General features: G+C 38.9%; 5 protein-coding genes and 1 long non-coding RNA gene across 21 annotated transcripts; 4 read left to right on the top strand and 2 right to left on the bottom strand.

Annotated features, from left to right (window-relative positions):
* The first annotated feature begins 27791 nt into the window (after positions 1-27791).
* AADAT (aminoadipate aminotransferase) lies at positions 27792-45455 on the top strand. Of its 2 annotated transcripts, none has more exons than XM_071556241.1 (15): positions 27792-27870; positions 28257-28363; positions 28971-29039; positions 30667-30835; positions 31690-31822; positions 32491-32565; positions 33878-34087; positions 34631-34696; positions 35859-35941; positions 37197-37293; positions 38132-38193; positions 40443-40507; positions 41886-41992; positions 43056-43157; positions 44310-45455. In XM_071556241.1, exons 3-15 carry the CDS (start codon positions 28973-28975, stop codon positions 44349-44351), a joined length of 1278 nt encoding a protein of 425 aa, XP_071412342.1. In that variant the 5' UTR covers positions 27792-27870; positions 28257-28363; positions 28971-28972; the 3' UTR covers positions 44352-45455. The 2 variants fall into 2 exon arrangements, with proteins under 2 accessions (XP_071412342.1, XP_071412341.1); XM_071556240.1 differs by lacking the exon at positions 27792-27870 and adding an exon at positions 27872-27961.
* A 33012-nt stretch (positions 45456-78467) lies between these two features.
* Positions 78468-99751, top strand: MFAP3L (microfibril associated protein 3 like). Of its 2 annotated transcripts, XM_071556238.1 has the most exons (4): positions 78468-78548; positions 88267-88309; positions 90863-91267; positions 94500-99751. In XM_071556238.1, exons 3-4 carry the CDS (start codon positions 90985-90987, stop codon positions 95360-95362), a joined length of 1146 nt encoding a protein of 381 aa, XP_071412339.1. In that variant the 5' UTR covers positions 78468-78548; positions 88267-88309; positions 90863-90984; the 3' UTR covers positions 95363-99751. The 2 variants fall into 2 exon arrangements, with proteins under 2 accessions (XP_071412339.1, XP_071412340.1); XM_071556239.1 differs by lacking the exon at positions 88267-88309 and having other exon boundaries at positions 78470-78548.
* A 23729-nt stretch (positions 99752-123480) lies between these two features.
* LOC139671873 (uncharacterized) lies at positions 123481-157165 on the bottom strand. The gene is made up of 3 exons (XR_011697802.1): positions 157085-157165; positions 143952-144049; positions 123481-123689 (listed from the first exon to the last, which is right to left on the bottom strand). It is a non-coding gene; the product is annotated as an uncharacterized lncRNA (long non-coding RNA).
* A 303-nt stretch (positions 157166-157468) lies between these two features.
* On the top strand, positions 157469-168487 carry HPF1 (histone PARylation factor 1). 4 transcript variants are annotated; one of them, XR_011697911.1, is made up of 9 exons: positions 157616-157999; positions 159101-159260; positions 161190-161376; positions 161834-161932; positions 162949-163099; positions 163825-163912; positions 164496-164668; positions 166545-166757; positions 167104-168487. XR_011697911.1 is itself a non-coding variant. In XM_071556237.1 (8 exons), exons 1-8 carry the CDS (start codon positions 157503-157505, stop codon positions 166398-166400), a joined length of 1116 nt encoding a protein of 371 aa, XP_071412338.1. In that variant the 5' UTR covers positions 157469-157502; the 3' UTR covers positions 166401-166511. The 4 variants fall into 4 exon arrangements, 3 of the variants coding, with proteins under 3 accessions (XP_071412338.1, XP_071412336.1, XP_071412337.1); XM_071556237.1 differs by lacking the exons at positions 157616-157999; positions 166545-166757; positions 167104-168487 and adding exons at positions 157469-157574; positions 166215-166511; XM_071556235.1 differs by lacking the exons at positions 166545-166757; positions 167104-168487 and adding an exon at positions 166215-166515 and having other exon boundaries at positions 157605-157999.
* Positions 168473-236989, bottom strand: CLCN3 (chloride voltage-gated channel 3). 4 transcript variants are annotated; one of them, XM_071556230.1, is made up of 14 exons: positions 236838-236989; positions 224019-224194; positions 196428-196585; positions 195393-195492; positions 189789-189976; positions 189021-189143; positions 187472-187678; positions 183781-183861; positions 182067-182612; positions 179736-179922; positions 178013-178411; positions 175635-175851; positions 173194-173269; positions 168473-171533 (listed from the first exon to the last, which is right to left on the bottom strand). In XM_071556230.1, the coding sequence occupies exons 2-14, from the start codon at positions 224176-224178 to the stop codon at positions 171375-171377; spliced, it is 2601 nt and encodes an 866-aa protein (XP_071412331.1). In that variant the 5' UTR covers positions 224179-224194; positions 236838-236989; the 3' UTR covers positions 168473-171374. The 4 variants fall into 4 exon arrangements, with proteins under 4 accessions (XP_071412331.1, XP_071412332.1, XP_071412333.1 ...); XM_071556231.1 differs by lacking the exons at positions 224019-224194; positions 236838-236989 and adding an exon at positions 207980-208184; XM_071556232.1 differs by lacking the exon at positions 173194-173269 and having other exon boundaries at positions 171354-171533; positions 236838-236988.
* NEK1 (NIMA related kinase 1) lies at positions 236861-283134 on the top strand. 8 transcript variants are annotated; one of them, XM_071556224.1, is made up of 34 exons: positions 236861-237215; positions 240089-240237; positions 240314-240410; positions 241724-241821; positions 242867-242950; positions 243394-243461; positions 243571-243657; positions 244673-244727; positions 245975-246175; positions 247509-247569; positions 248712-248869; positions 250192-250251; positions 250388-250435; positions 250532-250603; positions 253401-253579; positions 253662-253793; positions 257651-257753; positions 260705-260788; positions 261323-261406; positions 264565-264642; positions 265640-265735; positions 266244-266417; positions 267861-267926; positions 268012-268246; positions 270068-270220; positions 270874-271056; positions 271612-271732; positions 271941-272023; positions 272902-273119; positions 275614-275768; positions 276636-276847; positions 278897-279030; positions 279311-279443; positions 281309-283133. In XM_071556224.1, the coding sequence occupies exons 2-34, from the start codon at positions 240121-240123 to the stop codon at positions 281320-281322; spliced, it is 3843 nt and encodes a 1280-aa protein (XP_071412325.1). In that variant the 5' UTR covers positions 236861-237215; positions 240089-240120; the 3' UTR covers positions 281323-283133. The 8 variants fall into 8 exon arrangements, 6 of the variants coding, with proteins under 6 accessions (XP_071412325.1, XP_071412326.1, XP_071412327.1 ...); XM_071556225.1 differs by lacking the exon at positions 250532-250603 and having other exon boundaries at positions 281309-283134; XM_071556226.1 differs by lacking the exon at positions 260705-260788 and having other exon boundaries at positions 281309-283134.
* Positions 283135-288358: the final 5224 nt, after the last annotated feature.

Raw genomic sequence — 288358 nt, 5'->3', positions numbered from 1 at the left:
GTCAGGTACTCTATGAAAAAAGAGCACATGTATGACAAGCATATGCCCATATGTATCACCAGAAAGATCCACATGAAACGAAGTGGTAAAAAGAGCAAATAAAAGAGACACACCAAGAAGATTCTGATAAAGCAGTAGGAATAGGGCAGGGAGTGGGGGGCGGTGGTGTCATGTCTGGTAGAGATAAAACACTGTGCTGGTTTAAAGGCGAACCAGCAGGGGAAATGAACTCACCACAAGAGAGATTATAAGTCAGACCTAAAATTTAATAATAATATTACAATAAAAACACTGACACAAAAGGGAAATTGCTTTCAACTCACAAAACCCCAGCAGTATAACTCAGTGTCCTGGGGCACAAACCCAAGGGGGTTTGTTTGCCCTTGTGCTGAGACCCCTGTGGCTCCCCCAAGTCCAGAGCAAAAGGAAATGAAAAACCTGTTGGTGCAGGTGAGGGCTGTGGTCTGGGCGAGAGCGGTAATCTCCTCCTGTCGAGGTTCTGCTGCTCCTCTGGATCTGATGAGAAGTTACCAAAGTCCTCTTACCCACCACTTATGTACCTTCAGGGAGCACCCAGTCCCTCCCCCTGGGCAGGGACTCACACCATGGGTGATTAACTCTGGGAGCCAGGGGGTATTGAGCTGTTGATGGCCCATTAGCAGCTCCGCCCCCTCAGGCTGAGTGTGAAGATGATAATGACTCCCTGGGCAGCTGCTGCTAATGGCCCATTGTCCTTGGGAATGAATAGAGGGGGTAGAATACACACCTTTGATCACCCCCACACAGTGTCAACTGGTCCCTCCTGCTCAACTAGGACAAACACCTTTTATTAAGAAGTAAGGACCTTTACAAGCTGTGACATAATCTACAAAATATTTCAGGGCACTTTTAAGAATCACAATAACTGAAATTTTGTATTGCAAAAAGCCTGTTAGTCAAGAATACAATTTTACTGAAGAAAAAAATCAAAATGTGTGTCTGAGCTTTCACCTTTCTTATCCAAATTAAAAGTAACAAACACAGATTTTGCCATGGGCATGTAACATTGTAAACACACCAAAAGTGAGAGTACTGATGCACAGCACTACTACATGTAGAAATGTACACAATAAAAGCTACATGACCAGTCTCTAACTGAAGAAGAATGTAGGCTTGATTTTTTTTTATCCATAACCCATAAAGAAACCAGAATCTAACCTGGAGTTAATCTTGGAGTAAATGTAAATGGTATAAAATAAAATCAACTTTAGCTCCATCAAAGATATTTTAGATTGCCTGAGTTTTTGTTTCCAGGCAATTATTACTGATTAAAACAACTGTTATTTTTGCTTTAAAGGTGAGAAGTAAGTAATATCAAAGCTTTTCTTTCTTGGATCTTTTACAATTCTCATTTTCTGGGCATCAACAGTTATTATTCAGAAGCAAGTCTACTGTTTATCTAACTTGGAACATGTGTGCCTACAAATCTGGACATATTTGTCCTTCCTAGCTAAATGAGTAACCAACCTACTCAACTGTATAATTTTTGCTCGCTTGAAGATTTTAAGAAATCAAGAACAATTACCATACTTGCAATCCACTAATCTTTTCCCACCCTTTTAGAGGCTTGATCCTTGTTTACCTATGAAATTAATGTTCCAGAAAACAGTCAATTTTAAAACATAATTAATGGGAAAGAGGACAACTGACAATAGAAACATCCAGCTAAAGGCAGTGAGTTTTTTTCATGTAGTTTTCTGCTCAGCTATAACAAATACACACATTGCATCTCTTTAAGGAAGATGAAATGAAAAGCAAATAATTTTCTTCCTTCTCACACTTATAAAGGATCAGCAAAAACTGATTTGCCTCTTTGCACACATTGTACTCAGCTCTATTTAGCATCATGCCATCTGGGCCTAATTTTTTTTCCTTCTGACATCAACAAGCTTCATAATGCAAAGTAAATTTCCTTTAATGCTAAGGCTAGATTAAGAAGAATAAGCAGGCCAGCATGTTTTTCTACATTTAGACAGCCAGATGAAATCCTACTCATCTTCATCACACACTACTGAAGAGTCAAGATTTTCCTACACAGGCTCAATGTATTAAAAGAAAAACAGATGCAATATTTAAGCATTCTTGTACAGTCAACAGAGGGTAACTTTCAAAATCAGCAACTTTCAGCAAATAAGCAAATAATTGTCCCAGCTCCTTTGATATTTACATAGAGTAAGCTATTCCCTTCACTGTTTGTTTTTGGTTTTTTAAATAAGAAAGCAATCAAAGTTTAGATCTCAGTCTGTACAACACTACACAGGTCTTATTCTATCCTCTCTCATAATCAGCACTTCTTATCAGCAGTTTTGTGAGCATTTCATAAAAGAAAGGTACCAGCAAAACACAATCATGTTGTCAAGCCATTAGCTTCTAGCAGAGCTCTACCAGCTTCCAAGGTTATAGCATTCTTGATTATTGCTTGAAGTTTGTTTACACATATAGAACAGACTTATGAAGACAATATTTAAGATCTTTTATGTTCACTACAAGATTATTTTTGGGTTGCTTATAACTGCACATACTTTAACTGCTTGTGTCAAACTCTGCAGTCTTGTCTGCATTTTATTTATTTCAACAAAAAAATGCAATCACTGCTAAAGCTAAGATGCTTTCCCCTGTTAAAATTTTGACATCAATATTTAATATTTCAATCACATATGATCTTGCAGCCAAGACTTGGAACAACACAGTAACAGACTACTTAGACAAACATACAGCCTTTGTCTCCATCATTTGTACACTTTGAAGATAAAAATTCTCCAGAGATTTGGGATCAAAATTTTGATAGATGCCACTTGCACCAAACTATTTCAACATACAGATGATTGGGAATTTCTTTACAACTGTAGTTGTGAGCTGAAGTGAAGCAAAAAACTAGAACTGAGAACACTGAGAATTTTATCACATTCAAAGAAACTGACTGAACCAGCACTTTCATGCATACTCCTGCTGTGGAATAAATGTGCGAGCTAAGGCTTGGCTATCTGAAAAACAATAACAAAACACACCCCACACTTTAGGTGCAGGTATTAAAGTTCAGAGTTTTGCACAAAGGGCAAACACTGAGAATTCCCTGTCTATCATCTCCTCCTTCCACTTATTGAAAGGAATCTCTCTTCAACAATTCCACTCATCAGATGACAAGAGAAAAACAATCACCCTCAAAGGTCAGTTCCAAGCACTTTTGTTTAAACTGAAGACAGAGCAGCAAACGGCATCTTTCAGAGCCTGCATACTGGATGTAAGGATAAAATACCCTATCTGAAAAATTTATGGTGAGGAGATTAGAGCTTGTTTTGCTTAAGAAAGCTTTACTGCCTAAGAAGCAGCACCCTTCTCTCACAGTTTGGATGTTCTCTTCTGCACTCCAGAAGAGGCTTTCAGGCTCGCTCTCTGGTGTAAGGAGAGAGAAACCCTCACAGTCATGTTAAAGGCATTTGAAGAGGGCAAAGGAGACCAGCACAGATAAAAGCACAAGGAAGAACAGAGGAGTGTGTCTTTCTCAGATCCGACATTCAAAGAACTATTAAGATTTTCTTCATTAAGTCTAGTCTTGTCAACTTCAGAAAAAATTTTCCTGAAATCCTTCCACTGCCTGTCATTTTGGGAGTACCTGCATGTTATCTTACTTTACACTGGATGAGAAATGAAGTTCCCAAGGGCACCATGAATATTTGATATGGTCCAGATACCAAAACTGGCATATTTCTAGACAACATTCTTGTAGTTATGAAATGGTTTACTCCAGAAAATATTTTCTCATTAAATTTCTCACTATAAGATACATGCGAGGCTTGAATACCAAGCAAAAACATGGTCTCCTCACACCATTAAATAATCCTCTCAAAGAGTTCTTCCCAACACCAAGCAATTGTTCTATGACAGTTCCAACAATTTCTAGAGCGTTATTAATAATACAGCAGCACTCCGCATTCTACATCACTATGGCTTTTCTTTGAGTGTTTTATCTTTTCTAGTGGCATGCTATCTTTGCTAGTACACACATGATTTATGACTTTTCTGAAAAGGAATAGCCTTCCTTCATGAAAACAAGGTCTGTAGAAAGACATGCATTTCTTTTTCCCAACAATAAATTATCTTATATACCTTTTTCTTAACCAAATAACCATTCTGTGCACCCTACCTTTCAGTAGAGATTTTTACCTGTTCAGGCCAGGACAAGTTTTCTCAAAGATTCACTCTTTGCCCCTAACTCCTTGCTCTTGTTAAAATTTGGGGATTACTGACAAACATAGCAAAACAACAAGATTAGTGGATTGCAGAAAGATAAAATTTATTAACAAGTTTTTGTGCACTGCAGTATGTTATCAAAGAAAAGTAGTAAACATTTAAAATGATAGGAAACTTGCTAAGCATTACAAGTGAAAAGAAGATTGCAAAGAGGAGGATGTATCTTTGCTGACTTATTTCATGACTGAAATGGCTGTGAATATATGGCCTGGAATTCTATCCATTCCAATGCCAAGGTTAAAAGCTCAATGAGCTTCAAAATACATACTAAGCAAACTGACAGTGCATTTCAAACGGAGTCATTCTTTACTTGCTCCAAACCCCTACTTAGGCAGAAATTACTGCTTTTAAGATTTATATCTGCAAATACCAGTATTTGTACAAGTCAAAAGTGAGAACGATACAAGGATGGTTGCATCAGCATAATGCCATCTAAAATTATCACAGTCACAACTGGTCTGAACACCTGGAGCGCAATAAAATTAGTAGTGAAGTGGCTGTCATCTTTGGCATACAAATAACAGAAAAAAGGAAAAAAACAGATTGCTTATTTTTCCACATTTTCAAATATACATTGATAAAAATAGGGCCATTATGAATCCAAGATTAAAAACATTTTAATGGTAAGGTTTGAAGGATGAAAATAACCAACTGAAATCAAAGAGAAGAAACAGAGTTGAAGGCAGCATGCTAAAAGCCCAAGTGAGTTTCTTCTAACTATAAATCACATCAATTCATTATTATAATAAAATTGACAAACAGTAATACAGTATTTTTCATTCATAAGCTGAAAAATGTACAGGAAAGTTTTCTCAGCTGATAACAATAGCATTTTCTCTTGAAACTACATATGGAATAGTTTCATTTGAGGGTATTTAGTGCTATTTTTAACATTAAAGGTGATAGTTCTTTGTTGCAGTACGGAACACCTTAAGATCTTGCAGTCAATGTGTCACCTCAGAGCCATAGGCCGGGGATAACCAGCAGCTCAATCACTTATGGATCTTGTTAAGATGTAAGAAGTTAAAATTAATTGAAATAGAGACAAACCTAAATAATCTAAGTTGACAAAGAAGGAACAAACACCCGAGGATGTACTACTGGTACATAAAGGCATACATAAAGCCTCCTGGTGATCACAGAAGGTGAAACTACATTGCAGAAAAGCAATAATCATGACTTCTATCAGCTGTGATCCTACTTGAAAGGTTGTATGCAGATCTGACTATTCACCACCAATAACATACTGAGAAAGTGATTTGTGGGGAAAGATTAGGAGTTAAACAAATGGATTTTTTTTCTAACAGTGAAGAGGAAGTACATCCATGAATATTTGATAGATGCAACTTCTAAGGAGGAGATCTATCTAGTGGGACACACAAGAATTAGAAGTAAAATAATGAAGACCAGGATAGAGAAATTTTTGTAAGAACTCCCTTATTGAGGTCTTCCCTCAGTTAAATAATTATATTGTGAAACACAAGTTTCAAAAGTGTGTTGCAGTGAGCATTTTCACTTTGTCAGAGATACAGACTGGCTGATAATATGGCCATTTCTCCCAGGGCCCTGGATAACTCTGCTTAAGTTTGAAGCGACAAGCAACAGCTGATGGATCAAGGGAAATCGTGCCATGACCTATTCTGCTGTCTCCTTGCCTTTTCTTCACATATATCCAACTACCTTAGTTGCTGTTCTTTCCTACTCCTTTTATATGCACTTCTATGGCTGCTGCTTCTACCTCTGGTCTACAAACAACGGACAGAGACACTGGTACTGATACGTGGAACAGCACATGTATGTGCCCCCCTGCAGAACAAATCGATGCACATGTGTTAAATCACTTAGTAGCAGTGACAAAGGCTTGTAAACTGCGAATGAGCAGAAAAATAATCCACACGCAATGACTGCGAACCACAAGCACTGACTACTAGGAATCCATCAACAGAACTAGCAGTGCCACATTAATGCACCTTTGCTAGGCTTTTGATGTTTCCATGTGCATTTGCACATGTTGGATTCCAAACACAGAGCAGAACTTGCATCACTCTTGATACTTGTACCCCTAATGATGGACCTCGTTGGTAGAACTGGGTATGTCAAAAGCCAAGTACAGGTAAGTAACAGATAATACAGTTGGTGTTCATAGATACATCCTTATAACATCATAGGGTTTTTACTCCAATTGCGACCACAGGAACACTCGTAATTCTTAGGCAAGTGTACTTTGAAATCTTTGTTGGGAAAAGGGAGCTCTTGAGAAAGACAGAAGTTCACTGTCAAATAAGATTATTTTTCAAACAACTTTGCTGGACCTGTCACTCTTGATTTGTACAATGCCAGGGTAACAATATATAGAAAAACTCAAAAAAATCCTGGTTGCACAGAGACTCTTAAGAGAAATGTTTTTCAATTTGTGTTCCACATCACGCAAACTGACTGCTACTAATGAACAGAAAAATAAGAGAGAACCTTTAATCAATATTGAAGTATGCCTGCTTTTTCCAAAAAACCTCACAACCATCATATTCAAGAGTTAAAGCTTGTTAAACAAGTTATCCAAAGTGGCCCTCTTAAAGGCCTGTGTTCTCTAACATATGTGTAAAATATTTGTTTGGGTTTTTTTCCCCACAAATGATAACTCAGTGGTCAGATAGCACAAGAAAAAGGATCAACTTAAAAGGCAAAACAATTAGAGATATGGCACTGCTGTTCAACTCAACTCTGGTTAGTGATCCCTTTTCCTCGAAAACATTTTAAAACTAATGTATGTTTTGGCACGTAGCTACATTCATATTCACTGATACATAAACCCTGATAAAACTACAGAAATATTGCAAGCCTACAAAATCAAGTCTGAGATGCAAGCCTACAAAATCAAGTCAATTCCCTAACTGTGCTAAAGAGTTTTCTAGTTTAATCTTATGCCTCATGCACATATCAAGTAGGTATCTTGGTGTTTCCAGTTCTGTAAGTAGACCCAAAAGTTATGTTAGATTTTTTTTTTACTGTGTGGTTTATGTGTATTATCTTATCATATATTTCAGTAACATCCACAGATTACCTGTGAAGATTTATGGAATATAGGTATTTTAGAAAGTACCCATAAGAAAACAAACAAACAAACTCCAAAAAAAAAACCCAAAACCAAAACCACAAACACACACAAAGGAGAGAAAACAAACGACACCAACACACAACCCTATTACAATTTAAAAATTTGGTTTATGAAAGGGGGAAAGTCCCAAACAATTCTGAAAAGATCTGTCTACCAAAAAATGTTAAACTCTATAGTGATGCCAAAAAATTACAATTACAACAGATAGAAAATACTGGGAAACCTGATGCTCCCTCTGTGTAAAGGGTGGCCAGCTAGGGTGTTGTACAAACTCAACTAGTGAAACAAATTATAATATATTAGATACATTAAAAGAACTGTATTTTTATGTACTGCAAAATAAATTAAGGCTTACTGTCACAGCAGTTCAGTGAAATAAATAGTTCCATAAACATTAAGAAAAATAGATATGAATATGATTCAATGTCTACAGAGATCCCCTATAGAACTTGTGAAAGCATAACATGTCTGGCCCAAGAATAACAATCTCTACTCATAGCTGATAGAAGTTACAAGAACTATTAAGATGCTTTAAGTTTCTTCTTAGGAAATCCATGCCTTTTTCCTTATCAGTCGCGTTATAGGAACTGCACAACTAAATTAATTATTAATGGTAAGACACTTCCCTCCAGTGCTGCTATAATAAGAAATTGTAAAGCACAGTCCATCTGAAAATGTGTGTTACTTTCTTTCGTGGTAGGCTTGTTCTTCATAGTTGTTTTACACTGAAAGGCAAAACACAGACACTGTCTTCCTCAATGTTAATGTGATAAGGGAAGGTGGGGAACATAGTCCTTCCATTTCCCACTTCCTCACCTTATACTGTGATCAGTTTGGAAAACCTGCTCTTTACAGGCATCTACAGACATATACAAAAGTAAAAAGAAACAAGTCTGCAGCCTTCTGCTCAAATTCCAAAGCAGGTTTAGGGCATTGGGTTGCAAACTCTCAAAGAGGCATTTTATTCACCGCTCCTGGAAAGTAGATATTGTACAGATAAACAGACTTCAGAGACTGGCACAGAGAATGCCTGAAGCTAGTGCCCTCATTCTTGCCACCCAAGAAGTCTTTTAACAGTTGATTCTTTAGTACAATTTGTCCTTAATATACTTTTTTTTTAAATATAGGAATTTTCTGGTGAATTTTACTGGCTAGAAATGTAAGACTTCTCTGTAATGCAATTATGACTCTGAAATAAGATGACAGGGTAAGAAAATGTCTCTAAACTGAAGAGACTTGCATTTGACAGATGGATGACCCATTGGGTAAGGAATTGACTGAATGGTCACACTCAAAGAGTTGAGGTCAATGACTCAATGCACAAGCAGTGACCAGTGATGAGTGGCCCTCCTCAGAGGTCAGTGTTGGGGCTGGTGCTGTTTAACATTTTTGTCAGTGACATTGATATCGGGATTCAGTGCACCCTCAGTGTGGTAAGGACATGCTGAAAGGAAGGGATGGAATCCAGAGGGACCCTGACAGGCTTGAGAAGTAAGCCCATGAGAATCTCATGAAGTTCAACAGGTCCTGCAACTGGGTTGGGGCAATCCCAAGCACAAGCATAGGCTGGGTAGAAAATGGATCAAAAGGAGCCCTGAGGAGAAGGACCTGAGGGTGCTGGATGATGAGAAGCTTGTGATGACCCAGCAACACATGCCTGCAGTTTTGAAAGCCAACCATATCCTGGGGTGACTCCAAAGAAGTGCTACCAGCATGTTGAGGGAGGTAATCCTGCCTCTCTACTTGGCTCTTGCGAGACCCCACCTGTGGAGTATTGTGTCTAGCCCTGGGGCCCCCATCACAGGAAGGACCTGCTGGAATGAATCCAGAGAAGGGCCTACAAGAGAGCTGGAGAGGGGCTTTTTACAAGGGCATGAGTGATAGGACAAGGGAAATGGCTTCCAACTGACAGATGGCAGGTTTAGATTAGATATTAGGAAGAAATTCTTTACTGTGAGGGTGGTGAGGCACTGGAACAGGCTGCCCAGAGAGGCAGTGAATGCCCCATCCCTGGAAGTGTTTAAGGGTACGCTGGATGGGGCTTTAAGCAACCTGGTTTTGTGAAAGGCATCCCTGTCCATGGCAGTGGGGTTGGAACTAGATGACCTTTAAGGTCCCTTCCAACTCAAACCATTCTATAATGGTTATCTAGTAAAACAAAGAGGCAGAAAGGTTGTATTCCAGCAGAGTTGAAGGTTTCTACATAAATTCAATATGTTTTTATTTGAAATTATGACTTTATTTATAAGTGTATGAGTAAGCCTATGTGCAGGATCAGGTGACAACTATAAATACAAATCTTAAATTAACTTTAGCAGTGTAGTGCAAAAGCTCACTGATTTTAATGATTTATTTCTCTCACAACCAAAATTAACAAGAGATAACATGCAGATCCCCACATATCATCAAAAATATTTAAGGGGCAACCATGTTTAAGATTAATATTTAAATCATATCAAACATATTTATACATGACACTCTTATTTCTTGAGAGTTCCAGAAAAATCAGAAGGAACCTCTAAGACTTGCAAAATCCATGTATGAAGTCCCGTCCTTGTCAATGGAGTATATAAACAGAAATTTATGTATTATATAGGCAAATTAAATTACATTAATTTAAAACATTATATCCTTTTTTCCTATTACAAAGGCAAGGATACTCTGCCCTACCTTTTGTAAACTATTCACCTTCAGAAGCTACAGGATAACATCAAGTCTGAAGATAACTTTCAGAAGGTGCAGTCCCACAATTTCAAGTCACATTTAAAAATCCAAGAATTTCCAAAGAGAAAGGACAGATTCAAGACTCAAACTAACATCTGTAATTCAAGTAGGAGAAAAGGGTTTGGAGTATGCTGACATTTTAATTTCAGGGACAGAATAGATTCACTCTATAGTGTGATTAGCTAGGATCTGAATTCAAGTGCTATTATGGTCGAGACAATGGTTTAGAACAGAAGAGACAAAAACACAAGAAGAGACTGAAGCTACTTCAGGGGTCAGACAGTCTGTGTTAATGTCCAACTTAGACTTTAAAAGCTAAAGATATATTATCAACACAGCTACTTGCTTAACCGAAGAGAAGCAAGTGGAACTGTATTCAACACTTGAGTTTTGAGTTTGTTCCTATTGCGTTCTAGTTAGGTATACACTTTGTCATTTAATATTGATGCAATTTCTTTACCTGAGCATAGACCTCAAGGTACTTTAATTCTGTCTGTGTTAAATTACCTATCTTACTGTTATCCAAAACATAGTCCCATCCACAATGATAGAGTTCCTTTGTATAGAATAACAACTTTTCACATTCACTGGGATCTTCTGACCCACTGTTTGCTTTCTTCTGACGAAAATCCTAGGGTAGGGCCTTGGATTGTTTCTCTGCACTTAGACCCTGTAGAAAACAAACTGAACTACAAAATAAGGAAAGAACAAGCTCTAAAATGGACCTCTGAGGAGGACGGTGCTGGGAAGCAGCCCAGACCTGACCAGCTACAAACATGAGAGACTTGTGGGATTTTGAAAGCTACATGTTTTACTGTACGGGTTCTAGTTCAAAAGGTTTTATTGTCACTCCTCCTGCAGTGTATTCTGCCTGAGGCATTGTCCCCAACGAGTCATCGCTTAGGCACGGGGACTGTCTCCCTGGTCAGGGCTGTGCTGCCGGGGGGCATCCTCTCCCCATGCTGCAAATGCAGCCACCACTGCAGCTGCTGCTGCTGCCGAGTGGCATGAGCTGGGACGGTTACCCCTGGCAGGTCCGGGCCAGGATGGCCCCGTTTTGGAATTGCCTCTGCCTCGAGTTGCTGATGCAGGAGCCTGTGCCGCACCCACCCCTCCTATGCATTCTGCCTCTGACCTAACCCCATTGGTTATCTCACCCATCTATCCCCAGTTCCTTGATTCCTATTGGGTTTGATCCTTCTGTTTTCCCTATTGGCTAGCTGAGTACCCAAGTCACTCCCTTCTCCTGAGCCTTTACCCAATCCTGTCCAAGTTCCAGCACCTTCCCCTCAGAATCCTGTAAATGCCTTGTGATTTTGCAGTAAAGTGTTTTCACCGTAAGTCTCTGAGTGAACAGGCCTCTCTCTCACTCCCCAGCTCAGAGGGACCTGCGGGAACCGTCTCCTACCCCTCAGTGCTGTATATGACCCTACCTCACACACTGCTTCTGCCCTCAGGTTTTCATAGGAAAGAAATGTGGACATGCACATGAGAGGCAACAGCATTAAAGAGCCACATCAGACTGGGGGAATCATGGCTGAAAAGCATGTTAGCCAGCAAACCTGCCTCTCCGGGTTGGACTTTGCCTACAGTCTGTAAAGTACAGAAACAGATTCTATGCCTCAGAGGAAGCCGTGTCTTTAACAACCCCAAGATGAATTGATAATTCACCTCCTTTCATGGGTTTTTACTTTAACAGAAGTACACAAAAGAGGGAAAAGCAAAAAAACTCTCTGCCTCAAATCATCTGCCCAAGACAGCTTGCATCTGGGCTTCTCTGGACCATGCCTAGTTCCCAAGCCTTCTGCTTCAGCCATCCCCACAGCTAAAAAACCATTTATAAGAACATTCTAGCATTTTGAAAGTACCATACTTCCCTAACCTTTAGCTTTTAAAGTGTATGTGTGTATATACGTAGAATATTTTAATATATAAAAATACATATTGAGAAACATCTGGCATCAAAATAATATCCTTAAACTTTATGTTAATTAAACACTGAAGTCAACTTCACACAGTAGTTTGTTTCCATTCTGACTTACTCAAACTGTGGCAAAAATTTCTGATCTTATCTGAACCCTAAAAGCCAGTTATACTGTGTTACTGTTATTCCCCTGGTAGCACTGATATTCTTTATGTCAAAGTTAGGAATTTCAGCATGATGCTAAAAAGCCTCTGACACAAGGTTTCAAAACTCACTTGTGGAGCATTTGTAAATTGTCACATGCGTCTGTATATGGACAATGTCTTTTCATAGAAGTCAATTCAAAACAAAATTTGCATTTAAGCATGTTAACTCAGAAGAAAAAGAAGAAACTTGCTGCAATTGAGAATTAACCAAGTCCAGCCACCTCAGATTGAATTTGACCAAAGTGAACCTCTCTTTTGAAGCATCTAAAAAGCAACTGGAAATGTTATTGTCCTCTAAAACCAAAAATAAGACAACTGCTAAATCATTATTCTCTCCACAAACCACAACAACGCAACTGTAGTTCTGAGCAGGCTAGGTATCATTTTTGTGAAACTATTATGTTTGTGAATTCATAATGGTTTATTGACTTGTCCCTGACTTCTCTTTAATTCCGTTATCTGTGGAAAAATATTTGCTTATAATTTAATGGTAAAATGAGTTTTTCAATAATGAAGACAAGTGAAAACATAAGGGAGGAAGTCACATGGAGCCAGGGGCTTAATTGAAGAGTCTCTTAGTACAGGAAGGTTTTCCCCTGAAATACTACTTGCTGAATATACTGCCTTCTTTTGTACTGATAAAAACAAAGCCCCTCTGCATAGTGTTGTTATATTGGGACTCCTGTAAGTAGCTGAGCAGCTGCTACCCTCATTAAATTAAAGACAGCAGCAAAAAGTAATCAATCTTAATATGTACAGCGACAAGCTCTGAATAAATTGTTAACTGCCTAACTAGATGTTGATTTTATGTTTCTCCTGTGAATCTTCATGCCTTCCTTAATCTTGTGACAGACATGAAGCACAGGAGATCAGGAAACTGCCACCCTAGGATATGTTGAAACAAATATGACTAAATTCAGATTGGTTCATTTTATATGTTATAGAAAGCACTTTCTGAAGGAGGAGAAACATCTCCACCATATTTGTGACAATACCCCATTTTACAGTTCTACAATGCAAATTTCTTTTGACTGCAACAACCTGTACTATGCTTCAAAGCATTGCTTGCATGACAAGTATATTTTTTTCTTATTGCTATTGCACATTACAAGTCAGTGTAAATTATCACAGATAAATGACCAATTTAGACATTTAATATAATGAGACTATGAGCATCTTGGCTTTAAATGAGGTCAAAAAAAGTGAAAAATGTAATTGGCATGTAAACAGGTTTTCCTGCATGAGATGCATATTCTTCCAGAGGTATCAGATATTATTCAGGACATATCCTGGGGTCAAATGTGACATCTTAAGCCAATTTCTGTCAGTTTCATTGGGATAGGGATTTTACCACCATGATGCCTGCCTCAAAAAATAGTCAAACTACATGTACATCATGTATTTACCAACAAGCAGAAGACAGAGAAGGAAAGGGAAAAGATTAATAGTGACCATTTAGCAGTTTTTGTAGTGACAAACTTTATCCATTTGCAACATGAAAATGGTAGAGTCATTGGGATTCAAAGAGTAGCAAGAGCACTCAAGTGTTCAAAGTCTTCATGTAAAACTCACATCAATGTCATAACCCCCTTGCCACACTGACTTGTAGCCAACCCAAAGGAATACAATGACAATCACACTGAGCACATCTGTGCACAGAACAGATAATGGGAGAGGGATGAGTGGTTTAGCCCTTTAGAACTAGAAAAAATCTTCAGTCTTAAGAGACACAGGTGCACCAGATCAAACATTAATTGAATTTAGATACTTTGTTCTTTTCAAAGGACCTAGACATAGCAATGCTTACACCTGTGGTACTCAATTTTTAAGCATCTTGAAACTGCAATAAATCACACAAGCCCCAAGGGCTTTTCATGTTCCTCCCTTAATAACACAGGTGGCAATTACAAATATATAGGAAGGATTAACAAACCTCCTCACAGAGACCAGACTGTCAAAAAAGATGCCTTTACCCTAAACCTACTTAGGAGTGCAATTCAAGTATCTTGTTTTCATATTCCTAAAAAAACTACAACAAAAAAAAAACAAAAAAACAAAAAAAAAAAAAAAAAAAAAAAACAAAAAACAACTTGGCCTTCCACACTTGAAATCCACAATCTTTAATAGTGAATTATGCTTTGAAACAGTTCAAACAAAAATACCCATGCAACTCTCTTCATTGGAAGTACAGCTGGCAAGTGGTCTAGCTGCTCAACTGCTATAACAATACAGATTGCAGGGATTTTTCTTACCCACCAATTGCTACAAAATACAAAACTCTTCAATGAAGCTCTTTCAGTTCGGGACATATCAGCCTCTGCAAGATCAAATGCAGAAGAGCACACCCGAGTGTAAGGCACCAGGTCAGTTGACATTGGGTCAGAACCACCCTGCACAGGGGCATCTCCACGGGAGCCAGGGGGCTGGGCTGGCAGCCAAGGAAGGGCTGCCTGGTAACCCACCCACACCACACTCCCTGGAGCCTCTAAGTAGCTGTGACACCCCTCACTTTGGCAAAGGGGAGAGAGAGTGATCAAAAAACCCCAACCAGACAACAACAACAACAACAAACAACCACATTCAGGTCACAAAACATCTGTAACACTGAAGTCAGGAACTTTCACTGAGAAAGGCAATGGGATTTTATTCTCCTGTATTCCAGAACATGGTCCAACCACTGCTTGCCAGCCGCTTCACAGAAAGAAGCACCAGTTCTGAACTACAGCCACAAAATCCTATCACAGTCTGGGGCTAGGCAGCCCTACAGGGGGTAATAATACAAGTAGTATTATTTTTTTCAATATTTCAGAAATGCCCAAACATTACTAAGTAACCAATAATAAGCCTTGTGGTGTTGGTTTCTTCAAAGGACTCAGTAATAGCAGGAAAAAAATACTTCATCCATAATCAAGGGTCCAGATTTGGGAAAATTTGGACTGCATATCCCATGGTGCCTAAAAGTAAAGTAATGCATTTGGTGGAAAAAATGCAGTGTTTGACAGAAATGACTATATTGAATGAGATCAGTATGAAGTAGTTGTGCAAGTTGTATAACCCAGGAATAATGAGTACAGTGTAGCTTACCATCTCTGGCTCCAGATCAGGAGCCTCTGGTTTTAAACTAAACATCAAGACACAAGAAAATATATGACTTCATCAGAAATCAGATAAAACCAGATTTTTCTAGTCAATTCATTGCATCAGTCTTCTACAAAGCATCAAGATCTTTTCTCTCACTGTGAACAAGCCATTGTTTTGACAACCTTTTTAGACATGCTGAGAAGCATTTTTTAAATAGCAAGGACATTTTAATTGTGGATGACATGAATCAACTATGTGAAAGAACAGCTGCATCTTCAGATGACACGAAGAAAAGCATGATCTGAATGCAAAGTACAATAAAAGAATGTTTGATACTCCATTTACTACTTTTCTTCAAGCTCTACCTTCAAAACTAAACAAACCCAAAAAAGTTCACAAAGGACAGAAAAGAAATATGGTGTTAGGGAGGAAGCTTTTTTGTGCATCTAAAGCCTATGTTAACCTCTTTCAAAGATTACCTAAAAAGTGAGCTGTTTTCTGTTCATTGTCAACCACACTGCTTCACTGAAGTCAGGGATGAAAGAACTCAATCTTAAATTACTCTCATTTCATGAGTCTGAAACCTGAGAGTTCTCATTGTATGCATTGGAAGCAAACATTGGAATCCAAACAGCTATGAAATTCAGCCTTTGCAGCTTAGGTATAATCTAATTATTCTTGTACAACTATTACTTGTGTCTTATACAAAAGATCTCAAATACAGGAGGAGGCCTCAAGAACTTAGACAGAAAATTAACTACAAAGCATACCTGGAACACAAGAACTGACATGCAGCCTCTGGCATGCTGCCATCAATTGTAATTAGTGCTTGGTACTTCAGATACCACAACAAATGCAAAACAAGAAGTTAATGTATGCACTTCAACTACTGTTCTGTACTGCGTAACACTGTTGTTTCAGCCACTGCAGACACCAATCTCTTCTAGGCAGAAAAGTGACGTAAGGCCACCATCTCCCATCTTTGACAAGTTATTAAGATACAGGAAAGGATACAAATTCTAAAACTGACAGGATCTTTAAAAGCTGTTCTTGCATGTACTACAGTACAGTGCAAGTGAGAGCACTTCTGAAAAGTCAGCACTTCCAGTTCAGTCTGCTCTGGGAGCTGACATATGTCTATGATCACAGTACAGCCAACAGTTGTCTGGTGAATAAAAGAAACATAAACCAGTTCAGAGATATGAAAAGAAGTGTTACTCAAGATGTGTTAATTTAAACTACCAGAAAAAGTTCATATAAGCTTAAAAGAAGAAAGGAAAACTGTTTAGAAAATTCACAAACCTCACCAGAACAGAAGCTTCTTAGATGAGTTTTCCTAAACCAAGACATTAGTAGAAAAGTCAGTTCACGAAACAGAAAATACAATAGAGAAATGGCAAAATTTTGAAAGCGCCTTTGTCAGGAAATGCAGTTATATGAAAGCCAAAGTTTCAAAAACAAACTTCAGTTTTATCAGTTGTGCATTTTTGAGGGGAAAAGTATGAAATAGCTCCAGAGCTAAAGGAAAATAGTTTGTACAACAACATTTCAATTAGGATGAGGTAGTTTATCCTCTTTTCTATTGGAAACTTTCAAAATACTCTTACCTCACACAAATCTGTAATATTTTCTATAATATTGAATTCTCCACATAGAAACAGACATGAAGTAAGCCAGCATTTTAAATATTTTATTTATTGAAACCTTACTGTCAGTTTTGCAGGAACTTGTAAAACCAAGATTATACTTGGATAGAGAAAAGTCAATTGATGATCAAAGGGGAATTTCTCAGTGGAAAGCAGAGAGGCTAACAGGACTAAAAAATATACATAGGACTATAGTTGGTCCATCTTCTAGGAACACTGAAAAAGAGAGAAGTAAACAGCTGACAGGGCACTAGTGGAAAAACACTTTCTGTACTGTTGTGCAAGTCTTGTTTAAAATGTTCAATATACAACCAGCTTCTAAATTCATTCAGGCTGACACAAGTGCCTTCACAGATCCATAATCTGTTTACAGCTGATTCTCAAACCCAGAAAAATATATTATTGCTATAGTCTGTACGAATATTATTTAGCAACCCAAAATCTTCATGAGCTATCAAATCAAATTTTCAAAGCAGCTTCTTCCAATAACAATCTATTTTTTCACTTGAAATTAGTTTCCAATGCAAATCTCAGCACCCTTTTCCATCTATGCATTCATATGGGAAAATTCAGTTAGGGTGAATATGCATTTTCTGCAATTTCTTCTCATGGGACAAAACACAAATTAAAAGTGTAGGGAAAACATTAGATTAGACCTCAGTTCTCTGAATATTTAGCACCATAAGGTTCTCTGCCTTGAAAGGTTGTGGAAAGAAGCTTCTGCCTTAAACTTTAAGAAGCTTCCCTTAAGTAAAGGCAATTGTGTCCAAAAGAACTGCTTCCACCAAGGCTAGTCCTGTCAGTTCCTTAGAGCAGGAATGAAAATCCTATTAGTTGGCTTATGCCTTTCAGAACTTCAAAAGGTATTCTTTGAAGCTGAAGAAAAACTTCAAGTGACCAGTCATGCAAAAAAACTTTTTAAAGAGGAGGTTATTATGCAGTACTACATTCATCCAGATATTCTGTAAAATGGGAAATAACCAAAGATGCAAAGGGATCAAGGAATATGCCAGTGAAGTTAAGACTTTTCCCACTTCTGCTTCAATATAACAGCTTTTGCTAAGTAAGCAGGTGTGCTCCACTGGGTTGCTTCCCTCTGAACCGTCGAGAGTTCCACAGCACACTTTCAGGCTTTAAAATTTGTCATCAAGCCCATATCTACTTTGATACCCCATGGATTTCAAGGCCTTTCTGCTACTTTATGCAAGATTAGTTTAATATTCAGTCCCAGAATTACAGAGTATGCTCACTGCTGCTGCAAGAGACAATAATTAGAACTAGTCAGGCTTTCAGGTTGTCTCAGTGATACCCAAGCATATCTGTAAATGTCATGGTGAATCACGCTGAAATATTACGTGACAAAATCCCTCCCTTTTGTCTATCTACAAAGAGAAGTAAACCCAAAATATATCAAAATCTGCAGCCATTTAATACTATGGAAAATAAAAACCACAGTCACCAAACCAAGAAGTGGGATTTAGGGGCTGGAGTAGAGAATGTTAAAATTGTAAGTTTCATACGAAACTAAGTTCAAAATCTTGATGCAGCTTTATCCAAATCAAAGACTTCATTTGACATGATACTGCTAGATTACAGAGGAAGTTGGGTAAAAATCAGGTTTCATGTAGGTAATTCAAAAAACCTTCAGCAAACTATAGCAACATTTAAGTAAATATGAAGATGGGGTATAGGATATATTATCATAAACAGGTCAACATATGGAGGGTGTTTGGATGCTGGCATAAGCTCCCCAGGGAAATGATCACAGCACAAAGTCTGACAGAGTTCAAAAAGCATTTGGATGATGCTCTTAGGCACATGGTGTGACTCTTGGGGGTGGTCCTGTGCAGGGCCAGGAGCTGGACTCAATGATCCTTGTGGGTCCCTTCCAACTCAGCATATTCTGTGATTCTGTAATATTTCTATTTTGAAACTGCTGTTAATTTTCATTTTGAGTGAGAAAAATATTTCAAAGCATTTGACAGTGGAACTCATTTAAGAAAAAAGCAAACAATACATAACACAGACATCCTATTCTTTTCACCTCCAGTACTCACATTTATTTCCACTCACTGTTACCCAAAACCCAAATGTCTAAAAGGAGATGTTTACAGCTCCTCACCTATATCTCTCTCTCTCTGCCATTTGACCTTCAATCCTTCCCCTACTACAGGCTCACAGCCTGATATACACAGTATACAAAGTAAAACTCAGCTACAGAATTTTCTCAAGAGTATTTCACTACCTCTAGATCGTTTAGTGTCAAGACTCACATCATAGAAATCAGAAGGTGACCAACAGTTGGAGAACACTCAAGCATGCCATCCGATAGGAAATCCTCAAAACACACCACAGCCCTTGTAGACTCAGAATCTGCAACACTATCCATCAAAACAACGAAGAGATTAAAAATCCTGATATCTTACTAAGCTTGACAAGTCTAAGGTCTAACAGCAAATATCTAGCACAGCACTTCTACTGTCTTTCATGAACGTAGCCCTGAATCAGACACATGTTTCCCTCTTGGAATCATAGGGGGGTTTTTAGCATGAAGTAGAGAAAATTTCAAAGCTCCTTCAGTATGGCAGTTTAGTCTTCTAGTGATTTGAACAGAAAAACCACAAATCCTTAAGACTCATGGATACTACCCTAAAATGTAGAACATGATAGGTATCAACACATGGGCAAAATCCAAGAACACTAAATAAGGTGATTATTTTTCTAAATAATACTTTTATATATTTATATCATCCCAACCTCTCTCCCTATGGTATGTGTAGTCAGAGCAGAGCTGGTGTCTGCTGAAGTTAGGCAAGCAGGCTAATACAAGTCCAGTTTCAGCTGGAACTACCTGCATGGGCAATGTGCAGCCATCTTAAAAGCAAAAGCACATTCATTTAAATCCTGATCCCAGCTACTTCAGGGAAGCACAGAATATCCATCTATCTTTCCAAACAGCTCCCAGTCTCATGCCCATATGATAATCACTCCTAAGAATTCCTGCTCTATCATTTACAGGCAATATTACGCTACAAGGTCTTCTATACAAGCACAGCCAACAGACTATTTCCTCTATTTTCTTCCCAGCTCATGACACAGCAGATGTAGCATTAGCCAGAATTACTCTAAAAACATGGCCTGGTTGTATAAACAGTTACTTATTTTCAGTGCCTCAGAGAAATTAATGAAATTCAGACATATTCTGTAGTTGAAGATAAACTGTATTATTATGCCATCTGTTGAATTTGTGTCGTGAATATTCTTGTTTTCTACATTTAATTCCGTTGTTCTAGAGTTCATCTTACTTGTACCAATCTCTGCCTTACTTTTAGTAATTAATCAGACTAATTTATATAACTTAATTCCTGAGGAGTTAACTTTCACAGTTTAATTGCTGACAGCTTTAGAAAAGCACTTTCTAAACCCATTTTAAGAGAGGTGATTTATAGCATGAATGCAAACAGGGAACAAAACAAAAGCAATTGCAGAGCTAAGAGCTTTGGATGAATGCTAAAAGGCCATTAAAATGCTGTTCATAGTCTATATGATACAGTCAATTTTATCATTCTTTCTGTGAACACAATCATTTCCTCTGAATATGCTGACAGAGAGGTACAAGACCAAGAACTGTTGGTGCTTGCAAAACTGTTTATCATTTTTAAATTTAGTAGCACATGAAAAAACACAGAAAGCTAGTGTGCTTTACAAATCAAGGTCCTGAAAATGAACTTGGCTGAGGCTGTCTCTCTGAGGATTTTGAATCATGCCCTATATAAGCCAGAAGGAAAAAGGAGAAGGAACTTTCCTAGGACATAGACACTGAATAGAAAAAAATACATTAAACAAACATAGCACAATCCAGACACTTGACACAGGAATAAAGCTGTTTTACAAAGTGAAAGTGAAGAGTTCAACATCAGAAGAAACTGGCTGTACTATTTAAAAATAATATAAAGCTCCTAGAACTTTTATTGTTTGATGATAAATTAATATAACCCTATTCAATCATAATCCATCATCACTAAAGAAACATTTCCAAGATTACCAGACTTGTAGAACTCATGATTTTGCTTTCATCTGTGCTGTTATTCTGAGAGATAATACATCATCCTGATTGACCTATTAAAGTTACATTATGCATTACACATAACAGTATTATACATAGCTGCAGCAAAACACTTTGTCACTGCCTAAGAAACAGCTCAGTTTAAGAAAAAAAAATTGAAAAAAAAACAACAACAAAGAAAAAACCTACCCAAAACCACAACACACACATGACATTTGATACAAAGCCACATGTAGACAACAAAATATACCCTGGTTATAACTCAAATAGTTTGGTTAAGGATCCCCTCTGAAATGAGAGGAGATTTCAGATTTGCTTTAACTAGGGAGCTGTTCCATGTAATACGAAAGAATATGACACAAAAGGAAACAAAATGAGACATAAGTTCAAGGAACTAATGACAGAACTGTAGGTACAAGAGAAAAGCAGGAATGAGAAACAAGAGACTGAGGAACAAAGAGTCTGAAAGGGAAAGGAAGAAAAAAAAATGTGATGATGCCCAAGGATTCTACAGCTCTTCAGAATTCAGGCAAACATGAATATATCTCATGAAAAAGGATCACCTTGACCACCTGCAAGGATAAAAGCCTAGGAACTGCAGCAACAATGCATAATTTTCACTCTTGGAATTGCCGGGCTCAGCATTTATTTGAATAGGATTACAGCATTGAAAAAGGTGCATAATTAAAACAGACTTTACTTCAACCTGAATTAACAGATGAGCATTATTAGAACAAGAGCACGTTTAGAAATTTCAGTAGGAAAGAGCAGCCACATGTAGCAATTGTCCACAGAAGAGAAACCCAGTGCTTTGAACTTGTTCTGAAAATGTTCTCATTTAGGAGAGAGAAATGGAGAAAAAAAGTGAGAGATGGTCTAAGGAAAAAATTAATAATACACAGAGTACCCCTGAAGCGCCCCATAAACGAATGGCAGTCACACTATTTGTTCTCCCCATTCCTGCCTAGTCAGGGGTTTTAATTTCTTCAAGCATGTTGCAGAACATTTATCCTTTGTTAGAGATTAACTTATTCACAACACTACAGTCTCTTTACATCAAAGGACAGACATTGCAGCTTCTGGAGCTTCTCATCTATTTTAGTTTTGAATCTCAAAGACATTGGCCAACAGCAAGGTAAGTATAACATGCCAAACACAGCAATACAATATGTCAAAACAAACATACTAGAACAGTAGCCCCTAGTGAAGTTAGGCAGAAGATGGAATTGGTCCACTCAATAGGTTTCTACAAATACAAATGTGTTTTCCACAAGTTTTCCTACATTTTTAAAGAGTCCTAGTTACATGCAACAATTGTGAAGTATAACAAGCTAAGACTGGATATTACGGGATACATAACACAGGAGAGAATTTTTATGCTTCAAAGGCAAAGGCTACGTCAGGCAATTTCCCCAGATGTCCATCTATTGCAAGTGACAGAAGCACCTTCAGGCTTCTTTAGGAATTCTGTATCCCCTCTGAAGCCATGTAATGACCCCAAGCAGATAAGCACTGATATCAGGATCTTGCTTATCCACATCTGCTCTGATAATACGTGATAACAGATGTCTGTTCTCAGAAGTGACAATGTCCCTTTTACTACAGATGTGATTTGAACATGAACTGATGAAATGTAGCTCTTAAGAACAAAACCTAATGGAACAGAAGCATAATTCTATTGCAACTGCTTATGGCTTAGAGTAGGATACAGAAAAATAGTCTGAATTAATTTTTATGTTTATAGAAGCAAGGCTCAGAAATTAAAACTTAATAAATAAATGCCCAACTTACTCTCATGACAAAAGGCCAAATTCTAATCAACAATTCACAACAAAAAAGTATCTTCCATCAGTTTGAAGACAACCAGATGCAAAACCAGTAAATTCTTTCATGTTGACTAGACAAACTTCAAAATACACAAAGAAACACGACACATCTCTAGTACTAGTTGTCACCACAACTGAGAAGTATATTTTCTCCAAGCAATGACAAAAATGGAGCAACAATTTCCCTTTTCCATTACCTCATTCTGCCTTTAAGATCATTTTTTTCCATGCCACTCTTGCACCATCCAAACATGTGACCTTGATAGGAACATGCAAGGCCACAGGAGAAAAACTCTTTTGCCTGCACTAAATGAAAATGGATAATAAAGGCTGAGCCCAGGGAATAACATATGTTGCAAATAATAGTGAGTACCCACTTCCTGGGAGATTTACACAATAGAGTTCACACGTCAGTAACTGACTATAATATAAATTCAAATTGACAAGAGTGAGGTATTGTGGAACAGCATTTATCTTGAGATTGTCAGGACAAGTCATTTCATTTCTTAAGATTCATTTCATTTATATGTTAGTGTATTAACTGGATACATTATTGATCTATGCTCCATCCAATTTCAGCTTCTATAGCATGGACAAAGTGATCTGAAAAATATCACTCCTGGTTTTGGTTGGGATGGGGTTTTTTGTTTGGTTTGGGTTTGGTTTGGTTTGGTTTTTTGTGGGGGGGAGGTGTGTGTGGGGGCTGTTGTTGGTTTGGGTTTTTTTAAAGCACATGACTGTCTGATGCATATCTAAGAGAAACATCTCACTATATTAGACATCCTATCAAAGGAAAACAATCTGCTATAATCAACTGCTTTTGAGAAATGCTACTGTGAAAGTCAGCTTTTCTAGAGTTTTACTAGAATCTAGAAAAGTGTTTTTCTAGATACTGTACTCTCCTCTCTGCGTGATTGGATAAAAAGGCAAAGATGGAAGTGATGATGACAGTCCTGGGACACTAAAAAAAATTTAAAAAAAATAAAAGGTTGTCACTGAGACTGCTACATATCAGGGTAAAACCACCCTTCAAGCAGAGGACTGCTTCAAGCAGCTGTCACTCTGCAGAACTGCAGGTCTTCCACTCTAAGACAGTATCATTTGACAGCTGCTACAAATATTATGAATATCATGGGTGTCCTGTTGCTTTCATCTGACAGTCTGAAGCATAATGAGCCAGCTATCACAGAAACAATTTAAATTAAAATAAAAACTGAGAAAGGATGTAATGACATGAGCAACAGCAGAAAGCATGTCCTCAACTCTGAGACTGTCAACAAGCATGAAAAACATACAGGTGAGACTACACTGCTGTTTAATTTTATTTGGATAGGCAGCAGGATTTGCAATTGTTTGAGAATAAATCTTCACTGTTCCCTAAACCCTCTCCCATTTTTGAAATGTATCAAGTTTTAAAACTCTGGATAAAGGTTTTACTATGCAGTTACCTCAAAAGAGAGGTAGAGGAGCAAATGGCAGCATTCTATTTGTTTTGCAGTAGCTCTGATTAGGGTCCAGCAAGTTCAGGGTCCCACTGAAAAGGGCACTACATAAAGGAACAATAGAAGCATTATTTTCCCAAGAGCTTTACAGGGAAAACAGACAAAATGTCAGGAATCACTCAATCTGTAAGCCAAGGGACAACTAACATCACATCTCACACTATTTCTCTCCAGAGTGAAGACTCTCCTCGCAGTTTTAGCTTCCCCCAGAAACAGGAGGTACTTCTGATCTCTACAGTAACTGTGTCAGTGGTTGTTCACATCCTAGATTTAAACTGTTCTTCACTGCTGAGATCTTCCTGATCTTGGTGGCTGCTGCACACCAGTGATGGCTTGCTGCATACCGGGGGGTGTTCTGCAAACGCAAAGATACTGCCAAAGTCAGCATTTTTCCTGGGGAAGGCAGACGTTGGAAGAAACAATTTGCTTCTGATGTGTAAAATGGCTGATCTCACACTTCTCCATTTCCCGGTCTTATACGATTTTCCCAGGGGCAGCCATTCCAATTTGTCACGTTAAAATTCCCACCTTCACACTATTAAGACTATTTTGACAGCAATACTTCCCCAACCAGCACAAAGCATTACTGGCCGAAATCTAACCCATTCTCTGAAACGCAGGTAGCCAAGCTGTTAAAGCAGGACTCCTTAATTTCGAGTTTCAGAAACTGCCCGCAGTGAAACAATTACAGTCGAATAAAATATGGCAATATGATTTTATCTGGAATCCCTATTCCTCCCGAGCTCGCTGCCCGGACCCGCGGTGCGTACGCGCCATCCTGCGGCCACCGAGCGCTGGTGCGAGCCCGGCTTTGCCGAGGCGACCAAGCATCCTTTGGACCACCACCGTCGAGCTTTTAACCCTTCCGGAGCAGCTTTGCTCCCCACTAGGTCCTCTGCAGACTACCCAGTTTTTCATACTCACATTTAATCCATGTGACATGATCACGTCAAAGAGGGCACTCAAAACTTACAGAATGAACATTCTATAAAACTAAAAGCAGTTCCAGTATCCCGGGCATTATCGCAACTTTTCACAGAGATTTACACTTTAGACTGGAGTTGACACAGTTGCAAGAACAGCAACTCAGTTAAATTTTGGTGTTTACTGTCTCAATGCTTTGTGTTACAACACAGTAACAATGTTCACCTAGACTCCCTCTTCTTAAATCGAATTGTTTTAGGCCTTTTTATGCTGTTGTTGATCGTTTTTTAACACATAACTGGACACAGCTTAGCGTCAGTGTGAAGAGATTTTAGAAAGAGGTAGTAGAGCTTTAGATGACAGGAGACATTTCTCATTAAGAGCAACCATGTGCCTTACGGATGCTTCATGAGTTATGCAAGACTTGCAGCAAATCATCATTGTTCTAAGTGTGCATGTAATAAACAAAGACAGAAAAGATACAACTCCTCAGTAAGAAAACAGAGCACTCAACTTGTGGTTGCTAAGGAAAATAAACAGTGATGCAAATATCTGACATATGAATCCAGCTGGGATAAGCATCAAAACAATTGTACACTTTGTTTTTAAATTTTTTTTTCAGTTGGATGACACTGTAACTGGCTGCGGGACCCAACAAAGTCCACAAAAGTATATGGAAAACCATCTTTCAACTTCTCCAGACATATGTCTATGCCACAAACTGCAACACTGAACAGCGAGGAAGTGAAAAAACAAAATTACATGAAAAGCAGCTCAGACTCAATCAGTCTTTCACAGCCAGAACCCCACAGAAATCCAGTATCTCTCCACTTGTTATTTCACATATACCCATTTTTTATTTTTGTCTGTATGTCACACTATTAGAAGTCCATTACCTAAATTAGAAATTCTTCAAGTCATTAAAGCTAATAGAATTTGATTTTCAGTGTAAAACCATTCAAACACAACTAAGCAATCAATCCTTCCTCACTATACCACAAACAGGGTAGGAACTCCATTTCTATTTCAATCTACTCCATCTAATTATGGAGCCTTTCAGCAGATCCAACCACTGCACCAAGTCATTCAAATTAAAAAGGAAAAAAGGCATCTTGTTAAGGCATCTCATCTTTTTTCCTAGACCCATTTTGCTCTCATACCTCAGCTTTGCCTTCAGTAAGTTTTACAAGGTGCCAGTTAAAAAGTGCTTTGAGCACTGTCCACCTTAAAGCCTGGTGATTTACTGATTTTAAGCCTAGAAATGCTTCAGTTCTCCTCCCATCCAGCATTTTTACTCTCTTACCTCCAAGCTATCTACGAAGACCTACATGCTTCAAAGGCTACTTTATACCTAGATCCCTTTATACCTAGATCCTAGATTGTAGTTCCAATTTGCACTTAGGAGCAAGGGCCATGGCAGCCCCAAAATGCTGAAGTCAAAAGCCACGACTAGAAAATTACAGCATGTCTTTTGCACCTTCCTAAGTAGCGGCTACAGCCATGTGTATTGCACAAATAACAGCATGTGACACCCAGCAAAGAGGCGACATGTCACACCACATCTTGCTTTTCCTTGCACTGTTCCCACTCATCTGTGGGGGGAAAGAAATATTTTCAGATGTCCCACTTCAAATTTTAATTTACATACTGTTTCATGAGCAGATTTTTTAATGGAAACATGATAAAGTGTGTTAGAGGGTAAGTGTGACCAGCAGGTTGAAGAAGATGATTGTGCCCCTCTATTTCATTCTCATTAGACTCCACCTTCAGTACTGCACCCAGCACTGCAGTCCCCTACATAGCAAGGGCATCGACCTGTTGGAGTAAGTGCAGAGGAGGCCCCAAGAGCTGGAGCACCTCCCCTAGGGAGATGGGCTGACAGAGTCAGGGTTGTTCAGCTTGGAGAAGACTCTGAGGAGACCTTAGAGGAGCCTTCCAGCACCTGAAGAGGGCCTACAAAAGAGCTGGAGAGGGACTTTTTAGAAGTGCATAGGACAAGGGGAAGCAGCTTCAAACTGAGAGAGTGTATGTTTAGGATAGATGGTAGGAACAAATTCTTCACTGTGAGGTTGATAACACACTGCCCCAGGCTTCCCAGAGAAGTTTTGGATGCCCCATCCCCGTTAGTGTTCAAGGTCAGACCGGAAAAGACTCTGAGAAACCTGGTCTAGTGCAAGGTGTCCCTGTCCAAGGCAGCGAGGTTGGAAATAGATCTTTAATTCTGTGATTCTCCTCCGTTTTCCCCACCGCGGTGTTCGGCCCTGCCCGCACCCGGGTGCTGCCCAGCGCGGCTGCCCCCGCCTCTCCCCGCACCCCGGGGCTGCCCAGCGCGGATGCCCCCGCCTCTCCCCGCACCCCGGGGCTCCAGCCCTCCCTTCGCGGGCAGGACACAGGAGGCACCGGCGTGGGCCCCGCACGGGCCGGCGTTCAGCCCCGCTCCGCCAGACGCCGCCGAGCCGTGGCTGCAGCCGGGCGGCCCAGGGCAAGGGCCGAGGCTGCGTTCCCGCCCCGGGGCCGGCCCAGCGCCGCACATGCCCACAGCGGGCCCGCTCCGCGCCCTTCCCTGGTAGGTGCTGCGGCGGCCGCCGCCTCTCGGGACAGCGCAGGCGGCGGGGCGGGAGCGCAGGGCGGCCCCGGGGGCTCCATCCTAGCCCCAGGTAGAGACCGGGCAGCTGTGGGGTGGGTGTCCGGGCTGCTCGGGAACAACCGCGGGGAGGGCGGCCAAGTCCCCGCACTATCCTCTAAAGCACGGCCGGAGCCAGCCCATGTGTGTCGCCAGCAGCGCCTCTGCTGGCGCCACGGGCTGAGGGTGAGCGGAGATGGGAGATATTTTTGGAAAGCATGAGGGTTTGTTTTTTTTAAAGCAGTCTTGCTCATTTCTAGTAACTGCTGGCACATGCGTGTTGCTGTTTGCCTGTCCATTTCATTCCTGTGCTTTCCTTCCCTTCGGAGATGCCTTCCTGGGGCCTTTCCAGGCCTTGAGGCTTCCACCGGACTGTAGTTCATTATCCACTGAATCTCTGTGGGCACCAGGGAACAGCGGGGAAAACACTCACCAGGTACATTTGAAAGACATTCTGAATTAGCCTTTCTAAAAAAAAAACCCACGTCTAACTTGACAAGTGTTGTGACTTATAGTGACGGCTTGCAATCGTAAAGGCATTTCAAATGCAGTGCTTAATACAGCTAAATAAAGCTGAATCTTTGTGAAATAAAAAAAGAGCTGATGGTTGTTTAAGATCCTTCAAATCTTCAAATTTGTAATCTGCCTTTAAAACTCCACACCTGGCAGTAAAGGGAAGAGAAGGGGTTTTTTTTCCCTGTTTACTGCCATATGGAAAAATCCCCCAGCTCAAAGCTCCACTGCTGTTTGTGCTTATCAGAACAGCAGCATCTGACCTAATCTGTCTGTGCAGTTGTCATTGGGAGGCTATGACAGAAGCTGAGACTATGAAGTTGAAACATTTTCCTTTAATTCCAAAAAGGCAAATGAATTCCAATGCTAATTTTAACCTGATTGAGCCGACATTTAATTTATGATGGAGCACATCTATGGAGATGAGGAATTGGAAACAATACTTATGGGAAATCCACATACCAAAGGCACACTGCAGTTGATATTACCTTTTCTAGTTTCATGTCCAACTAATTACTCTTTCCATGCAGCTATGAATTACTCTCGGTTCATCACCACTGTGAGCGCAGCAAGAAAAGCATCTCCAATAAGACTCCTGAGTGAGTACATGTCTATTCTTCCCGGTTTCTTAGTTTCTTCTGTGTTCTGGTCTTTTCTGGGGTATCATGACTTAAAGACTTGAAAAGATTTGAAAGAAAACCATGCTGTAAGCTGACAAGTAAGGCCAGATAACTTGACAAAGTCAAAGCATTTGAGATGTCAAACAGGTGTTTAGAAAAATAAAGTTAATAGCTTGGAACCATTTCAGAAACCCATCCAGACAGAAGAATTTGTATTATCACTACAACAAATATCTGAAAAATCTCTGAACCAGGGCTTTTGGCACAATTTGCTACTGGGTTTACACTGGTTGTCCAGAAACAATCAACTGCTAATGACTTGAAATTCAATCCCAGCATACTGTTTCCACCTAGCTTTCCTGTATCCTGTTTATGTCCATAAATTCCTCACCACCCCTTCAGTATAACTACAATTTCCTTTTCCATATTGCACGATCTTTAGGCTACCACAATACAGTCTTTATGTGACAGATGGAAAAGGTTAACTGCCTACTTGTTTACTCAATTGAAACCTACAGAGGCCTTACAGAACTTGAGCATGAGACATACATTACTAGACTAGTTAAGCCTTCAAGGGTCAATTTCCTCTCTTGGTAAGGGGCTGGCATTTGCTGTTCTGCTTAAAATGTTTCATACAGTTACAGGTAAGTCAAGTAATTCACTCTCTCTTTTAAGCTGATACACATCATAGCACAAATATTAAGTGGTACAGCTCCTGCAGAAAGACATATTCAGACTTCAGTTTTGATGACAAAGTAAATCTCCCTTTATCAGGCCAAATGTCAAAGGCATAACCCATTTTGTTGAACTAACTGATAAGTATTAACTCCCCATGTTCAAGTTTGCTAATAAGTACTGGAGAATAAATTTGATAACAGGAGGCTTTAAGCCAAATCTGGTGTCATCTGTCCTCTCATATCTGATGTAGAATTGTCAAGCCAGCATGAATGCCATGTTGTGAGCTCTCAGATTTAATGCAGTCAGTCAAGTGCTCTTGCTAGATTAAGGTCCAGTCTGCACTGCGTAGATTGGATCTGAATGATTGTGAAGCTCTGGCTTTAAAGCAAGATTTAAGATTTTCTTCATACTGAATTATTTATACAATGGCATTATTTAGTGGCCTCTGCCACTAAAACAGGCCTGCCAGAAATGTTTCCACTCCCTTATAGCTATAATCATCTGTTGGCATAGCTACACTACTGCCACATCAGCCGAAGTGAGACTGAACTAAAAACAAAGCCAGTCATTTCAAGTTAGTCTAAAGAGATCATTCCCATTTTAAATTCTTGAAGCTCAAAAGACATCAGTCACAGAAGTTTTTATAGAAGAATAGTCCAGATTGTTTTAAAAGAAATTATAAATAGCTTTTGTAACTTGAAATTATTTTTTCTTTTATTCTGTCCTGCATGTCCCTCCCTGCCTCCCCAAATACCTTTTTAATCCAAGCAGAAAGGTGAGTTTAAGAAGAATTAGCCTTTTCAATTCATGGTGGTTAAAGTAAAAAAATGGAACAAATTTCTCTGGACTGTTATTATATATTTACTAAAGGATAGGATCTGCATTGCAATAATCAATTTGTAACCACAGTGTTTTCCTTTTAATGTAGCTGAATTGATGCAGAAGTCTCCTCCATCTCTCATCTCTCTGGCTGGAGGGGCACCAAATCCTAACCTTTTTCCCTTTAAGAGAGCAACTGTTGACATTGGACATGGAACTCCTGTTGAGATTGGGGAAGACTTGATGAAGAGAGCTCTTCAGTATTCAGCCTCAGCAGGGTATCTGTCATAGCTGCTTGCACTTCAAGATACCAGAATCAAAGGATCATAATATTGTTTATTATTGCATTAAAACACCTGTGTTTTTAATAGCTGTTTGTAAACCCCTTTTTTTCCAAAACCAAGTTCTTTCAATTTGTCTTACTATTTATATTTCAGTTCAAGTGGAAAATTTTGTCGTGAGTAATGTGAAAAACAAAACAAAAAACCTAAGCCCCCAATCCTAGCAATTCTCAAGTTAGAGTATTTCCTGGCTGTTAATATTTAAGAATCCAGGGTCCCAAATCAGATATTAATTTAAAGGTACTGCATTACCATACATGGTTTCCACATTCTGGAGTATTTCTTTTTATTTGGCACCATATAGTAAAGTCAATATGTCCAACTTGTGGTAGTTAAGTTCAGGCATTTGTAGTTTTGTCATTTTTGGTACAAAAAGGGCATATTGCTGCATTACGTTAGCACTCATATGAAATCCCCAGCAGACAGCACTATGACAGGCTTAGGAAAGGTTTGAAAAAATACTTGGGTACTATGGAGACTCAAAGGGCATTGATCACTTAAGACTTTTCTTAAGATTTAAATGAACCCAGCCATTTGTGAACATCCTACAAGATCTTAAGATTTTTTTAAAAAAAATCTGTTTCAGAAATCCTTATAATTTGCAGCCTATTACTAGCAGCATGTCATTTTCATAATTTGATAAAGCAGTCATAAAATTCACATCTAAGTATATCTGTGTGACAGCTGCAGTCAGACTCAGGACTGCATGCTACGTTTGGCACTGATTTAGAGGAGCAGCCCAGTTTTGACCTATATAAGATGTTAGATGCACTTTCTTATTCATGTTTCAGGATTCCAGAGCTGTTATCCTGGCTAAAAGATTTCCAACAGAGCCTACATGATCCCCCCACAGCCAATTACAGTCCTGAGCAAGGACAAATGGAAGTGTGTGTCACAACTGGCAGCCAGGAAGGCTTGTGTAAAGTAAGACCAAAAGCTTCATATGTTAAAAGCATTTCATTCAGTGAGATGTTTATTCCCCCATCAATTCAGTTGTATTTAGCATTAAGTCCTACTCTATAACTATATGCAAGGTACTTCGTTAAATAAATGTCTTACAGTATTATCAATACAAGATAATGGAACTGATAAAAAAATTGGTGTGGCATTCTAGTCTGTCAGAACTGTGTGAATGTTCCAGTAACCAAAGAGCCTCTCAGAAAATATGCTATAAGGTAACATTTCATGTAACTCAAGTAGTGCAGTAATAAGTACATAGATGCATTATTTGCTTTACCATAATTCTGTTCTAAATATGTTTCTTCTTTTTATTTCCTGTTTTTTATAACATCTTGAAATAATTACCCTTTCAAGTCCACTCTCACTGCTGTTTAGTTGAGCCTTTTTGTAACTTATACAGTAGAAACAGTGCTTCAGAGCCCTCTTTCCGTGTCAATTTGGTATTCCCTAGTTGATTACCTGGCTTAATTTGGCTCTAAAGCAGATTTTTCATCTCTTCATTGCTTTTCTCACAGACAGGATAATTAAATGGTTAGGGAATTAGTAACATCTAATCAAGATTTTTAATCCTACTAAGTAGTCAGAAGTACGAAGCACATGTACACTTTCTAAAATACTCTTCTCTTTTGCAGGTGTTCGAAATGCTCATTAATCCTGGAGACAACATCCTTTTGGATGCACCCACATACTCTGGGACACTAGCAGCTGTAAGCATTCATTAGCTACAAAACATTATGAATGTTACATTTGAACTAAACAGCAATTTAGTACCTGATCTGCAGTCTTATACACGCTGTCTGCTTTTACCATAAAAACATATCTAAGAATGAAGATTGTGGAGTTCAACTCTAAATATTCATAAATATTAATTCATAGAAGGTTTCCTACTAAAAGTTCTATAAAAGTTATTCCAAATTCCTCTTCCAAATCTGAGTTCATTCAAGGGCTAAGGTCATATATGATTGGATTGGAAAGAAAAGCTATCAGGATCTAGTTGGATTGAAGCAAAAAATTTTAATAAGTGGGTGTTTTAACATGTCAGCGCATTCACCTGAAATATTTCATGGTTAAATTATACCATAGCTATAAATAGTATAGGATTAGAATAGGCCTGAAACATCCATAGATGAGAATGAATGAATGAATTAGTCAGAATATACAAAAGAAGCAAAGTTTACTTCTGAAAAGTAACTTAATCACTATAAAATTAAATGTCAGCCCAAAACGCTTAAGAGCCGGAAGAAGTGTTAGAATAAATAATACAGTACAATATCAGTCTAGTCTCTCTTTGCATCTAAAGAAATTGTTATTGTTTGCTGTGCTAAATTTAAATATACGTTGTCTAATCATCTGTACTTTGTTAGGAATGTATTTTGACAATGCAGCAGCTTTTGTTTTTACTTAAAAATGCAGAACACTACATGGTACAAATTGAAATTCCACAGAGGAGAGACAGCAATCTTTTTCATTGGTATTTTACCTATATTTTTTCATGCTGTTGTCAATATGTCATTGCAGTAGCATCATTTCATTCTTCTTTGTGTTGCTGAATATATCTGTTGGGAACATATTCTTTGCTCTTTGTCAGTGAAGGGTAGCTTAAAGTTTGGCACTTCACTGAAGTAGAATGTAAATTGTCAGTAGGAAGCAAAGGTGTTATGAACTTAACTGTTTGTGGTGAAAGCGTAAGAAATCCTGAGAAAACACAGTTCAAATTCACAAAATCCCCTTCTGCTTGCAAACCCACATGTGATTTCTTAGAGAAAAGCAGCAACTGAACATAGAAGTTATCCATTTCTTCTCAGTTGGCTTAATAGGGCAAATAAAGAGTAATGTGGTAAGTTTGACAAGCATGACAGCAAATTCAGGCAAACTTTCTTTTGACTCATGAGCAAATGGAACTTGAGACAGCTATGAAATCAGAAAGATAGTCTTTGCATTGATACTTTACAATGTCAATGCCAAAAGGAAGACCTTCAAATGACACTATTGTAACAGTTTTGTTCTTTCTATCAACAGTTGAGACCCTTGGGTTGTAATATAATTAATGTTCCTAGTGACCAACATGGCATTATTCCAAAAGCTTTAAAAGAAATTCTGTCTACTTGGAGCTCAGATGATGTGAAAAATCATAGCCATCACCTTCCCAAATTCCTGTACACTATTCCAAATGGATGCAATCCAACTGGCAACTCCCTGACCACAGAGCGCAAGAAGGAGATTTACCAGGTACATAGCTGGGGTTTTATGAACCTCATAGGTGTAAATGGATAAATGTCAGTCTCATTTCAGTTGAGGATACCCCAGGTGTGGCATTTGAGCCCATTATTGGTCCAGTAGACATTCCTGCTAGAACTTGTTTCTAGGAGAATCACTTTCATGACAACTCTCCAGAGGTGGACCATGCATTAGATAACTTGTTTTTCAATAGTAGCCTATTGCTGGCTGCTGCCTTTTTACTGTGAACTTCTAACTGGACTTACTGCAAGCTGCCTGCACAGTTTGAATGCTATATGAAACAGAGCTCCAGTTACATATTTTGGTCCTTGTACTACAGGGACTGTGTTTACTCTTATAATTGCTTCATGTCTAAATTGGGCACTTGAAAGCTTCTCACGATGGTGCCTTGTATATACTGAATGATCAATCAATAGGATCATAATATGATCCTGGTTAAAAAAACCCAAAACAACCAAACAAAAGAACACAACTGAATGAATTTACAATGTCTTTACCTTTTAACAAATCTTTACTTTTTATTCATTTCTTTAGATTGCAAGAAAATATGATTTCCTCATAATAGAAGATGATCCTTACTACTTTCTTCAGTTTGAAAAGGTAATTTGTCTTCTATAGTCCCTGGTAACACCTTATTTTCTGGTTCAAGAGAGAACTAAGGTTTGAGCCATGGATCTTACTGCATGCTCCTTCTTCATGTCCTACCAAGGTAGTTGTAGGCCTCACAGTCTGGGCTCCTTTCAGTCATTGTCCCCTTTGTGACATTTTATGTCCTGCTAATCAGTGGTTCAAATTTCCTTCTGTAGTCAGAAAATAACAGATTGTGTACCCAAAGCAAAGCAAGTGTGTCACTGACATAGCACTTGAAAACTGCAAACTCCTAATGTTCCTTTCAGACCAATCTCTTCTTTCATTCAGCAGAAGACTGCCAACTGTCCATCTACTATACCCCATTTTTACCCTTTGCCTTTCAGAGAACCCAAAAGAGTTCTCCCAGGTACCACAGAGAGTGGTACTGCATAGGCAGCTTCCCTTCTTCGTGTAAGTTTTCCCAAAATTTGGCATGTGAATCTGCAGTTCCGCAGTCTGCAAAAACTACCTCACTTCGGAAATAAACACTGCTCTTCTAAAGCTTTAAAACATCAGTAGAAGCTAAAGTTCAGTATTTTCTATTTTGAAATATATTTTTATGAGAGGAGGCAATAAAACATTTTCACTTACTCATTGAATGGCAGTGTGTGGCTTTGTTAGAGAGCATAGAGGAGAAGGTGTAAAAACAGAATTCTTGACAAGGAAAAAGTGTGCTGAACTCAGATCATCACCATTTGGCTGTATTTTATTTCATTTTTGAATATACCAATACAAAAAGCTACAGGGCTCCATTTTAGAAATTACAGTAGCTCTTTACTCCACAAAGAAATCTTGACATAAAAATCATTATTTCTCTCCTTCTTATGGCATCATTCCAAGTCTTCAACTGAGCACCTGTATGCTGAACAGTGGGCTAAGTAAGCATCAAAAAAATAACAAAGCTGATTTCTTGAAGAGTTTCATAGAATATTGAAATCACATCTCAGACAGCTAGCCAAAATAATCACTTGTCAGCAAGTTACTGTAATGTTTTTCTTGGAATACATATCTGTAAAATATTTACTATCAAAATATTTCTTTAAGAAATGAATTGTGTCTTCATAGTAAAGAAAATAATTCCATCATAGTCTTTACTAGCATCTTGAATTTTATGTTTTATTTTTATTCCAAGCCATGGGTTCCAACTTTCCTCTCAATGGATGTGGATGGCCGAGTTATCAGGACTGACTCTTTCTCTAAAATTCTCTCATCTGGGTAAGGCCAGCTAGAGACTGCTTAGCATTGCCTATTCAGTTAAGGCACAAGACATTACACAAAATGATTGGGCATATCATAGTAGCTTTTCATCTAAAAACTATCCACTTCTCAATGAACTTCTGCATCCCCAGCTTTTCACAGTCTGCTCACTTTTCATGTCATCTCTTGGCAGTCATTCAACTCCAGGTTCTGTTCCTCTTCTGATACTAATAGTTAAGCCTCTGCCCCCCAGGCAGCCCATTCTTGCAGATACTGTCTAGGCAGACAGATGCTGGATTCCAACTCTGTTCCTGCAACTCCTAGGAGCTTTCTTCTCTTCTTTTTCCATTTCCTTTTCTGTCTCTTACCATTTCTGTAGATACTCTCTGAACTTTTAATATCAAAAAGAAATGATGGCATTCTTCACAAGCTATTCATAAGGTTATATTAATATCTAGCCTTACGGTTTTTTATGGTTGCTTCCACCTGCCTGAAAAAACTGAGGTGGCTGTTTTCCATTTTACACAAGTCAATGTATATGATTTTTAACTTGATTTTGTTCATTATCCAAATAGATATAAAAAATTAATGTGAATTCTGCCCTGAAACCTGGTGGATTATAACCCCATCCCTGAGAAAGTAAGGAGACAACAGGATGTCAAGTGTGATTGCACTTTCAGAAGTGACACTGCAAAATGGCATGACACAATGTTGTCTTTGCCAAAGACACATATGAGCTTACTGGTTCTATTTTTCTTCAAATAAAAACTTTTGCCAATCTGTGTAAAGATGGGTAATAAGAAATGAAGTATAAATAACAATCTAGTTCATCAATCTAAGTTAATTTCTTCTGCAGTACTGAAAGGGAGTGAAAGAGTAAAGCCATTTGCCATTTCTCATCTGTTTGTCATAAACCCTGAGCATTCCTGATTTTTCATTATGTGAAAACATATCTTTCCCTCCCTTTGATTCATGTAATCTTTGTGGTTGCAGAGGAAAGCTTAAAAACACAGAATGTGTCCTGAAGCCTCATACCTAAGAAGCTACTATAAGCATTAAAGCCCCTTCTATGTTATTATTTCAGTACTTTGATACTCAGCATCTAAATCGCATAAGCCTGAGGCTTCGGGCAGCAGTAAGACATAGATAAACCTAAATGCATAAGAGATCCTTACACTATTAATGAAATGGTTACATGTTTTCCCACATTCAACTCACACAAAGTATTAGCACATTTCATTTTTGTAATGACATTTTTCTTTTTTTTTTGTAGGTTAAGAATAGGGTTTCTGACAGGTCCCAAGCCTCTTATTGACAGAGTTGTTCTACACATTCAGGTTTCAACAATGCACACCAGCACTTTCACACAGGTAAGTACAAAACCGCCAACTGAACTGCATTTAGAAAAGACAAAACATTCCAAGTTATAAGAAATCACAAGTGAATAGCTTTACACTTTCACAGTTGCTCTGCACTTTTGCAGTTTTGTTTATGCACATTCATTTTCAATTCTGGCAAAGAAAGAGACGTCACCATAGAACTTAGAACCAGAGCTAGAAGGTTGTCTCAGTCCATGGGTAGCATAGCTAATATCCCCTAACCCTGAGGCTGCAAGAGTCTAGATTTGAAATACTTTATATCTCTTCTTGTAAGTTCATTTGATAAACCTCAATATAAAGTATAATTTGGAAGAAGCACTCATTTATTATTTTTTCATTCTACTTTGCAATTAGAACAATACTGGCAGCTCACAAATACATTACAAAGAAGCCTACCAACTACAGCCCCTTTATGTTTAGTGATAAGAAAAGGAGATATTGAACATGTCTAAGTATGGCTTCCATCTTCCAGCTCCATTAGTTCGTCACAGAGGCACTATTAAAGCGGAGAGGCTGATATGGACAGGAAGGTAAAGCAATATACATTGCCTTCCACCTTCTCCCTGATTACCATATTTAACTCACCATTCATTCTTCCCTTGTCCCATCCCAACTTCCAAATACTGCAATAATCCTTGGAGACACCAGTAACATGGACTACAATGACCTGCTGCTGTTGGCACCTCTGTTTATAAAGGGCTCCAAGAGACACTGCATGCAATTTCATGCCTGGGGAATTTTGAACAGTGCATCTGGCTATGTATCTCTTGATGATTGTGGAACAATACTGTTTAAAATACAGTATTGATGATGTGTTTTATTTCTTTAGATTATGATATCACAGCTGCTTCAGCAATGGGGACAAAAAGGTTTCTTGGAGCATATAGACAGGTAGGCTCACATCATATGTTGATGTTCTGCTACTGTCATTCTGCTACTTGTTACCTACATCAAACATTGTTTGCAGTAAACAAGTCAGAGGAGGTGCATCAGTATTAGGACAATTAGATAAGGCAGGTCACCAAGACTGTCAAGTTTGTACAAGAGCCCTGAAAAAACTCTGTGAAGGTGCAGACTTGCAGGGTGGGGCACGTCTTCTACAACTACAGGCAGACAATCCACCAGTCCACTGGCACAGACATTATGCAGCTCCCACCTGAAGAGAACTCAAGAGGATCCTGGAAGCTTCAACTCGGTGAATAAAGTGGTAGGGTCTATGGAAGAAGCTAAGATCCCTCAGCACAGAATTTATTGAGAAAGAAGCAGCATAGCTTTTATAAATGGAGTTCTTGCCTCACCAGGTCAGCAGGGATTCATCCTCTAACTCTAACACCCTGATTGAAAAACTTCCAGAGAGAAGTGAGGTTCATCTACACACACCAAACAGTGCTGTCTTCAGCACTCTTGGAGACAGAATTCTGGGCTACAGTTTAACTTAGCAAGGCATTTCTTAAATACTGACCGACACACATTTGTTTTTCATGTATTATGCAAGAGAAGTATAGTTTCTTTTGAATATCAGTGCCTCATTTTAGATGCTATACTTGGATGTCGTTAGAGCCCCAACCTTCCTACTTCAGTGGGAGTGTGCTACACTCTGCAAAGGCCTGGAACAGGAATGTGAGCAAAGCATGCAAGAAATTCATGTATCTCACTGTAACAGCCAACTTCATTGTCTGAGCACCTACCTGATGTTCATATTGTAAACACCAGTATTTAAAGGCAAAAAACCCAGACACGCCAGCCCTAGCATTGCCTTGTTTTAAGGATGAAGAACATAAAGGTTAGTTTCACAGAGAAACTTGGACCACACTCTACCTCAACTTTCAGCAGTTCCAAAAAAATCCCAAACACATCTCTTCACTTACCTGGCTTTTACAGGGTAAAGGCAGCTTTGCTCAAGCCAGAAGGCTATTCTTCCTCTTGAACTAATGAAATTAGGAGTGCAGTAGCTGATAGGCTTTAAAACCTTCTGAATGCAATTGTCAGGTGACTTATTGATGAGGCCTCACAGCTGACTGGAGTCTCTTCCAGGTGATTTCATTAGTGCAAAGTTGAGTTGTTAGGTCACACTTTAGAGTGGGAGTTGGTCTGTTGTTTGGAGCAGCTACATGTTTGGGGAAGGCTTGTGTTACTAATGCTTATAATTTATTCCAACATGTAAGCAAAATGGTAACAGAAAAAAAACTTGCAACAGAATTTACAATTTTGGTAAAAACTGCACAAGTGAGATTTTCCATTTCATTCAGAATGTAGCAATAGGTATAGTTGAGTCTTGAAGCTGTATAAGCCTCTGGTTGTGGTGGAGTTTGCCTGTCATCTGTACATCCAGAAATCAAAGCCATCAGTTCAGAGAAAAAATTGTATTTTATTTATAAAATACAAATGTAAAATATGCAAATTACTAAGGATGTTTTCTCTTCAGAGATGGGAACACATTTGCATCTGATTTATGAACTCTGTGTCAGACATTTCTCTTGTGTCTCTCACTGCACAGCTGTGTTACTCTGTGTGAACAAAACATAACTTGTCCATGTTGAAACTTGGGTTAGGGGCATTTTCTCCAGTAAAAGATTGAATTACTTGAAAGTTTTACTTAAAGTGTAAAGGAGATATGTTCAAAAGTTTAGAAAAGGGGAAGCTGTCCAATAGTTATGACAAGTTTATCCTATGATTTGCTTTTTACCAAATGCCACTGTGTACTTGTTAACACAAATTCAACCTAAATGCACAAACATCAAGACTATGCATATGTTTAAGTCCAAAGTTTTCTTCAGTATGTGGGTTTTATGCAGTTTCATTGCTACCAAGACTTGTATCTACTGATTTGATATAATAGACAGAATAGGTATAATATATAAAACATTTCCATGATTTATGTAAAGCTTAAGAAGCAGCCACACAGAGACTTCTGTCTATTTAATGATTGCTTTGTTTTGTTAGAGGTGTGCTCTGTCTGATACATGTACAAAGTTTTATACACACAGTATAGTGTGTTGTGCCCATCTAGGATAGGATTATATTTCTATTAAATGTGCACTTAGGTAGTTCAAGTAGAAAAGTTTTGTTTCTGCCTTTGAAAACAAATGGGATCTGAAACACTATGAGTTCATGACTTTCAATCGGTCATTTGCTTTCAGAGTGGTGGATTTCTACAGGACCCAACGGAATGCAATGCTCATTGCTGCTGACAAGTGGTTAAAAGGTCAGAATGCAACAGAGATAATTACATAAATTTTTTGTAGCTATTTATCATCTTTGTGCTCAAGAAAAATCACTTAGGTTCATCTCTTGACTGAAGTGACAGATAAGCACTATAAGCACATCAAATGACATTAAATATGAAGATTAGGACAAATTATTGCTGCTGGTTTTATGCTTTTCTGGTGGGACAAGGAGATAGGAAAAAAGCTTACCATATTACTGTATAAAGCAGTTTTTAAAAGAGCATGTATTTCACTTCATTATGTTCATATACATTTTCTGTTTAAAATCTGTCTTTAAAAAGCTCAGAAATAGTGACCTTAATTTAAACAAAGATACAATCATTGCAGCAGTAGTGATCATATTTTTTAATCATAAGTGAATTTCAGATGTCCCTTTTTGTAATTAACCACCAAGCACAGAAGAAATTGATCAACAACAACGCAATTCCAGTTAGTCACTCATTCCTTTTAGTCAGTCTAAGTGGAATCAGCAATACCTGCTAAGAACTGTCCACCTGTCCTAGGTGGTACTTCTATGGGATATGGGTACTTGGGCACAAACAGTCATTAATGTACTTACTTTTGCTAATTCCACATGATTCATATATATTTCTACATTGCTCTGAACAACCACGGGTTGCTGACCTACAGAGGCCCTCTTTGTCTCAATCCCCCAAATTCCAAAACAGTGCAATAGCACTGGGCTACTGGAAAGTATATTGTGAGAATATAAGCTGTAAAAGACTGCAGGGTCTTCGTGTTTTCCAGTAAAGGAAGCTGTAATATTATGGAAGACAGACTTTTATTTTGTAGATATGTAATGGTAAAATACATTAAGGAAGATCTGGAGAAGAAAATGTCAGGTAAAATAAATAGTTTCTTAAAAAATGTGTTCAAAAGCACATAAGCATTCTAAGTAGACAAAAGATACACCGTAGGTCTGCAGATAAACCTTCTCTAAGTCTTCCCATGTCATCATAACATCTAGGTTCTCCTTTTCTTTGGGAAAAAATCAATAATCATTGTAACTTAAAACAGTATTGTGCCATATTAACAAAAACTTCATCAGAAAAATTATTTTAGATTGTTTACTTGTTCTGAAAGTAATCAACAAATATAGTTTGCTAATGTTTGGGATTTCTGTAATTCAGAGGAATCACTTTCACAAAAAGTATTGAGGTTACCAGCACAAATGCAGGAAGCCCTCGCAGATAGGAGTACTTCTATTTTGGCAAGTGGCAGCCTGGCTCTGTGATCTGCATTGTCTTGTCGTTCATTGGAGCAGCAAACACACAACATCACTGAATCTGTGATGTGAAGGTGGGGCATAAGTTTCTTCCTTGATTCCGTTTTCTTTCTCTCTCTTTCTCTCTCCAGACTTGGCAGAATGGTACCCTCCTGCTGCTGGCATGTTCTTATGGATCAAAATTAAGGGTATTTCTGATACAGAGCAGCTGATAATGGAAAAAGCTTTGCAGAAAGAAGTATGACCTATGATTTAATGGCTTATGATATTAAAATGAACAGTGGAAAGGATAAAATATCTATCCGTGCATATGTACACACATAAAAAAGCAGAGGAAATTGTCATGCACCATCGCTGAATCTGCAATTCAGCATTGTGGCATAGTTACTCATTAACAAAGTATTATCCTGTCTGTATTCAGATGTTGATATTTAATCCATTTACTTAAATTTAAACCATTATAACATACAGTACAATATGTGCTCTATGCTATACAGGTATATATATCTATCACAGAATATGCTGAATTGGAAGGGTCCCATAAGGAGCATTGAGTTCAACCCTTAGCCCTGCACAGGACCATCCCCAAGAGTCACACCATGTGCCTGAGAGCATCATACAAACACTTCTTGAACTCTGGCAGGTTTTGTGCTGTGACCTCTTGCCTGGGAAGCCTGTTCCAGTGCCCAAACATAATCTGGATGAAGAACTTTTTCCTAATATCCAAACTAAACCTGCCCTGACACAACTTCAGGGCATTCCCTTGGGTTCTGTCACTGATCACCACAGAGAAGAGATCAGTGCCTGTCCCTGCTCTTCCTCTCACAAGGAAGTTGTAACTGCAATGAGGTCTCCCCTCAGTCTCCTTTTCTCCAGGCTGAACAAACCAAGTGCCCTCAGCTGCTCCTCATACAGCTTTCCCTCAAGGCCCTTCACTATCTTCATTGCCCATATATGCAGTTATACGTATGAAGGCTGTTGACTATATCTTTTTAGTAAGAGAAATTAAGTATGGTTTTATTTCTACAATTTATAAGACCCAGAACTGTGTACTGAATAAGCTACACCCCATCTCACTGGTGCTTCTAAACATTGTGATAAGTCTGACCTGGTAACCAAAACCCCCTTTGATTTTGTTGTGAAAAGTCTGGATCAGAGGTTGCATATTTTTGTCTCATTTTGAAGAGAAGAAATACATTATGCCATGATCTAATGCAGTGAGCCTTCTCAAATATAATTTAACATAGAGTTTTAAAACTGCAGAAATGGTAATAACTGAATGGCTAATCAATTTTTCTTAGGTATTACTGGTTCCTGGAGGAGCATTCAATATCGATGATTCAGAGCCGAGCTCTTATGTCAGAGCCTCCTTCTCTCTGTCTTCTCCTGCTCAGATGGATCTGGTAATTGAGATACAGTTTGGGGTTTTTTTCACTTTCCTAGCAAGACAGTTTCTTACACAGTAATGCTCCCTTATTTTTACATACTGCTCCTTATATGTTTTCTTGAATGTTAGTGTAGATTTTTTAGTCCTTAGGTGATTAAGCAGTACTTCTGAAGCAGTATAAGTTGTTTGTTAAGCAAGATATTCATTCAAATGACCTGAAAAGTACAAAACTTTTAGAGCCACTTAAAATTTTTCTGTGTATCTCATACCTGCAGTCTCACAATTAAACCTCCCAGATATTATTTGTAAATGCTTTGCTGAAGTCAAAGTTCTGTTATTTGCATTAGCATTAAGCATTAGCAGGCATTATGAATCTTTTATTTTCCAGACTTTTCATTCCCAAGATTCTGAGACGAAATTACATGTTTTCTTTTGTGTATATGTTGTCAATCCTTTGTAAGAAAGAATATTGTTTTTCTTTTATACAATCTACATAAATGTTGCATTTTATTTCTCAGAAACTTATATATGTTTTAGGAGCACTTTTTATGTTATTTGGCTCTATCTTAAAATCAGTGGGAAGAAAGATAGGAGACATTTATTTGTGCAGGATTAATACTCGTTTGATTCAGGTGCTTGAAACAGCTCAGTATTTGTAGTTATACTTTTGGTTGTGAAGGTTTATAACAGCTAAGCACTCCTATTGCCTTTGTATTTCTTCTGTATTTCTTTTTTCTTTGTAAAAATAATTCATAGCCATACTATCGACAGTCAAGTTGTATCTTTTATTGTGCTTCCCCACTCAACTGTACTTCCTTTTCTTTCCCTTTTAGAGTCTCTAGGCCATTATATTAAGTTAAAAGAGATACTCTTCCAGGGATCACTACTTGTATTAGAATTTCCATATGAACTCCAAATCACCTTTGAACATCAGTATATGTACTTTTCTGTTTCAGAAAACTCTTCCTTTTATTTTCTCTCAGGGAATTGGAAGCTTTATCCAGTCAAAGCTTTTATAAAAGGAAAACAGAGAATATCAGCAGAAATTTGCATTATAAAATACCTTCTGTGTATAGTTACAGCAGTTTTAGTAGCTTTACATATTTGATGTGTTGTCTGTTTATGTAACACTGAAATATAACTGTGAGTCACGTTTGTGTCGTTTCAGGCCTTCCAGAGACTGGCTAACCTTATAAAAGAATCTTTGTGAGAAAGCTAAATAGAGTTCTTGCAGCAATCAAAATCATCTCCAGAAAATATTTTTTAACACTTGGATTTCATCAGAACACTTTATAAGCAAGTACAATAGCAGTAGCTGTTTTGTTGGATATTTTCAGCTAAAAAAAGACAAAAAATGAAAGTGAAAAGCAATTTGCCTAATTTATTTTGACAGGACATTTCACTGCTAAATTTGTTACAATTCTGAAAAATTTAAAATACTCAAAACCAAAATGTTCTATCTCATGTCAAATCTATGGCTTTGTTAGATTTGAATTAATTTTTGTTCTGACTTTGGTTTTACATTTAGGTTGGGAAACAGAAAAATCAGTTACTTAGGAAGTGGTGCTTGAGGTGGTCTTAGACACTATTACTTAATCTCAACCGATACTTTCCTCCAATATCTTATGTTAGAATTGTCTTGTGTGTCACTTTCCTTCTTGTCCTACTTACGTTATGGTGTCTGGTTTTGAGGATTTCACAGTCAGTATTGAATTTTACTAAAGTTTTGACAGATAAAACTGATGTAAGGATGTTAAAAAACCCTGAAACTTATGCAGCAAAATAAGGCTATGATTACAAATCAAACTATATGGCCTGAGGCCCCTTGCAAATTGCTTGGGCTTTGCAGCTCATTCTCTAATTTGTAAAAGGTTTCCTGATTTCTGGCTTTTACTTCAATCTGTAATTACTCTATACCCATGCTAGAAAATCTCTGCTTTGCAAAGGAATATAGATGTGCTAATGCAACTGCACTTGGTTAGTCAATCAGATGGGTTCTTGAACAGGGGGTGTAAGTGATTGAAAATAGGACATGGAAATTCCAGCATACAATAAACATGACCCAAAATCCTGGTATAGGCCAATGGTACTCAACCTTTCTTAATGTTTGATTTTTTTGGATGAAACTGCAAGAAAGTCTTTTAAGTTCATTATTAACCAAATGCAGAGACAGTTCAAAGTTCTATGTAAATCAAGGAACAGAAATACCTTCATGTTAATTTTTTCCAGAACACATGACAGTATATTCACTTGTAATATCAATCCAGATCTGATTTAATATAAGTTGAAAATAAAAGGAAAATATAATTTTGAAGGCATTCTCCTAATTCTGTACAGCTATAGAGAATCTTCTAGCTGCAGTCAGTTTTATTAACATATTTCTGGGATATTCATTCTCAAAAAAAGTCAGCAAGACCCTTATCCTTCTCCCCTGGTAACATCTGAGCTTTGCGGGGTTACACAGTAGCTTCTATAATCCTTATAAGAAAAGTGAGGTACAGCGTGGTATTCCTAGGAGCAATGTTGAAAGAATGAAAATATATCTTTGCATTTTTCATTCAGAATTATTACATTTCAAACACTGCTGTTGTTCTGTTCCTATCTAAGACACAATCTAGAGCTGGCAGCTCAAAACCTGTTATTACATAATACAGAAAACAATACAGATTAGGCCATGCACCATTACAGCTTAGTGGAGTTCTTTTAGAGTGGATCACAATCCGGATTGCAACAGCGGGACCCAAAGTACTGTGGATCTGTAGGTTACATAATTTTAAAATACAAGGTTCCACACAGAAACAATTTTTAAAGGATGAAGCTTAAAATGGAACTTGTATTCTTAATTTAGAGGACAATGCCCCAAAACTAAACCAAATGTTTGCAACAAAAATTCTACAAATTCTTGTACACCAACACTGACTGATGCTCTGGGACTGACATTCAATTATATGAAATGATTCTCTGCATGCACACAGTTCAACATAAAAACTGTCTGATTGTATACACACATACATTCTCTCTTCTACTGAATTCCCCACAAAAACACCTTCTTTCCTCAATTATTCATTAATCATACCTGTGCTGAAGGTATCTCATTTGAAAGTAAACGGGGATATTTTCTTTCAGATCGTTGACCTGCGTGAACCTAGAATTTATAAATGCATTTTATGCATAATAAATGGAATTATGTTGAAGTTGTTATTAATAATTCATAATCCCATGGAAGAACTGTTCCCCCTTGATGCACCTGTGAAATTCACAAAGCAGAAGTGTTGCATGACCCTGGATGTGTGGAACTACACGTGCACACATGATGTGTGTGGCATCGGTTGAGATTTGTGTCCCTTATACAGCAGAAGAGTCTGGGTCATGTACAGGGCCTATTTGCCCAGAATTTCTGCATGTTTTTTGTCTGCCAAAAGCATGAAAATCTAGTGGAACCAAAGTGTAGGTGCAAGAGAACAGGCAGCTGAATGACCACTCAGAAATGAGTCTGGAGCCATAGCCTGCCCGAAGCTGCCCACGTTGGGCAGCTCTGCAGCACTGCTGCAGCCTCTTCCATACCTGCCCATAACCTAGGACATCACAGGATGTGCTTACCACACCAAGCCCTTTTGTTCTTCTGTATCCTCTCTTAGCCGAAGGTAGATGGCATCACTTGCATCAGATGGCTTAAAACCAGCTATGAATGAGAGAGATATTCACTTTGGATGGATGAAACAGAAAGGGTAACCCAAAACTTTCATTTGCCACATCATTTCTTTCACTGTGAATCTATTGCCCACTCTTTTCCTTTTGTCTCTGAGTAGTTTCCTCCAGAAACTTTTAATCATAGTGAATTCTGTCTCCCAGGAGACCAGAAACTGTGCATTGATTCAGCAAAACAGAGTGTGCATATAGGATTTCACTGCTATTGTTCGGTTTGCATTATTCAGGATATTAATTTAATTGTAGCTTCTTCATCACAGTCAGGGAAAAAAAAACTTCTTTCTGTATTAAATTAGCTGATAGCAAAACCAGCTAACATGCTGCAAATGGAAGTGCATTTTGCTTACATTCAACTAAAATTAACATTTAGATCTCTGAAAATTACATCCCCAGTATAAAGCTTGCTTGATAATATTTTGATTATGTTTTTCTAATTCAGGTTTGGCTGAATGACAATATGCAAAAGTATTTGACAATAACAAAAACATTTACCTGAGAACTAAAGTCATATAAATAGGAACTAGTTATATTTATCAGAAAACTGACTACTTTGTGTTAATCTGTTTAAACTTTCCTTCTGGATACCTTTAGGAACTCTTTATTTTTACTCTCAAGATGAATTAGGTTACTCAGTGATGATACTTTTATCCAGCATATTACAATGGCAATCTTTTATAGCTACATTTATTTCTCTGCCTACCAATTCTGTGACCACTCAGAGATGTTAGTTTCCATATAATAGTTGTAAAAAGAGGGCTTTTAGAAAGCCACATGCACAGGTTATTTAGGGACTTAACTCTGTGGGTATCAGTCATGTTTGCAAATGCTGTTTACTATGGATAAGAATCCCAGGGACTTAAGAGTTTTGAAGCCAGAGGAAATAATCATCACCTTTATAAGGAAGGTCATACATTTTCATTACCTCTGAGAAAGATATTTTATCTTGGTTTTAAGGCTTGAAATGATGGAAAACCCACCAGAATAATCTATTGGGTTAAAGAGCCCTTCATTACATGGCATTCTCTCCAGTCATGTTGCTTGTTTAATTCAGCTATTTCCCTAAAGCCAAAAGAAAGAGATAAAAGGAAATATCTCAAAAGTCTGGACCTGTACTCCTAATTAATGAGTTTTCAAAAGACTCTCCATAAATCTCCTCAAAATCTATACTAATCAAGGAAAAGACATTTCCTTTTTAGACAAGAAGGTTTTGTAAAGTAGGTAAGACAGTGCGTGGGAAACACACCAGTGAAAATAGTTTCTGTACTGGCAAATTACCCTTTGCTGTCTGGTGTCAAAAATACGGAAATCACATTTTAGCCTTTTCTGACTATCATAACATAGACATCTGATGTTAGGAGCATTTTATTTTGAAAGGCCATTGGATCCACCTGTTTTGAATCCTGACAGTTTAGGCCTTGGGCTATTTTGTAAAAGTGGCATTCAGAAAACATATTTGGAATTCCTTAGCTGTAGTACCAAAGCCATGAACATGGGATGAGGTAAACCATCTGTACAATCCCCTAAATCTTGGTAAAAGTAAAACTGATTTTCAGAGTGAGTAAAGTATTTAGGAAGGTGAAGTCCTATGGATTATTTTTGTATATTAAACTCCTGAGTGACCAAATCACTTTTTAAAAATGGAATTAAAATTCCTAAGACCATTACATGGTTTTGATAAAAACTGTACAAAAACTTTCATGATTCAGAACTGTAAGGGCAAGATTAAATCTTTGTCAGGTTCTTGCGAGCTTCCTAAATGAAATGTTGCAATTCTGTGGCCACACGTACACCCACACGTTGCCTCTGAGGTCTAATAACAGTGGAAAAGGTATTTACAAACAGTTTGATGGTGAGCTCTGACCTTTCTCCCACTTTTAAAATATTGGTGATGCTCAGGACAAATGAAAGGAGAAGGATAACACTGGAGCAAACCCCAACACCAGAGGAGGAAAGGAGAGTAGAACAAAGCATATTAGTCTAGTGACAACAGACAAGAAGAAATCTTCCCCAAAGCCACATAAATTGTTGAGAGAGCCCTGCTCTGCTAGAGATGGTTCTAATACTCATTCACAGTTGTAACCACATTTTCTGATTGTGAAATGGCCTTCTTTCTAAAGGGACAAAACCATTTTACTTCTCTAAAATTTGTGTAAAATTGTATATTAAGAATGATAAACATCAGGCTAAAACAATCATATATTATTATGTTACTACTGACACTTTGATGAATGTCTTAGAAAATAGTTGCTCTGTTCCCCAGGCTATAATAGAATTCTTCTAATAGATTCACTAACAACTTTGCCTCTAAACTTGGCATTTAATAGCTGTCACAGGTTGCTACTAGTAACAGCTTCACAGACCACAGAAGATAAAATGCACTGTGATGAATGAGCTGCACAAATGTTTTGCCCCTGCCAAATACTGAAACCTGCAAAAAAACCCTGTTCTCTTGCTCTTATGCAGTGCTGTTAATTCAGAAAATCAGAATTCTTCCATATATGAAACACTTTCCTTAAAGGATGTATAAAATGGTCCAGGCACTGCAGTGTGGAAAGAGGTTGAAGGTATTCAAGACAACTTTATAAAACCAGCAACAACACAGGCAAAACTCCAAGGAAGTAGTTGTGCACTGTTCTCAGAGCAGAAAAAGTAGTGAGGATTGAATCAGCAGATGCTGATGGGACAGGAAAACTGCTACATGCACCATAACATTACATATGACTTTGTGTGGGCCAAATACACAACTGGATCTGAAAAAGGGATTAAACACAATGATTGAGAACAGGTCTATAACAGACTGTTAAACACAATGATCTGTGTGGTCCATAATTGAGTTCCTAATCCAGTGATTGCCTGAATGGCAAAGGAGCTCAAAGGATCACTAAATATTTCTTTTTGTGTGTGTTTGTTTTGACCATTGACAGAGACATTACACTGGACCAAAAAAATTGGTTCTAAACTAATATGGCAATACAGGTGTTTATGTTAGCTTGTCTCTCTGTTTTTAGCAAGGACTGTTCAGTCAGGATAGATTATTGCATAGGAATTTAGTGACAGTGAGAATTAAAATCTAGCGCCAAGGTGTAGAGCAATCCTCAGTTCATGCACAGGCACTGTGTCAGTTTACTGCTAAGTTCAGGCTTTTCTTTAGGTCACATTTTTTTCTAGCCTTGGTTTGGCTTCCAGGTGCCCAGTTTAAGCCAGTGGCACATTATCATGCAGAGACTTCATAAAATATCTCATTTTCTCACTCTAACTGCAGTTGAATATGGACAGAATGAACAGCTCTATCAGAACAACATGTTGGTTACATACCAAAGAGAAAAAAATCCTGATGTTGTTGCCACGTAGACAGAGCATGTAAAAGGATTTTACCTGGGTTTCCTGCTTCTTTCTGAGTAACTTCAAGTGAGTGCCTTTGATCTCTATATCGTCATGGGGATAAAGATAGCTAGCATCCTTTGTAAAGAACTTTGATATCCAGTGATGCTATTGACATTTCCAGGTACTTACATCATCAAATTACTTAGCAAAACCTGATGAAGAATGCAAATTTATTTGAGATTATTTTTTCATAGCTGCAAAATGTTAGTTTCTTATAGAGGAAGATTATCCATTTCATCTTTTGTGATTCAGAGGTTCATCTTCTTTTCTGAATTTATTAGTATTCAGAGGAGGTGAAGAAGAAAGGGCAGGATAAGAGTATACATCCTGACTTTATGAATCTAAACTAGTGACTCTTGTAATTTCCACGTTAGGAAGGTCATGTCTCCAGTCACTCTGAGGGCAGGGAGAAAGAGAGGTTCATCTGGATCAGGAGGCTTCATTGCTCTGAGTCACTGGCTGCACTGATGGCAATTGCCCCATCTCCTTCCACCAAGGACACAGAGGCCTAGGAAGACAGTCTCCTGACCCAGCCTCCCATACTGCACAGTTATGAATGCAGAAAGTGAGATGCCTTTGAGGTGATCCTCTGTTAAATAAGGCAGCTGGATACTACATGCCTTCTAACTTGCCAGTGGTTCCAACATTCTTAAGCAGACTGATTTTAAAGTGGCATTCACTCTAGAAGTCTTGCCATGGCAGAGCATCACCACTGTCACTGAATCACAGTGCCTGTCATTTCTAGATCCCCTCATAAGCAACTCCTAAAAAGCCTTCCCTTGCCCTACCTTCCCTCCCCTTCCCTTCCCTGAGTTCACACACCCTCCCCCTCACTGTTCTACAAGTACCAGTATCAACTGCATTCCTCTCTCACAGGCCTCTTGTTTTCCATTAGGAGCTAAAGCAGGCCAAGTCTCCCTGACTAAAGCTTTTGCAAGAGCTGCTCCTCTAGTGTTTTATTTCAATTCTATTGGAAGCATAGGGCAGGAAATTGGGCAAAACCATCAAAATAGTACCCTCATAACAGTCATTATGAGGGGTTGTTAATATTTACAGAGCTTTTTAAACTGGTTTATTTACTAGATGTGCCTCTGGGAACTCATCTACACAAATGTCGATTTATGAAGGGCACAATGTACATTTCTTCGTCTGAATTATTCACATTAGTCAATACAATTAATCTTCTCTATAGTTGAGGTCTAAAATTGGGTCATATGAATTATATTTCTAAGGTTTATTTTTTCCTTCTGTAGCCAATTACTCACTTCAGTGGAGAGGACTATATTTTAGCTACCAAAGGCTCTATGAAAAAAATCTCATCTTCCAAAGTTCTTTTCATGACATTACATTCTTAATGTTTCAAGTCACACTGGATCTCCTAATGGACAGCCTAATGGAAGTTTTTAGAAATGAATGCAATTTTTTTTGTTGTTTTCTTCATTTATGAAAGCAGATAATAATGGTAGGTTTGGTGTTAATATGACTAACTCTTTAGTAACTTTACTTTTCCCTTCATGTCTTAGGGACCAATATTTCTGTGTGTGGAAGCTGAGGGCCTGATATATCTGCTATTTTTCCTCCTGGATAGGCATTACTCCAGAATAGTGATGAGGAAATAACTCCACAGTGTGCAGAAAGCTGTGGTTCCCAGCACTCTGTAATATCCTTCTCACAGGTGCAACTGTATTCTAGTCACATCGTTACGTTCATACACTCAACCAGTCATCTTTGCAATTGAAGGTACTTTTTTACAGCAGACCTAAAGAGTTCACTTTTCTATTTAGCAGAGATTTATTAAAAATAAAATTGGGCCTTTTATCTGATTCCAACGCTCTGATTATCAGCACAGTTCTATGAATGCAGACCTCAGAGTGTATCTTGGCACTTTCACACAGATGAGCATCAATATGCCTTTCCTTTCTATGCATTCCAGCTCTGCTTTCTTGCATGAGATTGAACAGGAGCTGGGTTATAGGGCTGTCAAAAGCAGGACATGGAGAAACAATATTTTGCCAGTAAAGGTGAACTTTAAAGGAGAAAAGCTTTTTATATGAAGTCTTATCAGCATTAAGAATATGGTCCATACCACCTGTGTTAGAAGAGCATGAATATGTAGAACCTTGGGGTGTTCATATTAAAAGATAAAATGGGCTAGAAAGCAATGAGTGACCTCAAACTAAAATGTTATTCATCACTCCAGTGAAGAAGTGTGAAGATAAAATATTTTAGCAAGTCTGCAGGTGGTAATATTTAGGTAGAGCTTAGCCCACAGAATACTATCCTGCCTCTCAAAATATAGACAAGATCACTGAGAAAGCAACATTTAAATAATTAAGCAGTAGAAGGTGTTTATTTTGTGTTCTGGGGCCCTATTTTTTCACTCAGTCTTATCAGCAAAATAAGATTTATTTTCTCCACCAGACAGTATAAAACCAGGTCTGGTTTGCTTTGGCTTGAGATGGTAATAAGTCAATTGCTGCAACAGCTATTACTTCAGAAAGGTGGTTTTGCACACGTGTATTATTTCCTTTATTATTCACTGAAATATGCACCGATCTACTTGAAGGAGCACCTCTTTTCAGGGGCTTTTCAAGTTAACTTACAAGAAGGTGCCACAGAAAATATAATTAAATTCTTTATTGGAAAGCTTACAAAACATTGAGCAGAACAGTAGTACCCGTTACAGTATTTCTACAGCAGAAACGGGTATGATGTTTCTTGCCAATTAATTTTTAAGTGATAAATCAGGTTTATTAAAAACAAAGGAGTAATCCTATTAACAAGAGAGCAGTTATCCTATTGAGAAAGAATAAGAACAGAACAGTGAGAGCAGAGAGTATCCAGGTGATGGGAAGCTTTAGAAACCTCACCAGTGAACCACAGTCAATCTTGTAAAGCCCTAAGTGAGGCCATGCAGGGTCTGTTTCGTTAGACTGTTGAAGGGGAAAGATATGCACTCTCTAAGCTGTGTAGCCAAAGATTATGGATTTAATTCCAGTTTTAATTCTCCAGAATATTTCTATGAAATTTAGCAAGTGCCTTCATAAACTTAAGGACTGGACACATAATAAAGCAATAGACCTTATTCCAGCTAGAAAGCAATACACAGGATATCCAGAAAAATAATCCAGATTTCTGTACCCTAAATCTTTTTCTTACTTCCCCAGCAGAAATTAAAATTATCCCCTTTTGCAATTCTTATGCAGACCTGTAGCCTTGCATTTGTTGATAAAGCAAGATGGAGAGACCAATTCAGTACAGAGTGGGCTTATAATGTATAATCTAGTTTAAATTGCACCACATCATAAGGCATGAAAATCCATCTTTTTCCTCCAACACAAAAGGTAGCCCACATACAAACCACAGTGAAGACTCAACCTCTGAACAATGAGAGACTGTAGCTGGCACTGCTGAATGCTTAAGTTTCTTCAGCAAGGTCATGGACAAGCTGGAATATTTTTCATCTACAAATTTTGTTGACTTTCAGTTTCTGATAGTACTAAGTGAAAGCACACTGAACTCTGGCATTGTGCCACAAGAGACTATTTAATTCTGACAGCCAAATCCTGCAGTTTGCAGAGTCACAGAAAATGTGCAGTGGTTAAGTCTGTGTAAATAAAAGGCACCTTTTGTCAATGACAAATTTGTAATGTACTTTTGACCAGACTTCAGTTTGTTTTCTATACCTCCTACAGGGGAATATATTCAGACTATAACTCAGAAAAATACAGTTCTGCATGTGAAGCTCTTTCAAAACCTTCCTGTTTGCCTGGCTTGTAACCATTCCTCAGTTTCTCTAGTGACTGTATGGTGAAGGAATAAAACAGCTCCAGGAGAAATATAATTTAATTCCACTGGTTCTTGTTGCACTGGATCACACAGTATCAGTATGCTTCAGTGAAATGAAGAAAATGTAGAATATAGCTGCTTTTTAAATACATTTTCCTTTTTGCTTGCAAGGCTTTGATTTCCTTATGACAGGGAGTGACCCAAATTATATTCTTCAGTAGGAATCGCTAAGTACTTGCTTCTGGATTTTGGCATTCTTGTCATGAACTATTTTTCTGTCACAATGAAAAATATATTTCATCTGCCCCAATTAAAACACTCAAATAGTAACTCATATTGAAAGAATTATTTGCTTTAAATATAGTTTGGCCCTTAGAGGCCATCCAGGCTGTCATTCACCACTGGTCAAATCTGAGCCCACAAAACCCATTTATTCCCATGCAAGAGTGAAACATATACAATCATATATATCATTGGATGTTTTGGGTTGGAAGAGATCCTCAAGATCATCTAGTTCCAACTCTTCTGCTGTGGGTAGGGACACAGTCCACTAGACCAGGTTGCTCAGAGCCCCACCCAGCCTGACCTTCAACATTCCAGCAATGGGACATCCACAACATCTCTGGGCAACCTGTGCTAGTCACTCACCACCATCACAGTAAAAAATTTCTTCCTAATATCTAGTCTAAACCTACTCTCTTTCAGTTTAAAGCTGTTGTCTCTTGTCCTATCACTCCATGTCCTTGTAAAAAGTCCCTCTCCAGCTCTCTTGTAGCCCCCCTTTAGGTACTGGAAGGGTGCTATGTGTTCTCTCCAGAGCTCTATCTCCTCCAGCCTGAACAGCCAAAATTCTCTCAGCCAGTCTTCATAGGAGAGGTGCTCCAGCACTCTGATCAGCTTCAAGGCCCTCTTCTGGACTTGCTCTATCCTGTCCATATCCATCTTATGTCGTGGGCCCCAGACCTGGATGCAATACTCCAAGCAGAGAGCCCTCAGCCTGCTGGCCATGCTTCTTCTGATGCCGCCCAGGACACAACTGGCTTTCAGGGTTGTGAGTCCACATTGCTGGTAGCGCACAGTGTTGAGCTTCTTGTCATCCAACACCCTCAAGTCCTTCTCTTCGGGACTGCTCTTAGTCCATTCTCTGCTCAGCCTGTACTTATGCTTGGGATTGTCCCAACCCAGGTGCAGGACCTTGCACTTGGACTTGTTGAACTTCATGATTTTGTATGAGCCCACCTCTCAAGCCTGTCAAGATCCCTCTGGATGACGCCCCTTCCCTCCAGTGTGTCAACTGCACCACTCAGCTCAGTGTCATAGTTGAACTTACTGTGGGTGCACTGAATCCTACTGTCCATGTCACTGACAAAGTTAAACAGCGCCAGTCACAATCCCAACCCTTGAGGAACACCACTTGTCACTTGCACAAAGGTATGTGCAAACTCAAGAGCTGATTAAACTCACTGGTGCTCATCCCTGCAAAGTACAACTTCAGCAGGGACCTGTGCAGAGAAAAGTCGTGGACGTTGATTCTAACAGACTGGCTTGACAATTCTGCTGGTTAACACAGTAGTCACCTTGAACATTTCCTGTAGCTCCAGCAGTGCACTTGACAGTACATAAGGGATGGTGAATGCATCACTCCCTTCATCAAAGATCCTAGAAGGTAAAGTTGGCCAGGGTAGCTAGAGAAGAAATTCCACACACTCATTACTGAATATGCCTTAAAACTCATTTTCCCTGGAGCTCTGTTCCACAAACATTAGCTCAGCATAGTGAGATTCTTCAGTTCTGCACCTAACCCTCCACAAAGATACAAAGTCAAAAAGGTTGCCTCCTTACACTATCCCAGAAAAGCCATTCAAGCTACTTTTGTGCCATCTAGGCAATTTTAAAAAGAATATTGAAAACCTAATGCACTATCTTTTCTCTCTATGACCATTGGTGGTAATTGGTCAGGTTTAATTATTTTTTCAAAAATCATCTCTGCTGGACAAGCACAACTTAAAAATGTTTTCTTATATTACCAATTTCCAGAACATGGTCATGATTTCTGTACTATTCAAATGAGCAAAGAGCCTCAAGTTTTCAACAGTCTGTGCTGAAAATTTGTTTTAAATCTGGAATCTCCTGTGCTGTATAAAGCAAGCCTCTAGTGACATGCTTGAGATCAGTGGAGAAACAGTGCTTCATTACACAGGTCTGAGGACATCTTCCTTCTCTGCCTGACACCACACTCCTGAGCAGTATGGTCTTTGCGGTGCTTCAAGGTAGTGTGGCTTATTCTGGCAGTCCTTCTCCTTTACAAGTCCTTGAGGCATCAAGTGCTATTCTTGCTTGATTCACCTATGAGTGACCACAAAGTGGCCTCTTACTGATTACAGTTTAAAAAACCAAATCTGCAGATTTGCTATTCCTTTGGGGCTTGTCCTTGGCAAGCTGGCTTTATATTACTTTATATTATAAAGGCAAATGTTTCACAGGCATCACACTTCAGTATATCAATAAAGTCTTACACTCCATGTGCATGATAAATCATCCTTAACTTCTTCCTTAATTTTAATTTGTAATGATTAATGATAAAGCAATTTAAGGCAGGACTACTTCACATAATTTGCTTATGACATAATAGGAGACAATAATTTAATGCACAAAGATCCACTTGTCACAAGTGCAGTGACTCATCAACTTCCCAAAATATGAAGTCTGCCTAACAGATACTAATGAAACAAAACTGTAGCAGATTATACATTTGGTTTTGATGCTTTTTCCTTATATTTTTGCACAACATCAGAAAAAAGTATGGGAAAGTACCTGTCTTCAGGTAAGAAAGTGAACTGTCCCATACCAGGTCTCACAAGCTCAGATGGATACAACATGTTTGCAGACTCAGAAAAGCATTTTATTCCAAGATCATCTTTACAAAAAATGATACATTTACCCCAAAGTTTAAATTTTTATTCTACAGTTTGGAACACTGAGACACAAAAATAACAACTTGTCCAAAGTTCCTGAGGAAGCCTGTGGTAAAGCTGGAAACTTAGACCTTTCGACTTCCAGTTCTCTAATGCAGCCATGAGACCTTCTTTTGCCACGTAATCAGGAAGGTGTTTTACAGACCTAAGTCTACCACAACTTACACATACAGAACAACAGAATTGTACTGTACAACAGAATTTCACATGGCCTGTTATTTTTTGTTTTGGATAACACTATAAGAAACAGCTATTGCCCAAGGGCAGCAGCTCCATCACCGATGCCAGCAGGCTGGACAGTTTCTCCAGTGACTGGACAATAGTTAGATGCATTTTTTGCTTCCCCTCAAAGTCAAATATTCAATTAACTCATCAGTTACCATTAGTCAGCCATCAACTTTGTTCTTTTTTTAAAGCTTTCATGAAAAAAAAATAAAAGTACTTTGGAAAAACATAGTCAGAAGAAGGCCCACCAAGGACAGCACTTAAAATTGATTTCCAATGAAATTATGGCTGAGCATGACAGGGAGGGTAGTTAGGAATGACGTTTCTGTGACTGACTTATGTCTTTGCTGTTCTTTGAAATCAAGAGCATTGATTTTTTTATGCTTTTACTTGGGTTTGCTTCCAGCATCCTGGGATTCCCTGGGGCCCAGAAGGATACAATGCTTGACACACAGGCAAATTGCTGAAGGGTCAGTGTGTTCAGCGCACATTTGTAGCATCTGTGCTGCTATTGTATTTGCCAAGATCCAAGCAAATTCAAACAAGAAAATTATATTTGAAGAGCATTTTACCAAGTTTTTCAGTCTTCTGAAAAATACCCATCATTGCTAACTTTTAATTATACCTTTGTGCAAAGACAGTCCACATGAGTTAAAACAGGCTTGCGTCTGATTTTTTCCACACTTTGTTTTGCAAACTCTATTCTAGGTACAAGGCTAGTTTTTCCCCTAACCTAGTAGCACCATCCAGATCCACATGTACAAGCATTACAGAAACACAGTCTGGCACTGACACCCAACCTAGTCTGGCCAGCTCTGTATAACCAACTCAACAGGAAGGCTTACAGGCACTAGCAATGGCAAATCCCAGCTTGTACCCCAACACTGAGACAGATTTCCCTACCCTTGCACTTAAGCCCCAGAGCAAAAAGTGGCTCAGAAACCAAGTTTGGCATAATCATCACCTTAGCAATGACTCAACATATATCCCAATCTAACCTCCACCCTTTCACAGTGGAATTCCCTAGCCTGCCCCCAATCTGCCAGCTGAAACACAGGACAGCAGCTCTGTTTCCCCTTGCAGGCACTGTCCTTTGTCCCAGAGCTCTGTGAATTAGAGCCTCACCTTGAGCTCCAGCTTTTGCACCTCAGTTCTTTTCCCCAATAATGATTTTGCCCCATATCTCTTCTGAGCCAGATAGAAATTACAAGTAGAATTATGCTGGAGTTCAGATTACTTTTAGATTTGCATAAATCAGTTTTACTGAGTAACTCCTAACCTTCATTCCAGCCAAAGCTAATCATAACCTAAAAACTGCTTTAGGACCCCAACATAAACACAGCTCAGTGCTTTATGCCTGAAGTCTGAAAAGCTTCTCCAGTAACATGTTATGAATTCAAGCTTTACCCTTTTTCTTTTGTCTCTGGAGGTCAAACACTTTACTTACTGTGTTAGCCAATCCCCCATCTCAGAGGTCATCTCCCAACGACACTGGCTCATACCATCTCTCAGTTTAATTTAAGAGGCCCTGTTAGTTATATGACTTCACACATTTACATAAACAACCTCTGATTCTATGCAAAATCTATTTATTGTCAGAAGGACAGATAATCTTAATTTGGAAGCAAATATACAGCTACAAGAACCAGCCTTTCATACCTGCCTATCTTGCAGAAAAATGTCTTTTATTAAGGCAGAAGCAGTGCCAAGAGAACTTCAAGCATGTTAAAATGCTCAGAGCTTGACAAGAATCAGAGATTTTCTTTGAATTTCTATGAAAATTAACTTATTTTCCTTGCAGTAGAGATACAGTGATGTTTTAGAGATGAGACAATGTCTGCTGTGCACACATACTGTCTCATATTACTCTGGATGCCACATTTCAACTGACAATATAGCATTAGAACACATTATTGACTAACTTAAAAGTAATAATTGGAAAGGTTTTATGTGGCAGGAGTATCATGATCTGATAACAAATTGCCTTTTGTTTTATTTTCTTCCTACATTTAACCAAACTAAATGTTATCTAAGAGCAATCGGTAACAGCTGCAAATGTAATCCATTAACAACAGCTTTGAGCCACATAATCAAATGAGGGAAAGAGGTGATGCAGCCTCTGCCTGTCTGTGGAAATGAGAATCTGCATATGTACACTTACACACACACAGACCCAAACATAGGAAAGGTTCACATTAGCATAATCATCTCTGGATTTAAACTTAGAGATCACACTCACTGTAACACCTCACCAGGCTACCAGGAACTGGCTTGGCAGAGAAGCTTTTCTTCACCTGGAGCACAAAGTCACACCTGCACTGAAGCACAGAGTGACATAGGGGAAGAGGCAGACACTAAAGACTACACACAGATGAACTCCAGGACAATTTTCATACCTTTCTGAACATGGGAGTTAGGGAGATTTCAGTTGGGAGCCCATCCTGAAAGGTACACCCTGCCATGGATCTTCAGTGAGCTCCTCACAGAAAAATGTGACCGGTCAGAGACAAACAGCAGAGAGCCAGGTTGTCCAAGATTCTAAGTGATAGCTGCAGTTTTCCCAGAAGCATTCAGAGCAGTGTGCGGGCAGGAGCCAGGCATGTAAACTCATCAGTCTGCAGTACCCACTAAGCTGGTGACTCCTCTGCAGCAGGAATGTCACAGCGATCCAGAGGCAAATCGCCCTCGGCTCTGCCAAGGGGTGTCCTGCTGTCTGTCAGAGGCCAGCAACTGGAAGCAGTTCCAGTGAAATCTCTTGCTTAGTGAGGATGTAAAAGATTTTCTGAACACTTCCAAGAGTGGGAGCCTTTCAGAGAGAGAAGCAGCTGAGGGGACCAGACTTTGGAGTGATGGAAGTGACAGTGCTCTGCTACATTCACCTCTCCCTGGGTAAGTCTTGGCTTTCAGACAAAGCATAAAATAGAAGGTAATTAGATCTATTTTTTTTTTCAAATCCAGATTACTGGTTTGGGCAGTCAAAATTATCGATAACTCACAACTCCCCACAGCTTATGCAGGAAAGATGTTTTGTGCCTGTCCTGCTGCCCTGGAGCCAAGAGCTGCTTGCCTCAGAGTAGGTCTGAGTGATAAACAATGTGTCAAATGATCAGCTAAGGCAAGAGGTTTCTGCTTTGCAAACTATGAGCTTGCATACAAGCAGCATAGTAAAGACTACAGTGGGTTCATTTCCTTTAGGGAAATATTTTTTCACCTCGTAACTGTAAAGGTAATCACTGACTGTGGAGTAAATAAGCTATGCAAGGCAAGCCTTGCTAAAACTTCTGAACTTTTCATTTTAAGAACTTCTATAAATATTAAAACAATTTAAAAAGATTTCATACCGCATCAAACAACTCTGCAGTTCCGAGTTGCATTCACAGCATCATTTTTCTCAAAGGTAATTATACAGCATATGTATGCTCCCAGGAAGTTGTTTTGTTATGCTGTCTGTTTTATTTAAACACTAATTGTCATGCAAAATTGACCTGTTAATCTGGACTTCCCACAAAACACTTTAGGTTCTTTGACAATGAGCAGAAAATGGACAAGAATGAGGGAATAATTAGTATTCAAACAGCTGCATATGCTGATAACGAAAAAAATTGACTCTGTCAAATGACAGCCCACCACTTGTGTAAAAACAGAGAAAAGCAAATGAAGTCATCAGGCCTCCCACTGAAAGGTGCTAGCTGCCAGTAGGCTGTCTGGAAAGAGCATTTTTCAAGAGAGCTACAGCTTTCACAGTGAAATACAGAGCAAATTGGTACCATGATTTGCTTAAATATAATGATTTAGCAGCAGGCACAGACGAAATGATGGAAAGAAGCAATGAACCACACTGCACAGAAAAGGATCAAATTAGTGTGATCATTACCAGTGCAAATGAAGACAGCATTCCTGCATTTCTATACCTTTTCTGCCAGTATAAATCTGGTAGTAATGGACGATAATTATACTTTTGAAATTATTTTAAATTATTTAATTTAAAACAGGCATTGATTAGGCTATGCTGAACTGCATACATCACTGATTTGGAATTACCATTGATTGACAAAAGGAAACCCACCCCAAGGTCCAGAAAAAGAGAGAGTTGCTTGCCCATCACATAAAACATGGCTGTAAAAAAATTATATAGTAAATTACCATTATAGATGAAGTATTGCCCATCTGGAAGCTACTTTCAGTGTAACAGTGTTGAAGAGTTGCAGGATCAATAAAACATTGATTTTATATCTTTTCTTTTGCCAGGCTAGGCAGAGAACTGTCTTTCCACTGGAATAGTTTTGTGGATTACAATTAAGGAAACCTTCAAAACACAACAGCTGATCATGGAAGAAGCCACAGAGAGAGGGGTGAGTATAAACTACCCACTCAGGGGAAAAAAAAACTCTGCAAGTAGTTTTGGCTGTGTTGTGAATTTTTGATAGTTTGAATATATTGTGAGTCAAGTGATATTTTCTGTCAGAAAACAATAAAATTTCAAGAGCTGTGAAGAGGAAATCACATAGTTACTATGATGATTGGATCTGGTCAATTATTTACACATCAGTTCCTCTGGGAATGTAATATAATAAAATTTTATTAAATGAGATGGACAGAGAGGATGTCCACAAAAAGAAATGCTTATCTCCTCAGGATGTACAAATGCCAGGATGGGTCAATCTTTGTACCAATATCAAGATTGGTACCAATGCGAGATTACCAAGACTAGGGTTTGAACCTTTAGCCGTTTTACAGTTTCTACACTAAAAAATGTAGAACACTAGAAGAAATATGAATATAATATTATAAGGACACCATCAGCCAGGAGGACCTGAGGGACCACACTCTCCTATATAAATATTCTGTCTCCATCTGAGCATTTCCACCAGTTTCCTTTAGTCCCAGTGAAACCTGGCCTGCACCTTAGGTATAAGTATGAAATATGTATTTACACAATATAGAGAATTTTAAATGGTGTAAGGTTTTTGGGTTTTTAAGCTCCAAAATTAACAATTACCTTTCTTTTAAGAATACTTGTGTACAGAATGCAATTTACAAATATTATGCTAAAAAATCCCAAAGGGAACCTAAAAAACCCAAACTCTTTAGAGTGGAGAAAAACCCAACCTTTCTAAATGGTAACAGACTCGGTTTTCTTTCCATCTTCAATTTTTGTTCTAACATCAGTAATACTAATTATCTAGCCATTGACTTACTTTTTTTCCAGAACAAACCCAGACACATATTTCCAATCCTTACGGTAACTGTGGAACACTTTACAATTAGAAAAAAGGACTTCAGAGGAAGTTTCTAGGTCTGCAGTACATTCTCCTCCACAAGAGTGTTGGCAAGAGACATTCATACAGTAACCAAAATGGCACCTCACTATTTCTCCATTGCTGAATAGGAATGGTACTTGCACAGAATAGAAAAACCCTGTTATTTCTGTAAATAATTGTATGGGTTATTTGTCAGAATGTAGCCCAAAACTCTTGCAATTACTTATCTGATGCTCTGGAAGGCTCCAATTAAGCCTCTGACCCAAGAAGACATAATCTCCACAGACAGTGGAGAAGGGATAGCCCTTATACCCAACCTTGTTGGAAAAAAGTAGGAGTGTTGTGAGGGAAACCAATGATGATGACTGAGATACTTAATTTTCATCCAGCTGAATCCTGTCAAATCCTCATCACACTTGTTTGCCTTCACTTGGAAATCATTTGTTTTAAACAACTGATGAGTACCCAGGCGTAAAAACTGATCCTTAGCAGCAGTTGCACTGCACTGCTCTCAAATATTTACACCCATTTTCCATGCATCTGGCAACAGAAATGCAATTAACAACTTTGGGTTTATGTTCCCACTGGAGATGGCTTGCACATCCATCACAAATGCATTCATTTACTCTAAATTTTCTCTTTGGATTTAAGTCATTTAAATGAGGAAATCATACCCTGTCTCAGTTCCTGTTAGCCATGATCCCTTCTGCCTATCAACCTAGAGGGCTTGTGATAACCCTTCTGTTAGCTATTTATATTCTACGATCACACTGAACTTTGTCATGACATTATTCTGTTCACTTTGAGCCTGGATCAGTGTAATTTCAGGAGAGAGGAAGGAGATTCCAGATAGCGGTGAACCAGCTAATAAAAACTCTCTTAAAAGCCTAAAGCTGGTATGTGATCCTGAATGTCAGTAATTAATTAAAGTCACAAAGACCTAAGAAGGGGTATCCTGAAAAAAGTCAAACAGCATTGCTTCTGCTTGTTGGAGACTACCATAGTATTAGAATTCTGGATAATACACAATGTAGGAATTTTCACAACATGCCTATCACTTAGATAAAGCCTTCATTTTACAGTTGGGAACTTAGGGAGCAAAATCCAGAGTAGATCATAATTATTATTCACTTCTAGGAGCAATGTCTCTTTGCTGCACCAAGGATCTGCAGCCTCGCGCTGGGAACCCAAACAGCCTGATTGAGCAAATGATGGCTACAGGGAGCACATCCCCAATTAGCAATGGTGGTTTGCCCTGAAAGCAGCAGGCGAGATGCTAACATTACAGTGGAGATGTGCATAAAGGCTCCTTAGTCAGGCATGGCACTGTTCTAGCAAGGCTTTCTGTCTCTGAGGGCTAAACTGTGCTTGGTAGGACTGAATTCTGAAGACTGTCAGGCAGCTATTACAGCTCATATGAACACTGGCTCACCTTTCTTCTGGCACAGAAATACCCTGAAAATACTTACTGGCCCTCACTTTGTGGGGAAGGTGCAAGATCAAAGTGATGAGTAGTAGCCGAGTGAAGACACTGGAGATCTCAGCCGTTCCACCTGTGGTACCAATGGACTTGTAGACCTTCACACAGTCATCTCAGGCAGACAATAGATTTGCCTACACTCACCAATACCAACCTGAGTACCAAAAAAGCAAGATAACAGCACAGGATTAGCTTTCCCTCTACCCAGTAGACCCATCAAAACACCACTCATCTTTATCCCCTGACTAATATATGGTTATTTTCATTATTTATAAGCAATTAAATTCATTGTTATCATAGTGATAAATTCAAAATCATTAGTGCTTGGCAGTCGTTGGATTAGCGATCCCAGCTCCGGGTCCCAGCATCACTCCTGGAAAGATGACAGGACTCTAAGAAGCAGTGGAATGGAAACATTTTATTAAGTCAAAACGCCTTCTTTTAAAGGGTTAGGATGGAACTCTCTGGAAATATGGCTGGGGCCTGGACTCCCATTGGTGAAGAACAGGATTGAAAAACGCACCAATAACAGGTGCAGGAATCCAACAACTATCCAATACGGGATTGTGTAAACGCACCAATAACAGGTGTAGGGATTCAACAACTGACCAATAGGAGATCGCATAAATGCACCAATAGCAGGCGTAGGGATTCAACAACTACCCAATAGGGTATTGAGTCCAACAGCCAATCAGAGTTCGAGACTCTGACAGAGGTGGGAGAGCAGCTCTGAGGGGTTCAGGGAACAAAAACCTGGGTAGGATCTCTAAAGGAAAAACTAATAACTAGGACTCGGTTTGAATAACCATTACCGAACAGGAAAAACATACATAACACAAAAAACATTCATTAAATGTCCATTAGAATTCCTTAAACAGTCACAGTATATCGATCTTCTTCAGTGGCAGCTGGTTCACGGCAGTCCTTGTCACTATAAATCCATTGCCAGTAAAACCTCTTCCACTGATTGTAGGATTGCTCTTCTACTACAAGTGCCTAGGAACCTTGACCTACACAGATTATTACTTGAAAGTTCTCTAACTGTATTGCTGCAAACAATAAAGTGCAGGTGAGATAAACAGGACAGAACCAGTACTGGGTGCCTGAAGTACCAAGCTCTGTTGCTCAGAAGGTGCAGAACAAGATCACGCATCTGCCCAAGACCAGGGAGCAAGTGCAACATGGCAAATCAGATCGGTTTTCCTGATATCCTTGAGTGTTTCCCTATGTCTTTCTTCAGAGCTGAACCATCTATGTCTTGCTCTTATATGATTTGTGTGTCTCAGTATAAAGTTTTCAGAGACTTTGTTGTGTTTCCTTGTTGTCGCCACTGATTTTGGTGGGTCTGAATGACCACCTTACAAGTTTCGTTTTCACCTTAAAAGGACATGTTTCCAGACTCAACCAATTGGAGTCAGACCATTCTACCTGGGGCGGGGTCACTTGAGGTCATATATACCTGTGTTTTTGAATAAACTTGGGATTTGCTTGAACATCATATCGGTGTGTGCGATCTCACTAGAGCCTGGTTGGCAACATTTCCTGGTTACAGATGTTGAAGACTGTCTCAGAGAAGTAAAAGTGCTGCCCATTTCTCCCCCACTCCCTCAGACTGAATGTAGGGTTCATTTCAGAGCAGGGTCATCTCAGACACTGACAAGTTGCTGCATTAAAGTATAAATTTTGAAGCCAAATAATCAGCCTATATGCCATGCTAAACAAGTGAGTCAAGTCAATCGTGACTTGAGAGAACAAAGGCTCAAAGTCAATTGGAATGGCATGGAGGGGAGAAAGATGGAATGTTTGCCCGGGGCTTTTAATATGTGACATGACATTACTCTCCAAAGTTTCTTACTAGCACAGTATTCCAGCATGATATGAGTAGTCAGTATGTTAGTTGCTGGTATTTGGATTAAGTCAACTCCAGCTTCTCTTGTTTTAGGGCACTGGTTTTATATGCTTTTTCCTGTATTTTCAATATCAGGATTTGAGGACACTCAGAAACTGAGAGAGCAATTATATGAAGAGGTCAAAACAAAACCCTCTTGTGAACTGGCACCTTTTGAAACCTGCATTTATTGACGCATGGAAGTTGTGGCTCTAATTTTACTCAGACATTGAAAAAAGGTAACATCTTACCTTCAGTAACTATCAAGAATTGCACAATAACTCCAAATAATAATACTTTGTAGAGTACATGCAAACAACAGAACATCCAGCAATGATCTCCTGAAGGCATCACTGTGAACCTAACTATATACCACCCTCAGGTTAGGGTTGTAAAAACTGTAGCTCAGGGCAAAAAGTTTCAGCCATTTGCTCAAGGATACCCTGCACCTTACTGAGAGCCCAGGAGTTCAGAGGTTTGTAACACTAAAGTGGCGGCATAAACCTAGTGGCTTCATGTCCTTTTCTAGCACTCTGAGATGCTGAAATATGAAAGACTAGACCCAAAATGATGACTTCTATATTCCCCATGTAGAGTCTGAGAGCAGTCTGCAGTCACCCAGCTGCACCTCTACATACGTCTACATGGGACCTCAGCAAATCTGATGCTTTAGCCTTACATTCCAAAGAGAACTGTCACCAAAGTTAAACCTCTGTCACAGCACAGAAGGTGCTTCAAAAGAAAATGTTAATTTTAAAAAGGTCTTCATAAACTATTTAAAAGTCAAACAAATAACACGAAATCCCTACTCAAGATGAACTGACTTTATCTTTATGAGAATGAATGACATTTGAGTCAATAACCATTTAAATTTTGTCTTTTAAAAGTCTCCATGGACTTTAAAATGAATAGTTTTACAGCTAATTCATTTTGCCACCAATTTATATTTTCCAAATAAAATAAGAACACTTTATTTACAATACATCTTGATTTCCTATCTATTTTTTTAAATAGGTGTAACATCAAATAATTCACTGTTTAAACTATGTTGATTTTATGAGCCATGTTGTACACATGTTTTGCTTTATAGAATCTGATATTTTGTTGCAGTTTCATAAATTATCTTTCTAAAGTGATTAAGCTGTTCTCTGGACTCCAGAAATAAACTCCTCAAGCAAAATGTCATATTTTTCATCAAACAATAAACAACAGTGGAAGCACTTTATCTTTCCAGAGCTGCAAATAATTTCAACAACCGCTTGTCATCAATACATGAACTATATATATATCATGGAAAGAGAAACCAATTACCCAGAAATCAAAAATATAGTGAAGAGGCAGACATGTGCTCCTCTTGCTGTTTCAATTTTCTTGAATTACCTATGTCCTTGAAATGCACAGCTACATCTGGCACCAAGCACCTGGTGAGGATAGCTTGAATATATGTGCCTGATCAGAACTGTGTGAGGTGCCTCAACACAGGTCACACCAGCTGGGTTTATCTAAGATGACTCCTGGCTTGTAAGTGCATGAAAATGGAGAAAAGAGCCTCTCAGAGGATAGGTACTGCCCCTGACTCTGCACTGCCTTCCTCCAGAGCATCACCACAATAAGTGGTGAAGAGCTGAGGGAGCTGGGGTTGTTTAGCCTGGAGAAGAGGAGGCTCAGAGGTGACCTCATCACTGTCTATAACTACCTGAAGGGAAGTTATAGCCAGGTGGGGGCTAATCTCTTCTCCCAGGCACTCAGCAATAGGACAAGGGGGCATGGGCTTAAGCTCTGCCAGGGGAAATTTAAGTTGGATATCAGAAAAAAATTCTTTCCAGAGAGAGTAATCAGGCATTGGAATGGGCTGCCCAGAGAGGTGGTGGATTCACCATCCCTAGAGATTTTTAAATGCAGATTGGACGTGGCGCTGAGTGCCATGATCTAGTAAATGGACTAGAGCTGGACCAAGGGTTGGACTCGATGATCTCGGAGCTCTTTTCCAACCCAATCAATTCTACGATTCTATGATTCTAAGTGAGAACTGACACCATTCTTCTCTTCAGACTGGAGGGACAATTCACTGCTACTCAGCACAAGTTCTAAAGGTGATGAGTATTTGGCATGATTGAAAGTAGAAGGCATGATAGAATTCTATAGAATGCATAAGAAACACCCATTGTTCTGCCTATTGGAGTTATTGTGGCTCCCCTTTCCCAGCCATGTTCAATGTGTTCACAGCAGCCATTCTCAGCTTTGCAGCAGGAAGGGTTGCTGCTGGGCAAATGGATTCTCTGCTCTTTTCTTCCTGTTTTTCAAATATGTTTAGTACATCTGTTGTTCTGAAAGATACAGTTTTCCACAAACATATTTTACTCTACAAATATTAATATTTTGGCAGTCTGTGAGTCTTGGAATTTCTTGCAATTTCATTTATTTTAGTAGATGATATCACTTTCTCCCTCCTAGCCCATGTGTCAGTATCTGTTTAGATTTCTCCTGGAGTGTCTCATTAATGCAGGCTTGGGAACAATGAACGTAGGCAATAAAATCAATCTGTGTTGTAGACAAAAGGAAAGTTTTATAATGCATAAATATCCCAGCCCTGTGAAAAGGAAGAAGCAGTTTTAATGAGCTCTTAAAAACTATCCAAAGGAAAAACGAGGTATATACACAAAAAAATAACATGTTCTGCATAGAGTAGACAGTAGCTGCTCTTTCAGATGAAATGCAGGGGAGGTAGAAGAGATTTTTCCTACTACTGCCCTGTACATGATCACAATGTGACAGGAGAAGCTAACCCAGAATATTTTTGGTTCCCTTTAGGGTCTAGCCAAGACTGAAATTGTCCTGCTTTTGATCAAGAAATACTTCAGTGTAATACCCAGAGATGTATTGTAGCTGGTGGAAAAAAGAACCCAACCCACATCATTTGGTTGACTACATGAAAGAGACATGATATTCACAGAAGGATAGAGCGACATCACAGTACCTTGTCCCACCCCAACCCGCCCATCTCTCATCCTAAGGATAAGCAGTGCTGGAGCAAAAAATTAGAACTTATTTCAATGGCAGTCACCAAAATATCCTTCTTTCTTGTCTTCTGATAATGAATAGCTCAAGCAGTCCCTGTGCCCTCTCCCTGTAAAACTACCCCCGTTAATGCCTACTGCAAAGATTCTTCCATAAAGCCCAGAGCCTGACCCCATTGGTCCCATCTGTGATGCAGTACTTACTGCAGCTCATCCCATTTCACTCCTAGATAAATGATATCCCATGTCTGGGGCTTTCAAACCTTGCCACCTAAAACTGCCATCTGTGTAGGAGACAATCCTCCACAAAACTAAATAACCTAAAATGGTTTTGCACTTAAAAGTATTTCACAGCATAACAGGAAGCCTATGATTGTGCCAAATCTCCTCCCTTCTAATATATGGTGGGAATAAATTACTTTTTCAACAAAGGTAAAACTGGAATACTATTAACATTCAGACAATGTGCTGGTACCAATTACTTTTCTCTTTTGATATCTGGAGGTAATATCAACCCTATTCAAGACCTTTCCATGAGGATGTGAGCTATAAAATGACAATATTAATAGAGAGTAGATAACAATTTTGGTCTTTTCTACTATCAAAGAGAAAGTTACATAATTTCCTCCATAATAGAAATGTCTCCTATCAAGAAATATCACTTCTTTTGAAAAATAGTATGGGAAGGAAAGAAAGCACTAATGAGACTTCATTTACATCTATGCCATTATACAATAATATTTAAAATTACTCACCTATTGTATCTTGCTTTTTAATCTAGTTTTAAAACCAAAACTGAAGAAGATACTTAATATACCTCATTTTCAAAGCTATTTCCTCTGAAAAATCATGCTGGAGAAACTTCTTCTTGCTAATGGGAAGCTGCCAGGTTTGCTAGGCCAGTTGTCTTAGGCATAGCTGCAATGCTGGCACATCTAACCTAGCTCCTTCTCAGGGAGCTGCATCCAGTGACACAGACAAGATGCCTGTAAGTCTCACCAAGGACTATGTCCTGCTCAGCACAGATGAAGTTGCTGTTGGATTTATTTGCTGGGACTGAACCTTGTGCAACACATATGGCTGTATCTGAGCTGGTGAAGTTGCCTATATCATGTTGAGTGGTACAGACCCCTGTACAGACAGTTTTAGCTGTGAATCTCTGCATTGCAGCTTACTAAAGAGGGACATAACCTTCAGTCCTTGCAAACTAATGCCAGATGATCTATGAATCCCTTCAACTGTTTTATGGGACAAATTTTGCTTTACTGTTTTGCTTTGGGTTTTGTTTCCCTCTCTTTCAAAGGAGTTAATTCCTCTTGATCTTCAGACTGACTTTTATACAATTTTTTGGGGGGGGAGGGGGAGAGGGATTTAAAAATCTTGTGGAATAACTAAAGTAAAACTCATCCACAAAGAGGATATAGGAAGAAAAGTATAGGAAGAGCATGACATGGAGTGGGTCTGGGATCATTAATGATATCGGTTCTGATGCCTTCAAGGCAAGATGCTCCCAGAAGCACAAACATCAGTGTATGTCTGACCATGTTACAAGAAGTTCTTTGCACCTCTCAGCTACACATATACACCAGGCAAGAAAAACATGAGCTCTGAAAACCAAGAAGACCCAGTATTTCCAGATGCCAGCAGTCTACCAGTAACTTCCAGAGAAGAGGACAAAATTGGACCAGGTGGCCCCACAGACTACTCCACAGCATCACCTGCAAGCAGAGATTGGCAACAAGCACAGCTCCTCCAGCACAGCTGGTCTATTACAGTTGGTCTATCCAGATGCTTGCTTCTTTCTTCTCTCCAGATGAATACCTCATGATCTTGAGGATCCAGATACCCACTCAACTAGAAATCAGACACAAATGTGCAAAATCTCCAGGCCATCAAAGGAACTGTGCACTCCCTGACTGTCCACCGAACCTCCAAGCTTTCCAGTCAAGCAGGCAACCGCGAAGCCAGGGGACTCCCCAGTCATCCTCCCCAGTCCTGGGACACCACCCAAAAGGTAGCTGGAGAATAAGAGATTTGAAAACTTTTGATGGAGAAAATGCTGACTGTCTGAGAGGGAAAAGCAAAGCACTCATTTGCTACAAATTTGATCCCTTTCCATGTAACTCAGTATCTATGCATTCCTGATGCATGTTTCCCCTGAACAACAGGATGTTTCAGAGTAGAGGTGGCCTTTTCTGTAGCTAAAATGTGTAGACATCCCCACCCCAATTTTACAGACAAAAATCATTACTAGATACTTTCCAGTAGATGGCAGGGTTACGTTGTGACAAAGCTGAAAGTCTGAATTGAAAGTGCTCCTGCATAAAGGTTCAAATACCATTTAAGTATATTTAAATAGCAGGATGAACTGATATATCTGGAAAGGCATAAATACACATTGTATTAACTCATCTAATGTACATTGGAAATGTTACATTTTAAAGTAGTGAAATCTTAAAGCTCAATATAGTATTAAAAATGAACTTTGTTAAAAATGAGCTTCATTTAGACACCTGTTTATACCACAGAACTGACACAACAGAAAACACAGTATTTAATGTGAGAATCCATTAGAGTTGTCAGCTGTAGAATATAGTCGGGAAAAGCAAAAATCTCTTGCAAATATTACTGAAAGTGATCAACAGAAGTGGCTCTCAGGACCAAAATCAATTGAGCTGGATAGTGAAGTGTTTGCCTCTTTCCGGGGACTGAGATAAAATAGGCACCCCAAAAACGGAATCCTGTACCACTTCTGTCAGTCTAAGAAATCCTGACCTTGGCAGGTGAAGAACAGCTTTGCAGGTTGGGACTCACCTCAGAAATACCCAGGAAGAATGCCTGAGGATGTCAGAAATGCTTGTTGGTGTTTTTTACTTGCCAGGAATCAAATCTCTCAGCGCAATAGGATTTAATAATGGGCCACAAATGGATGAGGTTTCAGATTCTTAAAAGTACAGTTCTCTGAATCTACTTTTCCAGTCAGAGCTGTAAGATGTGCCTCATGTGTTTCAAACACTTAAAATCATTCAAGTCACTTCCCTCGTAGGTGTCCCAAGGTTGTATGGGGTTGTACCCACCTTGAATGATAGCTGGATTTCCATGTGAATGTGATCATTCTGCTTGTGTCAACACTGTCTGAGATCATTTGTGGACAACTGCTAATGTCAAACCCCTGTACACTGCGGGTAAATAGAAATAGCTGCAGGAAAAAAATACTACTGTACATTTATTTGGTTTTCTTTAGCAAAAAATATTCAGACATCAGACATTCACTACCTCTAATTTGGTGTTTACCAGGTTTGGTTTGACTCACTGAAATTACCCACATACTTAATCCGCTGTTCTACTGTGGAATTAGATGATTAATTGAAATACTACAGTTATTCATAACAAGAGGTTATATGCTTTCTTTTGTGAATATCTGATAAGAAAATGCATGGACTGACAACACATTGGGTTTCTGAAAGCAAAAAGGCCCAGCCTGGCACACCTTCTGTGTCAGGACAAATTTTGCATTTATTGCACATTTATTGCATTTATTTTAGTGCCGCTCAGCAGTGCTACTCAACTGCAGACCATGCTGAAAAACCGAATTCTTATTCCTCATGATAAGCAGTATCTTCAAAGTCACATTTCCTATTCCTTCCTGCAATAATATACTCAGCTTCCTCCAATAAGTGTATAGTGTCCCTAAGGAACACAGCTTCAGACTACATCACAGAAAACAGTTTCAGGGTTTTGGTTTTATTTTATAAAATCCTTAATAGTTTGTTGTCTTTTTGTTGTTGTTTTCACATATTAATGCATGATTACTATATATTCCTTTAAAGTTTCCCACATCCTATAGCCACCTTATTGATGATTCACACCTATTGATTCACCTTGTTTCTTAAAACATTTGCTTCACAAAAAATACAAAACCAAAAAGGAATAAAACCAATATCCACTGATGCTCTAAACTCCTACTGTATTTTTGCAGCTGGACAAAATACACAAAGGTTGACACATTTCTAAAACATGGACTCTGGTGAGAGTGCAACATAAATGGTAATATTAACATAATCACCTTTAGTTTTTTCCCCCAAGAATAACATAGCTCTAACTGCTCCAAGGTCACATGTCTTTCCTCCCTCTTTCAGCCTCATGAATAATTTGGTTCATCTTTCTCACTGACATAAACACTGGATCTTGCCGAAGGTCACACAGCATTCCCAGCATCTTTTCATTCAGGTGCAGTTCAGCACTGTATTCTGTGGCTCATATTACTGTACATTCATGACATGCAGTTGTAGGTTGTTTCCAGGGTGGTGTAATGCCTTATAGTCAGTCCATGTGGTGAATGGTAAACACTGATGTTTTAAGAGCTAATTAGTGGTGAAGATTCGGTTTTTATTGCCCTCTCTCAGTTTATTCAGCCAGAGAACAATGGACCAGGCAGGTCAGCAAAGGCAATTAGAGAAGTGATCACTGTTTCGTACAATAGAAAGTTGAAATAAGTAAGATTATTTGGTAAGAAAGGAATATAATTAAAAAGTCTGAGGCATCTGACATTATTAAGGTAACTGTTCGTAGGCCTTTGGATCACCCAGTCGCCACTAATCCATTTGTCATCCTGTATTTCTGTCTACAAACAAGAGCCCTCTTAGGCTTGGACAGAGAGATGAAACTCTTCTATGCCTGTCTCAGCAACTTCGTTTCCAGCCTTGAGCTTCATCTCATCAGTGTCTCTGAAGAAATATTCTGTCTCCAGTTTTCTGTAGCTAGAAGGAAATGCATAGGAAATCATGAGGCAAGGAAGTGGTATGGGGTGCAGAAAAAGAAAGGAACCAAAACTCTTCTGTGAGAAGTGTTCTAAGTTAGCCTCAGCTTGCACATAGAAACTTTTGTGCTGGACAGAGGGATGGAGACAAAACATTTGAACTCAGTTTTCTGTAACTTCTTTGTGGAATTTTCCCTTCAGATCACAAGAGATGTAGATGTCACCTTCTACTCAGCTGCCAATAATTTATGTAGACATATCTGCCCTTGCCTTAGCTTATCAACAGCTAGACTTTCTGAAGCACATATCACTGAAGAGTCTGAACAACACCACTTTCCACACAACTACAAGCATATGTAGAAGCTGTTCACACTCATGTAGAACATGGCAGAGACCTCTACATCAAGAGAATATACTGGAAAGCCAGGAGAACTTCAAAAAAGGAAATTAAACCAGAAAAGATATGCTGTTAATTTCAAGAAGAATCATATATGCAGTTGAATAAGATAATGATATAGTGACCACATAATCAGTGGTTTTGTTTCATTTATGGACTGTGTCTAGGACATAGTTCAGGAAGGAGTTTCCCTCAAAAATGAGTGACAAAAATGGATTGCTGCAGAGAAAGTCATCCTCAAACAAGCTGAGAATATTTCCTCCTCTGGGAGGAGCAAAGAGAGAAGTCACAGTAAAGCTATAAAAACAAGTTACTTTTGTAGCCCCATGTCTTAAAAGATAAGGAGAAAAAAAATTTCCTTGGTTGTCCCCGTTTACCTGTAGAAGATAAAAAAGAAACCCCCAACAAAACTGGAAAGTAAAAAAATTCAGAAATACAGAAGGGAAATAGTTAGCACTACATGGTATGATAAGGTACAAACAGAAAACACCAAAAGTTTATGAGCTTCATGTCTATTGTTTTTTAAATTATTTTGAGTCATTTTGAAAAGTAGGGAGGAGAAACAAGAACAAAACATAAGCCACAATGCTTTGGGGCACAATTCAGAACAAGATATTTCTGGAAGGACTGATACAAAGCAAGGTACCAAAAGAAGTCTGTCCTTGCTGCAAGAATGCATGCTGGTTAAAATAATTTAATAAATAAAGTACTTTGAACTAGATGCCAGCTGCATGGTTCAAGGTAGGAATAGTATTCCCTTCTGTGACACTTCCTCCCACATCAGTCTGGCACATTTGGTGAAGGGCAGGAGTTCTCCATCTCTACATCCCAGCCAAGATCAGCTGCAAACCTTTCAGGAGCCACATGTTTCACAAAAGACAGGATGGTACTCAACAAAGAAAGCAGTGCTGTTCTATTTTGGAATTGCAGTCTTTTGGATGGGAATAATGTGATTACAGTGCCTAAACTAACAATCTTGGGTGACAAACGCAATTAAAACTAAAATACAGCTCATATTTCCAAAAACAATTTAATCGAGTTAGGATAGCATGCTGAAGATATGTATCCTAATAAAGAAAGTTACCATTTCCTCACTAGTATTCATGCAAGATCTAATTACACTCAGGTCTAGAAATTTTAAAAAAGAAAGAAAAGAGTAACATCACCATACTGAAACAAGATAATTCTTGTAACCAAAATTTCCTTTCTACTTTATGAGAAATATGGCAAGCTAATTTCTCAGTGGAATATCCTCTCATGTATCTATGTTGACTGGCATATTAATACAGCTGGTTTGCTAAAAACGTTCTTTTTTCTTTTGTTTCTCTGCTGTTACCTTACGTTGTGTGGCACAAGCTTGTCTCAGCTGTTCCCATATCCCACTCCACCTAGTGGACGGAGGGACTGTAATTACAAAACAAGTACAATTTAATCTTATATTAGACTTTTAACCGCATGATTACAAGGCTTCCCTGATTATGCTGTTCAGATAAAACTATTAGCAATACCAAAGTTCTGTTTGCTCTAAGATAAAAGGATGACTCTTATTAAATGATGCTACGGTTTTATAGGGGTAGAATCAGCTCACTGTAGCACTAAGTATAAAATGTCAGGGTTTATCTATCTCCAGCATGCATTATCAAAAAACAACAACACTGCCAATTTTATCACTTTCATCTGTATATAATAGTTTAAACTCAGGTAAATTAGGGAGTTTTTATAGCTTGACTAGAGCTAGAGTACACATCCAGAAGACCTTCTGAAATCAGTGTGCCAGTCCTCTGCATGCAGCTGCTGCAAGCACTACTGGAAGGTGGGATGGGGAAAGGCCTCACAAAATCCACACACTCACTAAACAGACAGAGATTTCAGATGTTGCTCTAGGCTGGATAAAGCAGGAATTTGAAGCCCGCTCTCCTCTTTCCCAGAGACCTTAGCTGTTTTTTTACTATGCACCAAAGACATCAAGCTTAACCACCAGAGTGTAGGCAGTTCAGAAAGTTTGCCAAACTTGCCACATTTAAGGCATAAATGATATACCAGGTGGGGATACCTAATGCTGGAAGCAAGGTCCAAGATTGGCCATTTCAAGCTCTAGGCAAGGCACTCTGATCTGCTGGAAGGTAGTTTCTTAGAGGCTGTGTGCCACAGGTGTTAGAACAGGCCTTTACAGCTCAGCTGTCTTCCTCAGGCAACATTGACTGCAAGAGTGGGAGAAGAGGAAGGAAGAAAGGCACATGGAGGAAACATTGAAATCAAGGAAGTTGTGCAGGATAACCACTGCTTTGACTGCTTGCTCCCTACCTATTGAAGTCCACAAAGAAACAGCTACATCTTCCAGCTGAGTTACCACCAGAACAGCTACAGGGAATAAAAGGATAAGCATGGGCCACACCAACACAGGAGATAGTGATCTCCCAGGAACGGGCAAAGAACAGACAATGTGCTGGCTGTCTCCAGCAACACAGGCTTAAGTTCACAAAAACCTGAGGAGACTGAAAGGGTAGCCCTCAGAAGGAAGGATATGTGACTTTTCCAAACACAATAATCTGGAAGATCATTGTATGTGTGTGAGATGATTTTCTGTCAACTTACACACAAGTCTGACAGGCACTCAGAGAGAGGCAGAGTGCTACCTGATTTAAAAGGGGGTTGTAAGACTGGGGACTCAGCTATCTAACCGCTCCATCGTTAACTGATAAATAAATGCCACATGATTGTGTTCAAAAACAGTGCTTCAAGATGGGAAGGAAAAACAAGTACATAGTAAAGTGGGGCAAGCTAGCACAAATTGCAAGTCAGTAGCAAGCAAGAACCTGTGACCTAAACAGCTCCTCCCATCAAGAAAATGTCTTGCTGGAAGAGTGGATAAATAAGAAACACAGTCCTTGACCTATTCCCTCAGTTTGTACCTGGCTCTGCCCAAGTTTGACAATATGAGATGCATCTTCCCCACTCTTCCAATTTCTGCATACTGAAGACACTGAACATACAAAGTCCTGGCTGTCAGAAGCCTTGTCTTATCAGTGCCTGCACCACTCCCAGGCACTGGATTCATCTGTGTCCAGCTATTGTAGCCATCTCTGCACTTCTTACATGCAAGGTAGTGGGACCAGATGCCCAGGCTGTCATCATAACAAGCTCAGCTCCCTGGAGTAGGTCTGCTTCTCTGTTTCTGAATCTTTTGTTGCTATTCCTCTTCAGTTTTCCCTGGACAGGCTGGAGACCTGCTTCGATGTGCACCACAGTGTGCCCTCCCGTACACCTCCCCCTGAGATGACACAAAGTCCTAACCCATGCTTTTCTGGTGGTTTCAGCAAATGTTCTCTCATCTTACTTCATCCCTGGAAGCAATTAGAGAAGAGGCCCTGAAGACCAAGGTCAAAGCCTGGCTATAGAGGACTACAAACATCTGGAAACATAAACTTCCATGGTTTAACCCACTGGCTTTGCTACTCAGCTGAAGGTCGCCCTGCATGCTCTTCTGATGCCACAAGGTCAGGGAGGAGGCATGGGACCGTGGCAAAGGACAGCACCAGCACACGCTGGGTCCCTGCCAGACTCGTGCCTGGAGCTGTCCACATACGTCCCAATCCATTTTTTGGCAGCTGCACAGCCTGCACAGGTAGCACTAACCACATTCAAGCAGTTTTGCTCAAACTCAAAGGCAGCTTTGCCCTCTGGTGACAACACTTTAGACAACTGCAGAGTCAGTGTCAGCTTCCCACAGGATGAGACCTCCTCAGACTGAGTTTAAACTAGAGTTGGGTGCTGCAGTCCCGTTAGGAATAAAGCCCTGCGGGGACTCCACGTGTGCCATTCCTTTGAAGCGCGGCATTTGGATTCTCAAGATAATCTAGGCGGGCTGGGGTGTTACCCCTTTCCTGCAGCACTTGCTCCCGCGAGTGCCTCTGAGAAGGGATGCGATGACCGGGGTGCGCATCCAGCCGGCCGGGGCTGCGCCAGCCGCCACTGGGAAAGGCTCCCGTCGGACCGCAGGCTTTGCATGGGCACAAGGGGCTCGCACCCCCAGCACCCCCGCGCCTTTCCCGCAGCGGCTCTGCGCCGCCTGCCCGTTCCAAGCCCCGCCGCCGCGCCTCCAGCCGCCGCACGCCCCGGCCCCGCTCCGGCCCGCCACCCGCAGCCTCTGCCGCCCTCCGCGCCCCCCGCGGGCGCCGGGGCCGCCCCCCGGCCCGGCCCCGGGCATGCTCAGTGCCGCCCTGACCTACTTTCCCCGCCGGAGCCGGCAGCGGCGGCGCGGCACGGCGCGGCACGGCGCGGCACGGCACGGCGCGGCACGGCACGGCACGGCACTGCCCTGCCGCAGCGCCGCGCTCCGCCCGCCCCGGCCGCGGCCGCGGCCCCGGCACCGGCCCCGGCCCGGGCATGGTGCTGCGCGGGGCACGCTGAGGGGCGCGGCGGCGGCGGGCGCTGCCGGGGGGCGGCAGCAGCAGCGGCAGCCGCAGCAGCGGCAGGAGCGGGCGAGCGGGAGCTGCGGGAGCTGCAGGAGCTGCGGGCCGGCAGGTGGGTGGCGGGGCGAGGGCCGCGGTTCCCCCTGCGGGCGGGCAGGCGGCGGTCCAGGGAGGCGCTGTCCGCCGCCGCCTCCACCTGCCGCGGCTGTCGGCGACCTGCGAACCGGCCTCGCGGGGAGCTTCGGAGCGGACGCGCTGTCCCGGCGGGCCCGGGGGCCGTGCCGGCAGCGCTGCAGCACGGCAAGCCCGGCGCGGCGCTTCTTCCCCGCCGCTGTCGGTCGCGGCCAGCCCGCCGTGCAGCGCGGTAGCTCCCCGCGCAACGGGAGCGGAGCAATGCTGTGTTCGGCACCGAAGTTCAAGAGGTTATTTCAGATCGGCACCGAGGCTTGCAGGAAGGTGGATTTCGTTAGGCAAAAAAGCTAATGAGCACAAAGCTTTTACTGGAGCCCTCCAGCTTCTGCGCGCAGGATGCTCGCTGCTGTCCAGCCCGGGGAAGGAGAACAGGAGGTGACACCTCAGTGCAGAGGCCTCTTGAATGAAACTGACTTCTAAGAGAGCTTGAGTTGTGCTGCCTTAAATTTAAAATAAAGCCTGCCACCTGATATTTTGCTTTAATTACCCTTTTTATTTCACAGGATAGCTTCATAAGTTAAAACTCAATTTCAGAAGTCCCCTGAGGGAACTAGAATCTAAAACTTCAGAGTAGTCTTGCAATAATCTCTCAAATACTGTTTCTTAACAGAGCAGATTAGAGCAGTATCAGACAAGCGAGCTTAAGAGAACAGAGAGCACTACTGAGCAGGCACTTTTCTAGTGCATTTATCTGGAGAGTCTCGTAAGAGACTACACTCTTAACTGCCCTCTTTCATTTGTTAAATTGAAGCACCACAAACAGAGCTACCCTGATAACCCCGCTCAGGGAAATAAAGGTACCAACTGTGGAAGCAAGGCAAAATCCAAAATGCAACCTCCTTTTTTACATATTTGTCTGAAAGACTGTAAGATTAGTTCAAAAGGAAGAATATAAAGGAGTTAAAGGGGAAAAAATGTAGCATTTTAGTTGTTTAGAGAGATTACATTGTGGAAGAGTTTCTTCATTGCAGTAGGACAAAATAAGGCAGATCTTTTTCAGTAGAGATGATGTTTTTGCATGGCAGAAATCCTTTGTCTGGCTTAGTGTGTACAGTTAGCAACAGCACCATGGATATACTTGTGGTTGCTGTAGTAGGAATCCTTTCTTCCTGGAAAGCCTTCTCATTTATACTGCAGTATGTCAACATCAGTGGATGCTGAGTGCAGCTTACACAGCTGGAGTGCACATTGTGCGCCTGTTTTTTTCTGAAGAATTTGAAGTTTTCAGATGCCTAGACAAGGAGCAGAACATCCAAAACAAACAAACAAAAAAGGGGCTTTCTTCCTACTTTAATACAGTGATATGTGTCCAGTGCGTATTTCCCGTCTTGAAAGTTTGGAGATAAAATCGGTCACTCTTCAAACATTTAACACATGCTGGGAGTTGGTAGTGAATCTTGAAGGGATCTGTGTAGTGCAACTCCAGTTGCCTCTCTGCCCTTGTCCCTCCCTGTCCCCCTTGCCTCCCTGCAAATAGGCAGGTCCTGCTCTCATATGGAGGAGGAGCATGGAGTTGACACAGAACCTGGATAAAGTGAATTCATTGCTTTAACAAGAGGGTAAAAAAAACCCACCCAACAAACAGAAATATGCAAAGCAACCCCCATACAGCCTAGGAGAGGGTCACATTTGTGACACAATGATATGGGTTCTGGGGAATAATTTAAATGGAACAGCCGCCATAACATTTCAGTTATTGTCTAGAAAGTTTGGAATGTGGGGACTGGCATTTTTTTTATGGTTTAAATTTCTTGCAACAGGGAGAGTGAGCTTGCCAGGAGCTAAAGTAATCTGTACCGAGCTTTGTGAGCAGGGTCCTCTTTCTCTGTCAGCAAGTTGCACCTTTACTAGAAGTTTCTGCAGGCACAAATGCCTATGTTCCTACTTTGTTATGTCCCAGATCATGCTAATATGTCACCAGAAGACTGTGGTGTAAGACCAAGCGCCTGGATACTTCCTGGAATATTTTATTCCTGTAATTCTGAGCTTCCATCCAATGCAGGCTTGTGTGCTTTGGCAAACATCTCTTTGTAGCCTTAATTTTATTGTTTAGTTCTGTTAATTAAAACAGTGGCATTTTCTGTCCACATACAGACTCACCTTAGAAACATCATTTCCAAGACAATACAGACACTGGTACTTTACACCAGGTACTGTGATTAAAATCATCTGTAGCAGCGTTTTAAAGCATCATATTTTCTCTCTGCTAGGAAGGCTGTGAACGGGAGACAAAACTGGTACCTATTTGTGATAAGCTAGAGGAAATCAAACAGATTTAGTGATTTCAATTTAGCTATCTAAGAAATTTTAGTAGTGGGTTCTCTTATTTCAAAGTAATTAACATGAGTAGCATTCATTTATCAGAAATAACAACCTCTATACAGATGTATGTAAATAAATACCTTGTTTTAGAAGAGGGCCACAATATGTAGAGGAATTACATTAAGAATAACATATCTAGCCCAGACTTAACATTTAATTGACATGGTTCTGCCATGCTGAAGGTTTTATTCTAAGAAAAGATATCTGCTGATATTTTTAAGTCCTACAGAGCCAGGGAACATACATGGCCGTGCAGCTGCACTGTTGTATGTGCGGTCCCCAGTCCTATGTGTGTGACTGTGTGGTACATGGTCCTATCAACAGTATTGGATGCTGAGAAAGTTACGTAACTTTAATGTTACATTTTTCAATACAATGGAGAAATAACTGGCACACAAGTCTGAAATTATGAAGGTTCTTTAGTGAGATCTTGAGAGCCTCCAGCTAAATTATTGCATATGCATGGCCTTATTTAGTCATGCTTGGAGAGGCCTGAACAAGCAAGTCTTAAGCTGTTGTGTGGTGCAGGGCAAACTTGTTTGAATTCATTTGCTGTTGCCTTTGTTACTTATGGAGGAAAGAGGTGCAGACACTTCTAACCTGAAATGAACCTTTTCAATTGCCATCAGACATGAATGGTTAGATTCCTTTAAATTCCCCCTCTGACAAGGTTAATCCTGACCTAATCACAGCATCCACGTGTGTAACCTCTTTGCCCTGTACTGTGGCAACCGATAAATGTGAAAGCCAATCATTTAAAATTAAATCCATCTTACAGTTCTATAGGGATAGAGAAGAATTACCCACTCAAATCCTCAAATATGTTTTCTTCTATTCTTTTGTCTCTTTTATATTCCAACTAAAATGGGAACCTTTTGTTAAAGTAGCATAATAAAAACTGTATCAGTGTATTGAAAATACTAACGTATTCAAAATTTAGAGTTTAAATAGAATTTTTAGCCCTGCAAAGTCCTTCATATCTTTTTTTAAGCAAAACTTAATTTTCAAATTTGTGTCTTATATCAATGTCCTACATCTGGAATTTTTCATCTTCGTTTGGGAAAAGAAAACAACTTAAAGGATGCTTAAAGGATGGTTCATTTTGACAAGCACAACTCAAAAGAGCAAGTGGAAGGAAGTGAACTGGACCACATTCTGCATTGCTATGTTCTTATCAGAGTCTCATAAGCCTTGCCAAAAGCATATGAGATCTGTAGCATTTGCTGACTTTGATTATTTAAACTGTTGGCAGAATAATGCGTACAGAGTGCAGGAATAAATAAAAGATAAGAGGTGAATAAAGAAAAGGAAATGTATGTAGAACTTGGTGAGGCCAGGCAGTGCACAGATGTGTGTGGAAGTGTGGGACAGATTCTCTGTGAATCTTTATTGTTCCCCCTTTCTTAACAAAGGGGACTTTTAAGCATTGATCCATCTGCATTTATTGCAACAGCAAACCAGCAGATACACTGAAAGCTTGCAAGGAGTTAAGCAAGGGCCTCTTAAAGCCATACGAAAGTTTCTGGAATAACTATATTGAATTGTAATTGTGCAGCCTCTAAATAAACACAAATGCCAAATTAATCTAGATAATAAAGTATTTATTTCTAAGAATAAAATTCCTTAAAGTGTGTATACTTATCAGACATAAACTGGGCCTTGAAAAGTCCCTATTATGGATAGTGTTGAATTCGCTTTATGATATGGGTAGCCCACAACTCAGTAGGACATTTCCACCACAGTACCTGCTTTGATTAAAAACAGCAAGCTTCTCCACTAAATATAGAACTTTGCTTTAGCTGCAGTCATTAAAATAACCATGTAGAAAGAACACTTAAATTGCTCAGTCCATAGCAGAATGCACAATTGAACTACAAGTTTTTAATGAGGAGTTAAGCATCCAAGTTGCCTGAGTGCTTTTGTTGCTTCAATGTATTTCATAAAAAGTTGATTTGATACAACAGAGGTGCTGGAATTACCCGAGCTGTGACATCAAAAAGGAACTTTTCAGAGGTTTGGCATTCTGGAGGTACTTTTAAATAATCTCTCCTATAATTACCTGCCAACAATCTTCATTCATTCTTTTTTGGGTTAATGGATTAGCATCTCTGTGTGTCCATTGACAGGAGGGGAGTGCACATCAGTCCATTTAAAGACATAGTTAAATCAATTGGGCCATTAAAATATTTAACGGAAGTGGGTCTTAAAATCTCTAGGATGCCATATACTTGCTAGTTTTGCAATACTGAGACATGAAGGAAGATAAAGGGAAACAAAACTGAGGAGATAGTCACAGTACAAAAATTCTAAATCATTAACACCACTCCTAATGCAACATGAAAACTCCTTCATTGTGCCACTGCCAAATAAGATGGCATACACTTCTTTCCCTGTATGAAAAGTCTGGACATAGCATTCATTTTCAATCACGCATATAAAACATGGAATTACCTTATTGCTTGGTGCTTTCTTGCTGCAGTGCATTGTTACACTGTGGAACTCTAAGATAACTGTGTATCTCTACAGTCATTAACTTTACTTTGTTATCCCCTACAGTGTTGTGTGTGTTCAGAACAAAATCATTTTAGAAGATAGAAACTTATAATGACTAAATTTTGCTCAGGGTCTGCCATCAATGGTAGAATAAGCTACAGCCTTTGATTTTTCCATTTTCTTTCTTTCGTTAAATATTATTTTTCACCATAAAAAGCAAATTGACAAGTGTTTGCCTTTAAGAGCTTACCAGTGCCTGCAAAGCATACAATTAATTCATAGGCTTCTTTGTTATATTATTTTAAGACGAGTCCTACAAAAGGGCTCCAAGGTGCCATACTGACAGCCCTTCCTGTTCACTGCCCAGGGCCCTGCACACAGAGGACAATGAACACACAGAAGACAGTTAAGTCCCCACATTCATCCTGAGCTGTCATAATTTATGAATCTGTACTTGTAAATGATATACAGTCTCTCTTGACTCTTCCTAGATTCCCAGCCCTTATTTTATCCTGTGTCAAGAAATTGAGACAATAACCTTGAGGGAGGTGATTCTCTCCCTCTATCCTGTCCTCGTGAGACCTCAGCTGGAGGACAGCATCCAGGTCTGGAGTCCTCAGCACAAGAAAGATGTGGGTGGGATGAAACAAGTCCAGAGGAGGGTAAGAAGGATGCTCAGAGGGCTGGAGCACCTCTCCTGTGAAGACAGGTTGAGAGAGCTGGGGTTGTTTAGCCTGGAGAAGAGAAGGCTCCAGCAAGACCTTAGAGCACCTTTCAGTACCTGAAAGAGGCCTGCAAGGGAGCTGGAGAGGGACTTTTTACAAGGATGTGTAGAGGTAGGACAAGGGGAAATGGCTTTGAACTGACAGAAAGTAGGTTTAAATTAGATATTAGGAAGAAATTCTCTACTCTGAGTGTGGAGAGGCACTAGAACAAGGTTGCCCAGTGAAGTTGTGGCTGCCTCATCCCTGGAAGTGTTCAGGGCAAGGTTGGAAAGGGCTTTGAGTGTACTGGTCTAGTGGAAGGTGCCCTTGCCCACAGAGATGGATTGAAACCAGATGATCTTTAAGATCCTTTCCAACCCAAACCATTCTGTGATACTGTGAAATTGCAATGTGATCATTGTTACAAAAAAAACTTATTTTCTTTTCTCCCTCTGTCCCATGTTCAATTTCAGTTTCATTGAAATTTGTCTCATTTTAGTATTATGTGAAGCAGTAAATGCACGTCTCAGCTGTCTTTACACCATTCACTATTGTATATATTTTTGCTGACATCTGTTCTTACTCGTCTTACATCTGAAATCAGTAGTCTGAGAAGGTTATCTCAGTCTGTCTTTGGGTCTGATTTATTTTTGCTTTATTCTGTTTCCAGATTAGGTTCACCTCAACTGACAACTGTAGGATCAAGAAGCCAGACATATCAGCAGATAATAATCATAAACTTAGAATCTGACTATTTACATGTGGGGAAGAAACCCAAAATTCACTATTGTAGACACTCCAAATAAGTGATGTTTCATTAGTTACCTTGGCTGGAAATAAGTCTTCTTTATATGGTAAAGAGGACGTACCATTCTTCTTACTTAAGCACTTTTTTTTCAGGCTGTAGTCAACACGCTCAGTCTGTCCTGTCATTCTAAAATGCTGCTACTCAAAAATTCTGTCCAGGATCATGAAGGCACTTTTCTAGCATCCCATAGGGCAATTTTTAAGATCAGACATGTTTTTAAACATCAACTTCTCCAAGGTAATTCTTGTATTTTTGTTTCTGAAGACTTAGGAGTTTCTTCAGATTAGGGGGGATGGTGGCCTTTGGAGGCCATCAGATCCAACAGCCTGCTCAAAGCAGGGCCAGTGTATACCAGCTCAGCCAAGTTTTGAACATCTCAAAGGATGAAGATTCCACAGCCCATCTGGGCACCTGTTGCAGACCTCCTGCTAAAATAATCATAATTTCTGTTGTTGCAGTTTGTGTTCCTTGTCTTATGTCCTTTCACAGCACATCTCTGAGAGGAGCCCGTATCTGTCTTCTCTATACCCTTCCATCAGGTGGCTGAGTACGGGTGGCCAGGGCTCAGCCCTGATAAGTTTCTTAAAGATTCCCAAGCAGCTGAAAGCAGCGGAAGAGACTGAACATGCACATAGCTGGGAGCTGCTGCCCAGTTGGCAAGCCCTGGTCTAGACATGCAGAAGGAAACTCTTCATCTTAGAAACATCACCAGAGTGCTACCTACTCAAGTTAGCCAGGCAGGCAGAAACCACAAAGTTGTGAAGGACTGAAATCCTTCCTCAAAGAGAATGAACAGAGCAGTTCTTTCAGAATCAAGCATTAATATTTTATCAACTAGCAAAGGAGTAGAAAAATAAGTTTTAAAAAGTTTATGCTAGTTGTAAATGAATGACATTTCTCTTCATCTGCCTGTCTGGACTCTAATAACAAGCTTTTCAGTAGGTGGTTCTCAATCTTAAGCCTAGGAAATGGCAGTGAGCTTCTCGTGTTCTGTGTGGCAAAAGTTCTTTCATTTGCATTCCTTCTCCAGTAAATCCCGTTAACTTTTACTTTTGCCCACTCTATAAAGACATTGCCCATGGAAATTAGGAAAGGTAGCAAGTAGTTTTTAAATAATTAAAAAATCGCCTTAATTTGTTTTGTAGCATAATCCTTGATATTTATTTTATACAAATGAAAACTAGAATGAAAATAATTTAATTTTCTTGATCACTTACAAGCCAAGCAAGATAGCACTGGGATGTTAAAGCTATAGGAACATAATTTATGCATTATACAATAAGCTGGGCTTCTTGTGCTTCACTTCTGAATTGAATATCCTCACAGTTAATAGGATTACACATTATTCCAAGAACAAGAACAGGCTGGTCTTACAGAAGTGAGTGAGCCAAGAAAAGGTATATGCATCACTGCCCTCCTTTTCTGTTCTTTTGTGCTGTGTCATAGTGTTGTTCTGCACAAATGCAGTACTTAAAAACATGGCTCTTTACCCATAGTAATTTTCTTTGGTGGCAGTAATATGGGAAGCAAACAGAGCTATGACATGAATAAATAAATGGTCAGTCAGAACATGTTCCTAGCCAGCCCTAGCTGTGTCTTCTGTTTAGACTGATGCTTGATTTTGGACGGAGAAGTTGTAACCTCAGGATCTGTCTCTGTTTCACATCGTTAGGAGTAATACCACCACACTGCAGCTCTGCTTGTTCTGGAGTACATTCTAGTGAACTTCTTCGGATAGAAATGCATAGAGAGCATGCTAGAGCTGCCTGTCATCTCACTTAGAGGAAAAGCCTGTCATATGCTCTCATGTTGCTCAAGTCTCATGCAATTTTCCGTGGAAATTAATCCTGCAGTAAATCTGTTACTTTCATATTTTCAGTTTATAGCATTTGAGTTAGGGAAGAAAGAAACTATTTAATTTACAGACCACTGTCAACCATCTTTCAGTGGTAAATATTGCTCCAGATACAACAGAGCAGGGAAATTACCTATATATATGTTTTAGGTGCTGGAGGAGAGTTTGGAGAATCCTCTAATTCCATCTTGGGAAGTAAGCCTGTCCTTGACTACAGCTTTGGGTGGAAAAAGTAGCTCAGAGTAGCCAGAGGTGTTCTTTTTCCATTTCATGCACCACAAATTTAAAATTAAAAACAAAAAAGGTAAAAAGCATGCATAACTACACTTAACTATATTATATATCTTTTTTCTTATAAGTCTTTTACATGTAGCTCATGTGCTTTAGGGACAGGAGAAAGGAATGCTTACATTCTTTTCATAACCAGAAATCAGTTTTTCATTTATAGTGACCCTTTTGTGGCAAAAATGCTCCCAGAGACTCAGTCAGTTCCTGCAGAGCGATTCTCTGTATTGTAGATGTCTTCCTTTGTTCACATACTGTGTTACTTTCAGTCTCAAGGAGTTATCACAGGAATCTTTGTTTTACTATAGTCAGTCCAGCTTTCTCTGACTTCAGGTCAGATTAAAAGGTTACAATTTTGGCTGTCTTCATCATGTTTATCATAGGTCACAGCAAATTACTGCCTCTCGTGGCCAAGATTCTGGGTGAGAGCACTGTACTCACTTCAGTATTCCGAATTCTCTTGCTGCTTTGCCAAACGTGGGCAGACATCGCTAGCAGTCCTATTTTGGTCTCAGTCTTCTCCCTATTTACTTGCGTGATTAAATTATAACTCATTACATCACTTCTGTTTAACAAAGCAGTTGGCTCCCAGATTTGCGTTCCCTGATATCCTCAGGCTGCTATTGTGGCAAAGCAGGAGGACAGGAACTCTCGGCAAATGCTTCTTTGCACTGGAGTCTGGTGTAAACATATTTTCTACCCTTTTAGTTCTCTCTCTCTGCTTCTTCCTACTTTCCTAACCTTGCTCTAGCATTTTTGGTCATGACCAACAGATCAGCAGAGGGTTCTGGACATGCAGGTCCCTGCATGGCCAGGTGATGCTGAGAAAACCGTCTTGGGTTTCTTCCCTTTTTGTTTTTCTTTTTTTTTTTTTTTTGTGTGTGTGTGTGTGTGTCCCAATAACAGTGGAGAGCATGCATACCAAAGAAAACATTGCCTACCACTTCCTAGTTGCCCTGGGAAGATTTGTCTAAACTTGCATCTTAAAACACTGCTCTTTGGAGAGACTTTTCCCGGTCTCCTCAGTCATACTCAGATGTCCATCAAAAGCACCTCCCTGGATGGCAACTGAACCTACTTATTCCTCTTATTAGCCATCAAACTGTATTTATTTCAAACGGAAATGTATCTACAGAGATATTTAGTGTTTTCTTAATATTCTTTGTTCCAGGAACATGCGTGAGAAAGTGCAATCCCAGGAGTAACAGGAATAGGTAAGAATCTCAGACAGTAGACATAAATTATTTGGCTCTATTTCTTAAATTTATCGCAGTTATTTATGATTCAATTCTATGCCAGAATGAGGGAGTCACTGTTAGGTTCAGACAAGTAATAGACCCTTTGACCATATTAAGGACCAGTCACATTTCTTATCGGTACACAAAGGTACAGTTTTTGCTTTCATATGCCCTGTGTTAAACACAGGGACACCTGCAGGACAGGCCCACCTTACTGCCGACACGCACCTTCCAAACACCCGCCCACAGCACTCCTGTGCCATAGGGAAGCACTGGGCCATCAGCTGCCTTGAGCTTCCCAGTATTCTCAGGATCCTTCCTTACAGGTTTTCTGTTCACCCACAGGGAAGATGCTATTTCATTTCTCTCTGAAAATGAAATGCTAAACACTTTTTTTTGATTGCTACTGATGTTTCTGCCATCCAAAAATATGATAGGCTCAAATACAGTAATAAAAAGCCACAGCCAATAATTAGCAGCACAAAGCTTAATCAGTTTATGTTGTTCTTTTGCCCTTCCCCTTGTATTAATCCAGCCACTCTCTGCTCCTGCTCCCTTGCCAGGAAGTGTGATTTTGGCTTTTCTTTATGGTGCAATGCAGATCTGTAACACTGTACAGAAACATTTTATAGATGGAATATGTGTAACCATGAAGAATGGAAGTCTCCAAGGTTAATGGAGTAGTAGAAATGAGATGTAAATAGTTACTGAAGTGAATAGGCAGAACTGAAGGGGATTTTTTCAAATTGCTGACTCAGACAGACTGTACCTATACAGATCTTCAAAATCACAGGCTCCACATGCTTTGCATAATTGGAAACGGATTTCTGAAGTCACTGTTTGTATAGCTTTATATGAAAAATGAGATTTGCATATTAATTTAAAGTTAAAAATTATTCTGTCTCTTCAAGACAAATACTTCCACATTCAATAATTAGAAAAACAGAAAAAAACAAGACCAGGCTTAGAGCTGGGACAGGCATCTACGCTGTGCTTGTAGCTTATCTAAGAAAACATAGTTTGTCATTTCTCATAATGATTCATCCTGCAAAATGGGAGAATTGTTTTGCTCTTTTAATAACAGCTATATCTATTTGTATGAAAGCAAGTTCATTGCTTTACAGAGAACAGGGGATGGATGAGAAAACAACCAGTCAAATATTACCAGTGAAAGACAGTAATGTTGCTTTCTTTCCTTTTTGAATAAAGAAGAAAATAGTGAAGGGGATTGCTTGTTTGTTTCTTTTTATTTTAGTGTTTCCTTTATATATGGAACTGACCTAACCTTGTCAGTTGTCATTTGCCATGCTAAGGTTGATCAGTCACCATGGTGTCAACCATGTCTTTAAGAAAATTTAAATAGTTTTGAAATGGAAATGCTTGTTTGGGGAAAGTTTATTAGATAGCTTCCTATATAGATAGGAATCCAGATAGATTTCTCTGATTAGTAGTTTCACTAAGTTTCACTTATTTACCTTAGAAACATGAGTAAAACCAATGTAGTTGGATACTCTCATGTGATTTTAACATCATTTGTGCCTTTAGACTTCCGAGTGAAATTTTCCAAGGTGCTCATTTTGAGGCCAACATTGTGCCCTCAGTCAGTACTGAATGCCAATTGTGCTCAGTGGGAGCATGGTGAGGCCAATAGAGAGCACATTTGTAATGCCCTCCCCACCGCTGTCCAGAAACTGAAATCACTGTCTTAGAAAGGGCTCATTGTTGATGATTAGTTGAGGGAAAATATGTAGTGAGAGTGTGCAAAAAGTCCTACAAGCAAAATGCTTAATGCCATTTAAGGAACAGAGAAGTCCTAATTTCAGCAGTATCTCAAAGGAACCTTACCCATAATTATGTCACTGGCAAGTGTTCTTCTTTCTAAATCTGGTCTAAAATATTACTGAAATTACTTCATCAAGTATGAAATATCTTCTTTTAAGAATATTCTTTCATGCTGTGTTTTATGTCAGATAGCAGTAGCTTCCAAGGAGTGAATGGTCTGAGGTGTTTTGCTGTATATGCTATTGTGTTTGGGCAAAATTGTATATATCAAGGATTCCAACATTTGCTCCAAAAACCTTTCCTGGAGTAGTTCTTTCTTGCACTGTTTCACCATTCATCTAAGACCATGCATGTGACAGAGCTGCAGCACTGAACTGGTAATGACAGCTTTAACGTGCTGTACCTTTGTTTTTCCTGTTGATTTTGCAAATGTTAAAAAAAAAGAAAAAGAAAAATATGTTGAACTTCTGGCATAAAACTAGCTGCTGCTGTAGCTAAGTTGCTGCTAAGTGTCTAGGTGATAAAAGCTTTCTCCCACACCTGCCACTCTGAACAACACTATTGTCAGGAAAACATATGCATCTTTTTTTCAGTAAGAGTAAGGACTGTGATAACATTAGCATTTAGACAAGACACTGAGCTGATCATTGTGAGATGCATTAGTGAATGTGTCGCTATTTTAAAAGAGCACATCTAATGGATTGTTTAGATGTGCCATCTCACTGTACTTATTTATTTATTTTATAGGATATTTTAAACATAGAATCGCACAGGTCAAAGAACTCTCCTGTGACCTGCTCACCTCAAGGACCTGCACTTAACAGAACCGATCCCGGTTTCCAGCCAGTTGTATACACCACTGAAGGAAAATGGACATACTGAACAGCCACCACCTTTTGTACTTTCTGCCTACCACACGCCTTGTCATCTTATTAGCAGCTTTGACAACTGCTGAAGATGTGACTAATAGCACTTTCAACCGCACTGGTATCAATACGGGATCTGTGCCTCTGGTGATCTCCCGCATCGACCATATTATAGTCAAGGAGGGCAGCAGTGCCTTGATTGACTGCAATGTCCAAGGTAGTCCTAGTCCACGTTACAGGTGGTACAACTCCAACGGTCACCTGCTCCAAGAGGAGGAGAATAAAGGTAAGATCTTAGTAATATCACTGATGTAGCCTGTCCAGGGACAGTTCTCATTTCAGCAAGTTGACAACCCAAATGTAATGGTCTGGTACTTTCCTGTGTAAAAATAAATTAAGCCCAGTGACAGTTACAAATTTTCTATGTGGACCTTGGAAGAAAACAGTAACTTTTTAATGTGTTATTTATAGCAACAGTAGCAAGAAGCTGAAGCATGTAACAGAAGGTGTAGATAGGCTTCTTTTCATTGGAAGATTTTGGGTTTGTTCCTCGTTCTCACTCTGTCCACTTTTGTTCTTCTCTAGCACCACAAAAAGATTAAAAAATCTATTTTCCAACTCAAAGGAGGATTGTCTTGATATATAACAATAGTTTGTTGGCATGTACCCAGTACAGCTAACTCCCTGAGGTGTTTATGCATAGTGCCATAGGAGCGTGAGAAACAGGAGATGCCCTGAATAAAAAACCTGTATAGGGCAGCCGTCAGAAGGACAGGCCAAGTCTGAGCCATCCTGGCTTTAGTTAAGACCCTTCAGTGGCATTTTCCAGAGATCTTAATTACACAAGAGCTTATTTTCCTTAAATGGAAGGTTGGGGTGATAATCCTAGTTATACTTCTAGGGAGTGTTTAAGGGGAGTGTGGGTATATGAGAGGTGTTTTTCTCATATAATCCTTCCATACTGACTGCTTTGTTCACAGCATGATGAAATAAACACTTAGCTATTCACACTAAATCCAAGAGAGCATGCCTATCTAACAGCTGATCTGACAGAGAACTCAGCTATGACGTGGGTAGCGATTGACCCAGCTGGATGTGCTGCATCATGGTGTACCTGTAAAAGCTTACTGCATAGCTGGTTATATGCAGTCATGCAGTAATTTTCTGAGTAAATCTACAGAAAGGAACTATTTGTGCTAGTAGGCAGACTTTCAGATATAATTTTTGTGGTTGTGGCAACATACAGTGGTAAGTGTGCTGGTGTGTTTTTCTAAGGCTCACTAACAAAAAATTTCCCCTTTAGTGGGGCATCTAAATTTAGTTCTTTGTGTAGTCAGCTAAGAGAGGTAGCTACTAAAACAAGCATTTAGGTAGATGAGCAAAAACTTTGACCCAATCAGTAAAAATTGCAAATGTAGTATGAAGACAACATCACTTTGTAACTTAGAATTGCAACAGTGCACTACCTCCTTTAAGAAACTGTCTCTCTGTAAGGAATGTTTCCTAGCATGAGACTTTTCTTTACGATATAAATTACAGCATTGAATTGTTATCAAAACTCAGCAAAGATACCTTTTCTAATCATTGTTTTCTTATTTGGCTTATACTGTCTGCCAGGATCCACTGGCACAGACCCAGTCACTGAGTCACACTTCAATGCCATTATGTCATTTATAACAGCTGGAGCCAGGGTACATCAGCAAGGCGTCTTGTCATCTCACAATTAATAAAATCCTGCTTTGCAAAAAGGATGAACATTGCAATTCAAAGAAATACCAAGCAGGAATACTCTGTATTTTTTGTTATTCTAGAGCTGGAGAAAGAAGTGGCTTCTGTTACAGATGCTGACATTTCCTCTGCAAAGGAGTTTTTCTTTGCATTTGCCTAACTTTAGTGGATTGGTGTGATTTTTTTTGTGTGTGTGAAGGTCCAGTTTAGACAGCTTTGTGTTTATTCTTTATTTTTTAGTTAAAGGCAAAGTGATTCAGCTGTTTTCAAAAATTATGCTAGAGTTAAAAACAGTGCTTCAGTTAAGTTAAAGCTTCTAAGAGGATAAAAAGATGTAATTAAGAGCTGTCTGTACACATGAACTGGGGCAGGGACCTTGTGAGAGTACTTTCTACATAGGCCTTTACTGTAGATAATGTAAAAAAGCCCAATTTTGATAAGCCATGTTTAATTAGAAAAACCTTGAACATGTTAAAATCTTATAACCACTCTAAATTAAAGGCTTTTTTTCGACTGGGTTTCAGAATTGCCCACAGTTTCTTCCTTGAAAGAAATAAAAAAAAAAACCAACAACAAACAAACAAACAAAAAAACCCAACCAAAACCCAAACAGAACAATCTTTCTAATAATGAAAGAATGTCTGTGAAAAGGATAAAATAAATGTAGAAGCAAAGTATACACCAACCTGTAGCAGGATTGCAAATCTCGCCTTGTGATTTACAAGCATTGTACAAGGATTTTGTGCTGGTTTAGTCCTCCGATCACAGGTTCTGTCTTTGTTCAGCTGCCTGAATTAACTTAAATAGCAGCTGGTTAGGTTAGGTTTATGGAAAAACAACTTTCTGATGGTAAAGACAGGTGAACACCTGACATTCCTTTCTGTGGAAGGTTATTGAAATTCATTACTATCTTCAGCAGATATCTGTCAGGGATGGCTTGGGATTGTGTCACAGAGATTGAATGGACTTACATCAGTCTGTCATTGTTATAAAAGGAAATCTTCTGTATGATATCTCCCTGTATCGAGTGTTCAGACGGCACAGAGCCACTCCACTTTCTGGCAGTGGACAAAGTTACCAATTATATTGCACTGATAGAAATCACTCTTGCAAGTAAAATGTTGATACTGACAAACAAGATGTTCCCTATCCTGGTTCTTCTCTTTCCCGTCTATCTTACTCCTCCTATCCTATTTCCCTTTCTTTAAAATCATACTTCAAAATCAGATTCTTGACACCTCAGAGGGCAGGCAGTGTAGTGTATGATGGCTGAAATTTTAGGGTTTTTAAAGTCTACATTAGCAGAATTATACGAGATACGATAATTATATCATATACGAAAAAAGACCAAAAATAGTCCAGTTTTAATGCATTGTCAGGGAACAAAACAAGGAGGGCTTAGTAGGTTTTTCTGACTCTCAATCCTGTTGTTGCTGTTCTTTGAGGAAGTGGGACCTGTGTTTGGGAGGCTCTCTGGGGTAAATAGTCCTATCTTTGTAACTTAACTGATCATAAGATTGAAATAGATGTCATGCATATTAACATTTTTTATAAGACTCTTCTAGGGCGTGCTTGGACTATTCACAGTTGATGTCAGGAATTTGATAGTAACACAGCTAGGGGCTCAGGGACAGATAGGCCTTTGTGATGGTAAATTCTTTGTCTTCCTGTGAACATTTTTTTCTTCTTCCAAAATGCGAAGCCAGGTTTGACAGAGCTGATGTTTAAGACTATGCTGATCCTGTGAACAAAATACCTCTAACTAAGTTACTCTGTCTCTTCTCTGACAGGAAAGTGGTGGTTTCTTGACAGTGGGCTACTAAACATTACTAGAGTGTCTTTTGAAGACAGAGGTAAATACACGTGTGTTGCATCTAATACATATGGCAGTGTCAACAATACTGTGACGCTGAGAGTCATTTTCACCTCTGGAGACATGGGAATCTATTACATGATTGTCTGCCTTGTAGCTTTTACCATTGTTATGATACTGAACATTACTCGGCTATGTATGATGAGCAGTCATCTGAAGAAAACCGAGAAAGCGATCAACGAATTCTTCAGAACAGAAGGGGCAGAGAAACTTCAGAAAGCCTTTGAGATTGCAAAGCGTATCCCAATTATCACATCAGCCAAAACGCTCGAGCTTGCCAAAGTAACCCAGTTCAAGACCATGGAATTTGCTCGCTATATTGAAGAGCTTGCTCGGAGTGTACCTTTGCCACCTCTCATCATGAACTGCAGGACTATAATGGAAGAAATTATGGAGGTGGTTGGTTTGGAGGAACAAGGACAGAATTTTGTACGTCAGGCAGCAGAAGGCCAGGAAACCACTGAAACAGATGAGCTATATATGATTCCAAATGCTTTGACACGTAGTGACTCTCCCACAGCTGACTCAGATGCATCGTCACTGCATGAGCCACCTCAACAGATTGCAATAAAAGTGTCAGTTCACCCCATGTCCAGAAAGGACTGCATGGATGGTCAGTCACAGGAAAGCATGCAGTTGGACACCAAGGAAGAAGACACCCCTCAAACACCAGCACTTCCTGCAGAGCCCCCTCCTGAGCCTTCTGCTGAACTCAGTTCTGATGACACAACATTGGCAAATGACACAAATACATGCATTGTATATGAAAGCCATGTATGATAGTTACTCCTGAATCTATGCATAGCAGGAAAATCAGGTAGAGCTCTTTTAAAAATACATATTGTACTTGCCGCTAAGCCTTACCTGGAGACTATCATAGCAAAAGCATGTCAGTGGATTATTTGGCACTTTCCTCAGTTTGAGTTTACTTTACCATGATGTATGGCAGAGTAATTGCTATTACATTAATATTAATTGCTCTTTTTGATTAGGAGTATTTCCAAGAAACATTTACCTCAGCATTTTCTAGGTCAGAGTCACCTGTAGTGGCCTCCTGGAAGTCACTGGTAGTCTTTGATGTAGGACACTTGAACTTACTAAACATAAAACTGGCTTCCATTTTCCTCCTTCACTCTCGTTATTTCTATCTATTGCATTTTTTGCAAATATTAACTTATGAATTTGAAATATTGCCCATGAGGCAGCACTCCAGTAGCCAAATAAAATCCTAATAGATACCATTTACAAAGCCTGTTTGCTCAGCCACATTGTGATTTAGAGGGCTATTAAAGAAAGCTAAAATGTTTCCATTTCATTTGAGACCACACTGCTTAGGCACGTGGGAAATAGTTTTCTCTTTACCATGGAATGAAGATGCCAATAATTGTTTGTTTTGCATGGAGAAACAACTTTGAGGTGTATTTTACAGACCATAAGCATCTTACAGAGAGTTGCAGCCCAACAGCTCTGTGAGGGTTTTTTTGCATATATTTGACCATTCTTTACCTTGCCAGAATTTTATATGCCAAACAGCTTCTAATATGCAAGATGTCTTGTTTGGAAGTAATTTGGAAGGAGTAAGTATGTCCTACCTTACAAGAAGATATGCAGGTTCCTTAGCAGTCCTCCAAACACCAGTAATCAGTTGATGAGAAGGCTGAAGTGGCAAAATACCCTTTTATTGGGATTATTAATTTTGTGCAAATTCATATTCTGAAGAGCAGGCCTAAATTCATGTAAAAGTGTCAGTCTGACAGTGTTGTATCCAAACCGGAAAAAAATATAATCAAGTGTCCTGTGAAATTACAATGACAGTCATGCAAACTGTTTACTGTGAAATAACTGCTTTGATATTTTAAGAGCCTCCTACCTATGTAGGAAATTCACTGCTTGAGTACATGTGACTCTACCCCAGTAAAGCTTTAATGATCACAGCAATTGTGGCATCAAAAAGGATCAACATTTATGCCAGGTAATGCCAGGAGTGGAAGGGAAGTGATAATTTCTATTGCAGACAGACAGTAAAAAGGACCTTCTCTGCAGTGAGTCTGGAAAGCAACCACTTACAAGGAGGAGTTTGTGTAGGGTTAATATTATTTAATTACCTGACACATTTAGTTTGGAATTAATGAACAAACTGTCACCTTGTAGTTTTAAGAAGGATTTTAATGTAAGTAAAGGTACTTAAAATAAATCCAGAATCAAGTATATTGCAGAAAAAGAAGTTTCTTAAGTCTCTGGGGAGATGATGTGTAGATGGTTCTCTGGACATTTTAATGAAGTAGCCATATCTATGTAAGGTATATGTTGGAGGAAATCAGTTATATTAACTGCACAGGTAATCAAGACCAGACAAAGTCAATGTTGCAGCTATCTAAAAGAACTCTTGATAATGAAGTGAGGTTTTATGTCAGTTGCCTGATCCTTAAGTGCAGAGCCTCACTAGAGTGTAATACAGGAATAGCCCATGACTTACGTAGATGATGCAGAGAAGGGTCCATATTTACCTGTCTATGGTTACTGAAAAAAATTACAAATTTAATAATGGACTTCAGATTTTACAACCAACTCATGAAAAATGGCAGCATTCAGTTGCCTCACATTTGTTTGTGCTCACCATAGTGGCAGATTTCTACACAAAATGAATTTGCACATGCCCAAAAGGAAACATGCAAGGACAAAGTCCCTTTAGGAATGTGACTGGAAATATTGTGGTTCCAGCAAAGCAATATAAATATAGAACATAAGGTAGAATAAGAGAATACTATACAGAACCTCACTTCTGACCAGTGTGATTGAAAATACTATTGATGCAAGCTGTTAACTTCTTGTCTTAGTCCAAAGTACATTTCTGTTCAGTTTTCATATCAGTTGTTCGAGTTACTTAATTTTCTTCTGGTATGAAAAAGGGCACGGGCAGAAACAAAAGCAGGAACTTGCACTAAATTCTTATAATTCACTTTAACCTCCTGAAAAAAGACATCGTGATTTTTCTGCCTGTCCAGCATTTACAAACAATGCTCATGCATTCTAAAGTTACATACCTGGTCCCCAACTAAAATTGCACAGATAAGCAAGGATGTTCTCCTTGAAAGCATAAAAAAATAACTTTTAAATTATGCTTATAAAAAAGTTATAAAAATATTTATTAAACTACAGTATTTTAATTTTAGTTGTTTTTTAACTATAAAATTTTTATAATAGGGATCAGACCCCTTCATGTATTCCTACGGTCTTTGGTACCAGGCAGTTCTGACCCTGACTGCTTCCCTCAGGCTGTCCTTCAGCCTGTTTATTATTTATTTATTGAGAAAGATTTGAGAACAAACAATCTCCATGTTTGTTTTTTTTTGCTTCAATATCTCTGTGCAAACTTCCTTGAAGATACAGATGATGTTTTTTCCCCAAGGCTGCCCACAAAGGGCATGTGTTTGAAGTACACACAAACGCACATTGCAAACCATGTATGAGCAACAGGCACGTGGATTACATACATGCAGTGCGTGTAGAGCTGGATTCCTGCTGTTGCAGGGCCAAAGGGAACCCTGAGCTTGCTGGAGTTGGACTCAGAGCTGAGAGTTCACAAGTAGGACTGTTCCAGACAGCCTGCTATAAAGTCTTGGGACATTTAGCATTGCGTTATTATTGAAATAAAAGCTGAACAGCACTGTAGCTGGAGAAAATACAGATGGTAACCAAGGGTTCTAGTTTACGTATTTTTTTCTGTGTGTTTTCATGTGTTTATATGCTGCTCAGTATCTTTATGCATCCATTTTGTGACACCTCTAAGCCTAAGCTTTTTATACACTTTCAGGCACTTCTTTTGTGGGAGAGAGATGGGAAGCAAAATCCAAACCTGTCTTTCCTGTTCCAAATTCTTTGGCTGTGATGTTATAAAGTAAACAATTGTGTCTCGCAGTATTTCTTAATGAATGGCTATTTTATGGTGCAAGAACATAATTAATAAATATAAAATGAATGAATGAATGCTCTAAGAAAGCATTAACATTTGCATTGTTTAGTATTTTCATGCACCTTAAGCACTTCAGGGATGTTAATCTGTTCCCATCATTGGGCTATGCACACCTTTTGTTACATTGATCTATTTCTTACATCACTAAACACTAATGGGTCTTAAAACACTCATAATCTGGAAAACCCAGTCCAACTGAAATGACATTCTAAAAGCATAAGGAACACCAAACCAGGCTTGGAAAAGACAAGAGATTTCATTATATATTTCCGCTGTTTTCAATAGTTCACCAAAACTTCATGAATGACTAGATTTCTGCAGTACAAGAAATCAACGTTGGATTCAAATTTTACCCTTACTATTCTTTTTTCAGTAAATGTAAGACTATATTAATCTGACCATTTAAACATAATATTCACTATCTACTTGCTCAGTGTTTCCTTTTTGAGCAGCATTTGTTTACTGGTATCCTTTTTTGTTCTCTAATTTGAGTATGTTTGTGATGAAGCCCATCCTTCAGCCATTTTATGAGTCTCATTTTAGAAATCTGAAAGAACCCATAGATCAGCATTTTTATGCAGGTTTATTGGTATTTGGTAAAGCACAGCAGTTTGCTCCTGTGCTCAAAAACTACTGTATAATCATAAGACTTGTGAAATGGCATATACGGGCAGATGTTGATTTTTTCTTTGAAATCAGTGCCTGTTCTATTCTAATGTACATACTATGTTACTTCCTTGATTTGCAGTTACCTTTTGACAAAAGTACTGTAATATGTAACCAGGGCTTTCTGACTTTCAGTTTGGTCAGATGAACTAATTCTGGAAAGTGTTAACAATGTTGAATTTTAAAAGTTCTCGTGGAATATCTTGGCAGCATGCTATTTTAGGAGTTGGTCTCTTAAGTATGCCACACTTAGTGGGACAACTGAAAGCTTCTTAGATGCAAAAGAAATGCTTGCACTAAAGTATCTTAAGTTATATTTCATTTATTGTGAAATCCTTTTAGATTTTAAAAGAAATGTAAGACAAATATGAATGTGTTCTTCTGAGAAGCAGTTACTGTATTTTGATTTAAATAACTGTTATTATTTTATAGCTCACGGCCGTAAACCACAAAGAGACCAGTTCACGCTGAAGTGGCAAAATGAAATGTGATGTAGCTTGTGCATTGATCATTGTTTCAATAAAGAATTTGCACAGAGTATGGTGAGTTTGTACACATTCAACAAGGTGATAGTTTCCTAGTAAGTGTATGCCTTGACTCCAGTTCAAATGGAAGTAAACTATGCCTTTCATTGTACATCTGCTAATGTTCCAGAAACTTAGGTAAGGTGAAACAGTTATTTACTTAGAAAGGAAGCTCTGAAAGGGAGCTGTTGTCATTTTGAGAATATAGAATTGGTGTTGTTACCAATAGCCTAGATTGCTCATGTATGTCGTGTCTTCTCTTTGGAGGCATGTCAGCACTTCCACATGTAGTCCAAAGGACTCTTTTGTTTCCTGTTTCCCCTTTAAGCTGTGTCATGGGACCTTGCCAAAAGTCTTGTTGCAGTTTTTAGAGTTGGGGCCAATGAAATAAATGTTTCTTCTCCCAGAGGCATCCTAGTACCAAGACAAAAGAGAAGTGTGGCTTGCCATATCTGCTCCCATGTCTGCACCCACCCTAAAAGGTTGAGGTGAAATGAGTTTCCTATCTCACAGCAGTTGGGATGTATCACTCCTTAACAGTCTTCAGCAGGACTCAGTTGAAGCAAGCCACTAATACCTTGTCCTGGCTCTGCTGGTGCTAGACAACTTGCTGTCAGACTCAGTCACTGAAAGAGATGGAATGGGAAGAGGATTTAGCCTGTCACACATGAAAGATTTGCTCTTGCCAGCTGCCTGTTCTAGGCTGAAAAATATAACCTATAGCAGCAAAACAATAGCTATTTCATGTTTTAACTCTGTTATTCAGAGTGTTCCAATTTAGAAAAGTATTTTCAGAAGGAGTTTTATTCAATAGTTTCAGTTGAGATATCTGGGCTGAGATGTCCACAATTTATTTACAAATATCAGTGAACATTAGGGAAGGGATTGTAAACTGATCATAAAAAATGGACCACAGAGCTAGAGCCATATGCTATGTTATTATCTCAGCATGGGACCCTTGTCTTGCAACTGGGGCAGTGTGTGCCTTTTTTTTTCTATAGAGCACATCTTTTCAGGATGCTCTCTTCCACCGTTCTGAACACCAACAGGTTTGTTGGAGCCTTTTTCAGGAAGACAAGGTACCACCAAACAGTTGGTCTCAGTGACCTACACTCCTGAACACAGTAAAACAGGCTGCACTCAGTCCCAGTACTTTTGATGATGTTTATCTTGTTGAAGACATTGCATTACATCAGTACTACAAAGCCACTCTAAAAGTAAAAGCTGCTGGGTGAGTACTATCTCCACAGAGACAAAGATGGAGACAGTGGGGGATTTCTGCTCTCTAGAGCCAGGGAAAGTTGGTGCATAGAGCTGATATCCCAGAAAGTTGCACCACTTTCCCAAAGAACTGGATATTTAATAGCTCACATCCTGCAGTAGCGCTTGGAATAACTAGCTGAGACCTTTTCTGTGTCCATTTCTTCCTCTCTCTGTCTTACCTTCCTACATTTTCTTCTGTCTCCAGCAGCTTCACTGTGCTACTTCTCAAATGGGAACAGAGTGACTTTAGTTGTCAGGGCAAGTGTTTCTGCCCCTCAGGCACCTCTGCTCCAAACTGACCTTTCCTAAGTCCCAAATGGATTTTCTTCCCCCAGCTGTACCAGTCTCTAATGCTATGTACTTTGTTTAGCTCCCTGGCTCCCAGGCCCAAACTGAGTCATTTTGCTTTTACAGTAAAGGCTGAGTCGTGAGTCTATGTAAGTCTGTAAAATGGGCAAAAGCACTAATATAAACTGAAGCTAAGTTACCAATTTCTTATTCAAAAATTTCTTACTCACAATCAGAATAAGAAATTATAAATGTGGCAGACTTGGAACACGCAAGTTATATAATGAGATGCTATTTCATACCACAACAAGGCAAAACTGAGCAAAATTAACAGCCAACCTTGTACAGCATGGAAAATATATGTAAAACCTGATTTATTACTGAGTAGAAATTCAGCATCACTATCAAATTGTTTTGCCATTCTGTAGGCAGTTTCTATTTTGAGAACAGATTCCTATTGTATTTGCTCTAACCATACCTCTGTTATGTGAAGAAGCATCTTAGGCATGGCAATAGTACCAGACATCAAAAGGAGCCTTGTCTCCCTTATCTGCCTTTTTAAAAATTATTTTCAGGACTATTTAGTTATGCATCAAATGCCAACCATAGACTGTCACCCTGTCCTGTTGTGGAGCCACAGAGTTTAGGAACTCATGCTGAAGATGCACAAGCTGGCTTTTCTAAAACATATTTGTCTTCTCTTGCCGAGGTTTTGATTATCCACACAATAAATCCCTCATATTCATTAACAACTCAGGCCAAGTCATTCTCAATTGATAAATATAGAGAAGCAAAATAAATGCCAGCACGACTTCCCTCTTTCTAAAGCCTCTTATTGCTTCTGCCTCAAGATTAGCCCTGATTGACAGACAGCTCCTGAGCTGTTTAACTCCCTCCTGCAGGTGTGTCACGTGAAAGGAAGGAGGGAGACAGAAATGCAAAGATTTCTAGTCTTAACTGTATTAATATAAAGTTAATAGCTATAAGCCCCCTCAGGATAATCAAAACTTTATTAACCCAGCACTGCCTGCCGAACTAGGACAGAACACAGGCTGGAAAGGTTTTTGACTCCGCTATGAGGGCCTCACTTAAGCCAGGGGGCTGAGGCGTTTCCCTCAACCCATCAAGGCTTTTCAGGGCCATCACCCCACAAGGTGAATACTACCGTAGTCAGAAAACATGATTAAAAAGAAATCAGCAAGAAAAAGAAGCTCCTTTCTAAGGAGACAAGCACAGATCTTCGCCTGTTTCAAATGCTTAGCTATCCTTCCCTCTAATATGTACAGAATAAACAGCCTCAGTAAAAGGCAGTAAAAAATAGGGAAAAATTTAAGAAGATCAAAATGGATTTTTTTCCTCAGTCCAAACATCCAGAGGTGATTTATCTTCAAAGTATATTAAATTCCAACTTGTTTAATTATAATCATACTCAAGTGAAGCAAAAGGAGAATCCTAAAAACAACAAAATTTTCATTCCCAATGTCAAAGTAAATTTTGTAAAAATTTACTATAAAATATATTTCCAGTCCTTTTCTCAGGATACCTTTTATCAGGAAGATATTTTTAGTCCTTTCTATGGTTCTGCTTAGGTGACCAGAGCTTCTTTATGGGATTGGTGGAAGTGCATTTTATTTATGCTATCTTCTTGATTAAATATTCTCTACCCTGTGTGATCTCTTCTTTTGTGGATAAAAATCAATATTCTACAGAAGATTTATCTTCTTGCTTTCTTACCCCATTCCAATACCTTGTTTTGTGGGGGGTTTTATTACTTAGATCTTGTTCTGTTTGCCCTAAAAGTCTTCACACTTTAAAATAAATCCGAGGACCATAACATTTTTTCAGATGCCTGTTTTGGGGAAGGATCATTCACACCCCCATGTACGATGCAATTTTAATTATGCAGATGTACAATTAACTGCTCCTGGTTTGGTGCAGGAGGAACTGCAGCAGATTTTGCAGAACAGCATCAACAGAACAGATAAGAACACAATTTCTAAGATAGAAGTGAAATAAATGTCCTAATTCATATGTGTGTTTGTTATGTTCTTTTGTTTATTCACTTCAAAAAAGAAATATTTGATACATCTTTGCCTTAAATAACAAGTTTTTTTTCTGTCATGGATGGAATAGCACATTTGCACTCTCCATACATCAGCTATCCATTATCTTGATTGGTTTGGTTTATTCATTGGGTAGTTTGCCAAGTGCAGGGGCCTCTCTAAATGAGGTATTTCTGAAGAGACTGCAGACAGTTTCATGAAACTGTGTAAATTATATGAATTTCAAACGTATTGAATGAATTGATAAATGTTTTTTCACTTTTTTTAACTAAAATGCTACATTTCTATACATGCTAATATTTACATGCTAATGGAGTCTGGTTTTAATGAGAAACTCCAGTTTTTCATAAGCTTGCAGTAAAATGACAGTAACCTGCTGCTGAATAAAACTGCTTTCTGCAGCTGCAGTTTCTATATTTCGTAATCCCTGTGTAATCTCCATTAAGCACAGAGCTCACTCTTTAATATATGCGTCACAAATGAGGTGAAAGTCTCCAAATCTCTGCTATTCATGTAGACTGAGTAAGACTATTAGTTATTTTATTAAAACATATAATAGACTTATCTTGACACTGTAACTTCTGTCGCAGTTACCAGAAATAGCCCCAAAGCATTAACCAAATGTTATAATGATACAACACCACTGAGAACTGTTTCTACTCTACACCAATTTCAGAAAAGAATCTCCAGAAAAAATCCATCTCTTCTCAGCAGGGAAGTAGGGACTGAAAGTCTCTGAAGTACTTAGCATTTCATATATTTTTCAGGAAAAAAACAAAACAAAACAAAAGAAAACAACAACAACAAAACAATAAAAAAGCCCCTAAACAACTAGGTAATCGTTGGTGATCTTGCTTGTATAAGTGATGCAGGAGCTAAAATATTACCGAAGAGGTCACCTTCAGAGAGGAGGTCACTGCAGCATGGACTGTCATCACTTCTAATAGGCAGCTGTCAGTTGTCAGACAGTAGCTAAAGACACTTCTCAGGATAATCCATGATATGGTAAGGAGGGAAGCATTATTCTATATCACATAAATTAGAAGTGTCCAGGAGACTATGGATGGTGTTGCAAGATGCCGTTCCCAGACTGCTCAGTAATTGTGCTGCATCTGAAACTCAAGCCTGTTTTCGGACTAGAGAAAGGCACTGGGAGCATCACCAAAGACTTTGTGCTGAGATGGTGGAGACAGACCCCTGTATGAGAACCCTATTCTTTCCTTTAGCTTGAACTGTGACCAAAGTAGCCCCACCTTCTTTATTTGCTGTAGCATTATCTCATAGGTCTTCAAGGGAACTAAAGGACTAAACATGGGCTCTTGAGTGAAGCCACTGCTGATGACCCTGCAAATGCACAGAAGAATAAGCAGCTCAGCTGTACTGGCAGATGTGAGTTTGCCTTTGTACTGTACCAGATAAAGACTCTTCCAGAGGCCTGCCAGCACACAGGCAGAAAAGGGATGTGATGCTCTGAATCTGGACAAGCCAGGTGTGGATGAGAACAGGTGGGCAGGAGTGAGCTGGATGCAGACTGGGACAGTCCAATAGACATGGAATTAAAATGACAGTTACATGTAGAGATAGAAATTCAGCTCCCAGCAGAAAAAGAATTGATGGGCTTAAGCAATAAGCCATGGTCAACAGAGGTTGAGACAAGGACTGCAAGGCCTGTTGATGTTCAACCATGCTGATTAGCTGTCTCTGGCTTCAAGATAGAGATGGATTTTAAGATGAATATTTTTCAATTCATGTTGAAACCCTTTGTTTTCTTTTCCCCATGTAAATTTCTGTTATGGAAAATATTAATTAATTGTGCAACATAGCCAAAACTTGTATAATCCCCTAGTTAACATATGTTACCATAAACCATCCTCCTTATTAGCAGGTCCTGCCTGTAAGACCCTTAAATTGCATGTCACATGTTCAATAAACTATTACAGTTTTTACCCCCAGAGTGGGATCCATAAATTTTAGACTCTTACAGTTACACACTTACTACTGAAAAACACCTCCAGCAAAATCAGCATCCTGCCCCTGCCCCGTCTACTCCAAAGATGTCACGCATCAACAGCTCAGCAAGAACTCCTTGTCCTGCCTACAAGGTTTTCTAATCCTAATAGAGAATTGTTGTGGCTCTTTTTGCCCTGTCTCTTTCTATTACTAATTTACAAGAAGGCATGAGATTCACTTGCCAGCACAGATGTAAAAAGCCACTCCTCAGAGACCTAACAGACTATCCTGTTCCAAAGGAGGGTGTGCTGAAGTTAGGCACATCAAGATGAATTAATAGATTTAAAGTCTTTGTCTGGTTAAGCCCTGTATGCTTATTTGTCTTCTCATTTTGTAATGAAAGAATGCTGGCCAGATTTAACAAAGTAGAACATGACCTATTGCTGTGTTTTAAAGAAGAGTTTCATATTTTTTCTTTTAACCTGTAAAAATTGAGCACTGAAGGGTTAAAAGACTACAGATTCCAGATTTAATCAAAACATATTCTTCTCACCATGACATAAATTGTATTCTGTGCCTATTTGCTATTTGCAGAACAAACACAGGATATCCTAGAAAAATCAATATTTTCTCAATGATGGTGGATGTCCTCAGCTTGCCTCCAGGTAACAGAATAAAAGATTTTAAGGAACTGCCAATTAGCAGGATTGATAGGAAATGCTTTTGATCAGATACCCTGTTTGGAAAGTGACTACACTGAGGATTCCCAATTTGTAAATAAGGCCTGTTGACTTTATATTGACTTACCATTATAAAAGGCCAGTTTTACTGGAGCAGAATTACACAGTCTTTTACAAGTCTGGCCTATTGCTGCACATCTTCACTTTTAACAGTCTGCAACAGGATATAGTATGTACTGTAAGACTTTAGTGCTCTAACCATGCAACTTGTGAAATTTTATTCAAATACAGAGTCAGGGAAAAAAGTCTCCCTTCATATCTTTTTTTTCAAAAGCTGTCATCTATAATTATAATTTGTGTCATGTTGTAGCCACAAATCTGAGACAGATGGTGGTACCTTTTTTGTCCACTTCAGCCTAGACCACACCACTGTATTAGAGTGTTGAGAATTTGCTGGTTTTGGAAAGGCCAAAGCACGTATTCTCAAGGGACTGAAAGGAAAATGTTCCACAAATGCCAAGCTGGAACTTGGCACCATGGTCATTTGGCAAATGTACAGCACTGTACATAATAAACAAGTAGAGAGAGGGAGCTTAAATTCTAAATACCCTCTTGAGAAAAGATAGAAAACAGTTCCTTGGAACAGTGAACAAAAGCTGTCAGCAAAACTAAGATCATTGATTTTTTTCATGAATACTTATGGTTATGGCTATGTAGTTGGGACAGATTCTGCAATACAAAGCACTGTGTTCTCTAATCTCATGTAAGATTTCTCACACATTAGATAAGGCACAATGTCACATTGTTGGGCTCAAATATTGAGTTTTATGCATTAATCCAATTATCTTCCTGTTTCACTTCATCTTTAGGTGACGTTAATGTATCATCATCAATAAAAACATTTTCTATTTCTGTGTATATCTATGTAGAGGAAAACAGGTTGTAGAACAGCCACTAATTTTCCACTCAAATGAATGATCTGATTCAAAATGAAGCTGACCAAGCTGCAATGTTATGTCCACACCTTTCATACTTTTATCATGCACAAACATTAAAAATAAGAATATGTATGGCTCAGAATTTAAACTGCCCGCTGATTATGTGACAAAAGAACAGATTAAGCATGTTAGCAGGATCTCTCATCTGGCAGATGAACAAGCTGTATTCTGCCTTTTGCATATAACACTGTTCAGATCCGAAGGGAATCTCCTGTCACCTACCTGTGCTTTAGTTCTGCACTACACAGCACTCAGGATATTCACCAATCTGTTACCACATTCCACACCCTTGATACCTTTCACAGGCACCATCTAATACCAGTTCAGGGTTTCATAATGCACTCTTACAAAAGCTTTCAAAATCCTACTCTGCATTGAAACAGTAGGCAGCCTCCTCAGAGCCCAAATTACAGCCTTGTTCTTTACCTCAGGACTTGAGTCCACATCCAGACCCATTCCCTTAAAATACAATCAAAGATTAATGGAAGGTGGCAAATGAACCTTCATATTCACCAAATAAGTGTCTTCAGTTTTAAATACTAACACTAAACCACCACTGTGCAAAGTCGTATTCTCCTCTCTTCTCTTTTCCAGGTCTTTTGCAGCTTTTCTTTACCATCCTTGTCTTTCTAATTTATGGGCCTGAACTACACCCTCCACCAGAGGAATCTGTGTTTGTGTTCTGCTTTTTCTTGTACTTGTCACTTGAAAGAAATCCAGTTGTGCAGTTAGGCTCAGGTCCAGAAAAACACATAAGCACGTGATTTATATATATGAATAGTACCATTGTGCACGATGCTGTTGTGCTCTTGCACAATGTTTGCCATCAGTCTTTTCCCTGCTATTGCTTCTTTTGTTCTCCATTACTGCATGTGACTTTTCTTTTTATTCCAAGATTTTCCTGTAAATTCAAAATGAGGTACAGTCTATGTATATCATCATGCCCAGGACTGAGAGGAATGTGGTCTTGAACAAACTGAGACATAAAATACACATATAAATGTGTTTAAAATGAGATGTCAGGAAGTTATCAGCACTGCTTTCCATCTCAACAAATTAACATGTATAAGGGCAACTGTAAGATACCTTGCTTGTTCAGCTTAAATTTTAAGGTAGCTCATTCTTGGTAGCTCATTTAATTAGGGATACAGCACTGCAGAAGTAGTGCAGGTTTATGAGTTGCAATATAGTTGGGACATTAAGTGCTAAATACCCTAAAACAAAACTACTCAAAACTAAATAGTGTGGATTCTACGATACTGTAAATCTTTTCATATTCTTTCACCTATGAGCAGTGGTATGTATTTAGAGGAAAGATAATGTTTCAAAACTCCCATAAGTAAAATAAACATTTACAGTTAGGTATTAAGTGAGACTGATCACTAACATGAATTCTCCTGGAAACTATTTCATATAATCAAGTGATTTTTATTACCATACTTTAAGCTTAGGAATTTCACTTGGAGATTCCCACATATTGAATCAGATATTTAAAAGTGCTGCTGGGATATTTACTCTAGAATGCCAGATGTGAACTCTTTGCAGATGTGTCCAACATAGTGCAACTTCACACTGGACAATTTCAGTGTGAAGGTGCACCATGGTTTGCTATATTTCCTACAGTGTAAGTATAACAGGAATACCAATGCTGATCAAACACTTTCATAAACACTAATGGGAGTCAACAGCATGTCTCAGGGAGGTGTTCAGAACCTTGCTGAGTCGAAGTCCTGCTATCACATAGCAGATTTCTCAGCTTTCTGAGATTAAAACCAGAAAAGAAAGTTGAAAGAGCAATTAAAAAAACCAACTAAACTGTATTGCATTACTGACTTGTAATGCATGCAACATTATCAGTCTGGATGTCAGAGAAAGGGATTTTTTTGGTGAGAAATTTTGGCTCAGCAATGCATACAAGGTCGAGGACAAGAAGTTCATATTATTGTAAAAGTACATCTAATGCTGTTGTCCTGATAGAATTAATTCCTAGTTTCTCAAACCCCGCTAAGAATAAAGCCCTTTAATTCAATATTCTTGGTGTGTTTTGAAAAAAAACCCAGATGATAAGCTTCTGTGTTAAAGCTCATTGGAGTTGAATCTTAAATCAGCTGATGCTATGGTGCTAACAACTTACTGAATGTTTCCAGGCAACAGAAGGAAAGTAGCAAAAGGTAAGCAAATATGCTAAAGAAGAACAAACTGATAAAAAAATAAAACTTCCTCCTGTATGAAACTTCTCACTTCTAAGCAATGTTTTTTCCTTTTATGTTTTGTGCATAAAGAGGATGTTCAGAGTCTCATAAAACAAGGGTCAATGTTTTTCAGTGTTTTTTTTCACTGTATTATTTCCACAAAAGATAGATCCTTTTGATTATTTTCAACACTTCAGCAGAAAATTGCTCCAACCCATGAAAACTACCACAGAGTCTCCAAAGACTTGGCAAAGTCTCTGAGACAGACTCTTAAGTCTCCCTGTGCTATGCATACCTCTGTCATGTGTTGGGGGTTAAGTGTTTCCCTGTAACTAGTCTTGTGTGGCCTACGTACTGGGGGTGAAGTCTGTACTGTGTGTCTTGTGATACTTTCTGCTCCAGAAAACTAGAGGTGCTGAAATTGCAGTTTGTGGCAGCCCACAGCAGTTGCTGACTATGGTGAACTCCCCTTGGGCCAGCCAGAGTTCAAGAGTAGTCTCTGATATTTTTGTCAGTGAGTTCTGCCATTAACCCATCACCATTCCTTCTCTAGACCACAGTAATGATTCTCTCAGCCTGGATGGGGCACCTACTGCCCTTTGGAAACACTGCAAAACACACAGGCACTCACTCAACAACCCTGATGCCCCAGCTTATAGGTACAATGGCTTTAGAGACACCTCATTTCTGGATGTGGAATGTCTTCTAATTACCCAGGTACTTCAGAATGACTCTTCACAAATTAAAGACGCACATAAAAGCATCTTTCTACCTACACTTCTTTTTTCATTGTACAGTTGGATAGTTTGCAGGTTTTTCTTACAAGATGTTCCCCCTTTCAGTGACACACACATCTCAGGTAACAATCATTAAAAAGTGTGACATCCTCTATAAGCCACCTATCATATAAAATCCAGCTGGTGGCAAAAGCAATATTTTTTTTCCACCTTACCCACTTCATCAGCTGTCCATTTCCATTTCATTAAAGTAAGTACTGTTTGACTCCCTTGGACTTGAAAAATACCTCTTTGCTAGATAAGGTTTCATGCCCCATGCTCAACAGGCTAACCAAAAGTTTGTATTGGCTTTATGTGGTCAGGTTTTGGTAGTGGGGGGGGGGCTACAGAGGTGACTTCTGCCAGAAGCTTCTCCTATGTCAAATAGAGCCAATGCCCGCTGACTCCAAGGCAGACCCACTGTTGGTCAAGGCTAAGCCCATCAGTGATGGTAGTGGCACTTCTGAGATTACAAATTTAAGGGGAAAAGTTACCATGCAATTGCAGCCAGAAAGAGGAGTGAGAATATGTGTGAGCAACAGCCCTGCAGACACCAAGGTCAGTGCAGAAGGAGGAGGAGGGGGTGCTCCAGATGCTGGAGCACAGATTCCCCTGCAGCCCATGGTGAAGCATACAATGGTGAGGCAGGCTGTGCCCCTGCACCCCATGGAGTTCCATGGTGGAGCAAACATACACCACCAGCCCCTGGCGGATCCCACGCTGGAGCAGGTGGATGTAGGAAAGAGGCTGTGACCCCACGGAGAGCCTGTGCTGGAGCAGCCTTGTGGCAGGAGTTGCAGAGACAATGTGTGGTGAACTGACCACAATTCCCATTCCCCATCTGCCTGCACTGCTAGCAGAGTGGATCAGAAGTGAAGCTAACCCTAGGAGGCAGGGATGGAGGGGAAGGAAGTTTTTGGAGATTTGGGTTTATTTCTCATTACTCTACTCTGATTTGGTTGGCAATAAATTAGATTAGTTTCCCTGACTCAACTCTGCTCTGACCCAGATGGCAATTGATGAGTGATCTCTCCCCATCCTTACCTCAAAGCATGAGCTTTTTGTTATATGTTCTCTCCCCTGTCTGGCTGAGGAGAGGAATGACAGAGTGACTGTGGTAGGCACTTGGTGTCTAGGTAGGGTCACCCCACCATACAGCCTCTTCTTTCAGCAAGGGGTAAAATTTTTCCTTTGCCCTTGGTAATGACTCACTACATGTTTCCATTTAAAGCATTTCCCATCTGAGCTTTATGGTCCATGCTGAATATTTGTAGATTTTTATTATAAAAAATAAGTACGTAGCTTACTAATAGTTCTATATGGCAACCCTGATAATAATGTCACCACTCTGGTCTCACAGCTGGTTTGGTATGATCTTTCCCATCTTTCTTCAAAGCATCCTGTAAACTGACTACACTACCAACACAGGAAGGCATTCTTCAGGAGGCTGTTTCTCAACTTCACTTCCTTTCTCAGACTGCTATGCTCTTGCTCAATTTAATGTACTTTGAAAAGGAGTTAAGATAAAATGAGAGCCATGCTAATTAGTATAGTATGGCCAGGCTTTGCTAATGAAGATTTGGGAAGAACACGTGTGTGTGTCCTTCGAGCCTGTGCAGTTCAGTTTTCAGGTGAGGCACAGCGTGCGCAGAACTGGCCCTACCCTTTGCTCCTAAGGTTCATCTGCCATGGCCAAGCGAGCTTGGATGGTGACAGTGAAGTCCTCAGGACTAGAACCTACAGCCCCCAGTATTCCCAGGAGGTCTCCCATGCAAGTACTAACCAGGCCCGACCCTGCTGAGCTTCCGAGATCTGACAGAATAGGGTGTCAGGGGGGCATGTAACTGACAACATGCTAATTATGGAATAAGAATATCCACCTATGGACTTACTCAGAAATAGCTGTTCTTGAATAACATCATATAATCAAGCCTGAGACATACTTTTAAGGTTTTCATTAATAACAACAAGTAAAGCTTTAGGATTTTTTTCCTTTGTTTTCCTTTCAATTTTTTTTTAAATTAAAAAGAGACAAATCTGCAGCACAAAATTTGCTTCAGATAAATTGTTCAGAAAGCACCTGAGTTCTATTCCAAATTTCAGTAAAAGACACCCATTCCAATACAACTTGGAACCCAGAATAATTTTCCACATGTGATAAAATTTTAATTCTTTCAGGAAGTATCAATTCAGTACACAATGGGAACAAGATCTTGGCCCCTTATGTTAGGTTGGTGACTCAGGCACCATGGCAGGATTTCCTTCCCTCTAAAAATTGGAGTGGATGATGAGGCATCTGTTGCCTCCCCTTGGACTCAGTACAGCTCTTTATGGAAAAACACAACTGTTTTGGGAAACAGACAATGGAAAATCTTTTAGACAAAGTACAAAAGGCCAAGAAACAGTGGAGCCAAATCCATTCCTGACATCCCTGAAGAATATCAGTGGCATCATGGCAGAGATTATTATAGCCTACATGCTGGATGCTCTGCAACAAATTAAAAGCACTGAAGTAAGTTCACAGACCTGATCCACAGACACAGCTAGCAGTTAGGGCATCTAGCAGTGGGTTAATGTTCCACTTCTTCTGGGAAAATGTTGCTAGTTTTTTCCTTCAGAAGACAGTTGGCTATTTAGCCTTTCTCCCTCTTTCCCTGGCCCTCCAGAAAATCTGGGTGCATGTCTAAGGAACAGAATTTTATTGTTGTAGCAATATTGCAATATAGTTATTGTTTCTGGAAAAAATGCCCAAGATTTTTAAAGACAGATAACTACAATTCGGTATCCTTTGTCCTTCTGCATGTGCAAGAGAGTAGGATAGGGGAGAGAGCAGGACAGGCATCTTTGAAAGCACTAAGGAGCACTGAAAGGATTTGAACATATGTTTAGTGACTGATTATTAGGAATTTTTATTAAAGGTATAAAGTCTTTTAACTTCCACACGTTCATACTTCAATGATGGGCTGACTAAACTTAAGGAGGAAAAGCTCCCCATGCAAGTGCAGGCACACACACACCCACTCCACTCCATCCCCAAGCACAGAAGAGGGTAGTAGTTCTAAGGGACAGCGATATGTACTTGCTGTGAGAGCTGCTTTCCATTATTTCCAACGCACTGCAGTGCTGACCTTGCCAGGAACTGCTGTAGCAGCCAATTTACCAGCTCAGGAATCACTGAAGTGTTATTTTGCAAAGGAGCCTGAAGCATTTTAAGGAGAGGTAAAATGCTGGCGTTCTCTTGGGTTCAGAAGAGTCATGAATTCACATATGCACATTATGAGGCCGCCTAACAGACACTACAAAACCCTCTACCTGAGAGAATCAGAGGTATCTGTATTACAATTTCTATCTTTCTGTTCTAAAATATGAAAATGTGTGCATTCTAGTGAAATCTTCCACTGAAACTTCAGGAAAAGGGAGAGAGGTGGACTTCTGCAAAACACATTTACAGAGTTATTTGCTCCACATCAATTTTTGGGGTTTGGTGGGGTTTTTTTTGCTTGGTTGCTTTGTTGTTGGTTGGTTTGGGGTTTTTTTTGTTTTATTAAGTTAGCAATCCTTTTTGGAAACTGCATGAACTTATTTCAGTATGAAATTACATAGTACTCTGCAAGATTTATTGGAAGCCATGAAAACAAATATTCAGAGTCCTGAAGTCATAATCTTAAGTAAAAATCTTTCTGAAAATTCCTGAGAAAGCCTAATTTTAGCCAACTTTTCAATAAAAAGAGAGAAACAGAGCAAAGTAGAACACGTAATACCAGACACATCACTACTAATAGAAATACACCAAGGGATTAGACTGCATGGGATTTCAAGCAGGAGAGAATCTCTACAATATTGTTCTCCACAACCCCCATTAGGAATTAATGATGCCTCAAGCAGTATTAACTCTTACAAATTTTGTCCTACTGCTTCTGTTACATGATTATGGCAACATCATGGCTTCTGCCCAGGCTGTGCTATTCAGGGAAGGGATCTGCATCAGAAGCAGAGAGGAACCAATTCTTTGGGGACATCTTACTGATCTGCACATCACTCAACCCCATCAATCATATATCTGGGATTCCCAGACTTTAACATTCCCACAAAGTTCTCCATCATCCCTAAAGCTCTGAGAGGACAGAAAATGTCAGCTGAGTCTCATGAAAACTCCTGCTTTGTTTCCCTTCCTGTGGGATGTTGTTTCTGAGGGTACAATATATATTTGCATACACTTTTAATTGAGCCTAGATGCATCCTGTCAGCAAAAATATTAGGTTTATCAGAATAAATGGGTGAGAAAACACTGCAGAATTAATGGAAGCACTCAACCTTTTCTAATTATACACTGTATGAAACTTTCATGAGACAAACCATATAAAGATGCTTTGCTTTGAGTGTAATCTCAGAGTAGCTAATTTAGTTTGGTCAGTTGAACTTATCAGGACAACAAAAGTTTAACCCAACAAAGTAAAAATATTCATGCAAGAATGAAATCCTAAATTAATCTCTGAGCAGAACAAAACCAAAGACAGCTCATTGCTGGCTTTAAAAAGTAAGTAAAAACATGGTGTTGTATCACAAAAAACCACCCTAAGTCTAAAGCCAAAGGTTGACCTAAGGCACCGTTTCCAAGCATGCATTTGTCTTGTGCCCATTTTATTTATCTGCCTTTGATACATCAGCTGATGCTGGATTTTGTTTATATTACACTATTTATTTCTTCAGCTTCAACTTACATGCATGTCCTGCTGTTCAGTACAAACATGTCCCTACTCAAACATCAGCTTTGTTTCAGAAAACAATGAACTTAAGAACCAAACAGACAAAACAAGAAAATTGGCAGGGAAAAGGGAAACTCAGAACATCCATTTCACATTGTGCAACTGAGGCACAACATTATGATCTTACAGTGGTAAATGGCGGCAATGTTTCATTACTGACATACATAGGGATAGGGTTGCCTTTTACACAGTGTACCCGGGAGACATGGAACATACATGTCAGAAGAGAAACTGAGCCCCAGTCTACTGCACACCATTCAGAGCTGCTGACATTCTTTCTTTGTCTACCAGCAGAAAATAACTTTTCATACAATCATGGAATCAAAGAATGTTTTGGGTTTGAATGGCCCTTGAAGATCATCCAGTTCCAACACCCTACTATGAACAGGGTCACCTACCACTGGACAAGGTGACTCAAAGCCACATTCAGCCTGGCCTTCAGCATTTCCTGGGAGGGGGCAGCCCAACTTTTCTGGGCAACGTGTGCCAGTGTCTCACCACCTTCACAGTAAAGAATTTCTTCTTAATAGCTAATCTGAACCTGCCCTCTGTTAGTTTAAAGCCATTCCCCCTTATCCTATTGCTACATACCCTTGTAAAAAGTCCCTCTCCATCTTTCTTGCAGGCTCCCTTTAGCTACTGGAAGGTGCTCCAAGGTCTCCCTGGAGCCTTCTCTTCTCCAGGCTGAACAAACTCAACTTTCTCAGCCTGTCTTCACAGGGGAGGTGTTCCAGTGCCCTGATCCTCTTCATGGACTTCCTCTGGACTCAGTCAAAGAGGTTCACATGCTTAGTTTGAGGACCCCAGAACTGGATGCAGCACTCCAGCAGGGGTCTCACCAGAGCAGAGTAGAGGGGCAGAATCCTCACTCTTGACTTCTATCCACTCTGCTTTTGATGCAGCCCAGGATAGAATTGGCTGCTGGGCTGGGAGGAAGCATTGCCTGCTCATGTCAACCTCTCATCCACCAGCACCTCCAAGTGCTTCTCAGCAGGGCTGCTCTCCATTTGTTTATCTTCTGGTCTGTACTTGTGCTTGGGACTGCCTCAACCCAGATGCAGGACCTTGCACTTGGACTTGTTGGACTCTAATAAAATTACCTATAGTTGTGTAATTCTTAGAGAATCACAAATGAAAGGTGATATATACACATATTGAATTATAACAATAATAATTGCCTTTGCAGACAAATGTAGATTTTATGCTTTTTTTTTAGCTAGTCTATATATTCACAGCAATAAAACAAGAACTCCAGCAAAATAAGGCTGACCTCTCTTGTGTAATGTGATTGACAGAACAAACTGGTTATACTAAACACTACATTAAGTCCTGCTAGTCTGAATCAAGATCTTTTATAACACCTTTTACTTAGTTTCTGTGATTCCTACTGAAGATTTTTGTGGAAAAGACTCATTTGTTGTTAGTTTTAATGTATATATTACAGCAATAATTTTAAGGGACATATACTGAAGCTTCAAATAGAATTTTGGAATAACTTATATGGCTTACATTCCTAGAAACCCTAGATCAAGAGTGGATATATTTCTAACATGATATACAAATTTCCAAGGGGAACTGTAGGAGTGCAGAAACTGTTTAAAGAGGATCTTTAGCAGTAGCATGCAGAACCTCAGTTTCAATGGCCATATTGTCTTTTTCCTCATTAATATTCTACCTTTTACTTGCATATCATTATGGAAACTGCTTAGGATGATGAGCTGCTTCCTTATTGCTAACTTAGTGGTATTAGGCCCAGCCTGAATTTAGTTTTGCTGCAGCATGCATCATTCTGCTGAGGGCAAACAAAGAATGCAACTTAGCAATTCTTTGCTGCAAACTTTAGGCAATTATCTTTGGCAGCTCTCTGTATGGTTTAAGGCTGCTGGCCACGCAATATCTAAGGAAATAAGCTGTTTTCCTATTCATACCCTACAGAAAGGGGCTTTGCCTGATTTGCCTGTGTGATCAATCTCTGTGGCACATAGTGCTTCACGCTTCACATACAGCAGCTGTGATTACAGATATATGCTAACCTTGTTCAGGTAGGAAGGCACCATTTTACCAGCTGATAAAGTATAGATGTCTAGTTCTTCATGACCAGTTCAGACTTTTTCAATGCTACCTGAACACACAAGTACTCAGCTTGAATGTCATAGCTCTGTCAGAGTGGAATACAGAGCACTGAACTGGAATTCAGAAAACCAGAGCTTTGTAACTAGTTCAGGGAATAGACTGAGCTTCTCCACTTTTGGAGTCATCATCCATAAAACAGGAAAGCGATCTATCCATGAAAAGGGTCATGGAAAAGCAGATATAGTATACTCCTGACATGATACTGCAGTTCTTTTACTAACTGGATTTAGGTCCAAGCAACAAAGTCTGGATCATAATGCTCCATTTGCAAGTCAAATTTTGCCTGTACAGTGCCATGTCTTAAAATAGCCTGAGCACAGGCTTTATTTGTGCAAGGCAACAAACATACCAGTCCTTTTCTTTCAAGGCTGGTAAAATTTTCTTTTGGGATTAAAATAATAACTATTGTTTTAGCTTCTTTTTTTTTTTTTTGTTGTTGTTGAATTTGTCATCAGAAATCAATGGTGAGTTCAGAACAAGGGTAGGGAACTCCACCCCAAATTTCTCAGCAGTTACGAGTTCCTAAAATAGAAGCACAGAAAAAAAAGACTCTAGGGGGTCTGTTTTTCTTTGCTGGTCGAATAGCCATAGCAAAACATAGAGGGTACCTAGTGATCTATAGGACCTGTCACTATGCATATAATTGAGTGCCTTTATCTACTAGATTTTCTCCTATAGCTGAGACACACAGTTTCCAGGGACAAACAAGTGTTATCTTGTCACACAGAAAGCACCTCAGATATTAAAATAGGTTCTGCCTTCATCAAGACAGCAAAAGTTTATCCCATTTTCCCATACTGATATAATTAGAAATAGAATAGGCATCAAATAGAAGAGTTTCTATCACATCTGGATGGTGCAATACCATTAACAGTGGACACCTCTGGTTCAACCACAGGCAAAAAGTGTGATTTTCCTCTATATCCAAGTTTTAAGCAGTAAAATCTATTTTTATATACATAAAAGAATTACGTCAATAGGTGTTATTTAAGGGGTACTTGTACATTTTAACATTTCTGTGACTGTGGTCCAGCCCCGAAGAACATGCTAATGCTAGGAATCAGGACTTAGAAGGGAACAAAATATCATTTGCAGAGAAATTAGTGGTAAAAGCAGATGACCTTGTTCTGAGGAGGGGTTTAGAACATGCCCTTTGAAAAATACGTGCCCCACTGTTTACAGCTACAGTGAGTCAGAGATGAGAACTGGCCAAGACCAACTCCTAAGAGAGAAGAATGACTCACCAAAATCAGTTTAGACTGAGCACTCTGGTCCTGACTTCCTTATAACACAAAACAACACTGTGGGAGACATGGAGGTGGTCAGATGAAGAAACATTTGTTCCAATGGGACTACTTTTTCCTAGCCCTTTATTATCTGCCTTAATTGATAACTTCCTCTTCATATGTAGAACTGTAAGATGAGGAATTCTGATCTCACTGAAATAGCGGCCACTTACAGGGATAGGAGTGATTCAAATGCAACAAAACACAATACGGTAAAATGAAGGGCAAAGTTCCTTGAAAAAAAATTAACAATTACTTGATGGTCTTAGAGATGGCCTTACTTAGTGTTGTAGTTTCGAATTATAATGTAAATTCTCTCCCTGCCACTAACTGCCCATGCCATTAGTTAACAAAAGAAGTAGTTAACTGCTACCGGCTTCTTCTTTATCATTTGGGTGGGGGGCAAACTGTCTCTTTTTTGGGGGGGGGACATTCCATTTTTTAGGTCGGCTGAGTGCAGGAGCCGTGTGTGTGTGCTGTGGTAGAGGAGAAGCCGTTTTCTCCTGCTCCTGGCTGCTGCTGCTGCTGCTGTTTTTTGATGAGCTGGTTCCTTTTTCCTTGTCACAGCTGTTCTCCTGGTTTGGACTGGGGCCTTGGTCACCGCTCCAGTCCCACCACCGCCTGCAGTGTCGTGGCCTACCTGACCTGGACACAGCAGCGACCCAGGAGAGAGAAGGCACATCTGCTTCCCGGGACACGTTGAGGTTCTCCACTTCCAGCTTTCCTTCTTTGTTTGGGACAAGGGACACAGAAGGAGAGACAGAATTCATCTGAGTGCTCACCGCTTGTCTCTGTCTTGCTGGAGAGAGACTGGGAGCTCACCCTGCAGCCAGCCGGGGTGTGACACAGACACTGCCCATAAGTATAACTTTTCTCCAGGAGGAAACCTGCTGGTTTGGGGATTGTTCTCTTTTGGTTTTTTTTTTTCTTGTGGTGTTGGGGAAGCAGTTTGCTCTGGTCTGTTTACAGTTATATCTATACCTACATATATATATTTATATCAGTTAAGAACAGTTATCCTTCTTATATCCATTTTCTGATTAAAGTTCCTTTTTCTTAAATTTGATAGAGTGATGTGATTATTGTGGAGGAATCCCCTCCTCCGTTTGTGGGCAAACATTTTGGTTTTTCCCCTCAAAAATAAGACACTTAGAGACAACCGAGTTTCATATGTGGCCACTTTCATAGTTATCAATCTTTTACTCTATGTGAAGCTTTTTTCTCAGGAAGGCCAGAGCCTTCCATTCTGTGCTGCAATCAGAGATGACCAACGCTGGTCTTATGTTTCTGTCTCCACCTCAACAGAGAGACATACTCATGTAAAACAGCTCTTCAACGTGATTATCAAAGTACTCAAACACAAGGAAGGAGTCCTTAGTGTGGACTTAGCAGAATCACAGAGTAGGACAGGCAATGGAATATGAAGAGGACTATTATCACACCCTACTCTGTGGAACAATGTAGACTAATCTCTGTAAAAGGAATACCCAAAGCATATGCTCCAGAAGGACCTCTGGTGCTGCTGGGTGGGGAGCTAGATGCAGGGACTGATGCCCAGGTGGGTCCTTGGCTAAATACTATGTTGAACAAAGCCAAGCTGTCTCTGACATGTCACAGCTCTCTGAGTGAGCACAAGGGCTACCTGTGAGAGCAGAAAGAAAAGATTCACACCTTTCCAGGCCACCTCCTCAGGGCAAACATGACCAGCCTCAACGTAACTGGATTTAACCAGTCACCAGGAACCAAGAGTGTGTATTCTACTTAGGCCAGGAGTTGCTCACAGTATTTATAAGGTTTCCATGCTATTATCTGTCTATAATGAATCAGCTGATGGATTTAATTAGTTTATTTTTAAATAGTACATGGTAAAATAGCACCTTGCAATGCCACATGACTCTTACTACATAATAATTTTTTTAAATACTTTAGTCTGGGTACAATCTCATTCATTCCAAATACCCCCCAAATACTCCTTTCCAGGAACTTTACCACGTGGGGACAGCCCTTCCCAAATCTTCGTTCGCAAAGCCGAGCCCCACGCACACACACACACCTGTGGGACTAGGCTTCTTGATAGAAATGATCTGACAACAACCCGAAGAGAAATTAATTCTTTCATTGAATAAAAGGGAATAAAAGGAAACTTGTCATTCATTTTAGGGTCAGGATATTAGTGAGGGGCTTCCATGGGCCCTGAAACCATGTTCTGCAATGAAATCTGGTTTAATTTAGTATGATCTCTGTCATCTTGAGAAATGCTGCACATTTCAAACTGCCAGTCAGCCCTAGCTAAAACTCAGAATTGGTTTTCCAATGCACTTGCTTTTTATATGTACCAAATATATTTATTTTAGGTGGTCTCTGGGGTTTTTGTGGGGCTTTTCTTTTTTTTCCCTGAAGCAGTCAAAACTATTTGTATGTTTCTTTCAGGGCTGATAGGCAGTTTATTTCATTATCAGTATTAACTGTACTACTTGAATTTCCTGACGTTTGAAAGCATCCTAAATCATTAGAAATGGATAAAAAAGAACAGTGTGCTTCTGCAGGAGACTGCCTGCTCTGTGTGAAATTAATGACAGAGATCTGCTGAATCTCAATACTTCTCTACAGAGATTCACACAGACGGTGCCCAAGGAGAGAAGAGCAGAGGTCTGAAGTGAAAAGTGTTTCTCAGCTTTTTGACTACTTAATCCCCTTGTTTAAAGGTCACATGTGATGCTGTTTTAAATCACAATTATGTGCTATGTCTCAGTAAACATTTGAGTAGAAACTGTGAGCCAACTACAAAACTGCAAATACAATAAAAATATTATTTTTTCAAAAATGTATTCCCCAGAAATATATGTGGCTTTACGATCCATGTGTAGATATCACAATTAATATGTGGGTAAACATATCAAAGAATGCAGATATGACACTCAGATTAAGCTGCATATTACATAAACTCATTCTCACTTACTGCAGTTGTTTTACATGTAACTACCAATGAGATTTGGCAGAAGGCACTATTTTTTAGAAGTTGGCTTGAAATATTAATACTCTGGTGCTATGTCTCAGAAATTTTCAACACGCCAGACGTTTCTAGTAGACACTGTTGTGATTAATGTTTATTTCTCAGTTGTATCACCATAACTAGGAACTTTAAAGAAGGATCAGCCCCTCTCCTCTGCAAGGAATGGTGCAAATACTTCACAAGAAGTCCTCATGGGAACAACCCAACCAACAATTAACAAGCCATAACCTGAGCCAAAGTCATATTTGATTTAGTAAGATACTCTGCTTTTTGACAGAGTATCAACAACTTTTATCAATGAGATTATTGCAAGAAAAAAAGGAGAAAAAGTAATGGCATTTTTTAAACTTATTGTAAGATGCCTACATACCCACACCTATGAACACCATTCTGATGGTAGTATTTTTCTTTAAATAGTGGAAGGCGTGAAATAGAGTGACAGCCACTACCAGTACTCACTTGCAACTAATATTAGAAACTCTGGAAAGCAGCTCCATGCTCTTTATCAGTCTTTTTTCCTCTCACCCCTCCAGAATTACACTGTTTTCTAAAACCAGTCTTCCAGAAGACATGCTATCATTCTGATAATGTAACATAATAACAGAAAATTAGCACTTAATTTCAGTCCTGGTCTCACAGAAACTTTTCATTCTTTGAACAACCAGAAACTGGAATTTGTCACAGAAGGATTGAATCTGTATTGAATCACAAAATCTTTCTGAACACCTTCAATTATCAAACTTGAATTTCGTGAGATACTGAATAAAACCAAAATAAAACACAAATTCAAGTAAAGGACGTATTTCCAGGAATTTGAGTATCAGTTTTAACAATATTCAAGTAATAGCTAACCAAACTTGAAGTGGGATATGAGTATCAATTGTGCCTCTTGAAATCCATGAGATTCTTCACAGACTATTCTGAGTTGGAAGGGACCCACAAGGATCATGGAGTCCAACTCTTAAGTCAATGGCCCACATCTTGATCTACTTTATTCTCACCTCTCTACATGCTAAATAATGGGCATAGGAGATGCTTGTAGCTAAATCTGTGAAACTAACTATACCAAATCAACTACTGACTTGGAAGCTAAGAAGGAAAAGAAAACACCTGAGCCTCAAGTGTTTATTCAATTTTTCTCTAGAGAAACAAACAAGGAATGTTATAAACAGTGCTGCCACCTTGTAAAAGCTATTTTTCCTTACTGCTACATGTAAATACGCTTTGATACAAAATGTTCTGAAATGTAAATCTCAAGCATTTAATTAAAAAAAAAGTCCAACTGTGATGGATATACCAGCTCTGAGTCAAACCATGGAAGCGATAAGTCCAGCAGAGCACAGTTTGTTGTTGTGTGACAGAACAGGGGGAAATGGTCTCAAGTTGTGCCAGGGGAGATTTAGATTGGATATTGGGAAAAAATTCTTCACTGAAAGGACTGTCACGCAGTGGAAGAGGGGAAGCAGTAGAATTACTGTCTCTGGATGTGGCACTCAGGGACGTGGCTTAGTGGTAAAGATGACAGTGCAGGGTTAATGATTAGACTGGATGATCTTAGAGGTCTTTCCAACTTTAAAAATTCTACAATTCTATGTTGAAACTGGGAATTGTTTAGTTTTAAAATAAAATGTGTGAAAGATTCCTATGGGGAAAGGAGAAATGAGAAAAATGCTTCATTCCCTTCATGAAAAATGAAGTTCATAGAGTAAACTTGAACCTTTTAATTTATAAAGCTATTTTATTTAAAAGACAAGTATTTTTTTGGCATTCAAGTGCACTCTGCTTTTAAAAAGGAGTTTCAATTTGTGAGCTCAGCACCTTAACTACCCCCAGAAGAGGATGAAGAGTGGATCCTACACCTGTTTTTTGAAGCTGAGTGCTGTGAGACACAGAATGTGACACATAAGGCATCTTCATCACTGTTACACTTAATGCCAGTGACTCGCACCATGAAGCTTAGTGGGGAACTCAGCTCTTCAAACAACCAAAGGCTTAAAGGCCAAGTTATTGTCATCATTTCCGTGTATGCAGAACAAGAGAGAGCTCACACCAGAGAAAGCATTTGTGCACCATTTGAGATTCTCCTGAAATAGAGCACTGGAACAAGCTCGAGTGAAGTCAATGAAATTACACAAGGGATTCATCTGTTTAACAAGCATCATCATTTCTTCAGTATTTACCATAGCAAACAGAAAGACACCTTCAACAAAAGTAAAACTGCATTTTCAAACAGAAATATAGTAAGGAAAATATTACAAGTCTCTTAAAAAAAAAGATTATGAAATCTCAAATTTGAAGATTTTTGATCATTTTAATTGTCTTCTGCTATCAGGGCATTTATGTTCACAAGCTTTCAAGCTTCTCTTCATGGAAGAAGCTTCTTTCTTCACAGATCCTATGGCCAGGAGCTTTCTTTAATTAAAAACTAACACTCCCAGGCTGTCTATAAATCAAGTGGATTTTATAGGCTGGAACCTTAGCAGTGACCCTGGGGTGCCTTCCTAATCCACACAGCTGGGTTCTCTTCCACCGCAAACTGAAACAGAGAGGAGAAGGAGGGTGCAATAAGTTCTCATCCCAACATGGAAATGTGGTTCCTGCACGGGTCTTCGAATGAGGAACTGCTCCTCTCAATAATTAATAGAATTGCATCTGATAACAAATCAGTTCAAATTTCAATCTCAAAGCTGACAATTTAAGGAAAACACACCAAGTGAGTTAAGACAATGACTTATAATACAAACTGACATCACTCAAAAGTACTATTTTTGTACAACATATTTATGAAGAATTGACTGTGCTATGTATCTGTAAAGTGGAGTCACGGTCTGAGAAATTTACTGCCTTCCATGAAATTTGGACATGTAATTCCAAGTCTACCACCTATTATAAAAAGTCGAATTTGACCAATTGACTCAACAGCACTAACAAAACTGGAAAACAAAGGTGAATAAAAAAGGAACTAATAGATCATTAAGCTGTATCAATTAAGTCCCACATTCTTTTCTATACTTCAGTCAACTCCTGTGAAGAATACAAGAGCAAGACTGTAAACCTGAAGAGAGACACTGAAGCTGTCTGATGAACTGACAGTTCTTCTATGTCAAAACTTTTACTGAAATAATATAACTGTCAGTTATTGTAGTATTGCAGTGAAAATCAAGCTGTTTAAAAATGAAATAAAACACCTCTACTGTTCCTTAGAGTGCAGTTATATGCTTTTATTCTTCATTTGGTAACACATATCTGTTATGGCTAAGTTTTGTGCATCTTTAAGAAAGCTGTTTATGAAAATGGTATTGCACAGCTTTCTGTTTCAGTAGAGAGGTATTTGAAAGACATGGGAATTTTATTCAATCAAAATTTCAGCTGTTGGTAACTGAAGCATTTGCTTCTATGTCTCCATCTTCTGCAACCCCTTAATAAAACAGCCAATTAAAATGTTACAGCTTATGCTCACTTCATCCTTCAAACAGACTTCACAATTCTATTTGCCAATACTAACCAGCCTCCTGCATCCTCAGCACTGTAAAATCCCACTTTCTCATACAGGTTGGTATTCAGTGCTGACAATTCTTTTTGCTTTCAAAGATACATCAAAAGCTAACAAAAACACGGAAACTTTTTTGACAAAATTGAAATCTTCCTATTTAGCACTGCTCCTCTTGATATATTCTAAAACTGCAGCATCTTGTCCTGAGGGAATGAAGAATGTCGCTGGTATCACTGAAATTTAGCAAAGGGCTGTCACAATTCACTGTTACTGATCAGAATAATTTGCAAATGTCCAAAAAGAACTGCAACAAAAAGATCCTTATTTGAATTCAACACGTCTGCAATTATAAAAATGCAAGATAAATAAAAAAGAAACACAAGAAAGGAAAATTAAAGGAAGACAATAAATTATTTTCTTCGGTTTTTTGTAAACATTTTCCCTAAAATTGCTGCTGATTTTCCACAGTGCCTTTTATGTGAAACTACATCACTGCAGCATGTGTGACAGCTCTGGTCTAGTTTGGATCAGCAGCAGCACCACATATGAGAGAGTTGTGGCTCAACACCACAGTGTTTGCTTTTGTCATACTGAGGAAAGGCAACTTGACTGCCTACCTCTGCCTTTGAACTCAGATTTCTGCTCTCATCTTCCTGTACAGAAGAAAAACATACTGACTGAAGATTTTTCATATAGGTTTTTTAACTATATATTCTACGAAGTATTAGAGGTAGCAAAGGTAAATATAGGAATGGCATGTTATTTTAAGTGCAGGACAGGGAGCTTTGTGTCAGTCTAATTTCTGTGGTCATTTAGTGCCATGTCTGACTGGCATAAAACACATCTGACATCAGACAAACACATGTGAGTTTTACTTATAGAGAGCTGCATTGTGTCAAGCAAAGAAAGTTACTGATGATGACTTTTATTTGACAGTTTTAGTGGGCTGCTCAGATGTAACATGGAAAATGCTGACTACCAAGGTCAAAGGAGTAATATAATTCAAAATTTAGCAGAGAAAGAAAAGCTTGAGTGTGGCAGTGAGGAACTCTGAGGCAGAAGATATTGCTCAGTGACATTTTGTACTCAATGGTGCCTAATTATGGCACATCTTATTTCCAGATAGAAACCACAGTTGTAACAAAACTGAGATATTATAAAGGTGTGAATAATTGATGCCAGTTTAAGATAAACTTATATCTATCTTTTTAAATTATCTTTCAACTACCCACTGAAAATACTCATTTGCAGATGAGGATAAACTCCTGGTTTGTCGAAGGATCACAAAAGCTGTTATGCAAAAAATATAATCCAATTACCTTCCTTTACTGAGTATCCTGGGCTATGCAGTTTGTTAGTCTAACACCTTGGCATCTATTCCTAGTGCTGCATTTATGTAAATCAAATTACTTAAAACAAGTTATAGTTCTCATTAATGTAAATGAGATGAGAATAAAGTTCCACTTTATATGTAAACACGGGTGCACACACATCTGGATACAAAGCTATGCTATGCATGACAGTATCTCTAGTTACTACAATTCAGACACAAATAGTAGTAATTTTTTCCCCACTGTGCACCGAAGACAAACAGACACATAAGGAGAACAATATTTTAACCCTGCTGTTAATAAAGCAGCAAGAGATACATACTGAAGCAGGAACAATGTGCTTCACTTTTGTGGTGGTGTGTCAGTAACACATCAGCTGTGCTGTGGAACAAATTCTACAAAGACCAAACAGTAACACAAAAAAAAAAAAAAAAAGAGAGAGAGAGAGAAATTTGATACTTAGAAAGACAACAATTTGACTGAAATGCTCCACGTACCAGGCATTAAAAGCCCAGTCCAAGTCTATCTGAAGTCAACAGTACAATGCTTGGAACTAAATGTTATGAAACAGGGTACAAGAAGGTAAAGCCACTTTTAAGGCACAGTCCCCTTTCTGACTTTGATCATCACTGAAAGAGAACAAAACACTATATGAAAATGAAAAAATCCTGTATTAAATCAATTCTGACAACATTGAGCTGTATGTATACACATTAAATAGCTGATAGTTCTTTCATCATATTTTATCAACCAACATGGTAGTTAGGACGGATACGTAAATACTTGCTTAAACATCTTTACTTCCCAACAGTTCTTCTATAAAAATGCTTTGCTGATCAAAAAAAATTCTATTCTAAGCAGGTTATCTTTACTGCTTTTCTATTTTCTATTTTTCTTTTCTGCAAAACTGGCACTTCTTCAGGACACCATGCTGCTGCCTTTCATATTCTCATAATTTATTGAAAGTCTGCCTGAAGGAGGAATTCACAAGCGTGGCAGTGGCTATTTAATTACCAGCCTCCTTTACTCTGCTAATAGATTTGTAGCATTAGCACAATCTAAACAATTTATAGTGAATGGAGAATCCTAGCTCTTTCACATAAAGCATGTGTCTGAAAGCAGGTAGTATAAATGGCTTCCAACCCACTGGACGGATGTGACTAGTATGTCGCTGTACTACTGCCTGTTGCTGGATAGAATTTAAATCGGTAACCTTATATTTCTGGCCCAGAAACTGCTGGTTATATGCAGTATCAATTAATCTGATTTCTCACTGTAAATACTTCCAGGAATCAATCAATCAATCAATCAGTCAATCAATCAACCAAACTAGCTAGCTAGCTAGGTGTTTGGTTTAGGAATATTTTCCCCCCAGGTTATTCTACTTCTGCATCAAATAATACACAATACATTACTGGTGCTTTGCTTGGAAAGAAGTCCTAAAGGCTGCAAAGTCCATCAGGGAATTGCTCATCAGTAGTGTTGATACTACTCCATACAGACACAGGTACTGAGCACCATCCTCCTACAGAAAACTTTAGTTAGCTGGGTCTACAGTTAATTATTCAAATCCTGCTTTCTATTTCACAATTCAGCTAACCCAAGCGAGAAACAAAACTCTACCCACACAAATAAAACCCTGAAAACCTTCTTTTTTTCTTTTTCCTTTTATTTGGACTGCTCATAAGTTATGAAAATTTCCATGTGACATCTATAATTTCAGTTCTATTCCCATTCTCCTGTGTTCCCTACTAAACAATTTTAAATACTACTAATACGCACTTTTGGTAAAGAGCTAGCTGACATTGGGCCTAAATCTAAATTACAACTCTCATATTCACTAGTGGAAAACTCATCCTGAGGAACTCTCTGAATTTTCTAATTGTGTCCATAGGGCACACCTACAGACTTGCAGTTGGAACCAAGTGCAGAAGAAAAAGCAGGTCCCCAAGCACAATATACTGCAGTTTTGGTCTGAAGAAGATCTGATTTAGGTGTACCACCAAGCCTAAAGGCTACAGCGCTAGGTAAATCATCATTAGATATTCTTTAATTCAAACACAGATAGTTGCCTGGTGACAAGGCTAATCATGCCTTTTGTCTCAATATTTCAACTGAAACCAGCAGTTTTATTCCTGCAAAGACTGAAGCTTTGGTTTGGAATTACCTAAAGATCTACAATGGAAATTATTTCAGAAGCACTGAAACTTTGAAAATTATTTTAATTCTATGATGAAACTGATTGTAGCCACCAGTTTACAGTCACATCTATCTTGATGTGTTTGTGCACCTCCTTCCAGCTGGCTGCTTGTTTAGCTTGTTTCTCCCATGGTTTTAGTGTTAATTAACAGAACACTGTGAAATTCTATGGCCTGTAAACTAATTTGGTTTCTTCCCAGGTCTTCCATCATCCTCTCTTTTAAATAAAATAGAGACAGTAAAACAAAGTGCTCAAGTGAAAAAAAAAACAAACAAACCAAAAAAAATCGCTAAAAGAATTCAATACCATCCTTCTGCCAGCAGGCCAGAACTGGCAGCTGTAAGCTGGAACAGTAAGTCAGCACACATATGTGAGCCCATGCTCATGCAACAGAAGAGCAACCTGTATTAGTGAGGGAATCAGCTTCAAACTCTTGAAAGATTACTCGAAAGTAAAGGCTTATTTTAAATATTAAAAAGCTAACTTCTCAATACCATCTTTTGAAACAGCCCTTTTACCCAGTGCAGCCTGAAAAGAGCATGAAACAAAGCTTCTACAGCAGTGTCAGAAGGAGAAGAAAAAAAAACCCTAAGGGATATAAAAACCCCTCAGAGCAGACAATTCAAAGAAGTGGCAGCAGAAAAAGCTGGCATGGAGAAAAGGAGCCAACCCACCCACAGAACATTTCATACCACTGTTAAACCAAGAAAATTCAAACTAGGCATCAAGCCATCAAGTCCTGTGGCTTTTTAATGATGGTGTTACTGGTCTATATTGTAGTCAGCCTTGAATTCCATGATGCAGCCAAGAGGGAGACCCACCATAAATAGGACTTCAAGTATTTGTTACACTGGACACACTTCTTTATCACCTGATGGTACTTCATTCTTTATTTCATGCACTGCATTTTGCCTTGTTCTTTCAATTCCCTTTTCTAAGGCTAAGATTCTTGAATATCATCACATACACTGCTAGAGTCATTGCTCAAGGTCTGTTCAGTTTACTAGGCATGTGTACCTTACGCACAATGTGAGGTCCCAAAGGGTATCCTAAATGCCAGGAGTCTCGAGTTTTGATAAAAGAAGCCTTCACTGTAAGGTATCTCATATGTCTTTTCCATTGTGCTTCTGGTATTTGCTTCTGGATAAAATATAATTACCTATTCTTATCACCAGGGTAAGGGGGAGGCACTAATATTTGCTTTTGATTTTCAGTCTGCTGGAAAACTGGTAAGGCTCACTTCATTTAGATACAATACTAAATAGAGCAGCCTTTGACCAATTATTATTTCATTGTTGTGTTTTAAATACCAAGTATGTAAGTAATTTCTAGCTCCACTGTAAATATGTTGAATAGCAAAAGAGGGAAGACCCATATTCTAACCCTAGTTCATACCCTAATTTAGGTGAGACAGATGGGCAGCTTCTCTGCTGGTTGAAGGAAGATGCTGCCAGGCAGTTTCTTGTATTCTCCACTTCAATGATTGCAACTCGAGTTAATGGAGGCCTGTGGAGGCTTGAAAGCTGCCTTCACTTTTTCACAGAAGGCTGGGCCGCAATCACTGATCAGTAAGGAAAAAGATCAGAAGCAGAGGGCAAAGTGCTTGGTGCTGGCTCTATTCAGGAGGAACCCTCCTGGGACAGAAGGTACACCTTTTCCTGGAGAACATTTAACACATGAAGATTAGGAATTGTATACTTCAGTATACAAATAGGGTCAGAATATTCAGTTATGCATAATTAACACAGCAACCATGAAATCATACTGACAAAGACATTTTGACTGTAATCAAAACCTGAAGTTTAACTGCAGTCTATTTTCTTCTTTGTCATGAGAAGTTGAAGTGTGATTTTCCCATGTTGGCATGATGACCAGTTTTCAAACTTAATTTCTCTTAAAATGTATTCTGAATTTGTGCAATATGTTCTCAATATATCAGACATTAAATGGATAGATGCTATCATCTGTTATTTTACTAAGCACATCTTTAAGAGTGAAAGGAAAAGTGAACCTGACTGCAGGGCAGTAAGATGCACTCATGTAGAAATTGCTTTGTTCATGTGTCTCATCCTCCCACCTCAGGGAGGGAAATCTTTGCCAAAATGGCTGCCATCCTATCTCCCATCTGCATGCTCTTTGATGATTCCCTGGAGACATGACTGCCACTTACTCACAGCCTTTCCAGGAGAGAAAATAAGCACTGGGATATGATCCCATAGTTGCACATGGCAAATTTTATTGTTATCATTCACCTGATAATGCCGGTAGCAGGCTAAGCAAACAGCTATCTGGATGATTTGATCTTATTCAGAGCACTGAAGATCAAACTGAAGGCTCTGGGAGAAATAATGAAGAAGAGATGTACTCCATGAAGCTACTTTTAATATTTTTTTAAAAACAGCTAGAAAGTCATGGAAAATCAGACTCCATTACAACTGAGTAACACAAAAGGACTTCTTCAAAAAACAGTGAAATCATTTTTTTTTAGCTATTGATTTTCACATGTACAATAGATTTCCTTGTTTGAATGTGAATATTTTGCTATTTTGGTTAACAAATTATTCATCTTACATGGGATGTTGAAAAACTAGTTAATTAAACTCAAGTAACATCTTTCTAGAAAACTAAAATAGAATGAGATTAATTGTGAATATTCAGCTATCAGATCTCAGATTTATTTTGTATTATTCTTAACACCCACATTCTGTCATTGCTGGTTTTTTTCTGCTTTTCTCTACATCTACCCATGACTCATTGTTGATTGCAAATCTGAAGCATTTAATTTTAGACGTTTGTCTTCTGAGAATCAGTCATAAATGACTGTAAGAGTTGACAGCCTTTTAAGACAAAAATGTCAACTCCCTTCAGAGATGTTGAGCCTTATTCTCTGTGCCCTTACCTTCCTATTCTTCCACTTATTTATGCAGAGGTAGTCTTAACTCACATCACCTCTATGAGGAATCAATTACATATTTTCAGGGCTTAGCAAAGAAAAACAGATAACAAGGAGCAGTGGATTCAAAATAGTCATTTGTGTTACAGAAATGTTGTATTGTCAGAAAATGTCATTTTAAGGGAATTTGTACCTTCTGCAGCAGCAATGAGTAAATCTCAGACCAAAGAGGTAATATAAAAGCTAATATTACTCAGTTTTACATTTTTAAAAGTAGAAGCCGACTTTTAAAAATGGGTTAAATGTGTATGTTGACTGCTCTAATCACTTGCATTATTTGTCTTGTAAATTATTTTAAGCTGGTTTTTCATGTTGTTTTCTTTTCACTGCTTTAAAATTGAGCCAGTGATTTCTTGTTTTACTGTGATACCCCAGCAAAACCTGCTGTGATATCACAGCTTATGTGGAGCTCTGCCATGTAAGTGAGCCCACACAGACTGGCACAGGTCAGTCCCATCATATCAAATCATCTTGATGGCTTTAAAAAAGCTATTTTTTAGTCATATTGCTCAAGACAAATTGCACACATGGTTTCTTTGACTGTATATAAAGGTGGCCAGGCTGGGCACATAAATATGTCTCAAAGAAACAGACCTCCATGAAAACCAAGCTGAGATCCTACTCATACTAGCATATCATAGATTATCCTGGCTGGTATATTACATCCAGATTTTTCTTAAAAAGCATCAGTGCTTCCACACTTTTACTTAGTAACTTAAGTAATAACAATTATTTGAGACTATAAGAAAAGTGACAGTTCTTCAAGCAGACTGCCTTGCAAAAACCTAAGTCTTGAGGGCTGTGGAAGACAATAGAGGAAAAAGTACAACTACTGAGGGACTCAAAGAATGGCATCAAAGTACCTCTATTGAGGTATGGGTCTTCTACTATTACCAGATACCTACTGATGTGAAGATATCAAAGTGTTGATAGAGGAAGATAGACAGGGAGACACAAAAGAATGGCGGCAAGGGAATATGGGAAAAAAGCAATTGTGGCCCTAGGAAGGAGTGTGTAAATAAGCAAAAGAGCTCAGGAATGAAATACAAGTAATGAGGCTTAAAGCAAAATTCAGAAAGAAAGGAGGGCATTTAGGAAGGAGAGATGGGGAAGGCAAGGAATTGGCCCTTTGTATGAGAGTGGTGGGAATGCACAGAGCTCTGTCTAGGGAGGGGCATGACCCAGCCAACAATTTACATTATGATTGGTGGGCAGACTATCATGGGTGACATTGCAGTGGGTATCTGCTACAGACCTCCTGTTCAAAAAGTAGCTGACGTGTTCTTATTGCAAATGGTTGTTAGCTCATGTGAAAACCTATGAGCTCTTCAGGGGCCCTGGGTATGTACAGTCTTTCAACCAGTGTACACTGAAACTTCCCTTTTAGTCACCAACAGTGACTACATTAAACTTATAAAAGAGATGACTACACACACTACAAATAGGCCTTTTTTTTTAAGGCAAACTCAGACCTGCTCCAAATGTCGTTGCAGCCTCATGGGAATTTTTCCATTGACTCCACCAACCGCTGAGTAATAAATATTGTACCAAAGACGTGCAAGGGAGGCTCACTGTGCAATATATTCACAACAGTGACATTTGACTGAGCTGCAATTGACCATGAGTCATGTGCTGCTAAATGTAACAGTCTGATCACAAAAAATGTTATATACATAACAAGGAGAGGGAGGAGGGATATGAATGCTGTGCAGAATAAGTAAAAGTTTTATTTCTCCAAAAGCCACAGAAACTAAAACATTATCCAACCACAGCTACATTCAAAAGTCTGAAAGCAGTAAAATTTTCAAGACTTAGTAAATCAAGAATACAGGAATTGCTCACTCAGCCATCTGAGCTAGTTAGGTGATACCTAACTATTCTAAAGTGAAGAAATGACAGTCTGATAAAAGCTTCTTGTTTTGCAATAGATTTTAAGATTACCTATAGGTTTGCTAAATACAGTTCTGAACAGGTTCAATCCTCTAAAGCATAGTACAGCTTTGTAGCAACTCCTTAGCCAGACTCATAACCTGACCATTAAACAAAATCTTTCAAGTGAGCAGAATTGACTAAAGCTGACTCTGCCTCAGATTGCTTTTTATTATTTCAGGGACTGATTCAACACATGATCCCAACATCTAAAAGTAACATCCCTTTGTCCACTGGAACAGGAGCTGAATCTGAGCTTTTCTAACTCTTTCAGTAGACAGTTACAGCAGTGTACAGTAAGGGATGGTTGCTCACTAAAGGGTGAGGAGGTGGAAGCCAAGCATATCCCCAGTCAGCTAGGTCTGATCATCATAGAATCATAGAATAACCTAAGTTGGAAGGGACACACAAGGGCCACTGAATTCCAGATCCCATTAAAATCACTCATCAGAAGCAAACAATTGCATGATTCAAGATGCAGTTAAAAATAGCATGTAATCAGCATAGATTAATATCTTTGGACACTTGGTCAAAGGGCTAAGAATCATGAACAATAAACAGAATGACCAATATAATTTCAGTTTTCATTTAGTAAGGACCAACTTTGTGACTATCATGAATTAGGAAAGAGGCTGAGACAAAATTAATATTTTCCAAAGGTGATTTTCTAGTGTTTTTTCTTTTTTTTTTTTTTTGCATATGTATTATAAAATATTATGACATATGAGAGAATTGTGGGGTTTACAAGAACTGCCTCTTAGATGTAAAAAGGTAACCTTAAGTATGTATAAATTTATGTTTCACTACTTCAGTTGTTGAACATAAAATGCTGATCCTGTTAAATTCAATTACAATCATTGTAATTCTCCCTTGTTAGAGTTAAGATTTCAGTTTCTCATTTCTCAATATTTTACTGAAAATCAGTGGTTAAAATAGGCAACTCTTTCTGCATTGAGATCTCGCTCAAAGTTTCATTAAAATATTGTTAAAATATTGGACAGATGGATTAACTGAGACCAAACATTACCCCATATAAATTAGCCCTACAAGTATAATGAAAGCCCTCTTTCACACAAGCTACTATAAAGCCTTTGTTAATGAGAATTTCCCTCCTTGGATACTCAAAATGAAGTACTGTTCATTGCCATATGGCTCACATTAAATACAAGGAAACAAACAAAAACACAGTAAGCCTTTGACTGTGGATCAGCTACTCCTACCAGAAGCTGCTCTATTGGCTAATTACACTCCCCGGTAAAAACATTAATTTCAGGTCCTGCCTTTGTCTGCTAATTTTGAGTTCAAATCTTGGTGCTGGAAAAGGTTATATGCATTATCAGTAGCCCTTAAGGACCTCATCTGAGATGAGGGTCCCTTTGTCATTGCATCATTAGAGTATTAAAGAAAGCTTTTGAATAAGATCTATTACACAAAACAGAAAGAGGGAAATGCTGAAGGTGAACAAAAATCAGAGTAGGATAGGGGATTTTCTCCTGTGGGGGGAAAGGCTATTACAGCATCCATGCTGGGGGTCTGGCTGGCTCCAAGGGTTGGCCAATAAAGTTTTGCACAAGCACAAGGTTCCTATTAATCTTAGCTTTCAGAATCTAAGCGGGCTACTGAATGATGCCTGCTCCTACTGCTACCAGGAGTACTTGCAGCATTGTAGTAGTTCCTAGGATCCTCTTCCAATCTCCATTTGAAAAGAAGAGATTTGCCATTGAACACAGATGAGACAGAACATATCTCTTTGGTATTGTGCTAAACATAAATTATTTCTTTTTACAAGGAGAGACATGGTGATCAGACTTTGGAAGTACCACTTGACTGAAGATGAATTTGGCTCACATAGAATGGAAGTAATTAAGTCATATGAAAGTTTAATGAAAGACTGATGATTCGGTTAGAACTGAGACACCACTGGATTTCTGCCTACCATGATATCAGAGTACGACCTTGCACTAGAAGAATGACCAGTTAAATGAGGACAAGCCACAAAGCAATGTTATTATCCAATTATGAGCATTCTCCTGAGATTGGCCAACGATGGCTGATATCTTCACTTGTAGACAGCCCCATATTACATGGAAGGAAACTAATAAACCTTTGTGCATGGAGAGACTGAGCTTGAGCATCATGGACTTATGGCAATATATCACAGATATGAGAAATGAAGTAACATTAAAACACTTACACTACAACACTCCTTGATCTGTACTGAAAGATGATTTTGCCAGGTTTTTTTCCCTAAATGACTTACATTATTTTAAAGAAGTAAAGATAAGCAATTACACAACACAATTACTTTCAGCACTGACTTGTTATGCATGGAATATTATTTGGACACGATGAAGGAAACAAGCACAAAAAATGCAAGGTAGATAAGAAATGGGCTAAACAGAACATAATGATATGTACTGAAGGTGGATCTCAAATGAGGGGCAATTCTTAAAGGAGATCTTCCAGGATCCATTTTAGGATCAGTCTTTTCTTAATATTTTTACTGATGACCTGAACACAAAAAATACATGTACTAATTACTGTTTGCTGATGTAAAACCGTGAATCAGCAACAGTGTGGCTGAGGACAAAATATCATACACAAAGTGCAGTATGACCTTGAGGGCTGAAGTAATAGAAACTGCATTAAATTTTAATACTTCAAAATACAGTGTTATGCACTTGAGAGCTGCTATGAAATATAGACAACTGGAGGCAATATAGGAAAAGGATGGCCATCATAGAATACCCAAGACACCCATTTAATACAGCTTTGAAAAAGGCAACAGAAATCACATGATGCTTCAGGAAAACTATTTCCAGCAAAGAAAGTATAAATGTTATTGTGTAAAGGACTTTTGATGTTGCTGCATAAATGCAGTCTATACTTCCAAACATCTATGTTAAAAAACTATAAACTGGATCAGGTGAAGAGAATTCTTTGAAGTCTTCTGAGGGAAGACTTAAAGAGACTGGCACGCTTAGCCCTGGGAAAATAAAATTTGAGACAATTATGACACCACATATGCATTGGGTTTGCATGGCAAGATTTTGCTAGGGGGAGGGCTACAGGGGTGGCTTCTGTGAGAAACTGTCAGAAGCTTTCCGCATGTCCAACAAAGCCGATGCCAGCTGATTCAGGATGGATCTGCCACTGGCCAAGGCTGGGCCCATCAGTGATTGTGGTGGTGCCTCTGGGATAACAGATTTAAGCAGTAAAACAGTAGCTGGAGAAAGGGATGAGAATGTGAGAGTAACAGCCCTGCAGATACCAAGGTCAGTGCAGAAGAAGGTGTTGGAGGCACTCCAGGTGCCAAGCAGAGATTACCCTGCAGCCCATGATGAAGAACACAGTGAAGCCCGTGGAGGTCCACAGTGGAGAAGAGATACAATTGCAAGATGGTGGAGGATCCCGTGTCAGATCACTCATGAAGCCCACACTGGAGCAGGCTTCTGTCAGGACCTGTGGACCGACAGAGAGAAGAGCCCACACTGGAGCAGTTTTGCTGGCAGGACTTGTAACCCTGCGGGGGCCCAGACTGGAGCAGCCCTGTTTCTTTGTTTGGAAAAAGCAGATAGGATCTGCTACCATCTAAGTCACTTTGTATCTTCTTTGTAACACAGACTGTGACTATTTCCAAGCCTTCAAAACAGCTGATATTAAAGAAAATAATAGAGCAGAAATCCTGCAGCACCGCTTTCAGACTCTACCAGTTTCCATCTTGGTTTTGTGTAAATAACTGATTAACCCTAATAGTAATTGGGAAAATCAAAGCCTAGGTGGAAGAAATGACCGGCTCTTTGAAGCTTTGAAAGTTTACAACACTTCAGTAATTTAGAGAACACGTGCATATTAATATAAATGTCACAGAAGTATAAACAAAGAAAAATAACCATGAGAAATATAACAAACATCTACATCCATAGTAATAACATATACCCTATCATATAGGAAAAATTCTGTGTGAGACATACATGTCGGTATAAAACAATAGTTAATTTATATCAGAATTGTTATCTAACATAATTGTATTCAAATTCTCTGGGATACTATTTATAATTACCTGGGAGTCTATGTTAGTATCACCTGTATCAACATTGTTCTCATTTAAAGTGAAATTAAAACTATCTTGAGCAGTAATTATCTGGCAGATGTAATTAGACAGAGTTAGAATAATATCTGTGCAAATTTAATATCAGCAAAACAATTTTTTCTTTAAAAATTGCTGTCTTGATAGTAGATAAGAAAGAGATATTGAAGTATTATTAAGAGAGAGAAAATACATCACTCTATGATAGTTAGGGAAGTCAGAAAGTGTGGCTTCCAAAGCAACCCTATCAAAAAAAAGTTGGAAAATTGGTGGCATAGTTTTGAAGAAAAGACGTTTTTAAGAAAAATAAAAGAAAAATCTTTATACAAACCAGTTCACCTAATATTGCAGTACTGAAGGAATACTTTTACAGCTGCTTAAGTAGATCAGTCTTTTACACAATGGTTTCAAATGCTTTTTATTACATCATTATTAAAAAGGCTCTTTCTTAAAAAGTAAATATCTTTGAAATGTTAATTGAATGATTCAGATTCTCCATCAGAAAACAACTTCAGTTCCTCTTTGATGGAAATGCGTAATTTGCCTCTTGTCCCTCTTGGACAGGATATTGTGCGTATGTAAACCCAAGAATGTTTCGTTCCATGAAATAACTGTTCAAGGAGACTGATTATCAAGGACTACAAATTTATATGAGCAGAGTCTTAAAAAGATGAGAGACAGTCATGCACTGAAACTACTTGAATAACAGCCTTCTGCAGAGTGGAGATGTGGTGTTACAATTAGAGCAAAAAAGATCAGGGTTGATATTACTGTTTTTATGGCAGGAAGTTTTCTTTCTCCTTCCTTCCTCCCTTGTCAGTCCCCAAAGACACAAAGGATAGCAACACTTACTTTAAAATGAATAAGTAAATTTGGTGTGAAGCAGAATCTTTCTATCCCTGCAGTTTGTACTAAATTACTAGACAGGATTCATGAACTCCAAAACAAGCATGCAGAAATATCCACAGTATTGGCTTTCCTTTTTTGCCACTTAGTAGCATGAAAGCAGGAAAAATTAAAGGAAAACAGCACAGTCTTGGTTCACTGCACAGAACATCAGACAACATCAAAAATGCTCCTTTTAATAACAATTCATCATGACAACAAAATTAAAACACTGTCTTTTTAAATTAAAGGTCATTTGCAAGGTTTCAACAGCACCTTTTACAATCTTTACTGATGAAAATAATGCAACCTTTTCAACATCAGGAAAGAGGGAATGCAAAAGTAAATAGAATTAGTCTAATTTCCATGTATTACTAGAACATTCTTTACAAATGAAATTATTTCTGTTCAATCTTTTTTATGAAAAAAGAAAAATCAGTTATTTGAGGAAAATGCTTTCTTATAGATAATGTGTTACAGATGCTGAATACATTTGTTATTAATGTAAATCTGACCTGGCCTTTGCAGTTCTGCCACTATCGTGGATATGAGAGCATCTGTTAATTCCTGTGTACAAGTGTATGTGTCTGGTTCCACATCAGAATAAGCATTACTCATTATGTGTGCATTGTTTGCTAGAAGGAAGACAGTTAAGGGCCTGGTCTGGAGGAGGATCATTAAATACTCCTTTCTCTTACAACCAGAAACCTAAAAGTGCTTAACCTGACCTTTTGACTTAGAGAGTATTTCCTAATCTTTGGAAACTTAGGAGAATCAGTGTTTGCAAATTGTGGATTACTGTACTAGTACTTCTCACTCAGAAATATAAAATGTCTGTCAAAGGTATTATTGCACATATACATATATATATATATGTGTGTATATATGTATGTATATATGTATGTGTATATATGTATATATGTATGCATATGTATATATATATATATGAGATAAATACATTATTTCCCTGGCTAGAGCAAATGTACAGTGACATGTAATGCTACAAAAATTCTATTGATGTGTTGTGGAAATGAATTTAGAGCACTTTCTCATGACCGTCTTAGTATTGCTATATAAAAGGAACACAAACTTTTCCTGTAACAGTAAAAAGATGATAAGCACAGGAGGCTGAAAAGTATCACTTCCCAAAATGTACCAATAACCCAAATATCTAGAACTGGTGCATTCTAATGGCTTCTAATATTATGAGAGAATAAAAGAAGAAATTCATCAGTATAGACAGATTTGTTGAAACTTAGGATTCAAGTTGAGAAACCAAGCACCTCTGAAATGCCAGTTTTACTGTGAGCTATCATAGTGGAGAGGAATGGTAAGAGAGTGGCAACAGTATGTTATCAATAGATTCCAAAAAACAAAATTTCTGAGGCTGCATTCAGATAACCAAATATAAAAGGGTAAAGGACATCCAGATCACAGATCCAAAGGCAGCTGGAATGACCTAATAATTTATTTCATATTTGGTAGCCACAGAATCTAGTTTGCAGATAGAAAGGGACATTGTCATATAGATCTTGACACAGTAAATGTAATCAAGTATAGAAGGGACTGAAAGGAAAACAGGAGAGTAAAAAGCTCTCAAACATATGAAGTTAATAGAAAAAGTGCAATTTTACCTACTGTTAATGTAACAATACATATTTTCATGATACTTTTAAACTTGCATAAGATTTATTTCTTAACAGGTATCCACTAGGTGTGCTGCAACAGTGCAGTCCATCAGAAGAGGACCTGACAGCTACCACACAAGGCAACCACAGAATATGATTTTTCCTAGGACTGGAGTCAACATTTATTTCTGCAATTCAGAAATGGTAAGGACTGGCATGGAATAGTACAAGCTGCAATAGAAGAATCTATTTCCTCCCACTACTCTACTTTTGCAGAAGTATTTAGGTTAGTAATTTATAAATATTCATCAATTCCTTAGACATTGACTAAAGCTCAGAATATCCATGCCTCAGATAACCAAAGTGTCAAAGCCTATGACTACATTGCTAGAAAACTCCATTGGCAATATTGAATTCAGGGACTACTGTGAAGTTACTACTGCAGAAAGAATAAAATTTTAGCAAGGCTTTTTCTGGATATTGGTAATGGCAGAATCTTTCAACTGGACATCATAATTCAGAGCTGCTCTAGTAGTATGAATGTAATTTAGTAAAAGCTAGTGTCTGTGAGATGAGTATCATATTTCAAATATGACAGCATATCATATTCCAAAACTGAAAAAAAAATCACAGCTTTCCTATTGACAGTGTGAGAAATATCTCGCTGTAAAAAAAGTGCTAGGATGGCAATAACATGAGAAGCAAAGGAATTTTACTAGCAGCTCTGGGTGCATCAGACCATGAAGGATCTGAGCACACATTTAGGTTTCAAGGCTCTGTTATGTATAACCAGTTAGTCTCATATGCCAACGCCTATTCCAGGAACCTAAACCACTCCTGTGCAGGCTGACTCCACCTTCTGATAACTGAGGGCTGGGGTCTTCGGAGGTCATGGGGATGAAGGCTTTGCGTCTTCCTCAGGCTGAACTTTTCACCTCAGGCTTACAACTTACATAACTACATGGTCTTCATGTTATCACACTTGTTCAGTTCCCTAATCCCTATGCATCTGGTCCTTATGCCGGGGCCCAAATGGGGCCTCTGCCCTACATGCTTTCAGTTCCACCTGCCTTATCTTGTAACAATGTCTGTTATAACAACCACTATACCTGCCTTGAAATAAAACCCATTAATTTTCCTCACAGCTGGTAGTTTAACAAATATGAAGTAAGCTGTATCACTCCTTGAGACGTGTTCCTCCAGCATGAATGCCTGCAGAGCTTTTTCATTCCTGCAACTCCTTGAGGCAGTAAGACAGCTCTTTCTAAAGTAATGCTCACCAGAACCTAAGACAGGTAGTTAAAAAGTATTGGTGAACTCTGAGTTAAATTTGGATTTATGCAAATACTATTTAGTTATGATATGCCAGCAGAGACTCATGTGAATTTTTACATATACAATCATGTTTTGCCAGATAAAACTGAAAAAAAGACATTTCTTCTACACAAATACTGATAGAAGACACAAGTACATAAACCTTTTGGAGAAAGAGACAATCACAAGAATTATTTTACATTCCCCGCCCATCATACTTTTTTTCCTGAATACACTGTAAGATAATGTAAGTCAAATAAAATTCTGATCTCTCATATAAGACAGCAACTGATTTCTTGCAGCCAACTGACAGGTTACAATCTAAATTTAAAAACTATTAAGCAGTTCTGTCTTATCACCCAAACCATCTTGACCCAGTTTATGCAGAAGGGTCCTAACTGTAACACTTAAAATGTACACTAAAATTACATGTTTTCTTTATTCTGTCTCAACACTTAAAAAAATAATAATTCTTTCCTGGTTTGCAAATAGATATGCAATTGTCTCAGGCCAACACTTTACACAGTGCTTTTTTGAAAACAAAGAATAACGATATCCCTTATATTTTTTTTAATGAAGGTTAAAAATACAATAGTGAATAAAGATAGAACAAATGTGAAAGGACAGAGTCTCCTTTAGACATGCAAGCCAGGGCAGAATTTGTGGTGGAAATAGCAATATAGGTTTCCACAGTAATAATTCAGTCATAATATGATTGCGAACTGCTATCCTGCTCACATTAGTGAATTATGCTGCAGTTAAAATCATTCACTAGCTGGATCTGTCTTGGGGGACATTTACTTTCCAGCTGGGCTATTACCACAATTTATATAGCAGACATACCTGCTTTTAGCTCATTCAGATAACAAAGCAGCCTTTAAACAGGTTTTAACCTGACACAATCATCCATTCTAACACCAAACCCTTTCATATTCAGGGCTAAATACTGTATTGAATTGCTATTTTTAAGGCTTTGATGGGGGTAATAAGATACCACCATACAAACTCTTTACTGGTTTGTCCTCCAAGGGACATGTATCTGAGTAAGAATAGCAAAAAAACAGACTCTAAATGGGTCTTGAGTTAAACACCAAACAGAAGGAATCCAATCCATTTATAGGTGAAGTCAAGACTGAAATTATCATTTGATTCTGTAAATACATAGAGGTCTTATAGATATTTTAGACATCCAGTTAGACCACTTGTACTCTTCAGAGAGACAAACACATCCGTACACAGACCAATGTTCTAAAATCATGGACAACTTGGGTACATTTGTGGCTGCAAGGTTACCTCACACTGAACAGTCACAAAGGTTATTTCTTGGATCCATTTCCCTCTGAAGAAAAACTACTCAGGGAAGTAAACAGAGACTCTCTCCTCACAGTTCCTCACCTGTGCAAAACTGATCCTCCACTCTAGTATTTTTTGTTCATACATGATTTTTTCACTCAGATAGCATCTGCTTAAAGGAATGTTGTGTAGGGAATCTTACAGAGTACTAACCAGTTGACTGTATCCACTGACAGGTCTCATGCATGCAGATATTTGATGAAAATCACATACACATTAACTCTGAAAACCAAAAGGAGGAGTCTATTCTTTTGAGTGCCCCTATATACCTATATTTTTAGTTTGGGGTTTTTTTTCAGAAGGAATAGTATATTTACCAGGGGGCACATAAAGAAGCTCCAGTTCCTGCTTGACCCCATTTCCTCTGTAGAGATTGATGTGCTCTCCATGTCATATGACAGGGGATGGGTTGTGCTGTTCATTAGCACCCTTATTCACATCCTGACTACCTCCAGTCCTGGTGTATAGCAGTACTGTGTGAACAGATTGTGTTCATGACAGTTTTGAAACTCAGAGGGAGACAGTTTGAATTGAAATTTTATTTTTAACTGTCCTGCAAGTGATGTGTACAATCTAAGACACAACTGTGTCCCACATGATGCCAGTGTACATAACTGGACTATTCTGAATAGTTACCTTACATAACTTCAAAGGGCAAACCATGACCCTGGAGAGATTCAGAGTCTAAGTATCCAGTTTGCACACAATCTTGACATTTCTTTTAGTTCTCATCTTTCTCTTGTGGTAGCTACATAAAAATGTGATGAATTTAGGAAACTGCTCCAAAACCTATGTGAAAGGACACACATGCCACTTAAATTCTTGACTTGGATAACTAGAATAATATGACTCAGAGGACTCAATAAGCGTTCCAATCATCTTTTCAACTTTCACAAAAGTTTTTCAAGCACTTTTTAAACATTTTCAACTACAAGCGTGTGATTATTTAACCCTTTGCACTTACAATGTGAAACATGCAAATTAAACAAGACTAATTATGCACATTCTTTTTGTACAGGATGACATTTATCTCAAGTGGTATCATTGATACTTTGGTTGTGTGTGCAATGTGTAATGGATTGGCATACAGAGATATCAAGCTACTAGGAAAGAACACTGTCATAGTAATTACAGCAAGAGTGTGGACAATGTGGAAGGGAGAAGAACTTGGAGCAAAATTAACTTCTGGAACAAAACCTTCTTTAGCTACCACACTTGGCTTCTCTAAACAGTTTTAGAATATTTTTACCAGTGAATAAATTGAAGTGCCATGCAGTAATTTTCTTTGATAGACAAGAAAAAAATATTTGTATCTCATTATTGGATACTAATAAAATATAAAAAATAATTTATTTTAATCAACCACATCCATATTGCTTTCCTAGACAGAAGTCAAAGTCTTCCAGAGTAAATGGACACCGTATTACATAGTCTCTGGGGCTTTATTGATCTGCCTGGATAGTTATTATACCATCAAGGTTTCCATGACAACTTTCTTTGGTCACGATGGGCCCCAAGCAAAGCCACTCATTTAAAGTGATAGGACATATTTCAGTTCAAAGTTACATGCAACAAACTTTCACTATCCTTCTTATTCTATCTACTCTGACAGAAGTACTCACAAGGGATTCCCATCTTCTTTAGCCACATGTTGTACTCTCCACTGGATCCACTTTCCACTTGAGGAACTCTTCAGAGAAATCCAAAGATGCTGTCAGAACTGAATAGGAGAGAGGAAATAAATGAATTACATAGAATCATAGAATCATAGAATCGATTGGGTCGGAAAAGACCTCCAAGATCATCGAGTCCAACCCTTGGTCCAACTCTAATCCATTTACTAGATCATGGCACTCAGCGCCACGTCCAATCTACGTTTAAAAATCTCTAGGGATGGTGAATCCACCACCTCTCTGGGCAGCCCATTCCAATGCCTGATCACAGAATCATAGAATCATAGAATCATAGAATCGATTGGGTTGGAAAAGACCTCCAAGATCACTGAGTCCAACCCTTGGTCCAACTCTAGTCCATTTACTAGATCATGGCACCCAGCACCACGTCCAATCTGTGTTTAAAAATCTCTAGGGATGGTGAATCCACCACCTCTCCGGGCAGCCCATTCCAATGCCTGATTACTCTCTCTGGAAAGATTTTTTTTCTGATATCCAACTTAAATTTCCCCTGGCAGAGCTTAAGCCCGTGCCCCCTTGTCCTGGGAGAAGACACCAACCCCCACCTGGCTATAACTTCCCTTCAGGTAGTTATAGACAGTGATGAGGTCACCTCTGAGCCTCCTCTTCCCCAGGCTAAACAACCCCAGCTCCCTCAGCCTCTCCCCATAGGACTTGTGCTCCAGTCCCTTCACCAGCCTTGTTGCTCTTCTCTGGACCCGCTCCAGCACCTCAATATCCTTTCTGAACTGAGGGGCCCAGAACTGAACACAGTACTCAAGGTGTGGCCTCACCAATGCAGAGTACAGGGGAAGGATCACTTCCCTGGTCCTGCTGGCCACGCTATTTTTGATACAGGACAGGATCCCATTGGCCTTCTTGGCCACCTGGGCACACTGTTGACTCATGTTGAGCTTCCTGTCAATTAGTACTCCAAGGTCCCTTTCTGCCTGGCTGCTTTCCAGCCACTCTGTGCCCAGCCTGTAGCGCTGCAGGGGGTTGTTGTGGCCAAAGTGCAGGACCTGGCACTTGGCCTTATTGAACTTCATCCCATTGGAATCAGCCCATCTCTCAAGTCTATCCAGATCCCTCTGCAGAGCCTTCCTGCCTTCCAGCAGATCGACACTCCCTCCCAGCTTGGTGTCATCAGCAAATTTGGAAATGAGAAATGGAAATGAGATCACATGAACCGACTACACATACGTAAGAAGTGTCAGATACCATGTCATTTACCTAATTTTTTGAAAAAGCATGTGGATTCGTTCAACAGCTGTGCTGCATCCCATTAGAGGCAATACCACAGAGGCAGAAAGAAAACAATATCCTGAGGAAGGATTTCTGAGAAACTCAAGGAGTTAGCAATTAGCTACAAATTGCTTACTTAATTAATGAAGAATAAAATTATGATACTAATTAATCTTGTGATAATAGACTGATTTAAGAATTGCTGATAAATACTGATGCTGTGAAATGACCCTTCCCCCAAAAACAGGACTCTGAGCACGTTAGTGTAGGGTAAGATAAAAAGTAAAGGTCCTTAAATAACACAGGGCCTACAGCCCACAGGAATACATGATGACATGCATGTGCCCCACTTCTAGTTTCCATGGCTTTTATAATAAGATCTCTCCAATCATTGCTTTACACATTTCTCAGTCCAGTCCCAGTCCCACCCCTGGTCCAACCCCTGGAATTGGGTCTGGGGTCATCAAGACCCTCTGTCTTCATCAACTCTTCTTCCTCGGGCACACAAAGGTCTCTTGGAGCTCATCCAATTTTGACTTCTGGGTCACTCTGACCTGTGTTTATGTTTCGTTCTGTAGGCCTTCTGATATCCTTCAGTTCTACCTTGGAAAGGAGTCTAAACAAGATTAATTAACTAAAGGAATTTGAGCTCCCTGTTTTGGGACAGGGGTAGTGATAGAAAAGCATTAAACTTAAACTGTTAGAAATATTAACCCTCTAAAAATCTACAACTACTGTGTTCCTAAAATCTACAAAATGTGAAAATCAGAACAAAAACCCCTTTGGCATCATACTATTATTAGTCAGCAATGCAGCCACCTCACACGGTATTTAATTGGCTTTAGAAAAGATGAAACTGTAAGAGGTTAATACTCTTTCTGATTCATAGACATTTAACTGCTTTCCTCCTGTTACTGTTTGGAGCCATGCGGTTAAATCACCACACCTCATTTTAGAGAAACAATAAAAGATTTATTTTTTTAAATTATTTCAGTTCTTAATGTCTCCCATAACAAAACTGCCCATTTTGTTGACACTTTGAGCTTTGCCTCATACTGCAAAAAACACTTGGTTACTAATATCATATTATATGTATAGTTGCTAGGATTATGAGTGTGCCATCAGCTGTAGGATAAAGACAATGGTCTCTTGTGCTTTATTGCTGTTTTCAGATGTATGTACACACCATAATAACTGTGTACTAACCCTGCCTTCTTCAAATTATATTTCTGCTGTCTTATTTGATTTATTCTGGATTTCAAACTATTTTTACCCTGAAAAATGAAGCAAATTCAAAAACTATTTTACATAGAATGTTAACGTAAGTGTTGCAAAGACATGCTTTTGGAGGGAGGTGAAAAGGAGGAAAAATATATTAGACATATCACAAAGCAAAACTAATATATTAATGGTGAGTTTGAGAGAAGACAATGGCAAACTTATAAATCAAATTTTATGTAATTTCTTAGGCCTCTCACAGATGATCATCTCTCACATATCTGACTAAGCACAGAGCCTGCTCTATGGGTCTCAATTCAAAGGAAAACCAGGAAGAAACATTATCTAAATAGCAGGTGTTCTGAGAAGTGTCCAGTCCATAGATCTTGAATTTTCTTGTTGATCAAGAATCACTATGCAGAGAGCAGAGCTGGGCTGCACTAGCTATCTATCATAAAGCTTTTAGCAGTCAGGACCTCTCAGGGCAAGGGTGGGATCTAGTGAATGGGACTCTTCTGAAAGCTTTAATGAGGAAGATGAGTTTGAAGCCAGTAATTTGTTCTACCTCCAACTCCCATCTAAACTGCAAGTCTAAATCTCTGAATTCTCCATGGTTTTTACTTACTTACTTAGGAAATAATACATTGCTCTCTTCTCAGCTCCATCATTCTATTTAGGATTCTTGGTTAACAAACCAATTGATATTTTCATAAAAATTTGGCCCATAACAGTAAATATTGTTATTCTAGTAAAAAGTCTGTATAGTATTAAGAGGACTTATTAGCAAATTTTTCTTAGGAAATCAGTCTCATTGGACTATTCTTTCTCTTTCAAAGAAAAGCACTCCAACCACACTGCCTGAATTGCAAAGGGAGGGATTGGGAACTGCCCAAGAACTGCTCTCTTCTAGGAGAAGACCAGGTTCAAGATTACCTAAGGAACCTCAGCAAGTTTGTTGACAACACCAAGACGTGTGGTGTGGTCAACACACTGGAGGGAAAGGATGCCATCCAGAGGGATCTGAGGGATCTTGACAGGCTTAAGACATGGGTCCGTCAGAACCTCGTGAAGTCCAACAGGGCCAAGTGCAAGGTCCTGCATGTGGGTTTGGGCAATTCAAAGCACAAGTTACAGGATGGCCAAGAACGGATTGAAAGCAGCCATGAGGAGAAGGACTTGGGAGTGTTGGTGGATGAGAAGCTTAACATGACCTGGTAACACGTGCTTGCAGCCCAGAAGGCCAATCATGTCCTGGGTATCCAGAAGTGTGGCCAGCAGGCTGAGGGAGGTAATTCTCCCCTTCTAGTTTGTTCTTGTGAAATACCACCTGGAGTACTGCATCCAGCTCTGGGGTCCCAAACATAAGAAGGATGTGGACCTCTTGGAGCGAGTTTAGAGGAAGTCCATGAAGATGCTCATAGGGCTGGAGTGCCTCCTCTGTGAAGACAGGCTGAGAGAGTTGAGGTTGTTCAGCCTGGAGAAGAGAAGGCTCCAGGGAGACCTTCAAGCAGCCTTCCAGTAGCTAAAGGGAGCCTGCCAAAAAGTTGGAGAGGGACTTTTTAAAAGGATATGTAGCAATAGGATAAGGGGGAATGGCTTTAAACTGACAGAGGTCAGGTTTAGATTAAATATTAGGAAGAAATTCTTTACTCTGAGGGTCATGAGACACTGGCACAGGTTGTCTAGAGAAGTTGTGGATGCCCCATTCTTGGAAGTGTTCAGGGCAAGGTCGGATGGGGCTTTGAGTAACCTTGTCTAGTGGAATGTGTCCCCACCCAAGGCAGGGGTGTTGAAACCAGGTGATCTTTAAGGTCCCTTCCAACTCAAACCATTCTGTGATTCTATGAAAAAGTACTGTTGAGCTTTTCTTTAAGAAGATATAGACAGCAAATCCTTTTCTATGGGGTTTCTGTGGTGTTATTCTGTTTGACAAAAATTTTGGTCTAGTTCATTCAATGGTGTAATGCTAGCTGGTCAGCCAAAAGCCACAGGACTTTACACAACTGAACGATGGGTCTTGCTAGAAGCTCCTAAAAATACAGGCGCCTGCATTCTTTCTTAGTCAATTAAAATAATTACTGATCATGACACTGACATGCAGTAAAGTATATAATATGAAATCTTAAAATATGTTAGAATTAAATATCACAACTCAATGGTTCTTTCTGGGAAGGCTTACGACGTTGTGTGGACTTCAACATACACATGACTGACAATAGAAACTAAAGAACACCTAATAGATACCAATATGAAAAAATCAGTAGTGCTTAAATGGTGGGTTTAGGTGCTTAAGTAGGTACCTGCGTGACACTCTAAAGACACTGAGACTTCAAAAAGTTTGCATTAAAAAGGAGTGGGGTTTAGAATGTGTTTTCAATATCTAAGATCTTTTTTTTTTACTGTTAATGCACCATGGTCCAATTATAGTGAAAGCATAGCCAACAAGTGTTTCCACAAGTCCTTTTTGTTCCATCCATCCGTTTGCTGCTCTTCAGTCCTTCCCTTTTCCTTAAATAGCTCCTTCTAGTTACACAGAATTATTTGAATGTTAGAATCAGTATAAGAAGTCTTGCTAATCTTAAGCCAACCTTGTCCTTGTCACTATAACAAAACAAAACCAAAGAAAACACTTGATACTGTCACATAAATGAGTACATTTTCTCTTGTGAGGTCCCTGCCTAACTTCTTCCTTTCCTTTTTCAGATGAAATTTTACACCTGTTATCTCTTCTGGTAGTTAACAAATAGGAAAGGAAGTAAGTAAAAAAAAATGGAACAAATAAGGAAAAAATCAGGAAATTGTGCAGGAGAAAAGAAGATGTGGTGAGTTATATTGTGTTTTGGGGGACACTACAAATTCTTAAAGCTATGTCTTGCTAAACAATCAAAAACCTTAAACCTCCTTTTCTGCAGCTACATCTGCTGAAATCTGGGACCAGAAAGGCAGGGGTTAAATGGCCAGGAAGCAGGTACAGCTGAGACCCTGTAGCCCATCAGCAAATGCTGACACTTTGGTAAGAGCACACTATATAAGAGAACAAGCCTGCTAAAAGGAAGTCATATAGCTTTTTTCAGGAAGTCATAGCTTTTGATTGTACTTTGGATTTTTTTTTGAGCCCTCCAATGGTAAGAATTTTCATTTAGAGTTGCTTGATTTTGTAATCTGCTGGTATGTGTATTCCCTTTTGCTCTGAGAACAGCAGAAGAATGGAGACCTTATCTTACAATAGCTGGTGTATTTCTCTTTTTGCTGAGAAAGCAACAACTACTGACTGGTAAAGGTATTACCTATGTTGCCTTGAGATCAAGGATGTAAACAAAAAATAGTTAAGAGTGTGAGGGAGCTGACTGATAAGATCTGGGATACTTGACTCAGCTGTAGTAATTTGGCTCTAAATGTAACAAAAAAATGTTTGTGCATTAAAGCATCTTGTATATAGTGTTCTTAATCTTAGAACATATGTTTTAAATAGAACAGGCTAATTATCAAATAATATTCTTGTGTAAATACAAGATAACAAGCAAAGGGGATGAAAAGAGGCACTATCCTGTAATTTTCCACCAATGCAATGTGAATATTCTTTGGCTGTTTGTTGAAAAAGGTGGAGCGGATAAACTTAAGACAGTTGTTGGCCTCTAAAACTCTCTCTGTATGTGGAGACTTCTACCTATGTAATTCCTGAGTGGGACTCTTGATGATTTTGACTCTTTGGGTGGTACTGTTTCTTTGGTTTTGGTGGTGATTTTTTGTTGTTAATTAGGAACATTTTAAGGATTTTTCTTGATTTGTGGTGTGATATTTCTTTAAAGACATCTTGGCTAACTGGTACTAATAACTCTTACCTTGGGAGTCCCTAGGAAGGGTGCCATATCCACTTGCAAGACAGAGGGAAAGCCTGTGTACGTTTTGTCAATACACTACAAAAAAACCCACTTAAAGCTTGTATGGTGCTGGTAACTAAGTGGCATATGAAGCTGACAGACTGCTATAAGGAGGGGATGAAATTCAGTTTCAGTATACTCATGAATGCTCTTAATTCTTAAGAGCTGCAGGCATTTGTAGCTTGTGAAAAGTAGTACATCTCAAAAAGACAAAGCTGAAACTTACAAAATCTCAACAGGTAACAGTGATGATGCTAAAGTCTTATTGTGAAAGAAGTATTCATTACCTGTTGGGGCTACTTAGTTGGCTTCTTAAAGCTTAGGAAGCGTGTGAGACTCTTCATGTGGTGTGGAAAGCCTGGTCTTTTGGATGTACTGCATTTACAGCTTCCCAGTGGAGTCTGACCTAATTGGGTTATTGGATTAAGGGCAGATTCAGTTCTGATGTGAAAGGGGCAGAAAGTCTGAGGCCCCACAAGGTTTGCATCAAGGGGGAATGCCAGCCTCCATCTTCTCCTACCACCATTCCAATGAGAGAAGGGATGTTCCCGTGGGTATAAGCCTGCCTTAGACAGTGATAGTGTCTTTGGATATGCTGTAACCATGGGAGAGAGCTTTAGACATAGTGCACTGCTATGACACTTGCTTATGGTAGCTTACAGTAATAAGGCAAACGAATGGAACATAGGATCATAGACAGCAGAGTTGGGTATTTTGTCAGTGCTCCCCATGTTGTGCAATGGCACAGCATAGCAATCCCAAGTAAGCATCATACCTGACCATTTCCAGACTGGAAACAGACATGTCAGCCCAGTGCTGCACCTGAATTAATTAGTTAGGCTTTTAGACCAAAAGGTAACCTATTATGGGAACAAACTGTGCTAATGTTATACAGTTCTAGGCACTGAAGCTGTTAGCTGGGAATGGTACAGTGAGAATATGTAGGGTTCTGTGTTAGTAGCTAACAGAAGTTTACTGTACTGCCACACTAGAAGCCATATGGAGTAGAAACATCTGAGTGGGTCTGAAGGAAGAAACATAAATATGAACACAAATCCAAAGTCAATGTTATGTTTTGGTACTGCCACTAAGACTTATGCTAAGTCCAGTTTTTATTTCTTTTAATGTTTTGTGGTTGCCAGGGTGCCCAGAAAAATGCAAGAAGAAAGGCTTCTTACAGAAGTTGCTAAATATAATTGGATTGTTCACCCTAGACCATATTCTAAATCCTCAGATTTAGGGACTCTTGCAGCAGTAATGGCTGCAAAAATTATTATTTGCAAGTGGTTTATCAGAAAATCTAGACTACTCTCTCTCAAGATGTTAAAATACAAAACTGGATTTACACTGCTCCTAAAGAATCTTGCCTGTCTCTGTTATAACCAGCAATTTTCTCTCTTTTGGATAATTAGGAATGTGATCAATACTCCCAAATGAGTTGCTGAGTTCCTGACTCACTCTGGCCTAAGCCAAAATGACTCAGAGTCCACCTTCTTGCCCTGTTATATATTGAGGGAGGAAACCAAAGCACATACACTAGATGAAAGGTTAACATCAGCAGCCAACACTTAGTGGATGCATATTATTTCATTATTTGTATTGATATCAGAATGTGAATTACTCTGGATGTTAGGAAACTGTCTCATGAAACCAGGGTTCTGAACTGAAGACTGGGAGGTAGTATATACAAAGACAATAGAAAAGACATGTCAGTCTCAGAAGTTAGTAATGGTAAAGGACCATATGCAGGGTTTGTCCCACTGGCAAGCACGTTTATCGTGTGATTCTTTTTGCATATTATAAATGTTAAACTTCAAAAGGGTATCTACTGAGCAGTCATTGATTAAAATAACTTGCTGTTAGACTACTTTTATTTTTATGTATCATACCAAAACTTTTTCATTTATTGCCTCCAGTGGCATCCATTTGACTTTATACATTTTGATCCTCCTCACCTGTGTGCTGTATTTTGTACATATGCAGGGAAGAGTTTAAGGTGAAAAGTTACAGTGAAGAGAAGCAGAATACCCATATATGATAAAAGAACATGACTAGAAAAAATATTGTACTGAGATTGCCTGGCTCAACTATCCTACCAGAAATAAAATTGGATTAGACTTGTCAACTCAATGGTTCTACTTTCACTAGGGGAAACATTGTTTTGAATAGATATTCACATTAACAGGCTTTCATAGGAATAGATTCTTACAGGAAAACTCTCCTGGGGTAATACATTAGGATGAACTGTGCCTCACTGTGCTTTGACCATATAGAGCTGTGCTTCCAAGTAAACTAGGCAATTAATAATATTATGTCTATGGCTATCTGTAAAACTTAACTGGTAGGTATGGCAAATGGACCTACATAAATTGCAGTTCTGTACAACCACAGGGTTAACAAGTAATTTAAATGCAGAATAGTGTAGATGTTCTATGTTCCAACAACTCACAATCTCTGATCAGAATGGTTTCCTTATATCCAAAATACAGCAGAAAGAGTTTAACTTGAAGTAAAACACTGCTGTCACCCTAAAATCATAACGTACTGCTAGTTGCTAAATCTAAATAAACAGTGGTTCAAATGCTGGATTACAGTAGTACCAAGGTTGAGTTTACATTCTTCTCAAGAGCAATGATCACCAAATTGATGCCAAAATAATATTAATTTCTATACTAAAATGTTTATCTAACTTCAAGTCCTTCACAGAAAGACTGCTGTGTATCTTCACTCATTCTGTTTTAAATATTCACAATACAAAGTATCCTGAAACCTCTAGGATGTCTCAGGAAATATGTCCTGCAGTATCCTGATCAGTTTTCTTTCAGTTACGACCTTTCCCCCCTTCCTCCTACTGTATTCTTTCATTTATCCTGATGTATATAGCCTGCCTTGCACAATTGCAAGGGGAGCTGGCAGGGATCCAGGGCAATCTGTCAGCACATGCACCAGTGAGGTGATGAGTCTTTGCGATCTGCTGCAGCACAGCTCACTTCTAACCTCCCTGCAGGTAACTCTTTTTTCTTTGACATTGAAAAGTGTCCAGGTTTTCTGCTGATCCTTATTTTGGTGAAAGGGAGAACGAGTTCTTCTCTGAACCTGAAAATATAGAGCTGCCCTACAAAAGCTAATAACCCAAGGAACAGAGGCCCTGTGTGATCTGAGGATTATTTGAGGCTTGACCCAAGAACAAGGCTGGCAGTTTTGTTAAGCAACTCATTAAGAACCTTTCTTTAAACTGCATTATTAAAACTACTTAAAAATAGCATAATTTGACTGCACTTGTGCCACAGTGCATTCTGTACATTCTCACTGTGATAGCTGCACACAGAAAAATCCAATAATTGCTATGTATACTGGGATTATTTAGAATAAGATTAAATTATCTAGGGTTCAGAAATAAAATGTCTATTTTTAAAGGAGATATATTGAAAGGACATAAGTGTGGCCAGTTGTGTATTCAGGTATTTATTTTGTCTTCATTTTTCAAACTGCTTTTTTAAAAACAAGAGTTTAAATAGCTCCCTCTTGTGTCAAGAAAAATGCAGTATTGTGTTTGGCAAAAATTAGTCCTTGAACAAAATTAGAGTTTATCTTTATACAGAATAGTAAAGATACCAGTATGTTGTGGTGACTGATGAGACTGATCATACCTATCCCTTGTTGCTCAGGTACTCTTTGAAACCACCCAAAAGAAGTAGCCAAGCATGAGTTGAACAGTTACCTTTCAGCTGCATATACTGAAGGGTACGGGAAAATAGTGTGTGAACCGTGTGTATTGCACCCCATCTAATTTGCTAATTCACACCAGACTATATTGTGTCTCAGATGTGTCCTTCAGTATAAAGCTCTGTAGTACCTCAGCACAGAATATCTGGATTAGCATAGCTTAATTTACTTCTGGTGATTTTCACAGGTGAGCAAATCTTCACCTTGTAAGGGCTGGGAGGAAAGTAATGAACTGGAGGAAAGCTCTGAGCATAAATGTGTCAGTGAGTGGCAGTGACAAAGCATAAACTGGGTTGAAACAACCAGTTTTCAACAAATTTCAAGTCTTCTTTCCCTCTTTCTATTACCTACTAGCTGATAAAGTTTTAATTCTGGCTCTTAACCCATGAAAGCTTTCTTCACAATAATTAATACCCATGAAACTGTGAAATTAAGAACTGAGAGTTTGTCATAGCAGGGGCATACTTTGGTAACTTTGGATATTAAGCAATAACCTTGGAAAGGAACACTGAAGAGGAAAAATCCACACTAAGGTCTTGGAGACCTCAGAAGGCAAATTAAATGTATCAGGAAAGATATATGTGCATACACAGGAAGTCTCTACATAGCTTTTGAGAATGGTCTGAAAAGCTTTGTTTCAAGATGACAGACTTCAGTTCTGTGGTTTCTAATGCAATCTGTTCCTACATAGTCATGAATTAAAAAACCAAAGCAGAACCCCAAACCAAATCAAACTAGGCTCACTTCAGAGTGGGATTAATCACACTGATTACTTCAGAGCTTGATAAAGCTACTTTGCAGATAATTCTCTTGAGATAATCTGTTCATCCTGATTCAGAAGTCTGATGGTACAGACACAGGTGATTATGTTTACTAATTTGAAGGTGTGGGCTTTGACTGCAGCAGAGTTCACACGATAGTATCTTATTTATCCTTCGTAAAAAGTCTTCCCTGTTGCAGTCTTACAGGCTGTGAACAGAAAAATGATAATATGACTACCAATATCAAATTATATATGCTCTTAAAAGCTAGGACTTTGAGAAGTAAGAACAAATTATTTGGAGAAAGATACTCAGAGTGAGTACTATGTGTTCATAGAGAGGGAAAAATTACTATGGTGCACAGAAAAACCTTTCAGTATCTTATATTTTCTTGTTTTAGGGTTTTATAGTGGCACACCACAATCTTTTCCCACATTTCAGAGAAGAATTGATAAGAGTAGACTTAACTGAAGACTAAGTGAATGTTTCATTAAATCTAAAGTGTGTGCTTATGCTCAAAACTGCTGCTCTGAAAAGACCTTACCAGCTGCCACCGGGGATTAGATATATCTAAACCCCAAAATACTCTTTTTATTTATCCAGCCATGCAAAGTTAGTTTTCTGAATGTAAACACCATCATGATCTTAATGGAACCAAGCCAGGTGACTCATATTCCAAGCCTGACAGGATGAGGCAACTGGGCATTTCATTGCCTATTTCTCTTAAAGTACTCATTCCAAAATTGTTTGAAAGGTACCTAGAAAAGAATTGAGTTGCATTATATGCACATACACAAATATTTTTAAAGTCCCATTTTATCTTAAATATAGGCAAACACAGCTACTCTTAACTAATAATTCAGTGGCTGGAGTACTTGCCTGGGAAAGCATGGGAGACCAAGTTTTTCATATGGAGAATATTGAGTATCTTCTTTCCTGGATTGTGGTTTTTCTCTCCTGGGGTATCACTAAACTGCAGGCTGTTCTAGCAGGGAGGTGCGCTCAGAGATTTTAATAGCTTATGTGGAGAAAACAATAATAAAATAATCAACTGATCAATAAAGCTCATGAGCTGTATCTTCAGTGAAGTGGTGAAGTCAAGTAAATGCCAAGTTAGGCATTTGAGACCTAGCACTAATATCAACAGTAAGGCAACACAGATGTATTTTTCTAATCAGTTTGCATTTTTTCTAGTATAGCTTTGCCTTTTGAGAGATTGGCATACCTAAAATGAGGCCACTATAAGTTAATTTCATGCTTACATTACTTCTGTTTCAATTCTATAATGTAAAATGTTGTAAGAGCAAAAGTCAATCTATGTGAAGGTGGAAAACTTTGAAAAGGCTCTGCTTTCTTCTTGACCCAAAATAAAGGCAGAAGCTCTCACACTGACCTTATTTCCATGTTTTGTAGCAGAAGACTAATGTGGCAGGAATACACACCTGAGACACCAGGCTAAGTCATGAGGCATGCTTGGGCTATCCTTCCCATGTCACTTTTGCCTTCACCTCAGTAGAACTGTAACTGTGGGACTCAAAATTATGTGCAGTAAACACTGAAAGAAGAACATGAGCACATGATTCCTTCAGATGCCATTATGGCTAAGGTTTAGTATACTAGAAATTATGGAGTAAGACTAATATTAGAAAGCATTTCCCAAAGAAACCTCAAGCCAGTGCTCCTGACACTTTTCAGAAAGAAAATTAGGTTTGTGGTTTCTTCGTAAGCTTTTGTACCTCATTTCTGCTTAACCTCAGGTGATGAAATGTAACCCAACCCTTAAACAAGGCTTGGATTTGAAATTGAGTATTCCTTCCTTGTGCACAGGATTTTGGTAAACAAACAATAAATATGCTGATTTAAACAATAATTTTTCCACCAGAGAGAGAAGACTTTGGCACTGATTTTTCTGCACCAACGTGATAGCAAACTTCACTGTTTAATGTACAGGCAGTACCATCGTCAGTCAGGATCAAGATTCCTGACTTGAGTGTAACTCTTAATAGAGAATGCTTTTGTCTGACTTAACATAATCAAGCTTTTGTGTTAGTCTTGTAGCTGTCAGGTGGCTGAAAGGCACTGCAGCTCATTCCCAAACCCAAGCTAACAATCTATAGCACAGCAAATACAACAGAGGGCAAGATGAAAAAATCTCTATTTATACATAATTCTGGCAGACAGTATGAATTCAGCAATTCCTCTAGCTCAACTACGTTGTTTCTTTAAATAAAGCCACTGCGATCTCACTTACTGAAACAAAGAAGTGAAGGTTTATATATAACCAGCTTCCCTGTGCCTCTGGTTTTCCAGGCGTGTTCCCACACGAGGTGCCTCAGCAAAGTAAGTGGGGGTTGCATAATGGAATTATGTGCTGCCCCAGCTGAGGAGCGTGTCCCATTTGTGATGCCTCATACATGCCTGCCTCGTTCTTCCATGGGAACAGGAATTATCTGATGGTGCTTGTACATTCCTGGCAGCTGTCAAGTGTTAAAGTACAGGATTAGGGGATTGAGTTTTTTTTTTTTCTTTTCGGTGCACTGAAAGCCAGTATCGCTTCCTCTCTCTTACGCCCTTGGTTCTGAAGGGAAGATTGCATTTCGGGTAATCCCTCTTCCTCTGCCTCATCCCAATATGCCACCCTAACTCCTGTTACAGGAATTGGTGCGTGAATGTCATTAAGAGTTAAAAAACATCCTCCAGGTGTGTCCGGGCAGTGTCTGTACCGCGGAGGGCACAGGGCGGTGAGTTCGAGGCGTGTGCAGCAGGGGGCCGTGTGGGCAGTGCAGGCCATGCCTGTCCCAGGCCTGTGTGCCGCGACGGGCTACCCCTGTCCCTGTGCCGGCGCTGTCCCTGACCCGGCCCCATGCTATGTGTGCCGCCGCCGGGGCTGTCCCCGTCACCGTCCCGGGGCTGTGCGGTCTGTGCCGTGCCGGGGCTGTCCCTGTCCCGGCCCCGTGCTGTATATGCCGTCCCGGGCTGTCCCCGTCCCGGGGCTGTGCGGTGTGTGCCGTGCCGGGCTGTCCCTCTTCCCTCCCCGCCAGGGGGCGGCGGCACGCGCAGGCGCGGAGCGCGCGCTGCGGCGGGCGCGGGATGCGGGCGGCGCGGGCGCATGGCAGGTGGCGGGAAGCGGAGGCCGCGCGGCGCGGCGGGAGCGACCGCAGAGCAGGTGGGGCGGCGGGACGCGGGCCGAGACACCCCGGGTCGGGGCCGGGGCAGCTCCGAGGGGCCGCAGGCCTGGGCGGCGTGTGTGCCTTGTCGTAGTCTCACTGCTCCTCGCTCTGATTTGCTCCGTGGCTGTGAGGAAAACCCGAGGGGCCTCAGTTCTCCTGCCGGCAGCCGCTCTTCCCGCTGGGCCTCTCCCGGGACCGCCGCGTTTGAGCCGCGCTGTGCCCGGCGGCCGCCGCACCATCCCGGCGGGATGCGCTGGAGCGGAGCACTCGATGTCGCTGGATACCTAGCGGCGGCCCCGCTTCGGAGGGGAAGTGTCCACCGCATTGTGCTCTCCTAAGAACAGGAAAGAAACCTTGCTGCTTTCAAAAATTATTTTATTTTTATTCTTTCAAGTGGGAGGGGGCAGGTAACCATTCCTACCATTTCTTGGAGACTTACCTGGGAATGGGGTAGGTGTGGCTACCGCCGTGGTGGAGCGTGTGCTCAGTATGGACCATTTCCTAGCCTGCCTCGGTTCATGTTACAGCATTAACAGCAGCTTCAGTTCTGACCTGCTTTTCAAGTGCTGCTTTGTAAACTGCTCGGCTCCTGATGTCAAGTGGCGCAGTAGTTCAGGTAGCAGAGACAAGAGGATTTTTGTCCTGTCATTTAACCAGACAGGACAAAATGGTGTCCCTATTTTCAGCTGTCTGTAAGACATAAGTTTGCCAGATGCAGGCTGCTGCGGGATCCGAAATGGTAATTTTAAAGTAATGTAAAACTCATTTGGGGTTGCTTAGTCCTTTGCTTAATTAACTATTAGAAGTGCTGCTGTTGGTTATATTGACCCACTAATATAAAAGTAGCGCTTTGCTACTTCATACATGTTTGGCATATGTCAGAGACTGCACTTTTAATGGATTCTGTCCAAAATAGATGTTCTAACCTGTATATATGTTGCTTTAACTAACAAATATGCCCTTATAGTCTTAATCATTGTTCCTCTGTGAATATAAAAGCTTTATAAAATTCTTTGGTAGTGCTGACAGAAACCAACTAATTGACTCTGGTTTGTTTTGTGTTTTTTTTTTTTTGTTTTGTTTTGTTTTATTTACAGAGTGAAAAAAATGGAGCTGTCAAGAAGAGAAGATCAAATCAGGCAGATATTCCCGATAGTCTTTGTCAAGAAGCAGAAACATGCTATCGGCTTAGACTGCCTGAGGACTTCTACAAGTTTTGGAAGTTTTGTGAGGAACTAGATCCTGAGAAACCAAGTGGTGAGGTTTTAAATCTTGTCTTTTCTAACCTTCAAAAGCAGCCTGAAAGCATACAAACTGGAGGTAGTCAGATGCATTCTAATGCAGCTTCAGTTTTTGGTTAAGATGCAGGATGATATTTATTTGAGTGTAAACAGGAATCCTGGATATAATCAGATGTACACTTCAAGCTTTCTAAAATACAATTACTTAAATTATGCAGTAGAATGTAATTGTTGTTTAAATCTGTGTGTCTTGTGGGTACATTTAACATGTTTGGTATGGAACTCAAGTTTCCTTATCTGTTGTGTTTTAACCCTGACCAACAACTAAGCACTGGCTCACTTCCTCTTGATGGGATAGAGGACAGAATCAGAAGGGTGAAGGCGAGTAAATGTGTGGGTTTAGTGGGAAAAGCAAAGGCCAGGTGCACAAGCAAAGCAAAACAAGAAATTCATTCACCACTCCTGTGGCCAGGCAGGTGTTGAGTCAAGTGCAAGAAAGCAGGGCTCTGTCACAGGTAACAGTTCCTTGGGAAGGCAAATACCATCGCTCCAAATGACCCCCTCTTCTTCCCCCTAATTTATGTGCTGAGCATGATGCCATAGGTTGTGGAATATTCCTTTGGTCACTTGGTGTTATCTGTCCTGGCTGTGTCCTCTCTCGGCTTCTTGTGCACTTCCAGTCTCCTTGCTGGTGGGATGAGAGGCAGAAAAGTCCTTAACTTGCTGCAAGCACTGCTAAATCTGGGTTTCAACCTCAAATTTATTATATAACAGAATGTAGCATCTGTGTGTGCTCTAGAAATGACAGGGTTTTTTAGAGTCATAGAAAGGTTTGGATTGGAAGGGACCTTTCAAAGGTACCTAGTCTAACCCCTACAATAAGCAGGGACATTTTCAACTAGACCAAGTTGCTCAGAGCTTTGTTCAACCTGGCCTTGAGTGTTTCTGAGGACAGAGCATTTCTTCCTTATATCTAGACTGATCTACCCTTTTTTTTTCAGTTTAAAACCATTACCCCTTGTCCTATTGCTACAGGCCTTGCTAAGAAGTCTGTCCCTGTCTTCAGTACCTAAAGTAGTGAAAGGCTGCAGTCTCCCTGGAGCCTCTTCTCCAGGCTGAGCAACCCAAACCCTCTTAGCTTGTTTTCACAGGAGAGATGCTTCAGCCCTCTGATCATCTTCCTGCACCCACACGAACAGGTCCAGGTCTTTTCCTGTGCTGGGGACCCCAGAGCTGGATGCAGCACTTCAGGTGGGGTCTTGTGAAAGCGGAGCAGAGGACCAGAATCCCCTCCCTCCACCCGCTGGCCTCGCTGCTTTTGATGCAGCCCAGAATACATTGGCTTTGTGGGCTGGGAGTGCCCATTACGAGCTCAGGTCCAGCCTCTCATCCACCAGCACTCCCCAAGTCCTCAGCAGGGCTGCTCTGTATTTGTTCATCCCCCAGCCTGTATTGGTACCAGAGATTGCCCCATCCCAGATGCATCATCTTGCACTTGGTCTTACTAAAAATGAATAGGATTCCCATGGGTCCATTTCTCAAGCTTGTCCAGGTTCCTCTGGATGGCATCCCATCCTTCAGGTGTGTCAACTGCAGCACTTGGATTGATGTCATCTGCAAATCTGTTAATGGTGCATGTGATCCCACTGTCTTGTGTAATTTGATAAAGATTAATATTAATCAGTATTGCTCCCAGTCCTGAAGGACACCATTCATCACTGATCTCTGTCCAGACATTGAACTGTGGATGGCTACTACTTATGAGAAGTGTAATAACTGAACTGTCAGATGAAAGCTACCTAGACAAGAGAATGTCTAAACTTTCTTTGCCTGGCAATTTGTGTTTGACTGAATTTATGGAGGTTTTTGATACCTGAGTGACACAGGAACTGAGTGTAGATATGCACCCACCAGAATGTAAATCAATTCATACTTTGCTTTTCAGATGCACTTGTGTCAAATGTTGGACTTAAACTGGTTGGACCATATGATATTCTTGCTGGAAAACACAAAAAAGCAAAATCAGCAGATGTGAACTTCAATCTTCATTGGAGATTCTTCTATGATCCCCCAGAATTCCAGACTATACTCATTGGGGATAGCAAAACACAGTATCACATGGGATATTTCAGGTATTTAATTTCCTACATGCTCTTGCAGGGCTATAATTATTCATAGTTTCTGTCCTCTTTTTTCCATGAGATTTGATTTAAGAATTGTGCTCTTATCATCAAACAAGAATCTTTCTCTTCAGTAACAGGATATTAACACATGATACTGGAGTTGAAGACTAGATTAAAATATTTATTAAACTACCTCCCCCAGCCATCCAGAGCACCTTCACTTACTAATCTTTAACTTTTCACCATGTTACCTGGACGAAAAGGTCAAAGGGAACATGCATTCCCTCTGCATGTATGATTGCAAGCTCTCTTCAAGGCATGCTGCAAGATTTTAGAGCTTTAGGTCTAAGGACATTTCTTGGGAGGTTTCTGAAGGAGATGGCACCATGGTGAGGGAGCAAGTTACTTTTGCTTTGAAATAAGAGAAATGGACACAGCTTGAATGTGTGTACGTTTTCTTCAATAGGGATGTGCCAGATGAGCTCCCAGTGTGGGTCGGTGCAAATGAAGCCAAGAAGGGCTGCGTGATTTCACAAGTTGGTGATAATGTCTTTGCAGCAGTCAAGTAAGGTTCATACTTTTATTTATAAAAAATAGAATAGAAAAAAACTGTTAATTGGGAGGTGTGAAATAATGCAGCTAACTCATTATGTATGTTTCTCAAGAAACCCTCATTTTCTGCCACTGCTAACAAGTTTTAAGGTTCTCCAAAAGCCTTTGTAGGTTTTTATACAGTGTTTTCCTTTCAGAAATTAAATACATAAGTGCTAATTATCTCATTCTTTAAATATGTTGGCAGGGTTAGGCTCTATTTTTTTTTTCCTAAGGAAAAAATATACCCAGTGGGTGTGTTAAAATACTTCGTAAGTAAAGAAAGAGCGTCTCAAACAGTGGTGAAAAAGATCTGAATGTTGCTGTAGCATCTGGCTCTTAATCTTGCCTACATAAAAATACTTTATTTTTGTGTATAATGAATAACTACAAGAAGTGCCATTTCCAACCTGGGGCAGGATAACATTTACATGGATATGCAGTTGAGAATGATTCATGAAGCTTTACATGGTCCCATGTCAGGAATGTAGATCTCATCCCTGCTGGTTAAAAACGGAAAGCTCTCCAAGGACAGACACGTGTCAGTCAGTGAAAGCAGGCTGAATAATGGCTGCTGCAAAAGAATCCTTGTGCTGTGCAGAGTTAAATGAGGACATCTGTTTTGAAAACACCATGAGGAAACTCATAAATATATATTTGTGTGCATGACGTGAATGACAAATGGTGTAAATGGCACTGAAGCAGCAAACTGAATTCTTAAGATAAATGACGAGCTACTAAGTTCAGGAGAATCTTCAGCACCTGCTGATTGCATAAACTAAATTCTAATGCAGATACAGATGAGAAATGCCCAAGTACTGTCTGTGCCAAACTATTTTATTTCTTCAAGAGGCTTGCATTTCCAAGTCTCTATATAAATAAACTCAGGACTGCTCATCTTCATTTTAAGGTCTGGAGGTTTAGTGTTTAAAAGGCTAATGATTTTTGTTTGTTTGTTTTCTATTAAGACATGTTTTTTTCTGTTTGCAGATTATTTTTGTCAAAAAAACTTAAAGAAGTGACCGATAAAAAGAAAAGTGCTCTTTTGAAAGACATAGATGAAAAGCTAACAAGGACAGCAAAAGATCTGGGTTATTCTCTGGAACAAAAAACCATGAAGATGAAACAGAGAGATAAGAAAGTATGACTTTGCTCATCTACTGGAGAGAACTAAGTTCTGTTTAATTTTTTTCATTTACTTTCCTGTTTGTTTGGGTTTTGTTTTTTTCCTCATTCTTCTAGTCAGTAGGGATGCTTCATTTAAGAATTTCCGCAGCTAATCAGCTCTATAAAACTTCAAGAGAGGGAAGGTTAATACAAGTTTGTTCTAAATAATAGGATTAAATGAAAAACACATGACTCTTGTGAACCATAGCTTGGCATTCAATTAAAACAAACCAAAAAGAACAAACAACTACCAAAAAAATCCAATAAGGGCAATAGTCTGAAAAGTAAAACAAATAGAGGGCACAGAGAAAACTGGTTAAAATGGAAGATTGTTATAAATAGTTGGGCTGGATCTATTAGAAACAGGATCATTAAGGATAGTATGGATAGTAATAGTTTTGCATACCTATCAGAAATAATTATGGTAGCAGGTGACTAAACAAATGTGGTACGGTGTTACACAAGTGACTACAAAGGTTCCTAGATTTCAGAACCTGAAATGGAGTTTGCAGTTTTTTTAAACCTCAGTACTTAAAAGTAACTAAAATACTATTTGAAACTGAATTGATGTCCTGGAGCTAAGGCACTGTATTAGGTTTGCCCACCAGCAGTCAGGTGTTAGTGTTTAATGAGGTGAATGGTTTTATGTCACAGTACTGTCTTATGGTGCTATTGTCTATGGCTTGTCTCTTTACTTAGGTGGTGACCAAAGCATTTCATGGAGCAGGTCTAGTCGTTCCTGTTGACAAAAATGATGTTGGGTACAGAGAACTTCCTGAAACAAATGGTAAATATCTTGTTTACTCTATTCTTCTGCTTTACTTAATGACCTTCAGTCACAGACACTGCAAAAAACAAACTGCATTCATCTTTTCTACTTGGAGTGAGTGGTGGGAGTAAAAGGTAGGAGTCTTAAACCATACCTGAGCAAAAAAAGTGTTGTCTTTAGATGAACCGGATGAGAATCAATGAAACATGAAATAATTCCTGAAGTAGTAGTTTAGATGATCTTTTCATTTTGTATTGGCACAGCTGTGCACAAGTGTATCCAAAAAACTGATCTACATTCAGTGATTTGTTGCTTTATTTCTTACCCATCCTCTTCTCCCACTGTTGCTTTAACCAACATCAGTACCCTGATGTAAGTTCACCACACAGATGCTTGTCTCCCTCTATGTGAGAGCTGAGAGGGTCGGGCATGGGGCAAGAATGAGCAGCCAAGGGGGAAGCTTTTTCACCAGCAGTTCAGGGTGTGCCCACTTAGTTCACATCTAAGTGTGGTACACAGATATGGTTTTGCCATAGACTACTCTGTACAATCTTAAATTTACTTATTTAAACATCTGGACATTTGCTTTTTTTTTTTGCAGCTAATCTTAGAAAAATTTGCAAGGCTATTGTTGAGGCTCCTACTGATGATGAGAGGGTAAAGGCCTTTGCACCTATACAAGAAATGCTGACCTTTGTTCAGTTTGCTAATGATGAATGTGACTATGGAATGGGATATGAGCTGGGTATGGACCTGTTTTGCTATGGATCACATGTGAGTACTACAACAATCATACTTCACAAAATTATGCATTATTTTATACATGGACCAAGAGTTGTTCTTTGTTGTAGAATAATTATCCCTAGGAATTGTATAAGTCTACAAGAATATTCTTAATTTGTGAAGACTGTTAAGAAGTCACAGTTATGACATCATTCCATGTTGAAATTAAAATTGTACATATGAAAGCCCAATCCTGCAATCCAGAAGTAGAATGCAAAATGTCTGATCCAAATACACTGAGCAGTGGGAGACCCCTGTCCCCAGCTACTTGTGCCTATGCACAAGCACCCAAAGTCAACAGGGTCAAGAAACAGACTGATGTTTGTAGTAACCCCAGCTGAAAAAAATGTGAATCCAGGTCAGCTGCCTGACTGCACTGCCTCTGGCTGTGTAGGGCACCTTCCACCTGGGATCTCTTCCCTGTTTCTGTGTTAACAATGAATATCATCAATATTGACTTAATATCCTTGACATCAATATCATGACTTAATAGAACTTAATTACACATAAAGGGTCTGTCTACTCAGTGGTATTTGTTCTGTATTAGCCACTGCCCTGTTGATGAAAATGGTCATGTCTAATCAGACTATGGCTAGAAAATGACACATGAAGTTCCAGTGTCAACCTAATAGGGATGGATGGTCATAGAAACATCCCTGTAAAATAGCTTCTTGCAACAACAGTATTGGCTAATTGGTGCTCTAGAGTGTTGTGAAAGATTTTTATCTTTCAATACTAAATGCAGGCCCAGAAGTGCTGTGCTGAATATTAGTTAAAATGTTTAGTCATTGAAGTGAAGGAAAACTTGGTCTTTCTATACACTGTTAAACTACTAATATGTCTCTTTCCTGCCCCTCCTCTCTTAAGTTCTGAACAGCATCTGAAAATGTGTAGTATTTTCCTCTGATACTCTACTAATGTAGGACCCTTTGTTCAGTGACTAGTCTACTTCAGCTGCTTAAATCTTTACTGCAAGTGGAAGGGCAGTGAAGGGTACAGTTCCTCCCAGTGGGCTGAGTAGGTGAAGGCAAACACCGGACTTTCACACTTCATGCTTCTTGGCACATGAGACTAACCCCTGACAAAGTCCTGCAACAACAAATTAGGTGTTAACAGTTGGATCTTCTGTCTATCTTAGGCAGCAATTTGAAACAGCTGTAACTCTGCAACTGTTTTTTAAAAATAGAAGCCTTCATTTTCTTGTTTAGTAAACAGAAGGGCCAAAGCAGCAGCCTCAAAAATTAAGGTATCCCGTGTTTTGGTCCCTGTCTGCTTTGGAGCTCCTACTTGGAGCTGCTTTCCAGTTCTGACTGGAGCCTGCCTGTTGCCTTGCTAACAGTCAGACTGACACCTTTATCTGTAGCCCAAGACATGGACGGGACTGAAATCTGGTCCCTTTCATAGGAGAGGTGTAATGTGCTTGCATGTGCAATAATCATTGCAAATGCAAAATGTGCTCTGACGCTTATGCATTTGAAGCACTTAAATGGTTACTACACCTACCATTGTGATCCGCTTGTGCTGGGGACCGTGACAGGACACAGGACTTCATCGTGCTGGGGACCGTGACAGGACACAGGACTTCATCGTGCTGGGGACCGTGACAGGACACAGGACTTCATCGTGCTGGGGCTCTGTGTGCTGTAATGGCACTGTCATCTCTTGCACCGCTAAAAATAGGTTTGCAGCTCAGGCAGCCCCACCTGCCCTTGCTGTGCTGTGACAGGTGTGGCCTGGGGTCGTGCTCAGCCGCTTCGGGAGCGATGGGAGGGAGGAGTGAGGTGGGCAGAGCCCGGAGCGGGGGCTGCTCCAGGGATAAACAAAGCCATTGATGCGCTGGCTGCTCTTGTGTCCCTGTCTCCTGCAGTACTTCCACAAGACGGTGGGCCAGCTGCTGCCGCTCGCTTACACCCTGCTGAAGAGGAGCCTCTTTGCTGAGATCATCGAGGCGCACCTGGGCAGCCGGCGGGCGGAGGGGCTGGACCAGCTGGAGCCCTGAGCCTGACGCGGGGCAGGGGTGGGGCACGGCCGTGTCTTGTGTGTTTGTGTGGCCTTTTGTACCCGGTGGCGGCGTCTGGGGGTCAGTAAAGCTTTTCTAAGGAACGGGCGGCTCTCGGTGGTGGCTGCGCGGCGGGGCCGGGCGGGAGAGGCGCGGGCGGGGCAGGGCTGCGCTCACTGCGGGGTACCCGCGGCGGCGGGGCCGGCACTCCGGCTGTCCCCGCACTCACACGGAGCCCGCAGCCCCTTGCCGGGCCACGGCGGTGCCGCTCCGCAGCCCCAGCCCGGCGCTCCCGCAGGGCTGCCGCGGGCTCAGCTGCGGGCAAACAAATGGAATGAAGGAAAGCTAAGTGACAGTACAAGTGAAATTGGGGATTCCACTGGACTTGCTACCTTGCTCATCAGAAATTGTCATCCTCTGTTTTCAGCACTAATCTGGACATTTAAAAATGGAACCGAAGGGATTTTGTACAAAATGGAAGACATGTTTTCAAGTTCATAGTCCCACAGCTCTATGAGTTTTATTCTCGGGCAACTGATTGAAATCACAGTCCAGGAACAATGGAAAATAACATTTGCTCTTACTCAACAGACCTGCCACCATACAGTGACTTTCATTGTAGTAATTCACATCATTACTACTGACAGTAATTAATACTAATTACTACTGACAAATAAAGGCCATGAGCAACATGCTCAAACTTTTAAGTTGCTCCTATTTTTTAGTCAAGGATGGTACCTCCAAAGCTCCCTTGTAGTGTGAATTAGCATACAATTCACAATGTAGGTTAGAGTGGTGCAGAAGAGTATATTCAGTTCTAAATGAACAAGCTCCTCTACTTCACCCCTTTCACTCACCATACATATGTTCCATTTATTCAAGCAGAAGCAGAGAGTGCCTCTTTCAGACTGCAGGAATTTTGTTTTATATGTAAAAATACTTTTTTTAATATTTAAAAATCTTATTTTTTTATGTTTCAAATAGAATAGACCTTCATGTTAATGCCCTGTAAATTATAGAAGTAATAAAAAAGTAGAATCGTAGAATGGTTGGTGTTGGAAGGGACCTTAAAAATTCACCTTTTGCACTCTTACTGAAATGTCAACTTCGATCTGCAGCAATGGGGACCTTAAACTGAAAATCCATACTCAGCCTGATGGAGATAAAAAAATCTGTTACACCAACTGAAAAATTACTGAAGTGCTGTACATCACTAAATTGGGGACAGACTTTATTAGGGCCTGTTGACAAGACAAAGGTAATAGATTTGAAAGGAAGGAGAGTACATTCAGACCAGATAGAAGGAAGAATTTTTTATTAAAGTAGTAAAACTGGAACAGATTATCCTGATGCCCCAGCCCTGAAGGTGTTCAAGAGTGCAAGGTGTCCCTGCCCACTCCAGGGGTGTTGGAACCATGTGATCTTGAAGGTCCCTTCCAACCCAGGCCATTCTGTGGACATACATTGTCAACAGCTGGCTTCTAGACAATAAAAGCATAATCTACTTTTAACTATTTTAAATCAGGAAACTCAACTATCCTAAAATTAAAATAAAAATTTTAATGTTTACTTTGGGAAAAAAACCCTTCTTAATACTGACCTGTGTGATTGGGTTGATTTGGTTACTGCTTTGTAGCAAATGCTAGACACTGCAAAGACTGCACCTCCTAAAATTCATTCTTTACCTGCTTACTAGTTTTGTATGTAAAATTCCTAGTTAGTTTTCTTTTGGGGAAAATAAATGCAAAACCAACATAAATATTGTGAAAAAAATGAGAAAACATGACAGAACAATAAATGGTCATACAGAAGTTTTTAATGTTTGATTAAATCATCACAGTAATAAGAATTTTTACTGTAATGATATGCAGCTCTACCACACTATTATAAATAAAAACATTAAGATCAATATTAAATACAGCTCTAGGCAACATCACAGATTAACAAAGAATGCATTCTTCATGAACCAGTATCTGAATGGCTTAAAAAATAAAAAATGCTGACACATTTCCCCTCCCATCCACCATGGGGTTTTTTCCAAATGAGTAACTTGAGTAAGGCGCTGCAAGTATTACATTAGGATTTTTTTGTTGCACAGCACAGGCACACATAGTTCCTTACCTGAACCTCTACTGTATGTTTACCAAAAGACATCTTATGTGTCAACAGGGAAAGCTTAGCAGGTTAAAAAGAGTAAACAGAGATGCACAATTTATATGCAGCACTCGGGAATCACACAGAAATTATAAAACACAGCAGGGATGTGAACTGTATTTTAATGCAGACAGTACAGTCTCTAGAATTAGGTGCAAGTTAATACAGCACACACAGCAGTGTTTTACAATAGCATTAAACATGGCAAAATTTTCAAACTGATTTAAAGGGATTTTTTATGTGTAGTGTATTTGTATTCTTCCACTGTGGGAGAAAAACCAAAGAGAAATTGGTGTCACAGACAACGACCAGAGTTGTCTTCTGGAAATGGGCCAAATCCCACTCTGTGAATTTTCTTCAGGCTCATGCAATGTAACCAACGTACCAAATTTTTAACCACCAGCACTGACTCCACATGAAAATGTGCAGCCAGTTGCTGCAACGCTTCAGTTTTAACAAGCCCGACTCCCTCTTTCAGTTCCAAACCTGGTTTCAATACAGGGCCTGATCACTGTGAGCCCACTGCCACATTTTACTTTCTACTGGTTCCAGTTGCTCCTAGAGATGAGATGATCAAATGTCAGTGGCAGTTTTTTACTACAAAAAATCATTTAAAATTCAGCAGTGCACTTACTTAAGTAAAGGCATTATTTTGCAGCTTGCCAAAAGTACCAGAATTTTGGTTTAGTGTGTTATTGTACTTAAGATAAAATCATACTGAGTACTTGCTGAATAAAGATGTTTGGGGTACTAACTGTGATGAATACACTAAAGATACTTATAGTTCTTATTTTTTGCGAATTTGCAGTTAAAAGAAGAAAATTTCACCAAACTCCCTATTACAGAACATGATTTTTGTCAGCCAGATTTCTTAATTTTTTTCCTCTCTAGGTTAGGTTTATAGCATATTGCCTTTTTTCCTCTGCATGTGTTTGTGGTGGTGGTGGTGGCAACTTGATAAAATGAGTATGAAATAAAATAATCTACTGTAAAGAAGTTAGGGATCTGTGAGTTCACCTTGCTAGTGTGTGTGTTGCTGCTGAATTTTAAAGTCCTGCAAAAGTTTCAAGTACTGGATTCAATTCTGCCTGGCTGCTCAGGTGTGGCTACATATAATTTACACCTCAGTATAGTTGGGGGAAAAAAAAAGGAGTCAAAAGCAATGTCATAGTTGCTTTCTCCTATTAATTTTAAACCCCTGCAGATTGTTTTTAAATAAAATTTTAATATTATTGTTCCAGTTATCTGCTAGTAAAAGAAAAAGGAAATCCAAGGTAACGGCAGTGACAGTTATATTTGAAAATGATCTTGTATGTATGTTGGATCATAAAGAAGCCATTTTGTTGAAACCCTTCATCTAGCTGTAAACATTTGCTAATCCTCCATTACTTGCAGAGGATTATGAATTACTCTATAAAATCACATTAAAAAGGTAATTAGTTATGTGAGATACTAACTGATTCATTTAATAGATTTCTTTTAATCCATACAAATATAAATAAAGAATGGTAAAACTTCAATAAAAATAATATACATTTAGTGCAAGTTATGAGTTACATTTCTTCCTACCATGTCAGCAGTGGAACATCTTTTGTGGAGAAGAAAAAACTAAAAATGACTGTTCTCAAATTTTACAGGGGGAAAAAAAGATCTCCAGTGTTGTAGCATGCAGTTTTTACCAGATACACGTATACAGAATTGTTCCAGCTCTTAAACTAGTAGAATAGCAGTATTTTTCCTTATACTGCACAACATTGGTATATATCATAGTGTTTTCAATAATACAAAAATTGCATAAGACCAGGTCACATTATTGATATTTTCTGCAGCAAAACCAGTATTTCTCTTTGAAATGCTAGTTTCATCTGGTTTTAGTTTTCTCATATCACATCAGCACATGTGTTGAAAGAAGTCTCACATGGTTCTTGCAAGGTATTACCTGATCAATCTGGTTTTGTTGCAGTGGATCTGCACTGCCCCAAGCATTTCATGATGTACGAACCTGCACGTTTAATGGCACAAGAAAATCCTCCCTTCTTGTGATCAAACCTCAGTAACTCACAGTACATCTCAATATGAGAAACAACTGCTTCAAAAGGGCACACCAATTTTAAAGAGGCTTTGTTACGGCTCAGGAGAGAGAGAAATAAAGCTCTTCTGGAATGTAGAAAGGTGATGTGTAATAGTTAATACGTTTCATGAGTTAACACAACAGTTTTCAATGGTAAAAAGGGCAAGACCTTTCAGTCTCCACAAGATGGCTCAATTCAGAACAATCCCTCCAGAAACAGGGATTTAATAACACATCTCTTCAACGCTGAAGTACCAGGCTGGGGCTGGAGAATGGCATGGCTCACCCACTGCACTATCATGGCAGACCTGACGTCTCGGGACGCATCCAGTGCAGGACAGCAGCACTCCCTTCCCACACTCCCATCAGCCTTCCTCCTCGCCACGTACTGCCCCAGACCGACTCCTGATTGCCAGCAGCACTGTTACACAAAACCCCGGCTCTCGGCTCTGATTTTAGAAGTACTCCCCAGACTAAAGTGTTGTGCTATTCAACAAATGAACCTCCTCTTCGGTTTCCTCTCTCTCCTCAGCTATGGGTTTCAGTTGAACATTATGGAGGCGGGGTCTTGGTTTGCCGTCTGGGCCATATGACGGAGGATATCTTTTTTTGTTATAATGCCAAGGAGGCGCCTGAAAAGGATAAATGGAAGACTGATATTAATCCAAGCAGGAAAACAATAAAGCAGAACAAATCTGTAGCCAAGTCCTTTTTGTTGACAGGAATAGAGCAAAAGTAAACAGCCTGATTTTCTTATTTAAACAAAAACATTTTATTTCTCAAAATGTTGAGGAACCACCAGTTTGATAAAACACAGCAATGCTGAGACACCATATCAGATGGTCTCTGACAGCTGTAGTCCATTTTAATGAAATACAAATAATACAAGTAGAGCCCATCACAATTTTTATTTAACTTTTTGTTTCTACAAAAATCAGATTTTGATTAGCATATGCCAACAAAAAAGTAACAAAGAGGGACAAAGAAAAGAGAGGAATGAAGAAGTGATACTGATCCCATTTAATAAGGGAGACATGTTCCAACCTAGCCATCAGAAGTGATGGCCCAAAATCCTAACAGCAAATCAAACTCCCCTTCCCTCCATTTTAAAACCATAAGGATACTTCCAGTCTGACGCACTGGCTCAGGCTGAATGTATTCACAGGAGCAAACTGTATCAGCCATGAAACTTTTGTAAAATAAACAACAGTTAAATAGTTTTCGGAATTCATGACTTTAGAAAATAAACTGTGAATACTAAAAGAACATTTTCATTTTCCAATTTAGTTACAGTGCTCTTATGACAGGGTCTTTCAAAATTATAACTGCGAAACATCAAATAGAGTGAGACTGTCCAAAAGGATAATATCACAAGAGAAGCAAAGAGCAGAATGAATGAGCTGCTGCCCTTGTTATTCTGGTTAGTACATTTCAGTTTGTCTTATTAAAGGACGCATGAAATACTTGTGAAATATTAGCATCAAATGAGAACATAATTAGCATGTTTTGCACATAAGCATCTAAATGTGGTGGATATGTTTAGTAGAGATGTAACGAGCAACCAGTGTCCAAATTAAGACAGAGTCTACCACCTATCTAAGGTTAGTTCACAACATCATCATTAAAACCGTATCTAGATTCAGAAATCAATAGTCAACATAGTAGCCTGCCACTTGGTGGCTTAGGATATCACTGAACTTTTTATAAAGGAGCACACTGACAGCTGTAGGTAACAGCAGAAGAATCACAGGATTTTACCTAAATCACAGGACTTTACTAAAGGGGTATTTTTAAAAAAATCATGTTGATAAAGGGTGATTTACAGGGAAGATCTAATGCTGTGGTTAGAAAGTGCTTGTCTTTGCTTCTCAAAAGATGTGATACATTGCTATTTACCAGCTATTTAAAGCTGTCCTGATCAGCAAAAACTTGACATATATGAAAATCTTAATTTGCATTAGGCGGGGAAAACGTATTCCTAGGCATGTCCTTTCCCACCTGGGGAAATCAGTAGATCATCCAGATGGACCTATGTGATCTCAACAACACAAGTGTCAGGAAGTCTACTGTTTACTTTCCTTTAATGTTGTGACTAACAGCATGCCCACTTCAACAGCTTCATTTCTACAAAAGGATTTTGCACATACTGCAATATTTATGGTTGAATACAAATTTTGAGCATAAGATGATTTCATTGTTCAGCTGATGTCATAAAAGCCCTGAACAGTTCACAAGTTTCATGCTTCCTGACTTCTAATGTGTCTAATTATGAGATCTGATATATCTAATCACCAAGGGTTCGACGTGCTGCTTTAGTTGCTCGAGATGCTCTAATATGTTCTTCTTTGTGATGATCCCCAAGACAATCCTGAAACAGATCATGTTATGCTAATAACTCTGTGTGAAATCAAATAAAAAAAAGTTCTAATCATAATGGAAAAGGATCAGATAGAGCAAAACAAAAAAAAAAACTAAAAAAAAAGAACCAAATCAAACAAAAAAAAATCCAACCCCAAACTCAAAACTAATAAAAAAACCCCAAGAATGGTTGCAGGAAAGCTAATGAGATAATTAAATGAAAATTTATTCGAAAGTCAGTACCCTTTCCCAGATTTTTCTTTTTTATTTTTGCCCCAAAATGCTGAACACAATTGGCTCTTCAACCACCCCAGAGCAGTACATTTCTCATATCCGGCACACATCAGGGAAGCATATTTTATCCCTTCTCCCCAGATTCATGTTTTTGGGTTTCAAAGGCACAGAAACCAAAATCTGCTTTGTATTTCCTTTTTTTAGTAGTTATTTCTCCTCACACATATAGGTAATTATTCACATTTGAACAAGCCACAGTAGGTGAACAAAGTAGTAACTGTGGGAAGTCATAGCAACTGAGGTTCAAAGCTGCCCTGTAGAGCCAGGTTACCTGGTGACCCTAGAAACAGATGAATTCAAACAAATTTCTTGTTCATGATGGTATAAATCTAAAGCAACGCCCTGGAATGGATATTCTCATACATATTAGGAAGAGCAAGGCTCAGGCTTTTCTCTGTCATCAGCATCAGTTCCTGCACAATCTGATCTGGACTGGAACTGGACTGGAACCAGTATGTTGATGGGTGTCTTTAGGTGGGTATATTCTGTTTGCAGGAAATTTGCCAAAATACAAAGTACTCCTGGATGTCCACAAGGCTATACAAAGCCACAGCTAAATACCACCAGCACTACTATTTATGATCTGCTCTTGTTGTAATGGACTGTGTACTCATGGAATACCACAAATTTGTAAACTGAATAGGACAATAAATCTTAAAGGTATCCATACATGCTGCTACTTCATCATAAAATAGTTAAAGATTTGTAGTAGAGTTTGACATAGTTTTGAATGATCAAGCCAATTTGAACATTGATGTTAATGATTCAGCATTCAGACACAACAGACACTAAGAAAAAAATTATCACGGTAAATATTCTTAAGTGAAGTTTTATCAACTCAAATTTCCAGACCCAAAACAAGAATAACTGCATGCCTGCACTAGCTTTTAAGTGTCAGATCATGATGTCCTTTCTTTACCAGAGAAAGGCTTTTAAAATCCTTTATGCTTCTAAAAACATTACTTGCCATCCCATACAGGTATGCATCAAAGAAATAAAAAAGGCAGGAGAATATTTAAAATAAATGTAAAATACATCTGAAAAAAATAAGCTTGAAAACCAAAATAATATTTAAACATTTGCCACTTATACCAGCAGTCCTTTTGCCCACACCGAAACAAAATAAGTCCCACCCACATTTTAGATTTCTTGTCCCATGGACACTGATCCTAAACATATGGATGAGCGGACAATGTTTCACTCCCCAGGTGCCTTAAAAGACATGGTAAATGGAAAGCAGGATACTATGGTAGAAGCATGGTGCATGGCAAGTGTTTAATGCAAGAGATACAGGAAAGCAGAATGGCAAAGGAACAGCTGCACCGGAAAAGATCATGTGAAAAAAACATGGACTAGTTTAGATAAGAGGCAGTTAAAATGAACATTTATGTTTCCATGCTCGGGGCTGATTTATTTAGTGGGTAATCACAAGGCTACTCCCCATAGTTTCATTTACAAACATTGTAAATCTTAAAATTACTTCCTGAAATAGTTTGCATTGTAGAAACAAAAGTTGCAGATTGAAGTTCTAGAACTAACAGCAGTTATTTAATTGTTAGTATTCCAAAAACAAAGCTTGGTGGTATTCACTGTCATTAAACTCCAGAGGAGATATTGACTGGATCATTTCCTCCCTTACTCTTTATGCACCCAGATATTTGTACACGTTCAACAGCTGCTGGTACATTGTATGCTGCCCAAACACAGATGAGAACGAGGAAATACAGGCCTTAGACTGTGCAGTGCATAAGACTAAATTTCTGCAAGACAAGTTTTGTCTCCATGAGCAAGTTGCACTCACCAAACTTGCTGAACAGCAGCTTAGTTTTAAACAGAACATCATACAATTACTAAAATCATCTGCCTGCTTACTTGGAATAGAAGGGAGGAGTAACAATTTTAGATGGGTGCTACAGCACAGCACGTTCTTAATGGAACAGCTGGGGTCCTCAGCTGCAATACCAAACTTAGGGGTTCAAATACCATGATCCTGGTGCATATCCTGGTTCAGATACTCTGATCCTGCAAGTGAAAATTACCATATCTAATAGAATGAACAGCATTGCTGCCACTTTACTCACCCGTTGTGTGTTACAAGGCACTGCCTCAGACCCAGCTTCCGGAAAATATCCACCACTATTTCCATTGGGGTGTGGTCTGTCACGGTGAAAGGACTCATATCAAGTATGCTTCTGAGCTTCAAAGGTCGAGGGCTTTCCGCTGGAAGCGATGGGGTATGCTGGGCAAAACAGACCCTGGAACTGCCAACAATCCCTTCTTGCTTCTTTCTAGCACTTTCTTTAAGAAAAAGAGGGAAGGGGGAAAAACAGCAGAGGAGGAAGAATTTACATTCTTGGAGTAAGGTAGGTTAGTCCAGACAGATAGATCGATCAACCATACCAGACTCTGATGTTATTCTATAGATGCTGATATTCTGATCTAAGCTACTTTGATCTGTTTCCACAGCCACTGCTTTATCCCCAAGAAGTCTTTGTGCAGAAATCACAAAAGGCATCTAACCATTCAGATTTAGTCATTCCTTGACTACTTTTCTCATTCCAATAAGTAACTTTTATTTACTACAAAGAGGTGGAAAGGCATAAAAAACATGCAGGAAGTGCAGAGACAACTCCTGAAGAAACTGCCAATAATCTCAATTGACAGCTCTCCTGTCATGATTCCAAGGGCTTTAATTATTATTGGTTTGAAACCAAAGAACTTCTGACTGCTCTGAAAATGTTGTCTTGTTTATAATGAATTTATTTGCTTTGTTGTGAACTGGATCCTCTTCCTCTTCACATGTTCATCACGTTGGTGACAATAGCATTCCTTCCCATACCCTGAACTATTTCACAAAATCACGGAATTATAGAATACCCTGAGCTGGAAGGGAACCACAAGGATCTTAGAAGTCCAGCTACTGGCCTGGCACAGGACCACCCCAAGAATCTCACCATGTGTCTAAGAGCCTTGTTTAAACACTTCTTGAACTCTGTCAGGCTTGATGCTGTGACCACCTCCTTGGGGGGGCCTGTTCCAGTGGCCAATCACCCTATGGGTTAAGAACCCTTTTCTAATATCCAACCTAAACATCCCCTGACACAAATTCAGGCCATTCCTCTGGGTCCCATCACTGATCAACAGACAGAAGAAATTGATACCTGCCCCTCCTCTTCCCCTCACAAGGAAGTTGCAGACTGCAATAAGGTCTCTCCACAGGCTCCTCCAGGCTGAACACACCAAGTGACCTCAACCACTCACCATACGGCTTCCCACTAGACCCTTCATCATCTTTGCGGCCCTCCTTTGGACACTCTCTGATAGCTTAATATCTTTCTTGCATTGTGGTGCCCAAAACTGCACACAATATTCAAGGTGAGGCTGCCCCAATGCAGAGCAGAGTGGGACAATCCCCTCCCTTGACCAGCTGGCTGTGCCTGATGCCCCCCAGCACATCCTGGCTGCCAAGGCACAATGATTCTTCCAAGGCCAGCCACAACCCAATACTAAGCAACCTGCACTGTACGGTCTTAGCAACTGAAATGAGTCTTACCAGTAAAAAAAGCATTATTAGAAGAATGTTCTGCTATTCCCCAGTTTCCCCAAGTAAATGCATGATTAAACCAGTACTGTGCCTACAATAATTTTCAAGTTTTGGACATTCACATATATCCTACATCATGTAGTATCATCGTGTATATACTATTAAGACCACAGGCAAAAATTTCACCAAACTATAAACAGTGTTGTGTTCATAAAATATGTTTTAAAAAACTTTTAGGAGACATTTGTCCCTTTCTCAAGTGTCTTTGTTAAGGAGATACTTATTAAAAAAAAAGTAGTTTTTCTTGCTAGTGTACAAAGCACTGTCCCAAGTATCACACAAGCACTAGTACTTACCCAGAGAAAGAGGGCCCAAACAGGGCTTTGTATGTTCACATGCCCAAGGACAAATTTCCCATTACACAAACAAATCGAAAAACAGAAAGCTGAAATAATTAATACTGCACTTGTCTCTCCATAGTGCAATCTCAGTTGTTGTAAAAACAATAAATAACATACTACCATAAATAGAGGATATACATTTAAAGATTACTCGGACAGTAATTCTCACAGAATTCTGCTGGTCTAAAGTTAGAATTACTCAATTTTGAAGAAGAATGTTAGTGTAGCATCGCTTGAGGAAATGAGATACTATCAAAGGCCTCAAAAACCAAAAAACCCCTAAAAATTAGATGATGTTTTGGCCTACTTGAATATGACTTTTGTTTTTATGACAAGAGACACAAAGCAATGAGCATTTTCTTCATTTCAGAGCCTGGTATTGAAGATAATAATATATATAAATAAACATCAAATAAGTCTAGAAACACGCAGAGTAAATTCTATTTTAAATATAAAATAATATAAAATAATTTAAATTGGCATATATAATAATGCAATACTGGAAGTTAATTACCTATTGCAATAGTTAAATCTCTTCTTAGAGCAAAGCCCACCAGTCTCTGTGATTCTTTTGACATAATAACAGGAAAGCCATTATAGCTGGTTTCATTGATCAAGTTTTCTATGTCTTCGACCGTCATATTATCCTGCGTCAGAACTGCTAAAGGTGGATCACTTCTTCGAGGTCTCATAACATCAGCAGCCAGTGTTGTGTGAGTAAATTCTTCCTTTGCATCCAAGAAAGGATATCCATTCAGTCGGATGTGTGCCTCATAGATGCCTTCCCTCCCAAAGGCATCTCCTACCCACTTACTGGTCATGACTGCAGCCATTAGGGGCACAATATATTCCAGCCCTCCTGTTAGCTCAAAGACAATAACTACGAGGGACACCGTCATCCGTGTCACACCACCTGCAAGAAAAATGGTAGCCAGTAACATTCTAGTACCAGTAATTATGAATTTTGAATTTCCTGGCTTCTTGTTGAGAACTACAAACAGAATTTTGCCATGAAAGGTCATCTGACAAACATCCTTCTGTATCATACCAACAGAAGCATACAGAGAAAATGAACACAGAACTTCTAGAAGCAAAAAAGAGTTTCAAGGAAAACTCATGGAAAGGGAGATTAATAAAGAGAAGTGGAAAACATATGCAGATAATTAATGTAAACTAAGAATAAAACTGTGTCTATCTCCATACCCCATCAGGCTTAAAAGTATTGTGAAATGCAAGGAAATCCAGTAAGATAAGAATCTGGAAAAAAAATGGAACTGATACGTGAAGTCACAGATAGCAATTCAACAGTTATGTCGTCCAAAGAATTAGAAATTTAATGCTGTTGCTAACTCATGAAACTAAAGAGAATTCTGAGCTGATGAAAAGAAATATTTTTCTTGGACAACAGGAGAAGACAGGGATTTTGTTAGTATTTAAGACGGGGCTTTTTTCTGCCAAGGTTTCTGATGTCGTATCTTCATTCAATAAAAGAATATGATGTTTCTTTCAATGCATTCAAAAGTGATTCAAGTTGAACTACTAAAAACCAAAACAACCTCTCCAAAACAAACATAAGCGTCACTGCAATATTTGATTGCCCAAATGCACTTCTCCTTAAAGAAAAGGTCTACTTTTTGCAAAAATCTGTACTAACAGCTTTAATTTCCAAGGCAACCAAACTGGACACGACAAGACTTTCAAAAACACTCTCCTAGTTTAGGTGTCTAATTTAAACCACTTTCTATGAAACTGTATTTCAACACTTTGTAAAACTGATTTGTTAAAAATACATTACACACTTCTGAAAGTTTTCTTTGGGTTCTGAATTTCAAGAATTTCTGCAATTCATGTATTTCTGCAATTCATGTAGATGTGGCAGCTGATCACATCACTTTTAACAATTTTAACTGTACTTGACCCTGTAAATGCTCTACTTCATACATTTCAAAAAAACTAGATTTTTCTGACTGATGTAGTAATGACATCTCTTGATATCAAAAAGAAAAAGCAAACAGTACTACTTAAATTTTTCTATTTCTCATCAATTTAGATTTCACACTATTCCTCAGATCCTTGTGATCTGAGGGTCTTGTGTAGAGACATGAATGTATTAGTCTAAAGAGAGAAGTCCATAAAACAGATGTTCCAAAACTGCACGTTTCTCTCTCTTTTAATTTTTTAATAATTATTTTGATACATGAAGAAATCAGATACTTATTTAGTTATATTTTATTTACCTAAACATGCAGCAGCACCAACCATGGCATAAAGACCAGGTGTAATACAGTCAGCTCCAACTTCACACCACTCCTTGAAAATGAACCAGTCATGATGGTAGTAAGCCAACTGCTCCACTGCAATTCCTACAATCCTTCCTGCTATTGCTCCAATTGCCATACTAGGTATGAACAACCCAGATGGAACCTGCAATAAAAACACAACTGCTGTCACACTGCTGGGAACATACCTGACACATCGCTTTAGAAGTCATTTTTTTTTCTGTCAAAAGAGATGCAAACGCTCAAATTGTCAGGTTAACCCATGTAAAGGGACCTTGGAAGGTTAGTAAAACTTAACAGAATGCCACTGGTATCTCTCATTGACCTCATTAGCTGAAACTATTTAATGACTATATTTGTTCATATTTTACTGTATTTAAGAGAACATCTATCACCAATACAGAACGACAAACTAGACTCTCGGTGCCAACAGCACAACTCTTAGCATATGCATGTCCAATTTGAGCCATGCTACTAGTACTAAAAAGTGTTCCTTACTATTTCCCATCTCCCTTATTACTTCATGTTCCTCAGAGTCAACATTCATTTACTAAACACAACTGTCTTTCCAAAGTGCTTCCTGACACTGCTAAACATTAGATGACTAACTGAACAGGTGATTTCTAAAAGAAGCTTTGCTCACTATATTGGCGTTTTCTATAAAAGCAGTGAGAAAGAAAAAGGCAAGACAATCCTCACTGCAAAAAGTACATAACATATTAGGTTAAAAAATGTTATTTTAGTTACTTAAAATGTTTTTTTGCTATTAACTAAAATCTGGAAAAGCCATATAGCCTTGTCACACCAACATGGCTAACTGAAGTATTATTGCAGACTTGCTTTTATCAGCAGCTTCATAAAGTGTGTTCATCTGAAAAACTGCTGCTGTGTATCCTCTCCTTAGGAAACTAATCTTTCCAGAAAACATACTGGTGGTGCCTAAATGTTGCATTAAACTGGAAATGCCCACTGCTTCTCCTCACAGCAGTTAGCATCAGAGTATTTTATACTGTGACCGAAAAACAAATCTGACTGCAAATCAGAACTATCTTGTCAAAATAACGTCATTAAAAAATTGCACTCCTGATGTAACAAGACACATCATGCAATTTTTCTTGTACTATAGAGCTGTGAATTTAAGTATTGTGCAATTCCTAACTACAGATTTTTGCTGTGGCATTCAAAAGCTAGCACAGAATCGTATTTCAGAATTGTTATTATATTTTGTCTATATTTATGGTTGCAAAGATAATTTCTAACCAACAAACCAAATAAAAACAAACATAGCAAAGTTGGTGTTAGAAAGCCAGCAACACTACTTTTGAGAAAAAGTTTAATAATCCTTCATTCCCATCCAGAATTACCTAATATTTCAGTGTTGATAGAGGTAATATTCAATGCTATTATTTTAGTCTAATAATCAAATTGTACATTTGTACCACTGCTGTTATTGCCCACAATTAATTATTCATCTAAACCCTTTTCTAACTGTTAAAATCAAATTTTTTTCCTGAGTGAAATTCCTTCTTGGTGCACATTCAACAGTACCCTGAACCCTCCCACACATATTTCCAATATAAAATTAACTAAATAAATACGTGAAACTGCCTCAGATTCTAGTCTGCTATAGCAGTATGCTGCAGAAATTAAGTCTCCACGTGGAAATTGCATCCAAATTGTTTCTGGCCCTTTGATAATGTAACTTTTTTATGCAGTCGCCCCTTCTCTTCTTTCCATCATAAGTGGGTAATGGTTACAAGACTGTAACTGTAATTATGATTTTACAGCTGCATTTGTTTGCATAACCCCTGGATCACACATCACAACATGAAGAGGAATCTTCACAGAGAAGGAGCAGGGGAAAAGATAAGTTCTTCCTTTTCATCTCCAGTGCTTGCCAGTCTAGCCCCACTTATACTACACAGGAAAAGATTTGTTCTGTGGCACATGTATCATCTGAAGCAAGCAAGGGTCAGGGTATGGGTACAACTTTCCACTTCTTTGCGTACTAGTCATACAAACACCCATCCATCCATCCATCCACAGTTTCTGCTCCCTATTGCATCTAGCACGTTTCTATTCAGCTGAACAAAGGGCTCATCTGAATTTAATTAAACTTAATATTGTTTTCTACAAGACTTGCTTATTAACCAACACTAAAAAGACCTATTTTAAAAGAACTGCACATGAAAAAACCCGCCTATAAACAAAGCTGCTAGAGACGGAAAATGAGAAAGGCAGTAATTAAATAATCACAGCAGATAACACAGGTATTGCATTCACACTTACCTTGATACCAAAGGTGAAGACTGTCATGATTATTTTAAATATGAGTGCTAAACACAACTGCCATATAGCTGAATAGACTCCAGTGCCTGCTGGACGGTCAGGAATATCATCTACTATTTTGCTTGCATTCATATCATTTCTGTAGTCACAGAGTGAGGAGGATTCCAACGGCCCACAGTCTGTGAAGAGCTCCTTAATAAGCTCACTGGTGTTTAGCCGTGTATATGGATTAGGAAATGCAATGACAGCTGTTATTGCTGCAACAATAATAACCTCCAGGACAGGATACTTCCCAAATTTTGTAGATTTGCGTCGACGACACCATGCAATATTTGCTCGGATGAAAAATGCTCCCCAGAGCCCACCAAATACTCCCAGAAGAATAAAAGGAAGCAGTTCAAAAAGGTACCAAGGGGTGTGATATTCCACATAAAAAAGAACTAGGCGGCTATTACCAAAAGGATTGATGGACCTTAAAACAAACGCAGCTACTAAAGCAGCAAAAAACGATCTCCATAAAGTTTTCAGTGGGAAATAGTAACTGACCTGCAAAAGGCAATACATGAGAATTATTAGTGATTTAATTAAAAAACCTGGAAAGACAAGTTTGTGCATGTATTAGAGTACTGCTGCCCACATGGTATAGGCTACAAAAAAGTCCTCTCAGATTATCAGTATTATTCGAATCACTGGGAGCACTAGCACTCCAGCACACACGGCATTTTTAAAAAACTCTACAACTCATGCTTGTATCAATTTTAAAGTCAATACTACAGCAGTATTGAAACCACTGCTGGTTTAAGACTTAAAAGCAAATGATGCACAGTAATTTATGTTTATAAGCTGCTCTGTTTATGTGTCTCTTTTTAGCATTCATGAGAACCAGGCTGTGTACTTGCTACACTCTCGAATTTCCTGCTAATACTGTTTCATCCCCTTTCAACCTACATTGAAAGGTTTCCAACAGATATGTTATTTTTAGGAAGTATGATTAAAATAAAAAAATTCTAAGTCCTCAAAACAGAACAAGTAATTTCATTCTTAAGCCCCATATAGAGTGATTTGAATTTCAAGATAGTTTTCTTCTGTTGTTTTTTATTGCAACAAAGGTTCCTCAAAATCCCCTAAGGATTTAACGAAATTATACATGAGAGAATATTTTTGCTTCCTTTTTCAATTTATAGATTCTTACATATTTGAAAATGACTAATTAAAACTAATTTAATAAAATAATTTCTTGGAGAAAAAAGTTTGGTTGCCTTTCAGGTCAATTTTATAGCGTATTTGCCCTTTTAATGATTATTATATTCAATTGTATTTAGTGTCTGAAACTTTAAGTAATGTTTAAAAACTGGCTTCATAAAACTGTCCAGTAAGTTTCTAAATCCTCTTTCAAAGTGAAAAATAAGAGCCCTCTTTTTTTTTTTCCAGAATAAACTCCTAGACTGAAAACCTGCTGTATCTCTATCTGTATGTAAACTGTAATTATTAATGGACTCAGCCCTTCAAAAAAAATAACTGAAAATATAGGAAAGCTGACATTAATTCAAAGAAAAGAAAAAATATCTTTAAGAGGACTCTCGACTTTGAAATGTGGGTCCAAAAATAATTCACCTTTTAGGAATGACTGCACGGCATAAAGGAGTCTGAGATTATTTAAGCTAAAAGAAAGTTTTTAACAGTATCTATCCTTCAGTGCCATCTCTTGACATACCTCCTCCAGACTGAAAAGGACTCCCCCGATTGGGGCACCAAAGGCTACAGAAACTCCTGCTGCTGAGGCAGCTGACAACACCTGCAAAAGAACAAAAGGTGAGGGGTTTTTCTACAGTCTGTTACATGCGTTAAACATGAAGAACAGAATCTCACTACAGCTATCAGTTTCTTCTATTTCTGTTAAGGATACACACACTTAATAATAGAAAAGCAAGAAGTAAGTGTATGAGAATGCTCCTAAGATGTGGAGAGCAGCCACAGCAGTCATCAATCAGGCACTAGACATGAGGAAGCCAAAGACACTCTCCAAATTCAGAGCTGAAACTGGCCAGTGTTGTGTCAGATGAAAAGAAGGGGTTTTTTAAGTACATTAACAGCAAGAGGAGGTCCAAGGAAAACATTGAACTGATATTTGTTGAAGATGGTCATCTGACTAATACAGACGAGGAAAACCATAGGCATTCCATGGGGTTTTTTTCCTCACTCTTTTTAATAATACTGATAGACCTTGGGCTGCCCAGCCCCCTGAGTCACAGGACCACAAGTGTGGGGAACAGTGACTTTCCATCTGTGGACACTGAAACTGTAAGGGACCAGCTCTAACAGCTGAACGTTAGTAAGTCCATGGAGCCTGATGGGATTCTTCCCAGAGTACTGAAAGAGCTAGCAGATGTTATGGCTAGACCCCTGTTGATCATGTGCCAAAGGTTTTGGGAGTTTGGGAAGGATCCTGCTGACTGGAAGCTAGACAGTGTTAGTTCAATCTGTATCAAGGGCGTGAGGGAAGACCCAGAGAAGTAGAGACCTGCTAGCCTAACCTCTGTAATTTGAAAAAAGCTGAGAAGATTATACTGGGTGCCACTGAAAAGCTTTTAAATAATAAAGCAATCATCAGGCACAGTCAATACAGGTTCACAGAAGGAAAGTCCTGCTTAACTAATTTGGTATCTTTCTATGATAACATCAACCATCCACTGGATGACATGAAGGCTCCGTATGTAGTTTTCCTGGGTTTTAGTGAGGCTTTTGCTACTGTCCCTCACAGCATCCTTCTGGACAAGCTGTCCAGCCGTGGGGTGAACATGTTAACAGGGCACAGGGTGGAGAACTGGGTGAATATCAGGACTCAAAGAGTTGTAGTGAATGGGGCTACATCTGGCAGGTGACTGGTAACCAACATTCTGTTCAATGTATTCAAAGACCTAGATGCAGGAGTTGACTGCACCATGAGCAAGTTTGCCGATTATAGCAAACTGGCATACACTGTTGACTCTCTTGAGGGACAAGAGGCCTTGTAGAAGGATCTAGATAGACTAGAGCACCAGATAGTGATTAATGGGATGAAATTTAATGAGTCAAAATGCTGCACACCTAGGATGAAGTAACACCAGGCTCAACTGTAAACAAGGAGAGGAGTGGCTGGAGAGCAGCCCTGCAAGAGGGCTCTGGGGGTGCTGGTGGGCAGCAGCTCAGTGTGAGTCAGCCCACGCAGGCTAGAGGGCAAACCCCGTCCTGGGGGAGTATCAAGCACAGCAGAACCAGCTGGCCAACAGAGATTCCTGTTCCGCTGCATTCAGCCTGGAGACAGCCTCCCCTTGGGTGCTGCATGTGGTTCTGGGCCCCACAGTTCAAGAACTATGTGAAGGTCCTTGGATGCATCCAGAGAAGAGCAACAGAGGTGGTAACAGGGCTGGAAGGAGGGTCCTGTGAGAAGCATCTTAGAACTTTAGTCTTGTCTAGTTTGGAGAGAAGGAGGCTGAGGGACAAGGTTCCTTGCTTTCTATAACTTCCTGAGAAGGCAAAATAGACAGAGAGATGCTGAGCTCTTCTCCCTGGTATCCAGTGATAGGATGTATGGGAATGGTTCAAAGTTGCACCTCGTGAGGTTTAGACTGGACATGTGGAAGCATTTCTTTACAGAGAAGGCTGGGCTTCCAGGCTTCCTAGAGAGGTGGCTGATACGCTGAGCCTGTCAGTGTTTTAAGAGGCATTTGGACAGTGCCCTTTACATTATGCTTTAGCTTATGGTCAGCCCTGAAGTAGATGATAATTGTAAGTCCATTCCAATTGCAACAGTCTATTCTTTTCTAGATGTGTGTGGCAGAGAACTCCATCGATCACAGATATTATTCAAGGGACATAAAGCAATGACAGACTACACAGCTTTTGTATCAGTCCTGGAGATTTCCACTCAGTAGTCTTCAAGTAAAAACCTGCAAAAAGAACTGAGGTAAACTGAGATTAAGTGATAAGAATTCCAATGTTGTGCAGTCTCATTCTAAAAGTAAAGAAGTTGAGCTGAGAACTGAAGCACAGCTGGGATAACACCCTTTTCAATTTTAGAATACCAAAAACTTTTTGAATTAATAAAAATATTAGAGCTTGCTACTTTCTATGACTATACTTGCTTTCAGTAGCATAGCTCCCTCTATTGGGTTTACATGATAAGGTTTTGGTAGTAGAAGGGCTGCAGGGGTGCCTTCTGTCAGAAGATACCAGAGGCTGTCCCCATGTTCAATAGAGCTGGCTCCAAAATAAAGCCCATCAGTGATGCTGGTAGTGTCCCTGTGATAAGAAATGTAAAGGATACAAACGACTGCACAGCAGCTGTGAGAGAGAGGAGTGAGAAAAATGTGATAGAAACAGCTCTGCAGACATCAAGGTCAATAAAGAAGGGGAAGGTGCCCCAGGCACTGGCAGAGATTCCCTTGTGGCCCATGATGAGGCCCATGGTGACGCAGGTTGTCCCCCTGCAGCCCACGGAGGGCCGTGGCAGAGCAGGCTCCTGGCTGGAGCCATGGCCTGTGGAGAGGAGCCCAAGCAGGAGGAGGTTTCTTGCAAGCACTGCAGCCTGTGGCTGGCTGATCCAGGCTGGGGCAGTCCATTCCTGAAAGACTGCACCCTGTGGAAAGCACCAATGCTGAAGGAATTTGTGAAGGACTGCCTTCCATGGTTGGGACCCTGCATGGAGCAGGGGAAGAGTATCAAGAGGAAGGAGCAACAGAGATAAAAGTGTTCCCTTGTGCTTTGGAATAGAAGAGTCAGGAGCGAAGCTGAGCCTGGGAAGAAGGGAGAGCAGGGACAGGTTGTATTTAGTTTTGTTTTATTTCTCACTGTCCTACTCTGTTATTAACTGGAATAAAGTATCTTTACTCAAGTCTAGTCTGTTTAGCCTCTGATGGTAACTGGTGAGGGAGGGATCTCCCTGTCCTTATTTTGACCTATGAGAGCTTTTCATTTTATTCTCTCCTGCTGTCTTGTCAAGATTCAGGGGTGAGAGAACAACTTGGCAGGCACCAAGTCTAACCCACCACACTGTCTCTCACTAAAATAATCAAACTGAAACAGAGCAGAAAACGTTGTCACCAGGAATACTTTGTTCACGGGTTCAGAGCACACTGCTGTCCTCACAAGTGAACACACTCATCTGTTACCAAAAAGTAGAGCCAAGAACAGAAAGATTTTAAATAAAATCAAATAATGTTTGAGATGGAAGAAATGCAAACTGACACTGACATGGAAATTATTTACCTTTGAGAATCCTAGGGATAATACATTGTTCTTAACACAATAAGTAACTACTGATAAACACTACACACTGCTCAAAAAACAAATATGGTCTTTTAAACAAATTGGTGTAAATACACGGATATTTAATACATTCTATAAATGCTTTTACAAAAATTTACCTCTCTTTTTTTAGCTTCATTTGTACTGTATTTTGGAAAGAGGTAGGAAAATATATTTCCACAGCAGCAGGCAACATGTACCAAGGGACCTTCTTTTCCTAAACTCAGACCTGATGCGACAGCCAGTACTAAAGTAATTGTTTTTATCATCAAAGTCCACTTTCCCAAATAACCTCTGATGATGAAGCCACTCAAAATAGTTTTTATCTGGAAGAAATAAAAAAATTATAAGAATACCTGTTACTGCACTCTGCTTTCTTCAATAAATGATTCTATAATTTTAGCTGCAGAACTTCAAACAAACAACTGACTTTACCACTCTTTAACACACATATCGTTCAGACTGCTACACTGAGTCTATCTGGTTGCGAGAGGCTTTCTATTTGCAACTCACTCGAAAACGCTGGACAATAACATCCAGTAACATTATCGATTACATTTAGTATGTTAATCTGCAGCAGCTTCTAAGACTGTATTCATTAGAGTATTATGTAAATTATCAAGTGAAAAGGAGAAAACTTCCAAAGGAAAAATCAACCTGCAAAAAATATACTCAAGGTCATATATTCTAGCAATATCCCATTTATACCAATTTTATACCTCTCTGCTTTTTTTTTATGCTTTACCATCACTAGATAAAAAATTAACAGTAGATTTCTTGACATAAAGATGGAAAAGATCAGCCTTTCTCCACCAGGAAAGTTGTGCCACTTTCCGAAGATATTACTGTACTTAACAATGCCATATTATTAGCCTAGAAAATATGGCTATATATAGGAGATAATACAGTAATCATAGGAAAGGACAACCTGTCCATAAATAGGATGTACACAAAACATTGGGCAGTCGTGTCTAGAAAGCAAAGATAGCTAAATCTGGAAACCAATTTAGGATGACATCTCTTCTAGAGTTATGGCACAGGACTGTTCCAGACTTATTCAGAGGCAGGATTTGTCCTTCAACTTCTACAATACACATATATAAAGAAATATTTACGGAAAGACAGGAGAAGTAAGACTAACCACAATTTATGTGACTTTGGGTTTTTCTCTCCCATTCTGTGGATAGTAGCAGCCAGCAATCGTCAACAGTGAGTTTTTGAGGATATTATACAATTTACATTGTAACTGTGTTGGTTTGTGCTAGTTCAGGTGACTAAAGCTGCTGTAACAAAAGATTTATTACTGTACCAAAGGACCCGTATTCTGTCAACAAAATCCCTGCTCTCTTATCTCCACTGGGGTAGGGGATTGGGGTAGGTTTGGAAATCACTCCTCAGAAGTAAACTCTCTTTAGTTAGCTAACCGCTTCCTTAAAAAGGAGTCCTGACAGAAGCATGCAGCCAAATCTACTAATTGAGGAGATTCTCTTAAATTTGGGGTGTTTTTCCCAGAAACAGTTTGCATAATTACATTTTCAATTTGAATACTTGTATTAATAGATTTCTTCAAAGATAAGGTCCTCTCTCTTGCCTTCCCCATATCCTGTAAGGCAGCAGTAATTTTCACAATATGAAACATTTATAGTATATATATTAGTTAGACCTCACCTCAGGTATCCCTGAGCCACAGGCGTAAGGAGCAAATACCTTCACCAGAGAAACTGCTAAGAAGGCAAAGCTCAATGCCCAGAAAATGTACATTATGTAGTTCATTATGTATGAACCTGGACCCTGAAAGCAAAAATAAAAAGTCAGAAACAAATTTTACATAGGAGCAAAATCACTACTTAAAATAATCCAATACTCTTCCGAGTACACTTACGCACAAATGTGAAGAACAATAATTATTACCAGGTTGAAAGAGAGTTTTGTTTGAAAAGCATGAAATTATGACACCTGCACATCAGCACAGACTGAGTTATACAAAGTAGAAAGTGTTCTAACACTTCATCTTAGAAAAAAAACCATAGCACAAGTGTATTTTTAATAGATACTAGTTGCTAAGATCTACTGAATACTGCATAAATCTTTATTTTTAAAAAATTGTGGTAGGAAAAACCCTCCAAATCTTAGTTATTACACAACACCATAAATGTAGTTTTTATTTATGTACAGATGAAGAATAGAAATTCTTGCATTATTAACAGTTCTATACTCTCATAACTTCCTTACACCTGTAACACTCCAAGCCCCCTTGCAGTTCATGAAATACACATTTATTACACCATAACCTATTAATCAATTCAAATGCTGAAAAACGGTGCAGACAGTAGAACCTAAATCTGTGTTCAGATCCCTAACCTTAAATCCATTATTTTCTTTCTGTATTCAGATGAGCTGTTGAGCAAGGCCATAGAAGAATGGGTATATACTCACTTCTGCTTGCCCGATTATTAGTTCTGCCCATGTTTTCCACTGCGGACATTTATCTCTCTCTTCAAACGTGGTCTCATTTGAACCCCAACAGCACTGTTCATGGTTAAACCACAGAGCGCTAAGGCAAATGCCTTCCTTTAAGTCAGTCATCCAGTCTGCAGCAATGTCAATTAATCCTGCCAATGCCCCTGTTGTAGGAACAGTTTTGCATTAATGTTCTGGCAAACAGGAATAACACATGGCTAAACCGAAGAAATATACTGGTATTAATTGATGTAAACTGAGATTACAGAAAACCTAATTAAATATACATTTAATATATTACATATATTACATATACATTTAATATATTATATGTTAATCTATGTCCAGGAATATATCCTGTTATCAATATGGTAAGATTAGTATTTGCTGAAGAATCGAGTTCTTTGTCTATTTCTCAAGTTAAATGCAGGGTTTTGTCTTGCCTTTTTTTCCTTTGTTCTCCCACAGTCCACTGAAACAAAGGAGTTAAGAATCAAAAGAGGTCTATTACATTTGTGTGATGGGACAGTTTATATTTGGCATCAATCCTGCCAGAGATAGATGGGATTCATCTGTTTAAAAGGCGAAAAACGATTCTAGCCTGTGAGTTGGCAGGGCTGATTGAGAGGGCTTTAAACTAGATTTGAAGGGGGAAGGGGATAAGAGCAGGCTCGCCAGAGATGAGCCTGAGGGCAGCATGCCAGAACTAGGGGTGAAACGGACAGTTCAGCTGAAGCACATGGACACCAGTGTATGCAGTATGGGAAACAAACAGGAGGAGCTGGAAGCCATTGTGCAGCAGGAAATCTGCGATGCAGTTGCCATCAAAGAAACATGGTGGGATGACTCCCATGACTGGAGTGCTGCAATGGATGACTACCTGCTCTTTGGAAGAGACAGAAGAGCAAAGGGAGGTGTGGGGTGGCTCTGTACATTAAGGAGTGCTTTGACTGCATAGAGCTCAAGGACAGTGATGATAAGGCTGAATACCTAAGGACATGAATAGGGGGGAAGGGTTACAAGCTAGGTAGGAATCCCAGTAGGAATCTGTTACAGACAACCCAGGCAGTATGAAGAGGCAGATTAATTGCTCTATAAGTGTCTGGCTGACATTTCATGATCACTAGCCCTTGTTCTCCTGGGCAACTTCAACTTGCTGGATATCTGCTGGAAACTCAGCACAGTGAAGAGGAGGCTGTCTAGAAGGTTCCTGAAGCATGTGACCTGACATAGCTGGTACGTGAGCGTAACATGGGCCGTGTCCCACTAGACTTGCTGTTTACGAACAGAGAATGGCTGGTGGGAGATGTGGTGGTCGGAGGCTGTCTTGGGCATGTTGGCCATGAAATGAGAGTTTTCAATTCTTAGTGAAGTAAGGAAGAGGGCCAACAAAACCTCTATCTTAGACTTCTGGAGGGCAGACTGGGGTCTGTTCAAGACACTGGTTCAGAGAGCATCCCTTGGAAAACAGACCTTAGTAACAAAGGGGTCCAGGGAGGCTGTACATTCTTCAAGAAGGAAATCTTAAAGGTGCTGGAGTAGGCCATCCCTACATGCTCAAAGAGAAGCTGGTGGGGAAGAAGAGTGACCTGGCTGAAGAGGGAGCTTTCTCCAGAACTCAAGGGGAAAAAGAAAGTTTATGACCTCTGGATGAAAGAGGGTCAGGCAACTCAGAAAAGAGTACAAGGATGTTGTTAGGTCAGGAGAAAATTAGAAAGGTGAAAGCTCAAGCAGAACGCAATCTGGCCGCCGCTGTAAAAGATAATAAAAGGAACTTTACTATAAAGACATTAACAACTAAAGGAAGACCAAGGAAAAACTCCCACTCCTTATCATAGAATCATAGAATTGATTGGGTTGGAAAAGACCTCCGAGATCATCAAGTCCAACCCTTGGTCCAACTCCAGTCCATTTACTAGATCATGGCACCCAGCGCCACGTCCAATCTGTGTTTAAAAATCTCTAGGGATGGTGAATCCACCACCTCTCTGGGCAGCCCATTCCAATGCCTGATTACTCTCTCTGTAAAGAATTTTTTTCTGATATCCAACTTAAATTTCCCCTGGCAGAGCTTAAGTCCGTGCCCCCTTGTCCTATTGCTGAGTGCCTGGGAGAAGAGACCAGCCCCCACCTGGCTAGAACTTCCCTTCAGGTAGTTATAGACAGTGATGAGGTCACCTCTGAGCCTCCTCTTCCCCAGGCTAAACAACCCCAGCTCCCTCAGCCTCTCCCCATAGGACTTGTGCTCCAGTCCCTTCACCAGCCTTGTTGCTCTTCTCTGGACTCGCTCCAGCACCTCAATATCCTTTCTGAACTGAGAGGCCCAGAACTGAACACAGTACTCAAGGTGTGGCCTCACCAACGCAGAGTACAGGGGAAGGATCACTTCCCTGGTCCTGCTGGCCACGTTATTTTTGATACAGGACAGGATCCCATTGGCCTTCTTGGCCACCTGGGCACACTGTTGGCTCATGTTGAGCTTCCTGTCAATTAGTACTCCAAGGTCCCTTTCCGCCTGGCTGCTCTCCAGCCACTCTGTGCCCAGCCTGTAGCGCTGCAGAGGGTTGTTGTGGCCAAAGTGCAGGACCCAGCACTTGGCCTTATTGAACTTCATCCCATTGGAATCAGCCCATCTCTCAAGTCTATCCAGATCCCTCTGCAGAGCCCTCCTGCCTTCCAGCAGATCAACACTCCCTCCCAACTTGGTGTCATCAGCATAGTCTGTAAACTTTCCATAGTCTGTAAACTTTCTTTTTATCCCTTTATTAGATGCGATGGGAACACTGTTGACAAGGATGAAGAAAAGGCTGAGGTACTTAATGCCTTCTTTGTCTTCAAGAGAAAGACCAGTTATCCTTGGAGCAATCAGCCCTCTGAGCTGGTAGACAGGAAGCAGAACAGACCTTCTGCAATCCCTAACGTAAGTCCATGGGACCAGATGGGATTCATTCAAGAGTACTGAGGAAGCTGGTAAAAGCTGGCTCACTGAGGCACTCTCCATAATCATTAGTCCTGTTTTACTGAGGAGGTCCCAGTCCATCTGTAAGAAGGGTCATAAGGAACTACAGCCCTGTCAGCCTGACCTTCATGCCTGGACAGGTTATGGAACATATTATCTTGAGTGCAATCACAAAGCACGGTCAGGACAACCAGGAGATCAGGCCCAGCCAGCACGGTTAGAAAAAGCAGGACCAACCTGATCTTCTATGACTAAGTGACCCACCCAGTGGATGAGGGGAAGGCTGTGGGTGTAGCCTACCTGGAGTTCAGTAAAGCCTTTGACACTGTCTCCCACAGCATTCTCCCAGAGAAGCTCATGGCTTGGACAGGTGCACTCTTTGATGGGTTAAAAAGTGGCTGGAAGGCTGGGCCAAGAGCAGCGGTGAATGGTGCTGCATCCACTTGGTGGCCAGTCACTCGTGGGTGTTCCCCCAGGCTCAGTACTGGGGCCAGTCCTGTTCAATATCTGCCAGTGATCTGGAACAGGGGAACAGGAATTCCAGAGATGACAGTAAGCTGGACAGAAGTGTTGATCTGCTGGAGGGTAGGAGGGCTCCACAGAGGGATTTGGAAAGGTTGGATCGATGGGTCAAGGTTAATTATGTAATGTTCAACAAGGCCAAGTGCTGGGTCCTGCCCTTGGGTCACAACAACCCCCTGCAGCACTACAGGCTTGCGGCAGAGTGGCTGGAAAGCTGCCCAGCAGAACAGGACCTGTGGGTGCTGGTTGACAGCTGCTGAACATAAGCCCACAGTGTGACCAGGTGGCCAGGAAGGCCAGTGGCATCCTGAATTGCATGTGGGCCAGAAGCACCAAGGAGGTGATTGTCCTGCTGTACTTGTCACTGGTGAGGCTGCACCTTGAGTACTGTGTCCAGTTCTTGGGCCCCTCGTTACGGGAAAGACAGTGAAGTGCTCAAGTGAGCTCAGAGAAGGGCAATGACCCTGGTGAAGGGTCTAGAGTGGCTGATAGCGCTGGGTTTGTTTAGCCTGGAGAAAACACGGCTGAGGGGACACCTTATCAATCTCTACCACTACATGAAAAGAGGTTGTAGCCAGGTGGGGGTCAGTCTCTTCTCCCAGGAAACTAGTGACAGGATGAGAGGAAAGGGCCTCAGAATGTGCCAGGAAAGGTTCAGGATGGACATCAGGAAGGATTTCTTCACTGAAAGGGTTGTCAAGCATTGGAATGGGCTATCCGTAGAAGTGGTAGAGTTATCGTGCCTGAAAGTGTTCACAAAACAACTGGACATGGCACTTAGTGATATGGTTTAGTTGACATGGTGGTGTTCTGTCAGATGCTGGACTTGATAATCTTGGAGGTCTTTTCCAACCTTAATGATTCTATGATTTACTAATCTTGACAGAGCCTTAGTTTGAGAACCTTGGTGAACCAAAGTCCAAGTCAAAAGCAGTATTTTAGTAGAACAAAATTTCAACCAAATTAATTAAAATACATAAACACAAGATCTTCCCGTGACTGAACGCCAGGATGTACCATTTAATATCCACTGGACGCACACAACAGAAAGCAATGGAAACAGAAAAACTTAGCAATGTTCAAGACCAGAACTTGCTCACTTTGTTTCTCAGAAACATGCAAAGCAATTTTAATACACATAGTAGCATGGGGGGTGATAACACCACACTGCATGTTCCCAAAGTTATCACAAGCAAAGTTATCACAAGCAATTGCCAGTAATGATACACTGTGCATCCAGAAGTATGCAAACATACTACAAACCTCACATTTAATTTATATATGATTTGTGAAAGCAATTACATATATCTAAGCAGTAATTATACTGTTAGCATACCTTTTTAACAGGCATAGCAATACTCCACAACGAATCCAATTTTCCTACCATTTAATGTAAAATGCCTGTCTGAAATACTTTTTCTGAAAAACTGAGCACAAAGTTTGTGGCTTTTCACTCCTGCAGGTTTTGGTCACTCCAGAGTACACTGATAGAAAGCAGCACTGCATGACAGTGGGGCCACAAACTATTAGACGGTTTTAGCTGTAAAACTCATCCTAAACTACATTAAAAAGAAGTGAGAGAACTGAAATATGGGCCAACAAACTTACCTGTTAAAGATAACATTTTCTGTGTAACCTCTCTAAAGGTATGACAAACATACAGCTCGACTTTGTTCATGCATAAACATATGATTTATAAGGAAATGTGCTTACCAAAATTACACATATACAAGAGTTACTTTTGCAATCAATTCATACACTTTCACAAGAAATCCTATAGAATAAAAAGTAAAATTTTACATAAAGGGAAAACAAAAATCTCAATCTCAGGACTAAAGAACATTGACAGTTTGTGGGTAGAAGTTCAAAACTCTAGAGAAACTCTCATTAAATTCAGTGAGGATTTTGTTTTCCATTTGATCAAACCCTCTCCTCAAAACACTGAAGCCTGTAAATTAAATTAGTCAACCTTTTTTCCCCCCCTTGTTATGGTAGCAGCTTGAACCAGCTCTTAGTCAGGATGGTGAGACAACAAGGGAAAAACACAGCAACTATTCTTGCTGACAAATCCAAGAAAGAAATAATCTTTTTTCATTTACCTGATGCCAAACCAGTTAATGTGACTACGAGCCATCCTGACCATGCATCGTACAAACTTTTTGTCATCTCCCATGCTGATTCTTTCTTCTTGCTGTTAATCTGCAAAGGAAAATCATTATGTATACTTGTATGTATTTCTCTATTATGAGTAAGAGAAAAAAAATAAGTATGACATACAAACTGTGTGATGCAAGCTGCAGGCAAATATGCCCTCTCTTTAAATCACAAGTGTTCTGCTTGTATTTAGTTCTTTACATCAATAAACCAGCTTAGTCATTCAGACATCAAACAACTGACAGGGAAAAGTAAATTTGCTTAATTTAAAGAACTAAAACCCAGGAAATGCATTATTAAATTGAATGAATACTTTCTATGAGGCATATCTAAAACATGTACTTGTAAAATTATTTCTCTCCTACATCTTCAATTATTTTTTGCTGAACCTCAAATAAACTGCTAGCATACTATCAATAAGCCATTCCATACAATTCAAATGCCTAAACTTCTACTTCAAATCTTTATCTTTAGAATAAAAACGCACAAAGTAAAATAAAACAAAAAATTCGATAACTATGTTGCAATACTTCTAGACAACTATTAGTAATGGCATCTAAAGTTATTGTACTGAAAAAAAAGCTTTTCTTGTTTTAGCTTTATTTACTTTATGCCCTTAGCTGTAATCTGTGCGTAATTAGTTTTATGATTAAACCTTCATTATATAATTGCATTGCGTTCTTACGGATTTTTTTATCTTGTAAAAGGAGAAAGTATATGCAGCAAACAGCAAACCAAAACCAAACCAAGCCAATACAAATCCATTAAATTACTGTTTCCTTTCCAAGTCAGAATACTGATGCAAGACTGCAGATAACAATGGTGCAGTGCTTTTTAAAGAGTGTTTAAGTAGTTCTAGCTGACAGAATTATGAACAAATTTGAAGTACCTGTATATATTTGTATCTGTTACTAGATCAGACCTTAATTCCAACAACCAACCCAAAATACTTTCCAAATACTGTTATTTATGATAAGTACCCGTCTATGTCTTTCTCTGTCTTTGCACTTCTCTCGAACCCAGTCAATGGTATGGAAGTCATCATATGTTCCTACTCCAGGAATTGGCTCATCCAGAAGATCCAGTAAATGTGTTGAACTGTTGATATTCCCTCCATTTGTCATTGTATAATGAGTTCCTGCAGAAGAATAAATTAGTTCTGCAATAAGCAAAGTATTCAAACAATGTTCATAACACTTTGACATACGAAATTTCTGAACGAGTAATTAGACACTTTCCATAGTGCGCACATTCTATTGTTACCCAGGTCTCTCAATGTTGCCTTGTCACTTCTTTTCCTTGTACTCAGATGAAGGTTAAACTTACATATTACTGACTGTGGTTCCATTGGTTAAATAGGAATGTACTGGTCAAATTGTTGTTCTGTTTTGTGTGCAGACTCCAGAAAAACTTCAACAGAAAAAGTGGAAAAAATGAGCACCTTTGACACACATTTAACTTGGAGTTTATTTCAGTTTATGAACTACCAGAGGAAAAACTGAGTGTATGAAAACTAAACCAGGATGATTAGATAGAAAATTCACAGCACCTTCCTAAGGTGCCAGTTATTTTCAAATATATCTTCTCTTGATTACCAATCTCTCCTCCATGTCTCAACCAAACCTAAAATACATTATTAACAGATTATCAGTGCAGCTAAAAAGTAACAGAAAGCCAAACAAATACTTATATTTTATTTTCATTTATTTATTTCAGGCAAATCACAGAACAGTCCTCAGTCATAAAAAGTTGGAAATATTGTATAAAGAAAATGTCTTTGCTAATTTGTCATTACTAGTTAGTTCCTTCACAAGCATCTCACAGAGCAACAGCCCCAACAATATTTCTTTCAGAGATCAGAATAAGAGCAAGAGGAGTACAAAAAATTTTTCTCTCTTCAAAATGAAATAAAAAAGGTTTACTTTATTTATGCTTTCAAATGTCATAAATTCTGTAAAATAATTTTTGAGGGGGTTTTTGGGCTTCCTGTGGTGTATTTACAGACCCCAAGCATAACCATCTGCTGGCCAGCTGCTTAAATACAGCATGGACACCATTTGCCAATTGCTTTGTAAAGTAATTGCTACAAACATAACACTGATAATGAGGTTAAGACAGATAATGATTTAAGGACTGATTACTCTTGTTTGACTAAGAACAAAATAACGTGCCCAACAGTATACGGTGCACCACAATAATCTCTTTTCATGAAGATGTAGGCCCAAGCTGACCAAGACTTCTATCAGTTCAGGCAGACACCAGAACTCATTTCACTAGATTTCCACGGGGATGGCTAGGCAGGTGGGGGGATTTTTTGAGCTGGGTTTTGTTGTTTGTTTGTTGTGAGGTTTTGCTTTATTAAATTCCAGGCTTCTTTAATTCAGCTTCTTGGTGGTGTCAGCAGAAGTTTCCAACATACAAACCAAATAAAATAATAAAATATAAAATAAAATAAAAAGTAACATAACAAAATAGCATAACAACATAGAATAATGTAACATAAACAACATAAACCTACCTGCAAACTTACAAATGCTATGAATGCTAAGTTCACCTGCCCCAGCTCTCACCAGCAAATCACAATTAGATTTACACACAGGTAAAATGTGCCTTTTCCCTTTACATTTGTGAATTCTAAGGCCTAGCAGAATCAGTGTGACACCTGACATTACACTCTGACACAAAGGTGTGCCTCAGTCATTCATTGCATAAGAGGTCTTGTCTATGCCTTCTACATAACACTGTTAATTTGGACATTTTCCTGGTGGTGGAAGACAACACGCAAGAAAATAACACAAAAATCACACTAAGACAAAATGTAACCCATAGTTTTCAAAACACACAAACTACTATTCATTACAATAAAGATTAAAAGGCAAGTACAGAAGACAGTCTAATTGTAGGAGACAGCTCCCCAACACTACCATTCTCTCATGCCAGCCTGGCTGCCATCTTTAACTTAATACTTTTTTCTCCTGTCTATGCCATACTAAATTTTCCCTCACCTATTTCCCATAGCTAAGCCCTGTAAATCTCTTCCCAAAGCTGCTGCTAGTCTCTCTTAAGGCAGATGTAAAGAAGTATTATCTATGCTTCCATTAATAAAATGCCAACAACAAATTAAATCAGATTTGCTAATAGAGGTAATTGTGAAAACCTTCCTTTAGGATAAGAGATTAAATTCTCTTGCCATTTCCAATTTTCATAACTAGAAGGGAAATCTAAGATATGTGTCTCCATAGCTGAAAGGACAAGCTGACCTTGTGGAAGAGGCAGTAACAAAATTCACATCGTAACAATTAGTTTAGCTCTCAAAATTAACAGTAGCAGAATATATTATTACAATACTGGTTTAGCACGAAATGAAATTCCTTTGAGAAGCAAAGGGACATAAATTAAATTCAGCCACAGTTTAATTATTAATCTTCTACAAAGCTACGATGTGATCATGCAGTTCCTGAATGTGAGTGAGTAGCTTGTCTTGCCCTGGAGGAGTTATTTTTATGCTCTGCTATGTATGAAGCAATAGCAAACTACAAGGAGCGTGCAATCCTGTGCCACACAAGGCAATGGAGAGTTGAGAGCTGTGAGTGTATCACAAGCAGTAACAGATTATTTTATGCACTTCACAAGGTGCAGAATTCGAATTCCCTACAGGGGAAACCATTAGAGATGGCATCATATTCACTGCCCCAGACCCAAAGCAGAATTTGCAGTAGACTACAAAGAATGGTCACTGCCCTAGATACAGTAAAAATCCCACTGAAACTGTGTCAGGCTCCTACTCTGCCAACATTTGCGGGCACACCAAATACTGAAATAGAAGAGACAGAACAAGATGTGAAGCTGAAGAGGAAGTTTTGTTGAGTCCAGAGCTGCCATGAACCCCTGATGCAACTGAACAGCTATAATCTTGTACCAAGTGAGAAACAGGCAGCAGTGAGCATGTGGTAGAAAGACATCTCTGCAGAGTACCAGGAAGAGAATAACTTTTCAAAATCTGATTCTCTGTATCTATGATACATAAGTCTGACAGCAGCAGGAGAAGATATTTTCCAGATAGCACTATGATCTCTGTAGCATACAACTAGTTTAAAGGAGATTTTAGAGAAACATGCCTTTACCAATAATACGCAACACTTTCCCAAACTTCCTACTTTCCTTTCTACCCTTCCTTCTCTAGATTTCACACAGCAAAGTGCTCTTTCCAGCTATGAAAATAATTATTCTCATCAGCATAAACACACAAATTCTCATCATTTACTCCCAGTTTCAAAATGCCATTTAATTTATTTTCAACTCAGTAAATTTTGTTAAAATCCTTACCTTAATATAGAAATTTCATCACAACATATAACCATCAGACAGGAAATCATCATTACACAGATAAATTGTAGCACTTAGCAAATGTTCAGAAAGCATCTCCCCTTCCTTCCTCCCCCTTTTCCCCCATCCTCAAGTTTCAGGATTCTTTCTCAGGATACATGCTTTTCATCAACACAGAAGCAGTTTCAGTCTTAAATCACAACAAGCACTTGGCACGAGATGTGTAGGCACAGCCTCTAGCTATGATAAGAGAACACCTCCATTTTCTGTATGTAGACACCTAAGACTTTCTGCAGACAGAGAAAATAAAGCCTTTTTATTACATACAAGTTTAGTTAAGTTTTTATGAGACTGGGAAGCAAATAGTAAAAGTGACATGCAGAAATTTTATTATTACTGCTATTCCAAACTAATCTGTGTTACTACAAGGGGGGCAATAGCAATATACTGATCCTCTTAGAGGCTCAGTACAACTAACAGGAGTCCTTATCATTCAAGCACAATCTTTTCATACTTTGCAAAAATAAGACAGCTTTCATCCCTTTATTGGCACACTCTTCTCCAATATAATTTTTAATAATCATAGAATTACAGAGAGGTTTGGGTTGGAGAAGACCTTAAAGATCATCTAGTTCATGGGCAGGGACACCTTGCACTAGACCAGGTTGCTCAGAGCTCCATCCAGCCTGGCCTGGAACACTTTCAGGGATGAGGCCTTGACAACTCCTCTAGGCAACTTGTTCCAGTGCCTCACCACCTTCACAGTAAAGAATTTATTCTCAGTATGTAAATCTAAACCTACTCTCTTTAGCTTGAAGCCATTCCCCGTTGTCCTGTCACTGAATGCTCTTGAAGAAAGTCCCTCTCTGTCTTTCTTTGAGGCTTCCTTTAGGTACTGGAAGGTTGCAATTACGTCACCCCTAAGCCGTCTCTTTTCCAGGCTGAACAGTCCTAATTCTCTCAGTTGTTCCTCACAGGAGAGGTGCTCCATCCCTCTCATGATATTGGTGGCCCTCCTCAGTGTATTTCTTTCAAATTTGGAAGGAATCCTGGGCAACACGCAGGTGACGAAAGGCGTGTTTTTTAAAGAAAAATACCTGGTAAGTTTATAGCTAATTTATTTCACTCAAGGAAGCAGTTTTGCAACATATGTGATGCTCCTGTTTAACAATCTTCCACAACTCTTTCCTTGTAAACAGTGTTCCTTCTTTTCTCATAAAAATAATAAGAAGAGAAACTTCAAGATATAAGACAAATGTTGCACCCTGGGTACTCAAACAGTGCACGACACATTTTTATGTGCTCCTCCATCATGTGATTATCTGAACAATTACCCAGTATCACCAGGTGAATAAATCCTCACGGCTACAGCCTCACGACAGAATTAGGTAAAGAACTGAGACATGAACAGGCCCTTAAGAGGGTGGCTATCAGAGTGAACAAGGGATCATAATTTTATGTCAAAGACCCCTTCTACCTGCTACACAGCGTATGATATACATCTTCTGAATGCAAATCACAAAACACACCACTATCTCAAACTGAGCATGGATTACCTTACACCATTTTAAGAAATGAGACATATCTTTCTGAACATAATTACACAATTAGACTGAGCTGATCTGACTGCTGCCACACAAATAGATCCTGCTCCCTCTATTTCTCCCTCCCATTCTTGGTCACCCAATCCCACTCTCACCCTTGGATCAGCTCTGTCATCCTCGGATCTGACTGCACAGTAAACCAAGCCAACATGGAAATCCAACTAAGCAGACAAAACTAAACCCCAAAAACTCTGCCATTATACAGGACTGGAATCAAGCTCTGTGCTGTTGGAGAAGAAACAGTCAGTGCAAGAGCACAAACTGAGAGAACAGACAGGGAACAACGTGCAAGTTCATGTCCTTCCCCAGCAACAAATTTTCAGGCTAGTTATACTGAAATACCCTTTGGGCTTGTTAGATTGTATCTTTCTGCTGGAAAACCCTCCAAACTTCTATATAAATATTAATGTCCAGACACTATACAGTAAGTACTCAAAGAACTCAAAATTCCCAAGGTTTAGAAACATTCCAGAGTTGTGAAGACAAGAACAGATAAACAATACTGGATTCAATGGCAGAGCAGTAATAGGACCCAATTTCTCACAGACATTTCTCTACAAGCAGCGCAATTACTAACTCTTAGAGCAAGAATACACTAGTTTGCTGCTGCTCACACATTTCTTTTTCTAAACAGTGCCCAACTACAGAGCATTCCCCTCAGCCACTGTCCTTCTGGCTGACAGCAGGGCAATGTGCCTCATTTGGGCTATTCCCAGCAGTGTGAAAGGAGGACGAAAAAAATAAATGCACCTCTGTGAGTGAAAATGAAGCTAATCAGTTTACACTGAAGGCTGGAATAAGCTCCCTCTGACATGACCATCCAAATCTGCTGAGTGTTAAAATCAGCAGGGGCTGTAGCGTTCCGGAGGCCAATACTAATCCAAGGCTTTGCTTCACCCGTGTGTCCTTGGGCATTAGGTGGCAGGGGGAAGGGAGGCAGGGAAGTGCCCTGCATGCAACACATACCACAGGGATCACTTAGGCTTGTAACAAAGAAGATGTGTACACAAGGTGTGTGTTAGTGCCTCAGCTTCCTTCTCTATTGATATTCAGACCTCAGAATATGAGACTTTCCATTACAAAGACAAGAAACAATTGCCAGTTTATTTAAATTCCTCTGTAACCACTCAAAAAGAGTCATTAAGCACTATTTTATTTCCCTGGCTGGAAGTAATTTTTAAATTTCAGAATCAGAAGCACAGCACATGATGCCAGAGTGCTATCATTTGCTGTGGATGATAAATGATGTTAAAGTCTTTGCAATCAAGTAATACATTCCCCTTTGTGTGCAACAATTAATTTCCAGCCTGCCTCTTCAGTCAGCTCTTCTAAACTGCATCAAAGGCTTACAAGCACAAATTGGTCTCTCTGTTACAATCAAAATGCATACAAAATTGACACTTTACATACACGCAAACTGAAAAAAAAAATCAACTGGAAAAAATCTGCCAAGTGGGAAACAGGAAGACTCAGAACAAGTTTTGAAGAATAGGAAAAAGAAATAAAATGTTTTCACAAAGTACTGCATGATAGTCCCCTCCATTTCTTCTGCCTGCAAACAGATCTGGGTTTAAAAACAACCTTAAAAAAATTAGGAGTTAAATGAAAGTTCAGTAGTAGCAGCTCTGAGGTAAACCAAGACTTCTGAAGATTCATGTCCACCACAAATGGGCAGAAAGAGGGGGATAAAAAAACCCCAAACACTTTGGCTTTTACTTTAGGTGGGAGAAATGTATCTGTTTCTATGATGTAATACAAAAAAATTACTTTATTGTCACAGATTTCTTTTCTTGTAGCCTTAAAGGCAGAATGGACTATATTTATTTAGTTATGCCTTTAAGGAATAGGGACTTCAGATATGCAAGTGAAGAGTTATGGAGATCCTCCCACTACAAAACTTAGAGTGATGATCAGTGAGGGAGGACATGAGAAAAATAAAAGGTATAAAAATATATAAATTTAGATAAACAATTCAAAAGGGAAGTTATCTATACTCTAACGATGACCAAGGCCATAAGAGTCAGAACACCAGAAATTTAGATAATCAGATTTCTAAGTGCTGCTGCTGCACACACTTAAGAACAACTTATGTATATGTTGTTTGGAGGGCAAAGACAGGATGCAACAAAAAAACCAATTTTGCCAATCAGACCACATTCAGGCCCAAGGAGGGCATAATCTTGGCCTGTTCATTTGGTTTCTAATATCTCAGACAGAAGTGAATCAAAAGATTTCCCAAACTGAGAAACACATGCTTGATAGAGAAGCTTACCAGCCTTACAGCACATGCAGACAGACAACCAGTAACTACCTACAGTGAACTGTAGTTACATCTCATGGTACTTTATGTTAATCACCAAAGTCAAACATACTAAACTCATAATTGAAAATCCTTATCCCCTTTTTATCCTAGGAACCTTCAAACAAAGCACAGCAGAAATGCAGTGACATAATAACCATGCTGAATTTCTCCAAGTAATGCTTTTTTCTCAAAATACTCAACGTTAGAGATCGATAGTAATCTTGATTACATTTTCTGTCATGAACATGTTATTAGTCTAAACATTAATTTTTTTACTCTTCCTCTGCTACCAACAAAATTCCAGGGTTAAACCCTATCTCTGAGCATGTGTACACAGTTTTCACAGCCATTTCCTTCAAAGGCCACACTTCAGTACCTAATGACTTTTGATGTATTACTAATTTTTAAATGTAAAAGGCCCTTAGAGAGAACTGCAGCCTAAAATACAAAAGCATAACTTTCATCTCTTAGAGGATGTGACCTGGCTCAGTAGGCGTCTGACTCAAACTCCTCCCGGGATATTATTAAACATCCTCTGCCCCACAGCCCACAGTAACAGGTGGGGCTGCAGGCCAACAGATTTCCCCAATGTTACTGTTATTAGTGTAGCCTAAACAAGAGGATTTGCACCCACGTGAGTGGTGAGTGGTTCACAACAAATGAAATACTGAGTTATTTTGTCTCTCTCAAAATTTAGGTTTACTAAAACTAAGTCATCAGTAAATCCGGCATGCTCTTTATATACATAATTTTCACATCTCCTGGCTACTGACTCAATCACAGATTATTAGTCCAACAAAATTTCTTTAATTTTGCCTGAGGGCTTCCAAAATATTAAACCTAAGATGTGTTTAAGTATGTGCAAAAAATAGAAGCAAGTTAGCAACTTATGCTTGCTGATTATCAAATCTTGTAACTGGTAGCCTGGCCACTATGCATGTATTACTATTGATTTCAGATTTTTTAAGAGTGGTAAAATGAATGCTTATTTAGGAATAAAAAGGGACAGGGCAGGGAATATCAAACACTGTGAGCATGTATATGAAGAGCTGGAAGCCAAGCAAGATACTGCTAATTTGGAACTTTCAAAAGGGTCCATCCAGCAAAAACGATGCAAAAATAAATCCAAGGGCAACACAAGTAATTCATTTACATTGTGTATATTCAGGCATATGGTTTATTATATGGAAAATTCTTATGAAAAAGTGTGCATGGCAGTTACTTAGGATATATGCAATCCTAAACCAGAACTTTTAAACCCTTTCTGAGAAGCAGGATTTTTAAATCTTTCAGTTAGTAGAGAAGAGAGTAGAAATGAACTGTGTTCCTAAAGTTTATTTCACTGTATCAGGGAGGACAAGTAGGTCTGGAATGATGCATTTGGGACAGCACAAGTTAAAGGAACTTCCAGTAAGAAATATTCAAAAATATTCTTTTTATTTTAAAGAGATCATAATGAGTAATCAACATGAAAGATAAATACAATAAAGAAATGTGTATTTTTGCATATTTCCATTTGATATTTCACAGTGTACTAGCACTGAAAAAAAACACTTCTTAATGCAAGCAAACAGATCAAGCCTTTAATAACAATGTACTTGTATGTCATCTCACTGAACATTAGTAAAGGCCGTTAAATAAACCTCAAAGACCCCTAATGATTTAAACAGTCACTTCATAATTGCTGAGGTGGAGCTACTTTGGGCCAGCCACTGCAGTCAATTAGTGCAACAAATGCTTTGATGTCACTGCAACAAAAGCAGTTTTGCACGACGTGAACGTTATTCTGTAGGACAGAAGAGCTGTCAGTGTGTAAATAAGAGAAAAAATTCCACAGGCTTTAACAATTAAGTTTGTTTTCTCAGAATATCTTTATTCACGTTGTTTGAGCTTGTTATTACAATGTTCTGAAATCTACATGAGAGGAAAAAATTCTTGGCAGTATCCTTTTTCAGACACACATAAAGTCAAGGATTTACTTTGCATTTCTGGTTTTGTCTGCTAGTTTTTTAAGCCTTACTTTGACAGTTAAATCACAATAACAAATTATTGTGGTATTGTAAATAAACACGAAATCCCCACAAATTTTGATTAAATCTGTGGAACAAACTGTTCTGGAGACACGTGAAAAAATTCAGAAGTGCAAGAGATTATGCAAACACTGTTCGAGTTTTGTTGTTGTTTGGTTGGGTTTTTTTAATGTAAACTCACTATAGCAAGCCCAACAAGCACCAGTAACACTTGTTTTGAAATACAGTATTAGAGTAGCCCTAATGGAATTCAGTGAAACTGCAAAAAAATTAAAAGTCAGAAGTGGGAATTGCCTTGTTGGCTCCCAACAGTGTCATCACAATGGAACTACCTAGTTGAACCTTCCACTGTTTTCATTAGAGTATTTGTAAAGTTTAACAGCAAAACTCCAGTGTGCCAGACACCATTTTACACTGCAAGTATCTACTTTTTTGTATTGTAAAAATCAACTAAAACCTGTTAATTTCCAGAAATATACAGCTGATCACATTTCAATGCCTAACTATAACTTGCAGAGTCTGAAAAGTGTCACGTTAGGGCTGTGTATCAGTTTGCATATTTAAATCTAAGTACAAATCTAGTCTCACAGAATGGTTCAGGTTGGAAGGGTCATCTTGAAGGCTGGAGGTCATCCTGTCCCAGCCCGCTGCTCAAGCAGGGCCACCTACAGCTGGTTTCCCAGGGCTGTGTCCACAGGCATTTGTCTATCTCTGAGGAAGGAGATTTCACAACCTCTCTGGGTGACCTGTTACAGTGCTCAGTGAACTCTGCAGTAAAAAGCTGTTTCCTGATGTTCAGAGGGCACCTCCCATGTTCAGTCTGTGCCCATTGCCTCTGGTCCTGCCACTGGGCAACAATGAGAAGTCTCTGCCTCCTCTGCACTGTCCCTTCAGGTGTTTACATACAACACTGAGAAGGCCTCCAATTCACATTTTGCAACTGCTCTAAGAAAACAGCATCCTCAATTTCTCAGAAGTGATTCTAAAGTCTGACTTAGAGAATTATCCAGAACTTGCTATATAATAAAGATCTGGGCAGCGTAAAATTTGCTTGTCTAAAATGAACTGTATTGGAACATCTTGATATTTTTAAGATATACTGAAAACACACTATAAGAATTGTAAAAAAGCAAAAAATAACCTTCTATGTAAGCTACTAAAACCAGAAAAAATGTTAAATGAAGATAAATTGTGAACCAATTTATTTATGGAAATAAGAATTTGGAAGGACACGTGCAACAATAAATACACATGGGAAAAAATTATGCAAATCCCATCTTTATTCTCAGTCTATCTCCTCTCTAATGCCTTCGCTAACACCTATAGATGTTGATAACTTTCTAATTTTAGATTGGTCAATTCTAACAAAAGTGGAATTCACCACATTCACCGTTTTAAATACCACATTGTAACCATCAAATCCAACCAAGGAAAAACACATCCTCAAGCATTCGAAGGCATAACTTTCATTCCTACAACTTCTTTCAGTACAAAGCCAAATCTTCACAGCATGTATTCTGCTTTAAATTTGCAGTAAAACACAAAATGCAAGCTTAGAAGAGGATTTTTACCCCGTGAACATTGGTAACACTGCTTTCTTTCTAAACCTGCTTCCTTGCAAGCAACAGTGCGAAGCACCTACTGCAAAGTACCAGCTCGGTAAGAGCCCATCAATATTTGCTGAGCTGACATGTTACCAGTGCAGAGCTTTCCTTCACATGTCACAGCCGGCAACAAAGAGTCAAGTCTAAAAGCACGTAGGGAAACTTCAAAGCCAGACAAACACCATTCCTAATCAAGTTAGTGAAAGGTATGAAACGAAAATAGCCTCTTTAATAACTCTTGCTAATTTGGTCATAGCCAATGAAAAACAGTTCGGGGAGGGTTTCGGGTTTTGGTGTTTGTCTTTTATTTGTGCACGAGATAGTTTTATTGATTAAAAAAAACCCCCAAACCAAAAAAAGACAAAACAAAAACCAAACAAAAAGGAGATCGAGCGAAAGGCAAGGCTGCCACACACACACACATCGAAGATGGAGTCACCGGGCGCTGGGCTGTGAAGCAGGACCGATCCGCCCGCAGAGACAACAATCCCTGACAGCGCAGGAACCGGCCAGAACTGCACTGCCCTCCGACAGAAGGCCTCGGGCTGGCCAAACAAAGCGGTGCCGCAATTAACACGCCTTTCTTTACGGCGCTGCTTCAAACCTGAGCGGCAGTGCCGCACGTACAGATATGCAAACAAGTACCCCGAACCCAACCCGGCGTACCTCGTTTATGCAACTCGCGGAGCGGAATGCCGTCTCCTCCTCCTCCATCGTAGGGCAGGTAGGGATCGGCAGAGACATCCATGGAGGTGCCGGACGCGGGCCCGCCCGCCGGCTCAGCAGGGCCGCGGCATCGCTCACGCCCGGGCGGCCGCGGGGGCCGCTGCCATGTTGGCGGGCCGGGGCTGCGCCGCCGCCGTGGCTCTGCAGAGCCGGGCCCGGCCCCGCCGTGATGTCAGCGCGGACCGGCCCCGCCAGCGCCACCTGCGCCCGCAACGCCGAGCGGCCCCGGGGGCGGCGGAACACCGGGACAGATCTCCCGGCACAGGCCCTACGGGACAGTCTCCCCCAAGGGACAGCCCCCCCGAGGGCGGCCGGAACACCGGGACAGTCCCCCAGGACAGCTCCCCCGGGACAGCCGCCCCGGCACAGCCCCCCCCGGCGGTGCTTGGGGCCCGGCCCGTGTCACAGGTGAGCCCGCCCGGGCCGCCTCCGGGACAGCAGGGGCACGGCCGGGCCCCGGCTCGCCCTAAGGGCACACCAGCCACCAGAGAGAGCTACCTTGACTTCGTGCTCCTTTCTGCGGCCACGCCTGCAGAGGCTTGTTAAACATACAATAGCGTTTTATCTGGAAGGGAAGGTTCATGTATCGCTCATGGTGAGGGGAAAGCTGTCTCCTAGGTATTTTATTTACTCTTTTCAGACATCAAAATGATTACTACCGAGGAAGAATAACTGCAACCCACCCCCAGCCAAGCCCTCTGCTCCACAGGGTCACCTCACCCCACTGTCACCAACAGCCCCCCATCCACACAGAGCTTCCAGTTCTACAGCAGTGACTGGCGGATTTAAACATGGGGAATCAAAGACATTCACCATCATCATGGCAAGGCTTCGCAAAAGAAGATTTGGGAAGGGCACTACCCACGCTTGCTGCAAGTGTGCTGGTGGCTAATATCAAAGACATTAACATAAGAATATAACTACATACCTAACTGAAATGGTCTGGTATCTCAATTTTTCGGTGATGATTACTCTGATATTACAACTATGTAACATCCATACTCACACTAAAATCTTGGGATGGGGGTGGGAGCCGATGTAATAAACACAAGTCCACACTTAACTTGCATTACTCTACTCATTGGCAAAATGCTCTGAGTCCTTTAAAAGTCACAGACTGAAAATAGGCAACAACCCACATGAATGCTAACCGAGATGTTCATGTGATGCATCATCAAACAGTTGCTGTTACAGCTTTGGCAAAACCCAAGCACTTCAAACAGCTGGTATTTAAAGACAGGAAACCTTAAACTGACTACATAATTGTTTCCATTCGAAATAGGTATTATTACATATTGAATTTATATATAGTTTTATGGTTAATATATGATCTTGTATGGGTCCTATCTTTTAACTGCTGATAAAAAATCGATAAGAAAAAAAATTTTACAGGAGATTTCCACAGTTGGTCCATTTGTAGTAAAATATATATGGAAGATGTGCATATTGTTTTTCCTTTTCTTCCCCTTCAGCAGGTAGCAAAGTTGAAAATACTGCATCCCAGCAGCACCAAGGCCCTGCTTCAGTTTCATTCACACAGCAAACAAGGAATTAATTTTATTAGGTATGCCTTTGCACATCTCTCAGTGTGGCAGACAGACAACTATTTTAGTTTTCAAATGTGTTAGTTTCTTAAATAATTTTCCAAGTATGTTCTTAAGAAAGCTGTTTCTTTTATAAGCCAATGTTACAAACTGTGTACTGTAAGTGATCTTTCTGAGCACACAGTAGGACATAAAGATCTGTTGAATTTACTTCACAGACCTGTAAATATATTAAATCTTAAAAATACAGCTCCAATACAAACATTAAGAAGATGCTGGTATTTCTATTAATGGAAAAACATGTGAGAAAAGGGAGAAAATGAGCATATAGCAAAATATATTTAAAACTTTAAAGACTATCTTATCTCCAAGATAAAGGGAACCCTTGAGCCACAGATCAATTCTAAATTACTGGTGGTGTCTTCCGAGTTAAACAGACAGTTCCATTTGCTATCATCCATGCAAGCAAATGCTTTCTGAAAAGTGGCCTCCTACAATCTTTTCAACAAAACAAACAGAAATCTTAATATCGTGCAAATCAAAAACTGGTGTGACTTTCAGAGCCATCATGCATTACCACCATTTACTTTCAACTGCGAAAAAACAAAACCTAAGCACCTTTCAACTTTAAATTACCCACATCCTTTATTTATGGAGAAGTAAAACAGAAAACCCTGAGCATTCTCAACTCCTTAACTCAACAGCACTTGGAAATAGTCTGTAATCTCATTGTAAGGCTCTAAATAAAAAGTCATTCACACTAGGAAGAAATACACTTTCTGTAGCCTGAGGAAAGAATTCTTACAGAATGAACTATTAGTGCATTTATTATATGTTGATTGTAGAACACAAAACTATAAATTCAGCTTAATATTTGAGAGAATATGAAATGAAGGATATAAAGGACTTGTATTAGAAAAGTCTGGCAGAGCACCTTATATAGTTTAAGAGTCTGATGTGGTTACCGAAAGATTGCAATGTCTAAGAACTGACAATTATATCAGTCACAGCAAAGAAATACCTCATTTGTTGGCCTAAACTTGTTCACGGGACTAAGGCACATGCAAAATTTCTACACAAGACTAAAATTCAGTTTTTTAACTTGTTGCAGAGCATATCTGATCAAGTTTGGATAAAAGGGAATATCATCACAAGCAGTTTGTAGTGCAAAGCAGATATGACTTCATATTTGCTACATGAAATTTCAAGAGTCCACCTAATAATAAATTACAACAGCTCTTCCAAGGTCACTGCATGTAGATTGGCTACCAAATGCAGTCCTTTGTCTACTCTTAAAAAGCAGAGTAATCATTTTCCTTTCTCAATTACCAGCAGCTTGTATTCTCATTGTTCACACTCACTACCACTGTGTGTATTCCCCCTCCTACAATACCATGAAAAGTGGGTTTGTGTTTGTGTTGAAAGATACTATGCATACTAACCTGACCTAGTAAAGCCAGTCTTTTTTTTAATATCTAAAAGCCTGTACAATTTAATCTTTCCAAATTACTCTTTTTCTACATGGTTTGAGAAAGTGCCTGATTTGAACTGTCTGATATTTTTATATTCCAAAGAGTATGTCAGTTATTTCTCTTGTGAAGTTTAGCAAATTCTGAAATTTTAGTGAAATGGTGTCTCTAGTTAACAAAGTATTTTGGGTACTATGGAGTATACAATATTATGAACATTTGTTTTAAGGCCTAAAGTGAGTTTTACAATAGCCTTAATTTGAATGGTTGAGAGCCCCCCTTTAAATGGCCAACTTACTACATAGAACAGCTCACATGTAAACAGCAGGTTTGCACAACAGCTTGCCTTCCAAATTTCATCACAGTAGTTATAGACTAAGGCCTCAATCCCAGAAATGCCCCATGCCCAAGTAACTTCACCCATCTGAGCTCATATTGTCCTCAGCAGGCACATGCTGCTGTTCTGATGTCAGCCATCACTGAGATGCATCTGTCTTTGCAGAAAAGGACTTTAAGTCTATTGTTCGAAAATATCAGAATGTATACAGGTGACACACCTTTAAAACGTACTAAGAATGAGGAAAGACACTTCAATCCTTCCTCCACACCTTAAATTTCCAGTTTAGGGAAAGAGAAGAAACATATTCAAGATAAACTATCTGGCAACATAAGAACAAGTCAGAGGTTAGACAAATCAGTTACACCCAAGGAAAGGTGTTTTGAGGCAACAAAACAAGGTCAGTGAAACAGAGTATCACAGAGGTGTGACAGCCTGCTTACCCAAGACTGGAGGGAGGACCTTAATTCTGAAGCACTATCCACAATTTCACATTAAAAAGTAAGCTAGGTTTAAAGAAGACAGCCAAGAACCTTGTTATGTATAAAACAAACATAAGTGCTCAATTACTTGGTTTATTTTGGTGACAGAACATGTAACTTTATTGCACCAGATAATGAAATTTCAAATGTAAGCTGAATGATTTCGTTAGCGAAACAAGAGATGCCAAAAATGTGAACGATAACTACAAATGTTAGTGTAACTGATGCAAAAGATTTTGATGACTCTTAACTGTCATTTTCTTTCCTATTATTATTCAAAACTAAAGCTTCTCCTTCAGCTGAGCTAGAAGACAATGTTCTCTTGCAAATGCTACATAACAGTGCACTCACCAAAGCACCTACCATCTCTAGCCATTCTGAAAAGAATTTAACTTGTCTGCACCTTCAGTTGAAGGTTGGGCATGAAAGCATCCATTTACAACAGGGTGCCCAAAGTATACATAAAATGTCTTAAACCCTATTGTATCCCATTCCTCTTCCTTACAGCTTTACTCTCCTGCTTTTTCTCCAGTTCAGTCTTTCATTTACCCATCTCTCAAACCACGCAGCCAAATTAAACCCAGGTCTAATCCCTTGACTTGCTGACTTCTTGTCCTAACTTGTCTCAGCTTACTGACCTTACAGCCCCTTCCCCCTGACTTTGTTCTCTCTGAATAAAATCATACAGCTTTCTCATATGGGTCACACAGAGCCAGCAATAGGAACGTGAAAAATGATAAAATGACAAGGACCTTTCCCTCAGTTCTGGCACCCAGACATGGTCCAGGATGAAAAAACAAAGACACAAATGCAGAAAAATGGGAGGAGAGAGGGAGAAGAGGGAAAAAAAATACAGCTATGGATAGCTTCAAATTAATACACAGTAAAAATCAAAGATAAATTATTTTTTAAATCTTTGTAAGTTACAGAGTCCCAAACATCATTATTTAATTAGCAATATATAGAACTCTGTGCTTGATCAGTGTATAAGGCTATATACAGAAGACTCCATTAATCTGTTTCCACTGCTACCTCATTAAAAGCTTTAATCAGGCAGACAGACAACAGGAAAAACTTTAGACCACATGTACTGTAAAAGCAGAAGAAAACAATTTTATAACATATGCTGTTGAGTAGTTGAAGGCAGAAGGGGTTTAAACAACAAAGACATTAAAAAAACTCCCAGAGGAAAGTGCGTAGCAGTAATACACAGTAATATTTTTTCTATTTGCATTTTATTATACAAAAAATAGTTTCTTAATCACAGTTTCTTTCTTTCATAATCACTTGTTTCCCACAATCATTTCATCCACGACAGAACACTTTATCCCAGAATCTTGCCTAATAAGCTCACTTTTTTATTGGTGTTAAAGGTTCAAACAAGAAAAGGTGTGTGGGAGTGAGGGGTCTTTCAGGGAATTTTTCTCTCACTACCAACACAAAGGTTTTGGGAGTTGAAGTGCCAGGACCGAGAACAAAGGTGAGGCTGATGACTCTAGATTCCAACTTAATGGTGGGGCAGAGGTGAGAAACAGACCCCCAGCACCTGGGAGGGGAGAGGCTTTTCCTGTGTGCTGCTTCAGTTCATTTTGGGCAGCTGCTGTGATGAGAAGCCACCATTTGCTGAGCTGGTGAGAGCTCCTTCTCACTCTGGTCTTCCCCCCTTCCCCCTCCATCTCTGGACACCCTGAGCTTCAGAGAAAGAGAGAGAGAGAAGAGGGTCATGACTGCTTTGAGATATGCTGCAGACTTTCTTTCCTGGGGACCAACTTTGGCTGCAAGAAGATTTCTGGGAACTACCACCTCCCGCCCCACTCCTCAACTTCCTGCATTTCTTTCTTTGAATGGAATCTGCTCTTTCCCACAGAAAAAGTTCCATCCTGCCCCCATGTGAGTCATATTGCTGCATCTCTGCCTTGCTGGGAAAAGACCGAGATCTTACCTCATGGCAGTCCAAGGTGCGACACTGCCACCTGCTGTCCATAAACATAATTGCACCAGGAGGAAACTACTGGTTTGGTGCTGGGGAAGTTGTTTCCTCTGGTCTGTTTATAGTTATATCTAGATCTATATATATGTAGTAGTTTAGAACAGTTATCCTTATATAGATTTTCTAATTAAAGTTCTTCTAAATTTAATAAGAGGTGAAGTGGTTATTGAGGAGGAGTCCCCTCCTCTAGTCTTGATAAAAACACTTTGATTTCCTTTAAATTGGCCAACCACAAGTTCTTGAATTACACTCCTACAGTTTTCCATAACTTCCTATGGTGCTTTTATTCACTGTCCAGACACAGAAGACAGTAACTGAAGTCAAACCCAACCAGCAAACAGAATGCAGCAGGTCATATAGCCACAAGCATGTTGGGTAGTCAATTCTGAGACTGACTCCCCTCAGGGCACCTGAATCTTCACTGTGAATCAGCGAACAGGAGTAAAGGCTGCCCACTGCCATGTAAAACCTTAGGGCAGGAGAAGAAAGACACTGACTTAAAAAGGGGGAAATAATAAAGTAATGATGCAATGCTAATGCCTAAAACCAAAATTAGACTGGAAAAAAAAAAGTTTGGTCCCTAAAAACTTGTTTGACATCTTGGCCTGAAACACTGAAAGCAAGACTACTCTCTTTTCACTTCTCTCTGGGCCTGTCCATCACATTTCTTGATCTGTAAACCAATGACGCTGGAAAAAATGCTTGACATCAACAGACTACATATAGCTACAAGCTGTGAGAGGTAGGTGTTAATTTTTCTTTCTATTCTTTTTATTTTTGTCAGTTTTACATTGACATTAAAAATATCTACTTCTGCTATTAATCATGCAAGGACTCAGAAAGAAAAGCAAGCTATTTTCTGCAAATGAGTTGCTTTCTCTTATTCTTTAAGAGCCTCTTTTTCTTTTTTTTTTTTTTTTTACAGGATAGGCTTTTACTAAGAAAAAAGATCCTGCTGCATTTTCACCTTTGCATACATATGCTTTCTTCACACACTGCTAAAACTGTAGTTACAGAACATCAACAGGAAGTCTTGGCATCCTTCCCTGAAGTTCACTTCTCCCTTTTCTCAGACTAGCCAAAATTCTGCTCCTGTAATCATTCTGGTTTTCCTCGTACATAAATGCATATAAGGAAATAGGTCTTATCTGCTTTATTACCCTTTTTCTATTTTAGAGTTGTTTACTGTTGGCCACTATTTCCAACTTGCTGTTCAAAGTATGTAAAGAGATAATACTATAGTACCAACATCTATTCCTCCCTAGATATGCCACTGTCCCGGTTCTGGCCCAGATCAGCAGAGGGGGGCATGGCCAAGACATTATGTTATTCAGTACGACCTTATGCCATTGCCAGGGGCAGGGAAAAAGGACTCTGTCTCTCTGGCTTCTGAAAAGAAGGGCATTCCTTTTCAGTCAGGAAAACGTGGCCGCAGTAGGGTTGGGTTGGGCTCTGCACTGAGCATTTCTGCATGTGAATCACTGTCTTTTTGTATACTTTTCACGGAACCACAGAATATGCTGAGTTGGAAGAGGCTCATAAGGATCAAATCCAACTGCTGGCCCTGCACAGGACCATCCCCAAGAGTCACACCATGTGCCCGACAGTATCATCCAAATGCTTCTTGAACTCTATCAGGCTTGGTGCTGTGACCACTTCCTTAGGGAGCCTGTTTCAGTGCCCAACCACCCTCTGGGTGAAGAACCTCTTTCTAACATCCAACTTAAACCTCCCCTGACACAACTTCAGGCCATTCCCCAGGTCCTGTCTCTGGTCACCACAGGGAAGAGATCAGTGCCTGCCCCTCCTCTTCCCCTCACAAGGAAGTTGTAACTGCAATGAGGTCTCCCCTCAGTCTCCTCTTCTCCAGGCTGAACACAACAAGTGCCCCCAGTCACTCCTCATATGGCTTCCCCTCAAGGCCCTTCACCATCTTCCTTGACCTTCTCTGGACACCCTCTAATATGTAGTATCTTTCTTATATTGTGACACCCAAAACTGCAGACAATATTCCAGGTGAGGCTGCACCAGTGCAGAGCAGGACAATCCCTTCCTTTGACTGGCTGGTGATGCTTTGCTGGCCCTCCAGGCTGTCAAAGCACAATGCTTTTCTAATTAATACTGTTGCTGTTACTGTTTGTTTTCTTATCTCATTGGTGTTTCTGGCAAATTGCTCTTATTTCAACCCCTGTCTTTGCCTTTTGTGTCTCCATCTTCTTCTCTGTCCACCTGTGGCAGTGGGGACTGAAGATGGGGGAGGTGGGGCGAGTGAGCAGCAGTGTAGTTTGGAAAGTCTTGGTGGGAGAACTGAACTGGGGAGTAGCATTCCTAAACCATGACAGCCATATATATATGTTAAGCTTACCTTTTATCTTCAAGAATATTACACCTTCTTCATAAATAATTTGTGTGAATATAGTGCCAGCAGTAATTCTATATGTAACATAATACTATGGTTGCCAGGCATATTTGAATTTCATTAAACTATGAGCTCAGTACTTAGTAGTGGTCAAAATAAACTTGCTACTCCATTTCCATTCTCCAAATGCTGTGTGAAGTTCTGACCCCTCCCTTAAGTTACAGAAAGGGTTCAAAAAGGGGTGGTGAAGAGGATCCATAAGATGGGATAGTTGCAAGGTCCAACCAAGCAAACAAGACCATCTTCACTTGAAAAAGAGGTAACTGGGGAGGGGAAAAAATAAGTAGCAAAGGAAATGAAATTTTCACTATCTGTTCACCAATAACCGTGACAGCTCCATGCTCTCCATGTGTTAATCCCTGTTAGTTTCTACATGTGTATGGCCACTGCATGATAGGCCTTATCAGGGTATGTGCATTTTGCACAACAATCACATCATCCTAGTTTCAGGTCACCCTGCCCTAGTTTCATATCAAACCTTTTTCTATCAACAGCAGTTTCACTTCAATAAGCTAAAATGTTTTGTATCAGCAGAAAAACTTTCACAGCTGCAATTGTAAATGAAAATAAATTAAAAAAAAGAGCTTAAGGATTAATGCCATACAAGGGTGAGTGATAAGGAAGTCCATGCGAATGTGTGTGCCACTGTTAACCTAAGCAAGACTCTGGCACTTACATCTGCTTTCAGAAGTATTTATACCTGAATTAGGGTTCAAAATAAATAAAGAAAGATGGTGGTTCACATAAAATGCAGCTAAGCTATCAGAGCTTGCCAAGGGGTGATATGGGTATCAAAGAATTACTTTAGTGAGAAAAAGTCAGTTGAAGAAAAATTCATTAATAAGGACTAAAATTAAAAAACACCACTCAGATGATAGAAGTCCTCAGCTATAAAAAAAACTTGTGTACAAGTACTAGTTGTCTATATCTTACCCTGTTCTTACTCTTCCTTAAGCACTGACTTTTGACCCCTGTCAGAGACAGGATGCTGAGCTAGCTGGATTTGTGATTCGACCCAGTGCAGCTGTTCTCATGTTTCAGGGACATCACGATATCCTTTTTCAGAATAACATTTCTATTTAACCCAAGCAGAATAAAAGCTTTAATTTTAAAACACTGGTAAGCAAAAATGTTCTCAAAGGTAGAAAACAAGAATATAGCCTGACATCAGTTTGGATAAAATCCTATCTGCCTTCTTTGGCTGACGTGAGAGAACAATCAAAGCTAAAATGAATAAATTAAATTTAATAATAATAAAATGAAAGTTTGCTGTAGCAAAAATTTTCTATTTAGGAGCTGAACACTTTATGGACTTATTTTGCTGAATTATTTTATTGTATACTTCAGACTCTTTCTTCTCCATATATGCCATCACACTTCCTCTGTTTCCATTCCTTCATTTTACACTATTCATACAGTTTGCCTTGGAGAAGGACATACTTATAAGAACACTACACTGGGCTGTCAAGGCAGTAATAACTTCCTCAGCAGTATCTGTTGACAAAGCCAGGAGAGCTGCAGAATGAAACCAGTAAGATTATATAATATTAGAAAGATGGAAAGAATGGATTATTACCAATATGATTCATCTTCTTGCAGAATATTAGGTTTCTGTGCTTTGGAAGATGATGAAACCTAATTTTATAAATAAAACTTTTCCAGGAAAGACTGTTGGCAAGGTTGACTTCTAAAAGCAACAAAATTCTCCTATCCCATAAAGAGGTCCTCAAAGCAATGACCATGACATTTGTAAGAAATTGAAAAAATAAGTATTTGGTTTCAAACATTAAAGAGCACAAGAAACTAATTGATTACTAAAACTCTACATACACACTGCCATAACTTTTCATCCCTCACAAAGTCTATGTAATGCCACACCAATCCATTTACAATCTGAAGGCCCAGATTAACACTGTAACACCATTACAGGATGTTCAACTAAAACAGTATCAAGTGATTTTGCATTTGGGGCAATTACCACAATTAAAAACAAGCAAAACCATACCCCCAACATTAGAGTTCAGGAAATCCCTAGCATGATAAAAAGATACTGCCTGCAACTCACTCATTGGATGACATCGAATAACTAAAATAAAACATTTTTTCTTCTTAACATAAGAATCTTCCAGTCAATTTTGGACCTTTTTTGACAAGAATTCTGAAATCCTTGAAGAGCTTTGTTAACTAGCCCAGTTACACATGTAAACCTAATGTATAACTTCTGTTCCATACAAATGGGCAAAATCAACCTTGTGCACTACTAACAAAAAAAAGAAATCATGGTTTGATACTGTCAGATATCCTGTATTCAGCTGCATGAGCAATATGGAGTACAGACAAAATGTCTTCAGCCTAACTAGAATCCAATAGAAAAAAGTAAATTATAACCAGTAACTGACAATTTACTCTATAAACTAGCTGTGCCTCATGCTTGCCCTTGTGATCAGAGCAAGTTGTGTTATCTCATGCATCAATTTGTATGGCATCATTTGAGGGTGAATATATTCTTTACTTAGGAAGAACAACGAGCTCTTTAATGCAAATATTGCTAACTTTGAAAATAAGTTGTATGTAACTTAGGAAAGAGATATGTCGAACTATCATAATGACTGTCCAGTCAGTTTTATACCACATGGATGGAAAACAAAACCAATGCCAATGGTGCAAAATGACTTTGAAGACTCTTTTTCATATCAGCTGTGGACAACAAGAAGAATTCGTCATTGCAATTTCCACACATAAGGAATATAAGAGGAACTTAAAGGGGTTTTATGCAGGAAATAAGTTATTTTATTCTTTTCTTTCTACTCTTTCTCTTCTTTATAAAGGGCAGTAGCTAAATAGAAACAAGCATACCTGTGAAACAATATTCATTTGTTATCAGAAAAAGATAATAAAACCTTGCTTGAAGAATTCACCTCTCATGTGGTACAAATTTCTTGATTGTATAGAACCACCTGCACTTACTGAAAATTGCATTCTGTTCCTCAAATAATGCCATAACACTAGCTTACTCTACCATATTTAATGTCAGTATTTAAGGCACCAAAACTTGATTATTTGGTCTCTCTCTCTAGGCAAAGGACTCCAACTCCTGGGTAAGGATCGTTTAGGAGAGCTGTAGTGTTTTACACTATGACCTGTTGGCATATTGTTTTTTCAGAGGCACTGCTATCACTGTAAGGAGACAGTAATGGCTGTAGCAGCAGCTTTTGAATTACCAGTTTACAGGTTGTCATACTAAGGTTAAGTATTGCCAATTTTATGCTAACACCATATGCCAAATTGTAAACTGTCTCCACACTGAACTCACAATATAAGCAACTAAGCTCTTTCCACTGAAGCAGGAACCTCTATAGCTATTGAAAAGAATGCAAGCTCATTCAGGACTCACACTCCTACAGACAGATCAAAGTACCTTGAAATGTAAACACCAGTGAGATCATTTGTTTGCAAACCATTTTTACTGCAAATAATGTTTAATCATCTGATTTCAATAAGTGCCTTGAAAAAAATGCAGTTTAACAGTACAAAAATCCACCTTCTGCTAAGCTTGCCATACACTTAAACGGATGCAGTCCAGTCCTCTATTATCAAAGAAACAGCCCTCAATAGTGAGCAAAATTATGGAGATACCTCAGTTTCACTTTGCTGGTTGGCTAACCCTGAGTCACAATAGGAAAAGTCTGAACTTTTCAAGAGACTTGTTGCACCCTACAAACCCAGCCAGCAGCCAAGAACTGAGACTCTCTCAAACTTTAGATGGACAAGGCAAACCAATGCTGAAAGAAAAAGAACTGATGAGACATTTCATCTTCTCATCACGTTCCACAGTTAAAATATTAATCTAATAACATATTTCAATTCTGGAGATTTCATTTCTATTGAGAAATAATTCTTTTTTCCCTCTGGTAAATTGATAGAAAACAATGAACTATCCCAGTGTAACAGTTTTTTAAAAAGCTAAATAGAATAGCTCTGGTCCTGTAAAACTTAAACCAGTAAATATTTGCTTATATGACTTAACAATTAAAGAACTGATAGCTTTTCAGTGGTAAGTATATGTTTAAACTGACCTAGCAAGAAGCAGGGCAAACATTCTAAAAATACAACACAGGTAAGTCTTGATAAAATTGACATCCATAAATTACATATATTGCCTACACAAGCACTAATAAGACGTTCTCCCTAAAAAGGAGCAGATACTTCCATTTCAGTGTAATGTCACCGTACTTCTCATTAGACAGCAGTTTAACAAGTTTAACTAACTTCAGGACTACAGAGGGATTAGTTTTGATAAGCAACAAAAGCAGGTTTTGTTCAAAGCTGACAGGCAGCATCCCTTCTAGGCAGGGCTTTGGTACAAGCCATCCAAGCCTTGCAATTTAATTATTTAGCATGTTAAAACATACTGTGCTCAAAGAATACATAATTTCACAATACCTACTTGTTCTCCATAATACTGCCACTAAAAGTCTGACATCTATGCAAAGAAAACAGCTACTAGACAACATGACAGGCGTACAGCATAATACATATATAATTACTGTACATATCTATGTATTTAGCATATTATACTACATCACCACAATTTCTATATTCTTCTCAGATGAGACAGTAAAGGACAGGTCATGTCCCTTCAGATGGCGTTAAGAGAAACAAGACTGTTGTACAGCATTGGTTTTAAGACAATGATGAATCCCCAACATGGAATTACTCAAAAACTTTCAAATAAGAACTAAAAGGATAAATCACTATCAACTAAATGTTAAAGAAACCTAAATGTGCAGGTGATAAGACTTTCTAAACCCTGACTTCAGTTAACGTTCATTTGTTCGGTCCCATATAGTATCAAAGAATTTCTCACATAAGACAAGGGGTATATGAGGTTGGCATTCTTTCCCAATATCATCCAGTTCCACATGCTTTCAACAGAAGGCATATTCACCACTGTTTAACAGCCTCAATGGCTTTGCAAGCCTCAGTTAAATACTTAAGTATGAGTGGAAATGTGAATAGCAGTACTGTGCAGGCTTTATAGAATTGCTGTCCTGAGAGCCAAGGGACTTAGCAAGCCTACTGGAATAGGTAGACTTCTTCTCTTAACTTATTGCCCTCTGAATGAGTGGGAAAGACTACTATTACTTTAGAAATTCCATATTTTTCGCCTTTCACCTACATAATGTATGTACAGTGTTATTCCATTTTCACTAGCTAAAAAAAGGAAGAAAAATACAGACTATTTCTTAATCCTTCCTTTTCTCCTCATTGCATGTCTTAATTTTTTAACAATCTGTGATTCTATATTTTATTACATAAACTGTAAAATTATGATAAGCACTCTATTGTCCATGGCAGCTTCCCCAGATTGGATAAATTCACGTCTGTGCTCATTTGTACCAAAAGCTTACGTTCTGTAGCTTTGCAGCTTTCAATTTAACTACATTATTTCCACAATCATTTAAAGCACAGCTATATCATTGCCATTTTGTTCATGTTGCTATGGTACCAGGCTTATCAATTCTTCCAGTCCCACAGATTCAAAACACAAATCCTATTCTCCAACAGGGCTCCTGATGTTGGTGGGGTGCACAGAGTTAAACCTCACACCTCTGCATTCACATCGCACCCTGGGTGATCTTCCAGTTACCAGGATGGGCCTGCCCTTCCTCAGGAGAGGGGACAGATTCTGTACTATGAACTCATCTATACTTAGACTTAACAAAACAAAAACAGGGTTAAAGGATAAGAGTATTTAAACAATAATAATAATGATTAAACTAAGAACCCAACCAAACAGTTGATGCTAAGTGAGTTACAGAAGATTACAGAAAGGGTACACGCAAGAAGCCCTAAGTTTGTCTTGTCAAATGAGATCTATTGAATTAAAATGCAAAAGAAAAAACACTTGACACATTTGGACACCTACAGAATGAGAAACATGGATGTTCACTTCCTGCATTCAAGTTGACTTGAAATGTTTCTGGAAGTATGTTCTTACCACCACCTTAACAAGAAAGTTAACACCAGATTCTGGTCTACTAATAAGATATTTTCTATGATTTACTGTACAAAAAAGCATTTTCCATGTATAGAGACACATAAATCACCATTCACTTCAATAAAATAATAGGGATTATTACTATTGCTGCCTCTTACCAAGAGTCCAGAATTAGGGCGAGCTGATAAGCCATAAGCAAAAAAAACAATCCAGGACAGAAAATACATTCTTATTTATGTACCAATCAACATTCTAAAACTTCAGTGTTACAACGAGATAAGAGCTGCTGATATATGCAGCAATTAGCATTGATTTTGACAATGCAAACAAAACAACCACCTCATCTGTTTGGAGTCAATTTATGGATCTGATTTCACAACAAGTAAAGGGCAGATCACTGGCTCTGAAACTTTATTTCACTGCAAACTTATTTCTCCTTTATGCTTGAAGTGATGGAAATGATTTTTATGAACAATAACCAGAGTAGCTTCAGACTTTCAGCACAGGTTGTAAATATTATGTTAGACAAGCAAGGCACTTGCTTTATTGAAAGTGCCAGACACTCAGAACAAAGATATGTATTAAGAGGCCAGTTGTTCACCCAATAACTTCCTAACTTTTAAGAGTTGGACTTCAGCATGCTGCTGTTCTCCAAGTAACGTGCCACAAGGAATTTTTAGTAGATTAAAAGTGTCCTGGCTGGTGATACCTGTATTGGCATACAAGGTAAAATAACTGCACATTCAAGACATACGTAATTAGATAGAAGGAATGCAGCTGAGAAGGATGTGTATAATACTACGGCACAATTATCCAGTACAATGCCAACATCCAACTGCTAACTGTGGCAAAGGGAAAACATGTGAAGGAAGAGACACTGCAGGGAAGGAAGACAACTGAATGTTAATGGGAGACGAAAAGGTGCTAAAAAAACACCCAAAACTCGAGAGGCCAAGTTTGATTTTAAGCAAATAAGAGGAAGTGACCGGAGTATACATTTAATCAAGTTTACTATCTTACACAGAAATTACTTTCTTTCTCTCCTTCAGTTCACCTTTTTGACTGTTGCTAAAAGAATCTTAATGCTCTCACTCCATGAACTGTTTTCTTAAATTAAAGAGAGGAAGAGCTTCTCAATTCTTTCTTCTTTGTATTATTTCAGTGCTTCTATAGTGTTCACAGTAGAAAGTTTTCTTTGCAACTTTTACCTAGTCAAAAGTTGAGCTCATGTGGTGTTCTTTGTTGCTTCCAACAACACCTCTACTTAAATGGCTTTTGCCTATGTTTTACAGAACTGAAGTTGAATGAAGACCAAACAATTTATCTCCAGAAGTAATGATTAAAACAGACTGTTCATTTCTGCATCAAAGAAATACTGAAGACAATAAGACTTCCAAAATCCTGCTGCAGTGAAGAAAGACCAAGCAGCTGCAGGATAGCCATCCTTCTACTTGACATGTGTTGGAAGCATGGTAATATCTGCCTCGTATCACAAGTCGTCCCACACAATGTATTTGTGAGGCAAGCACATAAAAAAAATTCAGCTACTTTCATGTTTAAAGCATCTCTCTGAAGGACAGATTGGCTAAACAAAAAAGAATCCGGTTTGGTTATTTAAAAACAAAACAAAAATGAAAAAACAAAAAGCAACAAAACCCCACAAAACCCAACAAACACAAAAAACCCCCAAAAATAAAAATACAACTTAGAGGAAGTTTTAAGCGGAAATTAACTTACCAATTGATGCATCACCATCCAAGAGATTGTCATCTTCAGAGGTCTGAAAATCCATAATTACTCCTGCTCCATCTAAAAGCTCCTCATCGCTGCTTGCACTAGTTATGCTGTTGTAACTGTTTCGATAGTAGCCTCTATGAAACAGCTGCTCAGACTCCATTTAGCTGCTTTATAACCTATATATATATATAAAAAAGTTATTTTCTATTTGAATATTCAAAAAAGACTAAGAAGTTTATATCAAATAAAATGAGTATTTCAAGCTTTGGGGGAAATTTGTTGAGGTCACAATACTACAAGATACAATAGATAGTAGTAACACAGAACATTTTGTATATAAAACATTTTACATAAATCTTTAGTATTTTTTAATTGGATGATGCTTCCTTGGGTCACTGTACTAGTGAAATTAGAAGACAGTGCACAGCATGCACTAGCAGTCCCCAACTAATTTGATTCAAGAATTACCAGTTAAGAGAGAAAACATTAAAGCCTTATATAAATCCACAGCTTGTTCACATCTCAAATGCTTTACATAGTGCCTGCCTAAAGTCCAAAAGGATTATATAGGAGATTTGAAACAGGTTACAGAAGAGCACAATGAGGATGAAGAACTAAACAACTTGCCTTCTAAAGGGCAACAAAACGGATGAGGACTCTCAGCCTGGAAAAGGTGCAGTGTAGATGACGACAACAGATGTCAGCAAAATCACAGGTGGTGTGAAGGAAATGTCAATGAAAAAGGTGAGGTAACAAGCAGAGAAAAAAGGGCTAATCCTTCACACAGCATGTAGGGAAGTGGTGGAATTCTTTGCCACTTTGCAGAAGAATGCAATGGTTCATAAAGCAGCCAAATTCACAGAACAAGAATAACAACAAAAACCACCAAAACCCAACATCAAAAGCTTAAGGATGACACCTCTGGTGGAACTGCTGGAGTTGGAGAGCATTCTGGAGATGCACATATGCTTATTCTTTTCTTACACTCTTCCCTAGAGATCTGCAATTGGGCAAGACAGATCTGTTTGACTTTATTCATTCTTATTTCTTTAAAAAATATTTACAATTTAAAAGGTACCCTATCTTCAAACAAATTTCTTCCATTCATCTCCATTTTTTACCCAAATAAATCATATCACACTTAATAATTTAACCAGAAGCTAACACTTGAAACTGTTCAAAAAATACTAACTTTTCACACAGAGTAATTTTTGGCATTCCTCCCAAAAATGGTACCTACAAAGAACATGCCTGCCAAAAAGTCAGAACACAAACAGGCTATTTCATTATTGCGCTCACAGAAAGTTCTGTCTGCATCACTTTGTCAGTACCACTGGGGTGTTATCAGAAATGGAAGCCACACAGCACAGCTGAAATGAGAAACTGGGACTTCTTAGAAGCATTTCCACTCACTGCATCATTTGTTGCCTTTCTCCACCTGCTTCATGCACTGAAAATCATATTATAGATTCCCATCTGACAGCTGGCCTTCTGCTAAAGTAAAATCTTTATTCTATATTCATATGACTTTTCCTACATTCTGATGAAGTTTTCAAGAAGACAGAACACTCTCCTGCCTTGTTCATAGAAGTAGCACTAGAAGACAAAAAGCATGAGACACAAAAAAAACCCTGTAACATAATGTAAAGTTTTGTCTATTGTGTTCTTTTCCTATTGTAGACCTGATTTTTTTAAATTTGTTCTTCTTTTCCCCTGACTCATTTAGTAACCGTTATTACAAAGCAGAAATCACCATGAAGGAGAAAGACCATCATTCAGTGAGGACTCACAAAAAGTCGTTTGTGAATCTATCAAAACAACAGAGGCAGCAAATGTAGACCCCCAAAGTACTACCACTTTTGTGTCAAGACCCAAACTGAAAATTCAAACTTCTTCAAGAACTCCTGAATATCCTTACTATGAGTGCACCAAAGTGAGAGTATGTCTCTTGTAAACCACATGTGGAAACACAATTATCAAAAGCAATTAGTTGAGTTCGGAGGGCAATGATTCTGTAGTGTTAAGGGGCACAAACTGAGGGAGCACAAGCAGCAGGTTCTCTTATTAACCTTTTGCTGTTGTGTTCTATCCATACAGATGGCATGGCTAAAGTCTGCTTAGTCTTTTAATTACTGCACGAAGTTTGGAAGACATAGTTTTTTCATCTAATAAAGACATTTTCCTGTAATATTCTCAGCAGAAATATTTATTACAGTATAAAGGCTAGACACTGTAAATGTATATTTTAAAACAAAAGATGATTTTATTTACATTAAACTCCACAGCTTCAGTTAATTTTGCTACAAAGCTGCTGCTCAGAATGAAAGAAGTAACTCCCCACTTGGATAAACGTCACTCTAGATAAATAACAGAGCAGTGGATTGCAGACATTAAATCTTCCAACATGTGAGAAAATTATTTCAGACTGTGCTACAATCAATAAGTCAGTAAAGGAGAAACAAAACCAACAGACACTCCTGAGCCAGACCAAGCACACTGCAAGGCCCCCCCATCACCTTTCCACAAACGTGATTCCATGTGCCAACTCCTCTGGCACATACAAGCCTCCAGCTGTATGACAGGCACAACACTACAGGCCTTCCCTTCTTATTTTGCAATGCTACAGGTATCCTGCAGTAGAAGTATTGCTGCTGACAGGCCAGGTGAATGTGAAGAAGCTTTGCAGAGCACTAAAATGTTACTCCTTAAGACCATGTCAGTCACTAATTTGTCCACCACTACCTGCAGTTAATGGCAGGGAGGACAGCTCAGGTCAACGTAACAGATTTCCTTGTGTGCCTTTAAGGAAAGGGTTTGTTTAGCAAACCAGGGTAAAAGGTTAGTGATGCACTGTCTTGAGCTGTGTTAAATATTCAGGGACAACTTATGGTCATGTGCCCTGAAACACTGCTAGCACTACTCACAGAGAGTACACTCCTCCTTGGAAGAAGGTTGCTGGGAGCATCAGTAATAAAGAAAATGAAGAACTAGGAAAATTATTTCTATGGCTACAACAGCCAGAAGAGAACCAACCAGTGAGGGGACTCCCAGTGAGGGGAGAAACAACCAGTCATCTTGCCATCTTAAAACATCAGATTCATTCCACAGATTCCCTGCCCTACCCAAAGAGGCACTAAATGGGAAAAAACGGAAGTTACTCCAAAGAAATTGCAAACAGGATAAAAAGGCTGAATGCTAGTCAAATTCAACATCCTGAAAAAGCAAACAAAAGAATTCTACACCAGGTTCGCAACAAAATTTAGTTATAGTAAATATTTAAGCAATAAATCTTTTTTTCAACCTAGACTACTGTAAAAATCCAAAAGGAATTACAAGGTGCAACTGACCTGTCATGCCTCTACTCAGGTATTTCCAGAATGTCCTAACCCATCAAAATGCTTGTATAAAGCAGGTTAACAAGGAAGCCTTTGGCGCTGAAAAAAATAGACAACAAAACCCAACCAACCAAAAACCCCAAACCAAAAACCATCACCAAAAAACCCAAACCAAAGTGAAGAACAGAGAGTTAAAGCAGGATATCTTACCTGTTATGACTACAGAAGCAAAGAAAGCAATGAGTATCCAGGTATAGGAAATTGTGAAAAATCTAATTAAATACAGTGCAGGCAGGAATTAAATTGGTAAAGGAGAACTGTGGAGAAACAGCTACTTTAACAGTAGAAAAACCATGTAAGGCTGTTGCAGTTTTCTGCACAGTCTGGTACCACAGGCACTTTTCTACTTTCCAACGTCAAACATCCTGCTTATCTTCCAAGCCCTACAATTAAAAGGTCAAGCAAAAAAGCAAGTCAGCTGAGGAAACCACTTCCAGTGTAGAGACGTGTCTCTGGAAAAGACAGAGCAGGCCAGTAAGAAGTCTCATTTACAGGACATTTGTTGTCAGGTGATCCCAGCAATCAGTTAATCTCTGGAATGTGCTCTACTGTTCTGTAAAAATACTCTTCTAGATCTCAAAGGGGTGGCAGGAAAAAGAGACCATCTCAAGCTCGTTATCCCCCCAGAAAGGGGGTGGAGTGAAAACTTAAAAGTACTCTTCCAGATTACAAATTAAAAGTTAAAAACAACTAAATAACTCCCAACAACAACAAAGAATCCAACAAACACTATCAACACAAAAAACACACAAACTAATGAAAAATCACAATGATTGAACAGAGAAGCTCTTAACCAAAGAGTGAAGAACCCTGATTCATCCAAAAATCAGTGTAATATTCCATTTTCCTATTCAGTACTAACAACTAAGATCTAAAAGGCAGTAATCGGTTCCCTAACTCACACCTGCCTTCATGCAAACCCCAGTAAAGGACAGCACCTAGTAAGAAATGCTGTGCACCCATAAAGCAAAAGGAGAGGAAATTTTTAGTACAATCTTTACACATAAGACTGTACTGTACAGTTGAGAAACAGTGTGATAGGAATGGAGGAGTAATTTGCTGAAAAATTTTGAAAATAATACAGAATTTAAAATGTTTTAACTGTTAAGAACCGTCAAAAGCAATTCTTTGTTATAAAATAAGTCAGGAATTCTACATAGATCATCTTATTTGTAAGTATCCAACTACTGTATACTTTAGGAACAGATAAATAATATGACAGAAACATTTCCTAGGCATATACTTAAATTAAAATTTTAACATGTATCCCATGGATGAGGATATATGTCAGAACACTTAAGCAAAAGATAGAACCAATCAAGAACAGCTTTGATCTCTTAATTCCAAAACTCCCTCATTACATTAATTCAAAACACTGCACTATCACCTTTTTATTTTATAAATAAACCTGTCCTTTTCAATTCCAAAATTACAAAAAGTTTACAATCATTCTAAATCAAAGGCCATGTTGTTGCCACTCTTCCTCCGAGGCTCACCAGCATGAAAATTGCATTTCCATTTTCACTGCAGACTCAGCATATCTTGCCTCCATTTATTTATTTTGTTTGTGACATGGCAGGCACTCAGCAATAGGACAAGGGGGCACGAGCTCAAGCTCTGCCAGGGGAAATTTAAGTTGGATATCAGAAAAAAATTCTTTCCAGAGAGAGTAATCAGGCATTGGAATGGGCTGTCCAGAGAGGTGGTGGATTCACCATTCCTGGAGATTTTTAAACACAGATTGGACATGACGCTGAGTGCCATGATCTAGTAAATGGACTGGAGTTGGACCAAGGGTTGGACTTGATGATCTCGGAGGTCTCTTCCAACCCAATCAATTCTGTGATTCTGATTCTGTGATTTAAGCAGGATGAGAACACCACTCATCCTTCAAATTTCAGGTTTGGAAGAGAGTGAATGAATTGTGAGGAATTTCCCACTGTAATTTTTAGATGACTAGCAAATTATTTCTTTGTAAAAAGGCTCAAAAAAATCTCAGTTCTTCAAATCAAATATAGAAGTGAAGATGAGCGAAATATCAGATTTCCTGAACTTTTTCAAGTCAGCTTAGACCATAAAAATTCTTAAGGATACTGAAGAATCCAAACTGTGAAAATGGACAGAATGTATATGCAAACTTTTACAAAAATACATACACAGATCATTCTCCGTAGCACTCAAAAAGCCCCACTGGAAATGAACTGTTTTTCTTTTCCTTACTGTGAATGTGGTGAGGCACTGAAACAGATTGACCAGAGAAGCTGTGGATGCCCCATCCCTGGAAATGTCCCAGGTCAGGCTGGACGGGGCTCTGAGCAACCTGGTCTAGTGCAGGGTGTCCCTGCCCATGGCAGGTGGGCTGGAACTTGCTGGTCTTTATGATCCCTTCCAACCCAAACCTTTTTGTAATTCTGTAAATGATCTCAGGAGAGATCTTTGGTGAGAAAGGATCTTGGCCAGTTTTTAGGGCATCTTTAGAAAAATAAAGTCATGAAGGAACACTGCTGGTTAGCTGAAACTATTTGAGTTTAAAAACCAAGAAATCTATTTGAGTTTATGTAGTAGGTTCTTAAGTTCTCTTGGAATAGAAGATAACAAGTCAGTTTTCAAATATATACATATGTAAAGCTCAGTCTCATTTCCTTCACAGCTACTTCTAAAATAAAACTGACACTCAAATACTGATATTCAAATCTGAACAGATACACATAGATGAAACTACATGAAAAGATAATACTTGTAAAGCACAAAGACAGTCTTAGCTTTTATAACTGCAACAAAACCCAGTATTCACTTCAGTATTCTACTGAATCTTGCCACTCTTAGTTAAAAACTCTTAATATATAACATGACAACAGCCTGAAAAGTTTCTTCACTTTTATGATACATACCAATACAGATATCACTACTATATACCTGATCTTCACAAAAGCAGAAACTATTATAAATAATCATTTTTATAGTACTTCTTATGTCCTCAGCTTTAAAAAAGAGAAACCAATAATAAGCCAACTAAAACCTGACAGCCTAAATACATGAAGAATACTAAACTCATGCTTCTAGTCATGTGATGCCAAACATTCAGGACATTGACTTTAGTTTGTATAAATTATTCAAAATCACTGCATCTCTGCTCTCTAAGATGTCTTAGGCAGTAAGATTATGGCTACCCACAACTGTGACAGCAGAAGACTTATATCCACTGGCACAAAGATTTCAGCCTCCCTGATGGAAAAGATTGCTCCTTTCACATCCACCAAATTACTAATGGGAATACATTTTAACGGCATTCAACCCAAACTGGCTGGATTAGCTGGAAATTCCAATTTAAATTTACTAAACTAATCTCATTTACTGAAACATTAGAAAAAGCCTCTGCTATCAGAGTTGAAGAGTAGTCTCCCAGACAGATACAGTAACAAGCAGCTCCATAAGCTGCAAAGTCTTTGAGGGGTTTTCAGTTAACAGCTTAAAAATTAAGAATATAATACCTTAGCATGAATTGAACTAAACATAAAAGCAAATATTATAAAATCAAATATAACTCAAAAGACTTTAGCTTCACAGGTAAGTCCTGATCTTTAGTCGAGTTATGGTAAACAACTGTGTCCACGGTTGCTACTTTGTAGCAAGCCTGAAATACATGTAAGACACAGTATTAGCTTCTAATGGGTCACCTATAGCTGCAAATATTCAGCCCAGGAAAGAAAAGATGGAGAGTTCTCTTGGCAAAAAAAATAATCTCTGGTGTCCCCTCTGTGATCATGTTTGGGTAACACTGCAATTCGTTAGGACAACTGAAAGATACACATCCTCCTCTTTTGAAGGGCAGGAACTATAACTGCAATTTTATTGTAGACAATGTAACTTCTGTCTGTTGAGTCTTAGGTCAGGATGCTCATTTTTTCTGTTTGATGAAAAGACACTGCAACAACGTCTCTCTACAGTTTATAAAGCATTTTACTTTTCTTCAATATGGCCTTACGTTGGCAGTCATCTGAGGATTATGCAAACAATGGAGCAGAGCTTTCACACACCACCAGAATGACAAGAAGTCTTGCTACTTATACTAATTTTCTTTAACTTCTCAGAGAAATGCACTGAACAGTCCCTAGCTATGTGTACAGATTCATAATTTCAGGGTCACACATGAGTTGAGTATCTTTCAGATAATTCTGTTCAAGTTCAATATAATTCAGGATTGTCAAACTGGAATCTGAAAAGGCACCACTGTCCCCAGTTTAACTCTAAGCATCTTCTCAACAACAGCTGCTACCACAGATTTTTAAGGTCCTTGCACTGAATTTAAATTTCTTTACAGTCTCACTAAAGCCCCTGAGAGCAAGTTAAAAAGCCCTATAGAGCTCTCCACAATACAGTACCAGCACAGGACCCCTTTTGAAATCTTGTGGGGACCCCTGGTGGTTCTTGGTAGTTACTCTCGCTACTAAAGATTATCCAGCTTCAAAGCAAAGACAACACCAGCTAAAGAGGAACACATTCATTGTACTCTGGTTAGAAGTGACAAGCATTTGGTCACCAAACCCCAGAAAAGGCTGGGCACTCTTCTTGGTATGCGTAACTGTAAAATCTCACAAGATAAAAGGCCAGCGTGAATGTCTCCAAATACTGATGGCTGGATGGCCATGGGGCCAACCAAGGACTGCGGGTAATAACAGACAAGGACTGTTGGTGCTAACACACCTTGAGAAAGAACAAGATGTGGCTGGAGAATGGGGCCATGCAGAGGTAGGGCAGGACTTTTCCAGGGCAAACATCCTTGTTTCTAGTTCCTGCAGATAAGCATAACGAGCACTATGGAAGCACAGGAACGAGGGCAAGGTGTGGGCATGGACTAAAAGGCAGGATGAACACTACTGATGACTCCCAAAACCCTCTGGCTCATTTCCAGAAAGGTCTGAAAGAACAGACTGCACATGACAGCTGATTTGCACAGAAAGCAAGAAAATTGTCTTCAGGGCAGGGTAACCAATCTATAAAAAGGTACCCCCACCAAGCACAGCTGCTGCCCCCAGGACCCTGAACATCCCATCAGCTGGACTGACACTGGAACCAAGACTAATGATCTCTTTTTCTCTCCTTCTTTCTTTAATTCATTTCCTCTTTCCTTCCACCCTATCTCCTCATCCAAAACCCACTGCCATGCACTTATATAGTAGGTCAAGGACTAACATACCAACTTTCATGCCTAGTTAGAGAGGAATAAACATTGAGATTTTTGTAAATGCTGTAATGACATAAACACTTAGTGCACAGATTGTCAGGTCTCCTCAAGAGTCTTAGAAGTTTTACTGAGTAAGTTTAAAGAATATTCATATTCACATCTCAGCACAAAATAGAAGAAAACTGATAAGTCTGTGAGACTGATAATTTGAAGGGTTTACATATTCTTGGAGTTTTTAATATGAAAGTTTTCTACAAGACAAGCAGTAAAAAGTCAAATAACAGTAAAAGAAAACTTCAGTTTTCTTTCAGACAGATACTCACTTTGGAAATTTGTAGATTCACCTTTCAAAATCAGAAAATGAGCATACTGGAAGCATACAGAGAACTGCATTTTTTTGCCCCAACATACACATGACACAAATTAACAGCAGAAAACTCAAGGGAAAAGCGGCAGTAACTCATCAAAACAGATAACATATCAAAATTCAACAAATCTGGCAGAGAACACTAATTTGAAGATAAGAGTGGAAGGAACTCAAATATAAACTTATCTTTCAGGAAAAAGAGTACTTGAAACTCAACTGGCAGAATGTCAAAATATTAAGTCACCTCAGGAGCTCTATCTGGAATGCAAACAAAGTACTGAAGTGAAATGCCATTTTTATTTTCACTAGGATGTGTTTCTTCATTATACTTCATTGCAGTATGAACACACAAAATGCACATTTGAGTACTTTCTCTTTTCTGAACTTTTTAGAGAAATTCATCAAATATAACAAATAGAAGCAAAAAAATAGTAACAGCAAAGGTTATTTTTATTAAAGGGTCTGTGCTTCAGGACTCAATTTAATTCACTTTTTCCTTTACTATTCCTCCTTACCCTCCCAAAGGAAGCAGAGAGTCTACTCTTGTAACTAGAAACCCTAAAGAAAATGCTTACCAAACAAAACAGCTGAATGCCTAGAAACTTTAAGGGGAAAACAACTGGCAAGACTCTCTGGAAGTCATTAAAAAAACTGCTGGTATATCCCCTATGAAGTTATAAATTTTCCTCTTTACATTCATTTCCAAGTGTATAATATACTCAAGACTACTTACTATATAGTACAAACTAATAAGGATGTTCCAGATGTAAACAGATTTGCAATCTTTTAACAGCTTTGTCTGGAATCCTTTCTATTATGTATGACATCTAGGAATTACTTTGCCAACTCTCTTCTCCAATAATAACAGATATTATCAGATCATTAAGTATAACCACTATCTCAACAAGTTACAATTTTTAGTTTCTATCTTTTTAAAGCAAAGCACATGTCCCAGCAAACTTTCTTTTTATCTGTTTACAACCCTCTTTCCTATCAGAATCAATTTAAATGAGTATTGTTTTGTCTAGACATTATTCTCTCAGTTGATTTTATAAAGGCTTCCAAAATTCAAAAACAAGTTTCAAGTTAAACAACTATAAGAATTTGTAACTGTCAACTTTCTTCAGTTTCCAAAGCATGGCACATAAACAAGCACAAAGTACTCTGTCGCAGAGCCTCCTCATTCATGAGCACAGGTACAAAGCTGGCCTGGCACCTGAACAGCTTTAGGAACTCTGGCAACTCAGAACCAGCACTTTCGGGTTATGCCATAAGGGAACAACTGACACAAGGAGGGCAGAACTGAGAACTTGCTCTCGAAACTCACAGGCATTAAATTGAAATCTTAGTTTGGAGAAAATAAGCAGGGAGAGTATGTAAGCAGTTCCATGCACATGATCACTGCCACTGCTGACAACACTTGCACGGCAGTGGGTTACTGTTGCTGTCAAGGTGCCAAAGCAAGAAATTTAGGGACATGCAAACTAGTCCGAGAATTAGGAAATGAACTCAAACTGGCACTATCACTTCTGGCACAAATCTCTTCAGCAGCAGGGCTTCTATTCTACTTTTTTATTATAACCACGTTAAAAATATCCCTGCTGTCAAATTATTGTAAGACTTTACCCTGAGAACTTCATTTGAACAGTTACACCTATCCACATGCACATGAAGTCACTTATAAAAGGGCAGGAAAAAATCTGAATGTTCCTAGAATGCCTTTTGGCAATGGTTGTGAACTTGGAACAGTAGTCCCAGCTTTAGTGCTATACAGAAGAAATGCAACTCTGCTGTTCAAATACCAAGGTAAGACACAGACCCTGCAGCAAAGTGGAGGTGGGGAAAAAAAGCCAGTCTGTATATTCAGTGAACAGAACACATATTACACAGCTAGATCTGTATATTCATAGAATAACCAGTGCACAGGGGGTTCTTACTTGCAGGTTACTTAAACATCAGTTTGCTACAAACATTTGGTGTGGAACAGAACACAAGAGGAAGTACAACCATAGTCACAAAAAAATGCAGACAACTTTATAAAATAGAGTCACTCAAAGCAAGGCAGTCACAAAGAGCAAAGACCAACAGCTTCAAGTGTCTTTCCTAGTCGAGAATTTTGACAGGCTGGTTCTTACTACATGTCAATATTAAGAGAAAGAGAGAAGGTATTTTCCCTAGGATTACTTCAATTTGCAAGTATCACCATAGGGAGAGCAGTGGTACAGTGAACCACTCAGAGAGGTCACTGTAAAAACTTGGGCAAAGACAGCCTTGGGAATCATGCAAGAAGTAAAATATGTTTCTAGAAATACTACAATACATGTTGTTCATGGTATCTATTACTGTCAGCCAAAGAATTTTTCAGACTGACATACCAATAACAGAAGCAAACAAGAAACAAGCTCTGTTTTTTTGGATACTGCATAAATTTTATTTTCACAGGTGTTGCAGACAGATGCAGAGTCATTGTGTTTCAAGCTACCTGCAGTTTTTCCAGAGCAGAACTCCTTTCCATTTTGACAGTTTTGCAGCAAGTTTACATCTGCTTGCCAACCAAAGAGATAAGACATCAAATTTAAAGCAGTTAGTCAGTGAAAGACTTATTGTAGAAAAAATTACAGTGACAGCTGGTGAGCTCTCTTGGGCTTTGTTTATTATGCTTCACAAAGGTATGTTTCCTATAATGCACAATTTATTCTTTTATTTTACATTACAGCTTACTGAGATTTCCTTAAATAAACAGTATTGATGACTATGTGTTTTCAAATCTGTCATACCAACACATCCCTCGTTCAAATAGCTGTATCTGCAAAGAAGTATCTCTGTTGCCAAGGGATACAGAACATAAACCTTTCAGAGGTCCACCAAGAAGAAAAACATCTGAAAGCAAAAATCACCAATACCCTGATAATTTCTTTAATAAACTCCTCACCACAAACTTCAGAGGTCCCACACCCTCAAAAAAGAGGTCCAAGTTCTAACACCCAAATGATTACTATTACTGATATGGTGCCAAAAATATTTAAGTGTCTATTCTAACACAGTTTAGCACCAGAAACATTATAAATTTGGTTGTAATGCCCTATTTAGTTTAGCACTTTAAAGTGTGACACAGCAAATTCATTATGCTACACTGTTCATAGTTCACTACCAGCACACGATTTTCCACTGTCATACTCACAGCCATTCGTTTAAGGTTAGAATTGACACACACGTGTTTCACAGCCATTCCTACGTTTTTGAATAGGGAAGAATTTTGGACAAGTAGGGAAGACAATATGAAGGAATGCAGTCAATATTCAGTTTTAACCTCGCTGACCTGCGCTCCCATTTAATTAAAAGGCCCTAAAGAGAGCCCATTATCTTTCTCACTTGTGCAAGTGCGGCCGTGCTAGCCAAACCCGCAACGCAACATCAAGCGGGCGACTCAAGCCGAATAACCCTCCCAGCGCTGGTTCCGCGGGCAGGAGCACCTGGATGTCCCGGCCGCAGACCCCTCGCTCTCGGTGAGGGCAGGGGCGCTGCCCGGGCCCGTCGGGATGGGGTCACTGACACGCCGCGAACACGCGGGGCGCTGCCCGTCGGCCCGGCCTGTCGGGGGGGGCGGACGGGGAGGAGAGGAGAGGGCTCCTCGGGGACCCACCGCGTCTGTCCCTTCCCGCCCCAGCCGCGGGCCGAGGCCACCTCGCCGGCGAGGGCGCAGCAGCCGCGGGCGGGGCGGGGGCTGCGGGCTGCCCGCTCCCTCCATTCCCATTCCCATCCCCATCCCCATCCCCATCCCCATCCCCCTGCTCCTCCCGCCGACTCGGCCCCGTCGCTCCCGCGCCGTGTCCCCGCGCCGAGGGGCCCGCCCCGCCCCGCCCCGCCCGTACCTGCGCGGGCGGCGCCCCGCGCTGCTCCCCGGGGAGGCGCTGGCTCATCGTCCCCCGAGCGGCGGCGGACACGGCTCGGCCCCGGCCCCGCGGCCGCTGCGCCGCCCGCACCGCCCCCTCGGCGCGCAGGGCCGGCACTGCCAGCGCGCACGCGCCGCGCACGCGGGTCAGCGGCGCCGTCACTGCCGATTCCGCTCCGGGGCCCGGGCCCGTCCCGCTGTCCCCGCCCGGCCTGGGGCGCGGCTTCCCGGCCGCAGGGACCGCGCTCGGCTGCCCGGCTCCCCGCTGCCAGGGCGGGCTGTGGGACCGGGGTGCGGCTCGCCCGGCGGGAGGCAAGACAGCCCCGCGCTTCAGACCGGGCAGGAGGCGGTGTCCCAGGTACGGGAGGGAGGGACGTGCCGGGCACATCGCGGCGACGCTGGGCTTCGGGCCAAACCGCGCCGCCTCTGAATTCCAGAGGCACCCGGCGCTGTGGGGCCCCGGGAGCGTAAGGGCTGTCCCTGCAGAGGAGACGGCGTGCTCAGCACGGAACTGCTGGGCGCTGCCAGCCGAACTGCCGAGCCCAGCGCGGGGTTCACGCAGCGGCACAATGCAGGGTCCATAAAACGTGTCAGGTGAAGGCGTGGATTACTTCTCCCAGAAAAACGCGCGCGGGTCCGTTTGAGCAAGGCCGACAAGCTGTGCGCGCCGGGGGATGGATCGAGGCGCTGAGACTGAGGAAGCGCGTTGGGATCCGGAGACTTTGCCCGCAGGTGCCATCAGCGCGCGCCTTGGGGTCGGGAGCGAAGGAGCCGCGGGCGCAACCCGACCCTCCCCGCCGAGCGCGTCCCTCTGCGAGCCCTGCCCGCGGCCGTCCGTGGGCAGACACACCGCCGGGGCCGGGCCGGGCCGTGGGTCGCGGTGGGGCCGTTCATGGACACCTGTGGCTGTTTCTTGGGTTTCCCCCACACGGTGACAGCCGCAGCGCGCGCCCCGCCCGTCTCGTGACCCGCCGCCGCGCGTTACCACGGTGAAGCGCCGCTACCGCGAGAGGGCGGGCTGCGTCGTGGCCCCGCCCCGCGCTGGCTCGCCCAATGGGAGCCGAGATGAGGAATGAGGCCGCCAATGGGGGCGGGGGCGGGGCCCGTCGGGCGCGAGGGCAGGTTGGGCGACTGGCAGCGGGCAGGTCAGCCGCGATGGCCACGGCACGGGATGGGGATCGGGACCGGGACGGGGATCGGAATCGGGATCGGGATCGGGACCGGGACGGGGCGGCCCCTGGGCGACGGCGTGGTAGGGATGGGATGGGGCGCGGGAGCGGGGCTGCTCTCCTGCGGAGCCACTCCAGCCCGCCCTGCGGCGAGGCATTCCCGGCCGCGCCTCCCGCCTCGGTGCCGTGCTAGCCCCAGTGCGCGGCGGCGGCCTGGCCGGGGAGCCCTGGCCCGGCCGTGCGCTCCAGTCAGTCGGGCTGCCTCGGGATGTGCTACTTTCCTGCGTGTCCCTGCTGGATAAAATGACTTACTGCCCAGCGCTGGAAAAGCCAGCGCCCCGTGGGCGCTGATGTCCTTTTGCAAGGCGGCTCTTTTTCCTTTGCCACGTGTAAAAATAAGCCATCTAACTCACAGGAGGTTATACACACCCTTTGACTGAACTGTAACTTCTCGACCATAGGCTGATTGGTGACCATTTGTCTTTGCCCGGAGCAGCATGGGGTAGCAGCCCTGACCTGCGCCTAATGCAGCTGGTTTAGCTGTAGAACAACATGGGTTGTTTCAGAAAGTCGGGGTAGGAAGGCACCTTCAGTAAAGCCATGTGAAGTTCATATTGTGTCTCCCTGCTGTGCTTTACTGTTGCCCAAAAGAGAATACTGCAGTCAATATCAAGTCCGTCTTATGTGTAGAAGTGCAACTTCACATTAAACTCCTTCTGTACTTTAAGAAAAAAAAAACCTTTCTAAGACATTGCAGATCTGTAATTTTCACTTTTTCCTTTCCTTAGTCGTTGTAGATTTCCCATCTCCTCTTTTGCAGAACATTACTTCAGATCTCTTGTTTTGTCCAGCTACACTAATCAAGCTTACTCATTTTAGTCTGCTTTCATGGTGTGGATCCTATTAAGTAGCATCTATGTCTAGTGCATGATAAGTATGTGGAAAGTGAATGATCCCAAATGAGGGAGAGGTAGTGAGACCTGTGATGTGTGTCAAGTATGGCTCTAAGCTACTAGAACCTCTTGGAAGGAAGGTGGATACAGCAAAGCACAAATGCTGTTAGTCCTTGCAAATGAGGCTTGGATGCAGAAAAACATAGGAACATTTTGTCTTTTTCAGCTTATGGAAACTTTCTCAGGGGTATCAAAGTTCTTTTAACTGTAAAACAAGATGATCTTTAAGTCCACTGTGAATTTGTTTTGCCTTTTGTTGCTTTGGTCTTTGTTTAGCCATTTCTCTTTGCTGTTCTGACAATTCTGTATATTGCCATAGCTTCCACATGCAACTCCCTAGTCTCCTGTTTTTACCAAAGTGTTTTTAGTATAGAAACTTAAACACCATCAACATTCAGCTGAGTACTGTGCTTAATTTCAAAAGGTAGTCTAGATGTTCAGATAGTACATTAAAAGTAGTGATTTGGACTATTTGCAATAAATTTGATTTGTAACAAATTTGATTTGTAACATGAAAAAAGTCTCTCAGTCAGACTTTAAGGCACACCTTGCTGTATTGAATAATGATTCTAAACTTGGTGAGGATCTGTTGAATTTGGTCTAGTTTTGGCTTTGTTATAGTGTCTAATTTTCAAAACACTGGATTTATTTCTTCTTAAAAAACAACATGTAGGCATTCCTCTTGCCCCTGTTGTATTTCTTCCAAGAAAATTTGAATGAAGGATTGCTGACTGTGTGCCATAGCTCTGTATGATGTTTCTGTGCCAGCTGAAATAGAAGCTATGGCACTGACTGCTTGCTTTGCTCAAAGATAGAATACGTCCTCTTTGGTGAAAATGAAAAATTAAACAGCTTTTAGCAATGTAGCCCTTGTTGGCCCAAACTGAACTAACTGTACTAAAACAGACTTGAGGTTAAGAGTAGATGATTTCTAGAAAAGCAACTGAAGAGACAAATGGATTGACATTTTGAGAAAAAAAATGTAGCATGACCCGTCAGGCTAGACTAATTATACCTTATTATACCTAATTATAATTATTATATATCATGACTAATTATACCTTACTAAATCTGATTTGAGAATGCTTTTTGTGGTTTTTTTTACCCAGTACTCAAGTAAGCATGCCTTAAGAAGATAACTATGGATAAATATATTAAAGTACGGAAGATTGGTGAGGGATCCTTCGGGAAAGCAATCCTTGTGAAAGCTAAAGAAAATGGCCAACAGTATGTTATTAAAGAAATAAACATCTCTAAGGTGAGTAATTAATATTAATTTCTGATCCATTCTTTTTGCATTTCTGTTCTCAAAAATCATTATTTTCCTTCTGAAGATGTCAAATAAGGAGAGAGAAGAATCAAGGAGAGAAGTTGCTGTATTGGCTAACATGAAACATCCGAATATTGTCCTATATAGGGAGTCATTTGAAGGTAAGATTAACTAATACAGTAGAATCTGAAGTAGTGCTAGTAAGTCACTTCTCTGCACTAATTGCTACATTTCGTTTAAAAGTCTGTGTCTTCCCTCTTTAATCAGTATTTTTCATACCTTTATTATTTATTTCAATTCTTTTTCACTGTATTTTTTCACAATTCCAAGGCACATTTAAAGGTTTAATTTAGAAAAAAAGGGCAACAAATAAACAGGAATATTCATGCCTATGCCTTATATGCTTTGATTTTGGTTGAGACTTAAATGAAAGATATTCTCATGTTTCTCCAGAGCATAAATCTACTTGAATACTTGTGTATACCCTAGCAACGGGAATGCTTGTGTGGGTTAAATATGAGCACAGTCTAAATTTCAGTATTAATAACCTAGTGAGAGCAGTTTCATGTTTGAGTTTGTTGTTCTTAAAATGCAGTCTTCAGCAACTGCAATCATATAATTGCCTTCAGAGCTAGAAAAATAGATGAAACTGTTTACATCCTCAACAGAGGAAGGAAGGAGAAATATAATTCCACATTGTCTTCACAGCAAGTGGCTTAGGAAATGAGTAGAAGAGAAAATATTCCAAACTCGTATCATATACATTAAAATATTATTTTAAAACCCTAAAATTATTTGAAATACTATTCAGGGGTAGTGCTCTCTTCTGCTTTACTTCTTTCTGCTGATTTTCCTATGTGTTTTGCCTGGGGGCTTTTATCTTCTCCATTCTTTAAATTAGATTTTTGTGACATAATCATGTTATACGGCCACAGTCTTCTGGTTTATAAATCCATGCTTCTGTCTTCTTTGTCTTAGAGGCCTGTTCTTTAAGACTGCTTATTTCTTACAAGGTAGACCCTGCAATCCATAATTCACAATTCATTGGTCCACTCCAAGAAAGAACAAGGCAAATAGAGGCAACTACCTAAATTAGAACTTAAGATCTCTATTTTTAGGGTAGGGGATCTATGGAATTTTTGAAAGCACATTGAAGAATGGTTTATATGCATTCATAAAGTGACACCTTTAATTTTACAGTGGTTTTGAACCCCATTTTGGGACACTGGCTCAGCAGGTGTAATTTTTAATCTCTGTAATAGTCTGATGTTACCAGAAATTAGAAACTTAGATTGTGAGACTCAAATAAACATTTATGGACTAATAAATTGTACCTGAACCTGCATGCAAAAAAGTTCTTTAGTTCTTTTTTTGTTGTTGTTTTTTCCTGTGACTGTATTGAAGATATTCAGAAAGTTACATAAAGATGGGTCTTTTTTTTTGTCTTTTTGAAATACTTTGTTTTATTTTACAGAAAATGGCTGTCTCTACATAGTGATGGATTACTGTGAAGGAGGAGACCTGTTTAAGAAGATAAATGCCCAGAAAGGAGTCTTATTCTCTGAAGATCAGGTAACAGCAAACTGCTGCTATAGTGTTTTGTTGCAGGATAGTTTTTCATGAATTTTAAATTATTTTGGTTCAGCTTAAGACCAAAACCAAACCAAACCAAACAAAATACAAACAAACAGCACCCACCTCCCAGCCAAAAAGGAAAACCAGAAAGAAAACATAGTTCTGGGAGTCATGGATATGTTACTCGTGATTTTGTAGGTGTAAGATGCTTTTAAAAAGGTTGAAGCTTTTGTGAAGTATATTAGGCCTACTAATGGTATTTAGAATAGGGTAGTCATGAAACATTTCAGATATACTTTGAGAAACTTTTAATTTTTCTGATTTGACCTTACATTTCCAAGAAGGACTTCAAGAGGAAAAGTGAAAATTACACCTTGAATTATACTGTAATTTTATCATGTTACATACTTCTAAGTTGGGAATGTGAAAGCATTTTTCACATGGATAAGTTCTTGTCATTAGTCACTCCTTAATTTGTGACTTTTGCCAATTTACAAAAAAAAAGGATTTTGTTGGCTTGTTTATAATCTTCTAGTTGTTCATTGCTTTTCTCATTGAAATCTACTTTGTACTGTTTTTCTTTAGAAGGTAAGATGCACAAAATTACTATATGACAAAGTAAGTGTTTCTGTGACTATAACTATGGCTTTCTAGGACCCGTGGTCGATTAACTAACTGCAGGGCTTGCTGTATTGGTTACAGCAAAAGTACAGTCTGTTAATTTACAAGTTCCACATCTTAGGCATTCCAGCCAATTGAATTCATGTTGCATAGTGTCATTATGTTTATAATACGTAATGAAAATAATAGCCTCAAGCTTAATATTGAATTTGGGTAATAAGCATCTTTCATTCAAAGGTTTGCATTATAGTGACAGTACTAGCAAGATTTTAGTTGCCTATAGTATAAATGGAGACATTTGGGGGAGGAGATTAAAATCTGCAGTTATAATTATAAAACTGATTTGGAAGTATCTTGTAAGTGGGGTGGGGAAGCTTTGAGATAAATACAATGCTGATGTTTCATTTTCTTTTCTGAATAGATTCTGGATTGGTTTGTACAAATTTGTTTAGCACTAAAGCACATACATGATAGAAAAATTTTGCATCGAGACATAAAGTCACAGGTATGTAAGTCACTATTTTCAACTGAATTTACTTCCAACGTGTTTACATTCATATCTTGCTAGTGTAAGTTAGCAAATTATGGAAAACAGTCTTTTCATGTAAACATTTCTAATACTGGAAAGACTTCTTCAGAATCATCTGCGAAAGATTCATGTTATATTTTTACAAACAGATGAGACTGATGATGCTACCTAAGTGTTACTCATATGTTTGTGTAGGACAGAAGAAGTTATGTCTGAGAATGTGTAGTAGTGTTTTCTTGTTTTACTAAAGTAGGACTAGAATTAGTCGGTGTTTTTTAGTAATCAGTAAAACTACTGCCAGTGACTTCAGAGGGACTGAATGGTAGAAAACTTTTTTCTTCCCAAAATATATGGAGAAGAAAAAGTGTGCAATTGTATGAATATTTGAATTAACAGACTTCTTAACATTTCTATATCAGAATATATTTTTAACCAAAGATGGAACAATACAGCTGGGAGATTTTGGAATCGCCAGAGTCCTTAACAGGTAATTCCTTTTTTATGCTGTTTTTTCTGTGTCTTAATCTAAATCGGTTTGATCAAGGAAAACATGCTCTGTACACTTCATGTGAGTTAACCAGTTATTTTTCTCTCAGTACTGCAGAGTTGGCTCGCACTTGCATAGGAACACCGTACTATTTGTCACCTGAAATATGTCAGAACAAACCTTACAACAATAAAAGGTACTAAAGGATTTTATTAAACGTTTTTGTTAAGGAGAAGAAAATTCATTTTTTTAGGAATCCAGAGCTGTTCTAATCTTACAATGGTGAACAGGTGTTAGTTTGCCTCTTACCCAAGTAGGTACTGAGCCTCACTGTATGAGTGGGACCTTGGCAGGTGAACAGTAGAAGGCAGTGTGATGTGGAGATGGTTGGCCTTAATGCGTTAAGTTCCAGGTCTGGCTGTGATTTCAAGTACAGCTCTGCTTTTGCCTATCTGTTGTACTGCCTTAATTTCTGCACTACAAATGTGAAACTGGGTTAATGATGAAATGTGGTAATTGGATTCTCTGAGCACGTGCATAGGTGGGTGGCTACAGATACACATTTGCTGCCCTGGCAAGAGGCTGTATCTGGTATCAGTGTCCCCAGGTAATTAAAATGGTTGTTATCAAGTTACCCTTACATGGCACTAAGCTGCTGCAGTCACTGCTGTGAGTGCCTTCTACTAATTTCTATTGGTTTCTTAAAAGATAAAAATGATTATATTTCCTTGCCCCTTAATTTCTTGTTATCCAGTAGTATTCTGACCAAATTCTGTCATCCTGTAATGAGTGAGGGTGGAAGGTGAGTTGGTGTTAAACAGAGTAAACTGATTTGTTTGCTAAATTAGGTGGTGTGTTTGTTTGCTTTTTGGTTGTTTAATTCAAAAACTTCAGGCAACTGTAAATATTTAAAGAAAAAATACTTTTTTCATATTTTTGTCTAATTTCTGTAGGTAGGGTGGTTCAGATGAAAATTCCTAAAGGGAAGCCAAAACAGCCTCATCTGTTTTTCAGATAGACCTTATTTTTAGTTTCTGAAATATCTTTTTTGTTATTGTTTTTGGAGGGTTTGTGGGAAAGAAATTCATACAGGGGTGCTTGTACAGACTCAAAATGCAACCTTTTCTTTTCCCAAGATAGACTCTGCAGGTGTAAGTTACTTGGCAATGTTACACTAGAACTAATTGTTAAGGTGTGTTCTCTTTGATTAGTGACATCTGGGCCCTTGGTTGTGTTCTCTATGAAATGTGCACTCTTAAACATGCGGTGAGTACAAATTTTGTGTGTCTGTAGAAGAATACTCATTTCAAATGGAATTTTTTTCTGATGTTACATAAATGCATTTTAGTTGCTGAAAAGCTTTTGTGATAACTGTTTGGAAGTTGTGTTCAGCATTTTCATCTCTGCTTCCTGTGCCAACCAACATTTTCCATTGTGGTTTTGGTTCATTCCATTCTCTCAGAAATCTTGGCACTTTAGTTTTTAATGAGCTGTTCTAGCTGAAAAATTGGTGAGTTGTTGTATCAAAGGGTATTGAGAATAGTGTTTCTTTTTTTCCAAAAAATCTTGACTTACTGAAAGTTTCGTTGAAAGTCTGAATTTGGACTCTCAGCATTTGTGCAGATGAATTAATGTATTTCTGTTTAGAACAAGAGTAATGCTTAGAAAAAAAATTCCAGAATGGAAGAGTTTGGGGCTTTTTTCTTCCTCTGTGTGTGTGTAATTTTATTTTCTAATTAGGAAGGTAAGAAAAAACAATTATTTTTCTGTCTTGATTTGGATTTCTTTGTGGATTTTGTTTTGGTTTGGTTTTTTAAGTAGCTCTTTTTATTTTAAAAAAAGATTATAGCAAAATGAAAAAGGAAAAAAATTCTGGGGGATAGGGAATTAATTTTATTTCAAGCTTGATCTTTTATGTGGCAATAGTGCTGGTAATGTTTTCTTTCTGAGAACTGATAGCAATAAGTTGTTTTCTGTATGCTGGGTGATATGTATTGTTTTCTTTTTATTGTATAAGTGAATGGTAATGGTGCTCTCTGTATCCTGAGCTTAAATTGAGGTATGAGCAGCATTCCTTTGGATTTCACACTGAATGAGTGTGAATACTTTACATTCTTTCATTTGAAATCTGGATTTGCTAAAAAGTGCTGAAGGCATGTGGTGGTTCAAAATGTTTAGAAGAGGAGATCAAGCAGATAATTACGTAATTATTTTTGCCTTAGTTATATATCATTGTCTAGATCTGGAGGGAAATAATTGCTTGTTAGCAAAATCCATGTCTCCATAGTATGAAATACCTTTATTATGATGTATTTTTAATCAAAATACTTGGCAACAGATTATTTTATACTGCTGGTGTAAACTGGTTTTGACTTTAAAAGTGTGTTTTGGTATGTTGAGGAAAGGGAAGGCGCATTGTTAGTTTGTTTTTCTCATCATCTGTAAATGCAGCCATGGGAGTGAACAGGCAGTAAGTAGTATGTAGTAACTGTTTTCTTCCTCGTGTGATACAGTTTGAAGCTGGTAACATGAAGAACTTGGTACTGAAGATAATCTCTGGACCTTTTCCTCCTGTGTCTGTGCATTACTCCTATGACCTCCGTAATCTGCTGTCACAGTTATTTAAAAGGAATCCTAGGAACAGACCATCAGTAAACTCCATATTGGAGAAAAACTTTATAGCCAAACGGGTTGAAAAATTTCTCACACCAGAGGTATGGATTTAGTTTCAATTCTAGCTTAGCTAAAACATCATAGGACTTTGCTTTTTCTGTATTCTAATGTTAATATACAACATGAGACACTGGAGTATTGGTACTCCCTGGAGCGCTTACAGACAGTGTCAGTTGGGGGGAAAATAGTTTTACTGTGAACTGTAAAGAAAAGTCTCAAACTGTGAAGTGCTTGGTAGTTTCTGTAAGTAAATCTACACTGGTATTTTCTGAAGTGCATTGTTTTGTGTATTTATATAGAGAGGAATTATGAGTGAGATGTTGATTTATTTATATCTCTTCATAAAATGGTGCTCTCAATGATTTCATCATCACTGCTGTACTGGATTACTTCATTCCATTTTTTGTTTGGAATTTGGAATGGCCTGAGAGCCTGTTCTAGGAAATATTGCTAAGTAAACTAATCTTCAGATTTCTTCATGTTTAAGTGTATCGTGTATATAACCTGAAAGAAGTTGCTTGCTATTCTGTTTAGAATCTATTGATATAATTTGATGTCTATTAATGTCCTTTTAATGTAAATGTAATCAAAAGAGATCAAGTTTAACAAGTGAATAATAGTACACAAGGTAAATATAGACTGAGAAAGGACATGGAGGAAATGCAATATAAAGAATTCTAATGGATTCTAATTCACAACTAAAGAAATGTCATGAGAGGCCATACGTAATTGGAATTTCTATTGTATAGACTTTCAACTAATAATAGTTCATACTGAAGTCCCAATGAAAGGTAAGATTCAGAATTCTTTGCAGATGTTTCTTCTAACAACAAGAATAGTTTAATCTGATTTTATTTCCAGTAGCTAGAATGGATATGAAATTTTTATTTGGAGTTAGTCAGTTGAAGTATAATTACTAATTGACTGTATCAATTACCAGATGGTGATACTAATAGCAAAACTTGAAAACTGCAAACATTTTTTTGACACAACCTGTATGAGAAATTGAAGTGAACTTTGGCAACTACTTAGAAATCTAAAATGAATTATGCATAAAACTGTTGAGTCTCACATTAACTTTCTTCTAGATTCTTAGCTAGTTCATAAATGGGATAACATGTACCACCCAGAAGTCAGACTGAAATGAGTTTTTAAATTGAGTAATTATGCCAAAAATGCTTGAAAATACTGAATCCAGCCTCATATTCATGTTGGGGATACTGAATCAAATACATAAAGTTGAGTGTTCATTTAAATTTCAGTAAATACTACTATTTAGATGCTTACTGAGAGAATGGCACACTTCTCTGAAAATAAGTTCTTTCTGCCTTCTGTCATAAATGGTGATGGCTAACTCTTCAACTTTTTGTTTAGCTTATTGCAGAAGAATTTAATCACAAAATTTTCCAGAAGTTTGGACCACATGCTGCACCAGGTGAGTGAGTGTGTAAAGTGCTTTTGCTTTCAACTCTGGCAAGATAGTTTATGTAGCTGTTGCTTTTTTTTTTTTTTTTTTTTTGTGTGTGTGTGTGTGTGTGTTCTTATACCTGATTGTAGCATTTTAGGAAAAAAGAAAGAGGAGGCAATTTACTTCCCTCCCCTGGGGAACTGGATGTATGTAGGGTATAAATGAAGCAAATAAAAACTATGGTCCAGTAAAATGTTAAGTGTCATCTTTCCTCTTGCAGTTTGCTACACTTCCAAAAGTTAAGGAGACAATGTAGACTGTAAATACTGGAAATAATTTATATGTTGTGATCATGCAACTAATTTTTACTCCTTAGTAATGACAAATTGCTAATGAGAAATACTATTTCCTGCAAAAAATGTGGGAGGTTTCATGAGAGATTCCAAGATTAAGCCTGACTTCAGTACAATTCAGTAGAATTTCTGCTACTGGTAGCAAAGTAGATTGTGGTTAGTTTTTTCAAAATGGTCTTAGCTTACTTCATTTTCCTGCATTAGTTTACCCTTTTTTCCCCTAGATTTCCTTCACAATTATCTTATTTCCTTGTGATTACTTGAAGTTGTGGCAAGCACTCTTGATAGTTTTACTGTCCTGCTATTCTGTAGTGAGAGAGCCCTGCTAACACAGAATCAAATTCACAATATTGGCACATTTTCATGAACTCTACAGGGAAAACAATATCCCTGAAGGTCATTAAAGTTCTTCCAGAACTCAAAGTATTTTCTGCTGACAGTAGTGTTGCAGTTTTCAGTCTAGTGCTATTAGTGAAGAAAGGCCTATCTCTCCATTCTATTAGGAAAACTTTTCCCTGTATGAGTAACAACTGTACAATAAAGCATGGCAGCTGAAATAAACTTCAATTTTCCAGTTTGAAGTCTTAATATTGAAAAATTCAGGAATAGTTTTCTTCTATTTCTTATCAAACATCAAATTTAGACAAGCTGTTTTGCACAGGTGAGTATTTTGCATCAGCTCATGTGAATGAGGTGTTAGCAGTCCACCTATTTTTCTCCACATTTGCTATTCTGAGATCTTGGGAAGGGGAAATGTGGTACACTGGCCAACCTGGGTTACTGTAAAACAGGGGGTTTTGTTGTTTGTCTTTATAGCTAAAAGACCAGTTCAAGAACAAATACTGACTTCGGTTGCACCAGCTCAGAAAATTACCAAACCTGCTGCAAAATATGGAGTGCCTTTAACTGTCAGGAAGTCTTGTGGTGCACCTAAAAAGCCTACTGAGAAGAAGCCATTGACTAAATCTAGACAGGTAAGAAAATAAGTTAGTTACATTGAACTATTTTGTTCATACTTTATTTAAATGCTACAAAAATACTATGCCTTCCTTTTCAAAATGTCTTGGTATGTGGACATGTGCACCTGCAAAGAAAGTAGCATTAATAGTTTAAATGCTTAACTTGCTTCATTATTGATCTTTTGTCTTGTTGTTTGGTTGGTTTTAATATGAAGATGGATAAGATGTGGGATAGAAACAATGGCTACAATGCAATACAAATTTTCTTTTCTTTGTTGTTCCAGAGTAGTCTGAGTTTGTAGCTCTCAACTTGCTTTTCAAAGGAGCACGTAACCATCATCTCCTTTGTGTAGCAATATTACATTGCCATTACAATATTACAAGTCTCTGAAGGTTTCTGACTTCCACAATACTCGATTTTAAAGTACCCATTGTATTGTAGGTTGTCAAAAGAAAATACTTAGGAAGCTCTCTGTGTTCCAGTATGGTCAGAAAAAAAAAGGCTTTAAAAGTAACCATTGCTTTTTTGAGATTAGAGTAAGATGCATGGTTTATTAAGTTCAGCTGCTGCTTTACCAGGTGTTCACTGGTGATATGTTCTCATGTTCCACAGGTAACAAGAACCTTGGTTAGAGTTAGAAACAAGTGAAGAACCAGGCAAAAGAACCCTAGGATAACCTAACAGATCTTTTCTCCAAATAAGAGAATCTTAATATCTAGGCACCCTCAAAGACTTATAAGAAAAGGTTGTAATGCAGAGTGATACCACCAGAGAAGAAAAATAAAACATTTAAAAATTATTGCCTTCAGCTTTTGAGACAGAACCTTTAGTACAGGATGAACAAGTACAATAGCATTTACCCCTAGATCCCAGCAGTGCTTTTCATTTAAAACCTCCTGAATAATCAAATATTTTAAACCCCATTTTGTGCACACCCAGTTGTGGGTTTAAGATTTTTTCCTTTTCTGATCAGAATTTTTCTCTCATTCTGGCATTGTGCTGCCTAATTTGAAGTTTCACCTTTTATGCAGACTTTTCAACTCCAATGAAGAAAATTATTCCCATAGACAAAAGGAGGAAAATGTTTAAGGTAGCATGAAATCAGCTTTTAATTTTCAAACTGAGCAAAAGCTAAGTCCAAAGAAAGAATGACAAAATACAACCTTCAAACCTTTCCTCCTTATCTTTTTTCCAAACATTATATAGCAGTTATTTTTTAATGTGATTTTAATCTTTGTGGACATACACCAGCAATTTGAGCAATAACCCATCTTGACAGAAACTTGACAGACTAATGGCTCAGTAATAAATATCAAATTATATGCTTATTTTTCAGGAATCTTCAAAAAAGAAAAGGTTAGAATTGCCTGAAAAAGAAAAACGCCAGAGAGAGCAGGTAGACAAGATTCTTGAGACTTTTCTTTATTTCCCCATAGTAATTTTAATTACTTTGTGGTGTGGTGCATTGTGTAAGAATATGTAGTAGTTCAATTTCTCAGTTACTAAACCTGTGTAATCCTTACATGTTGCAGATCAGTTTACTGAAGGCAGATGAAATGAGAAGATTGGAAAAAGAAAGGGTAAAAAAATACATTTAAAATGTGTTTAATAGTGAAGTTCAATTTTTACTCAGTGGTTCCTTGAATTTTGTTTTCCTGTATTGTTTTCTCCTTCAGATGGAACGAATAAACAGAGCCAGGGAACAAGGATGGAGGAATGTGCTTGGTTCAGGTGGAAGTGGTGTTAAGGTTGGCAGCAGATGCAGAAATGTGTTGTAGTCTTTTGCCCACTGCTGACTATTTGGCATGGTGTTCTCTTTTCAGAAAGAGCTGCTCTTGGAGGATATCTCTTGGGGTTGCCCATTATTAATCTATGGATAATTTAAGAGAAACTGTAACATCTCCTCCCCTGGCCTTTTGGAGATTATGTGCAGTAGTGTTCTTACTAAATTTCTGAATCTCTTCTCTTTCTGCCCTAATGGTTTCCATGCACCACTTTCTTGTTGCCGCACCTGCTTTCACTCCTTTTCCTGTGTTGAATCTGTGCATGAACAGCTTCTTTCACATTCAAGTTTGTTCTTAAATTCTTTTGTTTCCAGGTTCCCATTATTTAGTAATGGACCTCTTTCACAGTATTAAACACCTGCTTCTAAGCATTCCTTGTTATTTAGCAACATAAATGTTTATATATATTGCTAAGATGTTCAGGAGTGGGGTAAGAAATCCTAAGTAGTTCTAATTTTTTTCTGAATGCAGTATACTGTTTAGCCATTCACTTCCTGCATAATTTAATTTGATTCCTATAACAGCTTCTTTTTGCCTATTTGTGCATGTCATAATGTCATGGAGTTGATTCATGAAGTTAATTCAATACAAAGGTCTGGGTGCTTTTATCAGACAGAGCCAGTGCAGGAAGTTAAGTAGTGCTGTAGTCTAAATCTATCTGACAATAAAAAGTGGACTGAAACACAGTTATTTGTTGTGGTGGTGTTGAGTCTTACAAAAATATACAACATAAACATATTTAGTAGGGTTTTTGTAAGCAAGCTCTGACTGAGCAGTAAAGTCAAAATGATGAGAGGTTTTATTACTGTTCCTTGTACAAAAACGAGGGATACACAAACACTGACCAGGTTTTAGTCTCTGCTTATTAACCAAATAGCCATCATCTTTGGATGTGTGCCACACATTATGTAAGTAAAGCTTAAATATAAAAGCAAATTTAAGCATACCAGACTTTAAAAACTAATGGGTGATGATTTAATGAAAAAAATCGAATCGTGTAATTTGGTCCCTCTGCTGTTCTCCTCACTCTCTCGAGCAAACTGGCAGGCACTAATAGAAGCTTCCATAAAACACTGTGCATTCATTGTCACCTTTGGATGAGAGATGTTCCTGAACACAACGTTTCTGATTAACTGTGAGGCTTTTACTGCAAACACATTCAGTGTTACAGCTACAGCTGCATCATTATCAGTATTACCGAGGGAAACTGAGGTCCAGGGGCTGTGCCTGTTTTCACCAAGTGCCACTTAAGTAAAGCATGGCAGACAGGCAGAAGAAAATCATTGAAAAATATTCTCCAAATTGGATCATATAGTACAAATCTTACTGCAGGCTGCTAATTTAGCATCATTACAGGTTCCAATATGCTGTTATTAATTTCCTTTTCCTTTCTCCAGCATGAAAGCAGTTTATCCAGCAACTCCCTCATAGTACTGTGGAATAACCTGGTTCAAGCTTTCCAGTAACACAAGCCATATGGCCTCTTATGAAGGCATAGCAGGATCATGCACTGCGTGATTCTCTCCTCTTGTTGTCTGTGTGGGTTGCTTGCTGGCACCTCTTTCTGAGAGCAAGTAGAGAAAGAGAGCAAGGATTTGGTTTTGGGTTTGTGGTTCTAGGAGGGGCCATAACTGTTCTGCAGACTTGCTGAGCTCCTGCTTCATAGCATTTACCTAGAGATGATCATAGTATTTCTTTACATTTTGAAAACTGAACTCTAATAATGGTAGATGAAACCTTGAATTGTGTCTAAAACAAGACTTTTCCTTCTATTTGCAGAAACTATAGTCTTGTATAGTTATTTTTACTCAGGTGGGCACTATACCTCGCTAGTTATTTGAATGCTGGGTAAATCCTTGATTTAGTATTCTGTCATCTGGAAGGTATTGTTGGGCATAGGGCAACTGAAACTCAGAATGTGAGATAAATTCCATTGTCACTTATAAGGAGGCAATCTTAAACCTGTCATATCTGCACTCACCTGTTTTAGTTTATTTAAAATACTTCAGAGCATTGTGGAAGGAAGATTGATGCTATTGTTAGAACAAATTTCGTAGATCCACTACATGGGCTATTTGATTGCTTCTGCCAGGTGTAAAGGGAACTTTTTTATGCATGTGCTGACAACCTTAACCTTGTTTTGCCAGTTTCACATTTTCTGCATCCATCCTTGGCTACTACTGTACACAGCTGCTCGATATGTTACTTTTTTCATTATTTTCATGCAAAGGTTCTGCAAGAATTCTAATTCTTTGAGAGTGACAGTGATAATTTGCATAAAGCAGTAGCCTGTGATAGATATATCTGAGCTTTAGTAGGGAAGCATCACAATTTTGGTGACAAAATCAAATTATAGGTTGGCAGCAAGGCAATTCTAAATAAATCTACTTCAGTTGGTGTTGTATCACTTTTTGTGCTAAATCTTTTATTTTTACCATGTAAAATTATCTATCTCTGTTTACATTTCAATGGATTTGTTATCAATTACTTCCAAAATACGTGACATGTCTTGTGTATAACTACAGTATTACTAGAAGAAAATTAAATGGTATTTTATTCTGAACTGCTAACAGAAAAACACATTTTTAATTCATGTATCTTGTAGTCCATTAAAATAGGAGCATGTCAGCAATAAAACTAGGAGCAATTCAGAATTGCTGCAGAATATGTTAATGCTATTATTCTGCTGAAGAGGTGAAAATTGGAAGGGCTTATTCAAACCAATATTTGAGATTTCCACCCTACCCCTTTTGGTTTCCAGGCACCATTTTATGTTGGTGGAGGTGGTGTTGGTCCTTCGCCTGTGTCTTCCAGAGGACACTATGAACACTACCATGCTATTTTTGACCAGATGCACCAGCAAAAGGAAAACATTAGAGTAGCTGAAGAGAGGGAAGCCAAATTGAGGGCGAAACTACAAGACCGAGAAGTTGTTGAAAGGTATGGCTACCTTCCTTTAGAAGTTACGTGTGGACTGCTGTAGATGAAAGTAATGAAAGTCACTGTACATATTTATCTACAGAGGAATTCCACCTGGAACACGTCCAGGATTTCCTAGGGGACCTGCAGGTCATCACCATTTACCTGATCTTGGTGCAGTTAGGAAAAAAGTGAAAAGATTGAAGGAGGTGTCTAAACAAGCCAGTGCAAACAGGTTGGACTATGCTAATCCATAAATCTGTCCTTACATGTTAGGTTGTTGTTCTGTCTGGTTTCATTTAGTAGCTGGACATGTCTCAAAATCACTTTTATCTGTTGCTGCTGTGCTGTCTGTTTGTGTGTGAGTCCCTCACAGACCACAACTCTTAGAACGAGTGGAGACCTTCCCTTCTCCAATAGTGAAAGAAATTGTTTACTAAGAAAATGTAGCTAAACTGGTTTTCAGACAAAATTCTTGGCTTAATGTGGTTGCAGATAACAACATAAGCCTCCTTGTTTGCTTTTTCCATAGTTCAACTTTTTGTGTTACCTGACAAGATTCTTCCTTCTCTCATCATCTCATTCTTCCTGCCTTCTGTGCACCTAAGTCATGCCATAGCATAGGAAAGTGTCTAGAATGATCCCAGAATTGTTAGCACCTGTTTATTGGTCAGTGGAAAACTTTTAGGATCTTTCTTCATTGAGATGCAAATGCCAGCTCTTATAATAGTGTGCAGCTTCTGATTCAATATTCTAATATCAAATTAGAAAAATGTAATTCTAGTTGCTGTAAACTGAGTATTTGGATCTATAAAAGGATTGTGAACAAGTATTGATATTTTTTAATGATTTCACTCTTTCACATAGCTTCTTCAACATTCCTTTGTTCTTCTTCACATCTATTAATATTGCCGAAAGAACTGTGTTCGCTGTTGTGAGCAGTGAATGGCAAAATACTGTTCTGGAAATTTCGTGTATGAGCATTACTAACTAAACTTCCTGGAGGGACGAATTATCTCCTGCAATATTTAAACTTCTGCAGACCCGATGATGTATTCCATGGAGGAAGAAATAAATGGAGTTAATGCGAGGAAAAGAAAGTGGCCAAAAAAACCACTTGTTCCTCTAAACTGATTTAAATCAGTTTTATGTTCTAATATAATATATATGCCTTTACAGATTTTTTACCTTTTTTTTAAATTTGCAGGAATAGCATAACATGATTAACACTGATAGTACAATTTTAAAAGCTACGAGGTACATTTTATTTTCTTTATAGTAATTTGAGCTAATTAAAATTCTTCCTGGCACAACCTAATACTGAAGGGTGCATTTTGCCAACTGTATTTTAATGTAATGTAATTTAATTTAATGTCAATTAAATATGTGATTTTCCATATTTCTCTATTTATTAGTGCTTTGCACAAAGTGCACAATCTTACCTAGGTTAGGAAACAATTTGACTCATACATTTGGCAATATTAAATGATACTTGTCTACACCTGGGTGAACTATTTTAAATGTATGAGAATTGAGAGAAACTATAGCAGAGGGCTGCAAATTATGAATAACATGGAGATCAGGAAGAGAAACCACAATTCAGTATTTCTCAAATACATGAATTTGGAAGGACTCAATAAAAATACTATGCAGAAGTTTCAAAATAGATAGAGATTGGGTTGATTTCTGTTTATAACCTGCATTGCCTTTAGCCTTAAACTCAGATGTTGCTTCTTGGAATTTTAAATGTGTTCAGCATTTGTATTTTGTTATCTAGAAGCAATTCTATCATAGCTGTTCTAGCAGTTTTTTTGTCCTACCCTTTTATTCTTTCAGCTGGAGGCAAAATAAGTGTTCCTGATGTTTACCTCAGATAAGAAATTTAAATAACAAGAACTTTGTTAAAGATAGGCAATTTAGAGCATATATTAAAGAAGTTGAGAGATCTCCAAGTTGCAGTCTTTCTGATTACACTACCACTAATTTAAAGCTAATTATATTCAGCATCAACAATCTTTGAAAATTGTCTGTTGGACAGAAGTGCAGCATCTAGGTGAAATACTTACTGAAATGAGTCACACAGCTTTAGAGTAGGAAAAACCATCATAAAACATAGTTGAAATAACTTTTTCCTGTGAATTTGGTTTGAGACAAATAGGTTTGGCTTTGTTTGGTTTGGCTTGGGAAGTGCTTCTCCAACACTGTAAGCTCCATGGTGTATGACGAACTTCAGCTTCATGACAGGATTTTGGACAGATTTCACTATCCACCAATTGAGTTCATAGATAATTTAAAGCTAGAGTAAAAATCTTGCAGTGAGTCAGGTATGGGTATACAAAGATTATCAAGTGTTTGTTTCTTTACCAGTAACACCTGTGTGGATTGTCTTGCCCTTTTCAGAGCAGATACAGTGTGTTTTGTATCAAAGTCAATCTGTCTCTGTCTTCCTTTTTACTGCATTGTAGCACATGGACACATTTTTATTTCCTTGTTGTTTGGTGGGTAAGGGGGTAGAAAAAATAAAATTCAGGGATTTTCATCAGTGTCATAATTAATTGATGAATTGGTAGCAATAGCTTCCTGTATTGCAAAATGATTCTTTCTTTAACTGACTCAGCCTGATGGATTATTGCTATCAGTTAATTCCTGTTTCTTCCTGCCTGTTGCTGAACCCCCAGTACTCCTCAGTTAAAGCAGCTCAGGGAAAACTTGGAAAGGCCTCATCATTCTACCATTTGTTGGAATTATCTTACACCATTTCTCAGTGGTGGGTTTTTTTAATGCATAACTTTCACTTCAAACCAATTTGTTGGAAACTGGTTCCTCTACAAAACAATCTCATGAATGTACTCATAGACTTGCTGAATGCTCAGTTATGGTAATTTAAACGTAGCCACCTTGTCTACCCAAACAAGTCTCTGACCTGGGGTGTCAAAAACCAACCATTGTGTTATGGATACTTCTAAGGTAGGAAAATTCCTTCACAGTCCTTTTGAAAACAAATGTAAAAATCCCTTAAGGTTTTGATGCCCAAAAATGCAGAACAAACTGTTTAGAGACAAAGTTTTAGTCAATAAACAGCAAGGTATTTATTAAGACAACGTTGGGGTAACTCTCCGATTAGTATTGGAGAAAAGAGCTCCAAAATCTACAGTGTAAAGCTACAGTATTTATACATTTCTAGTGAGGGATTACAATATTTTTACCTACATATTCATGCACGATTATAATACTGTGATATCTAGTTATAATATTCATAGCAGGCAGAGTTGGGGCGGAGCTGTCCATTTTGAGGAATATTATGAGGGGAGATCCTGTTACTTCATCTGGTGGTGGTCGTATTTTTGCTCTTCATCCTCATGAACTTTTCAACTCGGTCTAATTTTGCTGATTCTTGCAGATTCTTGCAGTGGGTCTTGCCAAACATGGTGCTCTGGCTTTTTTTCTTGGGATTAACCTATTTGCTACATGGACCTTTAATTATGACTTCACTGAGAGTTAGATGTCTTCCATAAATTAGACCTGATCTCTTGGAGACTCCCGGAAAGTTGGGTGCTTTTAGTAAAATCCCCTAGGTTCTGGCTTTTCTCTACTTCATTTTCTCAAAAGGATTTGCCAGAACACTCTGAGAACAGTAGCACCATACTAATCATCTAAGTGGTAGAAGCTCTTACTCCAAATGTAGGGCAATTTTGCCAGGCTGTTGCAGTAGTGGCCTTACTGATTGGTTCATCTGTGAGTTCTTGCTCTTCTTTGAGGGAAACCTTGAAGGAGGAGCCTTCTTTTTCACAAAGAGTAACAATAATGGTACAAGCTGAGACACTTTCAGAAATAATCACACAAAGATTGTGTTTTACATTTTTTTAAATTTATTTTTGATTGTGCTTCTAATTTACCAAGTGTATTTTTCCCCATTGTATGGAAGTCTGACTTGTATTCTGGCTGATGAAAGGCATTTTTGAAGATGCCTTTCTTGTAGAAAGTTGCTTTTTTTCTGTATGTGTTCTAGTTAGAATGAATGAGGGGGGTAGAGAGGGTGTTTCCAGTGTTGTATTTCAGATACTTTCATCTTGCTGTGTTGAAATTACTCAGGCAAAAGGGATGGATAGCTACAGATAGAGCAAAGCAAGTTGAAGAATTCTGGCAACGGAAGAGGGAAGCCATGGAGAACAAAGCTCGAGCTCAGGGACACATGGTATGAAATCTGGTCTTCCTAAGTATGTTACTGTTTCAGCATGCTTTATGAGTCTTTGAAGTGACACCATAACCATGAAACAGTGACTAACTTCCCTAAGTATTAAAAAAAAGAGGGAGAGAATGGGAGGTAAGTTTTCTGCATTTTGTTGCTAATTTTAATGTAATTGTGCAATACATTTCTTATTACTAATAGACAAAGGCAAGTACCTTTGTTTGCATGTGTCTAACTTAGTATTGTGAATTTTAGAACATTAATTTACATTTTTCTGTTCATAGCTTTAGACTTGGTTAAAAGTAAACTTCTTGTGTTCTTGAACTTAAAATGAAGTCTGATTTAAGTGATACAGCTACTGCTCAGACATAGCAGTGTGTTTTAGGAAAACACATAATTGAAAAGGTGTTGGAAAGTCATCCATATTTGTCAGCATTAACCTTTAGAAAACCTTTATTCTTTGGGGATTAAGTAGTAGGTAGTGTCACAAAATGTTCTTTATGCTTATGGTTCTAAATTCAGTATTCCTTTAGGAATTTTGAAACATATACTGGAAATGACTCATCTACACTTGGACTTTGTGTGGTTGAACTGTGTATTTTCGTAACATGGAGAGTTTTGCCTTTTGAATGCATCTCCACACTATTCATGTACAATCAAGTGACAGTATCTCTGTCAGCTGGTAAAATTAAACTGACTGTGCTGGAGTTGCAGTGAGATGAGACCAACTGCAGATTTATAGAAGCATCTCCTGAATTATACCTGATAATATGATTTTTGGCCAGGTTTTAATGTCAGGGATTATTTCAATTACAGTAAGCAATTTTTAGATACTTTGATTCACTGCTTTGATGGGGAAGTATCCTTAGTTTATATATGTTTTAAAATATGAGTCTTCCTCTCTAAAACTATGGTTCTATTTTTTAAAACTTTCAAGACCAAGAAATAATTTTCAAAAAATGAACAGTTCTTCTTAAGAATGCTGCTTCTTGGGCAAGTCCTTAGTAGTACCTGCTTCCATTTTGTTCTTGACTTTGTTGGCATTGATATAAATGTATGAGATCAGTTAATGCAAGATACCCAAGTATTCAGGTTAATGTTTCTCAGTTCTCTCTGATGTGTTCAGTTGAGCCCAAACATTTTATTCTTCGATGGCTCCTATAATAAAACAGAGAGGTTACTGAACAGTTAAAAAAGTAACTTCCAGATGTTTAAGGCTTGCAACCTGAAGCCAGGGTAACAAATCCATGTACTGGATTCGCCACTGAAAGCAGAAGTTCTCAGCAGCTTCTTTCTGCTTGTGCAGGAAAATAATTTTGCTTGCTGGCAGTTTTTCTCATATAGGAGTGAGGCTCTTCTCTGGGCAGTGTTGAACTGAGAGAAGAAATCATCAGGTAATAGGCAGCCTTTTGTCATAGAAAGACTTGTGAGTCAAATGACTGGCACTAATTTCCTCAGCTTCTGTTAAATATAGTTGCTGTCAATTTTAATTTTCACCTGAGAGTCTAAAGCTTGACTCAGTAGTTGAGTTGATGATGCTTTTGGATACCTCTTTTTTAACAAAGCTGCTGACCTAATTTACTACTTCAGTGTAGCTGCGTGGCATTGCAAAACATGAGTCCTGTCTTTGAAAATTTTGATGTAGACAGATGAGTAAAAGTTAACAATCTACAGAAAGAAAATCAGTTCTCAAAAATCATGCTTCCAGTTTCTTTCTTCTCTAAGAGCAGTGATATAAAAATCTCCATCAGTGATGAGAATACCTAAACTAACTTGAGTGCTGGAAGGAAGAACAATAAAATTCCTTGAATAGTGCCAGTGAGCTTCTGTAAAGCTCAGGAACATCCATTAAAAAGTTAAAAAGAAATATTTTCTGTAAAGTTAAATATGAAAAATATTCCTTTCCATTTTGCATGACTTCATGCTTAAGCTGAAACCACCATTCATGGAGTTCTCATGAACACATAGAAACTTCTGATCCACAAGATGGTTCATTTGGTTTATTCTCTGATTCCCCAGTCACTAGACTACTTAAGATCAGTAATGTACTGTTTTCTTGAGCCACTGATTTTACTCAATCTGAGATTATTTAACCAGAGTATTTGGATTCAGTTCTCCCTATCAAGAACTTAATTGGAGTATTTATTTACTGAAGGTTCTCTATGCTCAACCTTGAGAAAGCTAAAACCCTGCCATTTTATGAGGCAGAACATCTATCACGTGTATTCTTACTGTCTTTTATGTTAAAAAAAATCTAAAAACTCAAGGATTTTTTTAACCCATTCAGCAAAGGTTTATGGCATATCACGAGCAAAATAATTCAAGTATATGATTTTAATCCAATCATGAAAGTTGGAGTTAAATCATTCTTGTGCTGTTTTATATAGAACTTCCTTAAAGGTTGAAATCCTTTGGGAGACAATTGTTAGGTCACAGAGTACATCGCACGAACCAAGACTATACATTGCATGTGTATGAGGGATTCAACACAGCTTGTTAGATGTCATGTATATATTTAAATGCTTTATTAGATTTTTGAGTTTGCTACTTGTAGTATGTTTAAAAAAGAGTCATCATTGTGAAAAAGCTTAATCTGAGAACATATAACTCCTTATTTTAGGCTTGTCCCAACAATGGCTGAAATCCCAACCCTCTGCCACCATTTGTATGTGTGTAATCCAGACATAGAAAAACTCACACCCATCACAATTTAGGTTTTCTAACATAGCATGGAGAAGATCAGAATTGCAGGAGGAAGGCAACTATATTTTTAAAGCAGGATTTTTAGTCACTGCTGTCATGTATTTCATGTAAGTGAAAAGGGGTTATTGGCTAACTTCAGAACATCTGTAGATCATTGATGGATTTGTTTTCTTATAAGTGAACAGTTATTGGATAAAGCAGATAATTTCACTGCCCCAGCCACCTTAAATTTGATACCTTTAAATGGCAAACAGGGTACACTGCAAAACGTGGCAGATACCTATGGAGGCAGGCCCATTTCTGCAAGAGGAAGGAAATCCAGAAACAAGGAGGAAGAGGTATGCTTGCCGCATGTTTGCCACTTTGCTCATCACACAAATAGCACTATTTTGACCATGACTGAGCCCAGTTTCCCTGCATGGTTCCATCTGTAAAACAAAATTAAAGGATTTTCTAAATTCCTAGGAAAAAATTGCCCTGTAAAGTTCTAAAGTGTGAGTGTGTTTATTTTGGTTTTTTTAAATAATCAAAGTAATAGTTGTCTTCATCAGTCTGTCTCAGAGCAGCTCTTGAATGTGCATGTATATTGGTATGACTCTTTACCTTAATCCTATTGTGATAAATACAACCTTTCCTAGCCTTCAATGATATAAAATGTAGTGATAGCTTAATACTGGGAAACATACATCTGATTTTCTTTATTTTCATTACATTTGAGTTTTTTCTGAAGATTAGTAAATGCTAATACAGTGATAGAAATACTGTAGGGAGTTCACCCGTCTTATTTTCTTGTGGAATCTGATGTATTTTAAGTTATCCATACTGGAGAGAGTTTCTGTATGGCTGAAACTTATTTCATTTCTTTGCATTAGGAATATTTGGCAAGATTGAGACAGATCCGGCTACAAAACTTTAATGAACGTCAACAGATCAGAGCAAAACTTCGTGGAGAGAAGGTTGGTTGAAAAATAATCTGAAGTGCTTTTGGAAGTTGGCTGTGGAGTGTATTCTTTTATCCCTGAGGGAAGACTTTTGTTCTAGGCAGTTTTATATATAGACATGTTTTAGACATTTAATTCTGTTCCACAGTTGGTGTCTTTTCATCTCTTCCAGGATACGTAAAATTTGTTTGTTCTTTTAGTGCTGAGAGTGCAGCTTCAGTGCCTTTTAACTACCAGTGTTTTAAACACAAGACAGCATAAGGTTACACCTGATTTTCTGAATTTTACATATAAATTTCTTATCAAGCAGTAGGACATTTGTATTTATTTGCTCTTAGTTATAGGAGCTTCTCTAGAATTCACTTTTTAACAATGCTCACACAGAATCAATATGCAGCAATGCTTTTCATACATTCTGTAGGTGTTTATTAAAATTAGAAATTCCTGGCAGGAGCTCAATTTAATCAGTATAATTTTTTTCAAACATCACTTTTCAAAAATATATTTGTAATACAAGAAAGCCAAAATAAGATGTTCATAAAGTAGATTCAGAACAAAAACTTCAAATGTCAAATGAATAATCCAAGGCGTGCTTGGAAGCAATCCATTTATGTTTGCGAAAATGTTTCATTTGAGAGGCAATGTGTGTAGTATATACGGCCTGGAGTTTCTTTCCATCTTTTCATTAACCTGCTGTGTTTGGGCTTCCTCAAGTGATTACCTGCTTATATATTCACACTGTACAGTGTGATCTAAAACTAGATAAACATTCCTGCCCTGCCCATCCTCTTAAAGCACCCATATTAAGTGCTTTCATGTGTCTGATGTGTAGTGAGTGGACATACAAGGCAAGAGCATGCTCAGTGCCACTCAGTTTCTTAGGATCAGTATTCTAGCTAAAAAGAGTTTCACGTTGCTGTAGGTTTTGGGTTGGAATTTTGGATTTAGGTGTTTTTTGGTGCTAAAGTACTCTGCTTTTTTTCCTGTATTAGTGACTTTTGAATTGTTTTATTTTCTTTAACCTTAAGTGCATCTCACTAGTGAGACACAAGAGAGACAAATTCAGTCCCTTGACTGAGATGCAAAACTTCTATAGTGCATTGAAGAGGAACCCATGCCCCTCTAAATCTAAAATGAATGGTCCAAGACAAGAAGTTAGGTATGTTTCTACCTGAGAAGGCTGTAAAAGCTTCAGTAAGATGTGCTAGATGCTGTGTGTGGCATGGGGCCAATATGGGCTGTTCCCATCTGTCTTAAGGAGCATGAGGAAAATCACTGTCTTATAAGTATACAGTCACTGTAGGAGCGGAGCAGTGAAGTTCATCACTAGCTCTGACTCACGTACAATGCTGAGCTGATGCACATTAAGCCCATGCTGTCTTAATTGCATTTTGGTTCTAATTTTACCCTATGTCTGTGCTGTTTTGGACAAGCTTCACAACCACTGCTGTGGGACTACAGCCCTACAAAATCTGACTCTGTCATGACCCTGAGTACCCTTAGAATACCATGGACAGTGCTAAAATGTTACAAGTATAGAGCCATTACTGTATTATTCTTTCAGTTTTTTCACCAAGCAGCTGTAATACTTCCTTTCAAAGTCAGGAGTACCCACACTCTATCTGGCCACCAAGACAGCTTGTGCTAGTAAAATCAAACAAAAGTACTGTTACTGTGACCATGACATTCCCTGTATGGCCTATTAAGCCTATCAAGAACCAAACTTCCTTTCCCAGTGGCTGTACCTTACCTAGGGAGGTGGTATGTGCCCCAGAAGGCATGCCAGCTACAAAGGAACAGAGAACAGATTAATATCTTTCTGAAATTGGCATAAACTTACTTTCAGAATTCAGAGACCACGTTTATTTTTCTTGATGACCTGTGGATGAAAATTTTAATGTGGAGGCTCATCTCTAGAGGAGCATCATCTCAGATCAAATCTTGTCACAGATATGTTTATTTCCTATTATTGATTGACAATTTTATATCGATCACTGCTACTGTATAGCATACTATTTTATATACATCAACATATGTATTCATTCCTTTGCCTATGAAGAGTGCCAAATTATTTTTCTGAAGTTTTCTATCTCCAGTGTTCTTTCCAGTCATCTTTCTTTCCTGTTATCTGACCGAAGGCAATGCAGGTGTGACCTTAATTTCTCTATTTTCACTTAAGAAATTACTTAAAATTCTTGCTGTGTTTTGCCAGATTAGTCCTCTAAATACTTTATTTAAATAAAAGGTCTGCACAAGTTGGTCATGAACAATAAAAGGCTCCTATCAGAACCTTGTTATGGGTACTGTCAGACTAACAGTCTGTAAATAGGAATATGCAGGGCCCATGGGAAGAAGTAAGAGAGATTGAAAGCAAAGATTCCAGAAGGCAGACCTTATATGTTGTCACCTGCTACCATTTCCCTCCCATCACCCATTGCACAGCTTTTTTAAGCACATACAATTAACAAAACTGAAATGCTAGAGCATCCAACCTTTCTTGTGTATCTCACCTGCAGAACCTGCAACAGTGATGAGGGGTGGCAAGTGAGAGCCCAACACTGTTAGGTCGTTTTCCTTGCAACAAGAGGCACATTACCAATCCTCCCCCAAACTCAACCAAATAAATAAAACCTCCACCAATCTCAAAGATGGAGTTCTGTCTGAACAGACTTTGCATTTAAGTGAGGAGTTACCTCGTGAAATTATGACCCATGCTAGTCAATTTAAATGATCTGAGCAGTCACTTATTGTCAGGAGCCAAACTCAACCTTTAGCAGAGACAAAGTTGAAAAAGTTATCTTAAAACCTTGGGCAGTGAAGGCAGAAGAAAACTCCTTAATTTGACCCAAAGAGATACAACAGAGAATGTGTTTGTCAAGGACTCACTTTGTTTTATAGCCCTGTCTGACTTAGTGAGATAAGAAGTCGTTTTCTAGTGATGTTACAGGAGTGTCTGAACACTCCTTTGTTCCTGCATTGTTTGCATAACCCTTCCCTTTCGTTTGCATGTCCTGCCTTCAGAGTTTTTTTATTTTGAAGCTTGTGTCTAATAAACTGATTCAGTTCTTGCCCCTATAACTGGATTGTGTAGTTATTGACCCTCACAACTTATGTCACTCAGCTGTTAAATACATGAACTAATTATAATTCTGTGAGGACTCCTTATATTGCAGAGTGAAGCTGCCAGTTCTGATGGACAAGAATCAAGTGAGGAAGCAGAACTAAAACGCAAAAAGATAGAAACACAGAAGGTAAATGTGGAGTGGGAAGAGATTGAAAGTTACTGGTTTTCGGATTTTTTTCAGATCTCACAAATTTTCTTATATTTCATTTTGCTGTCAATAGTTTGTTACATATCCACTGCGAGATGGGGGTTGTTGAACTGTATTGAGGAAACAACTTTGTTCAACTGTTTTATTTTTATTTTAAAATATGCTGAGACATACCATAGCCTATCCTGGCAAGTCAAGGATTTTCCCCATCCCTGCCTGAGATTTATCTCTAGGATAGCTTTAGTCCTAAAGGTAAGTTGGTATAACTAAAATAGCATTTTGAGACTGAAAGACAAAGGAAGATGTACCCTAAAGAATGATTTGATTTTACTTAAAGAATAAAGGAAAGCAAGACTCCTTACATGGGCTACATGTGGGTTGGAAGGTGAGCTATATAACCCTGCAATGAAGTACATTCGAAACCATTTCACAGAAATTCAGTCTTTGGAACTTTTTTTCATGTGATGTTTTTATATCAAACTATTTCTACATACTCTGCATAGCAAGTGTTACTCTTACCTATTCTATGACGTTTTCCCCTATCATCTGCAAAGAGCAGTGTAAAAACAGGCTAATCTTATGCCTAACCTGATAACTAGAGGTGAAACAGCAACCAAAGCTTTTTGTGCTTGAGTATATTGGTAAAATTTAAACTACATATTTAATATTTTATCATTAATGCATTTAGATTAAAAGGTAACTTTAAGTAGAGATTCTAATTTTACATTACTCTAAGAGAACTACATATGCTAAAAATATAACCATACAAATCAAGAACTCAAATTTTGAGGAGTTGCCATTATTTCAACATAGATCAGTTGTGAGGTGATTTTGTCAGTGCAGTCCTCCTTTCACAGTCTATATAGTAGTAAATGAGACAAAGGAAGATAAGTAATCCAATGTTTCTTCTTAAAATGTTCAATGAAATAGGTTGCTAATGATTTTAAGTTGGTCTTTTTTTGCTTGTTTTCTGAAGGCCCAAGCAAATGCTCGAGCTGCGGTTCTGAAGGAACAGTTAGAGCGAAAGAGAAAAGAAGCGTATGAAAGAGAGAAAAGAGCCTGGGAAGAACATGTAAGAAAATAAATCTGTTACATGCAGTTGTAGTGTGTAGGGCCATATCTTTGTATTACTAAAATCCTATACTGTGATTTTTCAAGGTGAGATATTTAGTCTTCTGAAACTGAAAAGAGTATCTTGTGTCAGTCAGAATTCAGAAGCCTAATCTTAGGTATGCTTGCATGAAGAATTTAAGGGCATCCAACCTAAGAATTAATAGTCACCTCAAGTATTTCCTTAATGGTCTGTTGCTTACCAAAGTGTATTTTACTTTGTTTTACTTCTGTGTGCTGCAGCATGATAAGTCTAACTAGTAATATTATGACTGGAAAAAGCAGTGTGTAAAGCTGATAAACTGATAATAGTTCACATGTGCAGTTGGCAGTTGTCTTTTGTATGAAAATACCTGGCGTTATTATCCTTTTGTAGGGATTACAGGAGCCTAATTGGTAATACTGTGCTTTATGTGCAGAGTCTTAAAGTTAATCTGTTGATTTAAATTCTTTTAATTGAATCTATACAGTTGATTGCAAAAGGGGTCAAGAATCCTAATGTGCCTTTTCATGTGGAAGCTGCAGAAGGTAGTTCTATGAATGGACTACAAGAGACTGGAGCAGCTGTTCCTAAGCCACAACTTCCAGTAAAGCCTGATGCACCTGTCATCTCCATGACTTATGCTTTGAAGGAAGTGGGTGTGGTAGGTACTTTTGCTAAGAGGGTAAAATTAATGCAGAGAAAATAAATGCTTATTGAAAAAAGAATTTTGGAATAAATATGTAGGTTAGGAATCAAAAAATTGTTAAGGACATTTGTTGCTTCTAGTTTCGGAAAAGAAAAGGAAAAAAAATTAAAAGAAACCAAAGCTTGGAAGCTGTTGAAATACTGAAACTGAAATTCATGTTCTGAACCAAATAGCTTATGATGACCCGCAATTTCCATTTTGATCAAGGCAGTCATGATTAGTGGAAGAAAACATCAACTTCCAGCATTTTCAACAGCCTCTTGAAGAGAGGAGTTAGAAGTTTGTGATTTGATGGAAGTGAGCAAATAAATTTTGAATGATATGCCTATGTCCTGTTAATGATTGTTTTCAGTGAGTTTGAATGTGAATATAACAGGAAGATAAAGCTTAAGATGCTTGAATCTTTTAGTGTTGTCTCTTCGTGTTGTCTAAAAGAGAATCCTGATTTCGATTTTCCTTCCTCTTGGTCCTGATATTGTAAATGTTTCCCTCAACTACTAAACTACTTTTACCTCAACTACTTTATGTTACAGTTGTGAAATTTGAGTGTAACCTTATACAATTAAGATTTTTAACACAACCTGTGTTAGTTTGAATGCTAGCTCTTGCATTTTTAACTAAGCTGTTTCTAGATTTCAGTATAGTATGGTACTGTATACAACCTGGAAGACTATGACTACGGAAATGCAGGGAAACTTAGTGCTAAAGAGTGTGTATAAAATGTAATACAGTGAAAGGTGTCAGTTGATAGCTAGAAAAATAAATTATCCTTTGTCAAATACTTAAATCGTTAGCACATTTTTTCCATGTGAACAGTTTATCTTACAGTAATGCATGACAGTGACTATAACAGACTAAAAATTAGCACACAAAGCAATCAGAAATGGAGGATACAAACCTTGTACACAGATTATAAATGTTATATTTTTATCTTCAATTTGTAGTTGGTTTATTTTATCTATCACTTAAGTTGTTTCTTTTTCCTTCTGCTTTTCTTCACAAGTGCTCCTTGACTCTGTGCTTGCCACTTTTTTGGTTTTCTTATAGAATTACTTGTTTCTAGCATGGGAATTTGATGATGATTTTTTGTAGAGGACATCTGCCTTGATCTCTCCATTTTGTTCTCTGGACTCTCACTCGTCTGTTTAAACTGAGTGATTCATTTGTTCATCACTTTCAGATGGTTAATGATTCAAAGATAGAAGATGCCCTTGAAATTCTGTCTTTGGGAAGCCCCCTAAGAACAGAATAATCATGCACTCTCTTTCAGTCTATCTGCAGTTCTCAATGGAAATGTTCTAGAGGTGATCTTGCCCTATAATGTCTATTAATATTCTTAAGGTAATTTTTTTCTGACATATTCTTTTACTTTATTTTTCATGCTTCTTGGACTTAAAGGATGAACATGTAACTGCTGTCCAGGAATCTGAGGAGGAAATAAAAAAGCCAGATGTTGCAATACAAGTATGTCAGATTGTATTCAGTTTCATTTAGTCTTCCTTTTAAGAAAGGCATTATTTTAAGTGACCTATGTTGGCCTTTATTTCAGAATAAACAAGAAATACTGAGAAGATTAAATCAAAATCTTAAAGCCCAAGAAGATGAGAAAGGAAAAAAGGAATGTAAAAATATCTTTCAATCAGCTGGGTCTGAAGATAGTAAAGAGCAACAGGAAGGTGACCAACCCCTTCTAGGAGATCGCAAAAAGTGGGAATCTGGGGCATCTGAGTTGGTGGTTCCTCTAGCTCAGTTATCAATGGAAGATTCTCTCTCTGGAGCAGAGTGTAAGTACTTCTTTTTGTCACTATGGCAGTAGTAAATCAGTTTGCCATGTGTAGTGTTTGTTTTTATAAAGCAAGTAGTTTTTATTATTGTCATTTTGTTATCAGTTACATGTCTTCTGCTTCTAAAAAGCATGTGGTTATTCTGCTGGTTTAAAGGTAAACTGGCAGGAGACAAAAACGCGACTCAAGACAGATTACAAGTCAGAGTTGCAATTTACTGAAAGGATTATGATAAATACAATAATACAGAGAAAAATTGGGTTTAACCCACAAAACCCAGAGGTATAACCCAGCACCCTGGGGCACAAACAGAATAGTGCTTGTTACCCCCTATGCTGGGACTCTTGAGTACAAAGTAAAAGGAAAGGAAAACCTGTTGGTGAGAATGATGGTCACAGTCTGGTCAAGAGTGGCAGTCACAGTCCTGTTGAGGTTCTGGTCCTCCTCTGGATCCGACAAGTGGTACCAGAAGTCCCCAATCACCAGGATTATATATGCTCAGGTTCAGGTGGGAATGCCCAGTACCTCCCCCCAGGGTGGGGAGTTCCACAATGGGTGATTTACTCTGTGAGTCATGGGATATTTTTGGAATCTTTGGTGGCCCATTAGCAGACATGACCCTTCAGGCTGGGTGTGAAGGTGCTATTGCCACCCAGGAGGGGAGTTATCACACATCAGTCATTGCTGTGAAGATAGAATCACTCCTCTGTCTTACAGAGTTGTTTAACACCCAGCTTGTAGGCTGAGGTGTCACGTGTGCCCTGGGCAGCTGCTGCAAACCATTCATTATTGACAGTTAATGAGAAATTGCATAGAGGGTATAGAATACACAGTTTTGGTTGTACCCACACGGTGATAAACTGGTCCCAGCTGCTGTAACTCGGACAGTTATGTATTCCCTTGGATAAAGAATAAGGCACAGGCTGAACACTTAAATGGCCTGTAGGAGATTCAATAAATAATTTCAACATATAGTTACCTAATTAAATGCATGGTTAGTTTCTTTGAGCTTTCTTCTTAAGTGTCTTTTAAAGAGGCACTAATTTAACAGAAAGAATAAAAAGTATTTAGGATATATATGAAAGTTTCTTACTTGAAAATCCTTTTATGTTATTAGTAAAACAAAAAAAAAATTCTCAGTTTATCAGTGTTGCTTCTGTTGTGCTCTTCTTAGCTTTTTCCTTTTTTAAATCAAGATTCTTTTCAAATTTTCTATCTGCCTTCTCTGGTCTTTTGGGTGGCATTTTTCCTGGTTTCAGTATGTCTTACTAAGCATCTGTTTCACATTGTAGAAATAAATAATCATTCAGAATGTGGCAGACTTACTTCACTGCATAGCAGTTTTACAGAGCTAGAATGTTAGAAGATTAAGAAACTTCTTTTGCTTTTTTTCTTGTTCCTTTATATTCTGTTTTCCTTGCAGGGAGAAATAACAGAAATAAATGTCAAAGGATAGCAGCACAAAAGACTTTCTAGTTTTCCATTTCAGATAAAGTTCAGACTACTCCATATCAGTTTTAAACATTTCTCTTACTGCTCTCTTTTGGAGTGCCTGAATTGCTGAAAAGGTTTATGGCTGCTAATAAATTGCATATGTTGACTGGCATTGAATAACTCCTGTAATTGATTGGAATTGGCAGAAGAAAAATTGGATGAGCACGCTCTTTAGGCTGTCTGTCTTGGAGTGAGGTGACGTGAGTTATGCTTTTGTATTTTTTAGTTTTCAGGAGGTTGTTTATTTGTTTGTGTGCTTATTATATAGAATGCGAATAAAAATTTCTAATTATAAAAGTTTCTATATTTGTGTTTCTGTCTCAACAGGTCAAACTCTGGGGGAAGTAATTAAGTTAGATATTGGTGAACCCCACAGGAAAGTCTGGGGCAAAAGCCCTACTGATTCAGTCCTGAGGATCCTAGGAGAAGCAGAGTTGCAGCTGCAAACTGACATACTGGAGGAACAAGATACAATACATGGTAAGCACAGCTGGTAATTATCTGCAGTGCAAGTGCAGGAAGTGCCAGATTGCCAGTTTATCTACTGAGAACAATTTGAAGTAATAGAAGCCCGTTCATCTCTTCGCACTTGCTTTCTACTTCTGGGTGTTGTCTTGGTTCTACATGTCAGCAGAAGCTGATATTGGATGACAACAAAATATTTCAAATTCAGTGAAGTGGTTAAGAAATTACGAATGACATCCTGAAAGGGAAGAATCTTCATTTTGTCTGAAAAGTCTTGGACTTTGCTTTTTTTGTAGCAACAGGTCTGTTTTTCAAATGGATGTCATCAAATGAATATTGTATTGGCTAGGTCCTATAATCTTCTTGTCAGCAGGTGACTTACCATACCAGTGGAGTTTTTTTCTGGTTAACTCCTTCTTTTTGTTCTTTCTAAGGACAAAAGGACTCACATTTATTCCAAATAAAAACTTTTACGAATGATAATGTAAGAAGTAAAATTCAAATTTTCATATTTATAGCTTTCTTCTTTATAATATTTACAATAAAAGCATGCAAACTTTTCAGCTTTCCTTTAAAGGAACAAGAATTCTCACCTTATTAGCTGCATTGTAGTTTATTATCCAAGAGTGTCAAAGCACTGGTGAAATAATAGAATCATTTTCTGTTAGGTACTGCAGAGCTTGTTGAAGGAGAACATCAGTCTTCATCAGAGGAGAAGGAAGAGAAGGCTTTTTCTACGGTTGGAGCTCAGTCTTCAGTACCAGCTGGTTGTGAGTCTGTTATGACTGTACCAGAAGAATCTAAAACAGCTGCACCTACCCAGGTGCAGAGCAAACCTATTGCACTAGATGGTAAGTAATTTCATGAGTAATTCTGATTACAATCTGTTTACTGAATTCAAGTGGTGACCCTGTACACTTCTATATCTTCCCATAAGCAATGTGCAGTTTTTTATTAACACTTTTTAGGTAGGACAAGGTCCTTTCTATACCTCTGTTGTAACTTGATTCACTAGTGTATTTTGTAAATTTCCAGAAACATTTTTTGTATGCTTACAGAAAACTCTCTAGAGTAAAAATGGAATTCTAAAGTGCTTCATATGTTTTGTTGTTGATTTGACGTTTCTTTTGTTTGTTTCTCCCCATCAGTTGTGCTGAAATCTTTCCCTTTTGATGTCTTGGAGAGTGTTACTGTTATCTTTAGGAGACATAGTTCATTGGAGCTTTAAGATACTCTTCTAGTGTCTAAAACAAACTTACAAGTTAACAAAACTTCACCTCTTCCTGCAAAATGCAGAAAATTATTAAAGCTGAAGGATTTAGGTGTAATCTTAAATGTATACTCTCTCATCTTTTTGCTTGCTTGGGATTCATTTTTAATGAGGTAAATGACTTCATTATTTTTAGAACCTGATGATTTGGAAGCAGAGGTTTTGGAAGAAATGGAAGATAAAAAGCACCACAGTAAGGAGAGTAAGGAATTTCACATCACTGTTAATGAAGTGTGGGTAAAAGAGAAAGAGGATATGTAAGTACTCTCTCCTGAACCCCCTCTTTCCAGTTCAAACAACTGAGCTTTAACTGAGTTTTATTCTGATATGTCATTTAAGGTGTTCAGCTTAGCTAAAGTTTCATACTTGCTGTTGTGTTAGTTTTACTGCACTTAGTGACTTTTTCAGGAGACTAATGATTATTTTTTACATGTTGTTTCACCTTGATGTGCTGTCTTATAATAGGGCACAGCACGACAGAATAAATGAAGCAGCTTCAGAGAAAGGAGCACTTGGCAAGGTGCAACCACAAAAGGAAGCTCCAGAAGGTCAGTGGAAACCTGTTCATTTATAGTGGCTGGCAGTATGGGGTACTTGAGCCATCTCTTCTCACTTCTTCAAACCTGAAAGAGCAGGTTTTTGGTTTTGTTTTCTTCTTCAGGTCTTGCTTCTAAAAAGTACATTTCTGATGGATTAGGAAGACAAATTGTGGGTATTATGTTTTCCACTTTGGAAGAAGACATGTAATAATAAAGCTACACTATGTACAGATGAACAGGACAGTGGCCCATACTGATACTTAAGTGAATATCAAAATTCTGAATGTTACAGCCTTTTAAAATGACTATTTAAAATGTTATGAAGTCTGATTATTTACTTAATAAAACTGTTACTTTGTTTGTAGACATCTCAAATTAATATTGAGCTTCAGCTCAATGTTTTAAGCAGCTACTAATGACAATCTTTTATCCTTATTGCATAGAAGAACTGCTTGTTCTTGGAGGTCTTTGTAGTACCTTCAGAAGATCTGCATATTTGCATCTCATTATGGGTGGCTTAACAAAACTGTTTGGGGAATTATATTGAGGTAGCTTTGAAGAAGTGTAGTATAAGGAAAGAAGCAACAGATGAAAATTGATGACACCATAATTTCAGGCATGGACTGCATAATGAGAAACCAGGATGCATGAGAACAGAACAGACTACATCTGAGGGCTGTATATTCTCAAAAAGTTAAACTGGAAAATCTTTCATTGTAATATGTATACTAAAATAATCAAAAATATTTTGATACTTTTAATATTCTATTTTTTCTCTCTAACTGTACATCAGAATTTAGTTAGTTTTACTCATTTTACCTTTTTCTTAAGACCCTTGGGTTTTTAATCTCTTTAGATTTGTAATAAAATTTCTTTTACCACATCAGAAACTTGTTCCACTGACTCTCAGCAAGCTGAACCCTTGTTCCAGAGGGTAGTACAGCCCACAGCTGTACCAACAGCCTCACCAGTTCTGTCAGCCCAGTCTTCACAGGAAGAGCCTTTTGTACCTCGGTCACGTTCCATATCACCAGCAAAAAATAAAGGCAAAAGTTCATTGTTGATCGGCCTTTCTACAGGACTTTTTGATGCAAACGACCCAAAGGCAAGTTTGAAAAACTAAAAAGAAACACTGTTTTTTCTATAGTATTTTTCTTACTGGAGCCGGATGAGGCCAGAACAGATGGCATAACTGTTTCAGTAGGTGTTTGCATTTGCCTAGCCATGTCTGTCCTGTAGTTCAACTGCACTGTGCTCATGGTATCAGCAGGTCTCATGCAGCAGTGAAGTCTCTGGTTTCACCATTCAGCATTCTGTGTTCTTGGAGTTTTTGGAGGAATGCCACCACTTCTATGAGCCGCAACTGAGGGAGTTCATGGAGAAATTCCTAACTTGCCCTGTCTCCTTTCTCCCTTTTGTGCAGTGGTTTTGGTTTATCACTACCTTGCCATCAGAAACATAATCACTGAACAGGTCAGCAAAGGTATCTGGCAACCAAATGATTGATTTTTTCCTGGTAGGATTTAACTATTAGCACAGGTTCTGGCTGTGAAGCAGGACCAGCTACATAGGTTTGAGTGGCAGCTCACAGTCTGTGAAATGAGCATAGGATGGTGGAATGTGGTTTTGATACGGATTTAAAATTTGTTAAGTATAGTTAGGAAACTAGTAGATGAAACACTCTAAATTGTATTCAGTACTTGCCAGAGTTCTAAAGTGGAAAGTGCATAAAAGAGCAGCTGCTTTTTGGAGAAACAACAGTGGCAAGGTCTCTGGAAACTGTCACACTTACATAGCATTCAGTCAATATATAGTAAAGGTTTTCCTCCATGGTGGAATGCCACATAAAGAAGAAATTTTCTTCTTTTGACTCCCAGTCTTTTTTGTGAGTGCCTGAAAGAAGTTGCAGTATTGATGATTAACTGAATTTTGAGTAGTTGCTATTGGTTTATGCATTGCTAGGAAGCATAATACCAAGGATAGTGCTGTTTACATCTGTGGGAAAATAAGGCTTCTTGACAAGCTTTCATGTTTTCGTGGATGCATATGTTCACATAAATGGATTTATGACTCTTGTTTTCATTTCTCAAGAGTGTTAACTTCCCTAGTTTATGAAGCTGTTTAGCTGGCAGTGGGACAATGATTACAGGAAACCTAACTTATGAGTATGGGGAAGATGATCACCCTTATCAGACTGAGAAAGTAGTGATACGTTTTATAATGCAGTTCTCCAGTGTATCATTATGAAGTAGTTCAGTGTGTCACTTGTTACTACATATTTTGCATATGTTTTGGTCAGAAGTGTTTGTCACAGAATTGTGACTGCAGTACTGGATGGGCTCTGCACAATAGCAGAGAGCTTGGAGAAGACAACAGATGTTACTGCTGCAGCAGGATTAATGACAGAGAGAATCACATTCCCTTTCCCGATTTGGTTGCAGCGAGAGGATATTCGGTCCTTCTGGGCAGTACTTGCAAATGTAACTTTCTGGAATTTCCCAACTATACTGCTGCAGCTTTCACCTGGAAGGTGTAGAAACCTTTAGCAGGGAGCAGGGTACACAGAGTTCATGTCCTACCTGTAGCCAGGTCTGTAGGCTAACAGAAGTAAGCTAGCAGGAAGAGAAGCATTTTTTCAAACTTTCAAATATGGAATAATGTCAGTTTTCTAATTGTCTCTTCACTTTCATAGTAGAAGTCAAAACAGGCAGTTATTCCTTTGATGGCAATAGTATTCTAGCCATGTGCTGACAGATTTGATATTTAAGCATGTGTATGAATACACTGTGCTGGTATAAATTGCAGCTGAGAAACTATTTTGCTCATTAAAATTGAGGGGGTTTCATTAGGAGCAAACAATGAACACGTGTGTATTCAGAGCTATGGTTATGGAAAGTCAGGCATATTGGTAAAAATTCTTAGTGCAGATTAGGTCTTGTTTTTTTGGGTTTTTAATACTGTGGTGGATATTTAGTATTTTGAGAGGTTCTTAGACTTCTAAAAGAGAGACTTCATAGATCACTGAGCTAATAGTTTCTTTGTTTCCATGTTGCTTTATTTTCAGTGCAACAAATTACTGTTGTAATTTGAACAACTTCCTAATGCTTTGAAACAGCATTGAAATACACCACAAGCAAAAGTTACTGTTTTCAGTGACCAATTTAGAGAAATTAAAAAGTTTTAGTTTAAAAAATATGTCTTTGTCAGCTACTTAAGATGGTTTTAACTGGAAGTGATTGACATACATACATTGTAAAATATTGTGCATATATATTATTTACCTACTCTAAGGTTCCTTTAATAAGCTGTCAAGGTACTGAACAAATCAACACAAAACCAGGAACTGTAGGTCACTTGATGTTCTTAAAGCTTTTCAGTCACTGTACTGTGAAGGCAGAATGTATGCTTTCCTTTTAGCTGAGAGGTAAAATTCAGTATGTCACATTTCCAGCAATTAGAGTATCTATGCTGTACACATCATTATTTGAAATGGACCTTCAAATTAAAAAGAACAAAAAAGAAATCTCATTTTAAAGTATTTTGTAACCTCAAACTGTCGTTAGTATTGTTACCAAGCAAGCTTTCTATTACCTTTGTAGATGTTGAGAACATGTTCACTCCCAGATCTTTACAAACTGTACAGAACTTTAGTTGATGTTCCCAGTGTAGCAGATGTGCAGCATCAACATAATCTTGAAACAGATGATACGGAAGATGAGCAAGCCAAAGAAGGACCGTCTGATTCTGAGGATATGTGAGTATATAAAATTATCAAGTATTCTAGCAGGCATCTTAGATCGAGAATGTTTTTGATTAGACACTATACACAGTATACCAGCATGGGGGTTTTTACCCAGATTTTAAAATTTTGTTTTGAATCACCATTTACTTTGAGTTTTGCTCCAAAGAATTGAGAAGCCAATGCGATGGACTTCATACAATAGCTGTCTGAATTTCCTTCCCAAATTCTGTCCAAGATGCTATCCTGTTTGGCTTCTGCAGGTTGTATTTCGCTGAAGCAGCTCAAAGTTGATGCCTACTGCTCTTCTCGAAACAAAGATTTCTTGAATATTTCCTTTCTTTGTATGTTCTGGGAATCCTGCTCATTTATCTGTTGTTGGATTAGAATGTCCTACAAGTCCCCCAAATTCTCTGAGGGGCTTCAAAATCTGAGCCTGGTCTTGACTGTTTCCTAGAGCTTGAATAGTCTGCAGGGATAAAATAATCTGGTTTATCTATTGTGATGAGATCTAGATCTCTTCTTTGCTCCAGACGTACTTTTATCTGGACTAGAATTGTTCTGCTTAGTGCACAAATACGAAGATTTTGAAATTCTTACTAATAAAGTTGAATTGACGAGTTAGCATTTTTTCTGAGACCATCATGGGTATCTGTTTAGCTAATATTTATTCCCTGTGTCTTGCATGATGCAGGGTATCAGTGCTGTAGTCATGTTGGACTGAGGTCACAAATAGCTATCTGTCTGTCTTTTTTTGTCTTTTTTTTCCCCTCCAGCTAGATTGCCTTTTCAGTTTGCTGCTTAAGAAAAGAAATGAGCTCTTTCTACAGGATTTATCTTGTAAAGTATTAATTATATAAACTTTATATCACTTGCCTTTAGTATGTTTGGAGAGACAGATACAGATTTGCAGGAGCTCCGGGATTCAATGGAACAATTGCTTAGGGAGCAGCCTAGTGAGGAATTCAGTGAAGAGGAAGAGTCTACATTAAAGGCTAATGTCATTGGATGCCTAACAAATGGTACTGAGCTGGATGAAGGAGAGGACAATAACCCCAGCAGTGAAAGCGCACTTAATGAGGAGTGGCAGTCAGGTAGAGTTTCTGTTACACCTGTTTTTTAAGTTATTTATTCACGTTAAGTATTCAAATACAGAAAAACGGTTTTGCTTTGTAAACTTAGAATGAAGTAAAGCTCTAATTAATAGTTTCTAGAAGTTTAAAAAGATCCAGATAATATTCAGACTTTCTGAATGTTAAGGTCAACATTTAAGCAACATTCAGTGTTGCAAATTAAATGTTAGCTATTTTTTGGGCAGTGATATTAAGTACCTTCTTCTCTAGTTGCATAAAACTTGTCTTCAAGGAAGATCAGAGTGCATCATGTATTTTGAATAATTCATGACTAAGTGAAAAAGAAGTAGCAATTGACATGACTCAAGTATCTGTAATCCGCCTTAAATTACAGTTAAGTAATTTAACAGGCAGTCAAAAGGAACATGAAATTATTCACCTTGTTCTTTGCCAAAATTAGGTATTAATGCAGTCAAAGTGAGACAGATAAATATTTTACTGGTTTTAGCATTTTTCATTGGATATGGACAACAGTGTCCTGAAGTCTCAGTTCTGTTTTTTAAATTCTGGTGGAAATATAATTATTTTACTTCTGCTGTAAAATTAAGTGCAGTTAGAAGTACAAGTATAAAAAGATGTAGAGAATTGGTAACTAATCTAAAACATTGCTTTTGCATAATTTTATTTTATTGAAGAGAATTTTAAACAAATTGAATGTCTATCAATATCCCTGTAAAATATTATCTATATAATACATTCCAAGAATTATTTAAAGTAAAGCAAACTTAGGTAATACCTTAAATTTTTTTACAGTGATGTTATACAATACTATCTGTTTCTGTGAGTTTGCTGTTGTAGCAAGTGCTGATCTTTAATGTCAGTGTCCTAACTTCTAGATTCCTGATATTCCACAAGAATTGCAAGATTCATTCCTGGGGGAGGGAAGGGAGCAGGCTGGCCTTCAGAAGGGTCATGGACAGAACTTGAGACCAAATCTGCTCAAGATGCAGAAGTTAAATAGAGGGTTAGAAGGTTTTTAACTCATATAGAACTTTTTTTAATGATAATTTCTTGTTGATTTGACTGTTTATATTTGAATCAAAGATATGATTTGGTCAGGACATTAGTCATGTGTAGGAATTGAAAGTAATAGAGTTCTAATACTAACTCAGGAAGTTTGTGACCTACCAGGCAGTACTATTTAAAGGTTTAATAGTATATGCTCTGAAAGCTAAGAAGTTTTGAGGGTTTCCCTTGTAGACAAGTTCTTTCCCTATCTGAATGCTTATTCAAGAAAGGTTTTTTTCTTGGGCAAAGCCAGTTGGCATTTTATTATGGGATTTTACATAGGGATTCTATCCTGTATTTTTTAAAGATAATTTTTTTGTTAAACCTACTTAATGTTCGACTGTTATGAACCTTTTTGTAATGTTTCTGTAGCCTATAAGCAAAATTACTGTGATTTCTCATATCTTATTACAGTAGTTGGCATACTGAATTGACTACACAAAGAGGATGCACTTACAAAAGAATGAGGAACTCTGTAAATTAGTACTGGTTTTTTTTAGACTTGCTCCATGGAATGAGATGCATCTCAGGGCAGAAAGTAATGGATTAATAATATACATGTCCTTATTTTTTGCTGGAAGACAGCTGCTTCATTAAGGAGCATCTTTCCTAGTGTGGGACATCTACTGAAGGCTGCATGAGTTTTACCACAGAAATATATAGATGGGTTGCATGGAACTTGACCTGTTTTGCTAAATAAAATTCTGCTTTAAGACCATACTTTGTTTTCCTTCAGTCTAAATACCCTTATGGTTAACTATAAGAGGGGGCGGTTAGGGGTAGCTGGATGCTTCCTATTTTGGATTCAAAATTTCTTTCCTGTCAAGAAAGGGACTGCTCTTGTTTTCTTGCACATTGTCAGAACAGCTGCCAACATCATCCAGTGCTCCTGAGCTTACCTGTTTGATTGCACTGAAAGGATATAAAGTTTAAGGACTTAAAAACAACATTAAAAGTGTAGGAAAACTGAGGGGATTTTACTGTTGTTTTCTTTCTTTGTAGATAATAGTGATGGAGAGATTGCCAGTGAATGTGAAGAATGTGATAGTATCTTCAGCCATTTGGAAGAGCTGAGATATAACCTGGAGCAGGAAATAGGCTTTGATAAATTGATTGAAGTTTATGAGAAAATAAAGGTTTGTGGAATAACATCAAATGGGAAATATTTTAGGAAACAAGTACCTGGGGCTTTTTGCTGTGACAGTTATCTAATTGCATTGTGTGACTAGAGTCTAAATTTTTTTCTATAGTTTTATCATCTGTTTTGACACACTGAAGTATTAACAGAGAAAATGCCCTGCCAGTGGATTGATGAGGAAAAGTTTGGGTTTAACCATGAAATGCATTTAATAAATTTGATTTATTTAATTCTAAACTCATTTTCATTTTGGTAACATGGTTTGTCCTTTCCTTTAGGCTGTACTTGAAGATGAAGATGAAAATATTGATATTTGCTCAACCATAGTTCAGATTGTTCTTGGAAATGAGCACAAACACCTGTATGCCAAAATACTTCACCTGGTAATGGCAGACGGAGCCTACCAAGAAGGTAATCTCGCTGTATCCTGGCAATTATGGCTTGTCTTGTGTTCTTTCTTGGTCATATACTACATAATTTTAAACATCCTAGAATCACAAATTATAGAACATATATATCAATTGGTTAAATTAATTAAAATTTTCCACAAAGTCCATTTTTATTCCTACAGTAAAACATGGCAAACTTTGCTAACCACTTTGATTTAATAGACTGTTCATCTGCAGTCACCTGTAACAGTAATTGCCTTACAAAAGGTGCAGTGTAATTACTTAATTTATGTAAAACAGTTATGCAGATGGGGAAAGTGGAAATCTAGAATAAAACTTTCAGAATTAAAAACAATTTTATCTTAAGAATTAATGAACTTTTAGCTAAAATAGTATTGTTCTTTCCCAAACACTGCTTTTAACAGGATGCAGTATTACTGCTTTTTTAAAAATTTCATTGGACTCTTTATCTTATAATTACCCTTTTTCAGAAGACTTTGGTGTGTGTGTAGCATCTATCTTAGCTGGTGGCTCAATAGTACATGAAGAGAATTGATCCAGCTTTGGAGCTCTGCCTAGCTTAGCATGGGTAATAAGGCAGAGGGAAATACCACATGGACCACTATCAGTGAGAGTGGTTTGGGGTTTTTTTCTTTCTCTCATGCCAAAAATTTAACTGCAGTTGTGTATTCTTAGATTTTTAATAATGATGGCTTTTACTGAAGGGAGGGAAAGCAATTTAAAATATTAATTAGGTATATAGAAATCAGAAGCATCATATGTTGGCTTTAGAAATGTGTGGAACTATCACTATTTACTGTATTTCAACTTTGAAAAAAATACTCTAATGCATGTTAACCAACATGTGCTTCCTGGTTAAGTGGACAACTTTCTGTGGCTTTTATATGTAAATATTTAAGCGGGGGGGGGGATTTTAAAACTGGTTTTAAAAACATAATAATTTTTTTAAAATTCTAATACAAGTTACATTTTCCCCATTTTTCCTTTCTACTGGTATAGGACCACTCGGTAAGAACAGTCAGTTCCACGTGGTTTTCATGCTGTATTATAGAAGTATGATAGAGAAATGTCTGGAAAATATTTTTTCAGCCACAATTTATCGATTTAATGACAGAATTGGAAAAATATATTGTAGTAGTTTATTTTTCAGGTGTCCAAAGGACTGACAATATAGATCAAGAAGAAAATGGGTACTATAGTATCACCATTTTCTTCTGCTTGCCACTCTGCCTTGAGGATATTTTAAAAATAGTGCTAAAAGCCTTAAATGAAGATTTGCTGAAATGTTGGCATATAAATTATAAGCTGTTGTCTGAGTGAATCCTATTAAAATAAGCTAACTTTCATCTTGCAAAATGCTGATTAACAAGTGGCTATTTTTAATAGATTCAGTTCTAATTCTCTATTTTTTCACAAATCTGTGGTTGCATGCAAACAATGTAAAGAAAAAGTAGTTCTTTACATTTCAGACATTTAAATTAAAAAATCCTATGCTAATACGGATGAATAGAGGGCAAGTGACAGAAGCATCTTCATGAGCTTCTGTCTCAAAAGCTTTATACTCTTCAAATAAGAAAAGTTAGAACAAAAATCTCTATTGCTAAGAGGATTTTCCTAAATGAAGCAGGCCACTTGAGGTGAAACTATCTTAAATTCACTAATCCAAGATGACACAATGTGTACTATTTGTACATAGTGCTTCAAGGCAGTTTTGGTAACAGTCACCTCACTGGTGACAGACTTAGTGGACTCTTGTATTATTGCTTAAACTGTGATTTCTAGCTTGCTTTGTAACCCCACTTGACTGTGTGTCTCTGTGTATCTCTGCTTTTCATGCTGTCTCTCTCTCTCTCCTACTTTTTGCAGGTAATGATGAATAAACCTGACTCAGGAAAATCCTTAATGCTGTACTACATATCAGTGTCTGAAGTCTGCACAGCTGAATAACAAATTGTAATGGAGAATGTAACATGGGGCAGGAGAAGTAAGACTTCAAAAAAGAATGTTGATTGTATGAAAAAGAGGAAAAACATGCCTTTTAAAACAGATACTTATGGAGTTCTCTTGTGTATATTTGCATATGTGTTCTTTAAATACTGGGTGCCCAAAATTTAAAAAACAAACAACAGCAAAAAATCAACGAACCCCAAAAACCTCAACAAAACATACAAACAAAAAAACCCAAAGATGTATCTTCTCAAATTCCAAAAGAAATACCTGTATGTATTCTGAGACCTATAATTAAAACGGAATTTTTGCCATGTCAACAGTTGGCTGGTCCAGTTAAGCAATTGCAAGTATTACTATGTTGTGGAAGTACCCACATCTAGCTATTCACTTACACACTTCAAATAGCTTTTCTTTACACCTACATAAAGAAATTACTTCATTTTATTGACCCTAGTGGTTGTATTTTAATAGCATCTTAATCTAGTGGTCTAGTTCAAATATTTCAATTTTATTGTATTTTGAAGCTGAAGGCTTCTGTCACATCTGAAATATCTTAATGGTGTTTCCCAGTCAAGACAGACTGGTATGTAAGTCATCATAGGAATGCCTGGGGTTTTTTTTGAGATTGTAAAATCCATTTGGAGCTAGAATACTCTTTTTTTCCAATATTTTTCTTCCCCTTCCTACCCCCTTGCCAAAAGTCCCAGTTATTTAGCTCACTTGAATTTTGTGATGTGGTTGATGATAATGCAGTACACTGTTGAATTGAAAGGAGTGGGGTTTTTCCAGTTTGTTTCTAAGGTCTTGCAGTCATGGCTCCAGCAGCGATGGGGGAAAATGAAATATTGCAGGCCCAAGGCTGTAATACTTCATGTCTTGGCTTCTGTTTCGTAGGTTGGTTTCTACTACTCCAAAAGCAAAACCAGGTTTTTTCTGACCCACATTTCCTTGTTTCTCATGTCAAAGCAGTACTATGCAAGGCAGGCATAAGGTATTCAGTTGTTTTCCAGTCATTGTCTCTGGAAGAACTTTACTGGTTTACCCATTACAGTAAGTCTCCTGTTACAAATCTGATGAACTGTCAAACTTCAAGTGCCCTATTGGAGAAAAATAGTTTTTGGTTGTTTTTTTTTCAGCTACAGCCAGTCACAATCAAAAACTGTCAAAAAAAGTAAAATCAAGTATATATATATATAAATAAAATATATATTTATTATTTTAAACTGTCAAACTATGTACATGATTTTTGTATAGTTGTTTTATGGTGTCATTATTAAAGTTTTGCCCACGGAAAAGCGTTAATTTTTTTAAACAGATACAATTACTAAAGGTAGACCAAACTTACTCTAGTTCAGCAGTATCCTGGGAATCTGCAATCAGAATAAAATTCATAATAATAATTAATTGTCTTTAATACCTTTTTTTATGCCCTAAACCCTTTTTGCTTCATCTGATTAGAAATTATGGTCATTGTTGGAAATGGTGCTGGTTCTGTCCTATGCTGCTTCCTTCTCATTCCCTTCCTTTCTTTGTTTTTTTCTTACCTTCCCCCAGTAAACTTTTCTCCAGGCTTCTCTTCCATTACACTTTTCACTGCTGCATAATCTACTCACATTATGATGATCCTCATGAGCTACGTCATCCATGACATTTAGCAAATACACCATAAAGACTTTAATAAAAGAATGAGTCTGCATTATTTCCTTTTTCAGGTTTGATTTTCAAATTATACCTTGCCCACCTTTGGAGGAAGGGAGGATCCAAAGCCTTTAGATTTAAAAGAATATTGAATAACTGTATGGAAAGAACAAAATATACCAACTGGTATATTCAGTGGTTTTGAATTCTCTCAAGGTGATAAACAATCTTACTGAAGTTAAAAGTTGAGGGGTGTTTACTTCTTTTTAAACTGAAATACCATTATTTACATTCTTCATTTCTTATGCTGTTGCTGGCTTGCCTCTGGTAAGGAAAATGGACATAATCTGTAGACTTCAGGCTTTACAGACATAGAGCTTTTTAGCAGTTAATAATTTGAAAAACATGTGTAGATTGTGCACAGCTTTTCAAGAATAACTTTCAAACTTGACAGCCAATACTGAATATCCTTGAAATCCCTCAAAAGCTAATTTAAAATTGACACAGTAAATAAGTTTATCTGCTAAAGAAATACTTTAATCTTAAATTTTAAATCTATATTTAATGTATGCTATAATGACATCAAGTGTGGCTTCAAGATGATTTATTGGTCTGTATGTAATTTATTGAAATTATTTGAGCATTTCAGTTGTATGTATATTACATGCATTATGAAGAATTTTATGTTGTCATTCTAGTAGCAAATTAAGATACAAAACGGTATTTTGACACAGAACATATTCTGTGAACTCTTTCACATTTCTGTCTCTGTCCTCAGACTTTCTTCTTGAGCCTTGAAGCCAACTGTAAGTTCAGCTGAGGAATCTTTAAAACAAACAAATATAAAGCCTTTATCAGAAAAGAGTAAGACCCCCAGCAGTGAGCTGGTTTGAGCTGAACAGGTACAGAACTAACCCAAGCACCAATGCCTAAAATCTTTTTCGACGAATGGCGCCTGAAGAAGCTTTTGCTCTTCAGTTTGCTGAACTCTGAGTGCATATTTGAAGTTACTACTAGAACATACGTCAGAAAAATGTGTTACTTGGTTGAGCAATGCGAACCAAAGCAGAGCACAGATGTTTCTGTGGTCTGGTAAGCAAGTGGCTAATGGAAACCAAGTTCCAGCATACCATGTTCCTGACATGGCACTCTGTGCTCTTGGGAAATCTGCATTATTTATCAATAATTCTTACTTCAGCTTTTAGTGTTTCTGAGCATAAATGCTTGTGTTTATTTAAATGTGAGTTTATTCAAACATGCATTCTCTACTCCCCTATTTATTCTAAAGCTTCAAAACTTTGCCCAAATGTGTTGGAAACCACAGCTGTGCGTTGTGCTGGTCCCTGTGCAGCTGCCAGGAGGCAGCGGGTGGGCGGCACAGGGTGTGTCCCAAATGCAGGGTCATGGTGATGGGAAAGCAGTGGAGACATCTGAGGCCATGGGGGCCCTGAAGGGGGCAAATGGCCAGGCTGAATCAGAACAGAAATTCTTAAGTCCCTGTGATTTATGGGTATTTCCTTGTACATGGCCATGTTCTGGAAATAGTCATAAATACAAATCTTTGTTTACAAAATTCCCTCAGGTCCTGTCACTGGTCACCACAGGGAAGAGATCAGTGCCTGCCCCTCCTCTTCCCCACATGAGGAAGTTGTAACTGCAATGAGGTCTCCCCTCAGTTTCCTCTTCTCCAGACTGAGCAGACCAAGTGCCCTCAGCCACTCCTCATACACCTTCCCCTCAAGGCCCTTCACCATCTTCATTGCCTTCCTTTGAACACTCTCCAAGAGCTTTATGGCACACTATGTCCAGTTTCCCCAAATGAGTAGATACAAATATAAATAAAAGAAATACAACACTTTCAGCACAGTTGAGCTGTTGTGTAAGGTTGGGCTCTATATAATCCTCCCCTCAGCCAGAGTCTGGGGTAGGAGCATGTGCCTGACTAAATTACTGATTTGACTTTGTCCCTCCGCTAAAACCACCTCATCAAGGCTCAAATACAGCTAGGCTCTACTTAATTTGATTAGTTGTGATAAACCAAAGGCAAATACAGAAATTTGGTTTGTCAGTCCTTTAAAATGTTTTCCTTCTCAAATCTTGCTTTACCGTTTGTTCATTCATGAGCCATATAGACTCAAATTTAGTATAAAATAGAAATCAATGGTTACCATTCCTAGAACACTTTTTTTTGCCATTTTTATCACAGCAGTCTAACTGGAGCAATTTGTAGACTAAGTAGTAGTTTTAAAATCCATAAAGAGCTTCTTCCTTTAAATTAAATTTGTGTGTTAATGCAATTCATGTTCAGATGCATGTCCAAATTGCTATGTTTTCCAGCTGAGCTGATGAGTTCATCAATTCAAATTGTAGCACTTAGAATGGCTGGCTTGTGCAAGAGCCTTAAAAACCCTTCTTCAGCATCTAAAGCCTTAATTGATTTTCTTCCACAAAGACATTTGTTTGCAGTTATTTGTGAGACATATTTTTAGGAGTTCAGCTGCTCCTCCTAAATTGCTTGCCTTGAGTACCTCTGATCTGGTGCACTCTTCCACATTTTATTTCCAAGACATTTTTAAACCAACATGGGATTTAGCCACTTCCATTAAGTTTCTTTTCAACGCTGCTGTTTAGAAACTCACAGAGCCAAAGACTTGGAGAGTTTTTTCACACTATCTGCACAACACAAGCCAAAGCCACAGGCAGGTTGCACAATGGGAAAACTGCGAGCGAGGTAGTCTTTGCTTAGTTTCAGGATGGCTCTGACAGTTCTTTCACAAGTTGTCCCTGAGGTTGACTGTATCAAATGTGAGGTTGGAGCATTGCATGAGTCACTTCTGCTTGGCTGATGCATGTTACCTTAGGGACTATAGTCAGCCAGGAAAAAATAACAGTTTTAAATAGCACTGTGGCTCAAGCTGATGGAGACATGCTCTGAGGATAAGGGAACCATAATCAGGTCCTTGACGTACACTAATTCTTGCTATATGCTGCACATAGTCCTGACAGTAATCTCTTCTCTGGGGGAAAGGATGAAGTATGCATTTTGGCTGTATCCTCAATGTAGAATAAAACTTCTTCAAATTCAAATTTTAGGCTAAAATCTGTGTTTCTGTGTCTCTTAATAACATTTGGAATCTCAAGCAATACTTTAGGAATGCCATATTTTCCTTCTATTGTCTTCCCCATCAGCAGTCAAATGTTCTCATTGCTGTTTGTTTTACTGCAATAGGACCATTTTGAATGCTATTAGAAAAGTTTTGCAGAAGTAAGGGATGTAGCCTTTTTCTGAAGTGATTGATTTGATGGGGATGCAGAAAACCTGAGGTGCCATTAATAATGAGCTAGAACTCTATTGTGGAGCTCTACCAACATGAGCCCTGATTAAAACTGCTTTTTATAAACTGCTGTAGCTGCTGTACTTCTCTAAGCTCTGTTTCTTTGTATGAAGGTGTTTAAGGAAAGACTGGACGTGGTCCTTAGTGCCATGGTCTAGTTGACATATTCAAAGGTAGGATTCTGTGATCTCAGAGGTCCTTTCCAACTCATTGATTCTGTGATTCTGTAACAATTCTTGATAAAGGTACCTGAAAGAAATAAAATGCACCTAATTTGCCATTATTATGGCACATGGCTCACTTTCTTGATATGTTCCCACTGACGTTGGTTTTGATAAACGGCAGTTTGGAGTATTTTAATTCTGTTCTTCAAACATTGTAAGAGGAATTAAAAAGATGAAGTTAATAGCAGTTGAACTTCTCAATAGCATAAATTTGGACATAACACTGGACATACTTCTATGCCTTTTAATTCTAAGAAATATCAGTGGATTTTATTTTTTCATGTTCAATAGTTTTAAAGTCTTATTAGGTAGATGCTAGTAATTAGGTAGATGCTGGTGAACATATATGAAATTTCTTTTGACAGCAGCAAAATATCCCTGAGGGGATTTTTAGCTCTTAGTAGTATAGCATTTTTTTACCAGCTGTGGAAAAGCCTGATTGCACTGAGCTTTATATCCTGTTGCACCATGAACTTTAGTTCATCAGTTAATGATCGCAGTGCCCTCCGTAACTTAACTCACTTTATTCACTGTTTTGTCACTATTGCTTTTCCTGCATTGGGTAATCATGTTTGTCCGGGAAGAAACTCAAGCAGATTTTAACTCCCAAGTATTGCCATCTGGGAAAAGGAGCACAGTTCAATCCTGGCCCACAACCTTTGTTAACCATGCAGTGATACTATAGTTTGCCCAGATCCAAAATGGGCAGATTACATACAATAGTGGAGCACAGATGGGCACAGTTATAATAAGGCTTACTCACTCCCAGTAAAAGTAAAGGAAGTTTGAGTCAGATCTCATTGTGTTCTGTTAAGCTGCTCCTGTTCTCCACTGGCCTTTTCCTCTGCTGATGATTATCTGGACCAGCAGAAGGAAATGTGTGCCTACCATCATGCTTGGACACAAGGCAGAGCATCATTGATTAAACTGCTGAGAAGATGGGTGTGAGCCAAGGCACCAGACTCTGAGCTGCTGTCACTGAGGATATGAACACATCTTCCATTCTGCTTATTCTACCACAGTGAACACAATTTCCATCAAAAGGATGGGATATAACAGATGGAGCTATAACTTAAACCACTTTGTAACAGTTCCTAAAGCTCATCTGTCAAGGATGGTGCCAGACTGCTTATGCAGTGTTAGTAAGAGAAATTTATGTATGAACATACAATGTAAAATAGGCCTGCCGAGAAGCAAAAGCTGTGTAGCCTGCAATGTTTATCTTGCATTAATCAAGTTGTAATGCATTTACTTAGTACTATTTTTGTTTTCACTTACTGGCAAAACTCCCCACAGATGTTTTATTCTGCCTTACAGCAGTTAAAATTGAGAAATGTATAACTGGTTTATAAAAATTTAGTAATTGTGCAATTGCCTGGTTTATCACACAATAAACCATGGGAGGTTGTTACAGGGATCACACTAATCTGTAGTATGACACAGGTCAGATCCCTTCCTACAATCATTACCTTTAACAAAGCTACCTTTGATACCTCCACTCTGGTATTTTCAACCTAAATTCAGGTGCCTGACATCAAGGCCTGTAAGATGTGAGGTGTCTCTCCTATCTCTCCATTCTGCATTTCTGTCTTAGTGGTGTCTGAAGAACATGCTGCTCACAGCTACACTGATGTCCATGGAAATTTCAGGTACCTCATTTTTGGAAATCCAATGCTGATGCTTTTGCAGCCTTAGGGAACTGTATTTTCTTGCCATAGGGTAACAGAGAGGTCAGAAGGCTTTGTGATCCTTGGACAGAAGACTGTAGA

Source organism: Pithys albifrons, chromosome 5 (assembly GCF_047495875.1).
Source record: "Pithys albifrons albifrons isolate INPA30051 chromosome 5, PitAlb_v1, whole genome shotgun sequence".
NCBI classification, from domain to species: Eukaryota; Metazoa; Chordata; class Aves; order Passeriformes; family Thamnophilidae; genus Pithys; species Pithys albifrons.
Note: the sequence above shows the minus strand (reverse complement) of the source record. Positions and strands in the feature narration are given on the sequence as shown.

Bases quoted from the DNA above. Each gene is read 5' to 3' on its own strand.
- CLCN3 (XM_071556230.1), bottom strand. From the start codon at position 224,178: ATGGAGTCTGAGCAGCTGTTTCATAGAGGCTACTATCGAAACAGTTAC. The intron at 196,586-224,018 runs GTAAGTTAATTT...ATTCTTCTGCAG, and splicing joins GGATGGTGATGCATCAATTG to GAACTCATTATACAATGACA. The intron at 187,679-189,020 runs GTGAGGTCTAAC...TATTTCTTCCAG, and splicing joins GTGGCTCAGGGATACCTGAG to ATAAAAACTATTTTGAGTGG.
- MFAP3L (XM_071556238.1), top strand. From the start codon at position 90,985: ATGGACATACTGAACAGCCACCACCTTTTGTACTTTCTGCCTACCACA. The intron at 91,268-94,499 runs GTAAGATCTTAG...CTTCTCTGACAG, and splicing joins CCAAGAGGAGGAGAATAAAG to GAAAGTGGTGGTTTCTTGAC.
- AADAT (XM_071556241.1), top strand. From the start codon at position 28,973: ATGAATTACTCTCGGTTCATCACCACTGTGAGCGCAGCAAGAAAAGCA. The intron at 34,697-35,858 runs GTAATTTGTCTT...TTTTATTCCAAG, and splicing joins ACTTTCTTCAGTTTGAAAAG to CCATGGGTTCCAACTTTCCT. The intron at 41,993-43,055 runs GTATGACCTATG...AATTTTTCTTAG, and splicing joins AAAAAGCTTTGCAGAAAGAA to GTATTACTGGTTCCTGGAGG.
- NEK1 (XM_071556224.1), top strand. From the start codon at position 240,121: ATGGATAAATATATTAAAGTACGGAAGATTGGTGAGGGATCCTTCGGG. The intron at 248,870-250,191 runs GTAAGAAAATAA...CTTATTTTTCAG, and splicing joins CATTGACTAAATCTAGACAG to GAATCTTCAAAAAAGAAAAG. The intron at 250,436-250,531 runs GTAAAAAAATAC...TTTCTCCTTCAG, and splicing joins GAAGATTGGAAAAAGAAAGG to ATGGAACGAATAAACAGAGC.
- HPF1 (XM_071556235.1), top strand. From the start codon at position 157,697: ATGCTATGTGTGCCGCCGCCGGGGCTGTCCCCGTCACCGTCCCGGGGC. The intron at 158,000-159,100 runs GTGGGGCGGCGG...TTTTATTTACAG, and splicing joins CGGGAGCGACCGCAGAGCAG to AGTGAAAAAAATGGAGCTGT. The intron at 163,100-163,824 runs GTATGACTTTGC...CTCTTTACTTAG, and splicing joins TGAAACAGAGAGATAAGAAA to GTGGTGACCAAAGCATTTCA.